At 42.0% G+C, this 288,358-nt stretch overlaps 2 protein-coding genes and 1 long non-coding RNA gene across 10 annotated transcripts; 2 read left to right on the top strand and 1 right to left on the bottom strand.

Annotated features, from left to right (window-relative positions):
* The first annotated feature begins 11,788 nt into the window (after positions 1-11,788).
* LOC140530282 (uncharacterized) lies at positions 11,789-18,875 on the top strand. The gene is made up of 3 exons (XR_011975887.1): positions 11,789-11,933; positions 13,540-14,538; positions 18,759-18,875. It is a non-coding gene; the product is annotated as an uncharacterized lncRNA (long non-coding RNA).
* A 27,539-nt stretch (positions 18,876-46,414) lies between these two features.
* JAK1 (Janus kinase 1) lies at positions 46,415-186,414 on the top strand. Of its 6 annotated transcripts, none has more exons than XM_072649741.1 (26): positions 46,415-46,551; positions 108,826-109,097; positions 130,541-130,622; positions 133,247-133,445; positions 139,396-139,519; positions 144,478-144,631; positions 147,865-148,028; positions 149,841-150,183; positions 151,446-151,631; positions 158,588-158,745; positions 161,633-161,756; positions 164,282-164,468; positions 165,455-165,561; positions 168,993-169,133; positions 169,553-169,640; positions 170,712-170,839; positions 173,360-173,495; positions 175,862-176,013; positions 176,770-176,920; positions 177,089-177,183; positions 178,546-178,738; positions 180,062-180,186; positions 181,664-181,836; positions 182,747-182,864; positions 183,807-183,917; positions 184,619-186,414. In XM_072649741.1, exons 3-26 carry the CDS (start codon positions 130,617-130,619, stop codon positions 184,712-184,714), a joined length of 3,459 nt encoding a protein of 1,152 aa, XP_072505842.1. In that variant the 5' UTR covers positions 46,415-46,551; positions 108,826-109,097; positions 130,541-130,616; the 3' UTR covers positions 184,715-186,414. The 6 variants fall into 6 exon arrangements, with proteins under 6 accessions (XP_072505842.1, XP_072505839.1, XP_072505840.1 ...); XM_072649738.1 differs by having other exon boundaries at positions 164,279-164,468; XM_072649739.1 differs by lacking the exon at positions 108,826-109,097 and having other exon boundaries at positions 46,533-46,551; positions 164,279-164,468.
* RAVER2 (ribonucleoprotein, PTB binding 2) lies at positions 186,411-286,603 on the bottom strand. Of its 3 annotated transcripts, none has more exons than XM_072649742.1 (12): positions 286,132-286,603; positions 244,453-244,519; positions 227,363-227,832; positions 224,307-224,498; positions 222,407-222,524; positions 214,570-214,655; positions 212,167-212,274; positions 211,687-211,798; positions 209,375-209,604; positions 204,819-204,930; positions 202,980-203,125; positions 186,411-189,211 (listed from the first exon to the last, which is right to left on the bottom strand). In XM_072649742.1, the coding sequence occupies exons 1-12, from the start codon at positions 286,381-286,383 to the stop codon at positions 189,062-189,064; spliced, it is 2,043 nt and encodes a 680-aa protein (XP_072505843.1). In that variant the 5' UTR covers positions 286,384-286,603; the 3' UTR covers positions 186,411-189,061. The 3 variants fall into 3 exon arrangements, with proteins under 3 accessions (XP_072505843.1, XP_072505845.1, XP_072505846.1); XM_072649744.1 differs by having other exon boundaries at positions 212,167-212,271; XM_072649745.1 differs by having other exon boundaries at positions 212,167-212,232.
* Positions 286,604-288,358: the final 1,755 nt, after the last annotated feature.

The raw sequence follows: 288,358 nt of genomic DNA, 5'->3' as shown, positions 1-288,358 counted from the left end.
TTAATGGAGAGTTTTATCCAAGTTTGCCATTCTCCAAGTGACACAGAGACAAAACACCCATTCCTCAGATAAAACTAATTGGAGATAGCCACACAGAAAGAATCTCAGACTCTTAAAGCGTGAGAAAGGACAAGATACTCAGGTCACTGCAAGTGGACTCTTCTCTAACAATTTTTATTTAATACATCCCTGAAGGGCAGTCGGATGAGGCAGCTTAGGCAAACAGAGTCCTGGATCTAGAATCAGGAAGACTGAGTTTAAATCCTACCTCATACTCTTACTAGCTAAGTGAGTCAATTCACTGCTGTATGCCTCAATTTCCTCATCTATAAAATGGGGATTATAACATGTATCTTGCAGGGTTGTGAGGATCAAATGAGATAACATCTATAGAGTGCTGTAGGGCTACATAAATACAAGGAAGAGGAGGAGGAGGTAAGTAATAAGCCTCAGATCTCAGTCAATTCACCAACTCTGCTAACCTGGCTTGGCTGACTGTTCCAAGCCACAACAGTGTCACCTTCAGCTGAGTGGTAGGAATGGTTAGGTGCAATGCAAGATAAAGCAACCTGTCTGAGCTGACACGGAGTACCATGAGGGCCCACGCAGGTTCTATCCCCATGTCTTTTCCTTTGGTCTCAAAGCCACGAGACCTCACGTTCACTCAGCCCCCATGATCTACCAGTTGCCAGATCATATCATTTCTGCTTCCACATGACTTCTCAGCTCATCGCCTTCCATCCACTTTGGTGAAGGTTCTCATCACCTCTTACCTAGACTATTCCAACAGCTTCCTGTTCAGTCTTCCAACATCAAGTTTCCTCCTCCTCTGTTCCGTTCTTCATACCCGTGACTAATTGGTTTTCCCAAAAGCGCAGGTGTAAATATGTCATTACCCTAGTGAATGAGTTCCAGGATCTCCCTGGATCAAATGAGAACTCTGTTTGGCATTGCAAACCCTTTCTAACCTGATCTAACCCAATCCTTCTATACTTACTACACCCTTTACCCACACTATGGCTGGGTCTAACAGGCCTTCCAACTGTTTCCCAAAGACAGAGTACCCTATCTCCTGTCTCAGAGCCTTTGCCTTTGCTGTCCCTATGCCTGAAGGAGCTCCTTCCTCACCTCCTTCTCTCATATAGCATGAATGCTTCTCTAAAATGCTTATCCCAATTTCCATCTACCTGATGAGTTTGATCTCCACCACATAGCTACTACATTCTCGGGGAGTAACCCTGAAGTAGACAAAGCCATCACCTCTTCCAGGGAGATTACTGCCAGCTGATGGGTGATGAGAAGTCCTTTGAATCTCCAAAATTCATGAGGTTAATTCCTGGTTAATGTTGGCATGGAGGTAAAAGTGACTAAGGACAAGCTTCCATGCCAATGGTCTCTCCTCATTTGCAGTTCACTAGAATCTCTGTCTCAGTCAGATGCTCAAATAACTTGTGCTTTGAACTGATCTTGTAGACCAACCAGAAGGCATGACTAGTTTTCCTCAAGTAAGCCAGGAGATCCAGGGTCTTTTCCCACTTACTCTGAAATATTTGAGACTTGTTCTCCTGTAGTTAAGGTATCAGGACTTCATTTGTGGGGTGGGAACTTGACTGATTTATTCAATCAGAACTGCCCTTAGTTCAAGCACCGCCTTCTACATAAATCTTTTCTTCAGCAACCATCTGTTTGGTATCTGTTTAAATACATCCTTGTCATCTTCCCTGATAGAATGCAAGTAATTACTCATCTGCTTTTGGAGTTATTTACTATCTTTGTATTTATATTTGCATGTCCTCACATGATGCTCAATCCCCAGTCTCTTGGTCTTTACTTCAGTGACTGTCCCCCATGCTTCCAATGTTCTCTCTTCTCAACTCCCACATAGAATCACCAACTTCCTTAAGCATCCAAGTGCCACCTTCTCCTGGAGGCCTTGGAGTGCCACTAGCTGCAAGCTCCTCCTCCTTTACAGTTCTCTTATATCTACTCTGTACATAACCTTGTATATAAAATGCCTATTTGTGTACACACACACACACACACACACACACACACACACACACACACACACAGATATCTCCCCCGTTGGAATATCATGTCCTTGAGGATGAAATTTTTTTCAAATCTTTCTTTGTATCTCCAGTACTTAGCCCACTGCTTGGCATACTGTAAGAGTTTATTAATTGCAAATGGAGAAATGGACTGAACTATGGTCCACCTTAAGTGGTTCAGATTCTGTTTAATGCCTGTGATGTTTAGAAAAGGTTTTAGCTAAGACCTTTCTGATCTCTGTCATATGGAAAGCCCTGGGCAGCCTTTAATGGCTGTGGATGATACATAATACTCTGATTTTAATAGACTTCATTTGGGGAAGGAGTAGCTCGTCATTCATTTCCCACAATTATCCCCCTTCTTCTACCCTGCAGTTCTGAGTTGCTATTCTGTCTGCTTTGGACCTTTGGAACTTGTCCTTCTGAGACAGGTGAGCTTACCTGAAATGTTATTGTTTTTCTGCTGCTATGGGAAACACCTGGGTTGTTTGCCCAGTAAGCTAGGTGTGGCTTTCTCTTTTAGCTAATGATCTATTACCCTGTCTGTGAAGTGGGGGGAGGGAGGGTTCTCTGACTTTAGTTCTTGGCATCTCCAATAGCTCTTTGGCATCTCTACCCTACCCCTTTGTCTTTCCTTTGGACAAGAAATAGAAGTGAATGGTTAAAGACGTAGGGCTGGAAGAGACCTACCTTGTGCTCGCTTGGTCTATACTCTAATGATAGGGAAACTGAGATCCAGAAATATTAAGTCACCTTCACCTAAAGGTGAAGAGGTAGTAAGTAATAGAGTGGGAATTCAGACTCAGATCCTCTAGCTCCAAATCCAGCACCCTTTTCATGGCTGCATGATGAATGGGGCCCAGCTCACCAAATACTAGGCAATGACATCTGATTGCTTCCATGTTCAGTCTTCTAGACTCTCTTTCTAATTAAGTCCCACCGTTACACCCTAGCTGTCCCTGAAATGGGAGGTAGCATGGCTAGTGGCGAAATGAGCAGGGACTCTGGAGTCAGAGGACTTGGGTTCAAATTATGTCCCTAATTTACTGCCTGTGTGACCTTTAGCAAACCACTAAGTCTCAAGTGTGAATGAGGGGACTGAATGAGACAGCCTCTGAGGTATTGTTAGGTTCTAAGCCAATGATCTTAAATCAAGGACTGCCTTCCCATACTTTGTGTTCTAGTCTTCTATCTGGAATGGGAATAGAGTCTTATATTTCTGTGCTAATACCTGGGGATAAATGATAGAATTGTCCTCAATATTTTCAGACACCTACTATGTGCAAGACATCAGCATCTGAATTATTACTGATGCCCCACAAGAAAAGATCAAATTTGACTCTTGGCTCCCACTGACTACTTCTAGTTTATTTAGTTTTGTCCTGCCCCACCCCTCTTGCCTCCTGCCGCTACCCGAGCCCTTAGATATTTTCTACTGCCTAAATCGCACATTTGGTCTAGCTGGTTAGCTTTAAAGCTTCCAACGCCTGCCAACTGGTTGACCATCTGGAAGCCTGTCATACAATCTCCCCGGTGTCCCTACAGATGGAGCCCTCTCTGCTGCGAAGGGTGAGCTTATTCTGAGCCTGGGCAAAGGCAGTGACACATGGCGAACCAGGCTGTCCGTCAGCCAACACCAGCTGAGACACGCCTGTGTGATACCCCTTCTCCAGCCACCCCACTCCAGGAATTTATAGAATTAGGACTACATGCAGTAGCCGCACGACAACGGATACATGTACAGCCCTTTAAATCAATGATCTCATTGGCGCATGACAGTAACCTATGGGGAAATAGGTACTACAGATGTTGTTACCCCATTTTACAGATGGAAAATCTGAGGCTCAGAGAAGTGAAAAGATTTGCTAAATCACATTTAACTGGTAAGTGTAAGAGGTGAGACTCAAACTAAAGTTTTCCTGACTTCTGCATTGGCAACACTGGCTTTTGGAGTTTGTCTTTTCAAGGTCTGGGCTTTCATTTTGTAGGGAAGCTCCTTATGGGGAAACTCCCTCCACTAAGGCAAAAGTCATATTCTTAGAGAGTCCTCTGGGGGAACATCTTCTCTGGTGGGTTAAGTGGTTCCCAAGGCCACCCAGCTAGTGGTGGGGAATCCAAGTTTTCTGGAGTCCAAGGTCAGTCTCCTGTTTACTACACCAGTCTGCTCTCAATAGGGTTGTCATTTAACCTGTTGAACAGATGGCAGCACTGAAGGTCAGGGAAAGGTAAGTGCCTTGCCTTTGGAAGCCTAGGATCTTTCCCCCAGGGGGACAAGGAGGCTGAGTTATACATGGTCAACAACATGGTACTATGCATAAATTCTGCATGGACCTGCTTCCCTTCGGTAGAAGGTAAATTCTGAGAAGGGGACTGTGTTTCATTTTTTTGTCTTTGCCACTCCAGGGCATGGCACTAACAGGTATGTAGCAAATATTTGTTAAATGGATAAAGGAATTAATTAATTGTGGATGAATAAATGAGTGAATGAGCAAATATACGCATGCATGAATGGATGAATGAGCACAGGCAGGGTTTCAATCCGGACCTTCCAGTGTCTGGGTTCAGCAAGTTATCCAGGATACCAGCTGCCATACAGAACTAAGGCTAGGCACAACAAAAAAGGGTAGGAATATGAAGGAAGAAAGATGCCCTGACATCCTGGAGGCATTATCTTATCTTATGATGTGGTGTAGGGTGCCTAGGGAAGACCAGCACTTCTGCTGAGCTATGTTCAGTGCTGCTTTTCACCTTTGGTGCCCACTTGATTCACTCATTTCTCACCCTTGGTTCCTCTAAGTTTTGCTTGTGCAGGAGCCATACCTGGGTTAGCCATTTTGGCAGATGGGTTAAACCAGGTTGAGGGTAACTGAGGGGTCTCAAACCCATCCATGAGTTGGGGGAGGGGCATCTGCCCCAGCATGTGAAGACCTCCCTGGGTGGAATGAGATGATGATAACAATTTGTTCCAACAGCCATGAAAGCACTGTGGAGCAATTAAAGATTGGTTTGCTACCAAAGATGCCAAGGTCATCCACCACACCCTGAGCCATCACCTGTCATCTTGACTTTTGTCTCGCCACTGGACTCCAATGACCCTGGAAAAGAAAGGGAGGTCTATAACTGTGAGCAACTGCCTCATTTAAATTAATGTTATGCTCAAGTCAAAAGACATCACCCACATTACAGGAAACATGGGTGAGTCAATTTAGAGGCATCTCCACTCCAAATGTTCATATGGACTATTTGTGCTAACCCGTGACAGAGCCTTCCAAGCTTGTATTGGTCTGATCAACTACAATCAGATGCCCTGTACCTTGATCCCAATATAGTGATGCCCTTTTGGTTTCCTTGGAGAAAAAAAGGACCACGACCAATCAACCAATCTTATGATAAGTCAAATTTCCTGTGTCACAGGCCCCCAGGGAGTAATAGAAGAGAGGAGAGATGGTTTTTATATTTCGTCTTGGCTGCCTTCCACCAAAGACTTTTTGTAGCATAGTGGTGACCCTGGGCTTTCCAAGGCTCTGTCAATGGGGCTCAAACTCTGGTTCATTCCACCCCGCACTGACAAGACTTTGAAGATGGGCTGGGCATGGTAGAGGAGGTTACAGGGATTGTTGTGGGTCTGTTATGATCAGCAGTTAAGTTTGAAGAGGTTCCTTACTGGGGAGGCAGCCTTCACAGAGGGAATACTACTCTTACTAGTCGATGAAGTCCTCTCACTGAAGACATTCCAACTCCTAGAAGCTTTGGTACCATCACAGATGCATCAGTGCCTAGTGGAAAGAATGTTGGTTCCTCCAAGGACTTTCATGATGGGAGCTGCCTAACTATTGTGATAACTTTCCCTCAATTCTTCTTGTCTCCATTTTCTGCCTCCTGGGAGGGAAGACATGCATTGCAAAGGGAAAAACACTGGTTCTGGAATTGGAGGATGGGGTCCAATTTCCACTCTGCTATCACTACCTTGGCCACTTTGGTCAGTGACTTTCCATCCTTGGGTGTCAGTTTTCTCATACATAACTCCTGGGTGGGTACCTGGTTGTCCTTGAAGGTCCCTGGCACCTCAATTGTCTAATGCTCATGCCACAGTATTTAAGTGCACATACAGATGTTTTCTGGATATGTTCATCACTAATTTTATTTAATTTGGATTTTTGTTTCTTTTGTGTGTGGGGAGTAATTTGGGAGGTTATTTTTGTTTTGTTTTCAAATAGTCAAATTGCTTGCCAAATGATTTCCGAAAAACCTAGGAAGACTTATATGAACTGATGCAAAGTGAAGTGAGCAGAACCAGGAGAATAGTATACAGAGTGACAGAAACATTGTCCAGTGATCAGCTGTGAAATCTACTCTGGTCAACACAGTGATCCAACACAATTCTAAAGGAACCATGATGGAAAATACTATCCACCTCAGGAGAGAGAACTCATGAACTCTGGGTATAGACTGAAGAATACTCTTTTCACTTTCATTAATTGCCTTGCTATATGTTTTGCTTTTTTACCCTCAACTTGACTAATGTGGAAATGTTTTGCATGATTTCACATGTATAATTGATTTCATATTCTTTGCCTTTTTAATGGGTAGAGGAGGAGCAGGAGGGAGGGAGAGAATTTGGAACCCAAAATTTAAAAAAAGGAGAATATTAAAAATTGTTTAAAAAGAAAATTTTAAAAGTTAACTTTCCAAATTAAAAAATTAATAATAATTTAATTACATATAGACTTTTACTGGGTTTGCCATAAATTTTATTTACTTATTTTATTTGTTTTGGTGGAGGTTTTGTTTTATCTTATTTTTCATTTTAAATATAAAAAGTCATCTGTCAAAAACATTGATAAACCTATAATGAAGATACCTAGCAGATAACATTTATATGTATATAAAAATGTATATGTGTAGATGTACACAGACAGACAGAGTAGATACCAAGTAACCTCAGAGGGGAAGGCAGTGTTTGATCAGGTGACCAGAAAGGTCTCCTCCAAGTTAGTGAATTGAGCTTAGTCCTGAAGGAAGCCTAAGAGACTAAAATCCAAAGGTAAGGAGGGAGAGCATTCCAGGCAAGGGGCACAGCCAATGCAAAGGCAGGATGAAAAGACTGTTCAAGGAACAGTAAGTAAGTGAATGTAGCTAGATTGATGGGGTAAAGTAAAAGAAGACCGAAATGATAGGAAGGGTCAAGTTATGGAGAGCAGTAACATGGTCAGCTAGGGGCAGCTAGGTGGCACCATAGTGCACACAGCATCAGGCCTGGAGTCAAGAAGAGTCTTCTGAGTTCAAAACTGGCCTTCCTAGCTGTGTGGTCTTGGGCAAGTCACTTACTCCTTTTTGACTCAGTTTCCTCATCTCCAAAATGAACTGGAGAAGGAAATGGCAAATCACTCCTGTATCTCTGCCCCAAAAAAAACCAAATGGGGTCATGAAGAGTAAGACAACTCAACAACAAAACATGATTAAACCTAGTTTAGTAAATTACTTTGGCATCATGAATTTAAGTCAGGAGAAACAACACAGGGAGAAAAAGCAGAATGCTATTCTAATAGTACAGGTGAGAGGTGCCATAAACCTTGCCCTCAGCTACGTTTGTGCAGCAAAGGTGACTTATAGATGACATGTTCTGAAAGTAGAAATGAATAGATCTGGTACCACAGTGGATGCGTGTGGTAAGAACAAAGAGTCAGGAATGGCACCCAGATCGTGGAACTGGGTGACTGGGGAAAAGATAGTGCCCACAGTATGAATAGAGAAAATTGGGAAAGGAAAAGTTTAGGGTTAAAGAGAAAGTTCTGTTTTGGACATATTGAATCTGATATGTCTATGGTGTATTCCACTTGAGATGCTCAAAAGGCACTTGGGGGTGGGAAAGTGAAGCTCGGGAGAAAGATTAGGGCTAGAAAGAAAGATTAAAGAATCATCTACATAGAAATGAAAATCGTTGCACAGAACCCAAAGGAGTTGGTGAGATCAGACAGTGAAATAGTACTGAAGGAAAAGAAAATGGCACCAAGTAGAAAGCAGTGGGAGACCGCTACAGTTAAGGGATGAGGAAGCAAGGAGAGAGCAGGTCAGTAGACGGAGGAGAACCAGGAGAGAACAGTGTCATGGAAACCCAGAAGAGAATCTACAAGAAAGTGATCAACAGCATCTAGTGCCACAGAAAGGCTAAGAAAGCCAAGAAATGGTCAGCAGATTTCACAATTAAATCATTGGCAACTTTGGAGACATTTGTTTCATTCTGATGATGAGACTGGAAGCCAGCTTGAAGAGGGTTGAGAAGAGAGGGAGAGAAGAGGAAGACAAGTCAGTTCTAGACGATTCTAGATGATTTTGTCAAGAGAAACTCAAAGAGAGAAGGAGATGAACAATATGGGATGGTAACTGACTGGGATGGTAGAGTCAAGGGAGGGGTTTTTAAGGAACACAGAGATATGGTAGGTAACTGGAAAGTTGACATACAAGGAGAGAGGGAAGATAAGAGAAAATAGAGAGAGTGCGGGCAATTTTCTGGAGAAGAAAAGAGGGGATGGGATGGAGAGTGCATATATAGGAGCTGGATTTGGCAACGATAAATCACATCTTTACCAGACACCAGAGTGAAAGAGGAGAGAGTGGGTAAAGATGTTTTGAGTGACATGAGACAAGGGACATGGGAGAAAGAGATTTTTTTCAGTGAATTGTGAGGTGAGCGCTTCAGGTGCAAAGGTGGGACAAATGGGTGTCATGCAAGGCTTGAGGAAGATGAGAAGGTTTGGACTAGTAGCTGTGGGGAGTGGGAAAGCTTCAATATGTATTAGAAAGGTGTAAAAGGATGGCTTTGTTGCATTGAAGGCCCAATTGGGATGATATAACATACACTTGTAAAGGACCCACTGAGCACAGTTTTGTAACTTTGTCCAGCTTCATTTAACTGCATGTGAGTGAAGGTCATAGGATGGGAGAGTAATCCAGCATTCGTGTTTGGCAAAGCATCATCCCTGCTGGGGGGACAGGTTTAAGAATAATCTTCAACTGGTTCATTTCTGGGCCAAGATAAAGAATGGAGGAGAATGCATGCAGGGCAGGGATGGTGGCTGGGGAAAGCCCTGAGGGGTGGAGGTAAAATGAAGCTCAAGGGTAGGGGTCTTTAGATATAAGAAAAGAAGGAAAGAGAAGAGACTCTGATTTGGTAGCCATGATACCAAGTATAAACTATTTGAGGTTCGAAACTTAGATTAGTAAAGGGAAGGACGTTGGACATCTGTGCCCATGTGACACAAGGCCATCTGCGAGTAAGTCCAGCTAGAAATTTTATTCTCTGCTATGATCTCGACAAGGCTGGGTTGTTGGTGATGAATTGTTAGTTTATTTTATTTCGTTTTATTTTATTCTTTTCCTCCAGGAGAGGGCAAAAAAATGTCATCATTGTGAAACTGAATTGGCTTGTGACCAGTACCTTGACATCCCTTTCCTAGAAGGATTATGGAAGGGTGTCAGTCTCTCTGGGTTTGCTTCCGCTAAGCTCATGGGTACCGAATATCACCAGCAGTCTGAAAGAGGATCGGAGAAGATCGTGCAATGCCTAGGGGGTTGAAGAGGGGGAGTGCACATAATGGATGAACCTGCCCCCTGCTGAGAGACGTAGGGCCAGTAAAAATGGTTTTTGGAAAGCTAAGAAATGGCACCTGGGAGTCCAGGGCAGGCAACCCTCCCTGATCTCCTGGGCTGAGGAAAATGTGAGCAAAACATTGCATCACTAATTCTCAGATTCCTTATCTGTAAAGGGAAGGGTTTATACACTGGATGATTTACAAGGTGTCTTCTAACTTTAGATTTTAAACACATGGACCTGGAAGCAAAGTTCTGGAGCCTGGTGACAAGGGAGGCAGAAATGAACAGGGCTCTGTGAAGTCAGAGAGGCTAAGTAGTTGCCAAGTCACGCAGCTAGTCAGCCTCTGAGGTGGGCCGGAGGTGAAAGGCACTGCTTTTTTCTATTCACAGCTCTTTGATTTTTTTTGGCTATATGGCCCAGGTCCGTCTCCCCCGTTCCACACCCCCAAGCCCTAGCAGCAATAGCAATCGCAGGAAATTTGGTGGAAGATGAGTGCCTAAGATTTCTCTAAGTCAGCATTTCTGCTGCCAAAGAAAATATCCCCTGGCTTGACTCCCAGTAAGGACAAGATCAGCCAAGTCCTGGATCTCCCTTCCCAACCCTGGGTGCTGGGTACAGCGTTAAGGGGCTACCGTTGCTCACACCTTGCTTTGGCTAGAAGGTGTATCAGAATGTATCAGAGGTATGAAAGGTGGAATGGGGTCTTACAGGTCACCTAGTCATGGGAGCATAGCATCCTAGACCTAGATCTAGCCTGAAAGGGACCATTTCATCCAACCTCCTTCCTGTCATTTTACAGATACGGAAACTGAGGCATAAAGGACTTCTGAAAGTACTCTAGTATTGAAAGTGGGAGTCAGGAAGAATTGGCCTTACATCTAGCTTGACAGTCATTATCCCTGTGTGACCCTGGGTAAGTCATTTTACACACACACACACGCAGCTTTAGGTACCTCGTGTGTAAAATGGGGATGGAGAAAAGTTGGGGTGGATAATGAGAGACTGGGAGTCAGGAAGACCTGAGTTCCAATTTTACCTCTGGCACAGAGTAGCTGTGTGACCCTGGGTAAGTCACAGCCTCTCAGTGGTGCCAGAGAGCTGTCTAGGATGATCATTTATAGAAAAGTAGCCCATCTGCTCTGGCTTCCACAGTGATCCAAATACTCAATTAACCAACCATGTTGAGCATCTCCAGTGTACCTACCACCTCCCGTGCTGAGTGCTGAGGCCACAAAGGCCAAAACCAGAAATGAATGCTCTCTGAAAGTTTATATTCACAGAAACCAATCAAAATGCAAATACCAGGAAGTCCCTATCTCCAAGGGCTTCCACCCCTCAGGTCTGATCTTCTCCTGGCCTATGGGTGTTAACTCTTAGAGGGCAGAGGCTGATTTATTTTTTTGTTTTCCCAGAGCTCAGCGACTTCTGGCTCCTGAGATGCATTTAATAAATGCTAGTTGAGGGGGACGATGCCTGATGAAGAGAAACCACCTAACAAACGCTTGTTTCAAAAGAAGGGGTTATTGTAAGGGTCAGATAAGAGGTGTGGACCAGGGAAGAGGACTGACTCACAGAGCTGGAAAATCGCCTCGGGGCCATGGAGCCCAACTTCATTTTAGAGGCGGGGAAACTGAGGAATACAGAGTTTAAGTGATTCAGGGCTTCCTGACTCCTAGTCTAGCGCTAGTCATTTAGCAGTTAGTGTGACCTTGGGCAAATCACTTCCCATCTGCCAAACTCAGCTTCCTCAACTGTAAGCTTTTTGTTGTTAATCAGTCGTTGTAGTCATGTCCAGCTCTCCGTGACCCCATCTGGGCTTTTCTTGGCAAATACACTAAAGTGGTTTGCCATTTCCTTCTCTAGCTCATGGCACAGATGAGGAAACTGAGGCAAACAGGATGAAGTGACTTACCCAGGGTCACACAGCGGAGAATTGTCTGAGGTCAGATTTGAACGGAGGAAGAATCTTCCCTGACTCAAGTCCTGGCCTCTATCCACTGGGCCACTAACTGTAAGATAAGAGTGTTGAATTAGAGCGCCCTAAAGCCCTTTCCACACTTCAAAAGTAAGTCTCGGGTACCGGCGTCTCTGGGCTCCGGACCCCGCCCCCGCTGCCTGGCTCCCTGGCTCCCTCCGCGCCTCTGCCCTAGCCTGGAGCTGCGTGGGCGGGGTGGGTCAGCATCGATCGGGTCTGGGTACAGCGATCGCGGCCCGCGGGGATGAATCAATGCGTGACGGGAACTTCGGCCTATTGGGTTTCGACAGCAATCAAGAGCGTTCCATTTTCGGTAATAATCATTTACAAAATAAAACTGGGTGGGGAGGCTTGGGGGAGGGTTTCAGCGAGCCCGGTAGGAGCCCGAGTCAAGCACGCACACACACACACACACACACACACACACACACACACACACACACACACACACACACACACACACACACACACACACACACACACACCCCTCTCTTGTCTGCCTGCCTGCCTGTCTGTCTCCCTCCCTCCCTCCCTCCCTCCCTCCCTCCCTCCCTCCCTCCCTCTCTCTCTCTCTCTCTCTCTCTCTCTCTCTCTCTCTCTCTCTCTCTCTCTCTCTCTCTCTCTCTCTCTCTCTTTCTCTGCGCCCCAACCTCACTGGCTCACACTTTTCAGAATGACACATTCGTGGGCCTGGCACGCTATGGTCCCGAAACCAGGAACCAAGAGGCCTGGGGCAGGGCGGGGCGGGGCCAGGCACTGCGGGACTCGCCTCCCTTTCCTTCCTTCTCCGGCCCAGTCTCACTTGGTCCTGCCAGTCCCTTTCTCTCCCCTACCTTGCAGGACCCCTTATGTCCAGGCCAAGTAGAGGATGGCAAGGCGCCGAATGATCTGAAAACTCCAAGGGGCCTTAGAGAGCACTGGTTTTACAGAGGAGAAGAGTGAGGCAGAGACAGGGGAAGGAACTTAACCCCACTTCACACTGGCAAAGTGGAAGAGGCAGGATTCGAACCTAGCTCAGGTCCTCATCTCATCCGGGCTCTTTCCACTAGGCCCAGGGACCCCCAAGGCCAGGATCCCCCGGGGTAGTCCTCTGCAGGAAGCTCTAGGACCAGAGGCTGAAGTAGCTTTAGAAACCCCTTTGTTGCAACAGTGTAGGGATGGGGGAAGGAGGAGAATCGGGCAGTGTGTGGAGACTTCCCCAATTCTCCCACCTGTAAAGCTTAGGCGGGGACTCCCTAGGCTCAGGCGCAGCTGGGCTGGTGCCCTGCCCCTCCCCCGCGTTTCCCTGAAGCTTTGTGGGGGGAGAAGGGAAGGGGGAGGGGGGACGGGGCGACAAGTCATGCCTCTTCCGGAAAGGCAGTGCTCAAAGGGAAGCCACCAGCTGTGGCCAGATGTAACAAAATTTTGGTCCCTCCTTGATTTGGTTTTTCTTTCTCCCAATCCTGGGTTAATAGGAGTAACTGAAACCCAGTATCGCCCTGGGCTAGTAAAGCCGGTTCTAGGTCCCCCGGGAGGGAGCCGGGGAGAGGAGAGGGCACTGGCATATAGCTAAACTTTCGGTCTGCTTCTTCATCTGTAAAATTCACTTCAAAACTGTTATTAAAAATCTAGGAGGGTGGCAGCAGCGGAGAGAGGGGTCACTTGCCCTGGAGTCAGGAAGACCAGGATTCAAGATCCACTTGGGACACATTCCTCCTTGGAATGCTGCCCTGGATGACCTTGGAGCACTTAGCCTCTCTGGGGCCTTAGGTTACGATGCTGAGACTAAATGACTAACACATATTACCAAATGTTTTGCGGGGGAAGGTCACTACACCAAGGAAATAGCAAGTCTGGATAAAATAAAAGGGGTGGGGGGAGAAGCAGGCTAGGTTGGAGGAATAAGGATTAAAAGCAAAAGGATCTTATGTTCTCCTCAGAACTGGGGATGCACCAGTGGGATGCAGGAGAAAGTGACTGGAGTCATGAGGAGATCCAAACAAAAGCACCCGAGGTCGCTGGAAGAGGACCCTTCACAGTGGAGGTGGCAGCCCATCTAAGCCTTGAATAGAAGATTCTCAAGGGATAGAGAGGAGAGTGGGGGGAGGAGCCAGTAGCAGGGAGGGGAGAGGACACAGCAGCTGGAATTAAGGGGACAGAACATCTCTGAAGGAGGCTAATAAGAAGTTACACCTGCCCTGAGTCTACTCTCTTCATTTTACAGATGGGAAAACTGAGGCCCAGAGAGATTCTATAACTGGCTCAGGATGACTCAGATAGTAAGTGTCTGAGGTAGCTTTTGAACTCAGATCTATCTGATTCCAAGTCTGGCATGCTGCCCACTGTGCTCTAGCTGCCTCAGGCTAGGATAAAGCCACGTTGTGGGACCTTAACAGCCAGGCTTTAGAGTTTACATTTTATCCTGCAGGCAGTAGGGAGACCGGAAAGGTTTTGGAGCTGGGAAGTGAGATAGAGCTATGTTTTGTACTTGTGAATTCTTGTATATTTGAACAATCCTCAATGAAAGTTAAAAATACATATATTTTTAATTGCTTATAAATGATCAACTTAATGTTTCTTTCAAAGAGGGAACTGAATGAATAAATGTAATAGTTGTATGAAATATGGATTGGAGAGGAGAGATACTAGGAATAGGCACACCTTGGTAGTATGATTCTCGATGAAAGAGGAGCCATGTAAGTGGGAAGAAAGGAGCAGAGATAGATGTTGAAATAGAATTGACAGGTCTTGGCAATTGACTACCAAGAGGCAGAAGAGAGGGAAGGGTCATTCAAGAACTGAGGTGACAGAGAGGATAGTGATGCCCTGAGTTGTAATGTGGAAGACTGAAGGAGGGGCAGGTTAAGAAACGAAGACATCCACATCCAGAGAAAGAACTATGGAATTGGATCGCAGAATGAAGCAGACCATTTTCTTAGGTATTATGTTTTGTTTTGTTTTATGGTTTCTCCCATTCATTTTAGTTCTTCTATGCAACATAACTAGGGTGAAAATGTAATAGGAATGGATGTGTAGAACCTACATAAGATTGTATGTTGTCTCAGGGAGGGAGGGGGGAGGAAGGGGGAAAGGAGGAGGGGGGAGGGGGAAAAAATCTAAGATATATGGAAGTGATTGTAGAACACTGAAAACAAATAAAATCATTTAATAAAAAAAGGAGGAAGACAGTGAATTGAAGTTTGGACATGGTGAATTCAAGGGGAGAGATTTCTGGAAGGTAGTTGGAGGTCAAGTGAAAAATTAATGTATAGATGTGATTGTTGAGCCCATGGGAGCAGATGAGCTCACCAGGGGAGGGGATGGAAAGGGAGAAGAGAGACTGGGGGGGGATGGGGGGCAGACTGTCACACTTGATGGGAAATAGCAGGATGATCACCAAGTAAGAAATGGAGAAATGGAAGAACTAGGAAAGAACAGGGTTACAAACCAAGGAAGGAGGGATACTCTCAGAAAATGAGATAAACATGGACTTCACAATGGTCAAAGAGGCTGAGGACTGAGAAAGGATCATCAGCTGTGGCCATAAAGAGATCACTGCTTTAAAAATGAATGAATAAAATTGAAAGCTGTGCAATCAGAATGACAAAGGAAAAGACACAAGAAAAACAGAACTCCCTTTTGTCATTTCAGAGGTGGGAGAATATGGATTTGAGACGTTGAATATACTCTCAGGAAAAAAATCTACTGGTAATTGAGGGAAAAAAGAAATTATTGGGAACGTTGAATAAAACTATTTCCATTGAATGATGGTACTCAAAGTTACTTTGCAAGACATTGAGGAAATTCATAGGTTCATAGATAGAATGAGTCCTTAGAAATCATCCCAAGGATTTTTAATTTGAAGTCTTATCTTGTTTTTGTTAATATTTTGATAATTTTTATATGATTGGTATCCTTTACAATCACATATTTTTTATGTATTTAAAAACGTTTTGAGAAAGAGTTCATAGGTTTCACCAGACTGCCAGTGCGGTCCATAATACAGAACAGGATAAGAACCTCTGGATCTAATCCAACTCTTTGATTTTACAACTAAGGAAACTGAGACCTCAAGAGTAAGTAACTGGCCTAAGGTCTTACAGCTAGTAAGGGGTAGAGCTGGGATTGGGAACCAAAATTCAGCTGTAACAGGATGTCTCTGCAAGCTTTCCCTGGGAATTTAGCAGTGAATAGGAGACCTCTAAGATAATCATATGGAGGATGGTGAGTTAAAAAGAAGGCTTTTTTTGTTTGTTTTTTTTAAAGAGGGAGATGTGCATATTTGTAGGTATTGGGAGATAAACCAGTAGATAGGGAGAAAAAGAAGATGAGAGAGAAAACATGAATGGGAGGGGAAGGATTGAAAAACACACATGGCGGTGATGGCCATGGCAACAGGAGCTGCTTCCTTCAATGTGATATGAGCAGAAGTGGAGAGGATGGGTGAACATGGGAAGAGCTTTGGAGATGAGGAGTAGGATAGTTGAAGGAATTCCCAATGGATGGCCTCAATCTTCTGAGTAAAGGTGTATAGGGGCAGCTAGGTGGCGCCACAGTGGAGAAAACACCAGCTCGGGAGTCAGGAGGACCTGAGTTCAAATACAGCCTCAGACATTAGCTATGTGACCCCAGGAAAGTCACTTAACCCCAATTGCCTCCAAAAGAAAAAGAAGAGGGTGAGAGAGGGCAAGGGCTTCTGCATGAAGCATTTCTTAGATCTCCTTAATCTTAGTGGTTTCCCTTCTCCTGATTCTCTCCAATTTATCCTATGTAGACATTGATTCTGCATGGTTATTTACTTATGGTCTCCTCCCTTAGACGCTGAACTCCTTGAGAGCAGGGACTGTTTTTTCATTATGTTCCTAGAACTTAGAGTTCCTGACACACACAGGAGGTGCCAAATAAATGCTAGTTGACTTTTTCAGTCAAAGTAGACAATGTAGAATTGGCTTGAGGAGAAAGAGGAGATTTGGAACTGCAGTTATGGGATTTGTGACAGGGAATCCATTAGAGATGAATAAAATAATTTTCATTCAGTCTCCATGGCTCAGTCATGAATCATAACATAAGATCACAGGACACAGGGGTCATCGATTTTGAAATGAAAGAGACCTTAGAAGTCATATAGCAGTAACAACAACAACAAAAAAGTCATACAGTCCAACCCTCTCATTTTACAGATGAGAAAACTGAGGCAAAAAAAAGTTAAGTGACTTGTCCAGGGTCGTGAAGTTAATAAGCCTCTAAGGTGGAATTTGAACCTGGGTCTTTCTGATGTCAAGTCCAGAGCCCTAATCATCCAGTGCTCATAGTTTCATTATTTCCTCCAGCAGAAGTAGAGAGATATGGTGAAAGATACACGCAAATAAGTATGAAAAAGGAAATTACTTATAGAAATGTTAAAGTGGATACATATGATTTGTATGCACACATGTACCCACACACTTTAAAGAAGTATACACATAGATTTATCTCTACTTATGCAGATAGATGGATCTTGTTTGTACATCCCTGTTTTCTTGTTGTCATCTGTCTTTTCTTCTTTAAACCCACCCATGACAGGCTGTATGCTTCAATGGACAGAAGACAGGATTTGGAGGCAGATGACTGGTTCAAATCCTGCCAAATACAAGTTTAGTGACTTTGGACTGTGCTCTTAGGACCTCAGTCCCCCCATCCACTAAATGGGAAGCTTGGACTTGGTTACTTCTAAGGTTACTCCCAGTTTAGATTCTATGATCCCAGGTCTTTCTGACTCCAGATCCAGCTCTCTACCCACTGGGCCAACGTGATGGGGCAAAGGAGAGATCTAGATGAAGTATTCAGGGAATATTTAAAGAGAGAGACTACTTTCAAATGGGAGTATCTGGGAAAGTTTCATGGTCAAGGAGGCACCTGAAGGAAAGAGTTCAGCAAGTGGATCCTAGCAATACAGATTTGGAGCCAGGGGGACTTCAGAGGCTACCTGATCACTAGGAGGGCGTGCACATTCCAGGCATGGGGAATGACCTCCCCATGGAATTTTTTGCTCTTTTTTGCTCATGAACCTCAGGCTATGCAATGGGTTCAAAATGTCATATCCTCCTGCTTCCTTGACACACAGGAATGTTTAGAACATTAATGTACTGGCTGCAGAGCCATTAGAATTTCCCAGAAATAGGGAGAGAGAGACTGGAGTGGTGATTTCATTTATAGAAAGAATTACCAGATTAAAAAAACTCCCTTCACTAATGCCGGTCACCACCTTCCCATCACCTCCACAGGAACTGTCTAACCCCCTGGGGAGGACTCCACCCTAAGGCCCAATGTGTGATTGACAAGTCTCTGCCTGGAGCTCGTGGGAGAAGGCCCAGACTTGGTTCTCACTCAATACCTCTGTTGTAGCCTCTGACCTGCTCAGTGTCCACAACAGCTATGTCGCTTCTGGGTATATGTCCTTTCCAATTCCCTATCCCCAGGTCTTGTGAACTTTATGTTTTGCCTTTCTCTGAAGAATGGAAGCTCAGAGAGAATAGTAGCCATCTTGTATCTCCAGCACACACACACACACACACACACACACACACACACACACACACACACACACACACACCCCACACCATCTTAGAGAGTTGGGTAGAAAAACGAGAGGTTAAATTCCTTGCCCAGGGTTGAACGTTGCCGATGTTTGTCGGAGGTGTGACTGCACTAGTCGTCCTGGCTCCCACACTTGCTGTCCTCACTCCTACACACTGCTCCTCCACCTGGAAGGGGGCTGGTTTTTTGGGCCCCTTGGATCTGTTTGCTTGGTTTTGGATTCCCTGCTTATTTTCCTGGATCCTCTGCCCATCTGCTTGGCAGGGAGGGAGGTGCCCGGCCTCTTGGGTGCCTGGGGTGTGAAGATTAGAATCTGTGTTTCTGAAATCCCGAGTGTGTCAGCACTAAATCTACTCATTATCAATTTAACCCTGAGATGAAGAGGGAATACTGGTTGGTTATAAAGGTTTAGGGACAGGGAGGTCTGTACATGTCCGTTTACTACCAAGTCACTTACCCTTAAGAACAATTTGTTTGCTCTCATTAGGTGATACCGGGCTGGTGCTTCAGAAATATATTCCTTGTGTGTCTGTTTTAACATGCTACTGACACGCCTTAGGTAATTGTTTTTGGTTTCTTACAGATATTGATCCAAGACCTTTACCAACTCTCTAAGGCAAATGGAGATGGATTTTGTTGCTTGGAGGTAGTTGTCAATTTATAAGCAAGGAACAATAAAAATTGTTATTCATTTTTGGAATGAGACTGGAATTTCAATGGGGCTCCCAGCATTGGGGCACTTACTCTAACCATGAAGGTTGGTACCTGCTGCCCAAATTATAGTCTTAGAGATTTGCCTCAAGGCATCAAGGAGTTAAAAGACTTTCCTAGGGTCAGGCCCAGGCAGAGGTTGGGCTTGTACCTGGTCCTTCTCACCCCAGGTCTGGCTCCCTTGTTGCTCTGAGAGGCTGTGGCTAAGTGTGCTGGCTTATGTGGATTTCAGCCCAGACTTGGGATTTCACTGGGGTAAAAAGGTAAGATACCCTTTACCAGGGCAGACCTGCACCTGCTCAGCCTGAGAGTCTTAAAGAGATACCTGAGGGCACTGAGACATTAAATGACTTGCCCAGGGTCACATCACCATGCAGACACAGGACTTGAACCCATTCCAGACTCTTTGGCCAGCCCAGTCTTCTATGTTATACTGTTTACTGACGTGATAACAGCGGGATTGTAAAGTGATTGACATACATTTTCTCATTCAATTTTCCAAACAAACCTGGAGAGGTATTTTGGTAGCCATTGTTATATTGTGTATTTCTTCTTCTGAACCTAACAGACATCCTATAAAACAAGCAATTCCATTTCCAAAGTAGAGCAGAAAATGAGGATTGGATAGGACATTTCAAAGGTCCCTTTGTCCCAAGTGGCTTTTCCTTTTCAATTCACCATGTGACTTTCCAAGCTACCAGGTTCGTCACGTTTCCTTATGGGCTTTCATTCTCATCTGTGAATTTGAAAAGTGCTTCAGTGACTCTTTTACTTTTTCACCTTTCTTGTTCTTCTCTGGGCAGCCTGTAGCTAGCCTTTCTCTCCTTTCTTTCTGCCCCTCATTCAATAGAGTTCCTAAGTGCTTCTAAATGGTTTTTCCTAACAATATTGCTTTTGTGTAAATTGTTTTCCCTGGAAGAATTTCAGCCCTTCAAAGCTAGGACCTGAAGTCGAAATAATCAGATTTCAGAGAGGGAATTGTTCGAAGGTTTCTTCTGGTGGTGGTTTCTGCCACCAGCCCAACTAGAGGGAGAGGAGATCCTGTATCCAGCAGGGAGAAGAGGCATACTCCATGCATAGATACAGGCAGGCAGTCATTCAGAGAGGCACCAAACTCGAGGAATGGGACTCTTGGCAGCAGAGAACAGAGCTGTCTATGGATAGGAGCAGATTCTGGGAAGTCAAATGAGTAACCCACCTGGCAGGATCCTGCACCAAGGAGAGTTTCTTGCAGACTCGTGCAGGGAGAAGGAACTTTCAGGGAGCCAGTACTAGGAGTGGTGAGTTACCTTTGCTGTGTGTCTATACTACATATAAAACTAAGTCCTCACTGTACTGTTGTAGCCTAGCCTTCCCATGGACATTGTACGTACTTGTGGGCTTGTGTAACTCCATTTTTTAGGGGTGATATTTTTTTCGCTTTTCTCCTTGCTGTGACTTCCTAGTAAATACTATTACATTTCCTAAGGCGAAGCTTATTCTAGGTAGAACAGTAGGAGCTCAAATCTACTTCAGGCACTGATTAGTTCTGTGACCCTGAACTAGTCACTTAAACTCTGCCTTGGTTTCTTCACCTATGAAATGAGGATGACAATAGTAGCACCTACTTCACAGGGTTGTTGTGAGGATCTGCTGAGATAATAATTGTGAAGCGCTTAGCACAGTGCCTGGCACCTCGTAAGTGCTATATAAATATTAGATGAGGGGCCAGCTAGCTAGTACCTGGCTTGGAGTTAGGAATATTCCTCTTCATGAGTTCAAATCTGGTCTCAGACATTTACCAGTTGGGTGACTCTGTATAAGTCACTTAACCTTGTTTGCCTCAGTTTCCTCATCGGAAAAATGGGTTGGAGAAGGAAATGGCAAACCACTCCAGTATCTTTGGCAAGAAAACCCTAAATGGGATTACAAAGAGTTGGACATGACTGAAAAATGACACAACGATAAACAACAAATGATGGTTATTATTTTACTAAGAGATAATTGTACCAATGGATAATTGTTCATGGGAAACATACAAAAGGGGGCTTGTGAGCTACAGACTTAAAAGGGTGATGCCACAGGGTATATCCTTGAATATCAAAAGTAGCTATGCTCTGGATATCTAACAGTTATGGATAAAATTGTCAGTGTCAGAGAGAACCAGAACCAGAATCAAAGCCAAAAATTTAGAAACCAACGAGGGTTTACTGAGTTCACCAGCAAGGGAGGTCCACTTACAGAGGCACGGACTCCCCAAAGGAACAAAAGGGCAAATTTTATGGAGGTTTCAATTTAGGCAGGAGGGGAAATGGGTGCACAGTATTGCAGGTTTGACTAGGGATTGTTGCCAGAGGTTGCTGAGTAGGAAGAAAGGACATGCTATCCCTTGGTTGGACAGGGCTAGTTGCTGGAGCTCTTTTCCAGGTCAGCTACTCTTGTATCTGGCCCTAACAGATAGGGCTGTCCTCACTGTCTCAGCAGTAAGGAAGCTCAAAGACAGGGTGGATGTTCTGTATGGAGTCAAGGGCAAGACAGAGAAGCTAAAGACAGAATGGCGTTCTGTTGGCTTCCTTGGCTCCCCACACACACAGTTGAGAGTCAGTGCAAGCTGGGGATGCTGCCTATGTAGAATTTTAACTTTGTGAGATGGAAGCTTTGCCATGAGTTCTATTTTTTGTCATTATTTTTAAAAATTTATGTATTTATTTTTAATTTTCAACATTTACTTTTGTAAGATTTTGAGTTCTAATTTTTTTTCCATTAGAACCAATTTTGAGCCATTAGAACCATTAGAATCATTAGAATTTTCTCCAATTAGAACCAATGGAAGAAACCATGAGAAAGAAGCAGGAGAGAACAAATAGTGCGCTTCATTCTGCATTTAGACTCCACAGTACCTTTTTTCTGCATGTGGACAGCATTTTCCATCATGAGTCATTTGGAGTTCTCTTAGATTCTTGCATTGCTAAGCAAGCATAAGTGTATTAGAGTTAGTCATCTTTTTGTCATTATTTTTATAGCATTTTCTAATTAGCTCTTCCAGATCAATATGTAGTACAGGGAAAAGAGTGCCAACAGTCATTGGATTTGAGTTCAAATCTTGCCTTTGCAATTGACTGTCCATGTGACTTTGGGTGAATTGCACCTCAGTTTCTTTAATTTTAAAATAAAGTTTTGGATTAGATGGCCCCTAAGATACCTTCCAACTCTAAACTTGTCATATATTGAGATCCTAGCAGTTACCTTTCTCTATCAAAGAGAAGACCCATACAGTCATAGAGTTTTTTTTCCAATGGTTTCTTAACCATTTTTGTGTCACAGATGCCTTTAAAAGATTGATGAAAACAATGGACCTGTTCTCAAAACAATGTTTCATTGCTTACACTCAGAATCAAAGGAAACACAAAATTTGGGTTAGAGATTCATGGAAATCAAGGTATAATTTTTTTTCCTATTCAATTTTATGGATGCCCTTGAATCAATAGACTCCTCAGAAGTCTGTGGACCTTAGGTTAAGAATCCTTGTTCTATAATACCCTTACTAGGTCTGAATCCCAAAGAGATCAAAGAAAAGAGAAAAAGACCTATTTGCACAAAAGTATAGCAGTTCTTTTTGGATGGCAAAGAAATTTGAAGCGATGCCCATCAACTGGGGAATGGCTAAAGAAGTTGTGGTCTGTGGTGATGGGATGGTAATATGACTGAGAAATGATAAGGTGTATAGTTTCAGGAAAAACCTGGGAAGTCTTATATGAACTGATACAAAGTGAAGTGAGCAGAGCCAGAAGAACATTGTACATAGTAACAGCAGCACTGTATGTTGAGCAACTGTGACAGATTTAGTTATTCTGATCAAGACATTGATCTAAGACAATTCCAAAGGGCTCATAATAAAGAATGCTCTCTCTCTCTCTCCAGAAAGAGAACTGATGAACTCTGAGTGAAGAATGAAGTGTACTTTTTTACTTTCCTTATTTGTATGTGTAGGTGTGTGTGTTTGTGTTTTCTTTTGCAATGTGGGTGATATGGGAATGTGTTTTGCACAATAATACATGTATAATCAAAATCGTACTATTTGCCTTTTCAAGGGGTGGAAGAAGGGCAAACAGGAAGAGAGAATTGGAACTCAAAATGTTTAAAAATGAATATTAATTTTAAAAATGTAATTGATAAATTTTAAACTAAAAAATATGTATGTATGTATGTATGAGGAAAAAGAATCCTTGCTCTAGGGTCTTTATGGTGTACACTTTTATTGAATTGAACCTTGAATCTTCTCCTAACTCAATGTTATTAGTTCTAATTATGGGTGTTTTAGCGGAGTTGAATTGTTTGAAGTGTCTATAAGGAAACTGATGACATTAAGTGAGATAGATGAAGGACCATATTCAATTCTCATCTCTCAGTGGGGCCACAAGCCTGATGTTAGCACATTATTGCTAATGGGAGTTATGGACCCAGGCCCTGGTGTATTTACATCTGATTTAGTTGCTGAATGCCCATCAATCTATGATTTCTAAGCAGAGCATTCCAAATGGGCGTTAACTTTCTTTGTAACTGGTTAAGTGATAAGTAAAACTAACCAAGTGCCTGCATCTAAATGATGGCCAGATGCCCCAACATTTCTTTCAATGTGTTTCTCTTCTTTTCTTTTGACACGATTAGGTTCTGTCAATGCTATTACCAGGGTGGGGCAGGCAATCAAGTTTTTGTCCCAAGGCACTGACTCACAATGGTAACAGATAACAAATCCCTTGCAACTTGTATCTGGGGGTTGGAATATGGTGAAATCCTTCTTCCTTTGGGGGGGCATGCTTCCCTCCTGCCATAGCCTAAAGACAGCTCCCTCTTTGTTCCCTGAGATCCTTTGCAGTACTATGCTCACTGTCATGACAGTGCTGTCACCCAATCCCAGGCCACCATTCCTAGAAGCCCTCCTCTTCTGGGGCTGCCTTTTCCCCTAAGACCCTGCTGGACTGGAGCTCAGGAATACCTGGATTCATATCTGCCTGTGATCTATCGCCAATACCTAGGCCGGACTTTCTGGGGACAAGGTTACCACCTTGTGTTTTCCTGACTGTTGCCTATTGACAGAAAAGAATGCAGAAGAGAAAAATAATTTGGGAAGTAAACAATTGGCTAAGAAGGTTGTGTCTGAGAATAGGACTTAGCTTCATGGCCAAAGACTCAGACTGACAGATTCCTTGCCTGATATACAGGATGAAGTTAGAGTTAGTAACAGGCAGTAAAGAATAGATTTGTACTTAAGAACTCCAATCAAAGTAATGTCCAACAACACTTCCAGAGGACTGATGAGGAAATCTTTGACCCATCTGACAGAGAGGTAGTAGACTTAAGGTGAAGAATATGATATATATTTTCAGATATAACATGAAATTACAATCTTTCAGAGTTGCTTGGGGATCACCCTCATTTTGTAAATGTAAATCTACATTTTTGCAACTTTGTAAATGTATGTTTTCAGGGGCAGAATTTCAGAGATGGGTGAATTCGTTTTGTTTGGCTTTGCTTGTTTACTGCATGGACTTGGGTATGTTTTTTTTCTTTTTTTGGTTGGAGGGAGAAGGCTTGGGAGGCAGAAGGGAGCTGGTGATAAAAGGACTCAACAATAAAGAAGAAAGAAAAGATTATGGAAATTTTTTTAAAAATACAAAGAACAGAACAGAAGAAAATACCAACAAGCTGGACAGCTTTAAAAGCAACATGCTGGATTTTATTATATACTTTAAAAAAAGTCAGTTGTATCTTTAGAGATTCGTGGTTTTAGATGCAAACTTTGTCCTGTTTTGTGTCTGGAGATGTTCTCTTTCTCAATGTTGTTCAATTCATAATTCTTTTTTAAAGAATGAATTTGCCAGGTATCTTGCAAATCCAATCATGAAGGCTTTAGACTAAAAAGTATGAGGGAGAGAGAAAACTGCCTCCAAATTAGATGCCATGGAGAATGGTTATATAGAAAGAAACTGAGATGTTCGGAAGTTCACAGGAAAAACAAAATCCGTAACTTTAATTTGTAAGTAAATAACTGTTCTGTTATTATTTTTTTCTTCTCTGAGATTTCCTCACATGGGTCCATCTTATATATATGTATTTCCTCCAATTCCCCCAATTACATGTAAAAACAATTCTTAACATTTGCCATTTGTGTTTAAAGTTTTGAGTTCCAAATTCTATCTTTCCCTCCTTCCCCTCCCCCATCCCTGAGACAGTAAGCAATCTGATATAGGCATTACATGTGTGATCATGTAAGACATTTCCATATTAGTCATTTTGCGCAAGAAGACAGAGAGAGAGAGACACAGAGACGGAGAAAGAAGGAAAGAAAGAATGCTTCTGTCTTTAATCAGAGAACATCAGTTCTTTCTCTGCAAACAGACAGCATTTTTTTCATCCTGAGTCTTTTGGAATTATCTTAAATCACTGTTATTACTGAGAATAGTTAAATCATTCACAGTTCATTATCACACAATATTGCTATTACTATGTACGATGTTCCCCTGGTTCTGCTCACTTTACTTTGTATCATTTCATGTAAGTCCAGGTTTTTCTGAAATCATTGGGCTTGACAATTCATATAGGATGATAATATTCCATTACAATCATATATCACAACTTGTTCAGCCATTCCCAAATTGATGGCATCCATACAATTTTCAATTCTTAGCCACCACAAAAAGAGCTGCTATAAATATTTTTGTGCATGTCAGTCCTTATCTCCCCCCCACCTTTTTAAAAATCTCTTTGGAATACAGACCCAGATGTGGTGTTTCTGAATCAAAGGGTACATGCATTTTTATAACTCTTTGAGTAGTTACAAATTGTTCTCCAGAAGGGTTGGATCAGCTTGCAATTCCACCAATAGTATCCCAGTTTTCCCACATTGGTGGGTATTAGTATCCTAGATTTCCCACATCCCCTCCAATATTTGTCATTTTCCTTTTTTTTTTTTTGCCATATTAGTCAATCTGATAGGTGTGAGATGATAGCTTGGAGTTGTTTTAATTTATATTTCTCCAATCAATAGTGGTTTGGAGCATTTTTTTGTGACTATAGATAGCTTTGATTTATTTGTCTGAAAACTGCCTCTTCATATTCTTTGACCATTTATCAATTGGGAAATGAACTGTATTCTTATAAATTTCACTTAGTTCTCTACATATTTGAAAAATTAGGCCTTTATCAGAGATACTTACTGTAAATCCACCCCCCCTCCCAGTTTTCTACTTTCCTTTTAATTTTATTTGCATTGGTTTTGTTTATGCAAAAACTTTTTAATTTTATATAATCAAAATTATGAACTTTACCTTTTGTAATGCTGTTTATATCTTATTTGATTCCATGCTCTCAGGATTTACCCTTTTTATGTAAATCGCATACACATTTTGACCTAATCTTTGTAGATAGTGTGAGATTTTGGTCTATAAAGAGTTTTTGCCATGCTGTTTTCCAGTTTTCCAAATAATTTTTGTCAAATAATGAGGTTTTTGTCCCCAAAGCTTAGATCTTTGGGTTTATCAAACACTAGATTACTATGGTTGTATACTACAATATAGTGTGTACCTAATCTGTTCCACTGCTCCACCACTCCATTTCTTAGCCACCATCAGATTGTTTTGAAAATTGCTGCTTTATAGTACAGTTTGAGAGCTGGTACAGCTAGGCCACATTCCTCCACATTTATTTTTCATTGATTACTTTGATATTCCTGACCTTTTGTTCTTCCAGATGAATTTTATTATTTTTCTAGCTCTACAAAGTAATTTTTGAAAGTTTGATAGGTATGGCACTGAATAAGTAGATTAATTTAGGTAGAATTGTCATTTTTATTATAGTGGCTCAACTTACCCATGAGCAGTTAATATTTTCCCAGTTGTTTAGATTGGACTGTATTTCTAGGAAAAATGCTTTGTAATTGTGTTCAATTTATCTTGGCAAGTAGTCTCTCAAGTATGTTATACTGTCTAAAATTATTTTAAATGGAATTTCTCTTCCTATGTCTTGTTAGTGGATTTTGTTGATAATACATAGAAATGCTGATGATTTATGAGAGTCTATTTTGTATCCTTCAACTTTGCTAAAGTTGCTAATTATTTCAACTAGTTTCTTAGTTGATTCTCTAGGATTCTCGAAGTATACAAAGCCATCTGCAAAGAGAGACAGTTTTGTTTCCCCATTCCCTATTCTAATTCCTTCAATTTCTTTTTCTTCTCTTAATGCTGTAGCTAGCATTTCTAGTGCAGTATTAAATAATAGTGGTGATAATGGACATCCTTGCTTCATCCCTGGTTTTATTGGGAAGGCTTCTAGTTTATCCCCATTACATGTAATGTTTGCTCGTGGTTTTAGATAAAAATTACTTATCATTTTAAGCTCCACTAATTTCCATACTCGCTGGTGTTTTTGAATAGAAATGGGTGTTGTATTTTGTCAAAGGCTTTTTCTGCATCTCTTAAAGTAAACATAGGATTTCTTTTGGTTTTATTATTGATATGGTCAATTATGCTCATAGTTTTCCTAATATTGAACCAGCCTCACATTCCTCTATAAATCCCACCTGGTCATAGCACATAATCATTGTGATATGTAATCTTGTTATGATTTTATTTAAAATGCTTGCATCAATATTCATTAAAAATATTAGTCTATAGTTTTCTTTTTCTGTTTTTTTATCTTATTGGCTTAGGTATCACCACCATACTTGCATTGCAAAATTCGATAGGACTTTGTTTATTTTTTTCAAATTATTTATATAGTATTGGAACTGATTGTTTTTTAAGTGTTTGGTAAAATTTACTTCTGGATACATCTGACCTTCGAAATTTTTTCTTAGTGAATTCAGTGAGGCTTTGTTCAATTTATTTTTCTAAAGTTGGATTTTTTAAGTATTCTATCATCTCTTTTATTAGTCTGGGCAATTAATATTTTTGTAAATATTTACCCATTTCATTTAGATTGTTAGATTTATTGACATATAATTGGGCAAAATAATTCCTAATAATTATTTTGCTTTCCTTTTCAGAGGTGGTGAATTCACTCTTTCCATTTTTTTAGTGGTAATTTCATTTTCTTTTTTCCTTCTTGAAATGAAATTTACCAATGGTTTATCTATTTTATTCATTTTTTCATAAAATCAGATTCTAGAGTTATTTATTAGCTTAATGACTTTCTTACTTTCAATTTTACTAATCTCTCTTTTGATTTTTCAGGAGTTCCAATTTGGTATTGAATTGAGGATTTAAAATTTATTCTTTTTTCTAGTTTTTTTTAAGTTTCATGCCCATTTTATTGGTCTGCTCTTTCCCTATTTTGATGATGTGAGCATGTAGAGATATACATTTCTCTTATGTGTTGGTTTACTTGCATCCCATAATTTTTGGTATGTTATCTTATTGTTGTCATTCTCCTTAAGGAAATTATTGATTTTTCTATGATTTCTTCTTTGTCCCACTTATTCTTTAGGATTAGATTATTTAGTTTCCAATTAACTTTTAATCTACCCACTGTCCTTTATTGAATGTAATTTTTATTGCATTATGATCTGAAAATGATGCACTATTTCTGTTTTTCTACATTTGGTCATGAGGTTTTTGTGCCCTAATACATGGTCAATTTTTATATAGGTGCCATGTAGTCATTAAAAAAGCTGTTTTCCTTTCTATTATTATTCAGTTTTCTCCAAAGATCTACCATATCTTACTTTTCTAGAACTTTATTCACCTCCTTAACTTCTTTCTTATTTATTTATTTATTTATTTTTTCATTAGATTTATCTGGTTCTGAAAGGGAAAAGTCAAGATCCCCATTATATAGTTTTATTGTCTACTTCATTCTGTAACTTATTTGACTTCTCCTTTAAAAATTTAAAGGATGTTATGTAATTTGATGCATATAAGTTTATTATTCCATTATCTATGGTACCTTTTCTTTTCCTTAGCAAGATAAAGTTTTTTCCCTTATCTCTTGTAATTAGATCTATTTTTTGCTTTTGCTTTGTCTACCCCTCTTTTTTTTACTTCAGCTAAAGCATAATAGATTCTACTCTAGTCTCTTACCTTTACTGTATGTGTGAGTCTGTGCTTCAAATGTGTTTCTTGTAAATAGTACATTGTAGGATTCTGGTTCTTAATCCATTTTGCTATCTGCTTTAACTTTATGGGTAAGTTCATCCCATTCATGTTTGCACTTATGATAACTAACTGGGTATTTTCCTCCATCTTATTTTCTTTTCCCTTGTTTATCATCCTTTTCCATTTGGCTAATTCTATTTTTTAAGGAGTTATTTTCTTTGGTGCATTTTTGCATTTTTTCCATGCTGTTGACTCTTTTTAATGATTCTCTTTAATTACTCTCTTTACTTTTCCAAATTTTTCTTCCATGTCTCTAATTTGGTTTTTAAAATCCTTTTAAAATTTTTCCAGGATTTCTCTTTGGACCTGAGATCAAATTGCATTTTTCTTTGAGGTTTCACATGTATATATTTGAACACTGTTTTCCTCTTCTAAGTTTATGTTTCAATCCTCCCTGTCACTATGGTAGCTTTCTATAGTCAAATTCTTTTTATTTTTTCTGTCTGTTTTGTGACTTGGTATTTTTATGTGTGAGTTGGGCTCTGGGTGTGCACTGTTCCAAGTTTCTTGCGCTGGGGCTCAGGGTCTTGCTGCTGGCTTTCACTGAGCCCCATGATTTAGCTGCCATAAGCTTCCCAAATGAACTATATACTTGGGGCCTGTAAAAAGCAGCAGATGTGACTGCTGAGCCATGATATTTGAAAGATCTTGGAAAATGGAGGAGTACCACATGATGGAAGAAGGACAAATGTTGACCAGAATTTCAAATAAGAAAATAGAGCTATAGGCTGGGGAGTCTGACTTTTATTTTTGGGATAAAATTTGGAAGAGATTACTAGATTATTAGAAAGATCAAGAACCAGTCAGATCTCATCATGAAGAGGTCATGCCAGGCTAATGTTACTTTCTAAAGTCACTTCTTCTAGGACTGCTAAATTAGGAGCTGAACAGAATATTGTGGTATATATAGTTTGCCTAGATTCTAGCCAAGCCTTTATTGAAGTTTCTCATATTCCTGTGACTCAGTGGAGAACTGTGGATTAGGTAATCATACAATCAGATGGCTGCAAAATTAGCTGGATGGTCAGACTCAGAATAGTGATAATTTTTTTAATATCAGCACAACAAGAGGTCTCTGGGTGATTTATACTTGACTCAATGACTTGGATATGTGCCCAGATGTATACAGGTAACGCAAAATTGGGAGGGATCTTTAAGACACAACATAATGGAGTCAGCATCCAAAAGGATCTTAATGTTTAACATATTTGGCTGATCTAATAAGATGTAATTTAATAGGGATAGATGTAAAGTCTTACACTTTGGTGCAAAAAGTCAGCTTCACAAATATTAGATGAGGGAGGCAGGCATAGGAAGCAATTGTTCTGAGAGGATCTCTGGGTTTTAATGGATTGGAGGCTCAATTTGAGTCAGTAGGGTGATTGTGGCTTCCAAAAAAACCCTAATGTGATATGAGACTATATCAAAGGGGAGTGTGCTTCCAGGAAAAGGAGGCTAGTACTTCCATTTTATTGTGGTCTTATCATATTTCATCTGGAGTACTGTGTTCTCTTTCTAAATTAATTTACTTATTCAAAGCCATACCAATCAAACTACCAAAAGATTATAGATGACAGAGCTAGAAAAAATAACAAATTTCATCTGGAGGAACAAAAGGTCAAGAATCTCAAAAGAATTAATGAAAAAAAGAGTGGGAAGATGGTGATTCATCAGTATCAAATCTTAAATTATACAGAAAGCAATAATCACGAAACAATTTAGCACTGCAAAGAAATAGAGAATTTAATCAGTCAAACTGATCAAGTATATACAGAAGTACATGAAGACAGTAGCCTAGTGCTTAATAAACTCTGAGATTCCAGCTACTGGGGCAAGAATTTATTACATAACAAAAACTTTTGGGAAAACCAGAAGGCAGTTTGGTAGAAATGAGGTCTAAATCAATATACCCTATACCAGGACAAACTCAAAATTGGTATATAACTTGCATATAAAGGATGACATTGTAAACAAATTAGAAGGGCAAGGAAAAAATTGCCTATCAAATCTCTCTGGACAGGGAAGGAGTTCAAGAAATCAACCAAGGGATAGAAAGGGTCACAAGGTAAAATGGACAATTTTTATTATATAAAACTGTAAAATTAAAGTTTCTGCACAAACAAAACCAATATTGTTAATATTATAAGAGAAGTAAATAGGGAAAATCTTTGCAATAAGTTTCTCGGATAAAGAAATACAGGGAACTGATTCAAATTTATGACAGTTGTTTTCCAATTTATAAATGCTCAAAGGATATGAAGAAAGAGTTTTCAGAGGAAGAAATTCAAGCTACCAATACCCATATGAAAAATACTCCAAATCACTAATAATTAGAGAAATGGAAATTTAAATAAAAAACCCAAATTTCTACTTCACACCTATTTCATCAGCTAAATTAGCAAAAATGGAAAATGACAGATGCTGGAAGGGCTGTGGGAAAATAGGTACACTAATTCATTATTGGTAGAGCTAGGGACTATCTAGCCATTCTGGAAAGCAGTTTGGAACTATGCCCCAAAAACTATTTAACTGTACATACCCTTTGACCCAGTGATATTGTTACTAGGTCTATGACCCCAAAGAGATCAAAGAGGAAAAAAAATATGTAAAAATATTTATAGCTGCTCTCTTTATGATAATAAAGAATTGGAAACTGAAGGAATGACTCAAGAAATTATGGTATATGAAAGTGATAGAATATTATTCTGCCATCAGAAATGATAAAAGGGATGATTTTGGAGAAACTTTGGAAGATTTGTATGATGGCAGAGCAAAATCACTAGAACCAAGAAAGCAATCTTTCCATTATAATAATACTGTAAGAACAATATCCTGAAAGACTTCGGAACTCTGATCATCACAATGACCAAGACAATTCTGGAGAACTGATGCTGAAATATGTGACTCACCTTCTGAACAGAGAGATGATAGACTTGGAGTATAAATATGTAATTAGACAGACAGACAGATGGATGGATGGATGGATCAATCAATCAATAAATACATATATAAACACAGACATACATGCACATACATGTGTGTACGTATATGTGCATATATGAACATATGTATCAGACATAACCAATTTGAGAATTTGCTTTGCTTGACCTATACAAGTTTGTAAAAGAATATTTTATCTGCTTTCTCAGTGGGAAAAGGGCAAATGAGGGAGGGAAGGACAGAAGGCAGATAACCATTTCCTTTGTTGATAATCTACAATTCATCCTATATAAATCTTGTTTGTATATGGTAGTTAGGTGACAGAAGTTAGGAAATCCTGAGTTCAAATTTGACCTCAGACATTTACTGGCTATGTGACCCTGAACAAATCACATAACCTGTCGATCTCAGTTTCTTTACCTGCAAGATGGGAACAATAGCAGTATCTGCCTCCAAGGATTGTTGTGAGGATAGAAATAATAAGATAAATGCTTGGCAAACCTTAAAATGCTATGTAAATACGGTTTGGGGCAGCTATTACAGAGTTGCTGCCAGACTGAGCTCCTTGAGAGCAGGGGCTGTCTTTTCCCTTTCTTTGTATCTTGACTACTTAGCACAGCCTCTGGCAAACAGTGTGTGCTTACTAAATGCATTGACTTACTGACTGGAAAAAAACCCAATAATTGAAAAACATAAAGGAAAAAACCAAACAGAAATATTTTGGTTGCTAGTTAGCTCTCTTCTTTGCTGCCATAGGTCACACTCCTTCGAGCTGCTTTCTGCCTTAACTTAATTCAAGAACCGGCAAGCTTGCTTTTTAAAAGCCTATATAGGAGCCGAAGTGTACACAGAGAAGGAAATAATGTGTCGGGGAGGAGTGGTCAGGGAGATGAGAACCAGAACCAGCCTCATGCAGGAGGTGGCTCAAGCTGAGCTTGGAAGGACAGGAGGGGAAGGAAGAGGGGAGAACATCCCAGGCACATGGAGAAAGTTATGAAGGACTTTAAGCCCCAAACAGAGGCTTTATCCAAGGGCCAGTGGAAGCCCCAAGAGCTTTAGACCTAATCCAAATGGTGCTTTCAAAAATTCAATTTGACTGCACTCTCTCTCCATTGTCAGCTTATAAGGTCCTTCTACCTCTGTTTCTGAGTCAGTGTCATTTCGTCCCTTGAGTCACTTTCTTCACCTGAAGAAAAATGAGAGGATTGGGCTAGCTGGTCCCCAAGGACATCTTAATTCTGAATCGATGATTCTGTATTCCTGATTCCAAGACCAATATCTCACCCCACCTCCTGAAAGCTTCAGTTGTTCCAGACATTCTTAAGAAATTTAGAAAACCAAATTTAGCTTAAATGAAAACAACAAAATTGGGGATTATGAGAGGTCAGAGCCACAAAGCTCACAAAGCTGAGTGTTGTAAATCATCTACATTGATTGGAACAGAGAATGAATGAAGGTAAATCATTTGAAATAAAATGGGAAAGTGCAGTGAGAGCTTTAAAGGTTAATGTGTTAGGGACTGCCCTTCTGTTGATCTGGTTTTAGTCCTGCAGACCTTGTCTCCAACTAGTTTATGAATTCCTTGAGGTCAAGTGTCCCATTAAGGTTCTTTAGGCTTCTCCCAAAGTTTTAAAATCATCATAAAGAGCTACAGGAATTGAGATCACCTCGGCCTTTCTTCGAATTAATTGTTCTGTAGACCTGGATGGAGAATGAGATTTGGGAAAGGTCCACGTTCTAATCCTAGTTCCAATTTGTATTTTGTTTTTTGATCTTAGAGGCCATAATTTTTAATTTTTGTTTCAATTCAATTCGAAAGCAAATATTGAACATCCAATAATTAACAGAGCGCCTAGCACACAGTAGACGTTTAAAAAATGTTTATTGATTGAATGACCATGTGCCTAGGTACTAGGTATATAATGACAGGGATAATTCCCGACCATGAGGAACTTACATGCTAGTTAGTTAACCATTTGTAAAATAGGGAAAATATGGCCTGGATCTTTCTTTTGTCTCCATCACATCATACATTGTCTTATGTTTATCTGTATACAGAGATTCAATTATCATCTCCTTGTAGAGGATTGTCATGTTTATTTGTCCAGCTCTCACCTTTTAATCTCTGATTCACAGCTCCAAGTGCATGTTGGATATTTCAAATTGAATGTCTCATAGATATCTTAGATTTAACATAAATAAATTATAATTATATATGTAAACACTTCTACAGAAATATAATATGTAATATATGGATATATTACATATTTATATATGAATATACTTATAAGTTTATTAAATTTAATTTTAACATATCTAAAACTGAACTCACTATCTTATATCCCCTCAAATCCATGTTTCTTCTTAACTTACTTCCTTATTATTGTGAAGAATATCACCTTCTTCCCAGTCACCTGGGCTTTACATGTATTGTCCTCAACTCCACTCTTGCTCTCATCCCCCATATCCAATTGATCACCTTCTTAATGTCTCCCCTTTCTCTCCCCTGCCCTGCCCCCACCCTCATGCAGGTCCTCACCACCTGCTGGTTGGTATCCCTAGCCAAGGTCACATGAGTAGTCAGTGACAGAGATGATTGGTCTTCCTCAAATCTCTTCCCATTACAATCCATCCTCTCTACTCATCAGTCAAACTGACCTTCCTAAACTACAGCTCTGACCACGTCATCATGCGACCCCTCCACTCATTCAATTCCAAGACCAAAGACAACATTCATTGCTTGGATTTTGAAGCCCTTCCTAGTTTCTCCCCTTCCTACCTCTCCAGGGTTTTTATAACTTCCTTCTTTCCACATACTCTATGAATTGGTAACCCAGCATCCTTGCTGTCCCTCCCCCAAGACACTCCTCCTAACTCAATGGTTTCCATTGGCTGGTGCATATACCTGGGATCCGCTTCCTCATCACCACCTCCCTTCTTACCTGACTTCTTGGCAAAATCCCCACTTTCTAAAAGAAGCCTTCTTCCCTCAGAGAGTATTTCCAGTTTACCCTGAGCATGTCCTATTTGTAAAGAGCTGTTTGTATGTTATTTCTCTCCTTCTGCCACCCCCTTAGACAGTGAGCAACTTCGGGAGCAGAGACTGTGTGTAGCCCTCCTTTGTACCCCTTGCACCCAGCACAGTACTTGGTACCTAGATGCTGGGTGACTGATAGACTTACACTGCACTGCTGCCAGCTCACATTTATATTAGATTTGCGAAGCACTTGATAAGCTAATGTTAGCTCATGTGAAGTGCGTCTTATTCTTAGCCCTATTTACTGTTAGGAAAACAGAAGCTCAGCTTGTCCAGGTGATGAGCAGCTCATCCCTGAGACCTCCATTGAAATCTGATCTTTCTGACCCTCAGGCTGGTGCCCCATTCACTAGGATGAACTGCACTTAATAGGAGCTCCTGGTCATTTTTGTCTTTATTCCCCGTGGTCTTTTTGTGCATAATAAGTGCTTAATAAATGACTGCTGAATTTTAATTTGCTATTGACAGATGCCATGAGGTTACAAATCACTGAATCACAGAATGTCAGTGATAACTAGGAACCTAGATGACTTTTTCCTTATCCCTTTCCTTCCTTCCTCTCTAATCCTACTCCCTAAGAGGGGCAGCTGGGTGGTGCAGTGGATACAGCACCAGTGCAGGAGTCAGGAGGACCTGGGTTCAAATCTCACCTCAGACACTTGACACTCACTAGCTGTGTGACCTTGGGCAAGTCACTTAACCCCAGTTGTGCCTCATCCTGGGTCATCTCCAGTCATCCTGATGAACATCTGATCACTGGATTCAGATGGTTCTGGAGAAGTGAGGTTGGTGACCTGCACAGCCCTCCCTCACTCAAAACAAAAGTCAAGTGCAAGACATGTCATTAGTTCTCTGGTGGCATGGTCTTCTTTGGCAACGAAGGACGAACACACACACTTCCTAAGATGGTTAGGTTGTGTCGATAGATAGGACACTGGATTTGGAGTTAGGAAGACATGAGTTCAAATCCAGCCTCAGACACCTAAGAGCTCAGTGACCCTGGGCAAGTGACTTCACCTCAGTTTCCTCATTTGTAAAACAGGAATAACATCAGCATCTACTTTGCAATGTTGTGAGGATCAAAAGAGAGAATATTGATAAAGTGCTCAGCACAGGGCCTAGCACATACTAGGTATTTTATAAATGCATATTCCCTTCCCCTTTTTTTAATCTCTGAGGAATTGAGGCCCTGGGAGATTAAGTAACAATAATGGCTAAAATTAATATCATGCACTATAAGGTTTATAAGATTTTGCCATAGATAATCTCCTTGTGTTACACACATGTTATTATACTCATTTCACTGGTAAGGAACCTGAGGCTCTGAGGGGAGAAATGACTTCTCCAAGGTGTCACAGAAAGTTGGGAGTGAGCTAATCTGAATAGAGAAGGCTTTTAATAGGTATTTGCCTCGTGCCACGCAATGCCGAATGTCAGGGATACAAAAACCAAAGGAAAGGCATTGCTTACCTTTCAGGAGTGACGTGCTACTGGGGTCAGAACAAAGTTCTGTGCTTGGATCCCCAGGGCAGCCTCATCTCTCCAGGACCAGTTTAGTTAATATCTGTCTATAAAGCGCATTGAGAATGAGAAACTCATCCTGCTGAAATACTGTAATTATTCATGTGTTATGCTAAATCCCCAAGGTGAAGCCTCATTGCTAGAGGTAGTAATTGAATCCAAACCAATCAGACATTCCTGTAAAACTTAATAGATTTTGAAATGAAGCATCATTAGGCAGCTCTTCTCCTCAGCTAGAATGCTAATCTAATGCACTCTCTAAAAAGACGTAAACAGATCTTCCTGGAGGGTCCTTAGATTCCATCGATTCCTTTTCATTGGCCCTAATTACGTGGAGCCACAAAAACCTCCAATAATGCTTAATGTGAATACAACCAGAATTAACAAGAACGATAATTAATTACCCTACCCTGGATCTTGAGACTCACAGATTATGAACACACATTTGGCTTTATAAAGATCATTCTAATGCCATCTCTGGAAAGAGAGGAAGCTTGGGACCAAAGAAAAAACATGGCGAGAGGTGGGAATCAGTAGACAGACCCGAGCTGAAATAAACCTGCTCCATCACTAGCCTGCCCGGAGACCTTGGCTAATTTCTCCAGGTCTCCCAAAGAGTGAAATGAGAGTAACACTATCCGCAGGGCTCACTCCACACAACATCAAGGACCAGAGGAGATAAGCAGAGAATATAGAACATAATATATATATATATATGTGTAATATAATTATAATCTACAATAGCATATAATATAATTATACACAAGCTCCTTGAGAACAAGGCTGTTTTCATCTTTTTCTCTGTGTCTTCCGTGCCTAACACATAGCCGGTCACAGAAGACAACGATGATGATGATGGTGACATTAATGATAACTGACATTCATATTTAAGGTTGCAAGCCATTTACGTATGTTATTTCATTCAATCAACGGCCCTGTGAGATAGGTGCTATTATGGTCCATATTTTACACATGGAGAAACTGAGGCTGAGAGAGGTTAAGTAAGTTGCCGAGGGTCAGACAAGTAATACGTATCTGAGGGAAGATTTGAATTTTGGTTTTCCTGATTCTGAATCTAGCACTCTATCCATTACAGCAAGTAGTCATTTTTATGACAATAATTATCAGAGAATCGGTTTTCTGATTTCAGATCCAGAGCTCATTCCATGATTATGAGCTGTCTCCCCTATGTCTCTTTACTTTACGTTTATCTTTTTATTTCGTTGACTGATTCCTGCACAATGCTTGGTAGCTATGTGGACCTCTGGCAAGTCACTTAACATCTATCTGTCTCAGTTTCCTCAACTGTAAAGTAGGGTAAACAATTGCTCCTACCTCCCAGGGTTATGATGAGGATCAAATGAAATAATCTTAGTAAAATGCTTAGCACAGTCCCTGGCACACAGTAGGCACTAGAGCAGTGCTATTTGTGATGATGAAGGTGAAGATGATACATTATAACAATAACTAAAAACAAAAGCACACATGCACTGATTTTCTTCACACAGAGAGCATTTGTTCAGCAGACTCTGAGGTTCATTTTCCTCATTCACGAAATGGGACTCATGGGGTCATCCAGATCCCCTTCAGGGCTGTCATGAGGAGTACAGACATCACAGTGCTTACTGTGATTATTTGGCTCTGACCTCTTCCTTAAAAAAAAGAAAGAAAGAAATGGTGTTGATGTTTGCGTTTCTATATAGCAATCAGTTTCCAATATATCCCTCTTTGCTCCCTAAGTAGCCAGCTATCTCTTGTAGCAAAGGATAAGGACAGAGAGAGAGAGAGAGAGAGAGAGAGAGAGAGAGAGAGAGAGAGAGAGAGAGAGAGAGAGAGAGAGGAAAGACACAGAGACACACAGACAGACAGAGAGACAGAGAGACAGAGATAGAGATGGAGACAAAGAAAGAAAGCTAACCAGAATCTAGATGACCTCTGAGATCCCTTATAACTACAGGTCTCTGATTCTATGATGGACTGGATGTGACCTTGGCATAGTATTCAAAATTCCACACCCATAGCCCCCCACCTTTTCACTTTGGGGTGCTCTTTTCATTTACCTTGTTGTAATCACAGTGTCTATCATTTTGCTGTCTCTCTTTAACTGCTTTGCTTTTTGATAATGAGGAGAGACCATTGAACTGAGCCTTTTCCAAGGCAAGAAGCCACAATGCATTCAGTTAGAGCTGGAACTGGAGTTGAGTGAGAAGCCACTGAGCTGTATCCAGACCTGCTCTGCTCTTTCATGACTGAGCCATGGTAACCTCTGAGTCACAACAACCTCATTAGCCCACGTTGTTCTGGCTGCTGTCAAACCCAACTCTGTCCTAATGGGACAATCTGGATGACTTTTAGAGAGCCAGCACCATAGATAATGAGTGCATTGGAACTGGAGGCAGGAAGACTTGCATTCAAACCCCACCACTGACACTAATAGCATACCAACCTCTCAAAGCCTCAGTTCCCTCAAATTAAAAATGAGCATGATCCTCATAGTAGAAGGTGCCATGGATAGAGTGCTAGACCTAGAATCTGGAAGACCTAAACCCCAATCCCTACCTAAGTCTCTTACTAACTGTGTGACCCTGAGCAAGCCGCTTTTCATTTGCCTCAGTTTCCTCAACTGTAAAATGGAGATAGTATCAGAATCTATTTTGCAAGGCTGTGAGGATCAACTGAGATAACATTTGTAAAGTACTTAGTACAGTGCCTGGTATTTAGTACGTGCTATATAAATGCTTATTCTTCTCCCAGGTATCCATGTCTTTGGGTTGTTGGAAGTCTCAAATGAAATAACCTACGTGTAGTGTTTTGTAGACCTTCAAGTGTTCTGCAAATGTTGTATGTGATGACTTTGGCCAAGGCACTAGAAACAGACTTTCTTACCTCTCATGTAGAGAGGACTGGACTGACTGATCTCCCCCAGAGTATTCCTAGCTCTAGTTCTCGCAATCTTATTTCATCTTCATGACAACACCATGAATGCCAGGCAGTGAACATATTATGATGACCATTTTATAGATGAGAAATTCAAGGCATGGGGAAGTAAAACAATCTATCCAAGGTCACAAGGGTAGTTGATGACTGGGCTGAGATTGGAACCCTTGGTGTCTGAAGCTAAATTGAGTGCTTTTCTTATCATAACCCTGATGGGCTCTTGAATGGGATTCAGTCTGGCTTTCCCCATGAGACTTTGGCATCTCCAAGACTGTTTTTATGTATTGTTTTCCCTCATTAGAATTTCACACACACACACATATATGCTTTACAAACTTTAAAGTGCTTTATAAATGTTAGCTATTCTTATTACTACCCATAAGACAATGAAATGATTTCAGTGCACATTCCTAAATGAACAGTATTCTTCCACTTCCTCCTCTCCTGGATCAGTAAAGGAGATGAGATCCTCCCCAAGGCCAGTGCTCCAACAGGGGACACACAGTGTGACCTCTGTCTCACCCTGCAGCCAGTTGGTTTCAGGGCCAAGGGCTTGAGTCAAGTCCGTGCTCAGGATCAGTGGCTTTCATTGCTCATCTCCCATCTGCAGCCCATCTCACCCCCAGGCAACTCCTGCTCCCCTATGTCTAATCCTGCCTTGATTTGTCTAAAATGATACATTAGGCACAGTGGATGCTTTCCCAGGAAAACCTCTGTTTTTGTTTTGTTTTTAAGGGTGGGGTTAGGTGGGAAGGTTCTCTTTCAAGAAGCCATATGGTTCAATGGAAAGGTCACTGAATTTGGAGTCAGAGGACTCCATCAGTGCTACCTGCACGACCCTGGGTGATTCAGCTCTCTAGGCTTTTCGCTTTTCCTCTATAAAATGAGGGGATTAGATTCCTTCCTACTCTAAATTTGTGGTTCTATAATCACATCAAGTTATCACAGCTTTACACATTCCCTTACATCTCCTGGTTCTTTCATTTTCTGAACTCTTTTGTGTTTGGTACCTTCCATGTCCATTGGGAATGCAATCACTGGTGCCTCCTAGCCTGTAAATAAAATGTAAAACCATTGGACATAACTGAAGGGGTCTCTGCTCTGCTCCAAAGGAGGAAACTCAGGTCTTGCTCTCCTTCACTGACATCCCAATGTTTGGCCTATCCTAGGCTACCCTAGGGCTAGCTGCCTATGAATGAGTGTGGTGTTGTCCATTGTCCCAGTTTTCCCTGAGGTGTTGCTTCCCAGTCACATCGAGGCAGATTGGCATGGGGCCTTGGTGATAGATAGTCCTCAGCTGTCTTTCCTCCCAATAAATGGAGTGACTGGATAACTGCCCCTGGATGCACCCAAGCAGAGGAGCAGATGATCCAAGAGATGATCGCAGTTCCTTCCACCCTGCCCAGAAGGTCAGGCTATGACTGATTTTATCTGTTCCTTGGTGCTCCTCATGGACCTCAGTTTTATCATCTTGAGCTCTCCCCTTGAGCCTCAAGCCTTCTGCAGTATGAATTAAAATGTACCCAAGAAAGGTTTTCTACTTTTAGCATCACTCGCCCATCTGACTCCTCTGCATAGATCACTGAAGCCTCCCCCCGCAAACTAGAATACATTAAGAGATGAGCGATGTGGGTCCTCTGTCCACCAGAAGCCTGTTCATTCTATCTCATCCAATAGTTCCCTGTAGGGGCTCTGCTAAAACACCAGAGCGCTTTCTCTATTATTATTATTTTTCATCACAAATGCTGCATAATCATAACAAACCTGTCCTATCCCACAGAGAGGATAAGACAAAGCACCTCCCTCCCTCCCGTGCAGAGGTGTAGGGTTCTGGGTGTGGAATGTTCCATGCCCCGTCAGACTCAGTTGGTATCTTGGTTAGTTTTGTTGAATCTCATTTTTTTTTTTTTATTCTTTGTGATAAAGGATGGCTCACTGGGTAGCAGAGGGATTTATTTTATAAAAATGAGGGTCCTGAGAAAGAGAAGAGACATCACTAAAAATGGAAATTAGAGAAAATATCTCTCAAAAAACAGGCTACCCATTCAGGCTGTCACTGATTTTACAGATGTGGAAACTGGAGACTAAGGTTATGTGATTACCCAGGTTCAAGCTAAGTAAATGTCTGAGGCAGGATTTTCTTTTCGGGTTAGCCCTGATGGAGACACAAATATGAATAAGATTCAGTCCTTGTCCTCAGAAAGTTACAAGTCTATTTGGGAAGACAAGAGGCCAAGTCAGTATAATGCCTAATACCTTGCAAGAACTTTGTAGCAGAGGTCTGAGAGATACTGTGTTCCCAACTAATGCTGCTGTTGGTTCTGAATGTACGTTGTTTAAAAACTTAACCAATGACAGTGGAGAGTCCTGTGCTCCCTAATAATTGGGTTTTTTTTTATTTTTTGAAGTCACTTTTCCTACTTACACTAAGATTCCTGAGTAGGGGGAGGGGAAAGCTTTGATAGTAATGAATGAATGAGCATTTAATAAACACTTATTACGCACTTGGCAGCTAGGTGATGCAGTGGATAGAGCACCAGGTCTGAAGTCAGAAGACTCATTTTCCTGAGTTCAAATCTGGCCTCAGACGCTTAACTCTGGCAAGGCACTTAACTCTGTTTTCCTCAGTTTCCTCATCTGTAAAATGAGCTGGAGAAGGAAGTGACAAACTGCTCCAGTATCTCCACCAAGAAAACCCCCAACGGGGACAGGAATAGTTGGACGTTACTGAAAGCAAGCAAACAAAAAAAGACTGAATGACTGTTATGTGCTAAGCCCTGGAGATACAAGTAAGAAAAAAACCCAAAGATAGTCCCCCTCTTGAAAAGCTCCCATTCTAAAAAGGGGAGCCAACCCAGAAAGGAGGTTTCAGGGGCAAGTCAAATAGAAAGGACCTGTGGTCTTTCCCTTTGAGTAGCATATGGTAGGATAGAGCACTTTCAAGTTTGCAAAGCACTTTGCATATGTTTTCTCATTTGATTTTCATAATGGGCCTGGGAGGTTGGTACTATAATTATCTCCATTTTATGGATGAAGAAATTGAGTCTGATAGAGATCAAGTGGCTTACGCAGGGTCACACAGCTGCGAAGTGGTTAAGGCAGAATCTGAATTCATACCTTTCTGATTCCAGATCCATGGGGCCACAGGGGCAAAGCATGCAGCAATGCGTATATTGAAATGCTATTTTCACTAATAAAACATGTGCCAGGAGCTGAGAATACAAACACAAAATGCCCTCAGGGCATATTCTACTGAGAAACTCCCCTCCCCCCCAAAAAAACCCCAAGATTGCATAGGAAAACATACACCAAATATCTGCAGAGTGAATGTAATTTGGTGGGAAGGGGAGAGCAATGGGGGGTGGGATGGAAAAGTCAAGAAAAGTCTTGACTAGGCTGTGGCATTGAAGCTGTCCTGGGAAGAAATGCTGAGATTCTATGGAGTGGAGGTGGGGAGCAAAGTGGGAGGGGAAGGGGAAGGGATTAAGTATTTATTAAGCACCTACTATGTGCCAGGAACTGTACTAAGTGATTTACAAATATTTTCACTTGATCTTTGGGAGAGTATATCAGGCATGGAGTGGGGAACCTTTGCAAAGGCATGTAGGTGAGAGATGGCATGATGTGTCCAGGGAAGATGAGGCTGGCCAGTTTGGATCGAACATACAGCTCATGAGGATGAAAAATGTGATGGGAAAGTAAAGTTGCTAACAGTTAGACCTATCTGAAGGGAGAATGGCCTGACTGGGTGGGAGGTAGGTCTCCCTACAGATTTTCAAACCAAGGTTGGATCATCTGTCAGGGAAAATGTTGAATCATCTGTCAGGAAAAATGTTGAAAGGGTTCTCTGAGCTTTTGGACAAGACAGCCTCCCAGGCTCTTCCAGCACAGGTTCTGGGAGGCAGGCAGGTGGTGACTCAGATAGAGCAATGGCAATTACTGTCACTGCTGTACCTTTAAGGTTTACAAGGGGTTTTCTATATATTATCTCATTCGGTCCTCACAACAACCCAGGGAGGTCAGCGCTATTAGTATCCCTATTTTCTTTTTCTATCTCCATCCCTTAGCACAGTGTCTGGCACATAGTAGGTGTTTAATCAATGCTCATTGATTGATTTTGCAGAAGAGGAAATGGAAGCAGACAAAGGCTATGTGATTGCCTGGGTTCATACAGCTTAGTAAATGTCTGAAGTAGGATTTTATTTTTTGCTAGTATTTGAAGGTTTTTAAAATGCTTTACAAATGTTATCTCAGGAAATAGAAGCTGAGAAGGTTGTGACTTGCCTACAGTCACTCATCTATTAAATATCAGAGGCAGGATTTTAACCCAGGCCTTCCTGCTTCCCAGTTCTTTGCCAGCTCCATCTCGTCAGACAGTGACTTGCTTGGGGTCCTACCATTTTTTACTGGGTATATAAAATATTGCACTCTAGCTCATGCCTCAACAAAGCCTTTCTCAGGACTTTGTTGAATGCTTCTAAATTTCAGGGGTTTATGCATTCATCATTGTGGGTTCTCCTGTCTACTCATATCACAACCCTCTATACTTTAGCAAATGAATTTTGAGAATTGGTTAAGCCCCAAAATGCACTGCCCTGTACCCACCTGGCAAGGACATTCCCCTGATGACAAGGCACTAGTTACCAGTCTGGTCCTAGGAGGGCTGGCAGGAAGGCTGTTTCCAGGCAATATAGAGAAGGTTGACACCTTCCAGGCCTGTGAGAGCGTGTTGTCTATTCTGCAGACCTGGCCTTGGAGATTCCATTGTCCCCCTCCAAGTCAAGGTAAGATGTCAAAAGAGGTAATGAAGGCTTAGTAACCTGGGTTTACTTATTCCCAGTAAAGAGTTTCTTAAGCCTGTTCTCTCTGAGCAGACATTCTTTCAGCTGGAGAATGCAGGAGGCAGAGGACCAAGAGAAATTTGCCTCAGCACTGTCACTTGGAGTGTGGAGATGCCTGAGGCATTGCATGCTTAATCCAGACAGCTTGGTGTCCTTGGTCTCAGAGTCAGAAAGCCTAAAAATTCAAGGCCTACCCCTTGGGCACACCATCTGTGGGGACTCTAGGTAAGTTTCTTCCTATCTCTGGACCAAAAGGAGTCTGCTAAGGTCACAAGGGAGAGACTGAGCAGGTGCACTGATCTGCATTGGTAGAGAGAGCTGACATGCCTGAAGTTCTCCATCCCACTGACATAGTTTCCAAGTAAAAAAAGAAATGCTTGCACTACTGATCTCACAGAACAAAGTGTTATGGAGGTATGATTTGTGGTTACTGAAGGGAGGAGAAGTCACAACTATGCAAATTGCAGATCCCCCAACTCCCATGGGCAAAAGGTATCCTTGTTTAGTCACAAGACTGATAGATTTGGAGTCAGGTGACCTGAGCTTTTCACACATCGCAGCTGTGTGCCATGGTCCACTTGCTTTACACTTCTGACTTCCCTGGGACTCAGTTTCCTTATTTATATTAATGACATAAGTAATATTACCTATCTCAGTGGGTTTTTAGGAAACACATTTGTGGACCCTAAAGTGTTAGAGCAAGCTCCTTACATGCCTTGATGGTTAGCAATGGAAGGAACCTTCGACTTTATTTAGCTCAATCTATTTTACAACTGGGGAAACTGAGGCCCAGAGAGTCAAAATCAGTGTAAGCTGATTAGACACAGAACCATGACTCAAATCCAGATGTTTTAATCTAACACTTTTCTCTTATACCATATGAGCTGGTTGACATGAGGAGAGAGCTTGGGAAACTTCAGACAGGAATTCTGACCTCATTGGTGTAGGGACCTTCCAGTGAGTGAATTCTCTCCACCAACACTATCAGTCACTGTCTTAGAACTTAAAGAGCTTCTGGGAGTATTTCAAATTCACCACCTTGGATAAGTCACATAAACTCTCTGACCTTTAATTTTTTTTTTTCTGTAAGACTGAGAATGTTGGACTGGTAGCTCTCTTCTAGACCTGTCTCTCCAGGTTCCAGATGCATAGAGTCAGAACACCTGAGGACTGGAACCCCACACCTGAAGACTCACCTTTTTTCTATTCCCAGCTGCTCGCCTTAACCTCGGGGATCTAAATCTATGAATAATTATCATGGCCATATAGTCCTGTCTCTTTTCTGCCTCTTTTCAATCATTTTCTTTCCAGATTTTGAAAGAAAACAAAAAAGGCAAAATGTCTCAGTTTCTTCCTTTTTTTTTTTTTTTTCAATTCCCCAAGAGTAGAGGGAGCAGGAGCGTCCCCGAGGCAGTGCCTTCATCCCCTGGCGCGCCGGGCATCTACCTGGGCACCCCTGCCTTGGGAGTCCTGGACGGATAAATCCGCTGCCCTCTCCCTCCTCTCACCCAGTAAGAGTGTGGTGAATTAGAGCAGAGGATGCGGAAGGGCAGAGGAGGGGAGAGACCGAGGAGGCGGCTGTGCCCAACCCGGGTCCCGTGGTGGCTCTCCCCACCCCCACCCCCACCCCCATCTTGCTTCCCGGCTTGAGCTGTCGCTCGAGTGATGTCAGCTGGCTGGCGGGCGGGCTCCGGCGGCCTTTCCACTCCCTTCTCAGGGCTATTGCCACAACCACAGCCTCAGCCCAGCCCCAGCCCCAGCTGACCGGAGGTGAGGAGGAGGCGGAGTGTCAAGACAAACTGTCTGACCGCCCTGGACCGCCCAGAGGCACTGAAGGCCGAGCCAAGCGGCTGTGGCGGGGGCTGCCATCGCGCCTCCCCAGACTGGGGAGGGAGGAGAGGCGGAGCCGAAGCGGGCAGGGGAGGCGGGGCTGGACTGCCGAAGCAGCCCTGGTTGCTGCCCCAAAGTTGAGCCGAGCCGAGCCGAGCCGAGCCGAACGAGCCGAACGAGCCGAACGAGCTGGCTGGCTGAGCTGCCGGCCGCACGCTCGTCCCTCCCGCAGTCTTCGTGACCCCGATCCTGCCTGTGCCCTGCACCCAGACAGCCGCGTCCTCGGCCTGTACCGCTCCGCTCCATGCGGGCTGGCAGCGCGGGCCTGGCCGCCTAGCGAGCCGAGCCGAACTGGGCCCGGGGGCCTGGGGCCCGGCCGCTGCCTGTGGGTCTGCCTGCCATTCGAGCCTGGAGCAGCACGCGGAAGTGGTGAGTGCCAAGGCGGGAGAGGGGGCAGCTGGTGTCTGCCAGATGGGGCAGGAAATAGGGGGCAGCAGGATGCGGCTGGGGCGGGAGCAAAGTTCCCACAGCTGCCCTCCCCACTCCTCCACTGGCGCTCCGAGGAGGGGGGCTGGGTGCTCCCCAAGGCTACCCGAGGGCTGGGGACAGCGGCGGGCGGGATCGGGGATTTCCAGCTTTGGGGAGGAGGGCAGTGAGCGCTGCCTCGGGGGGTCCCCAGCTGGGATCAGCTGACACAGCAGAGCTAAGGTTAGGAGCCCCCTGTCTTTAGCCCCCTCGACCCCAGCTCTGTGAGGTTCAATTAAAATTCAAAGTTTTTCTAAACGAGATCCGAACGCGCCGTCTGACATCCTGTTTATGTCGGCCAAGTACATCCTGCGTGCGGCCCCTAGAGTGGGGAGGGGTAGGGGCGGGTGCTGGGGCTGCGGGCGGTCGAAGAAACTTCTCTGTTTTCTGGGCTCCAAACTGGACCCCTCGGAAGTCCAGGCAGGAGCAGAGTCTCCGTGGGAATGAGGGGGGAGTGAGAGATGTTTTTCCTCCTCCCTCTTACAAGCTATCAATGGGTCTTTGCTCTCCAAGCCCCCTGACAACTCCCAAAGGGAGGGGGCTTGCCCGTACCAGGGCACTGACTGGTAGGGGCTCAGACGTGTTTCCCCCCCACCCCCGTCCTCAAGAAAAAAGTGCCACGCTGACCCACCCCTTCCCCACCTCATCCGGGGGCCCGAGACTCCTCAGTTTGGGAGGGATGCCGAAGAAAAGGAGAGGGGACTCCAAGAAAGTCCCTCAGTTAATCTCCGATCTCACCTTTAAGGGAGGAATAGATTGAAACCAAGCCTCTGTGTCACTCATCTATTTACCCCCTTCCTGTGCTAGAACCAGGGGCGCAAACCATTCAGACCAAGAAACGTCAGGGCTAGAAAGAACGGCCCCACGATGAGTCGGATAAGGACGAGACGTCTCTCCCTGCCCCCTCCCCCCGCAAGATCTGCTAGATAGATATGGGCTGTCTGCGTGTGTGTTGTTTTCATATTTGTCCAGAAGCTTCCAGGGAGATGAGAGAACATGGTTTCTTAGGATCAGGTGTTTGCAGCCACGGCCCTTGAGGAGGCAGACTTTCTGCCTGCCGTCCTGGGCTATCAGGAGAACGGACTAGGGGTGGGAATGAGGGGTGTTTCACTGAGGGGCCTCTGGACAAGGTGGAAATCCTGCTTATCTGCCATCTTCCGCCTCTGGACGTGTCGGCAGAGACGCGATTAAAAGGAGGTTTTCAAATAAAGAGAACAAAGAGCCCCACCGGCTATTCGGTCCTGCCGAAGTTTATGGTCCCAGAAAGCTGGGAAAGTCCTGGGAGCTAAGTGCGGGGCTCTAAAGGATGGCTAGACAGGCCGACCTTGACCGTGAACTCTGCATCTTTGTTGTCTGGGGATGCGAGAAGGGTAGGAACCGAAGTCTGTTACATTTGTATCCTGTGGAAGGACACATTCAGAGCAGGATGGGGATGGGGTGCCGTGGGGGGAGGGGCTTTCTCATTTTCTTCATCTCTGATGTTGAAAATGATCAGCGTTTGCTGTAGGTTGTCTCCACCGATCTATCGATTATCTTAAAGCCTCGAGGCCTCCTTGGGCTGCTGTTGTGGGTCTGCCTTTGGTTTCCAGGGATCTTTGGCTAGCTCGCTGGTGGTGAGAGGAGCGGCAGCTTTCAAGGGCTCCGAGAAACTTTCACACGGATTTCTCTGCCTTGTACTCTGTGGTGAGGGCGGATGGTAGCGGGCGTGGGGCGGCCCCGTGGTACTAGATGTGGATGGCAGCAGTTACCAAACGTGACACACCCCCGGTATCAGCCATGCAAGAATACGCTGTGTGATTTCAGGAAAATACCTTGTGGACTCCCATGATCTCTTGTGCACAAACGAAAAACTTTGGCACAAATCCTTCCGAGGAGCGTTATCTTGGAATGAATTAGAGAAGACGGATCAGAATCTGGATAATGTTGAAGGGCGTTCTTAAAAATTATCTCTTCCCCTCCCTCCGCATCCCAATGCATACACGTAAGTGTGAAACAAAAAAATTCACAAGTGTGAAACGATGTCCCTCCCATTTAGAAGTACTATAGAGTACTCAGCTTGGAGTCAGGAAAACCTGGGTTCCTCTTCTGTTTCAGGCACTGAATGGCTTAGTCCCTGATTGTCATTTAACTACTCTACTTCCCTCCTCTGTACATTTATAAATACATATTAAATTTGCATAAAGTTGGACTAGATGTTTTTTTCGGACCTCTGAAATTCTCTAATTCTATCTAAATTAGGGGACAGAAAGACTAATAATTGGGGGAGTAGTAAAGGCTGTGTAGGGAGGATACTTGAGCTGGGCTTTGGAAGGGAACAAAGACTTACAAGAGTGGATGTATGGAGGCAGAGAATTCAAAGTCTGGGGGAAAGCCTGTGTAGACAAAGGTATGAAGGCAGGAGATGTATTAGGGAAATGTACTGGTTTGAAATCTATAGCATTCTGGTCTGACATCTTGGCTTCTTTGGGTCTGTGTGGTCTTGGACTAATCACATTATCCCTTCTGAATTTTAGATTACTTTGGATTAAAGGAGTTTTTTTCCAAATAATCAAATATCACAAAAGGGCTATTATAAATGTTAGCCAGTGACTGTCTTTGTTGAAAGGATCGGTGATCTCTTGAGAAGGTCAAGGCAGAAAATCTTCCCTCTGGAAAGGCAATTTAAAATTAATTAATCTCCATTTGGACTCATGTAGCAGTGTTAATATCACAGAATCCTGGAGCTGGAAGGGACTTTAGAGATCATCTCATCCAGTCCTCTCATTTTACCTGAGAGGAAATTGATACTTAGAAGGGTGAAAGTGATTTGTCTAAGTTCACACACATATTAAGTGGTCAAACCAGGATTTGAATCCAGATTTGTTTAGCTAATTTACTAATTCCCCATAATTACTTTTATTCATATTTTGAAGATCTTAGATTTAGAGCAGGCAAGGATAATTTTATTTGATACATGAGGAAATTAAGAGGGGGGAGAGAGAGAGAGAGAGAGAGAGAGAGAGAGAGAGAGAGAGAGAGAGAGAGAGAGAGAGAGAGAGAGAGAATGAGAATGATTTACCTAAGGGTACACAGGTAGGAAGTAACAAAACTGAGATTTGATCCAGGTCTGTTCAAATTCCTTTTCCCTGTCAAATACGTATGTCACTTTTTAACATTGAAGGGAGAAAAAAAAACTTTAAAATCCTTGCAGTGTCACTTAAAATTCCTTAAAGGGATCTCAGAATCTTTCAACATTTGAGAATACTCTTAAAGATATGGGGATTATGAAGATGGCCATGACTGGTAATACTGGAATCTGGGTGGATTGCCTTGGGAGAAAAAGAGTCATCCACAGTATGCCAAAATAGTCTTGTCTTTCAGGGGCTTTGCAGCAACACTGGATTTGGACCCCAAGTCTCAATAGTGGTCAAGATAACTAACTAACCAGGGCAATCAGGGAAGGCTTCATGTAGAAGAGGTCAGATTTGAGCTTGGTGTTAAAAGATGAATAGATAAAGAGAGAAAGAGAAGGGGTTCCAGGTATGAGGAGCCAAAAGACCAAGGAAAGTGTTCAAAGGGCATTTGAGGGCAGTGGAATGACCAAGAGTAGACAAGTTTAGTGGGAGCATAGTGTACATGTTTAGGTAGTTTGTCTGAAAATGATCTGAGTGTCTTAGTGGGCTGTAAGTACAATATTAGTGAACAGTATGACATAGCAACCAAAAACAAACAAACAAACAAACATGTTCTTGGGTTGCATTAAGAGGGTGCAGAACTTCCAGGAATGGTAGTCCCACTATGCTCTCCCCTGGAGTATCTGTAGTATTGTGGGCAGCTCTGAGAGTCACATTTAGGAAAGACCATGATAAACTAGGAAATGTTCAGAAGAGGTGGACAGGGCAGGTAGGCTTATGGGTAGGTAGATAGGAGGATGGGCTGATAGACAGAGAGAGCATTGATTTGCTGCTTACTATAAACCAGTTACTGTGTGAAAATTCTCAGGAGCATGCCATATGGGGATGGATGAGAGGAACTGGCCATGTTGAACATGAAGGAGAGCAGGCTTAGTGAGGATATGAGAGCCATCTGCAAGTCTCTGGAGGACTGTCTTGGAGGTGAGGGAGAGGATCAAAGATCAGACTCATTCAGGGAAGAATGAGGATCAGTGGAGGTTACCAAGACGTACATTGAGACTTGACATCAGGAAACACTTCCTAATCAGAAAAACTGTCCCAAATGTGTGTGTGATCATCATCATTATCATCAACACTCAGTCAGGAAGCATTTATTAAGCACCTCCTATGTTCCAGGGACTCTGCTAAGTGCTCAGGATACAAAGAAGGCAAAGGGCCATTTCTGCATTCACACTTGAATGGGGAAGACAATGTGTGAACAGTTGTGTGTGTGGGGGTTGTAGGGCAAAGAGGAAATAATTACAGAGGGAAGGCACTGGAATTTAGAGGAGTTAGGAAAGGCTTCTTGTAAAAAGTGGAATTTAAGCTGGGAGAAAGGCAGGGAAGCCAGAGGTAGAGATGAGGAGGGAGAGTGTTCCAGGTAAAAGGCACAGTCAGTGAAAAAGCCCGTAGTCTGGAGATGGAGAGTCTCGTTCAAGGAACAGCTGGGAGGCTAGAGTGACTGGATTGAAAAGTGAGTGTGTGTGTGTGTGTGTGTGTGTGTGTGGGGGGATATATAAGGAGTAAGAAGAGTGGAAAAGTGGGGAGGGCTAGGTTGATAAAGGGTTATAAAGGACTTTGAATGCCATAGTTATTAATGATCACTTTTATTATCAATAATATGTCAATATCTTGTACTATATGATATATAATAGCAGTAACAGTAACAACAATTATGGATAACATTTGTGTAGCTCTTTAAGGTTTGCAAAACATTTTACATATGTTATCTTAGTTACAACAACCCTAGGACATAAATGCTATTCTCCCCATTTTACAGATGAGGAAACTGAGGCAGAAAAAGGTTAAATAACTTGCCCAGGGTAACACAGCCAAAAAGTACCTAAGGTAGGCTTTCAATTCAAGTCTTCCTAACTCCAGCTCCATTGCCCTACCCATTGCCCTACCTCACTGCCTAGTGGGTTCCCCCTCATTGAGAATTTTCAAGCAGAAGCTAGATATCCCCTTGTTGCGTATGCCCAAATTATTCAAGTGCCAGCTGCCAGCCTTTTCCTTGTCTCCCTGAAGGTTACTTTCAATCCACTCTGGGTCTCTCTCGTATATTCTGATTTGTATATGTTGCTGTCTATTAGATGGTTAACTTCTTGAAGACAGAAGCCATTTTTGCTTTTTCATTATATCCCCAGTGTTTAGCACAGTATTTGGCCCATGGTATTTGCTTAAGAGATGCTTGTAGATCAATTGATTGAAGTATGGATCAGAAAAGATGGACTCTGGAGTCCCTATCCTGTGAGTCTATGTGGAGGTGACTAGTCTGAACAAATCATGGAAAGAAGAGGCGGCAGCAGATTGGAGAAGGCCTTGAATGTTAGACCAAGGGATTTAGATGTTAGTACAAGTGCTGATTCTTTGCAGTTCAGTATGTCAGAAGCTTGGCTCTTCAGAAGAGCTCTAAGTGCTTTGCACACATTTATCTGAAGTGACCCCAACAAGGACTCTTGGTGGCTGGGCTCAGACTCGTGTTTCCTGCCTTTCACTGCCCCAACTTGACCAGAAGGTCTTCTCCCTGTTCTTAGTCAAAGCCTAATAACACTATCCTGCTCTAAGGGAATCGTCATGTTATTGTTATATGACTTATTCTCTGAGATGGAAATAGACTGCCAAAGACTTGTTTTTCTGGCCCAAAGAATTATATAAAGTCATTTAGAAACTGGCCCCTGAACTGGATGTTTCAGAAGCATTATAGAATTTTAGAGTTGGAGGCTACCTTAGAGATGGTCTAGGCTAATATCTCAATTCTACAGATGAGGAAACTAAGAGAAATAGTCATTTGCCTCTAAGATGACATGAGTGGTTTGTAAGATCACGCATTTTAGTCTGGAAGGTTCCTTTGAAGTCTAGGCCAGTCCCCCAATTTTATATTTCAAGAAGCTGAGGCCCAGAGAAATTAAGTGACTTTCCCCAATATCACACAAGTAGTCTGTGGCAGAATCCAGGTCTTGTGACTCCAAATCCTGCATATTTCCTGTTATAATAATGGAGCTGGGACAAGAACTCAGATCTCTTGACTTTCATTGGACTTTTGGTACCTTCAGAATTTTGGTGGCTTCAGGGTCCAGAAGCCACTTCATTTTTGCTTTGTCCCCCATTGGGTGCTTCTGTACCAGAGATCCCAGGACAGGACTAGGACCAAGCAGAGTCTCCCTACTGGGCTGTTGCTCCCTCTTACACTTATTATTCAGTCATCAAGATCTAGGGACATCTAGTTCAACTCCCCAGTTTTACAGATGAGGAAATTAAGGCCCAGACAGGTGGAAAGGTCAGCTAGTCCAACCCCCTAGGATGTAAGGAAGGTAGTTGCCCAAGGTCATACAGGTAGGCAGCAGAGATAGCATTTGACTCCTGAGTTCTCTGACTTAAGACCCATGAGGTTCTTTCTTTGTGCCAGGCACTGTGCTAAGCTCTGTCTTTGGAGATTCCTTATCTTAGAGCACTGGCCTGGAGACCTGGAGACGCCCTTCCTCCCCACCTCCACCTCCCTTTTGACTTCCAGTGATAAACACATTTCCTTTACTGTTCTCTGCCATGTCTTCTCCTCTGTTCTTTTTCTTCCTCTTCCTCTGAGCTCTCCACACTTTGATGATGAGCCCTTGATGATCTTCTGTCCTGGTTTACCTACCAACCCCCTCCCCTCCCCCCTTCATCCTTTCTTTGACCCATGTTTTGTGTTTTGGTTGGCCTGCCTGACACAGGGCTTCCTGGCCCATCTGTGCCCCTGGTGGCTCTCTGCATGGCCTGAGATCCCCTCCTGAACATCTCTTGTCCAGAAGCCCTTAAGCCCTGCCTCATTCTTTGGCAGAGCTGATCGCTGTGGCCCAGGGTCGGTAAATTCTTGGGGCACCTTCGGCAGGACTCAGTTACTGAGTCTAAGTATGCCCTATGTCAGGATGTTGAGCCATTGATACATGTGTGGATCCTTCTTGGGGGAAGCATGTAGATCTGCATGTTTTTTACCAACCTGACAGATAACAAGAGTGTTGATAATGAGAAAGAGGCCACATGTGGGTAGGCATAGTGGATAGAGAGGCAGCCTTGAGGGTGGTTAGACTTTCAAGTCTTCCTTCTAGTCTAACACATATTGACTGTGTCACTCTGGACAAGTCTTTTAACCTCTCTGTTCCCCAAGCAGCTCCTTAAGACACCAAGTTGCTCATCTGCATTGGTAGGGGGAGTTTGCTATACCAATGAAGTCACAAGTCCTGCATTTAAAAAAATGACAATGATAAATGTCTGGTTGATGTTTTATAAAATGCTTTCCTTATGTTTTTCATCTTTACAACAGTTCTGACGTGGGTGGTGAGGTGGAACAGAGGGTATTGTTATCTTACAAATAAGGAAACTGAGGCAGAGTGAAGCTAAGTAAGCTGTTCAGGGTCGCACAGCAAATAGGGAGCTCAGCTAGTCTTTTAACTCAGTTCTTGTCCTAACTTCAGTGTTCATTCTGCTCTACTGCAGTTACATTACTGGCAGAATATCCAGAGAGGACTATAATAGAAACTTTTCCCTCCCCCAACACTTGTCCAGGGCCATACAAGGTACCATATCACTAAAAGGCATAGTGGAGCTAGTTTAGTTCAGACAGACTCTGAAGCAGTTAACTGTCAATAGAGCATCTGAAAAGCGTTGGAATAGGAGTCTGAAGATCTGGTTTCTCATTCTACCTTTGTACTAATGAGCTATGTGATCTTGGGAAAGTCATTGCACTTCTCTGAAGCTGAATCATTGAAAAGAATAAACTCTAACCTTACCTACTTCACAAGATGGTTCTGAGGATCAATGACCAAGCATTTAAAAAACTACATCCTGTAGTCATTTATTTTTCTAAATTTGGAAGCATTTATTTTTCTACAATCACCATACCCCAGTGCAAAAACCTTGTGTCATATAAGTATAGTCAAAGAAAACACATTCCCACAATATCTTAAGGTCTGTGACATGGTTTTAAAAATATTTGAATAACCATTTCAGTATAATTGATTTCTTTTGTGGTGGTTTGGTTGTTTTTCAATCGTGTTTGACTCTTCATGACCCCATTTGGGATTTTCTTGGCAAAGATCCTGGGATGGTTTGCCATTTCCTTCTGTAACTCATTTTACAGATGAGGAAATTGAGACAAACAGGGTTAAGTGACTTACCCAGGGTCACACAGCTAACATGTGCCTGGGGCTAGATTTGAACGCAGGAAGATGCGTCTTCTGGACTCCACGCCTGGCGGTCTCTGCTCTATGGTGCCACCTGACTGCCCTTTTCTTTGTAATGCTGTATGTGCTATTTTGTGCACTTAAAATAATTATTCTGAGATTGAGTGAGGTTTCACTTGACTACTAATGGGTAGTGACATTAACAAGGTTGAGAGTCCCTGAAATAAGCTTAGAGAGAAGTTTCCAAAGATAGTAATGTCCCATGTTTATAATCACGGGCTCCAAGTTTTAGATCTGGCAGGTACCTTAGAAGCACTTCTGTCCAATCACCTTATTTTACAGAGGAGGATGAGACAGGCCAAGATCCTATTCCAGGGTCATATTGCCAGTAAGTGACAGAGGATTCAAACTTAGGTCATATTTACTATGACGTAGTAGCAGCTGGGGGTTGGGAGGGGTGGAAGGAGGGAAGGAAATGTTCTAAAAAACAAGGGGAAAGTTACTGAATTTAGTTCTTGTTGAACCTCAGTGATTCACTTTTAGGTTAATAGTTTTTCTTCCACGTTTTAGGTTCCTCATATGGAAACCTATTTTTAGTTGTTTGATCCTTTCCCCTAATTCCTTCCTTCCTTTTCAATAAGTCAATGATCAAGATTGTGAGCGGAGGCACTTGGGGAAAACTGGAAAAGACTATGCTGGAGAAAAACAATCTGAATTTCATATGGCAACTCCCCATCTTTCATTCCTCATCAGATTAACCAGAAATTTATGGCAACAAGGGAATGGAAAAGAATAAATAATGAGATCGTTGATCATAGACGCAGAATTGAAAGGAACCTTGAAGCTCATTTAGCTAGACTCCCTCACCTCATAGGTATAGGTGAGAAAACTGAGGCCATGGGTGCCAGGACTTGCCTAAAGGCACATGGCCATTCACCAAGGTACTAGAGGCTAAGAAAACGGAAATGTGCAGACTTCCTTTGCTTGCTTTCTGATTCTCTGGCCTCTAGGGTGCTTTGTAGTTCTATATATCTATGATCCTATATTTCTATTTTCTTCCTTTTTTTCTCCCTTCCTTCCTTTCTCCCTTTCTCTCCATTTTGTTTTTCTCCCTCTCTTCTGTTTTTTCTTCCCTCCTTCCTTCCTCCTCCCTTCCTTCTTCCTTCCTTCCTTTCTTTTTTCTTTCTTTCTTTCTCTTCTTCTATCTCCCCCCCTTCTCTCTCTCCCCTTTCTTCTTTATCTCTACCACCCCTCACCAAGCTAAAGCAGAATTAACTAAGGGGAGGTATAAGAACTACATTTCCTTTAATTGTAGAAGTTTGAGCCTCGCCTCCAAGCCTAATTCTCACTGAACCTGCCACTCTTTTCTCCTTGTTTCTTCTAAGCCAGCTTTCTCAACCAGGTGTGACACTCATCACTTCCTGTCATGAAAAACAACTAGGTAGGTTGGGAGTTTAGACAGCTGCCATGGTAAGCAGCTCTGTTTCATGAGTAGGAGACAGCGACTCTGACTGTACTCTCCATCTGTTATCGAATAGAGTTACCAGGCTTCTTGGGCATTTTCAGACAGTAAGGAAACACAAAATCTGACTTTCCTCTTCCCTTGGTACCCATTCAGTTTTTACATTTTGTAAATCTCTGGTGTATTATATATACATATATATATACACACATACATATATATATAATGTATGTATTTATGTATGTGTGTATGTATATATGTGCATATATATGTAGATTTGTATGTGTATATATATACATACATTCATATATAAAGTGACAGAGACACAGAGCGGGAGAGAGGAAGGAAGGGAGGGAGGGAAGGAGAGAGACAAACAGAGAGAAAGACAGAGAGACAGAGATGTGTAACTAGCACATGAGCTTTTCCTTCTTCATATAATGATGAATTAAACACTTAAGTAGAAACTGGTAGAAAGAAAGACATGGCCCTGGAGGAAGCTCATTTACTGAGGAAGGGAGGATCTCCCCTTTGCTCCAACTGTGTTTAAAGTGTCTTTGCAGAGTAAGGACTCCTTCATTTCTTTATAAAGCATGGCAGGTTGCATCAGTCCACATGGGACACTGGAATTCATTGACTCTTCAGCTAGCCTTTCTAAGTAGAGAGATTATATAAACACAAGTCAGTAATTACACATTGACTTTGCAGACTGCTTCTTCACGTCTTTCACAATGTCTCCATCAGAGTTGAGGAGGCATCTATTCTCTGGTGCTTGTTATTTATTTTGGCAAAGATCGATGGTTTCATCAGCCTGGGGAAACTCCCTACATTGATTTTGGGTTGTTCACTTAAAAAATATAGTCCCCCTTTTTTTTTTTTTTTTTAAAGTGAGGCAATTAGAGTCAAGTGACTTGCCCAAAAGTCTGAGCCTGGATTTGAGCTCAGCTTCTCCTGACTCCAGGGCCACTGCTCTATCCACTACATAACATAGAGTCATAAAGAGATGACTAGGGCACTGAGAGGTTGTCACTTGCCCAGGGTCATGCAGCTAATATGCATCAAAGGCAGGATTTGAAGACATGATTTGTTTTGTTTTCCTTTTTTTCTGATACCAAGGTCAGCTCTTTCTTATTTCACTTTGCTGACTCTTTGAAAAATGGAGTATGGCAGTGATTGTTAAACATTAAAAAAAAAAAAAATAAATAAAAAAAAAAATAAAAAAAAAAAAAAAAGAAAAATGGAGGCAGAATGAAGACTTGGAAGATTTTGAAAAGAGCTAGCTTGCATAGCAGACTAATAGGAATGAAAACATTTAGCATTTATGCCTTCCTATTCCCTCACCCCATGTAGTGATAGTTTTATAGGTAGCAGAGTGGGTTAAGCACTGGGCCTGGAGTCAGAAAGACCTACAATCAAATCCTGCTTCACTTACACAGTGTGATCCTGAGCAAGTCACTTAGCTCCGTTTGATCCAGTTTCCTCATCTGTAAAATGAACTGGAAAAGAAAATGGCAAACCACTCTGGTATCTTTTCCAAGGAAACTCCAAATGGGATCATGGATACAACTGCAAACCAAGAAGGAGATAATACGAATGTATTCCTCCTAAAGAATCTAGGACTTACTTGACCACCTCAACTACCTGGAGAACACTTAAAAACCTCCAAGTTTTTAAAAATCCTTCTGAGGAAATAAAATACATATAAAAGTCAATACTATGAAATGCATGCACTTCACTTATAGGAGAGCTCCCTTTGGTCTTTGCTAAATGCTCATTTACTCTCATTTCAAACATAATTTTAAGATATATTTATAATTTTTGTTTTTATAATGACTTTATTTCTTGAATATATTGCTTCCTCTTCTTGAAGCATACCATATAACAAAGAATCAAATAGAAAGATTAAAAAAAACAGCAGTTTGATAAAATCAAAATGTGAGCCAAGCCTGACTGTATAGGCAATGTAACTCATCCATAGCATCCCACTTCTACAGAGAATGGGAAGAGGTCCCTTTCCTATGTCTTCTTTGGGGCAGACTTGGTCATTATAACTTCATAGCACTTGGTTTCACCGGTTTTGTTATTACTGTTTGCATTTACATGCTTGGACTTATAGTTTTTATTCTTTACCTATTTCTGTTCACTCTGCATCAGTTCATGTAAGTCATCCCAGGCTTCCTATTCTTCATTTCTTACAGTGCACTAATAGGATGTTATGTTCATGTGCCAAAAAGTGTTTAGTCCTTCCTCAGTCTATGGGTGAAGAATCACTTTCAGCCACACCTAGATCTTTTGTAATGTTAATTACCTACCCTTTTCTCCATTGTTAAACTGTGGATGTTCACATTGTATTTTGCTTAAGCAGTGGCTTATACCTACAATATGAAGTCACTCAAGTTTCATTTGTTGTTTGCTTCTCCTCCTCCCCCATCTTATCATAAGTATGTCCTTAATTCTTTTCTGGGTGATATTTACACTGAGTGTTTGGGGTGGAAGAATTTCTGCTTCAGAGACAAGACTTGGAAAATGATTAGCTTGGATCCACTGGTCTGGTTCCTGTCTCATTCTGTTAAGAGGTACTTAATGACAGCCTTTCTTTCTATTCTCAACCCACAAGGAACCATGCTAAAAATCTACCACATCTGCATGAATTCAAAGAATGGAATCTCAGAGCCTTGGTCTTTTCATGTGTCATGGCAGGAATACCTGTAGTATTTACTCTGGAGGATTGTTGTGAGCCTCAAATGAGGGAATTTATACAAACGCTGTTCTATACCTTTTAGTCCTTAGCAGCAGTGGTGAAAAATTAAGTTAGAAAGTAAGCAACCTGAAGACAGGACCATTTTTTGCTTTTGTTCTCATACCCTATGATTAGCAAACAACAAACAACTAATAAATGCTTATAGGTTGAATTCTAGAATCCAAGCCAAGATTTGGTGGATAGAGTGCTATGAGGGTTCAGTTCCTGCTTCTGACATGTACTGGCTATGGGACTTTGAAAAAGTCATCTAGCTTTAGTGATCATGGGAAATCCTTTAAGAGTCTAAGGTGCCAAATGGTTGTGGATGAAAGAATGAACAGATAAAATACAACTATGTGTCCAGTGCTGCAAACACTAAGAGAAAAGCAAGACAGTTATTGTATTTTGAGCTCACATTCAACTGGGAAGACAACTCTTTGGTAGATTTCAGGTGCAAGTCATATGGAAAACTCCCATGGTCCTTAGGATGAAGCATCAAAGCAGATGTTAATTCTTCTTTAATGTCACTTCTACTGATAAAATCATATCAGTTTCTGATGTTAAACCATTTGACAGGACCAAGGACTTTGGTTGCAAAACTTTTTGCTTTAGTCCTCAGGACCTGTGGCAGCAACCCCTGGATAGAGGAAGGAATTTCCACATGGAGAACTCCTGGCAATAATAAAATCATAGCTCTGGACAAAAAGAAAAAAAAAAGAATATTTCATGAAGAAATACAGATCTGCTCTCTTGTGATCTCTGGTGACAGCTCCCCTGAGAATGGCTTTGGTTGGAGCAAGGTAACGAATGATTTGTAATTAGCACATAATGGTCTATCTTGGTGATACTGAGGTACTTAAGGGAACTCTAATAGAAGGCCCCTTAAATGGCTTAACCATTTGGCCTGCAGTATTGTTTACTCAGCTAATTTCTTGCCAAGGTTCTTGTTTAAATGATTATACATTTCCAATTAGTAAGAACTGAAATAACCGATTTAATCAAGCAAAAATAATAAGAATAAATTTGCTGAGCATTTGTCTAAGGAGGGTGACATGGACAAAGATTTTGCTGGAAACCCCCTTTTCTCCCCCCACTCCCCTCAACTACAAATTCCTTCTAGGGATTAATTTATACAATAATAGACTTCATGAATGCCCTCGCCCTCATGTTTAGTTTTAAATTTTCTGATTGACCTTGTTGAGATACAGCCAACTGTGTAACGGGGAAAGTTGAATAAGTCCTTTCTTTTGGTTCTCTCATTTGGAAACAATATAATTCCCAATTTGGTGTGTTGAATTCAGGGTTTGGCCTGGATTCTGGTTTGTGGGGAAGAGGAAGTGTTTGGTATGGGGAGGGATAGAACAGGAGTAAGTTAATGCAGTATAATCCTCTATAGATTTCAAGCTCATTGGGTGACTTTGAGTCATAACCTTCTAGTCTCTGGATGAACCTGAATTAGCAAAAGAGAATTATACAAGAGCGATGCAGTGATGGAGAGATGCATGGTGGGAGTGGCAGGCACCAGCATAGAAAAAGTGAGGGATAAGTAGAAGAATGGGATTAATGGATGAGTTTTATGATTTAAAAAGATGGGCTGCTCATGGAATAAACTGAAGAATGCCCTGATTGCTTTTTTTTTTCCTAGGAAGGTCTTGGGTTGAGTCTTTGTCATGAACTCAGGAGAGAATGGATATGAGCATGGTTATGAATAAGGGTCATCCAGAATAGACAGCCATTGATGGGCTGTGTGTCTTGGAGGGAACTCTGGATTTGAGTTTGAGTTTTTAGTGTTTGATCCTTAATAACTGCCTGACTAAAAAACAAGAAAAACAAAAAGACAGAAAACTTCAAACTAAAATAAAACAGCCTTTCCTTTAGTCCTGCAGCAGCTTTGGGCTGTTGTCCATTCTTTCTTTCCCTTCACTAATGACCCATCTGTGCCTAGTTCTACCCAGCTTCTTACTCACTTATTGCTTAGCTCTTTCTAACCTAGCTCTTTTGCCCTTTTATTCAAATCTCTTGTCAAAGGTCATCAGTGATACTCCTACCTCATCCAGGGCCATCTCCAGTCATCCTGATCTGTATCTTGCCACTGGACCTAGATGGCTTCAGAGGAGAAGGTGAGGCTGGTGACTTTGCACAGCCCTCCCTCACTTAAATCCAATCCACTTGCATGTCATGGCAACATGTCCCTGATGTCATGGCCCTTTTTGAGAATGAAGGAAAACACCAACCTCTGTGAGTAGTAGAAGGAGCTACCCACCAGGGACCCAACTGGAACTGGCAAGTTGGGCAAGACAGCTCTTCCTTCCACTTTCTTTGTTTCTTCCTTCCTTCTCTTCTTTTTCTTCCCTCTTCTCTTCCTCTCTCCTTCCTTTTTTCCCCTCTCTTCTTTTCCTTCCCTTCCTTTCCCTTTGTCCACAAAGGGTATCATACCCTTACCTGCAGGTGCTCTGCCAAAAGGAATGTAAATTTTAATGACTGAAACCTTGCAAGATATCTTGGATTTATGGGCTAGATTTCTTTCTTAAGGATCATGCCTTAAACCCAAACCACTCTGGCTCTCTTGATCGGCCAACAATAGGTATCAGGTCAAGCCCTACTTGTTTTTTTAGGGGCCCTGATTAGCTCAGAGTGAATGTAAATAGCAATTGTTTCTGTTTTGGCCAGAAAACCTGAGGATATTCTCCTCCCATATTGATTTTTTTTTGCTAGGTAAAAGAGGCCATTCTCTGCCCCACTTCTTACCTAGTCTTAATCACTCATTGGGTGTTACCTCAGTCAGTGTAAGACCTGTTAATGACCTTAGCTTAAAAAGGTCAAGGTCCCTTACTACCTCCTGATCTATATCTTGCCACTGGATCCAGATGGCTCTAGAGGAGAAAGTGAGGCTGGTGACCTTGCATAGCCTGCCTCACTTAAATCCAGTTTACTTGCATGTCACATCATCATCTCCCTGATATCATAGTCCTCTCTGAGAACAACAACCAGACTGACTCTTCTTCCTTCCCACCTACTCATTGCTTAGCTCTTTCTAACCTAGCTCTTCTGTCCTTTTGTTCAAATCTCTCCTCAAAGGTCACTAGTGATGTCTTGGTCTTCAAAACCAAGAGTCTCCTCAATCCTCCTCCTCTTTGACTTTTATGGAAGAGTTGATGATTTGGTGTTACACTCCTTCTTGATATACTCTCTCCCTTTGGCTTGTGTGACACTTCTCTGGTTGCTCCTGCTATGCCTTCTTCCCTGACTCCTCTCTCTCCTTTTGCACCTGAAACAAAATGATCCTCTAAGCCCCCACTCTGTATATATTTTCCTTTGCTAAACTTAACTTTGTAGAGTATCAGAGTATCAGAAAGAACCTCAGAGCTTGTCTAGTCTTTGTTCCCATGACTATCACCCCCACTTGGATGACTCATAAATTTGTATTTACCTTTGACCCTTTCTCTGTAGTTCCAGTCTCATAACTCCAGCTGCCTGTTGTATATTTCCACCTGGATATCTCAGTTGCACCATCAAGTCTATGTCATCCTTAGAGTTTATCTGCTCTAACTTCCCTTCGAGTGCAGGGAGCCCCTCTGCTATCCTTTTGGGGACAATGGCTTAGAACCATTGTAAGGAGACTTCTTTTGCAAATGCTAAGAGATAGGCTTGGTTCTAAGAAAGGAAGGAAAGCTGGATCAAACCAAATACTGAGTGGAACATGCTATTACATTTAGATGTGCCATTATTGTTTGTGGTTGAGATTTAATTATACTGAGCTCTAGTCCTGAAGACTCACAGGCTCACAGAATTTGAGAGCTGGAAGGGTCATCTAGTTCATCTCAGAAAAAGTGAAAAGATGTTTCTCCCTCCTTTGTTCACAGAGGTGAGGTACTATTGATTCAGAATGCTTCATGTACTCCCAGACTCAGTTGATGCATTGGCTAGTTTTGCTGAATCACTTTCTCCTCCTCCCCTTCCCTCTCCTTCTCTCCCCTCCCTTCCCCTCTCTGTCTCTCTCTCTTGTGTATTCTTTATTACTAAGGATGGCCCTCTGGGTGTGTGTGTGTGACTATAGGGCAATGAAGGGGAGGTAAAAATAAAAACGACCAATCAAAAAATTGTTAGCATTTCAAATGCGTGTTCATCTTTCTTCCGATGGTGGGCAACAGCCTATGATGAAATGCATGTTTTACTTTTTGTTGTTATTGTTAAGCTGAAATTTGTGATGTCACCTATGTAGGGAGCTCTCCTGAAAGGAACCCTCAGGTTCCTTCTCTTCAACTAAGAACTTTGGAGAGTAGTCTTGGGCCCTGAGAGACTTGGCCAGAGTCCCAAAGCCAGTATGAGTCAGAGGCCGAACCTGAAACCAGGACTTCTTGACTCTGAGACCAGCTATCAATTTACTATACCACAATGTTGCTTATAAAGGACTTAAAGAATTTTGGCCATCATTATACATAAATTTCATAGATTCATTTTTTTATTTTTTAAATTTTTAAATTTCATTTTTTTATTTTTTCAGTTTCATAGATTTTTAAATTGTATTTACTTATTTATCTTTAGATTTCAACATTCATTTTCACTAAATTTTGAGTTCCAATTTTTCTCCCCATCTTTCCCTTCCCCCTACCTCCTAATACCTTGCATTCTGATTACTCCTTCCCTCAATGTAGCCTCCCTTCTATTGTACCCCACCCTTCCCTTATCACCATCTTCTGTCTTTTCTTGTAGGGCAAGATAAATTTCTATATCCCCTTACTTGTGTTTCTTATTTCCAAGTTATATGCAATAATAATTCTTAACATTCATTTCTAATACTTTGAATTCCAACTTCTCTCCCTCCCTCCCTCCCTACCCATCCCCACTAAGAAGGCTAGCAATTCAATACAGGCTATATATGTGTCGTTTTGCAAAAGACTTCCATAACAATCATATTGTGCAATACTAACCATATTGCCCTCTATCCTAGCCTGTCTCCCCCTTTTTTCTCATTTGACCTTGTCCCTTCCCAAAAGTGTTTACTTTTAGGTCTTCTCCCATTTGCCCTCCCTTCTATCATCTCCCTCACCCCACTTGTCCCCTTCTCCCCTACTTTCCTGTAGTGTAAGACAGATTTTCATACCAAATTTAGTGAGCATGTTATTCCCTCCTTAAGCCATATGTGAAGAGAGTAAGCTTCACTTTTCCCCTCTCACCTCCCTTTTCTCCTCCATTGAACAAGATTTTCCTTATCTCTTTTATGAGTTATAGCCTGCCACATCCCATTTCTCTCTTTCTCCTTCCAGTATTTTCCTCCCTCACCCCTCAATTTTTATTTTATTTTTTTATGAATATCATCTCTTCTGATTCAACTCAGCCTGCACTTTCTGTGTGTGTGTGTGTGTGTGTGTGTGTGTGTGTGTATAATCCCTCCACCTACCCAAAGACTGAGAAAAGTCTCAAGATTTACAAATATTATCTTTCCATGTAGGAATGTAAACATTTCAGCTTTAGAAAGTCTTTTATGATTTCTCTTTCCTGTTTACCTTTTCATACTTCTCTTGATTCTTGTGTTTGACAGTCAAATTTTCTATTCAGTTCTGGTCTTTTCATCATGAATGCTTGAAAGTTCTCTATATCATTGAATGACCATTTATTCCCTTGAAGTATTATACTCAGTTTTGCTGGGTAGGTGATTCTTGGTTTTAATTCCAGTTCCTTTGACTTCTGAAATACTCTATTCCAAGCCCTTTGATCCCTTAATGTAGAAGCTGCCAAATCCTGTGTTATCCTGATTGTATTTCCACAATACTGGAATTGTTTCTTTCTAGCTGCTTGCAATATTTTCTCCTTGACCTGGGAACTCTGAAATTTGGCCACAATATTCCTAGGAGTTTCTCTTTTCAGGTCTCTTTCAGGAGGTGATCAGTGGATTTTTTCAATATTTATTTTGCCCTCTGGTTCTAGAATATCAGGGCAGTTTTCCTTGATAATTTCATGGAAGATAATGTCCAGGCTCTTTTTTTGATCATGGCTTTCAGGTAATCCCATAATTTTTAAATTTTCTCTCCTGGATCTATTTTCTAGGTCAGTTGTTTTTCCAATGAGATGTTTCACATTATCTTCTATTTTTTCAAACTTTTGGTTTTGTTTTGTAACTTCTTGGTTTATCTCATAGTCATTAGCTTCCCTGAACTTCACTCTTATTTTTAAAGAACCATTTTGTTCAGTGAGCTTTTGAACCCTCTTTTCCATTTCGCTAGTTCTATTTTTTAAAGCCTTCTTCTCCTCATTGGCTTTTTGGACCTCTTTTTCCAATTGAATTAGCATCTTTTTAAAGTTGTTATTTTCCTCAGTATTTTTTTGGTTCTCCTTTAGCAGGCTGCTGACACACTTTTCAAGCTCTTCTCTGGCCTGAGCCCATTTCATATTCATTTTGGAGGTACTGGAGGCAGAGGCCTTGACTTCCTCTGACAGTATACCTTGTTCTTCCACATCTGAAAGGATGGAAGGAGACACCTGTTCACCAAGAAAGTAACCTTCTATAAACTTATTTTTTTCCCCCTTTTAGGGCATTTTCCCAGCCAGTTACTTAACTTCTGAGTTACCTGACTTTGTCAAGAGGAGGGTCCTAATGTTCCTCCTCTCCCAAGTACCACACTTAAGACTGAGATTCAGATCAGCTGCTCAGCTTCCCCAGGGGCTTTGGGTAAGGGCAGGTTTGCCTCTGAGAGCTGAGGTTCAGATCAACTGCTCTATTCCCCCAGGGGCTTTGGGTGGGGGTGGGACCACCACTGAGGGCTGAGGTTCAGATCAGCTGCTGAATTCCACCAGACTTTAAGGTGACCTGCCTGGACAATGGACTCAGGCTACTTCTGAGTAGCCGCATAGCTGCCTGCTGCTGCCACCACCTGGGGCCAGTGCTGGAGGAATCCTGTTCTCTTCTTTCCCAGCTGGGAAAGCCCTCCCACACTGACCTTTGGAGCTTTCTTTATTGCTTGTGGGTTGAGGGATCTGGGACCCTCCCTGCTGGAAATTCTGCCCCAGAGGTCTGTTCAGGTCCTGTTCCTCCCAGGGCTGCATGGCCATGGCTGGGCTCTGCTTTGCTCAGCATCCTGTGAGATAGACCTTTACTGTCAGCCTTCCAGGTTGCCTTTGACTGGAAACCTCTTTCACTCTGTTGTTCTGTGGCTTTTGCTGCTCTAAAATTTGTTGAGAGTCGTTTTTTACAGATATTTTGTGGGCTGTGGGGGAAGCACTAGAGTATATGTGTCTTTCTACTCCGCCATCTTGGCTCCACCCCCAATTTCATAGATTTTTTTAAAAAGAGTTCAACTTATTTTAGAAGCTTCATTTACTTGATGCCAGTCCAGTTTGTGATTGTGGTGAATGATGCTTTTGAGCAATGGGAAGAAAGAATGCAGGCCTTTGGGTAGACAAGAACAGGGAAGCTCAATGATAGATCCTTGTTTACTTTTGAACGAGAGATCTATTATAGAGGTTACTGCCAGGGGTGATTATGGAACCATCAATTTAGACCCTCCTCCTGCCCCACCCCCTTGAATCCCTTTCTCCTTCACTCTTTTTCCTAATCTCCACAAGGCATTCATGACCCTTCTGGCCTCTTTTCCTGTTGTGTCATTAATAGTGTTTCTCCTAGCAATGGAAATAGTGCCTCTGGTGCCTGGACAGGAGACAGCCATTAGTTTAGTGGCAAGAATTTTTTCCAGGCTGCTTCTCTTGCCAGAATAATAGTCCCCCCTGTTAAAGAGCTCCTGTCCTTTTTACCCTTGATCAAGTGGTAGTGATGAGGCACCTAACTCATAAGCAAACTCTAGAAGGGATGAAGGAGTAGTGGCCTCTGACTTGGAATCAAATCTTTGCTCTTGTACTTAACAGCTAAGAGGCCTTGGGCAAAGCATAACTTCTCTGGGCTTTGTTTCCTGATTTGCTAATTCAGGATCACATCTGTCCTAAGGGTCAAATGGTTTAATGGGACTTAATAACTATTCTTGGGATTGCTGCTCTTTAAGGCAGTAGGGCAGTGGAAAAAGCCCCTGATTGGGAGTCTTGGCTTCTGATCTTGCCCCTGTCATTAACTGCCTGTATGACCCTGGGCAAGTCACTTAATTGCTTTGTCCCTCAGTTTCCACATCTATAATATGAAAGTTCTGGACTCCATAGGCATCTAAGGCTGCTTCCAGCTCTAAGTCTATGATACTATGACCACTTATAGGTTTAAAATAGTAGAGTTTCACATAAGCTACCTCTATTAAGAGGAGAACAAAGTGTGTTGGTATCAGATGAGTGATAAATCATCTCTCACTTGGGGTCACATAGGTAAGTCATTGGGAAATCAAGGCAGGCACCCATGGAGAAGGTGGCATATGAGGTAGCATTTATGAATAGATAGTATGTCAGTAGACAGAGTAGGGAGGGAGCAGGCATACCAGGCAGAGAGACCTGTATGAACAGACTTGTCAGGGAGTCATCCAGTCTGCTTCGAGTATGGAGGAGAAGTAACCTGAGATAAGGATAGAAGGTAGTTTAGAGAATCCTGCATAAAGGATTTCAAACTTTATACAACAGTGAGTAATTGTGAAAAGTGTTTTTGTTGTTGTCCAGCCATTTCAGATGCTTGGTAATTCTATTTGGGGTTTTCTTAGTAAGGACACTGGAGTAGTTTGCCATTTCCTTCTCCAGCTTGTTTTACAGATGAGGAAACTGAGGCAAACAGGGTGAAGTGACTTGTCCAGGACTGGATTTGAACTCAGGTCTTCCTCACTTTAGGCCAGATAATTTATTCACCTCACCACCTAGCTGCCCCTGGAAAGGTCGTAGAGCAGTGGAAGGTGATAAATCCTGTACCCAAGGAAGCTTAATTTGGCAGTGGTATGGATGAGGGAAAGGGAGACTTGTTTGGCCTGAAAATATTTCTAAAGCACTCAGCTATGTGACCTTGGACAAGTTAATCTCTCTGTGCCTCAGTTTCCTCAGCTGTAAAATAGAAATAATAATGCCTGTCACACATGGGTGCATTCTTGGGGTTCAAATGAGATAAGGTAGGGAAAGTGCTTCACGAACCTGAACTTGAGAGAGAAATGTTTGCTCTTATTGGGGTTCTCTTTGTTAATTACCTCCTTGTAACAGTGCCCTGAGACCTTTCCTATTGGTTAGATGTGTTGAACTGAACCATATCATCTTTTTAAAGCCAAGCTGTTCAATTTAATAATGATAATGATAATATTAGTAATGAGGATTAGGATGATGACAGCTGGAATTTGAAGAATACTTTTTAAACAAAGTGTTTAGCAAGTATTTTCTTATTTGGGTTCAGGGAGCCCTTGACTGCAGACTACACTGCATTGTCCACTGGGAGCCTTAAGCACTCTGCCCCCTGCCTGGTCCCTGCTCCTTGTAAAGAGCCTGATACGCATCTTTCCTTATACTCTTGTCTCCTTTTACAAGCAGTCCCATAGGACAGCTCCTTGGAATGACTCTGCTTTAAGGTGGAAACAAATAAATACATAAGGAGAGGTGGAGGTCTTTGGATCTTTACAAAGAGCAGGTGGGGAGCAAAGGACCAGTGAGGTTAAAGTCCGTGAATCCAAAGCCCAAGCTCCAGCTCCCAAGTGGATTTGCAGTGTGGTCTGAGTCAAGAGTACCCTGAACCCCAGCCCCTACTCTTCAGGCTTGCTTAATAGCAGATGACTTCTGCCCAGACTGCCTGTATGTGTATTGACACAGGGAGGGTGTAGGAGATGAGTAGATATTTAACCAGACACAACAAGATGGCGGGTACACACATTCTGACATACTTGGCCCAGATTATTTTTAAACTTTGCCATATGGCCACCAGCACTTGGTGCCCATAATTAATCATATTCCCTAGGGCGATATCCAGAGAGTTATCAACGTGCTTGGAGGTTTGCTAGGGCTTCTGAAAAAAGCTGCCATGTCTCTGGGAGAGGAGCAGCCATTAAAGAAGGGCCCAGTTCGGCTCTCTAAGTTTCAGTAAAATGAAGACATTGTAAAACACCATGGACTCTTTAACCTGGGGCTAACCAACTTATGTTTCAAATATTTTAATAACTATATTTCAGTGCAATTAGTTTTCTTTCTAATCCAATGTATTTTATTTTGTGTATTTAGTAACACATTCTGAGGTAAGGTCCAGAGGCTTTACCAGCCTGATTGCCCAATAGACCCATTACATCAAAAATGGTTAAAAAACCCCAGGACTGAGGCATACAATGAATTCTGTGGGTTCAAATTCTACCTCCCAATTATGCTATCTTTGTGTCAGAAAGGAGCCTATCTAATAAGCTCCCAACTGTGAGCAACATGCTCACCTTAAACAAAGAACAAAACCTGCTGTGAAATCAGGAAAGCTGTTCTTAATCTTTCTGTCCATGCCCCCTGAACGGTTGGGGTAGCCTCGCCAGTAAGATTATAGGAAGACAACAACATGTTCAGAATAATGGAAGCCTCTTATAGTATTTCAAACTTTAGATCTCCCGAGACACTGTCCCCTGGCCATGTGACTATGTTCTCCTCTCTGATAGGCTTTCCCTCAAACAGCTCATCGAGCCTGCCCACTAGTGTTCGACCTTTACCTGACCATCTTAGGTCACAACCCTGACTGCCCCAAATGGTGGAAACAGAACTTTTTTGTTTCCCACGTTTGTGACCTTGGGGAGAACACCCTGGGTCTCCATTTCCTTATCTGTTCAGGCATAAGATTGGATTGCATGCTCTAACATGATTCCAACTCTAAACCCTGTGATTTTATAGTAGTCTTACTTTTGTCGCCACTAAACTGTGTGGCCTAGGGACAAATAACCTCATGGCCCTGGGCCCACTTCTATATCTTCTAGATTGTGAAATTGAATGGATGATCTCTAAGGTGTCTTTTGGCTCTAAATCCTATGATAACTCCACTTCAGTTAGCCAGTAAGGGAGTATTTATTTACTGCCTACTGGTACCAAACACAAAGTTAGGGGCTACAGTAAATACAGAGATAAATGAACCAAGGAGCCAAGCTTCTATAATCTGTGCCAATGGGATTTCAGGGAGCAGTGACAGCACTTCTGTCAGTGCCTGTGTGTGTAACCTAGGCCAAGTCCCTTCCTTTCTCTGGACCTCTGTTCCTTCATCTGTACCCTTCCAGCTTAAAAAGGCCTATGATAATACAGTTTCTGCCATACTTTAATCTATATCCTGGGGCAAATCATTTTTTTTCCCTACACCTCAATGTCCTTCTCCCTAAAGGTAGAGGGGCTGGGCCAAATGTTCTCCAAGGCTCCTTCTGGCTCTAACATTTTTCATCTGTAAATAAGAAAACAATAGCCTTCAGTGAAATAGTAAATATTTGTTTTGAGTTTTCTTCCAATATGATGAGATTGGAAAAGAATGGAATCCTAGGGTTATTTTTAGAATTGTTTGCCAAAATTGAATCCAGTGGCAAGACTGAATCCAAACAAATTACCTTTGTTAAAGAAGATTCTCAAGAGGACTTGAGCCAAGACAATGAAAGCTGTCCATACCAAGGAACCTTTCCAAATGGGCTCATTCTGGAAAGCCTAATCTGTATTTGGTTTTGGTTGTAAGGTGATACCTCCATCCCTTCATGTTCAGGGAAAGAACATTGGCTCTAGAGCCAGATATCAGGTTCCATTTATTTCTGAGCTTACAAAACACAAAACAACAAATGCTTGGCTCTCGGACTCTGTCATTCCAAACTGTTTCCCAGCTTTGCTTGGAAGCAACCAGTCAGTCAGTCTTTATGCTTAGCCCTACGCTAAGCAAAAATAGCCGCTGCCTTCAAGGATCTTACCTTCTAATGGGGAAGACCACATGTTTATAAATAGGTGCGGCTGGGTGCTGTGCCTGGAATTAGCAAGACATCTTCCTGAGTTTAAATCCAGCCTCAGACTCTTACTAGTTGTGTGACCCTGGGAAAGTCACTTAACCTCTATTTGCCTCAGTTTTCCTCATCTATAAAAAATGGGCACAATAACAATTACCCATCTCCCAGGGTTGTTGCGGGGATTGAGTATAATAATATTTGTAAAGCACTTAGCACAGGGGCTATCACATTGTAGAGTGCTAGTGTTATTATTATTAATTATTGTTATACAGTGTAGATACAAAGTAACAGCAGAGGGGACTGCATTGGCAGCTGGAGGACCAGGAAGGACCTCCTGCAGAAGGGTGGAGTTTGAGCTAAGTCTTGAAGGAAGAGAGATTCTGAGAGGGAAAAGTGAGGAAGGCAGACTGCCTACCAGGCATCGGAGACAGTATGTGCAAAGGCCCAGAGACAGTCATTGGATTGTAAGCTCCCTTTGGGCAGGGACTCTCTTTGGCCTCTTTTTGTATCTCCAGCTCTTAGCATAGTGCCTGGCACATAGCAGGTGCTTAATATATGTACACTGATTGACTGAGGAATACCTAGTAGGAGGGAAATAATATGGAAGAGACTGGAAAGATAGGAAGAGACCAGGTTGTGGAAAACTTCAAATGTCAAACAGAGGAGATCCAGGAGGCAATAAGAAATTCCAGAAGTTTATTGAGTAAAGGGAGTGCGTGTGTGCATGTGTGTGTGTGTGTGTGTGTGTGTGTGTGTGTATGTGTGTGTGTGTAGATATATGAATGGTCCTGTGCTTTAGGAAGATCACTTTAGCAGCTAAATGGAGGATGAATTAGAGAGGGGAGGGACAAGTCTGGGAGACTGATTGGGAAATTTTGCTACTAGACCAAATGGGAGGAGATGAGGACTCAACCAAGATGCTGACTAAGTTGTCCCAATTCCATTCAAACACCTTTCTTAAACAAGGTCTCTAGGCTATATAGTCAATCCCCTCCTCCTCATTTCAGAGATGAGGAAACTTACTCTGGAGGGAATCTGCAGCCTAGATGATCCATTTATGCATGTTTAGTTACATATGTCTATATATGGTCCAGAATTATCTACATGCATATAAAGTTGTACATACATATTGGATATGCTGTGTATCCATAATTATATGTGCACGTGTCGTTATATACATGTAATTGTATAATAAGATATAATGATGCAGTTGCATGTAGTATGATAACATACACATAATTTTGTCTGTGCGCATATAGTTCTGTATACATATTTTATATGTAGCTATACATAATATATACTCATGTGCCTATGTAGTTATATAGCTTCATAGAAAGCTATAGAACCATAGTTACATACATATGCCCACAGATAATGTGTATATAATAATATGTTGTGATGATATAAACATTGTAATGATATATGCACAGTTTCATGCAATATAATTTATTTATACATATAAGACATATGTTCTTACATAGTTCTATGCGTAATTACACATACTTTTACATAACATAATATATAAATGATTACGTATAATAAATATAATTGCACGTCTATTACTCCTATAGTTCTATAAACATAACTATATCTAACTATACAGTTATGCCCATGTCATTTTATATGTATTATATTCATAGAGAGACAACATATCTATATAGTTTTTGCATCACATGATTTATAATCGTGGCTTTAGATCTGGAAGCTCATCTAGTTCATCTCCCTCATTTTACAGAGAAAGAAACTTAGGCCCAGGGACAGTAATAACTTACCCAAGGTCACCAGTTTAGAAGCAGTGTTTGAACTGGGGTCCATCTGACTCCATTGTGAGGGTGATTTCCACTGGTGTCAAGTAGCTGTAAAATTCTGTGGTTCTGTGTAAGTAAGTAAAGGACCCAGAAAAGAAAACACACACACGCGTGCACACACGCACACACACACACACACGCACACTTCCTGAATTCTACAGTGAGGAAAGTTACCGGGGACTTTTGATTTTTTTCTCATAGAGGCTTAAGCCAACAAGGCAGAATGCCTTTCTGACCCACCCTGCTTTTTTTTTAACCTTTATATTCTAATTTTTGCCCAAAGGTAAAACCCCCATCTTTGACATTTCCAGTAATATTGTGTTTTCTCCTTGTTACCGACAACAATGCTTCCCCAGGGCCCAATGGTGGAATTTTTTGGTGGGGAAGTGAATCCTCTTGACTCAGTGACTTGGCTCTCTGGAGCCCTAAAGTTCTTTTAGGTAACTGTCAACAGTTTGTTCAGCCCAGTGTCCCCTTCTGAACCAAGTATAGGGCCTTGCACATGATAAGGTGCCCAATAAATGTGGATGGACTTTATCAATCCCTCAGTTTTCCAGAAAGAGCACTGGATTTAGAATGAGAGGCTCTGGTTTCATATCCTGACTGTTTCTGTGAGTGATCTTGGGTTAGGCATTTGATCTCTCTTGGCCTGTTTCTTCATCTGTAAAATCTGCAAGATGATCCTTGAGGTCCATTTCTGTTCTAAATCTATAATCCTCAACCTAGAGTAGGTGCTTAATAAATGTGCACTGACTGATCCTTAGGAGCAAAGTTCATAACCATTTTTGGGTGGGAATACTTTGCTAACATTTATTTTTCCATTCAATTTGCTTTCTTGAAATAGGGGGCCCTGTAGTCCTCAATGACTGCGCTATCTTCCTCAGTTATTAGGGTCTGTGCTTTCTACCCTGTCATGGGATGTAGGACCATGTTCCCTGAAATATAGCTGGGTTGCCCAGACTGCCAGATAGAGGGAATTTTTATGCCGGTTGTTAAATAATTTATTTGTTTTCTCCTCCATATTCACATTATTGTCGCTTCTTACCTCCAGATGAAGCCCTTCTCTCCTCTTCCTAGACTTAGGAAGCACATCATGGGGTTTCCTAGATGGTGTATAGGGTTAGGAAGTGTGCTCTGAGTGAGGCTTGGAGTCCACTGACTTTATGCTATCCATTTGGGCAGTCCAGAGCCCCTCTTTTCCTGCTGTTCACCTATATTCTGAGGGATGGTGTAATGGATTGGACTTTGGGCCAGAATCAGGAAGAAATGGGTTTGATTTGTAATCCTGAGGCTAACTGTGTGAGTCCTTAACTTTTCTGAGCCTCATCTAGATAATGGGCTGATCCAGATTTGCTGCGCAGATTAAATGAGATTAATTCGTATGAAGTGCTTTGCCAACTTTAAAGCATTAATGAAAATTCACCTATTGTTGGTGGTGGTTGTTATCTTTCTACTTTCTTTATATATATGAAAAATTCCATTATAAATGGTCCTAGGTAAGCCACTATCCTGCCCAGCATCTCTAAAATGGGTAGGTTGGATCCAGTGATCTCTGAGATTCCTTTTGGAGCTCAAAGTCCACTGTGTTTAGCGATGGACAAACTAGTACAAATGTGTCAGATAACTGCTTTTGCTAAGCGAAACAAAGTATTGAGATGCCAGCCTTCTTCTGTAGGCTCACTAGAACCATCTTCAGGAGGGCTCCCTAGCAGACAGGCTGATGGGAATGGTTCTCACATGGCTGTGACTTCTGCTAATTCTCAAGTCTCTGACTTCGGGCCCAGCACTCTATCTGCTGTGTCACCCTATAATTCTGGCATTTATTGGCTTTTGGTATTTTCATAAAGACACATTACTAAGAGAGACATTTAGACATATGGATACACTGGAGCTTTAGTACCATTAAAATTCAGTGCTTTGGTTATTGAGAGCCTGAGACTTACCCGCTATTAGCAGGATATTCATTAACTGCCAACCAGAAGACTTTATATGTGCTCCTTTATATGGAGCCACTGGTTAAGTGATCATGCAGTTACTAAGTGTTAGAATCAGGACTTGAATCTGGGGCTTCTGGTTTCCAGTCCAGGGCTCTTCCGTTAGACATTGAAACATGGCTCACAGGGTAATTCTGAGGAGAACATCTTGAAAATCAAAGCATTTTAGAAAATTGACTAATGAGGATGGGATGAGAATGAGGATGATTACAGTGCTCAGGTAGTCGCTGAAACCTCAGATGGAACTCACTCATAGTAGGCATTGTGGTCTCTTATTGCATATGGAAGACATGGTAGACCTATTGATTTAGAGTAGGAAGGAGCTTCCTATAGATGGCCCAGTGTTTAGAGCATGGGATCAGGACTCAGGAAGATCTGAGTTCAAATCCAACCTCATCATTTAACCTCTGTTTGCCTCAGTTTCCTCAAAGGCAAAATGGGGATATTAATAGCACCTATCTCCTCAGGTTGTTGTAAAGATTGTGGAGGGAATTATGATTGTCATAATGATATATATGTGTAATGAGTTCACTGAGAGATTAGATTTTCATGAAAGTCGCAGGATCAGAGGAGTTAACATGCACTACATAAATTCCAGTTATTACTGTTATTGTTCTACAAATAGGGAAACTGAGAGCCAGAGAAGTTAAAAGTCACTCAGGAAGTAAACAAAAAAGGTGGGACTTGAATCTGAGCCTTCAGACTTCACATTAGGCCCTCTTTTCACTCTTTCCACTGTCTCTTTTCTGAAGCCAGGGTCTCAGCCAACAAGGAGTGAACAAACAATGGGTTGGTGGTGCTTGGTGGCTTCTACTTCTGAGACTTCCCACCCATAGTCCTTTAGATCTCACCATTTGCTATTCTAGGAAGTGACTGGCATTTTGAAAACAGGCCTCTCACCCTTGACTCAGCAGGAGCAGGTGGTAAATGGGAGCAGCTTAGCAGTGGGAGAACTCTAAAAATAGCTTAGGCACCAAGTGCATTCATGGGCCCAGAGCGGGGAGACCAGGCTGTCTGAGAAGACAGGACCACATTCGGTACATATGGCTATCAGATTCCCCTCCGTCTCCAAAGCCATGGCTAGGCTTTCTACAACATATATCAGTTTTAGAAGGAATTGAAAATGTTTGGTGCACAGTGGATTTGATCTTCTCTTAGCTTTATTAAGCCTGTTTTCCCACAGCCTTTTTGAGTATTCCCAGTAAAATATGTTTATATTCTTTTCAAGGAAACACAAACTCTACTCCTCTGTCCCTTTAACCACTGAGACTCATCTGCTTACCCTAGATTTTGAACTGGAAGGAATCTTGAATGTCATTGTGATCAATTCATTATCATTCAGTTTTATGGAACAACTTCAATATGCCAGGCATTGGGCTAAGTCTAGGGGATACAAAAACACCTGCTGTCAAGGGGCTTACGTTCTATTGGAAGGGACCACATGTTGCTGTACAAGACAAATGCCAGGTGATTGGGCTGGGGCAAGACTTCAGGTAGAAGGTGCTTGAGTTGGGTCTTGAAGGAAAAGAGGAATTTTAAGAGAGAGCATCTCCAGGCATGGAGATGGGCACTGCTGTGGTATATGAGAACCAATAAGAAAGCCAGTTTGATTGAGCCCTGGAGTGCATGGAGGGGAGGAGAGAGTAGAGAGCTGGAGAAGTAGACTAAGGCCAGCCTTTACAGCTAGGAATAGGCATATCAAGGCTTCAGATTCATCCTGCTGGTGATGGTCTCACACTCTGTGGGGTGGTGGAATTCACTCAATTAAAAAGGAAGTTTGGTACAATGGAAACACCACTGGGGTTGGATTCAGAGAATCTGTTTTCAAATCCCAAATCCGTCACCACCTGTATGATCTTAGGCAAGCCACTCCATGTCCTTGGAAATGGAGTCTCAGTTTCCTCATCTGTAACATGAAGGAGTTGGACCAGCTGGTTTCTAAGGTTCCTGTCCAGTTCCAGAATGATGGCTCCATGAGACTATAATAAATTCAATGAACATTTATTAAATGTTTAGAATTCTCTGGGCAAGTCATTGTGGTAGTGGGCATACAAAACAAAGACCAACATGAAAACAAGGAGCTTACCTTCTGCCATATGACATCAGGTTGACCACCACTTCCTTCTCACCATTCTTTTTTGTTTGTTTGTTTTTTATTAATTTATTTGTTTTCAGTTTTCAACAATCATTCCATGTGTTTTGAATTTTCTCCTTCCCTCCCCAAGATGCCTCACCTTTCTTCATTAAAGAAGAATTTCCCGATTTCTCTTGACAGATGAATGCAGTTTAGGGACTTGCTGGTGGCTACACCACTGACCACCAAGTATCTAAAACTAACAAATGGTGTGATTGTGCTCCCTGGGTCTCAGTTTCTTGCACCAACTTAATAAAAGGATCATTCATTTAGACACAAAGGAGATGTCAGAAGCCATCCAGTCTAACCCCCTCATTTTGCAGATGAGGAAGCAGATCTAGAGATATTAATTAAGTGATCTGCCCACAGTCACAGAGGGAGAGGGGGATCTGAGGCCAGGATCTCTGACTCCAAAGTCAGCCTTCTTTCAGAGGACCAACAGCTTCTCTATAGGGAGTGTCATTAGAGATCTCTCCCAGTTTTCCATTTCACTCACTCCAGGATGGGCACTGGTCATTGACCTGGGAGCAGGGAGGCTCCGTTCTGAGTCTCTCTGTTTTGTAGGCATCGATGAATTCCTGTTTCTAGGTACACAGTGGAGAAGAGAAATATTCTTGCCAGACTGCCTATTACCTTCCATTCACTGGAGGTGGGAGGGTGGGACATAGCCTGGGAGCACATAGAGGCTGGGACCCCCTAGAGCCCAGGTTCCTTGGAGAGAATTCTTGGCAGCAATAGGATCCCAAGGCCTTTTGTGTTCCCATTCTTCTCTCTAAGGCATTGGAGGAACCTATCTAATTTCATGTACTAGCAGCAACAGCCTGCCATTGGAACTCCAAGTCACTGTTTGTCATAGGTAGAAAGTGATGGTAAAAAAAAAAAAGTCATATCCAAAGTCTGCTGGAGACAGAGGATGAATGAAGAATCCTGGTTAAGTGGGTGTGGGGTGAGGATGGAGAATAGGTTATCAGGGAGATATTTGTTTAACACAAATATAGGTGGTATCGTGAATGGAGTTCCAGACTTAGAGTCCTGAAGACCTGAGTTTGAATCCTGCCTCAGACATTTATTATCTGTGTGATCCTGGGCCATTCACTGACCATCTTTTGGCCTCAGTTTTCTTTTCTATAAAATGGGGATAATAATAGCACCTACTTCACAGGTTATTGTAAAGCTCAAATGAGAAAACACATGTAAATTGTTTCACAGTGCTTTGAAGTGATACATAAATGTTATTTTCAAAATATGTATGTGTCTATTTTATTTGTAACATTTATATATAATATTAATTATATAATTAAAACAATAATGTACTTATGAATATATTTATATGTAAATATAATTACATATATAAAATATGTATGTGTGTGTGAATAAATTACTTGAGACAAGCCATCATTTAGATTTGGTTTTCTTCTGTGATGGCTGAAGTTGGCTGAGCATTCATCTACTGATACTACGGCTGGCTCAGAATGTCTAGCCTTGATGAGATGAAAGCCTACTGTGATGTTTCCCCTCCTTTCCTCTGTCACCCAGGGTTGGGTGTTATGTCATTACTCTCTTTTGTTGTGTTTTCAATTCTGTGGTCTTTAAAGTATGGTTATTACTTTAAAGAAACACATAAAAGTTCTAACTCTCTAAGGGTACATTTTAGTGACTCTTAGAGATATTTCATCAGCTGTTGGTAGGAAGTCAAACATTTCAAGGATTTTTCAAGTTTTCATTGAGAGGCTTTTAAGGAACTGTCCAGCAGAGAATATTCTGGGAATAGCATAAGAGATAGCCTTATCCTTCTGAGATATCCAGAGATGGTAGAGAGATGAAGAAAAGGAAGTGAGAAGAATACTAAAGAAATTCCCTTTTTGTTTAGAAATATGGCCTCCAGTTGACCTTGCATCCCCTCCTCTCCCCCCAAAGATAGGACCTTCATATGACCCAGGACTCAGACTAGCATCATTGGCTTTATAAGTCATGTACATTATTACGTACTTATATAGACTTTTTGGGTTAGCCTGGGAACCTAATCATTGGATCTAGCATTGTCTTTATGGGACAGCGTCTGAATTCAGAGTTTTGAACAACAAGCTCAAACAAGCTTATATAGTGCTTTAAGTTTTAGATAGTTTATTCCATCTTGTCTTATTTAATCCTTGAAACAAGCCTTGAGGTATGTGCTATTGTTTTCCCTAGAGAACACAAATCATTGAATAATTCATGGCAATTCCAAGACCAAGGATCTTACCTATTCTCTGTCAGTAAATCGTATCAAAAGTTAATTTTCTAATTTGTGGTTATAACTTAGGAAGTACCAAATCTCTCTACTTAGCTCTATAAAGAAAGCGCTTAAGAAATAGAATTCACCAAGTTGGGTCTTTAACAGAAAAAAAAGATGCCCAATTATCTATCTCCTCAATCTAAGAAAAAATTTGACAATTTCAGAGTAACCAAGACAATGAAAAACAAAGACTCAAAATTCAACATTTCTCAGAAAGTAGATCTGGCAAGTCAAAACAACTCTGAGGTACCACATCACACCTATCAGATTGGCTAACATGACAAAACAGGAAGATGATAAATGTTGGAGAAGATGTGGGAGAGTTGGAGCATTAATTCATTGTTGGTGGAGCTGTGAGCTGATCCAAACATTCTGGAGAGCAATTTCGAACTATGCCCAAAGGGCTACAAAAATGTGCATACCCTTTGACTCAACAATATCGCTTCTGGGACTATCCCAAAGAGATCATAGAAATAGGAACAGGTCCCACATGTACAAAAATATTTATAGCAGCTCTCTTTGTGGTGACCAAAAACTCGAAATCAAGGGGATGTCCATCCATTGGGGAATGGCTGAACAAGTTGTGGTATATGAATGTAATGGAATACTATTGTGCTATGAGACACAATGAACAGGAAGACTTCAGAGAGGCCTGGAAAGACTTACATGAACTGATGCTGAGTGAAAGGAGCAGAACCAGAACTTTGTACACAGCACCAACCACAGTGAGGGAGGAATTTTTCTGGTAGACTTAGTACTTCATTGAAATGCATGGACTTAAAAAAATTTCCAGTGGACTCTTGAGGCAAAATGCCTTCCACATCCAGAGAAAGAACTGTGGAATTGGATCGCAGATGGAAACAGACCATTTTCTTTTGTATTATATTTTGCTTTGTTTTATGGTTTCTCCCATTCATTTTAATCCTTCTGTGCAACCTGCATTTAATAGGAATGTATGTGTAGAACCTGTATAAGATTGTGCACCGAGGGAATGGGAAGGGAGGGGGGAACGAGAGGGAGGGAGTGGAAAAAAGTCTAAGATATATTGAAGTGATTCTCAAACACTGAAAACAAAAATAATTCAATTAAAAAAAAGTAGATCTGATTTTACCTCGATGGGGAACTGATTTGTACACGTCATGGAGCTGTGATTTTTCTCAGTGTGGGGGACTCTACTCAACCAGCATAGGCCCCAATCCTGCTCTGAAAGTTTCTGTGACAGACCTTCAATTGCCTGAGGCTAACTCTCGTAAGAAAGCCATGAGTATGGTTACAACTCCAGACTTCAGAAATAGCTAACATCGTGAGACCCACTGGAGCCCGATTTTAACTGTCTCTTGGCGGCTCACACCTCGGGGAGAAACAGTTTGGTAGACAGCCATCTTCTGTCTGGAAGGTGGTCTTGTGAAGGGGCTGGGGGACACTGGTATCTGGGGTGGGAGACCACAGATCAGGAAACATCTCATGGAGGAAGGGGCACTGAGCTGAGCCTTAGAGGAAACTGGGTATTCCAAGAAGGAGTGGGGGTAGAGGAACACATTCCAGGCATGGAGATAGTCATCAACATGAAGGGAAGGAGTCAGAAATGGAGTGAATGTAGCATTCAGGGTGTACCTTGAGACAGGGAATGTTTTAATTTTGCCTTTGTCTCCAGCCATTAGCATAGTGCGTTGCACCTATTAAGTGTTTAATGAGTACTTGTTGGACCGAATCGAGTATCACTCCCTCTGTTACCATCTGGATCTTTGTTTATACATTTTCATCCAATCTTCCTTTTACACAACTATAGATAGTGTGGACACTTGTCTTGATTTTGGTTTTTTTTGCCCCATTTGTAATCAGGTTAGTAAGATGACCCTTCTTATATATCATGGTTATACAGGTCACTGATCTTCCTTTCTCTCACTCCCAGCCTGCTCCTTATATCTAATATTATCGCCCTATACTCTAGGGCAATTCAGGGGACATGCTTTTATGTTTCCTCACTAAGTAATAAACTTCCAACTTATCTCTTGATTAACTAAACTCAAGGGTCCCTACCCTAGTTCATCAAATGTTATTTATTTAATAAACTGGTAAAAACCCCTTTTCCTTATATCTCTTTATAAATCCCTTCAAATCATAGGATTAAGTAAATGAAATGATAACACACACACATTCACAATGAAGACAATCATTTACAGTCTTTTAACTATGAGAATGATCTCAGTCTGAGTCTTCTCAGACCCTCATTGCAATAGGAGAGGACTTCCCTTCTGAAAACAGTCTTCAACCATTTAGTTCACTCAGGATAACAAATTCCCTTCATAAGAATCTTCTTAATCCTCTTCAAAAGGTAAGGTTTATAAAAGTTTTGTAAATAAAAAAAAGATAACTCCCATCTTCTCTCTTTCTGTGACAATAGGTTTAGACTCTTTCCAGCTCTGTCTTAATAATTTCTCTCCAGATTCAGCAGACAGTTCTAAAAAGAAAGATGTTTCTCTTCACCTTCATCTCTGTCTTTGTTGCTTTTCCCCTAGCTCCTGCTACATCGGGGTTTAACCTTTATGCATATTCTTCATGACCCCAGAAGAAACACATCATAGAAAGACTCTTATAATGGTAACTCCTTATAGTCTCTGGCCTTATGGAAACAACAACAGCTTCTGTACCCTCTGTAGGAGAGGACTTTGAAACGGGGGTTAAATATTGTTTCATAAAGGTTTTTCTGAGGATGCATCTTTTTAACAACCAACTTCCACTTGAATGAGACATCTTTAACTTGCTAAACCAAAGGACTGGAGACTGACTCACTTCATTTCTTGCTTGGCCTAAGCAGCATTAACAAATGAAGACTTCTCTTGGCTGATGACTCAGAATTTTACCAGCCCTCTCAATCTCATAGCCTTCTTCTTAAGAGAGAGCTTCTTGGGAACTCCATTCAGAACCAACCTTTGGACTCAGAGGTCCGGAGAATATCCAGTTCTACATCTGGCCTTGCCTATGTAACTTCCTTTTTGATTGGGGACTTACTTTGTGCAAAGATGGCTTATCATTCCATTTCCCACACTTGTCTGCCTCTATTGCTTTTTGATCTCCATCACTCCCAAGTGAAAATTCAGCCCAGTCAACATTAGTGTGTACCTATCATATGCAAGGCACTGCTGGTTGGCTGGTTGGTTGGTGGCTGTCCTTCATCTTTGAAGAGGATCAAAATGACATCACCATGATAAATGATAATCAGCATGTGTCTGACCATGACTGATCAGACCAATATGAGCTCAGAATGCTCTACCACAGGTTGGGCACAGAGAGGCCATGTGAATATTTAGGGTGGATATCCCAAATTTGTGCATCCTATGTTTACTTTGTGCTGTCTCAATTCTGCTTTGTTCAAAGAGCACAGCAACCTTTCTGATGTGGGCACGCCATGCTGAGCAGTCCTGTGCCAGTATCTCCCATGTTGCACAGTCAAATCCAAAGTTCTTGAGAGGGACCTTGAGAGTGTCCTTGTATCACTTCTTCTGGCCACCATGTGATCGCCTGCCCCTTGCGAGTTCTCCATAAAACAGTCTTTTTGTCAAACGTACATTTTGCATTTGAACAATGTGGCCAGCCCATCAGAGTTGCGATCTCTGAAGCATAGTTTGAATATCTGGCAGTTCAGCTCAAGCAACGACCTCAGTGTCTGGTACCTTATCCTGCCAGGTGATCCTCAGAATCTTCCTAAGACAGTTCAAATGGAAGTGATTCAGTTTCCTGGCATGGCACTGGTAGACTGGCCATGTTTCACAGGCATACAGCAATGAGGTCAGCACAACAGGAGTGAGTTTCCACACTAGAAGTTCTCCATGGAACAGGCAGTGAGAAGTGACTTACCCTGGACTCACACTAGCTCTCTGAGCATCGGAGGGAGTATTTGAACCCAGATTTTCCAGACTTCAAGCTATGTCCTCCATAGGGCTGCCTTTTATCACCACTGCCAGCACCATAGAATCCCCAACCTATTGCAGAATAGGTGCTTAATAAATGGTGGCTGAATTGAATGAATGAGTGGAGCATTGGATTGGGAGTCAAGAAAACCCATGTGGTCATCCCTGCTCAGACTCTTTGTGATAGTAAGCCAGCTATTGGGCCTAAATTTCTTTATCTGTAAATGATGCTGCTGACCTCTTAAGTCCCTCTCACCTTGATATCTATTCACCTCTAAATGAGTAGATTTGAAAGTAGAGTGCTTTCACTCTTCATGGTGGCCAAGAATTGGAAATTGAGGGAATGCTGTTGGGGAATGGCTGAACAAGTTGTCCTGTATGATTGTGATGAAATACTGCTGTGCTCTAAGAAATGATGAGCAGGCTGACTTCCAAAACACCTGGAAAGATTTGCCAGAGCTGATGCTGAGTGATGTGAGCAGGACCAGGAGAACATTGTATACAGGAACAGTAACATCGTGTGATAACTGACTTTGATAGACTCGACTCTTTTCAGCAAGGTAGTGAGTGATCCAAGACAATTTCAAGACTCATGATGGAAAATGCTTTCCACTTCCAGAGAAAGAACTGTGGAGTAAGATTACAAATCGAAGCTTACTGTTTTCACTTTCTGTTTGTTTTTTTTTCTTTCTTGTGATTTTTCCCTTTGGTTCTGATTCTTCTTTCACAACATGACTAATGTGGAAATATGTTTAACATGATTGTGCATGTATAACCTTGCTGTCTTGGAGAGGGAAGATGGAAAGGAGGGAGGGAGAAAAAATTGAAGTTCAAAATCTTGTAAAAGTGAATGTTGAAAACTATTTTTATATATAATTGGAAAAAATAAAATACTATTAAGAGGGAAAGAAAAAAAGGAGATTGAATGCCTTTGGATGCTCTAAGATAGACTGGGAAGGAAGTTCTGAATCCTTCTGGGGAAGTCTTACACAATCTCAGTTAACATTTTTCACTTTCACTGTGAATGTATGCAGAGTAGGGTCAGCACAGCTCAGTCACGCTGCCTGGAAACCCACCTGGGAACCAAGGAAATGCTGCTTTGCTTAGCTCTGCCAAGGCAGGGAATTTACTAGCACACCTTGCTGAAGAATCATAGTGTACCAATCAGAGGATTCGGGTTCATTCTTCCTAAAATATCTTGCCCTGCTCTAAACACTTGAATAATCTTGCACTGGCCAGCCACTGAGAGAAGGCCAGCGGATCTCCCTGCCTGACCTCCCTCCTTGGATGCTCAGTTCCCTTCAGGAAGTTTCATATCCTCATCTGCTGGGCATATAGGCTTATAATAATTAATAACAGCTTGCACTTACGTAGCATTTTAAGGTTGCAAATCCCTTCACATCTGTTATTTCCTTTGCTTCTTCTCATGGAGTGTATAAGTCCTTTGGACAGCCCCAGGTAAGAGCCCCAGAACAGGGCCCTTTTTCTCTGGGCCTCCCTTAGCTTGGGATTGAAGCCTCCATGTGGAGGTCCAGAATTTGAACCTTGGTACTCTGAGGAAGTAGGCTTGGGCTCAGGTCACTTGGTCCTTCCTTCCCCAGTTGAGCTAGCAGCTCTGTGAGCAACAGGGAATACAAGAAGTGAAGGCTCCTGATTTAGGAACCTGGTCAGTGAGCAGTGAGTTGCCACAGGACATAGCAGTTAGTGTCTTGGCAACAGCCCTTGCTTGCCCAAGGGCGGGAGCCTTCCCGAATAAACAGAGGAGACATCCACTTTCCTTCAAGAAATTCCTAGAATCACAGGATTCTTTGAACTGGAAGCTAAAGGCAGCTGTCTGGGTTAGTGCATGGAGCACTGGACCTGGAATTAGAAAGATCTGAGTTCAAATCTGGCCTCAGACACTTTTTAATTGTGTGACCCTGGGCAAAATCACTTACTCTATTTGTCTCCATTTCCTCATCTGTAAGACAGGGACAATAAAAATGCCTGCTTCCCAGAGTTTTTGTGAAAATCAAAGGACAGGATATTTGTAAAACATTACTAAATTAGTAAATCTTCAAGGGATATATGAAGGCTATCTAGGACAGTGATGATGATTACGATGCAAAAAACCTGAAAGGATTATAGGGTCCTGTAGGCCTCTGGAGGCAGGGGCACCACCGTGCACAGAGCAGAAATACCCTAGACATCACTAGCTCTGTGACTCTGGGAAAGTCACTTAACTTGAGTCTGCCTCAGTGTTCTCATCCATATAATGGGGGTAATAATAACACTTGCCTCCCAGGGCGGGTGGTGAGGAGCAAGTGAGGTTTGTAAAATGTTTTGCAAACCTTAGTGCACTATATAAATGGGAGCCATCACTATTTATTATTTATAACATTATTATTCATAACAATAAGAATAGAATTAGGGCTGGAAAGGATCTAGTTGTTGTTCATTTGTTTCAGTCGTGTCTGACTCTTGGTAACCCAATGTGGGGTTTTCCTGGCAAAAATAATGGAGTGGTGTGCCATTTTTTCTCCAGTTCATTTTGCAGATGAGGTAACTAAGGCAAACAAGGTGAAGTGTTCCTTGCCCAAAATCACACAGCTAGAAAGTGTTGGAGGCTGGATTTGAGCTCAGATCTTCCTGACTCCAGGTCTGGCACTGTGCTGCCTAGGAGGGACCAGGCATAGAAGCGTTAAGTGACTTCCAAGGTCACACAGTTAGTAGCAAGTGGCAAAGGGAGAATTCTACCACTATTCTTTGTATTCATTTCTAGTACCAGCCCTAATTCTGTTAGATATTAAATGTTACTCTAGTTCAGGGGTTCTTATCTTAAAGCTTTAATACCCTTGGGAATCTGTAGATGGATTTCAGGCAGTCTGTGAACTTGGATTGGAAAAAAAATTATATTTTTATATTTACTGATCTCTAAATGAAGTTGAGCATTTCCTTCCATTAAAAATACCACATATTATTCTGAGGAGGGATCCCTAGCCTCACCAGACATCTCCAGGTATTCTGGACCCCCAAAAGGTGACCAATGCCTAGCAGAGTAAAGTTCCAGGTTTTTATGTCCACAGCAGTAGTGTCAAACCGAAATAGAAATGGATCCCTGCAGCCACACATTGTCATAGAAAACCACAAATTAACATTATCTATATTGTATTATACTCAATTCATTTGGTTAAGCATTTTCCAGTTACATTTTAATTTTGTTCTTAGATACAGGACAGTGAGTTTGACACTTCGGCTCTAGATGATGATGAGGTCACATTCATTTGAGTAAAATTGCATTCTCATTTCCATGGCTTTGGAATGAAAAGTATATTTTTATAGAATGAAATGGCTTAAAGGCAGTATGTCACAATACGTAGACCAACGTCAAACATAGGGAGGAAGACCTAGGTTCAAATCTGGACTGACACACACTGACTGTGTGACACTGGGTAAGTCACAGAATCTCTCAGTGCTCTGGGCAATTCTCTAAAACTGCTGAAGTACACAGAAGGTGCTGACTGCTATTGATAGAGGGAGTTTCCTCACCTGGGAATTTCTTATACCAGGAGCCAGTCTTGTTGTTAAGTCGCATCTGACTCTTGGTGACTCCATTCAGGGTTTTCTTGACAAAAACACTGGAGCAGTTTGTCATATCCTTCTCTAGCTTGTTTTACAGATGAGGAAACTGAGGCAAACAGGATTAAATGATTTTCCCAGTGTCATACAGCTAGCAAGTGTCTGAGGCCAGATTTGAACTCAGGAAGATGAGTCTTCCTGACTCTAGGCCCAGCACTATATTTACTGCACCATCTGGCTGCCCCATGTGCCAGTCTATACCCTTACAAAATAACTCTCACTTTTATAACTGAGCTTCTTTGGGGCAGGGGAGGGGAGAAGGGCTTGGAGAGGACCCAATTTTAATCTGATTTCAATCTCCCTGTAATTAATTCCCTGGCAGTACCCTCATAAGTCCCGTATAAAAATGGTTACTCACTGGAGTAAGTTAAGATCAACTTGCTTAGGAGTTAAAAAAATGGTCTTAAAAATCCATGTGGGTAAAAGATGGGGAGGACAGAAGGAGAAGGACAATCCCCAGGGTGACACTGGAGGGACATTTATAACAGCCCATTTCTAAAGGCATACAACTGGTGCTTAGTGCAGGGCCAAGCCCAATGCACGAGCTTACTAAGTGACAGTGATTTAAAGAGAAGAATCCAGACATTTTAAGTTTAAAATGAAAACTGACCTTTAGATCTGTTTGCTGCCATTCTGCTTCTTTTTGAAGCCTCAGTCCAAAGGTAGCTAGACCATCATGTGGTTTTCCCTCATCTATAGGCTGGAAACATGAACTTTTGCCCCTCCCCCCACCATGCACTACAGTTGTCTGGTCCTGTGTCCTCTCTGTCCAAAGAATGCAAGGTCTTGGAGGGCAAAAGTGTCTCCTTTAAAAATTTTGTACCCTCAGTGCCTCCCCACCCCAATTCCTTACATATAGTAGCTGCTTGATAAGAATGTATCAAATTGGATCAAATTTATATTTGTTTATAACTTTAAGGGCAGTTAGGTGGCCCAGTTGATAGGACACTGGGCCTCGAGTTAGCAAGACCTGAGTTCATATCCAGCCTTAGGTACTTACACTAGCAGGGCAAGTCACTTAGCCTTAGTTTTCTTATTTGTAAAAGTAACTGGAGAAGGAAATGGTGAACTACTCCAGTATCTTTGCCAAGAAAATCCCACATGGGGTCACCAAGAGTTAAACATGACAGAAACAATTGAATAAAAACAACAGCTTTAAAGTGTACAGAAAGCTTTCATCTAGAACTCCTGGCTAAGGTAACTTTCTGCATTCAAACCTCATAGAAATGGGCCTGAGCCACAGAGTGATTCAGTGAGGTGTCTGGGTCACACAGCTGGCAAGGGGCAGAGCTGGGATTGCAACCTGGGACCCTGGCTTCAGGTTTAGTGATATTGCCATTCTATCGTATCACTTCTCAGAATGGTTCAAGTCTTTTTCAGTTAAATTTTTAAAAAAATTAAAGACAGTTCATTTTACCACCCAGGAGGACATACTTTTATTAAGGAACCCCAAAACTGTTTATGGGAATTTATGCAGCAGCAAAAAAGTGGAGACTCCAGAGCTGGTTACTAATCAAGGTATGGTGGAACAAATTACCATTCATTCTCTTGTGCTTGAAGAAATGATAAAAGGGATGGTTTGGGAAACCTGGGAAAACCTGTATGAACTGATGCAGAGGCGAGCGAGTAGAACCAGGAAAACAGTTCATACAATGATACTATTCTAAAAATAAACAACTCTGAAAGACTATAGTGCTCTGATCAATACAGTGACCAATTGTGAATCCAAAGTCCCATGATGATGCATTCTACCCATCGCCTGATACAGAAGGGATGGATTCAAGATGCAGAAAGGAGACATATATGTTTGCAAATTTTGTTTGGCTATCCATATTTATTACAGAGGTCTTGTTTATGTTTTCCCCAGAGGGGAAAGGGAGAGGGGAGGGAAAAATACATGCTTGCTATTTGAAAACAATACACACACACATAAAATATAAAAGCAACCTAAAGAGAAGGTAGCAGCAGGGTTTTTGTTTGTCAGGGTTTGTTTTTTGGTTATTGTATCCTCAGGACCACAAAAAGTGCCTGGCACAATAATGTTAGTAGCCTCCTAATAAATTCTTGCTGAATGAATGAATGAATGAATGTTTTTAGTTTGTTTCCCTCCCTTTCCCCCTAGAATGAAGGAATATTGTTTCTCGGCCTGAGAGTTAGAAACTAGGTTTTATACTTCTGGCAGTACTTTAAGGATTAATTTAACACAATTCAATAAGCATCTATTAAGCATCAGCTTTATGCATGGCAGGATCTTGGAGATTATAGAAAGTTGTGTTTGTACAGCACTTTAGGCTTTGCAGGGCACTTTTCTCCCAGAGCTGAGAGAGACATTGTCATCATTACTACCTCCATTTTACGGATGAGGAAACTGAAGATCCTTGAAGTCAAGTACTTTGACCAGGCTGAGTAATGTCATGATGGTCCTTTCCTTGGGCTCTTCCACAGTACAGTAAACAGTTTTTGCCTTGCCTGAATCCAAGTCAGGAAAGCATGGGTTTGAGTCCCACCTCAGATACCTACTCCTTGTCTGGTCAAATCTCTTGACCTCTATGAGACTCAGTTTCCTCATCTGCAAGAATGGAGATAATACCTATACCTCACAGAGACATTGTGAGGATCAATTATAATGATTTACAAACCTTAAAGTGTTGCAGAAATATCAACTATGATAATGATGATGGTGGTGATGATGATGATGGTGGTGGTGATGATGATGATGGTGGTGGTGGTGATGATGGTGGTGATGATGATGGTGGTGGTGATGATGGTGATGGTAGTGGTGGTGATGATGATGGTGGTGGTGATGATGGTGGTGATGATGATGGTGGTGGTGATGATGATGATGATGGTGGTGGTGGTGATGATGATGGTGGTGGTGGTGATGATGGTGGTGATGATGGTGGTGGTGATGATGATGGTGGTGGTGATGATGGTGGTGGTGATGATGATGGTGGTGGTGGTGGTGACGATGATGATGGTGGTGATGATGGTGGTGATGATGATGATGATGGTGGTGGTGGTGATGGTGATGGTGATGAAAATGATAGTGGTGGTGGTGTATTGCTTACTCCAATTAAGATGTGAGCTCCTTGAATGCCTGGAGGACCTTTCTTTTCTATTTGTATTCCTAATGTTGCTATTTATTTACCTGTTTGATGTTGGATAAATTGCTTAACCTCCCTAGGTTGCATTTTCCTCAACTATAAGTAGAGAAAGTTAGACTAGATCATATCCAGGATCCCTTCCTGCTGTAATGCTATTTTCCTGTGAGCCTTGTAATGCCAATTCAATATTCACACTGTCTAAGGTGGCCATGAATATCATGGTGCGATTCTGAATTGCAAAATACAACAGACTCTCCAAGTGGAAGACAGAACTAAAACATTTATTTAGACACCAGAAAGCCAAATCCATCATAGTAACAAAGAAATCTATACACAATAAAAATGCAGAAGGCAGCCCCATCCCTGAGCCTTCCCGCTGTTAGGCTTCCCATAAACCAGTTCCATTAAACAAATCACAAACAAGCTCTTTCGCTCACACTAGCTGCTGCCTGCTCTCTCTTTCCCAGCTCTGATTGCTCTCTGACTAACTTCCTCTCAGCTCTGCTCTAGCTCCACCCCTTTCTCTTCCATGCAACTTGACTCATGTGATTCAGGCTTCTATATGACTTAAGCAGATCACATGGGCCTGTTAAAGGATGAGAAAGTTCTTGCCATTAAGAAGAAAAATTACCTTAACAATAAGCACAAATGCACGATCCATACAGCCTATGATTGTGTATGAGAAGCGGTCAGTTCATTGTCAGCCTGTACTCCAATGCTGTTCCTTCTTGTTAGGACTCTCCAGGGCTGTGCTCTGCTGGCAGAGCCTTTGAGAGTCATAGGTTACCTCCTAACCTTGATGAGACTTAAGCACATGAGTGGATCTATAGACCCAGAATGATTATATTTAAATTGAGGTTAATCTATAATCTTCCCTCCTAGTTTGTCACTTTGAAATGTAAAACATTTGGCTAGAATACACTGCCCAAAGTATATGGATGATGGGATGGTGGAAGGGTGGGGGGAAATGTGACCTATTGAATTTGGGGGGTATTAGAGTGGGATGATTTCCAATCCTGGTGATGTATGTGAAAGCTGTCATGATAAATTAATTTTGAATAATATTGATATTTTGACTTATACTGGAAATTCCCTGAGTCTGACTATTGCTTCCTGTAAACACCAATGAATAAATGATAGTAGATTCTGCCCCTTGAAGCCTGATGGAGGGAGAGCAGAGTGAATTTTCTGTACCTACCTGCTTTAATAAGGGCTTGCTTTGTGTCAGGCATTTTGCTAGAGGCTGGGGTTACAATGAAAAGGAGAAGGAGTCTGGGTCCTAGATGGGTTTAAGTTCTCAAGGGGATGGAAGGGGGAGGAATGGGAAAACACAGAAATACACTAAGCAAACTGATATGGAAATACAAGATAATCAAGAAGGAAGGAGAACTGTAGATCAACACTGATTTATTAAACATTCAAAGAAAGACAAAAAACAATTCCTGTCCGCAGGTAGCTTTCCTGCTAATGGTGGGGGGGAGGGGGATGAAATATATAGATACATAAATTAAAAAGTTAGAGATTGGGCCTAGACCTGTGATTTACTTGGTAGAGGGAGCTTCCATGAGGAAACCCCCTCTACTAGGGCAGGCTGGCACCTCTTCCACAACTTAGAGTCTTAGAGAGTGCACCTTGCATCTTATGCCCTTTCTGGTTTCATCTCCACAGGAATAAGATGCCCTTCCCAGGCTAAACTCATTGGTTTGAAACTCCCCAGCACTCTGCTAATTTAAGCCTTGAGTCACTCCAACTCCTTCAACCTCCTCTTCTTCCAATGCCTTCCTTTATAGAGGGCAAAAGCTGACCTATCAGATCACCCCACCATGCCTCCACTGCCCTATCTGGAACAAGGGGACCCTGCAGGGCACTCCTTAGTGTCACATCTTCTTCTGCCCTCTTCCCTATCTCCTTTTGCATGTTATCTCCCCCTTTAGATTGTAAGCTCATTGAGGGCAGGGACTTTCTTTTTACTATAAGAATATCTGTATCGCTGGTCCTTAGCACAGTGCCTGGCCTGGCATTCACTAACTAACTGCTTATTGGATTGGATTAAAATTACCTAGAACCCTGAGAGATGAAATGAACTGCTTAAACTCATGCAGCTGAATTGTGCCAGAGGTGAGTCTTAGACCTAGGTGTCATTGGCTTTGAGGAGAGCTTTCTCCAGTATGCCATGCTGCCTGTGGGTGGCAGTTCTGGAATGACTTCCTGGAGGTGCTGGCACCTGATTTCAACTTTTAAGGAAGTTAAAGACTCTAAGAAAGGAAATGGCTTACTCTTAAATGAGATTTTTCCAACTAGTTGTCCTCCAAAAAACCTTTATATTTGTTCTTTGAAACTTATGTGTGTAGAGGTTCCTTGTACACACAAGGAGGTGCTGCAATGGAGAGGGAGACATTCTCGGGTCATGTCATACTGACATGGCCAGAGATTCTCTCCCTCTTCCCTCCCCCCTTCTCCTGCCTGTTGTCCTCAGCAAAGCTTGTGCCCTGGGTGGGAGGGCTGAGGGGAGCAGCAATGTCAAGAAGGAAGGGAACAACAGGTGGAGAATCTCTAAATAACTCTTTGGTGACAGTGATGACTGTAGGCTTGAGAAAAACTTGGGGGGGGGGCGGAGAGGGAGTGATGGAAGAAATCTGTGATAAGAAAATATAGGAAATCTAGTATTTTCACTAAGAGTTTGTATTTAAAGAAGATTCAACCTCCCACTGAAATTCCTTGAGGGGCAGGCACTTCCCCAGTGCCTAGCAAGGTGCCTAACTCTTAATAGGTTAATAGATGCGTGACACATAATTGATGTCAAGGAAGAAGCATGGAATACACAGGAAAATCAAGGTCCCAAAAGGTCTAGACTCAAGCTAGATGTCCTCTGAGGTCCTTTCCAAATTTCGAATTGTTTGATTCTAAGAAACAAAATGGAAGGCATTTCTTATTAGCCCATTATCTTCTCATCTCCTTTGTCATGTAGGGTAAGATCTTCAGTAGGCTATGCCACGTCAGAGGGAGGGGCATAATTATGACCTTCAAGTGTACCAAGGGTTGTCTTGACTGGTCCACAAGATTAGCTGGCTCCAGAGGGGGTGGCAAAGGGAATAACTTTCAAGGAGGCAGATCTAGACTCAATATTTAGATACAGTTACAACTGTCTACTGGGGAACATCTTGCCTTATAAGGTACTGAGTTCTCTATTACTGGAAGCCCTTAGGGACTCTGGGTCAGGTTTGATTGGGACTAACTGGCATCTCGGATCTCATCCCTCTGAGATTCAATTTTTCCAGCACAGAAACTTACTCTTAGTGATGCTAATGACCTGTTTACAAGGATGGGTGTATAACTGGAGGCAAAAGACGCTTGGTCTAGGCATTTAAGTAATTCCTTAATTTGTAACTGTACTGTAGGGATAGTGTGGTACCTCACACACAGTAGATGCTTAATAAGTGTTTGCTTGTAGTATCTAGAGACAGGAGGGTCTGCTTTGTGTCTCTTTAACCTCTCTGGTCTTGAACCGGATGCCTCCCTGTAAGGCTATTTGTAAGAGCAATGTTCCCTTATTGAGCTATGACCAAAACTGCAGGCAAAAATCCGCCAGATTATTTTTTTTCTGACTTTATATAGCCATAGTGCCTGGCACACAGTAGGTGCTTAATAAATGTCTATTGATTGACTGACTGTATGGTGGAGATAGGAGGAATGTGTTCAGATTTCATCTTTTATACTTACTGGCTGTGTGACCCTGGACCAGCCACTGAACCCATCTGAGCTTTAGTGTAAATAGGGAGTCATAACAGCTTACATGGATTTTGCAAGGTTTGTTTGAGAGATAATGTCTATAAAACACTTTGAAAACTTTTAAAGTCGGGTTATTAGGAAGTATAGAAGGGAGAGATGAGATGCATGCAGGGATGCAAGGTGCCCACTCTTGGACATGTGTCTGGCCCATATCTGGGGACACAGAAGTCCTTCCTTACCAGTTTTCTTAGGTCTATTTCTAGTCTCCAGCCAAGGCTACTCTGGCTAGGAGAGTTGCCAGCTACACATGCCACATCTATTAAAGGGTTTTGCAACAGTATAATTTGGATGACTGGTGCTGTATGAGATAACAAAGTGACATCTTACTGCATTACAAACCTGTGAGTCACACACATTTATGGGCTGCTACTTATACGGGGAATGGGAGGATCGAATCGGACAGCGGGGATTTTACTTTGCTTTATCATGTTCCTTGGCTCCAGTGATTTCTAGGTTAAGAGTTGCTGCATACATGTAACTCCTTTGGGATCTTGACATGCCAATCTTTAAAAAAGCTTTTAGGATTGCAACTTAGTTTAAAAGGCTCTGAAATTGAGACGGTATTCATCATTTATTACCTGTGTGTGGCTGAATAGCTTCTGTCTGACTCTTTCAATGACTCCATTAGTTATAGACTTTCATAAAATTACAAAATTCTGAAGGACCTTCGAGATAATTTTCCGACAGTGTATTACTGGCAGAGATGAGACGAGGGAGTGTAGGTCTTCTGACTGTCCCGGCATCATTCTCTAGCCTATACTGTTTGGCTTCCTCTCGAATTAAGCCCTACTGACGTCAGCCACAAAGGACTACAGAATGCTTTGGTCCTTTGGGGAATAGGTCAGAGTCCAAGAATCTTCACGCCAGCATTTCTAACATGAGATCATCCGGTCTTGGCTTGTAGACCCCCAGGGAGGAGGAATCCATCAGCTCTCAGGGGAGCCTCCTCCATTGGGGGACAGATCTCAGCTTTAGGCAATTTTCTCGATATCAAACCCAAATCGGCATGTTTGCTGCTTCCCCCAGGGGACCGAACAGAATTATATGGAATATATCTTCCATATAATAGTTCTTCCAATGCTTGAAGACAATAATCCTGTCTCTCCCCTGCCCCACTCTTTCTCTAGGCTAAGCATTCCCATTTTCTTCAACCAATCCAAATACAGTGTGATGTCTGAGCCCTTCTCTGTCCTGAGTTTCCTCCCTTGATTGATTTCTAGCTTATCAGGTGCTTTAAAATATGTGGCTCCTTGGAGCCTGTGGAATCTTCTTTTATAACCTCAGTTACTACCTGGGTGACCTGATCAAATCAATTCCCTCTGGAGGTGTCGGTTTTTTCATTTATGAAATGAGGGAGCAGATGACAGCCTTTCTAGCTCCCAGTCTGTCCTCCTGATATTTGGTTTGACAGCTGTTGCCTGACCAGATCTAACATCGTTCTAGAGATCATACAATCCTTCATTCCTAGAACAAAATTCAAGTGAAAATACTGAGAAATAAATCTTTCTGTCATCATCGAATGGCATAGTGGAACAGAGGGGAAAGGACTGATTTTGAGAGTTAGGAGGCCTTGATTTAGACCCCTCTTTGGACACTCACAAGTGTGATCCTGAGCAAATCCACAAACTTCTTGACATGTTTTCTCCTCAGTAAAATGGAAAGGCAGCTTTGGGGACTGGATTTGAAGTTGGAAGTCTGGGTTCAGATGTTGACAAGACTTCTGAGTCCTCCTGCTTGAAATGAGGAGATTGACTAGATGGAGAAGGGAAGGAAAGGGAATGAGCATTTATATGACCCCAAGCTATACTAAGAATTTTCCCAAATATCATCTCATTTGATCATAGATGAGTTCTGTGATTCCTTCCAGTTTTAAATATTTGCCGACTTCACAGAGGGGCCTATCAGCAGGCTGGACAGATAGTACTAGACTTGGAGTGAAGGAGATCTGAGTTCATCTTCCTCAATTTTGTAGCTAGGGGTAGGACCCTTAACCATTGAGCTTCAGTGTTCTGACTTGTAAAATGGAAATAGTGAAGTGAGCAGAACTGGGACAACAGTTTACACAGTCACAGCAATGTTGTAAAGATAACAACTGGGAAAGACTTAGTGATGCTGATGAGGAAAGTGATCTAAGACAATTCCAAAGGATTCATGATGCCAAAGGCTGTCTCTTTCCATGTCCAGAGAGAGAACTGGTAGACTAAGCACAGAGGGAAGCATATCCTCCCCCTTTTTTATTTCTCTTGTTCCCCACTCTACCCCCAAACATGGCTAATGGGGATATATGGTTTGCATGACTTCATATGTATAATGGGTATCATATTTCTTGCCTTCTTAATGGGTGGGGAGGGGGTTGGAGGGAAGAAGAGAATTTGAAACTGAAAATAAAGATGAAATAGGAATAATACCATGTGCTCAGTCTACCTAGCATGATGGTTGTGAGAATTAAACGAGGTAATGGCTACAAAGTGCTTTGTAATTGTGAAGATCTCTCTCTCTCTCTGTCTACCTATCCATCTATCCATTTATTTATCTATCCATCTACACATCCATCCATCTGTCCATCTATCCACCTGTATATCTGTCCAACCATCTACCCACTTATCCATCCATCCATCCATCTATCCATCTATCCATCCATCCATCCATCCATCCACTCATCCACCTATGTATCAATCCACCTACCTCTCCATCCATCCATCCATCCATCCATCCATCCATCCATCCATCCATCCATCCATCTATCCATCCACCCATCCGTCCATCTACCTATCCATCCATCTATTCATTCATCATAAACAGACTTGTGATTTCATCCCTGGAGGGTTCCCCAATGAAAAATTCCCTTGGGTAATGCAGATCAGCAGCTTGTCTAAGAATAGAGGGTGCTGAGAGTTGCCTGGGCCCCTGGGACATTTAAGCTCATTGCTGCTAAAGGTCACATCACCTGCCAATGCTTGTGTTTGACATAGAAAGATTTCCAAGCTACCAGTGGGTTTTAGTTTCACATCTTACAGGTGTCTGAGATGAGACTTGAACTAAGGTCATCCTGACTCTGTGGTCAGGTCACTCTGTGCTGTAGCATACTGCTTCTGTTATCATGCTGACTAAATCATCCCTTAGCGTTGGCCCTGCTAAGCTAAGCAGTTTCTGCTCCTTTGAGTGCTCGATCTTGGTGGTGTGACTTACTAGCTGCGCTACCTTGGGCAAGTCACTTCCTTTACTTAGGACTGAATTGGGTCATCTGTAGAGTGGGACTAATGATGCTTCACTTGACCTCAAAGGGCTCCTATGAGAATGAAAGTATTTAATTGTTGAGAATGTACTACATACACATATACACACGGAGAGGGAGAAAGACAGACTGACAGAGACAGAGACAAAGAGAGAAAGAGAATGCCCCTCACTCCCGTCTCTGCCTCAGAAGACAGCATTCATAAGTTGTGGCTAAAAAAAATGTAACACTTGATGATTAACTTCCTGGTAATGAGGCTCCCAGACCACAGTGAGGCTGCTCCTGGCCAGAGATTTAGAGATGGTCACTCTCTGGACTGACGCTTGAAACCTTTCCAGCTTGGTAGGGTTTGCCAAAGCTTGTCCTTGAGAAGGACTTCCAAATGTCAAGTCGTTATCAGTCTTGTAACATTAGTCACGTGGAGTGCAGATGCCATTTTGCAGCTCACTTTCCAAATGCTTATATGGCCATGTTTTTGTTTGCCTAGGCCATTTGCTAGTATCACTACCCTATTAACCTTTGTTACCAAAGCCTCCTTTGAAACAGAGAAACCCAGTTTAGGATCATAGATCTCAAACTAGAAAGTCTCCAGAGTCTATCTGGCTTAAATTCCTCTTTTTTACATATAGGGAAACTGAGGTCTGAGAGGTAAAGTGATTTGAAGTCACAAGGTAAGAAGTGACAAACAAAATTTAGTGCCATTTTTTTGCCCCCAAATAATCTTCAGGCCCAGAGAATTTTCCTAATATTTTTACAGTGAAGGCTGTGGAAGTATAACTATAGAAGGGAAGCTCATTTACCATCTTCTAAAATATTTTCTGATCTCTGAACAGCCTGTGCTTTCTCTTCCTAATTTTTGTTGGGGAAGCAAGGTAGTGCAATGGGTAGAACACCAGACCTGGAATGAATCCAAATCAGACCTCAGACACTTCTTAGCTGTATGACCCTGGGCAAATCACTTTACCTTGTTTGCCTCAGTTTCCTTATCTATAAAATAAACTGGAGAAGGAAATGGCAAACCACTCTTGTATTTTTTGCTAAAAATGACAATAACCAATCCAAATGGAGCCAGGAAGAGTTGGTTATGACTGAAAACGACTCCATTCATTTTTATATCTATTCAGATAGAGAGATTTGTTGTCTCTACCATTACAGCGTAAGTCCTTTGTGAGTAGGGATTGTTTCATTCTTTGGATTTATATCTCTTGTACCAAGCGTAGCACATGGCACTCCAATACTTAATCAATGCTGGTTGAGGAGATCAATTAGAGATTCCCTTGTGCCATATAGTTAGGAAGTGGCAGAGAAAGGATTCGCACCCAGATCCTGTCTCCAAATCGAGCACTTTCCACTGCCCCACAAGGTTTTTTCTCTCCCCCTCAAAGTGGTTTTTCCTCCTACCTCTCTTCCTTCAGTTATTGGTGCCACCACCCTCCCCGTTCCCCAACACTGTTTCCTTGAAGTAATTTTTCACACTGTGATGTCATGGACTGAGATCCTACCTCAGCCTCTTACTACATGTATAATCCTGGGCAAATCCCTTAGCCTCTGTCACTCAGTTTTCTTATCTGTAAAATGGGTATAATCATAGCTCCTTCTTCATAGGGTTATCCCCAAGGAGATAATACGTGTAAAGGGCTTTGCATGTACTTTAAAACTTATATCCGTGTTAGCCATTGGTATTCTTGTAGGGCAAGTACTTGTACACTTGAGAAATGTTTGCTGAACTTCCCTAAGTGCCCACACTGAGCTAGTGGCAGAGCTCCATCTGATTCTCCCCAGGTCTGTTGACTCCTGGTTCACTGCACTTCTTACTAGATCGAACTGCCCCTCCCCCCCAACTGGTATCAGCCTTCCTTGATATTTTTGGCCTGGACTCAACCAAGAAATGCGTGCTCCTGGGATCAGTTTATTCTTGGGGCAGCAGTTTTATTTCTTGTTCCTTACTCTCTTTCTGACTGGGGGCATATTCCTTTTTCAGCTCCATTTTTCTCCAGTTTACATGTGTTCCCCCTCTCCTGGCTGGTGTGGATGGGTTCACGTGTACACAGGAGGGTGGAGAGGCATGTGTGTATCATCTGATTTTGTTGAAGGGTTTTGTTTTTTCTCCAAATTGAATCCTGATATCCTTCCTTTGGCTGCATCGTCCCATGTAAAGCTCAGTACCTCCTTCAAAGGACAGACTAGTCAACCAGACCCTGAGCTCTGTAGAGCTGCTGCCCCTCCCCTTACCCCCATCATCTTGCCTAAGATTCACTGGTCACTCAAGGCTCAAGTCAATGCTATCTCGCAGAGCCCATCCTAATTCAAGCCTATCCTGAGTTCAGGGACTGAGGACTGAGTCAAAATTGCTACCCTGCCACTCACTACCTGGGTGATCTTGGGCGACTTATTTTATCTTTGAGCCTCAGCTTCCCCATTTGTAAGATGAGGGTGTTGGATTTGATGGAAGGTTCCTTCCTGCCGTGGATCTTTGACCCCATGATCTCTTCCGGTCAGAGATTCTTCCTTCCTAACATGTCAAAGGTCACATCCAGTCAATGAGGGGATCAGTTTTGCTCAACAATGCCTATCTGTTACAAGGAGTTTGTTTTTCATTTCTCTTTTTTCCCATGAGGGGTGGGAAGAAGAAAAAGAAGATTTTAAAAAATTAATAACATTTTAAAAAATAAAGAGTTGGGAGAGGGGCCACAGTGTGGAATATTGCATGTATTTTGCATTTTCGGATGAGGTCACTCTGCAGATTAGTTTTGCTTTTTTGTGGTACTTTGTTATAAGAGAACTCTCTTGGGATGGGAGAGCCTGGAAATGTTAAAAGGAAAGGCATTAATAAAACTTTAAAGTATACATATTTAAAAAAAGTACTGAAGTCCCATCCTCTGGTACTTATTAACTGGGTGACCCAGCCAACCTCTTAGAGCCTCTGGCAACTCCCTAAGATGTGTCTACTAGACCATAGATTGAGTGGTGATCTGTCTTAGTGGAGTGAATTCCCACACTGGGATTTCACTACAATGAGGAAATGGTGGCCCCTTGGAATGTCTATAAGTAATGATCATGAGGGTCTCTTCCACTTCCTTGTGGATCGTTGTTGCTCATAGGATAGAATCATCATAAATGAACCGAAGCAGTTTCAACTTCTACGCAACTTTCAAAGAGCTTGCCCTATAACAGTCCTGTGAAATACATGGGCTGACTATAATTATTGCCATTGTGCAGGTGCCTTCACTGATGTCACACCATTAGTAAGAGGCAGAGGAGACTCCAGCCAGGTCTAGAACTAAGTCTAATGATGTCTGGATCATTGATTTCGTCTTCAGAGGCCCTTTAGACCAATACCTTCACTTTTACAGATGGAGAAACTAAGGTCCAGAGACGTGAATTGTTCAAGGTCACACCTGAACCTGGATTTCCTGGATTTTAATTTAATGCCATCATGCTGCCTCCTCATTAAGTGCTTCTTGGTGATGATGGGGGTGGGAGGAGAAATAAATTGAGCTAGGCACATGGCTGGTGCTCGTTCAGGGTTTGTGGGGATTTCCCCTTTATTGTTTTTGACTCTGGAAAGAGATACCAAACTGACATCCAGTTCCCCCTGAAGAAATCTTGCAGTGTGAGGTCAGGACCGAAGCTTTGATTGTGGTCACTGTCCATGTGGCCCATAGGGAAATTCCCAGAGCTCTGGCTTCTGGGCAGTCTCCATTCCTCCCCAATCTGGCAGGCAGTAAGAAATGGGTGGGGTCCTTTGCAGTTTTCATTTTTCATTTTCTAATAGAGCACCTCTTTTCTGGAGTGCATTTCAAGGGAAGAGTATGGTTTGTAAAATCACCAGATCTTAGAAGTTGGCGGTCCTAGACCTCAGGCAGTCTAGTCCAGCCCATGGCAGTGAATTGAATCTTAATTATACCATACCCAACAAATGGACATCCATAGGGCCTGGCACATAGTAGGTGCTTAATAAATGTTAATTGAATAGAATCCAGTTCTTGCTAGATGAAAGCCTATATTGGTGGAGGTGGCCCATTCCCCCTTTTGACAGCTTTGCATTAGTAGACTTGATCTGAACTCTGCCTCTTGGTACCTTCTGTGCATTGGTTTGAGTTCTTCCTTTCCAGGCCAGGCAGAATGGCCAGGCCCTCATCCCCATGAGAACCCTTCAGATATTTGCCTTTACTCCATTGTCTTGGTTCTGCCTCCAAATCCTTTAGATATTTGAATAGCCCTACCTCCCCATGCACCTCATCTTCCCTTTTCTATAAACGTGGACAGTTCTCTTACCAGCTTCCTCATCTGTGAAGTCAGAGTTAGACTAAAAGTTCTCTAAAAACCTTTCCATCTCTGCCTTCTATAACCTGTAATGATAAGGATGGGAAAACTGCAAAGGGACAAAAAGAGGAAAAATACTATTATTTGATTATTTTTTATAGTAAATAGTTCTGGTTAAATGGTTGTAGTATGGCTTATATTTTGGACCATAGAATCATAGATCTAAAACTAAAAGGGACCTTAGAGGCCATTTTGCTCAACCTCATTTTATAAGTAAGGAAACAGAGACCAAGGGAAATGAAATGACTTGCCCAAGGTCATACTGGTAGCAAATGTCAGAATAGGATTTGAACCTAGGTTCTTTGACTTCAGAGCCAGTGTTGTTTACACCATGCTGAATAGTTCTATTAGTATTGCCTCACTCAAAGTAAGAACTCAGAAAGACCTTAGCTTAAAAAGGTTAACCTCTTCCACTGCATCCTGGACCATCTCCTGTCATGGCTGCAGAGGAGAGTGTGGCTGGTGACTTTGCACAGCCCTCCATCACTCAAATCCAATTCCTTCCAAGTCATGTCATCATCTCCCTGATGTCATGGTCATTTTCAAGAACCGCACACACAACCACAATCTTTACACTGTGCCATTTACCTTTGTTGAGACTGTTTTATGTTTAAAATGAAAGTCATAGTTTAAAACAGTAAACTACACAGGCTGAATGAGATGACCTCTAAAGTTCCTAACAAGTGAACTTGAAAAAACAAATCTCCCTTTGCACAACCAACTCTTCCTTGCTTTGTTCCCAGTCTTTTGTTTGCAAATGCCAACACCAAACATCTGTTATATGTAAATCTATAACTAAAGACTATTAACACACCATGGAAACCATAGTAAGCACAGACATCCTTCCATTTTATCAAGGTTTGAATACTTTGTCCAAAGGATCTATGATCTCATGCATGTTGATATTCTGTCCAGCAGTGGAGATCATCGTCGATCCATGCTGATCTACAGTATGGATTCACCACTATCCTCCTATGAACAGATGACAGGAGATCCACTCCACATGCCTGGAGGCATTTCGTGATTTCTCTTTGGCAGTGTGAAGATACCAGTGAAGTTTATGTAAGATGCCTAGTGGGTGATATCTGTTGCTATCACAACATGACTGGGCCATTTTCTTTTTCCATCTTACTTTTCTTTGTTGATATCTGTTTCTGTTTCTTCTCCTATTAGACTGTGAGATCCTCCATAGCAGGAATTGTCTTTACTCTTCTTTGTACCCCTAGCACTTCACACAGTGCCCTGCACATAGTAGGTCCTATATAAATGTTTGTTTCCTTACTTTCTTCCCAAGGTCCTTTACAACTGTAAGGTTCTCTGGTTATATAAATTCTTACTTCCAAGTATATAGAACACTGGGAGCTAGGCCAATTTTGTAAGCTGCCTGGTAGATGTCTCATTTTAATGAGTTAATAAAAATGACTTATAATTATGCTATCAAAACACCAGGCTAAAAAAATTCTGGCTTCTACAGGAAGGATACTCTTTACATACACATGAAGATTTCTATTGTGCTTGGAAAATTCATTCTCTTAAGTAGATAAACATTCCTTTGTCTTCTGCCCAGTAGCCACTGTCATCTTTCTAAAGCAGAAGTCTCACCCCATGACTTTCCTCCTCTAGCCCCCAGTTTAAAACTCTTCCTTGGTTCCTTGTTTCTATAGAATAATATGCGAAGTCCTTAGTTGGGCATTTAAGAGCCTTCATGATCTACCTTTCCAATATTATTTTAAATTACTTATAGGATCATAGAGCTAGAGCTAGAAGGAAGCTAAGAGGTCAGAAAGTTCATCCCTTTCATTTTACAAGTAAGAAAACTGAGGCCTAGAGAGAAGTGACTTGTAGCAAAGCTGGGGTTTGAACCCAGATCCCCTGACCCCAGAGGCACACACTGCACCTGTTCTTTATGAACTCTACCTTTCAGCCATGCTGGAATATTTGCCATGTTCTTCCTTTTTTCTCTATGCATCCTGGAATGCCCTTCCTCTTTATTTCCATCTCTTAGGATATACAGATTTTCCTTCTACATTCTACTCAGGTGCACCTGTTCTAAGAAGCCTGTTCCAATTCCTCTGGTTGTTTGTACCCAGCCTTCATTGAGTTTTCTTGTAATTTGTATATGTGTCTCATCCCTGACAGCTCCCATAACCCCCCAAGGAATGGAAGCTTCTAGAGGACAGTGACTGTTTTCATGCTTTGTATTTGCATCTCCCTTGTCCCTAAGATGTGGAGGCTGGAGTAGATGGCCTCAAAAGACTTTTCACCCTCCAGATCCAAGATGGCTGTCTCTCCCAGTGTGAATTTGGGTAATGACTTCATCTCCCTAGGGCTCAGTCTCCCTATTGGCAAGATGAAGGCTTGGACTAGATGGCATCCTTTGCAGCTGGAGATTTAGGATCCTGTTGTTCTAGAATGAATGTTTATGGAATTGAGTTGATGGTGTTGGTTTGGCTGGTCTTGTTGGTTTTGCTTAGTGAGACAAAGCCCTTGCTTGATTGCAAAAATAAATTCTCCAAGAGGCTTCTTTCCAAATCCAAGTCGAAGCAAACAAGTATTTATCAAGTACCTAGTATGTGCTAGTGAACTTATCCACAGCATATGGGTTCACTTACCTTGGTAGTGTACTTTCCAGGGATGTACACATTGACAATGAGGTTGATGCACACATTGCCAGAGCTAGCTCAGTGTTTGGGAAGCTCTGAAGAAAGATTTGGGAGAGAAGAGGTATAAGGTCTACAGAGCCATTGTGTTGACCTCATTGTTTTATGCTTGTGAAACATGGACAGTCTACCAGCGCCATGCCAGCAAACTGAATCGCTTCCACTTGAACTGTCTTAGGAAGATTCTGAGGATCACCTGGCAGAATAAGTACCAGACACTGAAGTCCTTGCTTGAGCTGAACTGCCAAGCATTCAAACTATGCTTCAGAGAGTGCAACTCTGATGGGCTGGCCATATTGTTCAAATGCAAAGTATATTCTTGCCAAAAAGACTGTTTTATGGAGAACTTGCATGGGGCAGGCAACCACATGGTGGCCAGAAGAAATGATATAAGGACACTCCCAAGGTCTCTCTCAAGAACTTTGGATTTGACTGTGCAACATGGGAGACACTAGCACAGGACGACTCAGCAAGGCGTGCCCACATCAGAAAGGGTGCTGTGCTCTTTGAGCAAAGCAGGATTGAGACAGCAAATGCAGGATGTGCAAATTTGGGATATCCACCCCAAATATTCACCCGGACTATCTGTGCCCAACCTGTGGTAGAGCATTCCGAGTTCATATTGGTCTGATCAGCCACAGTCGTGCGCACTGAAATTTCACTTTACAATGGTAATGTCATTCTGGTCCTCTTTGAAGATGGAGGACAACAACCAACCATGATATGCTAGGCCTAGGGATACAAAAATGGGCAAAAACCAGCCCCTATTCTCAAAGAGCTCACAGTCATGCAAACAGCCATGTGCAAACAAGCTCTAGATAGGATAAATTGGAGATAGCCAACTGGGGAAGGCACTAGAATGAAGGAGGATGGGCAAAGGCTTCCTCTAGAAGGGGGACTTGAACAGATGCTTACAACAGCTAGCATTTATTTATGGAGGACCTTAAGGTTTAAAAAACACCTTACACACATTATCTCATACAATCCTCACAATAACTGTGGGAAGTAGGTGTTATTATCTTCCCCTTTTCAAAGATGAAGAAACTGAGGCAGACAGAGTTTAAATGACCTGTCCAGCCTCACACAGGTAGTAAGAGTCTGAGGCAGAATTTGAACTCAGGACTTCCTGACTCTAAGTTCCATGCTCTCTCTACTGTCCCACCTAATAATTGTCTTAATAATCATAGCTAGCCTTTATATAGTATGTTAACATTTGCAAGTTGCTTTATAGACACCTCATTTTAGCTTCATAGCAACCGTTGGAGGTAGGTGCAATTGCTATCCACATTTTACAGATTAGAAAACTGAGAGAATCTGGTAAGTGGAAGTGAAGAGGGAGAGAATTGCAGGCTCTGGGGATCTTCAGGAGCCAGCTGGATTGTATATCTCTTAAAGAGATATTCGATAGCCCCATGGAGCACACCCTGGCAGGAATTGATTAAATATGACCATCTTGGCAATCTGATCATTGGTGATAATTATTGGTTAATGTGAACTGACATCTCTGGAACTTATGATGGTCATGGCTTCCAGAGAAGGGGACCAGACTCCATGGGGATATCTTGGAATGACATAGATCCATCCTCTGTATTTCCCATCAGAGCTGACTTCACAGAATGAACATATTGACAGAATGCCAGGGTCTTACTTAAACCAATAAGTGATTAATCTTTCCCGTCAGCACTTGAAATGGGACCCCTACCTAATCTTAGGAGATCTCAGAGCCCATCAACATCAGTCTATACTGGGTCTTAGACAGGCAGTCATCCAGGCTTGCCTTGAAGTTCTGCAGCAGGAGGGAATCCCCCATCTCCTTCAGGGCAGCCTGTCCCACATTTAGGTGGCTCTCACTTTCAGGAAGTCAATTCCCTCCTGGCTGTGCCCTCCAGGATCAGGGAAAGCAGACCAGATCCTTCTTCTACATGATGGCCTTGCAGATGCAGGAAGACAGCTACAACGCCCCACTTCAGGCTCCTCTCCAGGCTAAACATCTCCAATTAGTAAGATTGGAACATTTAGAATGAGAAAGGACCTTATTATATAGATGAGGAAGCTGAATGCCATTAGGGGGGGAGGGGCTTGAGAGAGTTGGGGAACAGATGCAATGGTGTGTTTATGGTGTCTTGGCAGACTGACTAGGGGATACAGAACTGAGTGTGAGTGTGTTCGTCTTTCATTGCCGAAGAAGACCACGCCATCAGAGAAATGATGACATGACTTGCACTTGACTTTGTTTTGAGTGAAGGAGAGCTGTGTAGGTCACCAGCCTCACTTCTCCTCCAGAGCCATATGAATCCAGTGACCAGATATTCATCAGGATGACTGGAGATGACCCAGGATGAGGCAGTTGGGTTAAGTGACTTGCCCAAGATCACACAGCTAGTGAGTGTCAAATGTCTGAGGTGAGATTTGAACTCAGGTCCTCCTGACTCCTGCACTGATGCTCTATCCATTGCACCACCTAGCTGCCCCTAGAAGATACAGAACTAGCCTTAGTCAGGACATATGAGTTCAAGACTTACCCTTGGCACACACTGATTGTGGGACCCGGAGCATTGAACTTTGAAGTTATTTAACTCCCAAGTACCACCTGTCTCCCGCACCAACTAGATGCCTCTAATTTGGAGAATGGGTACAGATCTGCATTGTCAGAAAGAGATCCTTCCCCAGGCACTCCCTGTAATTAGGAAGCTACAAGTTCAGTCATATATGTGGATAAATATGTACACAGACATATATATGCATATATATGTATGTATATGTATCTGTCTATCTATCTATCCAAATTATTGAATTTTCAGAGCTGAAAGGCTCCTTAGACATCATCTTGTCCTATCCCTTTGTTTCATGGAGAAGGAAATTGAGGCCTAAGGAGGTTATGTGATTTCCCCAGCACCACAGAGGTAGTAATCAATTCATCCATTACCAAGCATTTATTAAACACCTGCTATGTGCTAGGCAGGGCAAGTAGGGCACAAAGCACTCACCCTAGAATCAGTTCAAATCTGGCCTCACACACTACCTAGCTCTGTGACCCTGGGCAAGTCACTTCCCCCTGTTTGCCTCAGTTTTCTCATCTGTAAAATGATCTGGAGAAGGAAATGGCAAACCATTCCAGGATCTTTGCCAAGAAAACCCTAGATGGGGTCATGGAGAGTTAAACCCGACTGAAATAACTGAACAACAAATGAGCTAGGCACTGTGCTAAACAAAGAACTGGGATTTGAACCATGGCCTTCTGACTCCAAATTTACTGCATCTGTCTAACCCAGGGGTTCTTACCCTGGACTCTGAACTTATTTTTTAATTATTATATTACAGTATGTTCCTTTGTAATCCTGTTCATTTAATGTTATACGTTTAAAAACATTTTCCTGAAGAGTCCACAGGTTGCCCCAGACTGCCAAAGGGGTCATTGACACAAGAGCTTGGCAGCTAAAGTTCTGGAGGCCCGTGGCATTTCTTCAGCCCAGTAACACTCTTTCTCCCAGAATCCCCTGCCATGTGGCCACGGGTGCATTTCCTAGCAATCCTAATGGGCTTGTACCATGCTAACTGTCTGCACAGCTTCATGGGGAATGTGATATTTTATAGCTTGTCAAGTGCTGTTAGCTGCTTCACAAGGTTAAAGCTAGTCTGAGCTCAGGGTCTCTGGAGGAACGAAGCTCTTGTCCTGATGTTTCTGGTTAAACATCAACTCCTCTCCCAGCCTGTCCCTGTCTCATTACAAACACCAGACCGTTGTTGAGCAAGAGTTGGGGAGGGGGAGGGGCTGAGCAGACTCCAAGCCATGTAACATGTCTCTCTAAGGGCCAGGACTCAGGGCTCTGGACTCTCGGGGCCTTTACCCACCTTGGCACTTTGCCTTCCACTGCTCCTCATAGGGAGCCAGAGACTCCTACCTTTCTTTGAGTATTTGTTTCTACCTTAAAGAGGAACCCAGGGGAGCTGGTTTACTGGAATCTCACCTGTCATTTTCCCAGACTCAAGCCCCTTTCCTAGAGCACAGGAGGCCTATAGGCCTAAGGGAAGAGATCTCTCCAATTTCCTGGATCACGATCTCCATAAAGCAGGGATTCTTCATCTCTTTTGTGTTTTAGCCCCCTTGCATGGTTTGCTGAAACCTTTGCGCCCTTTTCAGAATCAGGTTTTAAATGTATAAAGTAAAGCATACAGGTTTACAAAGGAAAGCAGCCATGGAAATGGAGTTGTTTCTCAAAAGTCAAGTTCACAGATCTCGGCTTAAGAATCTCTGCAGTCTATTAGGAAATCTAGTGAAGATCCCCCCTAAACTGCCCCTTCCCTCCTTCCTTGGCCAAGCAGAGTTTCTTGTAACTGCTCTGTGGTTTGCTTGGCTCACACTCCTAGTCTAGGCTCTTCGTCATCGTCATCGTCATCATTCCTCTCTGCACACCCTCCGGCTTATTAACAGCGGAATGCTGCCTGCCAGATGTGCCAGCCTCTGACGCAGCTGGGCTGTCCCTGTCCTTGCCACACTGTCCAGGCACTCAGGTTCTTGCCAGCTCTATTCCCTGATGACTCCAAGGGAGCTCTCTGTCCACCATAGAGCACTGAGGAATTGTCTAACCCCTGGTCCCTGTTCATAGGCTTTATGAGGATATGTAGGAATACTGACTAAGCCTGTGATTGGAGTTAAGGAACTCCCAGGTGAGGACACTCCCTCCTTCCATGTTCTTGGCAACGTACAGTCTTAGAGAGATGACCAGAACCAAGCAAGGATGGCTCGCCCACGGTCACAGAGCCAAGACTAAAGCTCTGGTGTTCCTAGCATGAGTCATTAAGCCTTCCTGTTTCTCATTTATTGCACACCCTGTTTATTTATATACATATATGTTTACATACACATACACATATGTATAATGTGATTAGATATAGGTATATGTGTAGTGTGTGTATCTAGCACATCTATATTACATAATACGTGTGTATATTCTTTCTTTATCTCCCTGATATTTTCAGAGAAGACAATGAGGGACTATATATCTTTTGAACAAGAACCAGCCTAACAGAGTGTAAAGAATACAAGCAGAAGAGACAGCTGGTTAGCTGAGCCTTGAGGCAGTTGTCAGTGACTGTGGCTCCCGAAGACCATCTAAGTCATGACTCTTGCTGGAGGAGGCTACGAGCACACACTTACAAGACCAGCTGGGACACAGATCTTTGGTCTTTAAGAAAATGTTGAATTTCGTTTTGACCCATCGTACAAAAGCCCAGAGTAGCCCTGGAAACAGGTAAACAAAGCAACCTAAATGAATGACAGTGACTGATAGTAATGAAACATTTCACTTTAGTGTTTTTTTTTAAGGGTGTGTGCCTTATAAATTCACACAAGCATTGGCTAATGATTCTGATATGATTTTTGTTGCCTTTTAAAATGGTTTTTATGTTCCTCAGCGCAAATGCTGTTCTCCAGGTTCTGCTTTCTTCACTCTGCATCGGTCTATACTAGTCTTCCCATTTTTCTCTGAATTCTCCATATAGTGTCCTGTTGGACCACACAATAGTATGCCCCTATTCATTCATTTGCTGCAATCTGCTCATCTGTTTCCTGGACAACAGACAAGGGGTTTGTTTCCAACTTTTTCTTGAAAACTGATTCTATAAATATTTTTCTACAGATAGCTTCATTTTTCTTTTCAATAACCTCCTTTGAGGTATAAATCCAGTTGTGGGATCAGTGGGTCAAAGCATTGGATGAGTCTCCTAACTTTTCTTGCATGATTCCAAATTGTTTTCCAAAATATCTGGGCCAAGTCTTTGCTCTTCCCACAGTGAATTCATCAGTGGGCCTGTTTTCCAACACCCCTAGCAGTGCTGGTTTTCTATCTTTTGTTCCCTTTGACACTTAGATATTTCTAAGATAACATAGAAGAGATCTCTGAATGGGGATTCCTCAGATTATTCGCAACTTGAGCACTTTTCAAAATGGCTGTTGATCAAGTTGTGGTTCTTCTCTTGAGATCTGTTTGTTCTCATTTGGTTACTTATGTAATGGGGGAGGGCTCCCATGGCTGCGTGTGAAGTCCATGTGTATTTCTGATGTTCGTCTCAATCAGAAAGGCTTCATCCAAAGATTTGCCCTCCGAGTCTGTTTTCTTCTTATTTTTTCTGCAATTGTAATTGTGCTAAAGCTATTTTTATAGTGTCAGAGAAGTTGATTTCAGTTCTAAAATCATATAGGAGCAAGGTTGCAAATGCGTAAATGCATCCATAATTGAGGGGAGGGGGGAAAAGGAGAGACAGAGACAGAAAAAGAGAGGGAGGGAGACAGACAGAGACAGAGAGACAGAGAAAGAGAAAGAGGGAGAGAGACAGAGGGAGAGGGGAGCCAGAGACAGAGGGAGGGAGGGGGAGAAAGAGAGAGAGAGAGAGAGAGAGAGAGAGAGAGAGAGAGAGAGAGAGAGACTCACTCTCCTCTTCTTTAACTTGTTAGTGTTAATTTGTTCAGTAATTAGTTCATTTCCTAGTTTCACTTGACTCTCGTATTGGGGGTGGAGATTATGTGAACACCTGCTTCATAATCTATCCCCTGTATACTGTGGATGGTGGCTCAGTCCTTCCTTTCCTCCCAAAGTTCCTTATTTTTTAATGACAATTCACGTTTCTGTTGTACTTTGCAATTGCAAAGGGCTATAAAGCAGGCAGTACTAGTGTTAGCCACAGTTGTTTAGGGTCAACCCTGAGATTTCATCAGTACAAGGCACTAACTACAAGAAAATTCCCCTTTCCCGACAGTGTGGCAACTGTTCTGTTGTTTGAGTCCTAGAGATTTATATGGAACCTGAAGCTTAAGTGACTTGTCCAGGATCACACAGCCGGTGTGTACCAGATGGAGGACTTGAACCCATGATTCTGAGGCTGCCTCTCTCTCCACTGGGCCATCTTGCTTCTGTTTTCTCCCTGATTTGCTGATGAGGAAAAGGTGGCATCTCAAGATGGAGTTTCTTGGGTCTGGAACTGAGATGACAATCATGTCTTTTCAGACTCTAGTGTCCTTTCCATTGTCTTGTGTTGCCCCCATGGAGTGCAGGCAATTGCCTTGGGGACACCATTGTCTGTCATATATTAGAGCATAGGCTTAGAGCTGAGAAGGACCGAGAGGGGTCAAGTGATTTGGCCAAGGTCCCCGAGCTTATACCAGGGGAATTCAAACTTCAACTGATGGTTCTTGACTGTCTCCAGGCCTCTCTGCAGGATATCCCATGGCCTTTTGGAAGATAGGCAGCTTTTGTGTTAAATTTGGAAAGAACAAATAGCCAGAGAAGCAGATGGGGAAATCATCTTTCTTCTCAGAATGTGCGTCTGTGAGTCAGTGTGGGATGTAGTCCGGCTTTGGATCATTTTTCAGCCTTTGATGCCCTTTGCCATTTGCAGCCTTTGCTCACAGGACCCCACAAGCTGTACTTGCCATCCCCCTCAAGCCTCCTCCTCCTGACATGTATCATCTGCCTGTCTCAGGAAGGAGGCAGGCTTTCCTGAAAAGTGGACTTTGTTGCTGGGAATACAGAGTGGCAGGATGCCAGGGTGTCATATAATTTATCCCAGTCCCAAAGTGCTGAGAGAGAGAGAGAGAGAGAAAAGACATGGGAAAGGAGAAAGGAACGAGAAGCTCAAAACAAGTAACATACATTTAAATGGAGCATAAATGGAATCCAAGGGGAGAGGGAAAGTCTGAGAGGACTAGAAAAGGGTGTGGGCCTCTCCAAAGCCAGCTAGCAGCATTTTATGGGACAATGTTAACAATGAAGCAATCGTGATAATAATATTTACCTAGAACTTTCTAGGTCCAAAGTAGCTCACAACATTTCCATGGGGTAAGAGGCAAATATGAGTTTACTATGCTATAGGTGAAGAAACAGAGGTCAAAGAAATAACTCGATGTGGCCAAGGTCCTAGACTGGGAATAATGCCGCTTAGTGTTGTGTAAAGGCGACAAAGTATCATGCTCAGAACAACCCTGTGAGATGGGCAGGACGAAGAGTATTGTCTTCTCCCCGCACTTTTTACAGTGGGAAAAACAGATGTTTGGGAATGGACCAGGGGTCCCAAGGCTGGAAATCCAGGCATTCTAGTGACCAAGTTGGGTTCAAACTTGATCTGACTTTGGACCAGTAATACTCTCTGGTGGAAGAGTAGTTTACCCTTTAGCTAGGATGGCAAATATTTGCACTCTCTGATGGGATCTGCTTTTTAAAGGAATTTTACTCACCCAGGCAATGGATTTTCTATGTCTCACCTTCAGTTTTTCCCATGAATCAGCCTTTGACAAGAACACCTGTTGGTGTGGACTGAGTCTGCCGCCTCCTCCCTCTGCCAGCTCTGTTCTGGTTTGGTTAGAAGGGAAACCACAGAGATGTCATCCATAAGATTATTTCTTTCATGCATCAGATATTTTTAGAGAATTCAACCCCCCTTTGCATAACTCTTGACCTTAGTCTTTCTGATTCCAGAAACCTCTCTGAGATCATTCAGAGAGGAAGGAAATTTATAGATAAAAACAGTGTCAGGGCTGGAAGAAGCCCCTGAAGATGGGCCCCTCATTTTCCAGATGAGGAACCTGCGGCTTAGTGAGGAGAAGAGATTTAATCTCTTTGTTTATTTGGACAGAAAGGAGTTAGATTAGATATTTTCCCCTGGAGCTCTCACATTTTCTCTTCAGGGTCTTTCTGATCCTGGAAGTCTGTCTTACTTTTTGTCTTCTAAACTGCTTTCGAGCTTGAACATTTGATGGCACCTTCCAGCAAGGACATATTAATTAATTTGTAAGGTTCAATCCACCTTTAGCATTCTATGTTCTCATTCTTTTAAGGATCCTCTTAGCCTTAACATTCTATGTTTGAAGGTTCCTCCCAGTTCCAACACTGTATGTTCTAGAGCTGACTTGGCCACAGTCATACAGCTAATTAGCAGTGGAGCCAGGCTTAGAATCTCTATCAATTCTTTGAGTTCTCTTGTGACAACAGTAGCTAAAGAAGAAATGGTCAGATGTGAGGGCTAAAAGAAAAATGGGCAGAGTTAAAAGAACTTCCAAAGGAGTTATCTCAGTTTCTTTTTTACCCTTTCATTCTAGGATATCAAGGCAGTTTTCCTTGATAATTTCTAGAAATATGATATCTAGGGGTTTTTTTTGATCATGGCTTTCAGGTAATCCAATAATTCTTAAATTATCTCTCCCTGATCTATTTTCCAGGTCAGTTGTTTTTCCAGTGAGATATTTCACATTTTTATCTATTTTTTTTATTTCTTAGATTTTGTTTTATTGTTTCTTGATGTCTTGTGGAGTCAAGTTCCACTTGCTCAGTTCTAAATTTTTAAAGAATTATTTTCTTCAGTGAGCTTTTGTACCCTCCTTTTCCATTTGGCCGCTTCTACTTTTTAAGGAGTTTTCTTCAGAGGATTTTTGTACTTCAACAGGGAGAAATGCTACTTCAAGTTGCATCTCCTCTTTACAGTCCAGAGTAGTGGCTTACTAGATGCTGGTTGACTGACTCCCAGCACGGCTCCATGACATTTTAGCATGAGAATCAAGCCTGAAACAGGTCTTGGAGCTGGGTATTTTTGTTACAGTTTGCTCAAGATTCTCTTTTCTGGAACAGGGAGCATTGATTTTGGGTTGTGACAGGTGGGAATTTCTCTCCTCCCCACTCTCCCAAATATGATGGGTCTTAGAAGGTAAGAACATTTTTCTGGGTGCCATTTGAAAGCCTTGTGCCTAAGGGATCTGAGGACTCTCTATCCTCTTTCCCAAGTGGTGGGGGCTCATAAAGGTCAAACTAAGCTCTTTCATTTCTTAGCTGATGGTAGAGAGAACAGAATTGATTGTCATGCTGTGAAAGTTAAAGTGGATTTCATCCCTTTATTCATCCAGGATCTACCCTGGATAATAACAAAGATAAGGCTTCCCAAGAACCTGAATCAACATTCAGCAGAACTGTCTTTGCAATCAGAGCATCTGGGTTCATACCCTACCTCTAACACCAGACAGTCTCTGAGAGCCCTTCTAGCTCAAAAATCTCAGCTCCAGCGACTTGTTGGTCCTATATTTTATTAGTATTATTACTTGTTTTTAGTATTATGTAACTCTAAGACTAAAAGCTGAGGGACTTAGCTGTGATCTGCATTAAGTTAGGGAGTTTCTGCATTCTCACACCTTTGAAAGTATTGCTCTAGACTAGTTGAGTGATCATGGGCAAACCACTCAAGCATTCTGAGCCTCAGGCAGCCTGCTAGGAAGATGTTATTGATGGAACTCCCCATACTGAGGAAATCATGGGTGCTCTGAGTATTAATGGGCATCTAACCCTGGGCAAGTCACTTAACTGCTGCCTGCCTCAGTTTCCTCATCTGTAAAATGGGTATACTAATATCACCCATTTCCCAGAATTGTTGTAAGGATAAAATGAGCTGATATTGTAGCGTTTTGAAACTTTCAGGTGATATAAATTCTAGCTGTTGGAATTATTAATTGCTACTGTTAGTGACAATTTACATTTCTGTAGCACTGGAAATTTTTCAAAGTTGGCAGGCAGGGTTTGGAGATTAAATGAGATCATATTTATAAAGCACTTTACAAACCTTAAAATGCTAGCTATTTTTATAAGAGATCGGATGGATAGATAAATTTTTGAGTCATCCAATTCAAGGCAATAATGGAACCCATAGTCTGGAGGTGGGGAATGAGATTACTATGGGATCTGTAAAATGGGCTAATAATAGCTACGCTACTTAATCTCCTACATTGGCATAAGGATCAAATGAGATCATGTCTGTGAAGCACTTGGTGACCAGAAAACCACAATTCATATCAATGTGAGTGATTATCAATATGTTTGTTTCATCCTGGCCCTAGTTAGGTCTGAGTTCACTGGAAAGGGGGGGTGGTAGTGGCTGGGGAGGGCTGGTCAGCCAATCAATTTGCATTTATTCAGTGCTGTAGTGAAGCAGGGTCTTAGGAGGGACACACACACACATACACACACTCTGAGGGGGACACACAAGAAGGAGAAGGTTCGGTCTCTGTCCTGGAGTTTCTAAGTTTCTCGTCCGTTCGGGGATGTCCAGGTTGTCTGCATAATGACATGATAGTAACTACCATTTATGTAGATCTCTAAAGTGTGCAGATGCTTTCTTTCCACATGTTAATGCTTTTGATCCTCGCAGCAACCATGAGAGGCAGGTGCTCTTATTAGATTCCCATCTTACAGAGGAGGAAATTCAAAGTCTGCTGTTTCATTTAATAATTGAGTCTACTCCGTAACCAGCCCTATTCCGCATCGTGTCAAACCTCATTTCCCAATTAAGCTAAAAAGTGTGATCTCTCCCAGTAGGAATTAAAGGCTTGGCTGAATGATGTTATCACTCTCTTTCCACGAGCCCCTGGGACATCTATGTTGTCTATAAACAAAAACCAGTTTAGGCTGAACCTCTTCCCAAAAGACAATTCTTCTGCCCCATCTCTCCTTGTGAAATTAGGGGTGGTTTGATCTCCCCAAGAGAAGGACAAACCAGGTGGTCCTGATTTTCTAGCCAAGATTACCAGAGGCAGTTGAAGCCTCTCTAAAGCAATTCTTATCACTCCAAACCAAGTCAAGTGCAAGTCATGTCATCATTTCTCCGATGGCATGATCTTCTTCAGCAACAAAGGATGAACACGCACAAGCATTATTCACTCATTTCAGTCAAGTTGGATCCTTTGTGACTCCATTTGACAAAAATACGGAGTGTTTTGTCATTTCCTTCTCCAACTCATTTTATAAATGAGGAAACAGGGTGAAGTGACCTTGAGGCTGGATTTGAACTCAGGTCATCTTGATTCCAAGTCCAGTGCTCTATCCACTGTATCACCTAGCTACTCAATAAAGCAGTTAATATTCCTTAATTGTCAGAGGGCTGTGATCATCCACACCTGAAGGCCAGCCCACCTTTCCCAGCTGTAGTCAACTGTGGCATTCTCCAGCCATCCAGAACTCCTCTTTTCCTACCTTTCAATAAAGAGTTTTTCTCTTTGCATTGTGGCTGCTGACCTGACTGAGAGAATCAGTCTGACCCATTTTATTAACAGCCATCCATGTCACTGTTAATAAACTTTCATCATGCTCAGAGCTAACATACCTCAATTTTGCTTTTGTGACATTTTGTTGGGCATGTGGATAAGGCAAAGAAAGCTGAGAGGGTTTAAATGATCAGCTCACAGCTAGGAAGTGTCTGAGGCAGAATTTGAATTCGTCTTCTTGACTCAAACCACTGAGCAGCCAGGATGCTTAGATGGTCTTTAAGAGTTGTTGGGATGGACCAATTCAACACCTTTCAATTTGACAAATACTATTTAAGTCCCTACTATGTGCAAAACACTGTGCTCTGGACACAAAGGAAACAGTCATAGGATCATACATAGAAAGCTAGAAGGGATGTCAGGTGATTTAGTCCAGTAGACAGACTGAAGCACAGAGGTGTAGGAGACTTGCCTTGAGTCTCACTGAGGTAGTAATTAGCAGAGTCAGGATCCCAACCCAGGTCCTGTTGCTCTAAATACCATGTCCTTTCTTCTGTGCTACTTACTCTGCCTTCCTCTGGAGGACAATTTCCCTGTCTTCAACGACCCTATTTCCTTTACATGAGTCCTTCATTCCAGCCAAACTGGGTGACTTCTTGTCTACTGAACATTACTTGCCCTTTCCTATGAGTCTGTCAAAAGCATTCTCATCCCTAGGAATGTACTGCCCCCCTCCATCTTTTAAAGGTTCAACTCAAGTCCCATCTTTACCCAGCGCCTTCCTACCAACAATGCCCTCAGTCACCTAAGAGTTCATAAGGACACTCCCTTGCTGACTTTGCTTCTTGTTTGGCCTCTCTTCATGAGTTACATTACCTTGGACAAGTCACTTTTTTATCTCTAGGTTTCATATTGCTCCCCTGTAAAACAAAGGAATTGGATTAGATATTCTCTAAGGTAAGAGCTTCCAGAGTAAGGCCCTGTGACATCTCTCTTTTGGGGGGGGGGGGGGTGTTGTCTCCTGAAATAGACAATTAGCCCGGTGATGGCAGGACTGACTCACTCTTCTAGCCACACTTAGCACTGTGTCTACAATATACATTTAATTAAAATATATAATATAAATTAAATATTAATGAAGATATAGAATATAAAATACAGTATACATATTAATTGATTTGGTTAGTGAAAGGAGGGTACGCTCTGGCAAGAGTATGAATGTAGGTTTGGTTTTTTTTCAGATGCAGTACCTGTATTTCCATATCACTGGTTTCTTCTGAAATCCACTGCATTTATTCGATGTATTTAAAGACATTATTCTGGGAAATGGTCCACAGGAGTCACCAACCTGCCAAAGGGGTCCATGACACTAAAAAACTTACGCACCCCTGTTCTGAAGTCAGCAAAGGAGATGGTATCCTTCAAGGATCGGGAGCTTTACCTTCCCCGGCTTATTCAAAGCCCCCTTTCTGCTGGCCTGCTTTGCTAATCAGGTTGGCTGAACAAGGCCAGCCACATAGAATTGAAACCTTAGTTTAACATCACTTTTCATCTATAGTGGTTCGTGGCAGATACTGAGCTGAAAAGAAGTTAAAAGTGTTATAGGGGTGTCTGTTGTTGATCAAATAATGGGGTTTGCTCCTGAAGCTGTTTGTTTTTTTTCATGGGATCCCATTTTTAGCAATTGAGATCCCTAGGGAGTCTCCATAGCCCTCATGTTATAATTCTTGATGTTCAGTCATTTCAGTCATGTCTGACTCTTCATGACCCTATTTGGGGTTTTCTTGGCAGAAATCCTGGAGGGGTCTGCTATTTCCCTCTCCAGCTCATTTTACAGATGAGGAAATTGAGGCAAAGAGGGTGAAGTGACTTGTCCCACAGCTAACCTCCAAGGTCAGGCTTGAACTCACGTTCAGCTCTATCCACTGTGCCTCCCAGTTGATCCTACATACCAATATACCTTGCAATTAATGTCCATTCTGGACCTGGCGTCTGAGATGTTGGACATTCACATTAAGATGATTTATTCTCTGCTGTATAATTTTCACATTTCATGTAATATCTCCTATTATAATTCACATGAACTTGGCAAATCATGTTCAGTTTTACTAAATACTTTATTGTTCGATAAGGGGATGTGACTCTATTAGCTGTAATTTGGACCCATGAGATATAGAGCCTTTGGTCTCTGCCTTCCCTTTTGGTCAAGGATATGACACAAAGAGAGAGGATCCTGCAAGGTCAGTCCCACGTGTGGGGCATTGTTTGGAAAGGAGGAGGAGGAGGAGTGACTCATGAGTAACGCACAGCTTGTCCAGAGTGCTGAGGGGCAGGGGGCCCACACAAAATCTCCCAAGACAGTTTCTTGGAGCAGTGAGGACAGGAGCTTTGGGAAAGTTGTCTGTGACTCATCTCCAGGGGATGATTCACCAACCAAATCTTAAAAACTGCAATGCAAAAAGAGAAAAAAATACATTTGGAAATGCCTACATAAAAAAAAAAAATTTCTTTTTATTGAGAGGCAGAATGAATAGAGTCTGACTCAGAGCCAGGAAGACCTGCATTCAAGTCTTGCCATTGACCCATCATTTAATTCACTGATCCACACCGTGCTCTAGGCAACTCTGTTATATTGTAAGTTGCAAAGAAGGTGCCAATCTGCACTGATAGAAGGAGTTTCCTCATCGAGGAGTTCCCTAAACCAGTGAATCAGAGGTCTCATCTTTGTCCTTTTCCCTTTCTTATACTGGGTGTCCCCAAAGTCTTAGTGCAGTTTTAAGTGACTGAGGCTTAAAACATACCATTTCAAGATAGTTCATTTGGTAAAGTCAATAAGCATATATTAAGCACCTGCTATGCAACAGGCACTCTGTGGGGATACAAAAACCAAAATATAAAATATTCCCTGCTCTCAAGGATCTTTCATTCTTTCGGGGGAGACAACATGTATGTATATCCACATATACATTTGTATACATACATATGTATGTGTGTTTTCTGGTTGTTCACTTATTCCAGCTGAGTGTGATTCTTTGTGACCCCATTTGGGGTTTCCTTGGCCATTTCCTTCTCCAGCTCATTTTACAGATGAGAAAACTAAATCAAACTGGAGGAAGTGACTTGCCTAGGGTCACATAGCTAGTAAGTGTCTGAAGTTCTGTTTGAACTCAGGTCTTCCTGATTCCAAGCCCAGTGCTCTGTACGCTATGGCATCACCTAGCTGCCCTTAATGATGGTAGCTCACTTTGTGTAGCACTTTAAGGTTTGAAAAACATTTTACATTCTTTCATTATATTATAGTCCTTCCCTCCCTCCCTTCCTCCCTTCCTCCCTTCCTTCCTTTTCTATATGATCCTAGAAGAGCAGGTAACAAACTCCTTGTGACCCATCCTGCCACCTTGTGGTAGAAATCTGGAAATGCTGATGCATGGATTAGATGAGATCATTCCCAAGAGCATTCTGGGACTCTGTTCTGAGGCTAAGCTAGGATAGATACTGGACAATCTTCCCTGGACAGCTCCATTTTCTGTTAATGATTCATCTGTCCTCATGCACATCACTCTAGGTCACTCTGGCAGGGAAGTGCTACCCACAGAAGGGTCATGGGTTTCACCTCTGGAAGACTGAAATGCTGACTTATTTATCCTTTTGTAAGAGATGTAGCAAAGTGCAATATCATGAGAAGTGAGCCCACAGTCAGGATCACCCGGGTTCAGGTCAGTCTCCGACACACAGTGGGTAAGCAGCCCTCAGCTGGTAAGTCCGTCAGCTGGAGAAGACCCTCAGTTGTGGAGCAGGAGCTAACATTTCTTTGATTGAAGAGTGTCTACGCAAGGAGCTACCTACTTTGGTGGAGTCATGGTCCTTGTCAAAAAACAAGTAAAGGTGATAATCGTGTGGCTCCTTAAGGCACAGCATAGGCATGATATTAATATATCAATATTAATAAAATATTAATAATAACCATCATTTGTGTAAAATTTCAAGGTTTTCCAAGAATTTTACTTGATACCCACAACAATCCTACGAAGTGGGTGCTCTTACCCCCATTTTAACCACATGGAAACTGAGGCTTAGAGGGTTTTACCCAAGGTCACACAGAAGAGCTAGTTAGTGCCTGAGGTGGGATTTTGGACTTAAATCTTCCTCCCTCCAAGTCCAGCCATCGATCTGGTACCCCAGGCTTCCTCTCAGTGGAAGAATTCAGGGTGTCTAACTGAACCTATTTGCTTAGCAGCCTGAGAACCCACATTCAACTGGTTAGACCTGATTTTTAAATCATAGAATGAGGGGGCACCCTGGGATGGTGTCAGTAAGACCTGAGTTCAAGTCTTACCTCAGACATGTATGAGTTGTGTGACCCTGGGCATTTCACTTAACTACCTAATGCCCTAGGCAAGACTTTTGATCCTAAATTGAAGATCAGGTCCCACCTGCATTGGGAGTAGGAGTTTCTCATCTGAAAATTCTTTTTACCATTGAAATCAGAGTTCCAGTGCATTGGATGTTCTTAGAATCCCTTGTTTTCTCCAAAGCTCAGCCTAAGCACAATCTCCTTCCTGCAGTTTTTCCTGATCTCCCCCAGTGCCACACCCCAAACCTCATATTATTTTGTACATACTGATATGTGCCCATAGTATCACCCCCAATACCATGTACACGCCTTCAGGGCAGGGATCATTTCATCTATGTTTTTGTATCTGTAGTACCTAGCACAGTATCCCGCACATAGTAGGTACTTAAGAATGCTTGTATACATTGATTGCACATAGTAGACATTTAATGTATTGATTATCTGTTAATCAGATAATTTCCTGAGTCTGGAGGGAAGGTGGTATCGGGGTGGGAGGATTGTGAATGAAAGCCTAAGTCTGGTCATCTTTGGAATTTGGTGATTTTAACACATGTAGCTTCCTTTTGTACAGTTTCCTCATCTGTAAAAATGAATGGTTTAAGCTGGATTCTCTCTAAGGTCATTTCCAAACTTGTATTCTGTGGTTCTGTCATCCTTAGGTTTTCCCTGAGACATCCCCAGAGGCTGTACACTCATTATCCCGGAACATTCAAAAATAGAATGTTGCTGGTGTCTCCTTGTTGCTAAAAATAAGACAGGAAAATAACCATACATCATAGAAAAGGAAATTGAGGGTGGTCACACGTCTTATGCACAATATGTTTCATACCAAGAAAACAGGGGCTCCTTGAGAAATGTTCGTGCCAGTGATTTCCTTTCCTCAGAAGTTTAATAGGAAATTAACATAGAAAAAAATGTACTTTCCTAGCAGATTTTTCATGTTTTGCTCCAAAATTTCATCTTTGGAAACTTTACATTATTTCTCTAGAGCTGGAATAATAATACAAATGAGGAAACTGAGGATCACGGTGAGGAAGTAATTGTCCCTAAGAGGGATGTCCCTTCCATATTGCACCATCTACTAGCAACTTCTTAAGAGCTTTTTGGTGCCTGTTCAATATTATCCTGCCTTCATGAAGGAGAGTGCAGCTAGCTACCTTTTCCTCTAGTAGTGAAAAGGATGAGTTTTCCGAAAGGCAGAGCATGGGAGTCAGCACTTAGGTACAGTGACTGGTGAACCAAAATGGTGCTTCTTTTTGGTCATAGAGAAATGAGAGAGATGGCAGCAGAGGATGCAGGGAAACATTTTCCCTTGAGTTTCCATACTCCATAGTTCACCCCCTTTCCTAATTGTAAGAAGACAATCACATGAATAAAATGTAGTGACCAGGCTTTGTAAGGTTTCTAGTGACAACAAACGCTGAGGTGAATAATTTAGACACACTGATTTCCTTGAGGACTTTATAGCCTGATTAGGCAGTTAGTTGGTGTCATGGATGGAGTTGGGAAGTCCTGAGTTCAAATCCTAACTCAGTCAACGACTACGTGCTCCTAGGCAAATATTCAGTCTCCTCACTTGTAAAATGGAGATAATAATAGAACTCAACTCATAGGGTTGTTGTGAGAATCACAGGAGATAATATTTGTGAAGTGCTTGGTGGATCTTAAAGAGCTATAGAAAACTTGATGCCTAGGTCTGGGCCGGACAGCAATCCTGTTGTTGTTGTTCAGTGTTTTTCAGTTGTGTCAGACTCTTCATGGCCCTTTTGGGGTTTTCCTAGCAAAGATGCTGGAGGTGTTGGCAAATTTCCTTCTTTAGCCCACCTTTGAAGAAACAGAGGCAAATGAGGTTAAATGACTTGCCCAGGGTCATATAGCTATTAAGTAACTGAGGCTGGATTTGGACTCAAATCTTCCTGACTCAGACTTCAGACTGAACTGTATATAATAATCTTGCTGTACTTTCCTGTGGTTAGATCAAGTCTGGGATATGTAGTTTGGAGGAGGAGGACTACAATTTAGACAGACCATTAAAAGGCTGGAGAGGAGTTTGCCTATTTGAAGGAGGCCAGCCAGGCTGCGCAAGGCCCTATGTCCATGCCAGAGGAATGGGACATGTTGTGTATGGAGGAAAAAAGATTCAGGGAAGATGAAAGCTGTCTACAAGTATTTAAGGGCTCCATGGATCTACAGCAGGAAGGCCATCTAATCCACCTCCTCCCATTTTATATATGAGGAAACCGAGGTTCAGGCAGATGGAATGATTTGCCCAAGATCACATAAGCAATAGAACTAAGGGCAGGATTTGAACCCAGGTCCCACAACTTCCAATTCATTAGCTCCCTGTTGCCTAAATGGACCTTGCTTATAGAAAGCATTCAATAAAAGCTGAATGAATAAACTATTAGTTTAAGGATACAGAGGTAGGAGAATCTCCCTTTACCCCCAGCCATCATCCTTCACTCATATCTGCACTCATATCTGCTGACTATCATGGAATCGTAGAGTTGGAAGGAACCACAGAGAACATCTCTACCCCTACAACTGACAACCAGTTAGTCAGTCAGCAATACCTTCTTACTAGGTGCCGAGGAGAAGTGGTGAGTTCTTGGGATACAAAGCAAAGTACAAACCAATCCTGTTCTCAAAGAATTCAGATTCTAACAATATGAATTTATTAAGAACCTTATATGTGCCAGTCAAGTCAGCAAGCATTTATTAAGTGCTAGCTGCATGCTCTGGGTTCTATGCTTAGTGCTGCAGATACAAAAGGAAGCCAAAATATGATCTTTGCCCTTGAGGAGCTCAGTTGCTTCTCACTAGAATGAAAACCTTGGGGGCAAGTTAAGAGGGGGAACAGCCCATTTCACGATTTCATTTAGGAATTATTAGGGAGCTTGTTTTGCCATTAAGCCTCTACTTCCAACCTTTCATGAATCAGGGCAGAGATGGCTTCCTGGCCTGCTAAGGCCTTCTCTAGCCCTCTCAGTCTGTCCTCAGGCATGCTCATTGTCATTGGATTCCAGGGAATAGAAGGGGTAGGGGAGCATCCCAGACACCATTTTAGGAAAATGGTACTGGTAGTGGTAATTTGGTGGCTGCGAAGCTTTGCTTTATCTGGAGAAGTCGATTTCTCTGAGTGGAAGTGAGCTCCCGGGCCGAGGCAATAAATGCCAAGCGATTGAGCAGACATTGATTGTTTGATCATCCCTAGAAGTTTATTGTAAGTGTATCTGTACTCCCTGTTCTCAGTCCTTCCTGGAATCTGGGCTATAATTGGAAAGCAGAGTGGCATATAGAAAAGCAATCATTCTGCCTTGCTGCTGGGAGAAAATAGCAGCTTTGATATTTGTATTCGACAGTTCTGCCGGTTGGAGCCCTCCTGGATGGGAGAATGCTTCCACTGGTATGAGGGGAGCCTCTGGGGTGCTGTGGTAAATGGATGCTTGGGACCAGAAACCCAGAAAAGCAAAGCCTCATGGGCCTGAGGTAGGTGAAGCTGCAGCAGGGTTAGGGCACAGGATCTTCGATTTGAAGGTGGAAGGGGCTGCTGAAGTCATCCTGTCCACCCCTATCATTTTACAGAAAGAGAAACTGAGACCCAGAAGGGAGAACTGACTTGCCCAAGGTCTCTCCAGATGTCATCTGAAATCCTTTCCTTGATATTCTTGTTGTTAGTGCCAGAGAGATGCATTAAAATGTGGGCTTGAACCCTGGGAAGCAACAGACTTTATTTTCCCCTTCAAAGTCATGGACTTCCTTCCTCTTGACCTGAGTTCAAGCTTTAATTCTGGAACATAACAGCCATGTGACTTGGCCAAATTACATCATCTCTCTGGCCAGAAGGAGGATTGGATTAGGTGACCTCAATGGTACCTTCCAGTTTTAAGTTCTCTTTGGTCTTTCAAGTTTTCACTATTTAAGATCGAAATGTATTTGATGGGGGTGTGTTCATGAAGAGAACCAGAAATTCTCCTTTTTGTTAGTTTGATAATTTTCTTTCATTCACCCATCCATCTGTCCACGTGTCCATCCATCTGGATACCATCTGTCTATCCATTTATCCATCAGTCCATCTATCTAGCTATCCATTTGTCCATTCATCCATCCATCATTCATTCATTTATTTTGTTATTTTATCACTGTTTTGTTGATAAATTTTTATCTTGAAACAAAATATATACTGCAACAAATCATAGCTAAGCACCTGTGACCCTCACCTCACAAGGCTTTATGATTGACAAGGAATGAATGGAAAAGCATTTAAAATCCTTACTATGTGCCAGGTACTATGCTAAGTTATGGGTTTACAGATGCTAATGGGAGACATCTCTAGCCCCAAAGGAACTGACATTCTAATAAAGAGTGGTGACTGAGTAGAGGCATTTGGTCTGTGATGAGTGAAGCCATATGACAGATGGATGTCGCTTTCCAGAAATAAAGGTAGTATCATGTTCATTACTAGCATTTTTTGTCTTTATATCCCCAGAATTTGGCACAGCGCCTGGCATGCAGGAAGTGCTTAGGTTTCTATTCATTGACTCCTGGGCAAGAGGTTGAGAGGAGGGGAGTGGTGGTTAGTTATTCAGTCTGTTAGTCAATAAGCATTTATTAAGCACCTAGTCAGTTAGTAAGCATTTATTAAGGACCTACTATGTTCCAGGCTAAGCCTTGGGGATACAAAGAAAGGCAAAAGACAATCCTGCCCTTGAAGAACTCACTAGTTAATGGGGGAGACAGCATGCAAACAGCTGTGTACAAATGAGCCAGATTCGTGCTTTATGGAGGGTTTAGTATAGTCTAGATGACTTCCTGTCTAAATTTCTCATTCTATAACACAAAATCTAGTCATCCCATCTTTAACAGTGTCTGATCTCTGCAGGGCTCTTTGCTAGGTGTTATCAAGAGGTATGAAAAATGACTGTCTTCTAGGAACAAAAAGCCTAAATGGACAAACCTAGATGAACTTGGTTGTTCTGGCGCTCCATTAATGCTCCATTGAATGGCTGTAGCCCAGAGCACTAGGACACCTGTTGTGGCTGGCACACAGCTGCCTGCCCTGCCCTGCCCTGCAGGTGCATTGGGATTTATTATAATCTTATTTTCATTTAAGAAAACTGCATTGCAGGAGTTATTCAGTATCCATCTAGATCTTACAGATATAAAAGGGACCTTACTGGTCACCATCATTTTACAGATGATGAAACTGGGGGTTATTTGCTCCAAGTCACTCGGCTTGTAAGCATCTGAGTTGAAATTTGAATGTACATCCTACAGTCTGTCCGTTACTCCACGCTGTCCATCCAGTTCCTTAGACCTTAGCTAGTCCTTCAATGGCAGCCTCTTGGCCTAGCCCCTGATGAAGTATCATGGAGACATGGCAGAGGAAGCTTTGTTGCCTCCAGATAGGACTATGGGAAAACACCAGCTCAGCTCACCTTAATAGGTGATAATAGGTTGGGTTACCTTTTCCCTAGAATATTCCAGCCCATTTGGGTCACTGATCCCCACTGACTCAACTTTGTTTACCCTCATTTTTCTGCTGTCTTGGCATACTTTTATTAACCTTTTAACTTTGTATCACCCTCACTTGATTTTTTTTCCAAAAGATTATAAAAATATTTAGCCTTGGACTGTCCGGATACAATAGTGATGTTTGCTGTCTGTTTCGGAATGTCTCTTGATTAAACAAGTATTACTGGAGGCAACCTGGCATGATGGCTAGAAAGCTTGCCTTAGAATCGGTAAGAACTGGGTTCTGTTCCTTCCTTTGACACATACTAGCTGTGTATGTCACTCACCTTCTCAGTGTAGGTGCTGTGATCTGTGCTGACGGAGGGATTTCCTCATCCCGAAGTTTCCTTCCCCAATGAGATGTCAGGTCCAGTTCCTATCTGGAAGCAAGTACTAAAGCTATTTTTGGACAATGTTAATACTTAGAGAAATCCTTCCTTGCCTGGAGTCATTCAGGAAATTTCTTCCTTCTATTCTTCCGTAGCACTTTCAGACAAGGAGGTGATTTTTTTATGGTCCGCTCAAGTCATTTATTTAGTTAATCTTGCCATCCGCCCTGGGCTGTTTAGTGTAAACGAAGTTATTGAGCCATGGGAGAATATGGAAGTATGGATGATGGCCACACCTTGACACCTTCATTTGCCTTGAATTAATCCCAATGAGATTTCCCTAAGATAAGAAAGGGGGTGTGGTAGGAATTAGCTCTCCTTTCCCTGCCCTCCCCCTGCCTTCCATTTCCCGAAAGTGATTTCTCCCCACCTTAAATTTCTTTGAAATATCAGCTATAATTTCTTTTATTAAAAAGTTTTATTGATATTTTGTTTTTACATTATAAGCAAAGATTACCATTATTTCTCATGTAACAAAGGAAAGCAGTTGAGTAAAACTAATAATTTAATGACCTCATCTGAAAGTAAATGCAACATTCCACATCGGTAGCCGCCCTCTCAATTTTTAAAATTGTTTTTTTAAATGAACTGAAATGCATTTTCTCTCCTGCCCTCCCCACTCACTCCATTGAAAGAAATGGAAAATAAAAACAAATTCTTTGTAACAAATATACACAGGAAAGCAAAACAAATGGCCTCTTTGTAGCAATGTGAAAACATTTGTGGTTCATTCTGTTCTTCAAATCCGTCATCTATCTGTCACGTATAGTGTGTTTTATCATCATCAGTCACCACTGGTCCTCTGAAATCATGGATGATCTTAGTTGTACAACTTTCAAAGTCGTTTGTCTTTAATTTGTTGTCATTATTGTATAAATTGTTCTGTTTCTGCTGATTTTCATGCTTCGTAGGCTTTTAGAAGTCCTCAAAGCTGTTCATTCCTCATGGCTAATGTGGAAGTATGTTTTCCATGATTTCATATATGTATATGTATATATATATATATATATGTGTGTATGTGTGTGTGTGTGTGTGTGTATGTGTGTGTATAATGAGTATTGGATTTCTTGCCTTCCTGATGGATAGTGGAAGGTTAGAGGGCAGAAGAGAACTTGAAATTTAAGATAAAGATAAGATTAAAAAATTCATGGAAATAGAAATGAAATGGGGATGATTCTAATAACCCTCCGTACCTGCCTCATTTAATTAGTAGTCATTTCGACCATGGTTTTTACATGGCTGCAGATAGCCTGAATTTCCTCCCCTGAGAACTGCCTGTTCTTATCCTTAGGTCATTTATCCATTGGGGAATGGATCTTTTTCTTATAACCTTGAGTCAGTTCTTTATCTATCTTAAACAGGAGATTTAGGTCAGAGAAACTTGCTACAATGACCTTTTCCCTATTTGATTGTTTCCTTTTCAGTCTTAACTTTATTGGATTTGTTTGTGGAAAAATTTTAGTTTTATATGATCAAAATGATCTGTCTTCTGCAAATCTCTCTCTCTCTTGTCTGGTCATAAACTTTCCTTTTATCCATGGATCTGATCAGTCATTTTTTTCAATTTTTCTAATTTTGTTTACGATGTACCTTTTATATATACATATATACAGTTGGAGCTTATCATGGTATAAGTTATTAGGTGTTGATCTAAATCTAATTTCTTCCATACTGCTGCCTAAATTCCCCTGCAGTTTTTGTCAGAGAGTGTATCCATCTGGGATGTTTGTGTTTTTTGAGTACTAGGTTACTAGATATATCTACTTCTGTAAGTTGAATACTTAATCAGTGGTACTGATTGAGCTCTCTATTTGTTATCTAATACAGAAGACTCATATTCCTGAGTTCAAATATGACCTCCGACACTAGCTGTGTGACCCTGGACAAGTCGCTTAACACTGATGCCTCGGTTTCTTCATCTGTAAAATGAGCAAGAGAAGGAAAAGGCAAACCACTCTAGTATGTCTTCCAAGAAAACCCCAAATGGGGTCACCAAGAATATAACATAGAGGAATCAATTAAACAACAATAACCCAGTTTTAGAGAATTGTTGCTCTGTAGTATATCTGGACACTTGGCACCGCGAAGCTCCCTTCATTTCTACTTTAATTACTACCCACGAGATTCTTAATCTTTTTTACTTCCACATAAATTTCATTATATTTTAATTTTGTAAAATAATCTTTTGATAGTTTGGTAATGCATTGAGTAAGGCAACTAATTTAAGTAGTATTGCCATTTTTACTGCATTGACTCATCCTCCTGGTAAACAATTAATATTTTTCCATGACTGGGGTCCATCTTTATTCCTGGAAACAGTGCTTTGTAGTTATATTTATTCAGTTTTTATATTGGTAGGTAGTCTTTAGTAGGTAGACATAATGTATTTTATACATTCTATAGTTCTTTTAAATGAGCTCTTCTTTCCGTCTTTTCCTGCTGGGTATCATATAGAAATTCGGATGCTTTGGATGGATTTATTTTATGTGCTGCAAGTTTGCTGAAGTTATTATTTTAATTCAATTTTCGTTGAAGAGGGTTGTCATCTTACAGAACGATTATTCATTCACCTTATCTTCTTCCTCCCATTTCTTATCTTCATCCTATTGATGCTGCCAATAGAATCTGGGTCAGATAGAAATAAGGGCAAAGGAAAAGTGCATTCCTATCCCTTGAGGTCAAGGTTGGTTTTACTAATCAGACTTTGACTGGATTTTAGGTTGTTTTCATTTGCATATATTTTATTCATTTCATTGTGAAGTGCTAACTGAGTGGGTGAAATACTGGACTTAAGGGTCAGGTAAGACCCGGGTTCAAGCCAGTTTCCATTTCTTCTTAGATGGTGTGACTCTGGGCGAGTCAGCGAACTTCTCTTGCTAATTGACTTAGCGCCTTCCTAAATCACAAATTGAGAGCTAGAGGTGACCCAGTCATCCATCATTCTTATTTTGTAGATGATGATTCAGTGATGATACCACAGCTAAGTGTCCAAGAGAGGACTTTTCCACTGTCACTAAGAGTTACAAATGACCTCTGTGGAGAACATTCTCACAACGAAAGCTTATGTCACTGAGATCACAGTTCCTTCAGTGGATAGAGCACTGGATCTGGAGTTAGGAAATCCTGAGTTCAAATTTAGACTCAGACGCTTCCTGTTTGCCCTGTTGACCTGTTTGCCTCAGTTTCCCCAACTATAAAATGGGAATAATAACAGCACCTATCTCCTATGATTGTTGTAAGAATCCAATGAGATGATTGTAAAGTGCTTAGCACAGTGCATGGTACATAGTAGGTGATGAATAACTACTTATTCCATTTCCTGTTTTAATATTGTAATCATTGCAGATTATTGCTTGGCATCACATCATTAGCACCAGTCTTCCCAGGCTTCTCTGTATTAGTTGTATCACATTTATTCATATGCTTCAGTGTGATTATTTTTCCCCTCATCAATGGGTATCCACTTTGTTTCCAGAATTTTTTTTTACTAATGCTAAAAATGCTCCCATTATTTCTCATGCTACTTGATCTGAACCTTCTCTATAGGTGGAGACCATCCACCTTGTTGAGAACCTTGGTTTAGGGGTCTGATCTTCTCCTCTCAGACTGCAAGTTTTTTGGGCAGGACCTATGCTAAGTTTTCATCTTTTTTATCTCTGGTCCTGAACACAGTGCCTTTCCTGGAGTGGGTTTTTGATGGATATCTATAGAATGGAATCCTATTGAATTACAGATGACTGGAAGTTTCTGTTCATCTAATCTCTAAATCCCCCTACGTCAATCCAGTCTTGATGTGGAATTGCTGAAGGAGAAAATTTTTATTTTACACTTCCCAGATCCATGTTCTCTTCCTTTCTCTTCCTTCCACTAGATTATAAGCTCCTTGAGGGCAGGGATGGTCTTTTGATTCTTTTTGTATACCCAGTGCCTGGCATGTAGTAGGCACTTCATAAATGTCGATTGATTGATTGATTGATTTGTACCCCTAGAGTAGGACATCTGATAAAAGTATTTTACTAAACTGTTAAATAGAGCCGAGCCATCTGGAAGCAGGGGCTTGAATTCCCAAGGAAGTAGGGAGAGGACTTTTGGGAAGCTGTTTTACATGCCATCCAGAGGAATGTTATTGATCATATGGTGATGGATCCTTCCCCTACACTGCTCAAGGTCCTTGCCTCCAGGACACAAAACCCTGGCTTCATTTTGGAGATGAAACCAGATAACAATGGCAGTGAAGTGTCTACCGTGATGCCCTCTTGGCCCCTCAAAGGCCATACCAGCCTTTTCGAAAAATTTTTTCCTTGCTGCCCAAATGGTCTTTCATGCATTGCTTTGCATTGTGGCTCAGATGTCTTGTTTTTCTGTCTAGATGGGAAGTACCCTTGGACTTATTTCTTTCTTTCTTTTTCTGCTCTTTTTGATCAGCTTTTGAAGTGATTCAGAGAAGGTGAAGCCAATCCATCCAGCTGTCTGAGGAGGAGGACAGCAGACAACCGAATAAATGCAGGTGTGTTCCTTTGAATATTCCTATGTGGGTAATAATGATGATGATGATGATGACGATGATGATGATGATGATGAAGATGATGAAGATGATGATGATGATGATGATGATGATGATGAAGATGATGATGATGATGGTGATGATGATAGCATTTCTGTCGTCCATTAAGGTTTGCAGAGCACTTTTTGGATGTCATCTTATTGGATCCTCACATAAGCCCTGTGACATGGGTGCCATTATTACCCCATTTTACACATAAGGAAAGTGGTGCTGAGAGGAAAGGTAAATAACTTGTCTAGAGTCTCATGACTAGGAAGTGTTTGAGCAGGATTCAAATTAGGGTCTTCCTGACTCCAAGTCCAGATTTCTATCAGCTAGTGATGCCATAATGCACAGAGCGTTGGACCTGGAATCAGGAAGACCAGAGTTCAAATCTAGCCTCATATACTTACTAGCTATGTGACCCTGGGTAAGTGAGCCACACTTTTCTCTTCTGTAAAGTGGGGGTAATAATAGTATCTACCTCCCAGGGTGGTTCTAAGTATCAAATGAGATAATATTTATTTAAAAATGCTTAGCACAGTGCTTGGCACATAGTGGGTACTCCACAAATGCTTATTCTCATCCTCTTTCCTGCCTTCTGTATTCACCGTGCTACCTAGCTGTTCAAGGTAGGATGAGACCTGTGATTTCATTAGTATAGGGAACTCCCAGGTGAGGAAAGTCTCTCTACCAATGTGGGTTGATAACTTTTTTCAACTTATCATCTTAGAGTATTACCCAGAATCCAGAGATGGTTAAGGGTCTCACTCATGGTCACAGCTCATATGTACCAGAGATAGAACCTGATCCAAAGTCTTCCTGGCTTTGAGGTAGGTCCTCCAGTCACCATGCAAAGCTGACCTATTTTGTTTTCTATTTAAGAGAGAAAGAGGGGAAAAGCAACCCAGCATTCATTTCCACATTTATCAAGTGCTTAGCATGTCATAATGTAAAGAATTCAGTAAGTCCCTAGTTCTGATCCTGCCTTTAATGCTTAACCAGTTGTATGAACCTGGTTAAATCACTTAATCTCTCCTCAGTTTCTTAAGCTGTAGAATGGGGTATTGGGATTTGGAGTTGTATATGGTTTGTCCTTCTTTCTTGAAGAGGACCATGATAAAAGGGAGATGATGACATGACTTGCATTTGACTTTGATTTGAATGAGGGACGGCTGTGCAAAGTCACCAGCCTCACTTTCTCCTCCTGAGCCATCTGGGTCTAACGTCCATATATCAATGAGGATGACTCAGGAATTGGAGTATTGCAGTGGATAGAACTGGGCTTGGAGTTGACGAGATCTGGATTCAAGTGCCACTTCTAACACACAAGCCATATTACCCTGGGCAAGTGTTCTTTTCTCCAAGATTCAGTTTCTTTAGCTATAAAACCGAAGTTCAATACTTCAAGTAATAGTGATGCAGTAGAGAGAGTATATCTTGGAGCCTGGAAGACATGGGTTCAAATCCTCCCTCTGACCCATACTAGTTGTGTGACCTTTGGCAAGTCCCTGAAGCTCTGTGCTCCAAGCAGCTCTCTGAGATGATCAAGTACACAGTAAGTGCCCATTGATGTGTTTTACTCAAGGAAGCATCACCAAGAGATGCCACCATGGATGATGTCACATCTCCAGTGACTTGTGGAACAAAGAAAAAAATGGTGGATGATAAGAACACCTCCCTCATAGGCAGTGGGGAGGACCAAAATGAGGTGAAGCCTCTAAGGTTCTTTGCAAAACTCTAAAGGTTAATTGAATACCAACTGTTAAGATGACATCCCTCGCACTTTTCCAGTGACACGCTAAGACAAAAATGAAAGAGACCCTCCCTTCGTGAAGCTTTTCTGCTGGGGGTGGAGGAGGGGAAAGGATAAACACACAGGAAAGTCAATACAACATAGAGACAATGTGTTGCTGAGTAGTTTCCAGAGGAAGAAAGCTCTAAAGACTGGGAAGGTCAGGAAGGGCCTTGCTTAAGTGCCTCTTCTTATCTAATTATTTTTTTGGAGGAGGAAGGTTGACTCATGCCCACCTCACCCTCTCAGGGACCATCTTTGAAGGCATGACTGGGATTTTTTTAGCAACTTCAGTCAAAATAAATCCTGGAAGTGGAGGGAAGGTCCAGGAACTGAACATCTTGGCGTGGGATCTCCCATGTGCATTAGCTGCTTCTTGGGGACCCCATCTGGAAGCAAAAACGTACCTCCAGAGGAAACCAAAGCAAGAGGAAGGTGGGCCCTGGGGCCTCTGGGGCACATTTGCTTGTGGGTTTCTTTTTCTCATTTCTCTAGGGCTGACGCAGCAGAGCTGAGCCTGCCTCAGCCACCTGCTGGTCATGGGAGTCACCAAGGAAGAACAGGGAGGGAAGGGTCCCAGGGTTAGAGGATTCAGGATTTAGGGCTTGTGGGGCTGAAGCACATATTAGATGCTTAACAAATGCTTTTAAAATTTTGGCATATTCCCTCTTATTTGGGAGGCAGGGAGAGGACTCCAGGCTTGCTCCATGGATTCCTTCTGGGCTTATCTCTCTGGAACTTTTGTGAGGGTATTTTCACTTGATAATAATTCCCACTTCTCTCCCCCAAATAGTATCTAAATTTCAAAGAGGACTGCAATGCCATGGCGTTCTGTGCAAAAATGAGGAGCTACAAAAAAACTGAGGTGAATCTGGACGTGCTGGAGCCTGGGGTAGAGGTGGTATTCTATCTGCCTGATAGGAAACCCCTCCACTTGCTCAGTGGGGAGTACACCGTGGAAGACCTGTGTATCAGAGCCGCGCAGGAGTGCTGTGAGTATCCCCAGCCCCAACCCAGCTGCAGACTGGGGCACCCTACCATAAGGCAGCCAGGTGGTGCAGTAGATAGAGCCCTGGGTCTGCAGTCCAGAAGACCTGACTTCAAATCCACCTGCAGAAACTTACTAGCCTTGTGGCCCTGGGCAAGTCACTTAATCTCTGTTTGCCTCAGTGTACATGGAAGAGAGGTGTGACAAGTCTAAAAGAGTTGAAAAAGGCCAGGAATATGAGGGGTTTTAAAAGCCAGAGAATTTTATATTTGATCTTGGAGGTGATAGGGAACCACTGGAACATAATGAATACAGGGATGATGTGGTCAGACCTGGACTTTAGGAGGATCACCTTGACAGCTGAGGAAGGTGGACTGGAGCAAAGAGAGACTTGAGACCAGAAAACCAACCAGCAGGATCTCCAGATGTGAGCTTATGAGGACCTGCAACACCCATGACACAGGGATGGTTTCCACAAAGACGTTAATTAGCAAAGTTCATTATTTGTAAATATTCACAAAGAATATTATTTATTAATCAAATGAGCATTTGGCTGTTGATTGGTTTCATGCTTAACACTCACTGTGTGGCATTCTAATTGGGTGACTCAGTTTCTCTGTCTGTAAAATAACAGTAATGTTAGGTAAATGTAGTCTACTCCATATCTATCTCATGGGCATAATAAAGATCTTTTAAATTTTATCTCTCTCTCTCTCTCTCTCTCTCTCTCTCTCTCTCTCTCTCTCTCTCTATCTATCTATCTATATTTTTAATCAGTGAAAATACACTCTGCCCTCCTCATCTTCCTGAAAAACAAGGAAAAGAAAGACAAAGGAAGAAAAAAAAAGCTCCTGTTTCCAATACATGTAGTAAAGCAAAACAAATCCTCAAATCGACTGTGTTAAAAAAAAAAGTCTCAGTCTGCCCTGTGACTCTGCGGCTCCTCTGAAAGGAGCCAAACAGCCGATTTCTCCATGAATCCTTCAGAACTTTGATCGGTCACTGTGTTAACGAGAGGTCTTCAATCTTCCGAGTTGTTCGTATTTCCAGTATTGTTGTCTTTGTCTGAATTGTTCTGGTTCTGTTGACTTTTCTCTGCCTCGGTTCATACAAGACTTCCCCATTCTCTCTTAAACCATCCCTTCCTTTCTTAAAGCATAACATCATTCCATCACATCACATGCCATAGCCTGTGCAGCCATTCCCCAGTGTTTGGACACTTCCTCAGTTTTTAAATCTTTGCTATCACAAAAAGAGCTGCTAGAAATATTTTATGCATAAGGGTCCTTTTCCTTTTTCTTTGATCTCTTTGGGATAAGGGCCTAAGAGAAGTATTACTGTGTCAAAGGTTATGCATAGTTTAGCAACCTTGTGGGGCATCGTTCCAAATTGCTTTCCAGAATCGCTGCACATCCACAGCTCCACCAACAGTACCATCATAAAGATTTACTGCGTTTTAAAAAAGACATCTTAAATTTCATGAAGAGCATCCATTTCATTTATTGCTTCTTTAATTTTTTGAAAAGACACATGAGTGCCTGTAAAGTACTTTGCCCACTTTAAGTTGTTAGATACATATCAGTTATTATTATTTCCTACATATTACTGGAATTTCCATCCCTATCTCCCACCTGATTAAGCTTGGCCTTTCTTCTCAGCTGGGTTTTAGCCCTTCCTCTGTTCTTTGTGATGCATGAGGCTGCTGGGACATGGAGTGGAGAGGGCTGGCAGAAAGACTCAGGTTCCGATGACCTCCTAGTGTCTTTTAGCTTTGATCTGGGGCAGGGATTCTTCACCTTGTTTGAGTCATGGCCCCCTTGGGCAGGCAGGCTGGTGAAATCTACAGACTTTTTCTCAGAAGCATGGCCTTACATGCTCAAAATAAAATGCGTAGCATTGCAAAGCAAGTCATTCCATCAACTTCTAATTCTCAAACTGTCTCAGAAACAGGTTTCATAGATCCCAGGCTAAGAACATCTGCTCTAATCTCATGATCCTTATGACAACACTGTAAAATAAATGCTGTGAAGATTATCATGCCCATTTTATAGATGAGTAAGCTAAGGTCAAGGAAGGTGAATTGAAATACCGAGGGAGTCAAAGCTGAAGTGTCCGAGTTGGGATTCAAACACAGGTGCTCCTGCCTCCAAGTCTTATGCTCTTAGGCAAACCCCAAGGACTTGCCATCCTCAGTTGTTTAAATTAGTGATGTTCTCTGATTTGATTCTTAAGAAGCTCTTGGTAAGTTAGGAACTGCCATTAGGTCAAATCAATCTACAGTTTAATGATTGATCTATGCCAAAACTTCATTTTCCCCTCTGTGTTTCAAAAATCCAAGTGATTTCATTCTTCAGTAGAGCTATGTGGTTTGTTCTTCATTCTCAAAGAGGACCATGGCATCAGGATGATAATGCCACAACTTGCAATTGAATTGGATTTGAGTGGGGGATGGATGTGACAAGTCACCAGTCTCACTTTCTCCTCCAGAGCCATCTGGGTCCAGTGACCAGATATAGATCAGGACAACTGGAGGTGGCCCAGTCTTCAGAAGGAGTGAATGGGAGGAAGAATGGGATGATGGGAGGAAGAATGGGATGATGTCTTAGCATCTGTAGTTTCAATCATTTTGATGGTTATTTTTTCACCCCTCTTGCTAATGGAAAAATGGTGCTCGATTTTGGGAGTGGGGACAAAGAGAAAGGGGAAGATGAAGAAAGGAGAAGGGGGAAGGGAGAGGGGAGGGAAAGCTACAGGACCAACTTCGTTCAACATGCATCCTCTAGTTAGGCAGCCGCTAATGAAAAACATTTATGATAAATACACTGAGTACTTAAGAAACCTATTTATTATTTATGCTAAGAGATTTTAATCACTGTCAGAAGTCACTTGGGTTGGTTTTTATTCTAACACACATGCCCTTCACCACTGCCAGGAAATTTTTTGTATGTCTGATGGATAAGGCAGTGTGTGAGCACTGGATACCAGAATAAAAACTGAAGTTTGGGAGGTTGGGGAGGAAGGGTTTTCCACCTCCTTCAGAGTATATTTCTCATATTTCTAGAGAATATGAAGGTTTGCAAAGTGATTTACACCCATTATTTCATTTGACCCTCCTAACATCCTTGAGCTCAAGGTGTTGTTACCATCCCCATTTTACAGATGAGGAAACTGAGACACAGAGTATCCTGCTTATTGTCACACAGCTAGCAACCAGACATCAAATACTTAGTATGGGCAAGGCACAGGGGAAAGGGGGTGAAAAAGGCCATCCTTCCCTTTCCCTGAGGAGCCTTTATAATCACAGAATCTCAGAGTGAGTAAGGACCTCCGAGGCTATCTAATCCAACCCTTGGCTGACCAAGAATTCACAGTACAGCATCACTGCCAAGTGGTTGGTTGGCGAGTCAGCCGGCATTTATTAAGCACGTACTGGGTGCCAGGACTGCAACCCCACACCTGCACCTGTCAAGGTAGCGCATTCCTCTTTGGGATGCCCCTCATTGTGAGGAGACTTTATCTGAAGTGAAGCCCAAACCAGCCTCTTAGCAACTCCTCTGCCTCCTTACCCCCACCCCAGGACCCCTGGGGTCAGACAGCAAATCTAATCTGTCTTCCCTATGAGAGCCTTCAGATAATTGAAGACAGTTGGCATGGCCTTTTTGAGTCTCCCTTCTTCAGACTAGTACTTTGGCAAACCTTCCTATGGCATCTTTTTCATTTTTCTTGCCATCCTGGTTGTCCTCTTCTATGCATTCTTTAGCTTCTACCTCTTAAAAATGGGTCACTTGATACTAAACAGAATACTCCACATGTGCTTTGATTACTACAGAGTACCTTGGGGGACTCACATCCTTATATTTGCACCTACTGATTCTCTTGACACAGCCTAGGGGAATATTAACTTTTGTTGATTTCAGGTCACAATGTTAACTTAAACTGAGCTTTTGGTCCACTAAGGCCCTCAGATCTTTTCCATAAGAACAGTTGTTTAGCCATACCTCTGCCATCCAGTATTCATGAAGCTGACTTTTGGAACCTGTGTAGAACTTTGCTATTATCTCTGCTAAATTCCATCTTATTCTATTATTTTAAATGGTTAAATTTTTTTTTGGATCCTGATTCTGTTCCTCTATGTTTTATCTATCCTTCCAAATTTTGTGTCATCTACAAATTTGATCAGCCTGCCCTCTCTGCTATTCGCAAAGTCATTAAAATAAATGCTCAATATTACAGGCCCAAGCTCAGATCCCTGGGGCTCTCCATTAGAGTTTATTTTTCAAGTTGGTATTGACCGATTAATGACTATGCTTTGGGGCCAGTCATTTGGTCTGTTCCAAATGAACCTATTTATGTTTGTCACCTAGCCTGTCTCCTTCTATGTTATGCCCAAGCATACTATGAAAGACTTCCACCAATCAATCAATACCTTCTATGTGCCAGGCACTGTGCTAAGTGCTAGGGATACAAAAAGAGGCAAAAGACAGTCTCTGCCCTCAAGGTCTAATGGGAGAGACCACATGCAAATAAATATACATATCCATCTATCCATCCATCCATACATACATACATACATATATGTGTATATGTGTGTATAAAACTTAATGCTTTATTGGAATCTAAGAACATCCATCTACTAGCATTCCTATAATCTACCAGTTAATAGAGGAAGGGAAGGGAGTCTGAAATGACTTGTTTCTCATTGTTGCACTGGGTTGTAGTAATCACTGCTTTTTCCTCTCTAAGAGTTCACAAACCATCCCTTTGATCATGTATTTTATCCAAGAATTCAAGTCAAATTCACCGGTCTGTGGTGGGTAGATTCCACCTTCTTCCCTTTCTTGCCTATCAGGGCAGTATTTGCCTTCTCCCATCACTTGGCATATCTCTCATTCTCCAAAGGTCTTTCCCAGGTGGTGGCTCAGTAATTGTACCCACCCATTTTTTTTTAATGCAATTTACTCCTGTTTGGAAAATTGCTGATGTGGAGGACAGCTCCAAGTTGCTTACTTATCAACTATTCTTTGTATATCCTTCATTCAAAGAAAATTCATTTGAAAAAGACAAGCGAAAACAAAATTACAGTTGAATAGTGAGGCCTAGTCCTCAGCCAGAGGAACAGACCTGCACCTTCTTGGAGCCACTTTTTGTCACCAAGATAGCTTTGAAAACACCCTCGAATCCTACTTTCTGAGGATGGCATCACTAGGATGACATGTGCATGAATAATTGGTGAAAGAACAAAAGAGATCCCCAAAGCACTATGAGACACTGGAGGAGGGACACCCTGAGCATGGGAGGGCATTGGTGTTGGTCTGTGGAAGTTCCCATGGTATTTACACTTAGGTAGGTAGAGCAAGTTTTATTGGCCTCACTTTACAGATGAGGAAATGGACCCTTAGGGGGAATAGGTGACTTGCTAGAAATCTCATAGTTAGTGATAGAGACAGATGCTGAACCCTGGTCTCTCGAATAAGAGATGGTCATAGGATTTAAAGTTAAGAGGGACCTCAGATATCATCTAGTTCAACTCCCTCTTTTACAGATCAATCAATGAACATTTATTAAGCACCGACTATAGGTCAATTGTTCAGTAATTTTTCAGTTATGTTTGATTTTTTGTTTCTTGGCAAATATACTGGAGTGCTTTGCCTTTTCCTTTTCCAGCTCATTTCACAGATGAGGAAATTGAGGCAAACAGAGTGAAGTGACTTTCCTAGGATCAGACAGCTAGGAAGTGTCCGAGGCAGCCCCACCCTGGTTGCCCCATTGCCCTGTCAGTATTTGTCAGGCACTGTGCTAAATGCTGAGGATACAAAAAGAGGTAAAAGACAGTGCTTGTCCTCAAGGAACCTACAATCTAAGAAAAGAGACACATTGCAAACATATGTAGAAAACAAGGAAATGGAAAGTAGCACATTTCTCCCTCTCTGATGAATTCCTGACCTTTTCCCTAGGCATCTCTCCACTGTGCCACAACCTCTTTGCCCTGTACGATGAGAAGACCAAGCTGTGGTATGCCCCGAATCACTGCATCAAGATTGAAGACAAAACATCACTGCGGCTGCATTATCGAATGAGGTATGCAGACTTATCGTCTTTATCTTCTTGATTCTAGATTTATAGAATCACTTGGTGTTTGGCCTAAGTGAAGGCTAGATCGATCAATCTGTTGGGCAATCAGCAAACATTTATGTCTGATAAGTGCTAGAGATTAAAAAAAGAGAAAGTCCTTGACATCAAGGAGGTTATATTCTGTCTGGGGAAACATGCCCACTAATAGATAAATAGGAAACATAATTTGGTGGGAGAATGACTAGCTTCTGGAGATCAGCAAAGACCTTCTGTAGGAGGAGGTAGTGTTTTGTCTGAGGTTCAAAGAGAGGTGGATTCTGAGAGGAGGGGAGTGCATTTCAGATGTATGGAGCAGCCTGTGCAAAGCGGGAAATGGAATGTTATGTAAGAAGAACAATTAGTAGGCTAGTTGGGCTCAGGGATCAAGTAAGGGAAGGGAGTGATGGGCACTGTCTGGAGGGGAAGGCTGGAGCCAGTTGGCCAAGGGCATTCAAAACCAAGCAAAGAAGTTTAGATTTGGCGGTAAAGACTGGTGTAGATATAGGGGTTTGGTCAATATGGCTAGGGGTGGTTCTTTAGGCTGGAAAACACTTGCTTGTTTGGCATGGAGCAGAAGGGAATAGTGATTTGGGGCATGCATTTCAGAATGGCTCTAACCCCTGGCAGTCCCCTTTCCCCTTGTAGGAAATTTGTTCTTTTTTCAGCTTTTTCAGCTGCATGTCCAATTCATTGATCTCCTCTTTCTCTATTTTATTCATGTAGGCATTTAATAATATAAAACTTCCCCTAAGAACTGCTTTTGCAGTATCCCATAAGTTTTGGTAGGTTGTCTCATTATTATCTTTCTCTTGAATGAAGTTGTTGATTTTTTCTATGATGTGTTGTTTAACCCACTCATTCTTTAGGATTAGATTATTTAGTTTCCAATTAATTTTTGGCCTCTCTTTCCATGGCCTTTATTACATGTAATTTTTATTGCATTATGACCTCAGAAGGATGCATTGACTATCTCTGCCTTTCTGCACTGGATTGTCAGGTTTTTATGTCCTGGTATATGGTCAGTTTTTGTATATGTGCCATGTACCGCTGAGAAAAAGGTATATTCCTTTCTATCCCCATTCAGTTTTCTCCAGAGATCTATGATATCTACCTTATCCAGAGTTTCATTCACCTCCTTAACTTCTTTCTTGTTTATTTTGAGGTTAGATTTATCAGGTTCAGAGAGGGGGAGGTTGAGGTCCCCCACTAGTATAGTTTTGCTGTCTACTTCTTTCTGTAACTCTCTTAACTTCTCTAAGAATTTGTATGCTATACCACTTGGAGCATATATGTTTAGTAATGAAATTGCTTTGTTGTCTATGGTGTCTTTTAGCAGGATATAGTTTCCTTCCTTATCTGTTTGGATTAGATCTATTTCTGCTTTTGCTTTGTCTGAGATTAGGATTGCTACCCCTGCTTTTTTTACATTAGTTGAAGCATAATATACTCTTCTCCAACCTTTTACCTTTCCCTTGTGTGTATCCCCATTTCAAATGTGTTTCTTGTAAACAACATACTGTTAGATTATGGCTTTTAATCCATTCTGCTATCTGCCTCCATTTTATGGGAGAGTTCATCCCATTCACTTCACAGTTATGGTTCCTATCTGTGTCTTTCCCTCCATCCTCTTTCTCCCCATTTATGCTTTTAGTTTTACCTTCTCCCTTCCCCTCCACAATAGTTTAATTTTTGACCACCGCCTCCCTCAGTCTTCCCTCCTTTCAGCCCACCTCCCTTTTATTCCCCTTTTCCCTTACTACTTCTTTCCTCCCTTTTAGCCTCCCCTCTCTTTTCTTCCCACTTCCCCTCCTACTGCCTACAGAGCTAATTAGATTTCTGTGCTTAACTGAGTTTGCTGTTCCCTCCTTGAAGCAAATCAGCTGAGAGTAAATCTCAAAGGATGCTCATCTCCCTCCCCTCTTCTCTGTTTTAACATGTTTTGTGCCTCTTCCTGTGATGTAATTTACCTTTTTCTGCCTCCTCCTTTTCATATCTCCCATTATAATTCCTTTGTAGCCTTAAATCACATTTTTTTAGCATCACATCATTTCATTTATTCCCACTCTATCTATGCGTATCTCTTTTAAATATCATAATAAATAAACAATTCTCAAGATTAACAAATATCATCTTCCCTTATAGGGTTGTAAATACATGTGCATATGTATACGTGCATATGTATATGTGTATATGTATATATATATTTATGTGTGTGTGGTGTATGTGTGTGTGGTGTGTATGAGTATGTGTGTGTATGGTGTATGTGTGTATATGTGTGTGGTGTATGTGGTATATGTGTGTGTGATGTGTGTGTGGTGTATGTGTGTGTGGTGTGTATGAGTATGTGTGTGTATGGTGTATGTGTGTATGTGTGTGTGTGTATGGTGTATGTGTGTATGTGTGTGTGGTGTATGTGGTGTATGTGTGTGTGTATGGTGTATGTGTGTATGTGTGTGTGTGTATGGTGTATGTGTGTATGTGTGTGTGTGATGTGTGTGTATGGTGTATGTGTGTGTGGTGTATGTGGTGTATGTGTGTGTGTGATGTGTGTATGGTGTATGTGTGTATGTGTGTGTGTGATGTGTGTGTGATGTGTGTGTGGTGTGTGTGTCTTGCTCTTCTCTCTCTCTCTGTCCTCTCCCTTCCCCTCCTCTCTCCCTTCTCCCCACTCTCTTAAACCATGCTATTTCTTCTGCTCAGGCTTTTTTGTTCATCTCCCTCTGACCTGTCCTTCCCAAGAGAGCAGGGTGATAAAATGGAAATGAACAGTCCATTTAGAAGTGTGGGATCTGGATTCAGATTCTGGCTCGTCCTCATTAACTTGTCATGTATTCTTAGACAACTAACTCGACCTTTCTGGGGCTCTCATCTGAGAAATGATTGCTTGGGACCAACTGGCCTCCAGCCTCCTTTCAGGCTCCTACTCTGTGAGCCTGTGAATCTGAGTGGTTCTTTGATTCATGTGTGAATTTAGAAACTCCCATTTCATCTAGAGAAGCCAGCAGAGATGTTGTTCCCAGTCAAGTCCTTTGTTTCTCATCTTCCCTTGTCCCTGATTCGCACTGAGCTGGTCTTGACCTGAGCCTCCTGTTGTGCCTGAAAGAAAAACCCCATGTTCTGCCCAGTCTCTGCTGAAAGGGTTTACTCTCTGTCACCTGACACGGTCAGACTTCAGAAGTCCCTATTGTTTGTTTCTCATCTTGTGTGCATTGTTCTATAAGGGAAACCCAGCAGATCGTGAAGCCCTGATACATTTTATGCTGGGGGTGGGTGACTCTGGAGTGTGGTCATTTCTAATGTGGACGTGTGCTCGCTCATGTGTATCCATATTAGGGGGTGTCGAGATTAAAGGAAAATACGGTGTGGAGCATGTATGTTACAAAGGCCTGGAAGGATTATTTGAGATTTCGTCTTAGGAAATACTTTGTGCAGCAAAAATTTCTCTGAGGTTCTGAGGACATGGATTATTTTTTTCAGCTCTCACCTGAACAAATATATAACAACACACATGTAGAAAAGCATTACCTGGGGTACTGAGGTGACCAACTTCAGTGTGGGCTCACTTCCATCCGTATGATCAGGAGGCAGCCCTGCCAGACTGGTTTTTCCAATGTTTTTTTTTTTTTTTTTTTAATGGATTTAGGTATCCATGAAGAATGCCTGAAAGCAGTTCATTCCTCAGCTGGAGTTGGATTCAGTTCAGCAGTTTATGTCATAGTGACTGACTGTCAATGTTCACACTAACTTTTGGGTAATAGAGAAAGACTGAATCAAGGCCTATGTTAAATGCAATTTAAATAATTTAGCTGGGAAGGCTAATAGAGCAGTGGACAGAAGGCCAGAATCGACAAGATCTAGGTTTGAATCCCACTTTAGGCGTTTTCTTACCTGTCAGTTCACATCTCTGTGCCTCAGTTTCCTCATCTGTAAAATGAAGAAAACGATTGGTGTTCTCACTTCACAGAGTGATTATAAGACCCAGGTATGATCATAGGCTCATAGAATTAAAGCTGGAAGGGACCTGAGAAGCCATCTGGATCTGCTCCTTCATTTTACATATGAAGAAACAGAGACTCAGAAAAGATTTGTTCAAGGTCATACTGGTAGTATCAGAAGTGGGACTTACGGCTCTATATCTGTGAGTCTTCTGCACCCTGCTGTGGAGCAGAGGTGTCAAATGAGGGTGGGGTGGGGAAGGAGTAGGGGTATGGGGTGAGGCACTGACTTCCTGTGGTTCCCAAAACACCAAGTGCTGCCTGAACCAGACTAAAATGTAACTGGGAAATGTTCAACAAAAGAAGTAAAAATGAGATAATCTGTAGATACTATTACTTTTCCAAGTTCCATTTCTATTTCAGTTTGACACCTTTGCTGGAGAGCCCTTCTGGTTAACGAAACCATAATATATGCTACGGGAGATAGGGTAGAGTTTCTTGAAATTTTCAATTAGGACAAAATAAGTGGTTCCAATGAAAATAAATGGTCAACTGACTAAATGAAAACTGAGAGAATCCCACAGAAAAATGTCAAGGTCATTGTTTAACAGTGGACAGAATGCCAGGCTTGGGGTCAGGAAGACCTAAGTTCAAATCTGGCCTCAAACACTGCCTAGCTGTGTGGCTCTGGGCAACTCACTTTACCCTGTTTGCCTCAGTTTCCTCATCTGTAAAATGATCTGGAGAAAGAAATGACAAACAACTCCAGTATCTTTGCCAAGGAAACCCCAGATGAGCTCATGAAGAGGCAGACATGATTGAAATGACTGAACAACAGTGTAGAGATTATGTCTTAGAAATGATGTGAGAGCAGCTCATTTGGTTCTCTCTTTTAAGCCCTTTCTCCTTTGTGGGGAGTCCAGTTTATGGGTCCTGGACACCACTAGCACTGCTGGGAGGGTGATTTCTGTGGATTTTCTTCCTTTTCAGATTTTATTTCACCAACTGGCATGGGACCAATGAGAATGAACAGTCAGTGTGGAGACACTCCCCAAAGAAGCAAAAAAACGGCTACGAAAGGAGACGGGTCATCGATGCCACACCCCTCCTTGATGCCAATTCACTGGAGTATCTATTTGCTCAGGTAGGATCCGGAGGTCTCAATGACTCTAGGAAAGTGAAGACAGAGGGAAGTGGGTGAGTGGTGGGGTAGGAGCAGGTCATTTCTAGGAAATCGAGCAATTGCCCAGATGTGACCATATCATTGAAACAATAGTTCTGAAAGCAACCTGTACATAATGGAGATTAGACGTTTCACGTACAACCTTCTTTTGTGTTCTACTGAGTGTATGGAAATACCCATTTTATTCTGTGTTGGTTAAGTTCAGAATTTGAGAAAATTTCCGAAAAAAGCTTATGGTCCTAGTTCTTCTCTACACACATCTGTATTCGACCCAAACTGGAAGATCAATGTTGTTTTCTCCAGTGTGGGGGAGTTTTGCAAGGAACCAGAGACCTTTGATCTGGAAGAGTTCCTCAGAGAAGATCTGGTTCAGCTGCTCCTAGCAAACCTTGGGGACTTGGTGGTGGTGTTTTTGAAGGTGTATTTGAATGTTCTGAATATTGTTTTTATTACATATTTTGAACATCTTGACTATAACAACATTGATAACTATATTTGAACATAATTTGTAATTCTCTGTATTTTACTTCTGAGAAGAATGTTTCACTAGACACTGCACTAAGGGGCCAAGGAACAGAAACAAAAGGTTAAGAACTCCTACTCCTGAACCAGTGCCCTTACCATTGAACAACACTGCTTCCTGGTTTACAAAACAAAAGGCCCACAAGAAGGCACCCTATTTCAAATAGCAGATACTCGACTAAGAAGCTGACAGCTCCAGAGGCAGACACATAGGCAACATGCATTTATTAAGTGCCTACTGTTTGTCAGGAACTATGCTAAGGCCCAGGGATCCAGATCTCAGTGGCAGATACAGGCTCTATTTTGTTTTTATAAATACAGGGGCCCTGGTTGCCTGTCTACGTTGTTCTCATTCTTACTGGTCACTCACCGAGTGTCAGAGGAAATGGTGAGTGACTGTTTGTACCAAAGAAAAACAAGAAGTTACTTTAGGTTTAAAAAAAAAACCCCAACTGTGTGATTATCACATTGTGAGAAAGCTCCAGATGGGACTCCCTTGGAGGGGAAAGTGACTTGCCTGTGTTGACCCCAGGTTTTCCTCCTCATCTGTCTCCCTTCCAAGCAAGAGGAATTCTGGGGAACTGCATTCACCAGAGGCCTGTGTTTGACCAAACAAATCAATAAATTTTTCTTAAGTATCTGCTGTGTGCAGGGGTCTGGATGAGGGTTCATGGGAAGTACAAGGAAATAATCTATCAATTAATCCATCATGAAGCATTTTTGAAGTATTTCATAGGCTCTTCTCCTTTTTTCAAAGCTCAGCTCAAAGAGCTCCTTCTCTGGAGGAGGTCTTCCTTGGTCATTCCCCTTCTCTCCCTCCCATCCCCAAATTATAACAATGCTTTGAGATAAGTGCTATTTTATAATTAGGGAAACTGAGGCAGACAGTGACAAGTGTTTAAGGCCAGTTTTGAATTCAGGTCTTTTTGACTCCAGGTTTCATGCTTTATCTATCTAGTTCAATGACAGTGTTTTATAGGTGGGAAACTGAGGCAGAGAGAGCTAAACTGAGCTGCCCAAGGTCACAGACCTAGGAAGTGGTGGAACTTCCAGGATTCAAGTTCAGCTTTTCTGACTCTTTCCACTCTACTGACATTTAATGGCATTTAAGCTGGGTCTGGAAAGGGGAACTATATTTCAGCAGGTAAAAGCCAGGATAGAAAGGAGAGCATTTTGAGGAATGTCATGAACAAAGGTACCAAGGTGGGAGAAGTCATATTAAATGTCCTTTTTTGTAGAGTATAGATAAGATGAAAGGGAATCATTTGAGATGAGACTGGGCAGAGGAGAAGGCATTACACTATTTAAGGCCTTGACTGTCAGGTGGACAGGTACGGACTTGATGTGGCAACAAGGGTCCAATGAGTGACCAGCCAAGATTTCTCTGGTTCCTCCTCTCTGACAGTCAGGTTGATGGATACCAATTGTTAGATCATTTTGTTTTTTAACCAGACCTGGGAGAGAGTGGTCAGGGCATGAGATGAGTCAGGATTATTTGGAATTGTTAGAAAATGAGTTCAGTTCCTCATTCAGATCTGAACTAGATGTGTGATATTGGCCAAAAGACTTAGCGTCTCTCTGCCTCAGTTTCCTTATATGTAAAATGGGAACAAATAAAATAGCACCTACCTCACAGGGTTGTTGCAAGGTTTGAATATGAATTTTTGTAAAGAGGTTAGCATCAGTGCCTGTCACACAGTAGGCACTATAGAAATGCAGCTGTTATCATCCTCCTCCTCATCACTACTACATGAGTTTACATGTATGAAGTGCTTTGCAAACATCAAAATACTTTACAAATGCTTGATGTGGGGATTTTGTTATCAATTGCCAATGAGAGTCTGGCTGTATCAGTCCCCTTGAGGGTTAACCTCTTGAAGACTTGGAAGAATCCTAGTGGTGAATTTCCATCTTTACTGGCAGGAATACATCTCTAGCTGCACAGTTCTTACCTTTTGGGATGTCCTGGATGCTTTGAGCAGTCTGATGAAGCCCATGGACCCCTCTCCAGAGCCGTTTTTTTAAATATACAAAATAAAATACATAGAATTCTAAAGAAAATGAAATATAAATGAGAATGAAGATGTCATTTTTTCTCATCCAAGTTCATATACTCTCCTGTGTCTTGAAGAACTTTGCACCCCAGGTTAAGAATTCCTGGTCTATAGTGTTCTTACCTTCTTGACCCCAAACAAGAAACTATGTGTTTAAGGTGGGTGGATAGTACTGATTTTTATTAAATGAAAAATACTCCAATGTTTAGCCTGGTAACTATATGGTAAATAAAAAGTCATTGGGAGAGGGCACTAGTATTGGAATGAAATCAGGAACGGCCCCACGTAGGAGATGGCATTTGACCTGGACAAAGAAATACAGTTAAGGAAAATCCCAACATTTTGGGCACATCTGGAAATGTACACCCTATTCTGCACCTACAGCAATCAGTCAGTCAACATGAGTGACTAGAATCTATCACCTCTCCCCCAAGAGGAGGGGAACATGTTAAAGAGGTTTTGTTCCTTGAGAATTTCTTAATTGAGACAGTAGGTATCTCTCTACACATGCTGTCCCAGGAGCTGTCCTCCTGTGGGAGAACCAAGTGTTGGGCAATCACCTGAACTCCCAAGAATGTCCTACTTCCTCCTTAAAAGAAACTTTTCTTTCCCCTGAAGGGGCAGTATGATTTGGTGAAGTGCTTGGCTCCCGTCCGAGACCCGAAGACTGACCAGGAAGTGCATGAGATTGAAAATGAATGTCTGGGGATGGCAGTGCTGGCCATATCCCATTATGCCATGATGAATAATATACAGCTTCCAGACCTGCCAAAGGACGTCAGGTAAGGCTGAACCTTTCCCCCGGGAGAGTGATGGTGACACCTTCTTAACATGTTAGTACTACATGTGGTGTAGTGTGTGCTCCAGAAATGTTGTATGGTGGAAAATCCTTGACTGCCAAGTTCTTTAAGGAATCTGTGAGTGACCTTGGCCATGGAAAGATACATTGTGAGTGCATGTAGGGAAGCAGTGGCATTAAGGGCAAAGAGTGCTGGATTTGGAGTCAGAAGACCTGGATTCAAATCCTACTTATGCCACTTACTATTTGTGTGACTTTGGGCAAGCAATTTTTCTGGACTTCAGTTTCCTCATCTGTAAAATGGGAATTGGACTAGATAGTCTTGGAGGTCCCTTCCAGCTTTCAATCTATGTAAGAAGTGGTATAAGTGATATCATTCAGAAAGAAATGGATGATCAGAAAAGAAGGGGGCAACCATGTGGTCAGTGACAGATCATGGGCATTCTGGGATGTTCTCTTCTAGGCACATAATTTAAAAAGAGGTAGAGGAAGCCTTTGTGGAGGATCCACTGACAACAAGGGCACGACTTTTACTGGTTGAGGAGGTGTACTGGAATGTTGAGGAAGGTGCTCACACATCGAGGACAGGCAGATGCACCCACGTATCAACATCATCACTTTGCAGGTTTTCAGAGGGTTAGACCAAGCTGTGTTCCAGCATTCCAGAATCAAATAACGGAGGGATCTTCAGGCTGGAAGGGGTCTCTAAAAGTCAATCCCTCTGGTCCCTCTCATTTTACCAAGTAGGAAACTAAAGCCCAGAAACTCTGTGTTCCTAGTTTAACATCATACTTCAGTAGAACAATTTCCCTATTGCAAATCTCCTCCCTCCCAAGCTAGTGACTTTATTTGTCACCAAAACTCAGTAGGTAACAGAAATATTATAATTACGGGAAACTTCCAAATATTAAATAATTCAACCCTTACAACAATCCTGGAGGAAGGTCCTGTTGCTATCCCCGGTTTACTGATGAAACACCTGAAGCAGATTTGGGTCAAGTGGCTTGACCAGGTTCACACAGACTATGTGTCAGAAGTGAGAGTTAAACCCAGACCTTCCTGATTCCAAAGCCAGGTTTCTATCTTATTACATCACACTGCTTCTCACTGAGATAATAGTGAACCTTTATAAAACTGTATTAAGATTATAGTTTTAAAGGGACCTTAGTAATCTTCTAGTCCCATCCCCTCATTTTACAAACAAGGCAGCAGAGGTCCAAAGAAGAATTGGTAAAGAAATGAAGTGATGTGCAGTATCATAGAGGTGAGATGAAGCAGAGGCGAAATTTGAACTCGGGTCCTCTGACTCTATGTCCTTTCCAGAGCATTCCCCACTCCACATTTTCATGAGAACTGCCATAAGGTGGTTGCTTAGCATGTTATGTTATACGTGAGCAGGCAGCAGAAGGCAATGTGAGCACTGATCAGTTGATTTTGCAGGGATCGGAGTTCCTGATGAAACATTTTGGCAAGACTTGAAAGAGCCGGCCAAGACAGGGCTTCTGGAAGGGTGACCCATGGGTTTCCTTTTTCCTGACTAGCTTTTGATGTTGAGTTCCTGCTCTTGATAGGAGCAGACTGATACAGATTAGATTGCTTAAATAAGGGCAAAGTTTAACAATGTGTGAGTCTGTATGTGAAGTTCTAAACTTCCTGGAGAATGGGTACCTTGTGGCAATTTTTGCTCATATAAATAGATACATTTTCTCACCTCTCCTCTTCCTCTCCCTTTCACTTTCCATCTCTCTTTTCCTCCCTTTATTTTTTTCTTTCTCTTTCCATTTTCCTTTTTCAGTTACAAGCGATATATTCCCGAAACACTGAACAAGACCATCAGACAGAGGAATCTCTTAACCAGAATGCGAATAAATAACGTTTTCAAGGATTTCCTTAAGGAATTTAACAACAAGACCATTTGTGACAGTAGTGTGACTCCCCACGATCTGAAGGTGAAATACTTGTCGACTTTGGAGACTTTAACCAAACATTATGGAGCTGAGATTTTTGAGACTTCACTCTTGCTGATTTCGTCTGAAAATGAAATGAATAAATTAAATTCAAAAGACTGTGGGAACGTCATACGTTATGAAGTGATGGTGACTGGAAATCTTGGAATACAGTGGAGGCAAAAACCAAATGTAAGGATGTGCGTGAATGAGCAGAATAGAAAATCCTGGATCGTGAAATTTTGTTTAGCACAACCAAGTTTATGCTTAGTTTGAACCTATATATTATCAGAGAAATAAAATGGCAGACACTGGTAACCAATGCCTATTGCCTAGCTGGTGTGTGTGTGTGTGTGTGTGTGTGTGTGTGTGTGTGTGTGTGTGTGTGTGTGTGTGTGTGTGTGCACTCTACTAAGGTCCTGCTTTGGTGTCTTCTTGTGAGTGTGGAGGGTGGGCTGTAGTTCTGGAAAGCTTTGCCATTGGAGCACAAGCTGTGGTAGATCTACTGATCTACAAAGATCAGATTCATGGACTGGGACTGGATGTGTGACTTCATTGCTAGAGTGAGCTCCTGCCTGAGGGAACTCCCTCTGTTGTTGAAGGTTGCCACCTTCTCTGCAACTTGTCATCTTCCAGATCCACCTAGAGCTCCGAGATGGTCAATGACTTGTGGAGGTCACATGATCACAGTTTCAGTAGTGATCATTGGACTTCTTAATGGCATGAGGTTTCCAGACTTCTAGCCATTCTTCAACACTGCCCGTAGAAATTCATTTAATACTATGTATATGAATATCTACACATATATAATATACATATAAATATAAATCACTCTATATAAATTTATAGATCTCTATATAAATAGGTATAAATAGCCTCTTTCTGCATTATGCACATGTGTTTATACACATACAATATATCTACATAATGGTATACACACACATATGCTTGTATGTAATATATATGCATATATTGAGACAGACAGAGATGAAAAGAGACAGAGACAGAGACAAAGAGAGAAGGAGAGCAAGGGAGAGAGAGAGAGATTTTGATGTGGTAGCCAAAAATTTAATTCAGATCTTCAAATGTTCAGGGATGTGATTGAGCAACTGCATGCTCAAGTGGCTGTTGGAGTGAATGATTTCCAGGTCCTTTCCAGTCTTAGACCTCTACGTGCCTATGCATGTGTATTTACAAAGGATCTCGGATTGGTGTAGTTCGTCTCTGTTACTGGGTGCTCTCGGAGGCCCATCCAACAGTAGAGATTGTTCGATCCTCTGCCCAGGTCCTGGGCCAGCTGCTCTGTTCTGCTGAGCAGGCTGCTTCACTTCTCTGGGACTGGCCAAGGACTATGGTTAGCTCTGCCCTCAGATGTTTTGTTAGATGTGTTTCTCTGTTTTTGAGGGGAAGGCAAGTCCCACCTCCATGAGGGGTTTCCTTGTTTGTCTTTTCAGGTGGTTCCTGTCGAGAAGGAGAAAAGCAAGCTGAAGAGGAAGAAGCAGGAGAGCAAACACAGGAAAGATGAGGAGAAGAACAAGGCCAGGGAGGAATGGAACAGCTTCTCTTATTTCCCCGAAATCACCCATGTTGTCATCAAGGAATCCATGGTCAGCATTAACAAGCAGGATAACAAGAAGATGGTACGGTGCCCGTGGCTTCCCTTCCTCCTCCTCCTCTCTGTCTTCAAAGCAGGCCATGGGGGGAAAATGAGGGAAAAAAACTCCCATGCTCTGCCTGGCATTCGAAGCCCTCCCCAACCTTTCTACTCTTATTCCCCCCTGCCCTCCTTGTCTGTCTGTCCTGTTCTCATTCCTGTGTTTGCCACATTCCATGTCCTGCCTCTGCCCCCATGCCCCCATCCCCCACTCACCATCCTTGAGTGCTTTTGAAGTCTATCTACGTAGGCTTTGAAAGGCCTGTTCCGATCCCCTCAATTGCCAGTGCTCTCTCTGTCCTCTGGAAATTACTTCTCTACGTTGTATTCTCTAAGCAGAAAGGAAGTTCTTTGAGGGACCAGACTGATTTATTTTTGTGTTTTGGTTCCCAGGGCCTAGGACTGACTGGGACTTGGACCTAATAGGTACTCAATTCAACATTACCTTGGGCAAGTCATTTAACTGATGGTCCTCGGTCCCACTTCTCCTCATTTGTTAAATGAGTGTATTGGACTAAATGATCTGCAAGGTTCCTTCTATTTCGTAATCCCTACTCTTATATCTAGATGGCCTGGGAAGTCCCTTCTGACAATGCTCCTCTGACTATGTCCCATCGGAGGATGCTATAGATGGAGTTGAATTGAAATGGGCATCAGCCATGTGCTCACCTCGGATTTCTTCCCCAAGAAAATAGTATTTCATTGAGGTTTAGGCAAAAACAGCCCTGCTCTTAGTCAATTCCAAGTCACTGAGTTTCACTGAGCCCCTAAAGGTCAATCCTAGCAAAGTCTTTCCTCCAACCAAGCCTCTGGCCAGCCTTCCAGAGATGGACAGCATCTGTATTTAATTTATGCAAAGTTAGCCAATTCATAGGAAAAGGCCATCAGCTGGCAGCACTGTTTTCCCCAAAGTGCTTGTGTGCTCCTGGCTACTACACAGTGAGGGGTGGTCAGGGTCATTATCAGCTGGATGTGACCTCAGAGCAGATGCAGATGGGGCCAGGGCCTCACTGGCAGCTCTTCTTGTTGAATCTTTCCCCATCTCACAGTCTAAAGAGGGAAGGTTCTGCGGTTCTTGCTTCCTCTTTTCTGACTCCCCTCACATGCCTTTTACATGGCAGATAGATCTCTGCTGTAGGGGAAGTGGAGATGGGGGGGTGGGGTGGACTGAGGAGGCACCTGCTGACTCAATGCAAATGGAAGGAGTAGCCTACTGGAACCACTGACAATTATAAGAACAGATGGTGAGACAGAGGAGCGCATTATGGAAAGAGAAGGAAAAGAGAGGGAATGCCAGGAATATGGTGGTAGGAGAAGGGGAAAAGGCAGATTTCATTGATTATAAGCCATTATCGCTAGTGTCTGCCCACCAAAATCGTATTGACTTCGCCATAACTATTTACATGTGTACTTCTTTCTCCCAGATCCAGTGAAAGCCCCTTTAGTGCAGGGACAGTTTAATTTATGCTTTTCCAACACCAGTGCTTAACACTGTACCACACATCTCTTTGGTGCTCAGCAAATACTTCTTGCAGCTAAGCAACTAGGTGGTGCTGCAGAGGAGAGTGCCAGGCCTGGAATCAGGAAGACTCATCTTCCTGAGTTCAAATCGAGCCTCAGACACTTCCTAGCTGTGTGACCTTGTGCAAATCACTTCACCCTGTTTGCCTCAGTTTTCTCATCTGTAAAATGAGCTGGAGAAGGAAATGGCAAACCGCTCCAGTATCTTTGTCAAGAAAAACCCAAATGGGGTCACTGAAATGACTCGATAACAACTAAAAAAATGACTAAACTCCTATGTGGCAGGCAGTGCTCAATACTGGATATTCAAAAAGAAGCAACAAATACACACCCAAGTAGGTATAAAACAGAGAAAATCATTACAAGGTCGTTCTGTGAGGGTGAGGAGTAGGGAGCACAAGCAGCTTGTGAAAATCAGATTTCATGGGAAAGAGCATGAGAGTTTGAACTACAACTTGAAGGAATCCAGAGATTCTGAGAAGAGGAGATTAGTAGGGAGGGAATTCCAAACATGGGAGTTAGAGCTAGTGCCAAGGCACAGAAACAAGAGATAAGAACATCCCATCTGGGAACACTCGAGCCAGTTTGGCTGGTCCCCAGGGTGCGTGAAGGGGAGTTGCATTGCAGTCTGGTGAGGTGGGTTGGAAGTACTTTGTGAAAGGTGCTATGTTCACCCTGACCTTTTCTTCAGCAGGAGCCACGCACTAGGGTCCTGATATCAAACATGTCGTTAAAAGAGCTCCTAATGGTCCCCTCCCCAACCTTGGCAGTTACCATCAATGGTACTGCCATCTCCCAGGTCCGTTTACAGTCTCTCGGTCAATTCCCTAACATTCCTCTCTTGACCACTTGCCTTGTCTGCTGTTCCTGGAATGCACTTTCTCCTTATCTCTTCCCTGTGTCATACCCATATTTCTTCCAGCACTTAGAACAGTGCCTGGCACATGGTAAGTGTTATAATTGTGTGCTGATCGATTGATTGAAGTACAGTTCCTGGTACCACATCTTACTCAAGGTCTTTCCTGACCTGCTTATCCCTGTGAGCTGTTAACACTCTCTCTGTCTCGAAGTTACTTTATATATTTTTGTATTTGCTCACTTTTAAATGTATCATACTCCTCATCCTGCTCCAGTGACATATAAACTCCCTGAAGGTAGGTCCTATTTCTTTTTTGTCACTGTATCACTCAGTGCCTTGCTCATAACAAGTGCTAAAGAAATTCTAGTTGAATTGAACAAGTCCATGTACAGCATGCCTCTCCTAGATCTGAAATCTATTCACTTCCTGTCCTTTTTGTCAATGTGGGTGTCGGTGGTAACGTCTTGCTTTTTCCCCTGTGATATTTTGTAATCCATGTTGTTTCCTCCCCATTCTTACAGCCTATCTCTATCCCCTCCCCCCACCTCCTTCTCTAATCATACTTTTCTGAGACATAGTTGTTGACGTGCTTTCAGTCTGCCATTAGAATGTATTCTCCTTGAGGGGATGGTCGCAGTTTGCCTTTTTCACATTCCTAGCCCTTAGCGCCCTGCTTGCCACATAGTAAGTGCTTAATGAGTGTTTGTTGACTTGCTGACTTAGGGTTTCTTTGCCCCTTCTCTGAAGCGTATAGGAGTTTTCACTTGTGTAGGGAATAGAAATGAACTTCCAGAGGTCTCCTGCCTCTAGGAGCCCCTTGTTTGAAAGGGTCTTTGCTCATAGCAGCTCTGAGTGAGCATGTACAAGCACTGCCTCCATTTTATAGATATGCTCATTTCCCAGCCTTCCATAACTGGCAGGTGTCTGAGGGAGAGTCTAGAGGTGGGTCTGCACTTGCCAGCTCAGAGATGTCCTTTCTAAGGGTATCTGCTCACTGTTACCAAATCCACTGGACAGCTGCCACCACTTCCTTTTATTTGAGACATTTCTTCCATGGGAAATTCTCTCTCCCTCTCTCTCTCTCTCTGCTCTTACCACATAAGAGTTAATGCCCCCATTGCCCATTCCCTGAGTAACTCCACCTGCCTCTTCTCATTCTACCTGGCCCTTGTGGTCCTTATCAGTGGCTAGTGGGAAAGGTGCTGGATTTGGCGTCAGGAGAGACCAGGGTTCCATCCCAACTCAGATACTTCCTGGTTATTGACCTCTGTTTTCTCTTCTATAAAATAAGAATAATAATACTTGCACTACTTACTTCCCACAGCATTGTTGTTAAGGAAAACCTTTTGTAGACTTCACAGTATTATGCAAATGTGAGCACCATGTCCTCCAATAGGTGAGGATCCAGGAGCCCCAGATTCTAGCCCTGCCTTAGTTACTAATTCATTTGGTGACCTTTGGTGGGAATCACTACACATTATGGAGGCTCACTTGGGTTTCCTTACCTGTGAAATGGGTGCGAAGGTGCCTCTCAGGGGTCTTGTGAGGACCAAATGGGATACAGAGAGATGTGAAATTGCCTTGAAAAACTAAGAGGTGTTTGCATTATTAAATTTGTTGACAACAATAGAATCAATAACAGATATTGCTCTGGCATTTTAACATTTACAAAGCATTTTTCAGACTTTATTTTATTTGATCCTCATGAGTGCCATGTGAGAGAAATATCACAGGTATTATTCTCCCCATTTTATAGATGAGAAAGCTGAGGTTCAGAATGGGATTTTTAATTACAAATTTTTGTTAGTCTTGCCAATGACTCATTCCATTAAAGTTTGGTGCTCATTAATGAATGGACACTCCCTGTCTCCCCCTCCTCCAACCCCAGGGGGTCTGCTTCTTATAAAGCTCCTCAGTGCCAAGCTCCAGAGTTGTATCCTTAGAAAGGACTTCCTATTGGGGAATTGCATTCTTTATTTTTGGAGGCAATGGTGGTTAGGTGACTTGTCCAGGGTCACACAGCTAGTAAGTGTCAAGTGTCTGGTCTGAGGTTGGATTTGAACTCAGGTCCTCCTGACTCCAGGGCCAGTGCTCTATCCACTACACCACCTAGCTGCCCTGATGGGGTGCATTCTTGCCACATCTTTGTCAATTGCATTGAATCATCCATCATTAGAACCAGATGGGACTTTGAAGAGCTTCTGGCCTCAAACCCTCATATTTCAGAGAAGGAAACCGAGGAACATTGAAATGATTGCCCATGGCCGCAGGCCCAGGAAGCAGAAGAGCCAGGACCTGCCCCAGGTCTCCTGGTTCATCAGCCTCTTGTCTCATCGGGCTAAGCCCACACTGTTTAAATCAGCCAGCGCAGCTTCCTTCCTGTCTCCATTAGAAAGGGACTGTGGTATAATCAATTACCAAATAATTACCAAGCACCTACTATGTGCCAGGCATTGTGCTGGGGATAGAGAGACAAAGAATGAGCCGGCCCCTGCTCTCAAGGAGATGCCATTCTATCAGTGGTGGTGGGGAGGCAGAGGGAGCAGGGAGAGATACAGGATGTACGCATTGAAGTATATGCAATAGTCATTAAACATTAATGCCAACTATATGTCAGGCATTGTGCTAAGCTCTGGAGATACAAATAAGGAAAAGAGACAGTGCCTGTCCTCAGGGAGCTGCAATCTGATGAAGGGAAATAATACAGAGAAAGATGCTGCAAAGGGTTGGGGGGTCCACAAGGTCCCTGATGGCCAGGACGTGACATTCATGGAGTTGAAACCAAGCAGAAAAAAAAGAGGAAAGAACCAAGCAGAGCAACTGATGGAAAATGAAGGGTTTAGCTAGAAAGGTCTGATCCGAAGGAAGGCTTTTGGGGGGAGTTTTATGCTCTGCCCTCCAGCTTTCCAGTCAGAGGGCAAAGGCAGCTGAGTGCTGTATTTGGAGTAGTGATAAGAATAATGATGATTAACATTCATATGGCACTTTAAAGTTTACAAAGCACTTTGCAAATATTTTCTCATTTTCTTATCATAGCAAACCCAGGAAGTAAAGGTTGTTATTGTGACATTTGGCAGATGGGGTAACTGAGTGGGGAGGAAAGGAACAAGCACTTATGAAGCACCTACTATGTGCTTGACACTGCGCTAAATGCTTTACAGTGACATTATCTCATTTGATCCTGGGAGGTAGGTGCTATTATAATCTTGATTTTACAGGTGAGGAAACTGAGGCAAACTGCATGAAGTGACTTGCCCTAGGGTCATACAGCTAGTGTCTGAGGCTCCAGCCTCCTGCTCTAGGCACTATGGCGCCACCTCAGCACCACTGGCCTCAGTTTGCCCATATGTAAAATAAAGGGGCTAGACTGGAGACCCACTGTGATGCTTCCTCCAGCTCTAGGCCTAGGATCCTAAAATGTGGCTAATAAGATGTGGGACAGGGTTGTTATTGGGGTGAGATGGAATAATGTTCATAAAGTGCCATGTGTTCACGTGAGATATATTTATATTATATATACGTGTAGATAGAAAGATAGCATGATATAAATGTCCCTGCATTGTCAGCACCTCATTCTTCTCATCTTGGAGTCAGTGAGGCAGTAGAAATGGTCCTGAGACCAGTCCCCATTCTCTTCCCAGTATTTTCTATTTAACCGTTCATGGCCACTATATTGGGGGTGCAGCTGTGTGGTTAGAGCACTGGGCCTGGAGTCAGAATGTCCCGAATTAAAATCTGGCCTCAGATACTCGCTAGCTATGTGACCCTAAGTCATCTAATCTCTGTTTGCCTCACTTTCCTCATCTGTAAAATGGGGATAATAGTAGCACCTCCATCCCTGGATTGTTATGAGGATCAAATGAGATCATTAAAGTACTTAGCACAGTGTGTGGCACATAGGAGGTCCTATTCAAATTATTAGTATTATATTTAATGGTTTGTGTGCATAAGGATATCGCATTCTGTAGCTTTTTAGAAATCAATAAAAAGTATTGAGATCGTCAAAAACAGTCACTTAAACCAAGAGACAAAAGTTGTTTCCACAAGTAGAGCCAGGTTTCTCTGAGCATTGTTTCAATGCTACATGGCCATGCTTCACATTTCTATAGATTTAAAGGGGATGGGAAATGGTTAAGCAAGAGAGAAAATGCCAAGGAGGTTATAATAACCCGTGGGCTCTGTGTCTGACAGTCTCACGCTGCCCCCTTGGGGTTGCCTATTCTAAGACATTTTGCCTCATCAGCATCCTTGGGGCTTCAGGTGAATACGCCCATTACCTTGGCTCTAATTGATCCAAGGTGGATCCGGTCTTGTCCATCTTCTGGTTGGAAGCTCATTTGCTATGGGTTTGGTAAAAGCATCTTTGGGCTAATTCCAGCTGCCTACAGGATGGCAGGGACGAGATGTACCTCATCCTGTTCCCAAGTGGTTTGGATTTCTTCCTTGAGGAAAAGCTTTTGAAAGCTTTTTGTCCAGTGTCATTTGAAGATGATAATATCTTCCCAAATTGCTCAGTGGCTGTAGAGTAATCTCTGGACCCTTTCTCTCTTGTTTCCATGCAGGAGTTAAGCCTGTCTTCCCACGAGGAAGCTTTGTCTTTCGTGTCTCTGGTGGACGGGTATTTCCGGCTCACAGCAGATGCCCATCATTACCTCTGCACAGATGTTGCTCCTCCTTTGATTGTACACAACATAGAAAATGGCTGCCATGGGCCAATCTGGTTGGTTAAATTTCCTTTTGAGCTGCCTTTGATGGAAAGAAAATGAGCTGATGCTTGAGTGATATACCCTCCTTGCCACTTTGACTTTGATGAATCTTTAATGGGTGTGTGTGTGTGTGTGTGTGTGTGTGTGTGTGTGTGTTGTGAAGTTAGCTCCACTTATGCTAAGTGAAACCAAGGGAACCATTTCAATCTCTGTAGCATTGGCATAGTTGGATAAACACTAGATGACCTGGGTCCATGGCCTGGTCCCAATACTTACAAGGCCATGTGAATGGCAGTCACCACTCAGCCTCCTTCCAAGCTTCTCCCTCCCTGTTTGTAGGATGAGATTGACAGCACTCTTACAGACAGTCATGAAGTCTTGGTTTCAAAACCTGACTTAGCTGCTTACTTGGCGGCAAGTCACATGACTCTTCTTTGCCTCAGTTTCCTCATCTGTAAAATTATGGAGTTGGACTGGATGCTGGCCCCAGAGGCTCTTTCCAGCTCTGAGGCTGTCCTCCTAGGGTCACATTCCCTGATATTTCTTTAAGGACCAGCAATGCTGCCTGCACTATGGCATGCAAATTTGGCTTAGACAGGCTTTGGAGAGCCAGCATGCTATAGTGAACCGATCACTGGGTTTGGGGGCTGGAAGACCCAAGTTCAAATTTACCTCTGGCAGCTCTGGTACTGGGGAAGGGTCCTGGCTGAGGATTTAGAGGACCTAGATTGAAATCCTGTCTCTCATATTTACTTCCTATCTGACCTCCCTGGGCCTCAGTTTCCTCATGTGTAAAATGAGAGGGCTGGGCTGCACTGCCTCTGAGATCCTTCCTTCCCTAGCTAGATATGTTATGATCCTATTCGTTACAAAATAGTGGCATTTTATAACAGCAGTAACAATAGCCAGCATTTACATAGTGTTTTACGGTTTGCAAAGTGCAAACCTTGCAAATGTTATCTTATTTTATTCTCAAAACAACCCTGGGAAAGAGGTGCCAGGCAAATGGAAGGCTTTAGATTTCACTCTTTTTAAAAAAAATACTATTTTATTTTCCCCTAATTGCATGGAAAAATCAATATTTCATTCTGACATTCATTGGAAGTCACTAGGGTTTATTGAGCAGTAAGGTGACCTTGGCTGCTCTTTGGCAGATGATGGAAGCATGGATCAGGGTGGGGAGATACAGAAAGGGGGTGACTGTAAAGAAGGAGTGACCCAGGACAAAGGTTATTAGGTCTAGTGTGGTGGCCACATGGATGAGGGAACTGTGGGCCTGCTGTTGTGCAGAAAGGATTGGGTGGCTGACTGAACATGCTGAGGCTAACTCAAGCTCAGGGCTGGTGATGAGAGTTGTCCTGACTCATCCCATTGTCTAGCCCTCTCTCGAGTGCCTTTCCCTCCCTTCAGACACTTTTTGCAAATTGGAATTTCGAGCTGGAAGGGACCTTGTAAGTCACCTAATTCACGGTCACTTTACAGATGAGAAAACTTGGCCATTGAGAAGCCATTGGTTCACTCTTAGTCACACAACACCAGGCTCGAGTCCAGCTCTTTTGCCTTCTAGTTCGTAGGCCATAGAGCCATTCCCACATATTCTGGAAGTAGTGGCAAAAATCTAATGAGAAGGGAAGAAAAGCTAATGCGTGACCACTCCCTTGTGCTTCTGCCAGAATCCCTAAGGGCATCATGAGAATGTTCAATTTTGAGACCTAGAGCTTCAAGATTGGGGATAAATTATTCAGGTAATTGATCTTTTATAAATGGAAAAAAGCAAAGGCTGTGAGGAGAATAAGTGACTTGATCCAACCCACATGGAGGCCAAGACTAAACCAAAACTAGAGAAGTCTTAAGTCTGTTTGCTCACATGGTGTGTCTTAAAAGCAGTTGTGTTGGTGAATGTTTAACAACTGGCTCTCTCAAAACAAAAAATACATGGATGGCACACATTTCAGGCTACTCAGTATCATCACCTCTTTCCCCATTACTTTCTTAAGTCTAGACAACAAACCAAACAACAAATCAAATTTGTAGTATGTTGTGATTTCTGAGATGCAAATGCTCACACTGAAAATTTAAGAGTCAGCTTTTGTGAGTGTGTATGAACTGGCTCCAGCACACCTTTGTGGGCTTTAAGGGAAGATCCTTTGGTCTTGCCTGAGATCATGTTGGTAAGTCTCCTTCCAACTTTCAGGCACACTGCTCCCCTCCACTGCCCTGCTCCCCAACCCCTGCCATGCTATTCCTTGTAGATTGGTGTGGTCATTGAGCATGAAGAGCTGGCCCCAAAATCAGGATGACAATTACTGCCTCTGATATATACTGGTTGTGTGGCCTGGGCAAATCATTTTACACTGGAATCCAAGGTTAGAGTCCTAGTCCTGCCCATGCTACTTCTGAGCCTGGGAGATCTTGAGCAAGTCTGTCCACTTCTACGTGCCTCCTGAAGCCTTGTTTAAAATAATAACAAGAGAGAGAATTCCAGTGACTATGTTTGACATCACAGAAGGGATGAGAAAATGCACATTTTTCCTTCCATTAGAGAGGAGGGGGACTCTGGGTGAAGAATGTTGAATATGCTGTCAGCAATGGTCAATGTGTTTGTTCATTTTGATGAATTTTTTTTAGTATCTTTATTTCAAGGAAAGGCTTGTGTGGTAGGACCGAGGTGTAGGGTTGTATTTTCAAATCAAGGTGATGTAGAAACAAAGGCATCCATTGGACATAAAGACAAATATCTAATGAGAAAACAGCAACAACAAAGACACCATGGGAATAGAGAGTAGCTAGGAAGCCCATGGACATCCTCGGATGAGGTGGGAGGAGTGGGGGACGCAGATTCGATATGGTGGCTCAAAGTGATCTCCCCACCTCTGTCTGCCATCCTTTCCTTTCCTACAGTACTGAATATGCAATCAACAAGCTGAGACAAGAAGGAAGTGAAGAAGGCATGTATGTTCTGCGCTGGAGCTGCACAGACTTTGATAACATCCTCATGACTGTGACCTGCTTGGAGAGATCAGAGGTCAGCCCAGGATTTGGCTTCTTTTGGTTGGCTTGGCTTGGGGAAGTGGCAGGAGGGAATGGTGGTTAGTGAGAGTAGGGGGCTCTGATGGAGCCTGAGCTGGGGCTGCCTTGTTCTCCCATGGAAGACAGGAATAGAATGGGAGTGACAGAAGCCAGTCCATAGGATAAAAGGTCATGGGATTGATTCTGAGAGCTAGACCCAGCAATCCAATGCCTGGGCTTTCCCACTTCAGGAAGTGGATGACCTGGCCTGATTTGGCCAATACAGGTCTCCTTACATACTGTAGGAAAGTTCTAGGAAGGCAGATTTCATCTTGATGTTAGGAAAAGTCTACAAATAAGAGTCAGGGAGGTGGCACCTGCCTCTCTGTGCCTCAGTTTCCCCATTTATAAAACGAGAGAGTTGGACTACATGCCTCTGAGGGTCCTTTTTGTTTCAAATTTAGGATCCTATTTCTATAAATGATTGTGATATAAAAACCAAAATTCATCAAAGAATCCTTTTAAAAAAGGAATACATGTAACGAGTGGAGGTGGGGGGTTCCTCCTGCCAAAGGTCTCTAAGCAGCAGCTACATGACCGCCTTCAGGGATGTGGTAGACAGGATTCTGTTCAACTCTTGCTTGGACTGAGTGTCCTGAGAGGGTCCATCCAACCCAGAGATGCTGGAGGGTCCTGAGAGGGTCCATCCAACCCAGAGATGCTGGAGGGTCCTGAGAGGGTCCATCCAACCCAGAGATGCTGGGATCCAAGAGGTCTTCGGACCCTGGGGCTGAATGACATCTTGGTGGAGAACTCTGACCTTTATGGGCAAAGAGAACTGGAAACACAGTTTTCTAGACCAAGTAAACATATCCTAGTTTGGTAAAGGGAGAGCTTGGTGGGATGGAGGCATTAGGACAGCAGATACAGAGGAAGGGAAAGTGGCCAAAAGCCTGGGAGAATTCAAATCGTCTGAGAAAAGGAAATGAGAGAAGGAACTCAGAGCTATCTACCAAAGGGAAGGCGTGGGAGGATGGATTTGACAAGGCAGATCTTCGGCCAGTGTCAGAAGAATCGCTCCCCACATCCCTTTATAAAGCGCCTTAGTAGAAGGCGTGCTCTAACGGATGCATCTCTCCACACCTGGACCTCGCACAATCTTGGGCTCGATCTTATCTCTGGGACTTTTGGCAAGCCATTTGAGTCTTTGAGCCTTAAATTCTTCTCCAGTAAAGTAGGGATCATAGAGCAGGGAGGGGCTTCAGGGGCCATGGAGTCCAACCCCCTCACTTTACAGATGAGGAAACTGAGGCCCATGGAGTTTATGTGACTTGCCCAGGTTCATATGAGTAGTAAGCATTGGAAGTGAGATTTCACCCCAGGTCCATTGATTCCAGGCAGTGCTCTCTCCCCTGGACCATGTCACTTCCCCAGGATCAAAATGCTTGTGGTACCAATTTTACTGGGTTGACACAGGAGTTAACTGGAATGATTATGAAAAGTGTTTCATAGTGCTAATAATGGTGACTTACATTTTCAGCTGTGCTTTAAAATTACAAAAGTGCTTTACATAACCTTATCTCACTTGAGCCTTGAAATAGTTCTGAGGTTGGTAATGAAAGTGGTTTATGTGCGTGCACATTTTATAGATGAGAAAACTAAGACCCAAAGAGGTAAAATAATTAACCCAATTAACCCGAAGTCCTATAACCTGAAAAGTCAGGGGTTCCCAAATCAGCACGCTTTCCATTCTAAACAATATTTTCTTGGATAGTAAATGTTTGCTCTTAATGAATAATGATTGGGCCTGTCATACCCAACTTTCTCTGTCCATTAGTCTTTGGAGGAAATATAGTGTCACTTTAATGTGATTAGATGGATCCCAGCCTGGTGTCTTTGGGAGAGGCAGAGTCAGGACGCTCTGAGACCTGAATGATATTTCCTCCAAGTCAAAGGCAGAGCAGAAGCTGATCTATGTTGAAGACAGACTTCTCTGCCCTTTAGTTCTCTACCCCAATGACATCATAGGTCCAGACCCCCAAAGAAATTGTTCATTTCCATTCCATTTAATTCAACCAGCACTTATCTATCCACCACCAGGTATGTATTAGGCACTTTCCACATGCTGGTCACTGGCTAGGTGCAGAGGATGCAAAGACAAAACAAAGCCAGCCCCTAACCTTGGGGACTTATATTCTATCCATGTAGACAACAAATACATATATTGGTACAGACAACATACGTGACCAAGCTGATAGAAGGTGGCCGTACAGAGGAAGGCATTGGCAGCTTAATGGAAAGCAGGTGGGGTCTGAACTCAGTCTTGAAGAAACAGAGGGATTCTATGACACAGAGATGGGGAGAGAGAACATTCCAGGCATGAGGCACAGCCAGTGCAAAGACAGAGATGGGAAGTCAAGTGACTGTTCCATACCAGGCACAAGGTTAGGAGCTGGAGATAACCAAATGAAACCCTTCCCTCAGGTCCCTTTGAACACAGGCTTGATATTCACACAGGGATTGTAATTCTCCCAATAGCAGACGTTAACGAGCCAGAAGCAGTACAAGAATTTCCAGATTGAAGTGAAGAAAGGAAAGTATTCCCTGCATGGCTCCGATCGAGTGTTCCCCTCTCTCAGAGGCCTGATGGACCATCTCAAGAAACAGATCCTTAAAACAGACAACATCAGCTTTGTCCTGAAGAAATGCTGCCAGCCAAAGCCAAGAGGTACTGCTACCCTCCTTCCCTTCCCTTCCCTTCCCTTCCCTTCCCTTCCCTTCCCTTCCCTTCCTGCCTTACTGTCCCTTGCCTTTCCAAAGTGGAAGAACCTTCCTTGGGACTGAGTGGATTCCCTTCTCTGTAGATCTCTTAGCCATGGACTGGGAGTCCACTGGTGGGGGAGGTTAGAGAAGAGATTCTCATTCAGGTACAAGTGATTCCACATGGCTGATGGCAGATCCCAGCTCTGAGATTCTTGGAGCCTGGGATCTCCTTGTAGACATTCCTTAGTGAGTGCCATCTGTATGTTCATCCCTTTTGCTCCCTCATAGGACAGGGTGTTTCATTAGGCATTCAGCAAATCAATTCAGTTCAAACATTTATTAAACACTTGCTGTTTGCCAGGCTCTGTGATAGATGCTAGGGATACAAGGACAATGTTTAAACAGTCCCTGCCCTCAGGGCTCTTGTATTCTACTGGATGACTGAGAATTTATATGGAGAAGTTCTAGTCTTCCTTTTTATGATGAAATGTTCATGTTTGCTGAGTATTGTTAAGTTCAAAATGGCAGGTTGGGGGCTCCATAGACCGTTAATATGTATGCCTGTGTATGTCAGTATATATACATACATTCACGTATATTAGTGGAAATGTAAAATACAAATGTATGTGTGTATGTACATATATATGTGCACATGCACACACTCTTATTATCCAGTAAAATTCAAGGTCCCTAAGGGCAGGGACTGTTTTAACTTCAACCTATGTTTTTAGTACATGTATGTACGTGTGTGGATATATATATAAATGTATATTTGTATGTGCATTCTTTTTAATACCTCAAGAACAAGGCTTCCTTTGGCCTTCTGTTTCCACTTCATGTCCTTCATGGCGCCTGCTTTGTCTTCTACACAATTAGCAGACTTTTTAGGTTCTAACAGAAGCTAGTATTGGCTCTCCAGTATAATGGATGTGTGCCCTCTGTCTTTTCCAGAAATTTCTAATCTGCTTGTGGCCACCAAGAAGGCCCAGGAATGTTTGCCAGTCTATCCAATGAGCCAGCTGAGCTTTCATCGAATTCTCAAGGAAGATATCATCCAGGTGAGTTCGTTGCATTTCCCCCTGCAGCCTTGTGGAATATATCAGTCACCTTTGGGATGAGGAGATCTTCCCTAAGGATGTTGTCGTGGAAGACTGAACAATGGGGCTCTATTTCCTAGTGGAGTGAAATCAGCTTTGGCTGGTCCCCTCCCAGCCTTAAAGGACCAGATGTCGACACCTCAAATATCAAGGATCATGAGATCATAGATTTAGATGTAAAACAGACCTGAGAGCCATCGTCTCATTTTTACTGATGAGGAAAATAAAGCCTAATTGATTTGCCTAAGATCACAAAAGTATTAACACACACAGAATTTGAACTCACCACTAATAACTCCAAATCTAGTGCATCTTTCTACCCACACTGTCTCTCACAGTTGTCCCCTAGTTATCCACCATCTACACCACTGACTTTCTGTAAGCCTCAGCTTCCTCATCTATAAAACAGAAATGATAATACCTTCCCTACCTATCTACATAAACAGTTAAATTGATAAAGTGTGTATTAATAGCTTACTGGTGCCAGGAATTACTCACAGGTTTGTTACAAAGAAAGCTCTGTGTAAAACAGTGAAGAGCTATTGACAAGGGAAATCCTTTCCAACTCTAGATACATGACCCTAAGCAGGCCAATTAAGTAGTATTGGTGATGTTGGCCCAGAAGTAGCAATCTGCAAAGAATACTCAGGCTCAGTGGGAAGTTATCCTGGATTACTTGAGGGAACTTATTTATCTTTCTTAGAGAAAAAAAAGTTAACTCTGCATCTTAGGGCTTTTGTTAACAATGAACCTAAAAGTTGGAAAAGATCTTGGTCAACATGAATTAGCTTTTAGGTAACTGGGGTTTTGGCTAAGGCCCTTCTCCATCTCCCAACATAGACCATAGAATGATAGAACTGGAAGAGATCTTGGAAGTTGTTTAGTTTAGTTCTTATTTTATAGATGAGGAAACTGAACCCAGGAGTGGAAGTGAGTTAATGCTGAAGCCAGGGCTGGATCTTAATATCTCCTAACTCACCTCCATTCCTTTGCCTCCCATGCTGAACGACACAACTTTTCCTATTTTCAGCAGGGAGAAAGAATGATAGATTTAGAACCTGGAGTGAAAGTCAACTTTTGCTACTTACTAGATGTATGAGTCTGGGCAAATCGCTTCCCCTCCCTGGGGAGTTACAACTTGGCATGCTTTCTCTCTGGGAACTTCAAACTTTCCATTGGTCTTCTGTGTTTTCTTTCCCTTCATACTGCCTACAAACACAGTCCTCTGTCTTTCCTTCTCTCTGAGGCCTGGTCTCTAACTGTACCAGCCCCCTGACCTTCAGAGCTGCCTCCATGAACTGCAAGGTACCTCCCTGTCCCAGTGCCCTCCCACCACTCCAAGTTCATTCTGCCAAGTCCTAAGGAGTTACTCTAGGCCCAGAAAACCTAGGGGACATACACCTAGGGTCCCACAGCTGGTTAGTGTCTGAGCCCACCTAACTCCATCCACTAAGCCATGTTGCCTCCTCCCTTAGAATAAGCCCTTCAGAATGAAAATTTTCATTGAAAATGAGAGCCAGTGGATAGGCTAGGGAGCTGGCCTTGGAGGTAGGAAGACCTAGGTTCAAGTTCTACCTTCTGACCCCTGCTGTCAGTGTATGCCTGAGCATACTCTGGAAGGAGCTGACTCACAGGTCTGGATCCACCTCCCCCAAAAAGCAATAGAGTAGAATCACAGGAGCATAGCTATCATACCAGAAGGAATGAGGATCTAGATTCCTCCTTTTACAGACAGGGAGCCTGGAGGCCAGAGAACTGAAGTGATCTGTCCAAGGTCATATACATCAGTCAGCAACAAAGCAGGATTCAAGTCTGTGACCCAGGCTGCTTACTGTCCTCAGACCTCCTGCTATGAATCCTCGTGCCTTGGATGGATTCCTCTAGTGGTCTTTGTCTGCACACACAAGCTGCTTACTGTCCTCAGACCTCCTGCTATGAATCTTTGTGCCTTGGATGGATTCCTCTAGTGGAATTGGGGATGGCCTGGGATTTTCAGGAATGTGACTTCTTGAAAGCTTTCCCTTCATCCAAATGGCCATTTCAGTGACATTAATTACATTGAACTCTCAATGGCATTTCTGGGATGCTGCAGGCATGGGACTGCCCATAAACCCAAGAGAATCCTGCATAAATAAGGCGGTTTTAGTCAATAACCCTTGAAGGGTGGTCAACCCTTCTCCTTAAGTATTCAGCAGATGAGAAACGTCTACTAATATACAAATTAGTCAAGTTGGACAAAGAACGATGCATGTTTCCACGGAGGGAAGGACTCGTGAAACCCCCATGGATCTTTATCCCCGTCAGAGAATCCCTTAACCAAGAAAATGTCTTTATTGCCTGTTCTGCGCAAAGCCAAGGAGGCAGTGGGGTGCAGTGAGTAGTGTTCCAGACTAGAGTTTGATTCTACCTCTGACATTTAATAGTTGTGATTCTGCCCTGTAGATAAACAGAACAGGTTGTATCCTTTGATGAAAGATGAGAGAGAATAAATGGTTGGCTCCTCGTGAAGACGGATGGTGGGATTATAGCTCATCACTCTCTCTAAGCATTGTTAGGACCCCTGGAGTCTGGGGAGAGAGAACCAGTAGTCAGGGTGACTTAAGATTGGCAAGGTGTGAGCCATAGTAGGTGAAGGGAAGCAAGACAGCTGAGCCGAGGCTAGCACACAGGACACAGAAGGGCTGTGGAAGGTGAGAGGGATCTTAGAGGTCATCTAGTCCAATCCCTCATTTTACAGATGAGGAAACTGAGACCTAAGGAGTGAAAGCAATTTGTGAAAGTCACACAGGTAGTAAGCTTTAGAACCACAAGTTCCAATTCAGCCTCAGACATTTCCTAGCCATGTGACCCTGGACATGTCACTTAACTTCTGTTCACCTCAGTTTCTTCAACTTTGAAATGGGAGGCAGGGTTGTTGTGGGGATCCAATGAGGTGTAAAGTGCTTAGCACATGCCTGCCAGGTAGTGGTGATATAGACATAATTATTCCCTCCTCTTCTCCTCCCTGATCTGTATTAATGGAATGGACAGTTGGGAAGAATTTTGTGAAGTGAGATGGAGTCAGAATTTTATTCCTTTTAGCCATTGGTCATTTCAGGGTACGCAGAGTCAACAAAGGATGAGGGTGGTGTGGGCATTGCTCTCCTTGAGGCTGGCAATGCCCTGTACTGGACATTTTCCCTGAGGACTTTTCTCTGTAGAAGCCTTGTTCTCAAGGCATGATAGAAATGAGAAGTGCTATGGGCCCTTCGCACTGCCCCCCCCGGGTTCTGGGGAGCCCTCCCGGCCAGCACCTCTGGCTCTGGCCCTCCCTTCTCCTCCAGTCCTGTTCAGCTGACTTCTCTGACCTTTGATTTCTTAGCTCCCTCCCTCATCATGTTGGCTTTGTTTAGGGAGAGCACCTGGGACGAGGCACTCGGACCCAGATCTACTCAGGGACCTTGGACTACAAGGATGAGGAAGGCAGCTCTGATGAGAAGAAGATAAAAGTGATTCTCAAAGTCTTGGACCCCAGTCACAGGGATATTTCTCTGGCAAGTACATCCTCCAAGGCTGCTCTCCCCCTGCTCCCTCATCTCCTGGTCAGCTTTGCCATCTGTCTCCAGCATATCCTATATCCTTTACCTATAATTGGGTTTAAAGAAGTCTTGGGTTTCAGTGAGAACCTTCCAGTGTGAAACCAGGCTGTAGCCACATTCGAGGACAAAATGTGTGTGTGAGCGTGTACGTGTGTGTGTGTGTGTGCGCGCATGTGTATATGTGTGAGTTCACGTGCATGTATGTGTGCTTGTGTGTGTGTGCATGTATACTGGGGCTGTCATATGGAACAACATGCCTGGGGGGGGAGGTTTCCTGTGCTGTGACCCCCAGCTCTTCCTGGGAATTCCAAGGCTGGAGTTTTGATCAGTGTGGCTCTCTCCTCCCTACCCCCAATCCTTCAATTCCCATGCAGGCTTTCTTCGAGGCGGCTAGCATGATGAGACAAGTCTCCCACAAACACATCGTGTACCTCTATGGTGTCTGTGTCCGGGATGTGGAAAGTGAGTCTGCTTTCTTGGAGAGGTGCTCCAGCCCTCAGAGAGTGTCTGTCCTAGTGTATTTACCAAATGGAGAAGGATGCCAGAGAGATGGGGGACTGTGGAGGTGGGGTGGTTCATATATCCTCAAACACAAGGGATGTGCCCATTGAGCCAAGTTTTCCCTTCTTTGTGGTGCTTTATTCTAAGAGATGGTTTCCTGGTTAGGGAGGGGCAGATATTTAGAGATGAAGGTTGTATAAAAACAAAACATATATATACATACACACATCCGTATACAGCATATATACAGAGAGAGAGAGAGAGAGAGAGATCATACCTTTGAGGCCCTATTTCCTCATCTGTAAAAATGAGAATATTGGACTAGGTGGCCTCTGGATTCTCTTCCTTCTCTAAATCTATGATTTTGTGAAACATTCAAAGGTAAACAAAAGAGAGGGGGGCTGAGACTGGCCTGCATATTCTCCCCTCCTCCTCCTTCTTTTTCTTCTTCTTCTTCTCTCTCTCTTTCTCTCTCTCTCCTCTCCTCTTCTCTTTCTTTCTTTCTCTCTCTCTCCTCTTTTCTCTCTCTCTCTCTCTCTACATAGTTTTATCTATAATATCCCTACATTATCCCCCAGGAGTTATGGGAAGGCAATTATTTATTCTTAATTTGCATATGAAGAAACTGAGGCACTGATTGTCTTGGGTTATAGGTACTTAATGGCGCACCTGGAACTCTAGCACAGATGTTCAATGAGAGTTCTTTCTGTCGACTTCTACTCTAGAGAAATAATCTGTTTGCCCAGTGGACAGACCATTAAATTCTGGGCAGGAAAACCTGAACTCAAGTCCTCTCTCAGGCACTTACTAGTTTTGTGACCCTGAGCTAGTCACTTAACCTCTGTGAAATAGAGACAATCGCATCACTTTATACTTCCTTTCTGGGATTGTTAGCAGGCTGGAATGAGATAATATCCATTAAGCTGCTTATGAGTCTTCTGAGGAGTGATTGGGTTGGGGGAGGAGCTGGGGATGGGCCTGGGTGGATAGTTAGGATTCTAATGGCCATGCCCTGCCTTTCTGCACCCTCAGACATCATGGTGGAGGAATTTATGGAGTTTGGGCCCCTGGATCTCTTCATGCATCGGAAAAGTGAACTCCTCACCACGCCGTGGAAGTTTAAGGTTGCTAAACAACTGGCCAGTGCGTTGAGTTACTTGGTAAGACCAAACCCTGATTAGGTTCACCTTGAGCTGGCTTCCTAAGCATTCTGAAGCCAGAAGCCCTTGGCTTTGTCATCTCTCTCCATGGTGGAAATGGTCAGGGAGGATGTAGAGAGAGACCTCAGTGGTGGGTCCAGAACTGGACCTAGGCATTTGAGTGCCAGGTATAGAGCTGAGTAGGGGTTAGGGGTTAGGAGGGATTGTAGAAATGAGTCACATCAGTCAACCCTGGGAAGGAGATTAAGGCAGAAGAGAAGGTGGACCTAGAATAAGGATCAGCTAAAACCTCATATAGGTGCTTGAGGGCTTCTATGTGGTTAGTGTGAGGAGGGAGATAATTCTAGGCCTAGGGAATGGTCCATGCTAAGACACAGAGGGTGGAGATGAACCATCCTGTATGAAAATCAGGCTGGATTGTAGAATCCACAAAGGAGAATTTGGTACAAGGAACCAAGAAAAGGTTGGCTGGAGCCAAGTCAGGAAAGGCTTTAAAAGCCAAAGAGAATTTGTGTTTGGTCCTATCAACAAGAGGGAACCACTGGAATTTACTGAACAACTGAATGATGTGTACAGACATGCTTTAGCAGGAGCAGAAGTGAGATTGGCGAGATGAGAGAATCACGGCTATGTTAGAAGGCTATTCCAATGGTCTAAGTGGAAGGTTATGTAGACTTGAACTAGTATGATGGCTGTTTGGGTAAGAGAGAAAGGAAGGAATGAAGAAAGGAAGGAAGGAAGGAAGGAAGGAAGGAAGGAAGGAAGGAAGGAAGGAGGGAGGGAGAAAGGAAGGAAGATGGGAAGAAGGAAAGAGAAGAGTGAGATGTGGAGGTAAGAATGATAAGCCTTAGAATTGATTGGACATCAGCTGGGATAAGGGAGAGTGAGGAACTGAGGATGGCATCCAGGATGAAAACCAGAGTTACTGGAATAACAGTAACGGAAATTTGAAAGAGGGGTGGACTTGGGGGGGATGAGTTCTCTTTTTAGCACAATGAGTTGAAGATACCTATGGGAGATTCAGTTTGAAATATACAAAAATCAGTTGGTGAATGCAATTTATCAATCAATCAATATTTATTCAGCACCTACTATGTGCCAGGCACTGTGCTAAGCTCTGGGGATACAAAAAAATGTAAGACAGTCCCTGCCCTCAAAGAGCTCCCAGTCTAATGGTAAAGACTGAAAACAAACATGTACAAAGAAGCTATCTACAAGATAAATAGGAAGGCAGTAGAATTAAGAAGAGCTGGAGGAAGGCTTCCACTAAAAGATGGGATTCTAGTTGGGACTTAAGGGAAGCCAAGGAGGTCAGTCATTGGAGCAAAGGAGGGAGAGCATTCCAGGCTTGGGAGACAGCCAGGGAGAATGCCTAGAGCTGAGAGAGGGAGAGTCTCGTTTCTGGAATGGCCAAGAGGCCAAGTCTCTGGACTAGACAATGCATGGCAAGGGGTAGAGTATAAGGAGATTGGAAGACTGATGTGGGACTAGAACTCAAGAGGGCCACAAGGAGGAGAGAGATTGACTTGTGAGTCACTGGCATAAACCAGAGGAAGTTGAGGAGAGAAGCAAGAGGGAATTGTGGAGTGAGAAAAGACAAGAAAGCCTAGGATGGAGCCTTGGCATAGACCCATAGTCAGGAGCATAATACAGATGGTATTGGAGGAGTAGAGTATGAGAAGGGGCAGTCAGCAGGTAAGAGGAAGCCAGCAGAGAATAGTCATGGAAACCGGAGAGGAGGATGTAGAGGAAGGCAGGATGCTCAGGTGTCAGTCAGATGGTGCCACTGAGAGGTCAAGAAGAATGAGCATGGTTTGTGCATGTTCTCCTTTGGGATGCACACACCTGGTTCAGGAGATATGAGTAATTTCACAAGGAAGTAGGTGAAGAATTGGAGAACAGAAACATGATGGGGTAGAAGAAGGGACTCAGAAATTCAAGTTAGGAGCCTGAACTTCAAATTCTAGCCTACCATTTTCCATGTTCTTGGGAAGATTCCTTGACTCATCTTCAACTTTTATTAAAACCTGATTGGATTTGGGAGTTCATTGGTTTAGAGTTCTTATCAAGGATTTTTTTTCTACCCATGCCAATTGGCATCTTCTCCTCCACTCATCTGTAGCAACTGAAATGTTGCTCCTTTCTGGGCCTCAGTTTCCTCTTTAGTGAAAAGAAGGGGTTGGATTAAATGGCTTCTGGGTCCCTTCTGGCCGAAAGCCTTTGATCTCTTGAGCTTTTTGGTCTAAGATGACATGACCTATGCATGGTCAAATATTGAGCATTTATCAGAGGCAAGACTTGACTTTAAGGCCTTCTGACTCCACATCCTGCTCTTGATTAACCATGATACTTAGCAATTCTACACTTTCTGGGGAAAAAACCAAAGCAACTGAGTTTGCAGTCAAGCTTGAAAGTCTCCAAGACTTCCTGGAGACATTCTCTCCCAGGCAGCTGAAAACAGCCTTTGTAGTTTGGCCTGGGGTTGAGCTGCTCTCCATGGGGGTCTCTCTTCTTTTGCAGGAGGACAAAGATTTAGTCCATGGGAATGTGTGTGCCAAAAATGTGCTCTTGGCCAGAGAGGGCCTGGATGGTGAGTGCAGCCCCTTCATCAAGCTCAGTGATCCTGGGATCCCCATCACCGTGCTCTCTCGACAGGGTATGTCTGCTGGCGCTGGCTCAGCTCTCTGCTTAGGGTGTGGGTGGGAGATGGCTTAAAAAAAGTCACATCAACAACTTCTCCTGGAAGACTGTCTTTACTATGTTGATTTTGAAAGTCACCGTAGCTTCCCTTATCTGCTGATTCTCTGGTGTTGTAAGAGGAAATGGGAGACCAGTGACCCAGCGGATGTGTCCTTTCAATGAACATGAAATGGCTTGTCAGAGGTCCTCATGAAATGCCCAGAAGCCCAGGAAATGGTGCAAGCAGAAGCTCCGGGTGGTGGCTATGGTTGGGAGACAGTGAGGACAGGCTGACTTACCCTGTTCAGAGTCCCCTGATGCCCTGATTCCTTCCTCAAAAGAGAGGAAAACAGGTGGAAACCTGCACAGAACAGACTGGGAAATGGGTCCTGTCCAGCCATGTTTTCAACTAATTCAGTTCAATTAACTGAATTTGAATTGTTTGGATACATATGCAATATATTTGAATAACTTGGTTTCAATTCACTTTAAATCATTTGTGTACACAAATATGAATTTGAATAATTTGAATTCAATCCAATTAATTTGATTAGAATTATTTGTATATATATATTTGAATAATTTGAATTTGATTCAGTTTGAATTATTTGTATGCATATATTCATTTGATTTCAATTCCATTTGAATTATTGGTAAACATCTATTAATTTGAATTCAGTTCCATTAATTCAATTCAATTCAATGTGCAGTTTTGAAGTCCTTACTCTGTATTAAGGATTACTAATCTGGAAGCTGGGCCTCCAAATACAATGAATGAAGCAATAGCTTCATTCAGAGAACTCCTCTTTAGACAACTGGCTTAAGACTAGCAGGGTTACAAAAATAAATATGGCAGGGTCTTAACTGGTAGGGGAATATCACACACACACACACGGACATACACAGACATGCACACAACACATGGACATACACACACAGACATATACACATGGACATACACATGGACATAGCATACACCCATGGACATACACACACATGGATATACATACACACACAGAGACCATTATTATAGTATGAAATCGAACAAGGGATGGGTGTAGAGTGAACTCCCTGCATCTCTATAGATGGATGCCTTCTTGTCTTAGATGTCCGAGCCCATGAGCACATATGTACCTGTTAAAGGTGAGTTTCCAGATGCCAAGGCAGGGAAATTCTGGTCTCTTTGTAGACTAGATTCCCTTTGGCACCAAGATTATCTGGTTCAGAGACTGCCAACCAATGGGTAAACTTATTTATAAACTGGTACATTTCCCTACCTTTCCCCAGCCCTTCAATCCCCATATTTCTCTATCTTTTATCACTTCCTTCCTCTACTCCTCACCTCCAAGTAGAGCTTCAAGATGTTTAGATGGAATTGGTAAAGACTGGAAGATCTGGCTTCAAATTGTATCTCCATTATTTAACTAAAAGTGTGAACCTCAATTTCCTCATCTGTAGAATGGGGATAAGGATACTTGGCATCTTCTACCTCATGGGAGACAGAATAGTGTAGGGGATAAAGGTAGAGCTTGGAATCAGAAATACTTGTGTTCAATGCTTGCCAAGGTCACACATGGGCTGTGTGACCCCGTACACATGACTTCACATCTCAGAGGTCTCAGACAAGATGCTAAGTCACCAAGGAGGCACCAACTGCCATTGGAATCCCACAACAAAATCACAAATGTGGGCAAGAAGACACAAAACCCAAAGAAACCTACCTACTTCCCAAGGCTTCTATGAGGATTCAGCGGGAGGCAATGTAGGTAGCACAGTGGAGCCCTCGATTTTGAGTCAAAGGATCTGGGTTTGAATGCTGACTCTGCCATCTTGCCCTTGGGCAAGTGACTCCATCTCCCTAAGCATCTCTTTCCTGGTCCGTAAAATGAGGGTCTGGACTTAATGACTCTGAGGATTCTAAGATCCTCTGGATAATGCAGGGGATGGTGGCACTTTGGGATCTCAAAGCCCAATAGAAATGTGAGCTGTTATTTTTAGAACACTGAGGGCAGGAGATATTTAAAACGTGTATGAGTTTCACTCATAGGCTGAGTTATTGACTGGGGAAGAAGGAGTAGAAGGAGGAAATGAGATGGTGAAGAACATGATGATGAGGAAGAAGAAGGAGGAGGAGGAGAAGACAACTTTATGTACCGCTTGTGATATAGTTGCTAAAAGTATTTCACAGATGACAGAGCCCATCCATGTCCATGGTCACACAGCCAGTGAATGTCAGAGGCAGAGTTCGAGCCTGAGTTTTTCTAACCTCCCGTCAGTTTTAGGATGTTCATTTCAAAAACTAGAATTTTAATATTGTATTTGGGGGAAATCTTTTTTTGGCAGAGTGTGTGGAACGGATTCCATGGATTGCACCAGAGTGTGTGGATGACTCCAAGAACCTGAGTGTGGCTGCTGACAAATGGAGTTTTGGCACGACCCTCTGGGAGATCTGCTACAATGGAGAAATCCCCTTGAAAGATAAGACACTAGCAGAGGTAACTAGATAGACGAAGCATTATTAGGTGCCAGGCACCATTCTAAGGGAGGTGGATGCAAATCCAAGCAAGAAAGCTTGCCAATAATATAAGCTTGCTGTTAGTCAACAAGCATTATTATATACTTACTGTATGCCAGGCATGTCTCTGTCCTCAAGGAGTTTACATCCTAAGGAGGGAGGAAAATATGTGATAGAAAGCTGGGAGTGTGCGTGTGTGTGTGTGTGTGTGTGTGTGTGTGTGTGTGTGTGTGTGTGTGTGTGTGTGTGTGTGTAATTGGTTAGGAAGGTGGAGCCCTAGATCTGGGCAAGATAAGGCAAAAGCTCACAGCCTGGTTCCAGAATTAAATTCCAGGTTCCCACTGGAAAGGAGTTGGGATGATGAATGGAAAACAAGTGGTGATATGACTTGGAGATACCTCCCCCGGTTTTCGATGCTTCCCCGTCCCACAATTGCTTGTGAGGTTCAAGGGAAGGTATTTGGCACTGAACATCATTTGGTCAACAAGCATTTGCACCAAATGTTATGCTAAGTTCTAAGGGTACAAAGAAAGGCAAAAACCAGCCCCTTTCTTCAAAGAACTCAGCTTCTAATGGTATATGGGTAAACGGGAGGTCATCTCCAAGGGAAGGCACTAGCATTAAGAAAAATAAATAGATGAATGAAACCTTCTGTCCCAAGGGAACATGGGTAAGTGCTATGCTTGGTCTTTGCTGTTTCCAGCGCCTCACCTGTGGCTCTCCTCATTTCTTCCAGAAAGAGCGATTTTATGAAGGTCGAGTTATGCCAGTCACGCCCTCATGCAAGGAACTGGCTGACCTGATGACTCAGTGCATGAACTATGATCCTAGTCAGAGACCCTTCTTCCGAGCCATCATGAGAGACATCAATAAACTAGAGGAACAAAGTAAGTCCTTCCTTGCTCCAGTGATGATAAGCAGGCATCCTGGAAGCTGGCTATGGGTGTGTTCACACCCGGGAGCACATGGGACCCAGAGTCCTTGTTAAAGCATGTGTTGGAATTGGAAAAAACAAATAGCTTAAAAACAAAGCCTTTCTTTTTCTACTTTTCTAGACCCAGATATTCTTTCAGAGAAACAGCCAACAACTGAGGTAGATCCCACCCATTTTGAAAAACGGTTCTTGAAGAGGATCCGTGATTTGGGAGAGGTAAATGCACAGCAGTAAAGAAACACTTTCTGTTGGATAGTATTTTTCATGCTCTGGATGCTTTCTTATCCATCACTATTTTGGACTCAGAGTAACCAAGGAAGGTGGGGAGAGTGGGTGTGTAACTCCCCTTTGGGTACCCAGTTGGCAGAGGGTAATATCAAGACTGGAATGCAGATCTTCCACCTCCTAGACCAGGGTTCTTTCCACTATCCTGAGCTACTTCTCCAAATGGTCCTACTGGCCGATGAATCCTGTCCTGGGACCTATGAACCCTAGTATCTCATTATGGATGGCAGCTAGCGGGTGAAATGTTGGAACAGAGTCAGGAAGAGGGACGTTCTTATCTTGCCTCAGATACCTACTGGGGCAGCTAAGTGGTGCAGTGGATAGAGCACCAGTGCAGGACTCAGGAGGACCTGAGTTCAAATCTCACCTCAGACACTAGACTCTCACTAACTGTGTGACCTTGGGCAAGTCACTTAACCCTAATTGCCTCATCCTGGGTCATCTCCAGTCATCCTGATGAATATCCGGTCACTGGATTCAGATGGCTCTGGAGGAGAAGTGAGGCTGGTGACCTGAACAGCCCTCCCTCACTCAAAGTCCAGTGCAAGTCATGTCATTATTTCTCTGATGGCATGGTCTTCTTTGGCAATGAAGGACAAACACACGAACACACAGATATCTACTAGCTGTGTGACCCCGGGCAAGTCACTTGCTAAAATGGAGGAGTTGGACTCTTGGTGGATGTGGTTTCAGCATCTGTTAAGCACTAATCATCTTACCCTGTGTCAGGCACTGTGCTAAGCACTTCACAGTTATTGTCTCATTCTGTCCTCACAATAACCCTGGGAAGTAGGTGTTCTTATTATCCCATTTTACAGATGAGGAAACTGAGGCAGTCAGGGTTTAAGTGACTTGCCCAGGTTTACACAGTTAGGAAGTGTCTAAGGGCACATTTGAACTCATGTCTTCCTGATTCAGGTGTTCTACGCCACTGTCTCTGACAGGATACTGAGACTAACTTTGAAGGAAGTCAGAGATTCTAGAATAGAGGTAGAAGTGAAGAGGGAGTGCATTCCAGACATGGAGGATATCTGGGGTGAAGGTGCGAGGATGGGAAATGGAATCTTGTATATAAGGAACAGCAAATAAGCTTGATTCTGAACCTGTTCTGTGACCTCTCCCTCTCTGCCTTTTCTCCTTCTTCTCCCTCTCCTCCTCCCTCTCCCCCTGTCCCTCTCCTCCTCTTGTCTCTCCTTCTTTCCTTCTTCCCTCCCTCTCTCCCTCCCTCCGTCCCTTCCTCCGTCTGTCTCTCTCTCTCCCTCTGTCTCTCTGTCTTTCTCTCTCACCACCCAGGGTCACTTTGGGAAAGTAGAACTCTGCAGGTATGACCCTGAGGGGGACAATACTGGTGAGCAAGTTGCAGTCAAGTCTCTGAAGCCAGAGAGTGGAGGCAACCAGATCGCTGACCTGAAGAAGGAGATCGAAATCTTGAAGAACCTTTATCATGAAAACATTGTGAAATACAAAGGGATTTGTACAGAAGATGGTATGAGATGCTTTCCTATGGGGTGGGGCCTGGCTCATGCTGATATCAGAGCTAGATGTCAGGATGGGAGGGGGGGGCAGGGTGAGGGGAAAAGGAAGCTGAGCCTCACGCTTCTAAAGGACATAAAGCCAAGCCAGCTGCCCGCCTTCTAGCCTGCTGGTTGATCTGGCCTCTCTTCCTGCATAGGACCCAAGCCTTGTCCAGAGCAGTGTTCAGCACAGAGCCTGGAATACTTTGGAATAGTGCCCAATGCTGTCCTACCCAGCAAGCTTCCCTTCAGTATCCAAATCTTTGAGCTCCTTTCCCTGAGCAAGGGAAGAGTCCTGGATAGTTCTAGACTTTTAATAACCTCACATGGCCACTGGCATTGCTCAGCTGAGAGCAACCAGATTGGATGGTCTGCCAAACAGTATTTGCCTTACTTTCTTACTGTTGGTTTAGATTGATTAGTGCATTAGTCAGTCAATGAACAAGCATTTATTAAGCACTTACCATATGCCAGGAACTTCACTAAGGGCTGAGGATGCAAAGAAAGTCAGAAAATACTGAAAGAACCCACAGTCTACTGGAGGAGAAACCATGCAAACTATTAGGCAGAGAGTCCCCTCAGTAAAAGGATTTGTTCTGTAAAACTTGTACTCAGACAGAAAAAACATACCCAAGGACCTAGAAGGTCACCTGTGGCCTTGAGGCTGCAGGTTCCCCAGCCCTGGTACAGGATAAGTTGGAAATAGCCAAGAGAGGGAAGCTGTTAGCTTTGGATTTCTAATTGTTGCCATGTGGTCATCCATTCATTCAAAACACATGTAGTCAGCACTTGTCTGTGGGAACTGCTTTTCACCTGGGGCCAGGTAGAGGTGTGATAGAAAAATACTCACCACCATTTGTGCTAGTGCCTATCCCCTCATATGATTCTCTCTGGGACCTTGTGACGAAGGGCTTTTCTTATGCTCATTTTATAGAAGAGACTCAGGTTCCAGGGTTAAGAAATCTCTTGGATAGAAGGGTCAGTAAAATGCTTGAGTGGAGATTTGATCTCAGGCTTTCCCAGTTCTAGAGCCCACACTTTACACTAGACCAAAATATCTTCCTCAACTACCTAAGAGACACAGGCTCTACTTTCCAGCTGTCTGGAGAATATAGACGCCATTTATAATTGGTAGTGTGTCTTTAAAATCAATCACTTGAAGAAGAGTTGTCTTCTAACCTAGTCATCTGGGTTTCTTTTTCTCATGGTTTATTTAGAAGCCAGCAGGAAAATGAGTTAATCAAACAGCAGCGATTTACCACCTTAGATTCTTATGCTTATTTTTTCTTAAACAGGGGGTAACAGGATTAAACTTATAATGGAGTTCCTGCCTTCTGGGAGTCTTAAGGAATATCTTCCTAGAAATAAGAACAAAATCAACCTCAAACAGCAGCTGAAGTATGCGGTTCAGATTTGTAAGGTAAGAAGGGGGTCTGATATTGGATGCCCCTTCCCTGGGAAATTAGCTCTTCATTGGCTAGTGTTGTTCAATCCTTTTTCAGTCATGTCCAACTCTCTGTGACCTATTTGGGGTTTTTTGGCAGAGGTACTGGAGGTACTGGAGTGGTCATTTCCTTCTCAGCTCATTTTACAGATGAGAAAACTGAGGCAAATAGGGTGAAGTGACTTGTCCAGGGTTGCACAGCTGGTAAGTGTCTGAGGCTGGACTTGAACTCAGGGGGGGATGAGTCTTCCTGACTCCAGACCTGGAGCTCTGTGCACTATGATGTCCCCAGCTGCCTTTGTGGTTTGTCAGTTTTTCACCTGGCTAATTTAATGTTTTATTTTTACAAGGTCACGGGATCTAGGATTTAGAACAGAAAGGACCTTAGGTTAGCTGGTCCAACTTCCTCATTTTCCATGAGAAAATGAGCCTTCAAGAGGATAGGCGACCTGTCCCACGTCATACATGTAGTCAGTTTACCAGTACTTAATATGTGCCAGGTACTGCACTAACCATTTATCCTCACAACAGCCCTGGGATGTAGGTACTGGCAGTGTGGCAAATAGGCCACTAGGGGGCACCATATGCAGAGTGCCAGGCCTGGAGACAGGGAAACTCATCTTTCTGAGTTCAAATCTAGCCTCAGACACTCAGACACTTACTTGTTGTTTGCTTCAGTTTCCTCATCTATAAAATGGCAAACCACTCCAGTCTCTCTGCCAAGAAAAGCCCACATGGGGTCACGGAGAGTGGGACACAGCTGGAAACTACTCAACAATAAATCCACAAATGTGTGTTTTTCTAAGTCAGTCTGTGGCTTGCAGGTCTCTTTCTGTATTGTTTGGTGACCCCGGCCCGGAAGACCAGGAATTGCTGGTCTGGGGTCCTGCCCTAACATGGTGGTTCTGGGCAGAATACACCAATGGAAGAAGGGCCCACAGGGGCAGTCAGGAAGCAGCTGAGATTGGGCAGCTTAGTCCAGAATTGCAGTTGGGATTTGGCCCCTGCAGGGCCACTGTAGGGAATGGGGTCATCGTGGCCTAGTGGATAGAGCACTGAACTTTCTTAGAGAAGGAAGCTCTACAGAGCTGAAAGAAAGTGCAGCTAAATTACTTGATGTGATCATGTCCTCTTGACGACAGTGATTTCATCAGTGTAGGAATTACTGGGGTGGAAATACCTTTCCCTGAGGCAGAACCATGACTGTAAATTGCAGTCTGGGGGTCCTGAAAAGTGAAATGATGTCCAGTAGAGCTACTAAGTGTCAGAAGTGGGATTTGAACACAGGGCTTCCCAACTCCACATCTATCCTGTGTCTACCAGGTCATGCTACCCCTGTGAGGAGTCATTGCTGGGTTAAAAAAAAATGAAGAAAAAACATCCTTGAGGCCATACAGATGGTCATTTTTGGTGAATACAACAAGGGAGCCTTACTCTCTTTTTCCTTCCTCAGGGGATGGACTATCTGGGGTCCTGTCAGTATGTCCACCGAGATTTGGCAGCCAGAAATGTCCTTGTTGAAAATGAGCACCGCGTGAAGATTGGAGATTTTGGTTTAACGAAAGCCATCGAAACAGATAAGGAGTACTACACAGTGAAAGATGATCGGGACAGTCCTGTTTTCTGGTAAAGAGCAGAGCCAAAGAGCAAAGTAGACACAGAACATTGCTTGACGTTCTTGCAGCAATCCATTGAGGCGATTTATGCCCCCATATTATGGATGAGAACACTCATCCATGTAGTATGGAGGTGATTTGGGGTCATCAAAGCCCAATATCCCACTGGTTTGGAAAGGTTTAGGGTGCAGTAAGGGATTCCTTCATCCATTTCATGAGATCTAAGATGTAGAGCTTGCAGGTTTCTCAGAGGTCATCTAGTGCGTGCAGATGGAGAAACTGAAGGCCATCCTCCATTGTTTTAGGATTAGCCTGGCTGTTTGGAAAGGCTCATCATCCTAAGATTGGTCAGAGGAACTCATTAAGCCATTTGCTAAGATTAAATGGAGCCATGTTGCACAGTGGGTAGAACTGGCCTCAGTCAGAAAAGCCTGGGTTCAGGTGCTGCCTCTGATACATGATGACCCTGGCAAATCTCTGACCCTGTCAGTGCCACAGCCTGACAGATTTTATATTCAAGAACTGTCACAGATCTGCTTTGGTAATGGGATTTCCCTCCATTTGTGAAATTTTCCCCTACAGAAAAAGGGTGGCTGTGATCAGTGGGAGGAGTACCTTTGGCATCAGGGAAAATGTGAATCTTGGAAATAGCAACGTTTCTGTCACTTGCCTCTCATTATACTCTTTGAGGCTAAGACAGTGCTCTTCTCACTAGTTCCAAAGAGGTGAAATGTGCAGATATTCTTATCTGAGTTACTGAGGAGGAGACTGAGGGTCTGAGAGGCGAGCCCCAGAACCAGGTCTCTAGACTCGTCCCCAGAACTCCCACTAACTCTGATCTATTTCATTTGTGAGCAATGATGTCTGTCAGTTTCTCACTCCAAGAAAATCACATGATTCATATTGTCTTTCCTTTCCAGGTATGCCCCAGAGTGTTTAGTTCAGTGCAAATTTTATATCGCCTCTGATGTCTGGTCATTTGGGGTCACGTTACATGAACTCCTCACCTACTGCGATTCAGAATCCAGTCCCATGGCGGTAATTGTTTTTCTTTCTTTTTTTTCCCCAAAGGTCACATAAATAAAAGGAGCCCTTTTTGCCACTCTAACTGTCCACTCCTGACTAATTTCCTGAGTCTGTTAAAATGGGATGTTATAATAGAGACTTAACTCAGTTGGAGATAAAAAATTGATTTTTCCCATTTGAGTTAGTTTATTCAACAAATAAATATTGAATTCTTGTGCTATATGTTTTGAGCTACATATTACAAAATAATAATGGTCTAGTCCTGGCCCCCAAGGAGGTAGGAAAATAAGATCAGTAATAATAATAGCTAGAATTTCTACAGTGCTTTAAGGTTGTCTCATTCAATCTTCATGAAAAAGGTAGGTGCTTTTATTTGCCCCTGTTTTACAGATAGGGAAACTGAGGCTGTGAGAGTTTAAGTGACTTGCCTAAGGTCACACAACTAGAGAGTTTATAAGGCTGAACTTGAACTCAAGTCTTCCTGACAGACAACTTTTAAATGCCAAAGAGGAGCACAGAAAGGCAGATTGCTGAGATCAGGGAAAGGCATGATCCTTGTACCCTGGAAGGGTCAGAGAAGCTTCAAAGAGCACTTGAGAGATATGAACTAGATTCTGAAGGACAGCATTTAAGTCATTAGTAGTAGTGGTAGTATCATTAGTAGTAGCAGTAGTAGTACTAGTAGGTAGTGGGAGTAAGAGCAGCCACAACAACCACAACAGTAATAATAGAGGGGTAGGAGGAAAGAAAAGTAAAAAGAGAAGATGACACCAGATGGATGAGGGCCATGAATGCCCAGCAAGAAAAGTAGACATTATCCTGTAGGTAAGGGAAAGAGTAAAGCCAGTTTTACTGCTTATCCTTAAAACAAGCGAACAAGAAATTGAAAGTGAGATGAAATTGTTAACTAACACAGCCCGGGCCAAATACCTTCGATGGTTTTGTTTTGTCCAGATGTTCTTAAAGATGATCGGCCCCACTCAAGGGCAGATGACCGTCACAAGGCTTGTGCGTGCATTAAAGGATGGAAAACGTTTGCAGTGCCCACCTAACTGCCCAGAAGAGGTATTCATGTGACATTCCATTGTAACACACACCAAGAAGCTAAAGACCATTGGGTCAGATGGGGATCCTGGGTGGAGAGGAGGTAGATAATGAGAGGGAAGATCTTCCTTAAAAGATACTGTTGAGACATGAGGGAAAAAATTCACTCCACACCTTGAGCCAAATCGCTTACTCCATATTATGTCTCCCTCTGTCTTTATATGTTTTGCCATCTCTAAGCCCACTAAGGCAGGTAGAACTTTGAGACTGAATGTGGTGTGACTAAGTTATGTTATCTTTTCTGCATTCAATATAGCCTTCAATTTTTATGAATTTAAAACTATAATGACAAAACGTCATAAGAGATAATTTTGGCTATAATTAAGCAGTAGGAATTGGGAGAAGGATATAAATGAAGCATGAGGGGTGTGCAAATTCATTTCCAATGTGGAATTTGATCAATCAGCTCCAGGCTTCTTCTATCTATAATCTTGGACTTAGAACTGGTAGCATTTTGAGTTTGCATGGACATTGGGTGAACCAATAAGCTTGTTGAACTTTTTGCAAATTGTATCCAGTTCAGTTACATCTTTCTGCCAAATACTCTCTAATCTCATTTTAAATTATCTCTTTTTTGACTCATAACTTTCATTTTTTAAAATCCACTTTGAAAAGCAAACCCAAACAATACCAACATTTTTGCTACTGCTTTTTTTTTACAGGTTTACCAACTGATGAAGAAATGCTGGGAGTACCAACCAAACAATAGAACATCCTTTCAGAACCTCATTCGTGGATTTGAAGCACTTATAAAATAAGATCCTATCAATTCAAACATTGCTTTAAGTGCCTACTGTGTGCAAGGCACTTCTCTAAGTGTTGGGGCATGAGCATCCCCCCAAAAAACATTTTTTTTGTTTGCATTGCCCAACAGTTGGTGGTTTGCCCTCTCTAGAAGTTAAGTCCCTAAGCTCAGTTGAGGGGTGGGGAGGGTTCTTTTTTTTCAAAAAAATTTAAAACATTTGTATTCTCCCCAAATTTCATCATTCATTCATAAAGTATTTATGTGTTCAGAGGGGCTTAACATCTTCAGATGTTTCTTTATCGGTGATGATAAGAAACTCACATTTTTTAAGCACTCCTCTTGTTGGAAGATGTCTACCACCGGTCACTGCAGATGGCGGCTCTCATATTACTGGGCTTGCTGGCCGCTCATGGTTTTAGTAACACTCACGTGACTTCTCACAAGAATGGTTATTTCCAGCAGCAAGAAAGCTGGCCCAAATCCTCCCTCAAATTATTTGCTTTCTCTGGTGGTTACGAGTTATGATATGAAACTGAGTCCATTTTTCTGACTTGTCAAATTGAGGCAGGGGCTGTAGGCTGATCAAATTACCTTTCATTGTACATACAAACTTCCAGTATCTAATCAAATGGACCAAACCTTCTATCAAATGCCAGTTCGCATACTGACCTTTGAAAATGAAGGGAATTCTACTTGAGCTCTTCTTCTCACAAGTCATCTTCTTGGATCTCTGGTGACCATCTGTAAAAAGACTGACTGGACAAAGGGATGCAGCCTGTGCCTACTGGACAGGACCTCTTTCTGTCTGAATCTGAACTGACCTGGGAATTGAATGGATGGCGTTGACCTTGTTATCAACATGTTCTAACCAGCTGAGCTAGAAGAGTCCCAATATCACGCGATAGGTTTTCTTTCTTTTCATTCTTTTTTAAAAATAAAAACGCAAATGTACTTTTTTTAATTTTCAAACTTTGCCACAAAAAGAAATTCTTCCTAAGGATTTAGACACTTAAGAAGTCAAGCTGGTTTTATAAAACCACAAGTCTGTGGTTTTATGTTGGATGGAAACCATTTAGACACACCATGTAAACTGTATTATAATTTAGGGTGTTTCTGTACTTGACATGAAAAGGCAAAAGGTCTTTATGTAATGAGCATAGGCACAGAGCCAATAATCATTACGGGGAGCCGCTAGATATTGACTACATCCCCATCACATAGAACAGGGACGCTGAGACAAGGTAGCAGAACGCCACCTAGAGGAATCTTACTGCTTGGAAGCTAGTGCTGGCTGAAAGGTGTGTACCAACTTTGGGGATTGCTTGGGGATAGCTAGCTAGCCAGTTAAAATGATGTGGTCGCCAGTCGAATGTGAATATGAATAGTTTTTGGAATGTCTGTCTGAAGAGTCACTCAAAACTCCATAGTACTAGTGTGCCATTGCTTTTCACCTTTTTATCTCAAAAAATGCTTTTTGGAAAGATTCAGGGCTGGCAATAGAGACAGACAGATGGACAGATGGAGAGATGGCCTGTTCAAATTTGTGTAGTGAGCTAAGGACTTCATTTTATACCCTTGCCCACATCTGTGTGTTTGTCTGATGCAGGTAGTGGAATGTTCCAGCATTACCCACAATTGTACCTGTTTGGAACCTGTGTACAACCTATATGCACTTTGTTACTCTTTATACAAATAAATATAATAAAGAATTGACATGCATATGTCTTTTTAATATTAAGAATTAGATGAACACAGCATTTTAGTTTGATTACATAGAAAAATAATTATAATACAGAATCTTTATGGTTCCCCCTTCTCCCCAATAATGGGCCAGGTTACTGATTATAGTAAAAAGCAATAGGGGTAACCCAGATAAAAAATTCCCAGCACCCCCAACTCTTTCCTTTTGGCCAGGGTTTCAATCCTCTACACAAAAGAACTCTGATGGGTCCGTGCAGCTGCTTGTTAACGATCCTGATTTTAGAGTTTTCTTTCTTCACTTTCCTGTTTCCTTCTCTTGAGAAGGACTACTGATCCCTGAAAACACTGGATGCAAGGCAGGAAGGAACAAGGGAAAGGAAAGCATGGGGCATAGATCAGTTATGAGGGAGTTGTCAAATAAACACATTATACGGCTGAAGATGAGAAGCAGCATGGTAGGGCTGATCATCAGGACATCTGGTGCTCAAGCCCCTCCCCTCTCTGTACCCCCTTCCTTGCTGGATGACCCTGGACAGATCACTTGACCTACAGCAGATGCTCATATGGCATCTTCACTGGTAGAGGAAGTTTCTCCATTGGGAGTTCCCTTTATCAATGAAATCATGAATCTAGCCCGAATGAAATCATTTGCAAGTTGAAGAACTCTTAGAAAGAGCTATGTAACTACCTCAGTTTAATTTTCAAAACATCCGATCAATCAACAAGCATTTATTAAGTGCCTACTGTGTGCAAGGCACTTGGCTACATGCTGGAGTTAAATAGATGCGTTTAAGGAACAGAAAGAATAGGCAGGAAGTGAAGCAAATTAAAATTCTCTACAGAGTGCACAAAGCATGAGGAAGCATCAACACCATCCGACATAATGAAAACAGGGAAGCTTTTCTTTGTGTCTCAAACATAAGAAATTTTAAAAATGGCCGAGGACACCTTTAATTCTATTGTGCACAAGCTTGAGGTCCTTAAAGAACCACGGTTGATGGGATCAGTTACAGCACTGGGACCTCACACACTTTCTGGATCGCAGGGCTTTCCTGTATCCTTCAGGCTTAGCGATAGCGCTGTCCAGTATTGTACAGGTTACGGTCTACACTGAAGATCGTAAATAAAGGGTTAGGTTCATGGGGGAGGGAGAGGACAAGCATTTATTAAGCACCTACTATGTGCCAGGCCCTATGCTAAGTGCTTTACAAATATCTCATTTGATCCTCAAGATCAAAGAGGTAATAAATACTGGTACCACAATAGGCTCCTTCAGAATAATAATAGTCAAAACTAGCATTCACATAGTGCTTTGACATTTGCAAAAGCATTTGCTTATCTCCTGGGGTAACAGGAAGATACTGATCCCTTGACTGCTTTGGAAGAATGATGGAGTGGACCACCAAAATGAGAGTGACTGAACGTAGGAAGCCAGGTAAGGAGCCTTGGCCTTCCTGCCAACCACAAGTCCATGGTGAATGAATGTCAAGTGTGGACAGAGTCAAATTCATGGACACTTTGGAGGGCCAAAGGCCTTTCCCCAAAGCCCCCAGAGCCTTTAAAGGCAAGCTAAAGTTAGCCAGCTCCCTCTTGTGAGGACTCGATTACCCAAGCCAAAAGAAGTGGTGACAACATCAAGATGAGTTTTTCACAATTACAACTGAAAAAGAAAAGTGATTCTAGGCTATTTAGTTGTTTTTCACTGTTTCACACATGTAAGTAGAAAAAAGTGATTTTTAAAATGCAAAGTAATTCTCATACTTTCCAAATAAAATAACTACAAAAGAAATAAAGCTATGGCTAACCGTCTTCTACCAAACAATCACACTACCTGTATGTCTCCACATGGAGTTTGTGCTGCAAAGCTGATTGTATGCCAGAAATTTCTTTTTGCACATAAAGCTTTCTCAAAAAAAAAAAAAAAAGTCATGGCTGTTGCTTGAAACATGCTTTTTTACAACTATGGACAAAGCTCAGATGATCATAGACTTCAAAGGAAACTTAAAGGTCCAGACTCTTCATTTTGTAGATGAGGAAAGTAGAGAATTTAGGTATGCTTAAGGTGAACAAAGTGGTAAGTAACAGAAAGTAGTTACGCGAACCCAGGTCCTTGGACTCCAAATCCAGAACTTTTCCTGCTAGCTCATGATATCTCACACCTATAAAGGAAACTTACTAGCTGAAATAGATTGAAATGCACGTTGGCTTACAGGGTCAATTAAAAGGAAAAAAAGATCAACCTGTCATTAGACTCACCCTTCTAAGGCTCAGAAACAAGGGTTTCTTCTTTATTGCTTTAGATGATAAGAGAAGGTATCAAAATAATTATGGGAAAATCGGTTTCTGCAGTCAGAAAATAAGGAACATTGTTAATCTCAGCAATCTATGATAGGTTTAACACATTATTTAGGATGCACCTAATACTAGCAGGAAATGGTCTCCGTGGATGTCTTCTTTTTTAAAATTATTGCTTCTTATTTTCATTTGGCAAATCTGCCATCTGTGAAGCACTCAACGTTCCTCCTGGGAACAGCAATCTGTTTATTTTTTTTTTCAAGGAGATGGCTAGTCTGGCCGACTTTAAGGCAGCGATGAACAGCAGAGGTCCTGGAAATGAGCTACGCACAGCAGACGGGAAGACCGACCAATGGAGGGAACCTCAGTAGACACGCTTCTTCTTTAAGTAGGATTCTGCATAATACCCTCCTGTGCCCTGAGAATGTTGGTCAACAAATTCCACCGAGCTCCCTTCGGGGGCAGAAATGAGGTATGAAGAGCCTCGCTTTTCATTTCGTAAAGGTGAAGAGACCTGGAAGAAAGTAACCATTAAAAAGTAACCAATAAAATCTTAAGCTCAGAGTTTGTCATTTATTAAAAGTATGTAGTATAGCGGACACCTGCCCTCCAGCTTCACCAGTTTCCCATGACTTTCTTGATTTCATGCAGAAAAGAAAATGGCATAAGAAGCACCTGGCAATTTCCTCCCAGAAATTCACCTGCTCATATATTAAAACAACAGAAAGTGTGGGAAAAAGTCATGCAGTGACTCTATAAAGCCTGAGAGTGGGAACCAAAAGATAATATGCATAAGATTATATGCTACAGACAGGAACAGAGACCGTGGAAAGGAAAATCACTTTCCTCTTTTTTCCTCTCTCCATTTCTCTGCCTGAAGAGTAAACATTTTAATCAAATTGTTTCTATCTCCCTCTATCTTGTTTCTATCTCCCTGCTACATTTGTTTCTATCCCCACTTCTATCTCCTCCTTTCTTCCCTTCTCTCCTTTCTCCTCCGTTTCCCCCATCTCTCTCCTCCCTCTGCCTTCCTTTTCTCTCTCCCTTTTTCCTTTCTTCCCTTCTCTCCATCCTCTTTCTCTCTCTCCCCTCTCTTCTTTCTCTTCTCTCCCCTTCTCCTCTCTCACTTCCTCTCCCTCACCCTTCCTAATCTCTCTCCTCCTCCCCTTTCCCTTTCCTCTATCTCTCTATCCTTCTCCTTCTCCATTCCCTCTTTCTCTCACCTTCTTCTACAACCTTCCCTCTCTCTTCCCTCCCTCCCTTCTTGGTCTTTGTTATGTAGAATGGCTTTCTGGGGAGAAGGGAAAAATAGATATGAAAATGAAGGTGATGTAACAAACAAAAACTAGAATACATGCATTTTTTTAAAAGCAAATAACTTTTAAAAACTGTCCTACACAGGGATGATCACTGCTGACCAAGCTGCTTTCAAGAATGCCACCCTGACCCCAGCTTCCCTTGTTTGCAGCTTTGGCAAATAGAGTATAAAAGACTCGGTGTGGTAAGAACTATACACAAAAGGGAGTACAAACAAACTATTAAGCAAATAATATTAGAGCCCTGCATATAAGGTAGCGCAGCAGAGAGGGCACTGGGCCAGCAGTCAGGAAGCCTGAGTTCAAATCCAGTTGCAGACACTAGCTGTGTGACTCTGGACCTTGGACATTTAACCCTGCTTGCCTCAGTTTCCTCAACTGTTAAATAGGGATAATAACAGTACCTACCACACAGGGCTGTTGTGAGTCTCAAATGAGATAATAGTTGTAAAGCACTTTTAGTAGTACCTAGCACATAGTAGGTGATGACAAAATGCTTCTTTCCTCCCCTTCCCTTCCCTCCCACATACTTCCTGTTTTTGTGCCATAAAACAATTTGATTAAAATTTCTAACAAACTTTTTATTGATCTTGCAAAGATTTCCCAACATTTTATCAGTTCATATTTCTCCATGGGTGCCATGATATAGTTTTGGGGAAGAGTCAGTTTTAGTATGAATGCCAGACACGCAGAATTCTAATTTTATTTTATTTTTCTTATCATTGTCCTTTATGAAAGCACACAATACTGACTTTAAGGCTTATTCATCTACTGAATTCTTTTTCAGGTTCTAAAATTTATTCTTTGTTCTTTCTATATAGTTCATATTCTGGGCCAATCAGCTAAATTCTTAAACCTGTAATGAACTAGCCTGAAATCAACATGTATGCCTTCTAGAGTACAGGAACAATTCTGGGCCTTTGTGATGCCAAAGCAGTTTACTCTCCTCATTCTCTACCTGTGGGTATCTGGTAACTCCCTTTTATGGTATTTCTAAATGCTACGTCCTGAGAGGAAAGAACAGGAATAGTATATTGTAAAATGCAAAACATTAAGGCTACTTATTTCCAAAGAAATATGAAAAACATAACAAATAAATATACCAATAAATACAAATCTCTAAAAGAAGAGGCTTTTATCAGCATCATAAAACCTTAGCTTGAGAAAAGACTTTGAGATCCGTACAGTTGAGATTCATATAGTTCCAACCAGTCCAATTTTTCAATTACATTCATTTTGAACCAGGCATGATTTCATCTGTAGAGGGAAAAGCTAGTGAGGAAATCCTCTCTACCAATATAGACTGGTACTCATTCTACAACTTAAGAGTTTTGCCTAGGACTCTGAGAGATTAAGTGGCTTGTCCACAGTCATAATATTAGCATGTGTTAGATGTGGACTAGAACCCTGGTTTTCCTCCTTCCAAGGCCAGTGCTCTGTCATTTGACTATGCTGATTTTAGAATTTAGAGCTGGAAGGAACTTGAGAGATCATACAACCTAATGGCCCTGTTTTAGAGAAGAGAAAATGAGGATCCATAGAGCTTAAGTTACTTGCCCATGTCATGGTCATGCCCATTTAAAGTAGTTAAGTAGAAGAACTGAAATTTTAACCCAGGTTTGCCAACTCCCAATCCAGAGCTCTTTCTGTTAATGTCCTAACACATAAATTAGAATTAACTTGGTATTGCTTGTCATTAGAGTCTATAGTAACAGACACCATCTAATTGGTATTTAAACCAATTTAGTCAATGACTCAATAAGCATTTCTTAACCTGGTGTTAGATTTTTTTACTTATGAGCTCTTCCAACACTGCGGGGAAACTGAGTGAGCACAGCTTCTCCAAAAGCTTGCTCCTTTCTGGAATTTCAGGAATAAATACCACAGCACAGTGCCATCCTTGAGACATTGCACAACCATGATATTGTGATGCCTATCAATTTCTTGGGAATTTCTGGATCTCAACAAGAAATTCTTTAAAAATTCATCCAACTCTTCACCTTTCAATCTGAATTTGAAGCATATAGTAAATGATATAAATGGCATTAAGTCTTTGGGTAACATTCAGGTACTAGGTGCATTATTTTTCTCTTAGTACTTGGCAATGTTTTTCTCTATTCTTTATTCAGACCAAGGGCTTTTCACTTGGACTGTCTGATTTAAAAAAAAAATTCTGATGATTATTTTTCCATATAATTTGTTTCCTTTAAAATCTTGTGTATTGCCCAACAGCAAGTGATAGAAAGAGAAATCCCACTTAAAGGTACGGTAGACACTATAACATATCTGGGAGTCTACCTGCCAAAAGAAACCTGGGGACTATATGAACAAAATTATAAAACACTTTTTGCACAAATAAAGTCAGATCTAAGTAAGTGGGAAAATATCAGTTGCTTGTGGGTAGGCCAAGCTAATACAATAAAAGTGACAATTTTACCTAAATTAATTTACATACTCAGTGCCATACCAATCAAACTACCAGATAATTATTTTCTTGAGCTAGAAAAAATAATATCAAAATTCATCTGGAAGAACAAAAGGTCCAGAATATCAAAGGAACTAATGAAAAGTAATGCTAGGGAAAGTGACCTGGCCCTTTCAATTGTATTATAAAGCAGCAACCATCAAAACCACTGGGTACTGTCTAGGAAACAGAGGGGTAGACCAGTGGAATATGTTAGGTACTGAAGACAAAGTAGTCAATGAATATAGTAGTCTACTGTTTGATAAACCCAAGGACCCCAGCTTCTGGGATAAGAACTCAGAGTCTGACAAAAACTTCTGGGAAAACTGGATAACGGTGTGGCAGAAACTGGGCATAGACCAATGCCTGACACTCTACACAAGCATAAAGCCCAAATGGATACATGATCTAGGGCTAAAGATTGATACTATAAACAAATTAGAGGAGGAAGGAATAGTGTATCTGTTAGATTTATGGAGAATGGAGAAATTTATGACAAAACAAGAGACAGAGAACATTATGAAGTGCAAGATGGATAATTTTGCTTACATTAAACTGAAAAGTTTTTGTGCAACCAAGATTCAGAGGGATGCAGAAAACTGGGAAAGAATTTTTGTGGCTAGTGTCTGTGATAAAGGCGTCATTTTTAGAACATATAGAGAACTGAGTCAAATGTACAAAAATACAAGTCATTCCCCAATTGATAAATGGTCAAAGGATATGAACAGGCAGTTTTCAGAGAAAGAAATTAAAGCTAGCTATAGTCATCTGAAAAAATGCTCTAAATCACTATTGATTAGAAAGATGCAAATCAAAACAACTCTGAGGTACCACATCACACCTATCAGATTGGCTAGGGCAGCTAGGTGGTGCAATGGAGAGAGCACCAGTGCAGGAGTCAGGAGGACCTGAGTTCAAATCTCACCTCAGACATTTGACACTCATTAGCTGTGTGACCTTGGGCAAGTCACTTTACCCCAATTGCCTCATCCTCGATCATCTCTAGTCATTCTGATGAATATCTGGTCACTGGATTCAGATGGCTGTGGAGGAGAAGTGAGGCTGGTGACCTGCACAGCCCTCCCTCCCTCAAAACAAAGTCAAATGCAAGTCATGTCATTATTTCGCTGATGGCATGGTCTTCTTTGGTAATGAAGAACAAACACACACACACACACATCAGATTGACTAACATGACAAAACAGGAAGATGACAAATGTTGGAGAAGATGTGGAAGAGTTGGAACACTAATTCATTGTTGGTGGAGTTCTGAGCTCCAACCATTCTGGAGAGCAATTTGAAACTATGCCCAAAGGGCTACAAAAATGTGCATACCCTTTGACCCAGCAATATTGCATCTAGGACTGTATCCCAAAAAGATCATAAAAATGGGAATGGGTCCCACATGTACAAAAATATGCTCTCTTTGTGGTGGACAAAAACTGGAAATCAAGGGGATGCCTATCAATTGGGGAATAAACAGGTTGTGGTATATGAATGTAATGAATAGTATTGTGCTATAAGAAATGATGAACAGGAGGACTTCAGGGAGGCCTGGAAGGTCTTATATGATCTGATGCTGAGTGAAAGGAGCAGAACCAGGAGAACTTTGTACACAGCAACAACCACAGCGTGTGAGGATATTTTCTGGTAGACTAAGAAATTCACAGCAATACAAGGACCTAAAAAAATTCCCAATAGACTCTTGAGACAAAATGCCTTCCACATCCAGAGAAAGAACTATGGAATTGGATCGCAGAATGAAGCAGACCATTTTCTCTTGTGTTATGTTTTGTTTTGTTTTATGGTTTCTCCCAATCATTTTAATTCTTCTATGCAACATGACTAAGGTGAAAATGTATTTAATAAGAATGTATGTGTAGGACCTATGTAAGATTTCATGAGTCTCAGGGAGGGAGGGGGGAAGAATCTCAGACATACGATATGGAAGTGATTGGAGAAAACTGAAAACAAATAAAATAATTTAAAAAAATAAAATCTTGTGTATTTTAGTCTATGAATTAAAAAAAAAAATTTCAGAGAAGGGGGTGTCTGCTCAAAGGATCCAGGACACACCAGAAGGCTAAGAAGCCTTGATTCATTTTATTTTCCAGAATGATTATAATTTGAACTTCAGCCAAATGAAATCTTCTGGTTTTGTGTTAATGCACTCTTGCTTTCCTTCCTGATACCCACTTTTGTGTGTCACAAGAGGATTTCCTATTTCCTTTTCTTGGCTGTTGTAATCAACTCATACACTCTGAATTTTATGGTCAGCCACTTGCCACTCATGGAATTCAATAGGAAACTCGAATTACAGACTTTGAAAAGGAAGAAGGACACCCTTTCATGCCTGAGGTTATGGGGTTTTGAGAGACTTTCTGACTGTCTTTTGTGTATGGCCATCATGCTTGATGAAAGGTCCAGTTGGCAATGATACTGGTGTTGCATCTCACCTCTTTATCCTTCTTCTATAATGAGTGCTGGGGGAATTTTCTTAATGTTGGTCTTGGAGATGCAACCTTTAAAAGGGAATTTGGTTTTACTGCCAACTTACAGGTGGTAAGGTCTTGATCACAGATACTCAGGGGTGCCATAAGTTAAGGTTTAAACTTTAAGCAGGGTTGACTGAAAGATATTTGCCTTTTTTAAAAAACACACAGCTTTGAATTGAAGCAGTTGTATCCTATTTATTACATATAAATCTTTGGAGCAACTTTTGAAAACAAAGTCTAAGGTGGCACAATTTGGTTGTTTTCTCATAACTTTTGACTTTCCTTTGTCACATTACCCTGAATTTTCAGCTTGCCATCCAATCTTTTACTAGCAATTAAGTGTCACTTTTGGACCTGACTTGACATTATCATATCTCAGGTTGCTTCCCTTGATGGTGGCAGCTCAGCTTACCATAGTATGATTTCTTTGCCCAACGATAATCTGGGGAAAATCAAGTTTACTTTTCTAATATTCCAATGAGCAGCCATAGTTTGATCATTTACTTCTCTTTGCCATTTAGAGCATAAGAGAAAGACAGAATAGACAAATAATGTGGTGGCCTCATCCTGCACCTGTGGAGTGCAAATAATTATCTATATAAGTACATCAATGCCCTATTAAATTGCATCTCATGAAATGTGGCTCATCAGTCTAGTCTGTCATCATCTTCTTATAGCTTGATTTTGTCATTCAACTTGTACGCTAATTCTCCAGGCTTTGGGTCATCTGCAAATCTGACAGATGTGATCTCTGTTCCATCATCTAAGGCTCTGAAAATAGTTACAAAAATCAGGGTGGTAAGAACAGATCACAGAACCCTCTTGGCTGGAGACCCTCCTCTGAGGTGACATCAACCGACCAATGATGCTTTAGGCTTGGTCAGGCAACCAGATCTGAATTCCTCTACCATGTAAGACATTACAAAAATCACAAAATTTTAGAGTAAGAATTTGCTTCAGAAGCCCTCTGGTCTCACCAAACAATTTCTGCTATAACATCTCTATACAGCCTCTGCTTGAAGACCTCCAAAGAGGGATAACCCACTACCTCCCAAGGCAGCCTAGTCTACTTGGTGACAGCTCTCATTGTCGTGAAGTTTTTTTAGATTTCAAGCCTAGATTTGCCTCTGTAGTTTCTATCCATTGTTGCTGGAGTCAAACAACCTAATTTTCTCCTCCACAGGACAACTCTTCAAAATTTGGAGACTGGCAAACATGTCCAGTTCATTTAACTGATCTTCATATGGCATGACTTCAAGGTCTTTGCCCTCTTCTGGACACAAGACAGCTGACCAATGTCACAACTAGATAGCTTCTAGAAGTAGTATAATCACAACAGAGTGCAAAGAGACTGTGATTTCCCTGTTGCTGGAAGCTAAACATCTTTTAATGCAGTCTAAGATTACAATGATTTTTGGCTTCTACATCACAATGATGACTCTTAGTAAGCTTCAAGTTCACTAAACCACCCACACCCCCAAATCCCTTCCAATCAAACTTCTCTTCAATCATGCCTTGATTGTTGATTTTTCTGAACTCAAATGTAAGACCTTACAATTACACCAATTGAATTTTATGCTATTATATATTCAGCCCAATATTCTAGTTTGTCAAGATTTTGGAATCCTATTTCTTTTACCCAATATATTAGCAATATCCATCAGCTTCATTTCATCTGATGATTTGATAAACATATTATCTGTGTCTTCATCCAGGCCACTGATAAAAATGTTCAATAGCACATGGCCAAGCACAGATCTCTGAGGTATTACATTGGAGACCTCCTACTAACTCTATGAGTCCAGTCATTCAACCAACTCTTAATGCACCTATCTGTACTATTGCTAGGAAAGAGTGTTGGCCCTGGAGTGAAGAAGATTCATCGTCCTGAGTTCAAATACAGCCTCAGACACTTACTGGCTATATGATCCTATGCAAGTCACTTAATCCTGTTTGCCTCAATTTCCTCACCTATAAAATGAGTCATAGCAGGTAATGGCAAACCACTCCAGTATCTTTTCTGAGAAAACTTTAAAAGGGTCACAAAGACTTGGAAATGACTGAAAATCAACTGAATGGTGTCTCCATCTGCCATAGTCTTTAGTTTGAAGTAAGTCTCTTGGCCTGAACAATGAAATGATGGGGATGTGCTGTGATAGTTCATAAAGCAGAGCCCTCAATTCCAATCCTCACTACCTCTAGGAGACCTTAGACAAGTAACCTGATGTCCTGCTGCCTCAGTTTCCACATGGATAAAACATCCAGGTAACCCTAGATTCCTTGATGTCCCTTCCAGCACTTAATCTAAGATCCTTGAGGACCCAGTTTAGCTAAAATCTGGCCTATGACAAGGTAGCAAACAAAATCCCCAAGGCTTACTGATTTCCATTTCTTTTGGAATGTGTAATGTTTTAGTTAGTTGTCCAGAATATTTAAAAGATATAGTCTGCCTTTAACCAGAAGCTTTTTGACTAAATGGAATATTTGGGAAGGGGAAGTAATACAGTCTAAGAGTAGGATAGAGGCCAAAATCATACCAAGGGTCCATGAAGAGACTGCAGGAGGACCATGAATTTAGTTTTAAAAACGTTTTTACAACTCTTTCCCCTACATAATTGGTTTCCCTTGTAATCCTAAATATTCTATTCAAAACCATTCTGAGAAGGGGTCCATGGACTTCACCAGACTGCCAAAGGGACCCATGATTTAAGAAAGGTGAAGAAGCCCCATGTTAGTCATCTGAGGTCCAGAGAACATTAAATGTTCTGCCCATGGTCTCTTAGATGGGACACGTCAGAGACATGATTTGAACCTAAGACTCCAATTCAATATCGGTCCTCTACCTATCTCACCACCTGCTTCTCAATCAGAATCATTAATATATATCAGAAAAAAAGTGAATTCCTAAATTCCAATTTTTTAAGGAGGACTTCTTTTCTAAAATGACATATACTTTTTTACTATTGTTTCTAGGATGAGAATCATCTGTGATTCCATCACTGCTAAAACTAGATAATTCCAAATAACTTCTTTTGCTATTCTGACCTCTCATGGTTTTAAAAAAGAAAAAAATCTATGTAACACTCAATGAGTCTATTTTTATTTATCCACTAGGTGGCAGCAAAAGACTACTAAGGAGCTAAAAATTGGCTGTAATTCAACTTTTTTCTCTTTTTTATGATATTAAGTTCTTGTGAGCCCTTCCTCTCACTTTATGTGACTTAAGCTTCCTGGTTTGAAAGATCACTGGAATACAATGTGATATGATGGTGAGATAAACATATAGGCATTATAACCTCCATCAGGTGGACCAAAAGATTCCCAAGCATATGGACCAATGAAAAGTTAAAAATCATGACTGCTCAAGCTATTACACATGAATGAAACAATCCCTAATTGATTATCAATATTAATGGATGATGAGGAATTATCTATGTCAAACTCAATTTCCAAAACTGTTCATTTGAAATTAACATCGGAAAGATCAAGTGTATTAAATTGTTATCATTTAACTCTAAAATAAAAATTTTTATCTTTTCTCTAGTTTCTTTGCCTTATGGATTAAAAAATGCACTGTAGCAATGGACCATTCTGGTCTTTTGAGGCATTCTTAAATGCTGGCCCTTCCAGATGCCTTTAAAGTATCCAGTGATTATGACACGGGGCTCTCTCTCTGTCTCTCTGTATATATTTTCTCTAATAAAACAAGTCTTTTTTAAACAGCAGTAGTAATAATAACAATAGCAAGCACTTACACTGCACTTTAAGGTTTGTAAAGTGCTGTCTATACATTACTTCCTTTGACCCTCCCAACAGCAAAACTCTGGAACGTGATGCCTGCTTTCCAGCCACATGACATACACATCCTCATTTCACCAGCAGATTCATTGATTCCAATGCAAAGCAGGTCACTTCTCAACAAAGAGGTTCTACAGATGCCCAGTGACCCCATCTATCCACCTGAGCAGGCAAAGTTGATGCCTCATGGCAGCGGGATGCCTTTGGAGAGATGCCTCTCCAGCAAGGGCTTTGTAGCATCTCATAGCCTAGGCTTGGAAGTTAGCAATCAGAAAGAGGGAGAGAGAAGCAGCCGCCTAATGGAGCCTCCTCCAGTGAACTAGAATAGAAACTCCTTGAGAGCAGGCACTGTTTCACTTTGGTCTTCCTGTTCCCAATACCCAGCACAAAATACCTGCCACATATAGGTGCTTAATAAATATTTGTTGATTGATGGAGATGGACATACCCTAAGCCATCTCTCTGTAGCTGTTCTTAGAGATGATATGGGAGGAACTTTAAGTTTTTCCTTCAGGAGCAGCTAGGTGGTGCAGTGGATAGAGCAACAGTCCTATTGTCAGGAGGACCTGTTTCAAATCCAGCCTCAGAAACTTGACACACTTACTAGCTATGTGACCTTGGGCAAGTCACTTGATGCTGACTGCCTCACCACCCCCCAAAAAAGCTTTTACTTCAGAGTCTTCATTTTCTAATTCTCCTACTCCTACATCAGCAGCTCTGCATTTCTGAGCAGAATGCTGACGATACTGTTTGAAAGCATCCTAAAATTTAAAAATTAAACCAATTACATCTGTTTCTAATTTTAAGATTTTTAAATACTTCAAAAGAGCCAATCTTGAAAACGTCAGTGCTTGGAAGCAGTCCTCTTTTTGTCATGCTAAGGCTATACCTCAAAGGCAACCAACTTTCTGCTGAAAGGAGAGGCAGTCTGGTGAACTGGCAATAGGGGTGGGCTTGATGTCAGGGAGACACGGGTTCAAATCCTACCTCACATACTTCCTAGTTGTATGCCTTTGAGCAAGTCACTTTCTTCTCTGAGCCTCAGTTTCCTCATTTGTAAATTGGGTATTATCTCCTATGAGACTCAAAAGAGATCATGTATATAAATAAAATCTCTTACAGAAATGGAAGCACTATGTAAGTACCATCATTGTATTAACAAAGCCAATGGAGGTTTTGTAGTTAAAACTAAATTTAATCTTCAGATTTATGATTGTAGTTTTATAGTTAAGGATAGCATAATTTGAATAAATTCAAGGAATTCTGAAATTTTTATTAATATTATTATTTTATTAGATTTGAAATAAAGATTATCATTTCCTGTGAAGAAAGGGAAATCCCTAAGTACCATCTTTCCTAAAGCATAACTGCCTCCCCAGGCTCTTTATTATGAGATCACTTCTTCAACAATCCAGCATCCCACCCTAACAGCCTGCAGAATAGTGGAAGAGAGCCATACCCAAAGCCTGGTTCATGTTTCTCATGAACTTTATTTTCTAAGGTGAGAGTCACGTAGTTAACCGATTTCCTAGCACAAGAGAATTCAAAGCAAACTGTGAGGCCACAGACAAATTCAAGAGAGTATGAAATAGGGAAAGATCCAGGGAAAAAAGCTTTTGTGCTCTACTCAATCCTTCATAAGCCCTCTGGAGTAAGTAAATTTGGAGGCAGGCAGAGTTCTGATATGCTAACCCTACTGTACCCTGGAAGCCCCTCCATGAGGAATGTTTCAGTGAGTATACATATGTGAATGCATGTGTGTGTACAGAGCAAAGCAGTAGTGTGGGCAGGCAAAATAATAAGTGCAGAATAAATAATTGATATACAATCAATGGTATGTAGGGAAAAAGACACATCCTAAAAATAATCTTAGTCTAAGTAAATGGCCAGAGACAATGGTGATGAATTATGTTTACCTATAATCGTTGAATTAAATCATTTAAGTAAATTTAGGTTATAGGGAGAGATATAAAGATCTGACCTCAGAGTCAGAAGACCTGGGTTCAGATCCTGCCTCTGACGTGTCCTGGCCCTGACATGTCCATGACCTTGGTTGTGGTTGTGTGTGTGGTTTGTCCTTTGTTCTCAAAGAGGACCATGACATCAGGGAGATGATAACATGACTTGCAGTTGACTTTGATTTGAGTGAGGGAGGGCCATGCAAGGTCACCAGCCTCACTTTCTCCTCCTGAGCCATCTGGATCCAGTGACCAGATATTCATCAGGATGACTGCAGATGGCTCGGTATACAATGGGAGACCTTGGCCTAGAACAAGTCGGTTGACCTCTGAGTGCTCTAGGCAACTCTTTGAGACTCTAAGTTTCAAAGAAGGTGCCCAAGGAGGACTCACAGGTTCACTTCCCATTCTCTATCACTAGGTTACCCTGGTTGCATTTGAAAATCATATGCTTCTCTCCAAAAGGTCCTTTTGTTCAGTTGTGCTCTCAGCCAGGCTGGGGTTTCAAGGGAGGTACTGAGTATGAGCTTGGTCACATAGGTAGATGTCACTAGAAAAGGCAGATGACACTCAGAGACGGGAGGCTGCCCAGAACACAGGACAGAGGGGAGCAGAGGGGAGCTGTTCCGAGCTGATTAATTGAAAACTAGTGGCCTAGCCCATGTCACAGTAAGGTTAATGGAATTCTGTACACAGAGGACGGGGGGCTCACCACCTCAGACGATAATGGAGTGAAGAAAGTTGGGACCAAGCTGACATGATCCACCTTTGGTATCTGGGAAGACTTTCCCCCCCTTCTTTATGCTTCAAAGTGAATGAAGTCATTTCTGAATTTTTTAATTTTATTATAAATAAGAAGGGGCAATCCAGTATACCTAGAACACTGGACTGAGATTTAGAAGACCTGGGTTCTAGTGCAAGTTCTACAAATACCTTGCTATATGATCTGAGGCAAGTCACTGAACTTTCCTCAGTTTCCTCATCCATAAAAAGAGAGTTAGACAGGATGACCCCCAACATCCACCAGGGCTTTAATGATCCTAGCTATAAATTCATAAAATGCCTATTATTCTCTAAGATTCCAAAAACATTTATCCTTCTGTATAGAGACTGAAGAGATAGACCAGTGCTTCTCCAGGATGCTTAATCTTTCATGACTAATGCAGCCCCAAGTCTAAAATGCATGTATTTCATGTGTCAGAACAAGAATGACATTGTCATTCCAGGGGACTGTAAGTCACCTGGAAAAAAACCAGAAGCTGTACTGAAGGGAGGAGAAATCACTGCCCTGAGCCTCAAAGAATGACCAAAATGTCAAACTGAACTCACTTCGACTTGACTTTCCCTTCTGCATCTCCAGCACCTAGAACAGTGCCTGGCACATAGGACCAGGTCAGTAAAGGCTGACTGATGGCCTCATTCTTTCTATGGTTCATAATTCTTAGCCTAGCATTGTGCTAGGTGCTCTGTGGCCAATAGGTGACAGCGATTGGATCTGTGATCTCTTTGGTAGAGGGCACACCCAGGTGAGGAAATTCCTTCTACCAATGCAAATTAGCACCTTCTTGGCAACTTACAGTTTCAGCCTTTTTGGCACTAGGGACCCTTTGGGCAGTCTGGTGGAGCCTACAGATCTTTTCTCAGAATTATGTTTGCAAATGCATAAAATAAAATATGTAGGATTACAAAGGAAGCCAATTATATGGAAACAGTTATCAAAATCTATTTAAAAACAAGTTTTTGGTTAAGAAGCCTTGTCGTACTCATAATGGCAAATGCCATGCACATCCAGAGAAAGAACTACGGAATTGGAATGCAGAGTGAAGCAGATTTTTTTCTTTTTTTGTTTGGTTTTTTCTTTCTCATGTTCTCTCTCATTCATTATAATTTTTCTATGCAACATGACTAATATGAAAATGTGTTTAATAGGAAGGTATGTATAGAGCCTTATCATATGGCAAGCTATATTGGGGAAGGAGAGGGAGAAATTTAAAACTTATGGAAGTGAGTGTTGAAAACTAAAAATAAATAAATTTTTAAAAAGAAGTCTTGTTTTAGAAAGCTGCCTATAGAACTGAGAGGTTAAATGATTTGCCCAATGTAACAGACAGGATGTGTCAAAGGAGGGACCTGAACTCAGGTCTCCCTGGTTTTGAGGCCAGGTCTCAAGGCTGCCTCTGTGTTCAATAAATATTTGTCAATCAGTAGCCTAGATTCCACCAATACGAGGAAACCAGGTCCTGCTATTTACCTGTGAATAATCACCAAACTGCTGAGAATAATTCATGTAATTTTCCAATGTATGTTGTGATGAGGTTCCCTGAGAGATGGCATCCAGTAAGTTGCTTGTGATTCCAGTCTGGGGCAGAGCACTCACGGTCTTACTTGTAACTGGGGCTAAAGCAAAATGAACAGACTTGTGTTACTTATACCATGGAAAGGTAACTATATTAGAAAATGAAACTTTTCTTACTGTATTCCTATATATGTGTGTATATAGAGATAGAGAGATGTAAATATATATTATATATCTTACTATATTCCACTTACCTTTATATCAGACACAGATCAGCATTTACCGATGTAAGGTAACCAGTCATGCCATCTAAAAGTATCTGCTTCAACATATCACTCAACGACAGAATTTGAGACTTAGAGGGCAGCCTAGCCACCATCCAGCCCAGCCTGGACATGAAATGAATCCCCACTGTAACATCCTGGATAAAGTGTTGTCCAGATCTGCTTGGAGACCTCCAGAGGAGGAGGTGCCCACAACCCCCCAAGGCAGCTCATTACACTCTGGGATGGCTCTCATCGACAGGGAACTTCTGATATTAAGTCAAAACTGGCCTCACAGTAACTTCTACCCATTCCTGGAGTCCTCACCTGGGCCCAAGTGAAAATAAGCCTAATCCCTATCATATCTTCTGCAACCTTTCACCCCTCTGGGTCCTTGCCTGATCCATATGACTTGGATTCAAAACCCTTCAGTATCCTAGGTGTCCCCCCTGGATCTTCCCTATAACCTCTTAATGTGGCTTTTGGGTCCAGATTTGGACACATGAATTTGTCCATGATTTGGACACTCTGACCAGGGCAGAGGACAGAGATTTTTACGTCTTTATTCCTGAAAGGCACACCTCTCTTCAAGTAGCCTAAGACGGCATTCACTTCTGTTTCCCATAGTACAGAAGAACCAGTTTTATGTGGCACTAATAATGCAATTCTATTGAAGTACAATACCTCAAACCCATATGCTTCAAAATTTTAAGATGTAACTATTTCAAAATGAAACTCTTCTAAAAATAAATTACCCCAGTTCCATAAACAGAAATTAACCTTTTTTCTCTGACTTTTAAAATCACCATCTATTATGCCAGACTGCAACACAATTGTGTTTTTAACTCTCTTCTCTCAGCTATCATTTTGACCACTAGCACATTGACTATCCCTTTTTAAAGTTTGCTAAAGATGAAGAAATAAGATTACCAACATGTTAAAAATATATGTAAAATTAGAGTCAGTAAGTTCTTGATAAAAGACCCCAGGCTTCTTTTGTGGAGAAAAAAATATACAAGAGCTTTTGAGACAACTACTTTAGCAGATTGGACTAGTTTCTAACCCTCCCCCTTTCTTGGGCACATTTCTGCTCTCATCTGCCCAATTGAGGTTGAAATCAGTCAGATGTCCAGCTAAATGTAGTGTTCCTGTATACTTATGGGAACTAAGGAGGTCACCATTATTTTCTCTCTGGCATTAACCTTCAACCACATTGCTGCAAGGATACACTCAGCTGCAGATGTTTATAACAAGAAAAATATTTTCTCTCCACAGGAAAATTATATGCGATTGCCAAGATTATTTTTGTTGGAAGACCCACATCATGAGGGCGAGAGCTTTTTTAGCATCTCCAAATGGTAAATTCTTTTGATGACAAAAACAGACATTCTACCTGTGCTCAAAGCTCTGGCCAGTCCCCGTGCAGGGAGTAGGCAGCATTTGGGCTGGGGGATGACTCAGCCGCAGACAGCTTTTCAGTGACTTTGCAAAAGGTTGTAAACAGACTAAGCCAGAAGGGGTCTTTCCTTACCTGGCAAACAAACCCCAGGCAATACACTGGCCAAGTTCAAGTACGGATTAGTACTAAGTCGTATTTCTTTTGGTGGCTCCCCCAAAAGTGAAGTCTGATTCTTAGAGGCAGTCTATTTAAAAAAAGAAAGAAAGAAAAGTGGTTGTTTATGAGGATACTTTCCATATGGGGACACTGAAACCCAGGAAGAGAAAAAGCCTGCCTGAGGTCAGAAAAACAGAAAGACATGAGGCAGAATTTGAACTGGTGACCCAGCTTCTGCTTGAACACGTCTGATGGCAGGCAGCTCACTTCCCACCCAAAGCGAATTGTTCCATTTTTGAGTCCGCACTATTTGTTACAAAGTTCTTTAATATATTGAGGGGAATCTGCTTCTCTGTAAGGTCTATCTGCCGGCCTGAGTTTTGTCCTTTGAAGTTCCTTTCTTTCTCAAGCTATTCTTTTAAATATTTGAATGTTACTTTCATTTCCTTCATTTCAAGTGTTCTCTTCACAGGCTAAATATCCTTTATATAACATAGTTTCAAGACTCCCGTATGACCACCTTCAGCCCACGAAGTCTTGCTTGACCACGTCCTTCTCAATTCGTGGTATCTGGAAACAGTCTTACTCTCAACCCTCCCCTGATTTGGACTCTAGTTTTTTATTCATACATTCTAAGAGACACTGGGTAGCACAGAGGAGAGAGGACTGGTATAGAGCCAGGAAGTCCTAAGTTCAAGTCTTCCATCTGAGAAATATGAGGCAAGTGACCCTGAGTTATTTTATCTCTCAGTGGGCTAGGCAGTGCCCTGAGGCTCTAGGTTAAAGATGAGTTGTTGAGGTGCCTGAGTGGAGAGAGTCCCCACTGAAGAACCCAAAGTTTGAAATTCAATTCATCCAACCATCCACTCCTCTCCTTTCAGCCCATCCATATCCTCTCATACCAAACTGACTCTGCCCAACACTACTTGCAGAGACCACTTTTTCCATTCTGGCATTATTTCATAGCCCATGAGTGATGGGAAATTCTCACAAATGATATTGCAAAAACACAAGGGAAAATAATTCCAGTGGGCAGAAGACAGAGGCTTTGTCTAAAGAGACTGTTGTGGATCTATGGGAGATTCACTGAACAGCACATCCTTTTAGATGACATGTCCAGAAGGTAGAATCAAGGGTGGGTTACAGGATCATGAAGGCAAAAGCCTGGCCTGGTTCTGTAAGAACATGAGTGACACTAATGTCTGCAAAGAGCAGAGGAATCACAAGGATAGAGAAAATGCTTGGGGGGTGCTTTTGTTGCATTTTTGAGCCTCTGGGGAAGTAAGTGAAAAGGATTCAGCAAGGAATAGGAAGGACCACCCCTTGCAGTGAATGGGAGGTCATAATGAATCGTGTGAATGAGGAATGCTCCACTTAGGTTTTTCATCTGCTTTCACTCTCTATTACCTCCAGGTAAAAGCCCACATTTGGCTCTGTAAAGACCCTCCCCAGAATGACACCTCATGGCCTCAAGTACACTTCTTGTGCTGCTGTCTTGTCTCCCTACAGACTGGAGATTTCATGGGGGCAGAGACTGGGTCTTCTCTAACTTTGCATCTCTTCCACATTGTGGGAACTTAATAAATCTTGCTGAATAAGATTGCCTCCCATCTCCTTAGTCCCTGGTGTATTACATTGAGTCAGTAGTCAATTAGTCCCTAAGACTTTTTTCCAACAAAAAACTCTTGAGTTTTAGTCTTCTCTGCCTTGTAGAGTTCACAAAATCATGGGATTTTAGATTTGGAGAAATCTCCAAGGTCATCTAATCCAACCTAACTCTCTACCTTTACAGATAGGGAAACTGAGGCCCAGAAAGATGAAGCAACCTGCCCAAGTGATCTTGGGCAGGGATTTGAGCTCAGGTCGCCTGATGCCAAATCCAGCATATTTTCCCTTCAGTGCTTTATAATTCTCACTGTCAAGTTTCACCTGGTTTGAAATGTCCCAAAGGTTTCACTTGCTGAGATTTTTCATGCTCTCTGTTCTGTCATTCAATAAAATAGCTGTTCCTCCCAGCTTTGTGATACAGTGGACATTTTGATAAGTCTGCCACCAATGACCCATCAAAATACCTAATGAAATTCTGGACAGGAGAGAGCCGGGCACAGAGCACTGACACATCCCATTGGAGACTTCCTCCCAGGTTAGGGAAAAATCATCCCTGAAGCATCTCTGCTTGTGATGGGACAATTAGTAACAAAGGGGTTTAAGCCTACTCTCCTCGTTTCTTGATCTCTCCAGGAGGGCATAATGATAACTAGCAGTTACTTACTTAGCACTTCAAGGTTGCAAAGAGCTTTACAAATATTGTCTCCTTTGGTCCTCACAACAACCAGACTATTTTTATTCCCATTTTACTGATCAGGAAACTATAGCTGAGGTTTAGCTGACTTGCCCTGAGAAGGATGAAGGCAGGCTCTTCTGGACTCCAAGTCTAGCACACTATCCACTGAGCCACCTACCTCCTCATTGTGAAATTTGTCTCCCGCCTATCTACAATCCATCCAAAGGCTACCTCTGACCCTCCCCTTCTTGGCCAGGTCAAGTACACCTGGCAAAAATGGAAATCAGGTTAGTTTGCTATGACAGCTTTCCACGTTCAGTGCTGTGCATCACAGTTTCCTTTCCTAAGCACAAGCCAGAGATCAGAGTGTGGAACAAGGAACACAAGGAAGGCTCAATCAAGTCAATTGAATAGAATTCGACAAATATTTGCTTCGTGCCTGCTCTGTGCAGAACCATGAGCCAGGCGCTTCGAGAAAACGACTGCCATCGTTTGGCTCAAAGGTTTTATCCCAAACCTCAGGATAAATTAAAGAAACCCACAAGACCTCACTGCCAAATTGTGGCCCAGGCTGGGGGATGGTGGTGGCAGCTGGGGATGCCGAGGGCGGGGGGAGTAGGAAGGCGATCCATGGTCACATCTCCAACATAGGGAACTTTCCACCCCAGTCAACAGCCCCATCCTGGTTTGGCCTGATGGAACATCAACACTTGTATCTTAGAAAATACCAGCTTCAGACAAATTGTATATAACTGTGGAGGCACTGCTGGGAAAACTTTCCAAGCTGCTAGCAGAATTCCACAGAGATTCGTAAAGTATTAAGAAAAATCAATGTTTAGAAAAGTTAAAAACATATTTAAATTATACTGCATATCCCAGGTTTAAAAAATTGTTTTACATTCATTTGAAACTATTTTTAATAGGCACAAAACCTAGAATTAAACTAAACAAGAGCCTATGAACAAGATGGAATAGCTATGATATACAATTATATGTTTTCATTTTACACACACACATTTGTGTGGATTCACATGTGAAGGAAGATTCAATCTCTGAACTTCCTTATTCCATCTTGTAGGCTCAAAACATATCCATTTATTAAGATGTTGGGGCGGGGGGAATTCCCACTTTGAAAGAAAAATACAATTATTGCAAATAGGAGTCACTTTTAAAAATGTGTATCTATGTACATATTGTACAATAAAAGTGTACACATGTATTATACTATACAATATATACTTTTAAAAGTGATTCCTATTTATGTTATATATGCACATATATACTTATATAAAATATATATTTAAGCATACATCATATTATATATACTTTAAATGTGATTCCTATATATATGCATATGCACACATATGTATACTTTTAAAAGCAATTCCTATTTATAGATTTTATATATGTATATATACATATATACATGTGTAAAGTGATTCCTGTTCATGTTTACATATATATGCATGTATGTATAGACACACACAATATACATATACTTTTAAAAGTGATTTCTGTTTGAAGGAATAGAATTTTTCTTTCAAAGTAGGGATTTTCTTCTAACATCTTAATAAATAGGTTGTTCCGAACCTCTGAGAGGGAGTAAGGGATAGAGGACAGAGCTTGGAATCAGGAAGATCAGAGACTGACTCTCCCTTCAGACACTCAGTGGCTCTATTGCTCTGGATATGGCACTTAATAAATTTAATAAAGGAAAGAAAAAAGCATTTCTTAAGTCCCTCCTGGGTGTGCCAGGCACCCTACTAAGCTAAGTGTTACCAATACAAAATGCAAGAAAATTTCTCCTCTCGTGAAGCTAACATTCTAGTAGGGAAAGATAATATGTATGGGAAGATCATTTTGGACAGAGAAGGTAAAGGGATAGTAAGTGGGTTCATAGAGCAACTGGCAGCCTCAGTTTCCTTATCTGTATAAGGAAATCACAAATAAGACAATATAGGTAATGTGTTTTGCAAAGCTTAAAGTGCAATGTCAATATTAGCTACTGCTACTAACATTTTTTTGGGTGCAGTATAGTGTAATGATATAATTTGTTGTTTTTCCTTTTGAGAATTTAAATATATTATTACTTTCTATTGAGATTCACAATAATTATGAAGATTTTTTAAATAAATCACTCAAGCTTAAACTAAGAAAAAAGGCAATATACTGTTACCAATTTCATGTAACATAAAATTAAGAGGAAAGCTTATTTGTTTGTCTCTCCACATGCCTCCTGTCTCCTTACCCCTGAACTTGCTTCGGTGCTTTTGGACTGGTTTTGTTGCCTGGGCTGACCTGTCCCCAAGCCTCCAGAAGCAGGATTTGTAAAGCCCGGAAGATAAGTCGGCGGCCCTGAGACGGTTCCTTCTGGTGATCCCAATGTGGCTGATGGTTTGTCCTGAGGAGTACTTGACCCTGGCCCACCTTGGCCAGCCACTTGCTGATTTGGAAAGAAGGGTAAGATCCCTGCTCCTGCTGTAGCAAGGTCAAAAGAGCAGTTGGGTTAGGAGATAAGATCAATGAGAAATGGAAAATCTTTTCCCAGAAATACTTAGCAAGATAGAGGATTTTTGGTGCTATTAAGTTATGAAAGAAGCCCTTCAAATTCACCTTGTATAAATATTATAGAATAATCTATTTCTTTCCTTCCTTTCCTCCTTCCTTTCTCCTTCTCTTCCTACCACCTTCTCTTCCTTTATTTCCTTTCTTTCTTCCTCCTTTCCTCTCTCTTCCTTCCTTTTTCCGTCCTTCATTCTTTCCTCCCTCTCCCCCTTTCTCTCTCCTTCTCTTTTCCTTCTTCCTTCTTTCCATCCATTTTCTATCTTTCCTTAAGCATTTGTTAAATAACTACTATGAACCCAGGACTGTGTTAAGTGCTAGGGGGAAAAGAAAAACAAGATGAACCACTCTTGGTCCTCAAGGTGCTTACATTCTAGTGGGGTAATCAATGTGTACATACTTTAGTTAAAAAAAAAAACTAGAGAGAAAGCGTACAAAGAGTGAGCTTGAGGACTACTGGGCAAAGATCCAGCTGCTGTGCTGCTATCCTTGTGATTTTAGCAGCAGATGACCAAGGCCACCACACACATTCCCTTGTGGGGAACTGAGAGGAAGATACCAATGAGTCATGCAGCAGGTGTTCAAATCCAGCCCCAGAAACTTACTAGCTGTGTGATGCTAGGGAAGTAATTTAACCTCTTTCTACCTCAATTTCCTCAACTGTAATAATGGGGGATAATGGCAGTACCTTCCTCCCAGGGCTACTGTGAGGATCAAATGAGAAACTCGCAAAGTACTTTGTATATCTTAAAGTGCTATATAAATGCTGGCTATCATCATCATTGTCATCATCATCATCGTCACCATTGTTATTACTTTTTGTCATTGTTATTGGAGGGAACTTCCAAAAACCAATCATATCAAAGATCCATTGGAGAAAAAAGTCTTTTTTGGGGGGAAGGACAGTAACAATTGGGAGGATCACAAGAATCGTTTAGGAAGTGGTATCTGAGAAGAGACAAAAGCTCGGGATTTCAAGAGGCGGAGGAGAGTAGAAACAGCATTCTGGGTATGGGGGAACAGTCTAAGCAAAGGCCACAGGAAGGGGACAGAATATTCTGTATGGGAAGGAGAGAGTTCAACAAAAAAAGCTAGGCAAGATCTGCCTTCTAAGTTATGAATCCAATGACAGGAAGAAAGATGGTGTCCTTGGCAGAGAGAAGGAGATTCAGAGGGGGAAGCTTTGGGAAAAAGAGAATGAAGTCTAGCTTTGGACATGGCCAGTTTGAAATGCCTGTGGGACAGTTAGGGGGTGTTATCCAGCAGGTACATGGTCAATTGTCCTCTTCCTCTGATGTTCCATTATGTCATGAGGATGATCCTGGGGTCTCAAAATTAGCCGGTGGAATTAGCTGGAAAGGTTCCAATCATGAACCCATGATTTTACGGATGTCAGGGAGCTCCCAGTGAGAAGACTCTTTGATCAAGGCAGATTTGAAACTATTCTGCAGACTCAGCATTTTGGAGAGTTGTCTAAGTGACTCAGTGACTTTTCACACAGCCAGGATGTGACCTTGAGGCATCATCACACTGCCTGTCATGGAAATATCTACCCTCAAAAGCCATCAATGCTGCAGCCATCAATCCCTTGCCCCAACACAGAACTCATGACATTTTTTTAATGTAAAGAACTTTAGGGTTTGGTGTTCCCTTAAAATCAGATAATAGATGGCATTTATATAGCTTTCTAAAGTTTACAAAATACATTTGAGCCTCATGACAACCCTATGAAGTAGGTGATATTATTATTCCCCATTTTACAGATGAGAAAACTGAGGCATATAGAGTTTAAGTGACTTGCCCATGGTCACAAAACTAGGAAGCGTCTGAGACAGGATTTGACCTCAAGCTTCCTGACTCTACAGTGCTTTACCCACTGCGCCACCTAGCTGACTTAAAGGAAGAGAAGCTGAGGGTCAAACAAGGATCTTCACATCTCCCACCTGACTTCCCAGGAAAAACAAACCTATGTGAAAGTAGGGAAAGAGACCCATTTACTTTTATGTTCTTCTCCCCGGTGCCCCAGCTCTGACTTCAGGCACGGTGCTGCCCCGGCTCCTAGCGCCGTCTGAAGAACCATAGCTGGGGGTTCACCCAGTAATCCAGGTTTCTACAGAAAAGAAAAAGCATTTAAATACCTCTTCTCACAGCAATTCCAAATCTGGTAAAAAAAAAAAATAGTACCCTGCTGGGTTAGGGAGTGTCATATGCCTGGAATTCTGGTTACTGGGGAGGCTACAGCTGGTGGATCAGTTCAGTTTGGGAGTTCTGAGTATGGCGTCATGAAGTTGAGCACTGCAGAGTGGGGTGAAAGGGGGAAATCAGCCTAAGGGAGGGAAACCAGCCCAGGATAGAAATAGAGCAGTGGAATGGAGCCTGTGAGTGACCTCTGCTATAGTTTTGACTAGAAAACCCTATTGAGGAGGAAAAAGAGCAAAGTCTGTCCAACAGAACTGTTTGATTAAGTATCACACTTACACTGTTTGTATGAATATTCTCGATCTTCATTAGCTGTTGCTGGGCCAGTTGTAAGTAAGAAAGATTCTGAAGCAATAAACGAGAGGTATTGCTCATAACTGAATTCTGCTAAAAAATGACGGGGAAAAAAAGACAGCTGAACAAAAAATCCTCTCACAACATATGATGTTCACCAAGACACCAAAATACCCAAGTTCTAGTTACCACCATGCATTCCAGTGTCTTTCCTTTTCAATTCAGATCAGTGATTTATTTATATGAAAGTACACTTTCCTCAAAATATCCAAACTCTTGTACCTCTTACTATTATTATTTTATCTACTGTCATTTCAAAATACAAGACGCATTAGGAAAGAAAGGAGAACAGTTCAAGGAGCACACAAAACTCAGTGGTATTCCTGATGCCCCAGACTTTCTATTTTAAGGGACAGATGGGTATAGAGGTGAGATAAATAAACACAGTGATTCTGGGGGAGAAGGTGCTCACACTATACCAAATTTTTCCCATATAGAAGATAAACTACTCACTACCTACTGGACTCCTGGATACATCCCTAATAAAAGGACTGTCCTAGGGTCCATACACATCTATCTAGAGCTGATCTCATATGAGTCACTCCATGCTATAACCAAGTCCAGACAATCATAAGCACATTATCTTATGAATGGTATTAAAAGCCAGTAATATTTGTAAAAAAACAAACCAGTAACTGTATTTGCATTAAATGCAATCTGTATTAAAGACAACTTATCTACATTCAGCACAAACAAGTATTTAATGGGATAGATGTTAGGAGCTAATTAAAATGAATTCATGAAACTCATCTCCAATACTTGGGTAGCATTTTCACGAGTTTTCCAGTTGTTAAAATGTTCTCCATATTCTTAAAGGCATTAATAGCCTTCTAGCTCAGAAAATGAGTTCAAGAAAGGGCTTACTCATCAGCATGAGAACCAGTTCTTGTTTTTCTTTTTTTCTTTAACTTGTTTTAAAAACTTTGCTGAGACCCAACATCAGAAAGGGTAAAACTAATCTTAGCAACCATGGACCACATGGAGCCCTGACCACATCTAGCACATTTCAAGGAATGCTTAGTTAGCACAATGCCTATCACACAGTAGGTACTTAATAATATGCTTATTGATTGATTGCATAACCATGATTTTAGAAAAAGTTTAGTGAAGGTGAAATAGTGTACAAAAACAAATGAGTACCACAGCAAATAGAGGGCTGGGCCTTGAGTCAGAAAGAATTGAGCTGAAATCCAGGCTGGACTTACTAGATGACTAGATGACCCTAAGCAAGTCACTTAACCTCTGAGGGCTCTAGGCATCTTTCTAAAACTACAAACTTCAGAGAAAGTGCCAACTTGCATCAGAAGAGGGAATTTCCTCACTTGGGAGTTCCCCATATCAAAGAAATCACTGGCCCAGTCCCTATCACTATGATGGTGGTAGAAGAGGTTTATCCAATAGGCAATCTTTTGATGGCCAGATGTAGAAAGTGCCAAGTTATTCTGTCTGGTAGAGAGGGCACTCTGATATCAATCAACCTTTTCACCGGCCTTCTAACTGAAATTACAGTTCAACTTCAAATTAACCAAGGACTGAAGTTCTGATCTTCATCAGAATGGCTCTGAGGAGGAACAGGAATGATACCATCAGGCCAATGCGATGGCTGGGAAACCTTCCTGAGTTCACTAAGGAACAAAAGGCCCCAGCATGCTGTGTGGTTCATCCTGGAGTTTAAAATCTATACTTCTCAGGAATAAAGGCAAGAGATGTGTTTGCTGCTTTGCAAGTTAGGATTATTTCTGCCCCTGTGACCATCCCAATTTTAAGAATTCTATCACATTATCATGCCTTCTGATACTCTTGAACAGTAACACATTTGCCATTAAAGCCTAGCTGGAAATAGGCACCATTCTGAACTGGCTGGTCTACCTACCTTCTTTCCCAGAGCCAAAGTAGAAGCAGTAAGTTTTCTTACCAATAGACTGTATCATATTTTATAGCAATGAAGAAGTATAACATAGCCAAATTATGTTTTCCAAGCCATATGCCTTAAAAATAATTTTATTTTTCATTACTATACAGTTGAAAGTTCTTGAGTACTTTAGAAGCTAATGATAAATAAAAGCTTTCTCAAATTAGAAAATCTGATGCTATTTAGTTGTGATACACCTGATGTAGCAGGTAAGAATGTGAAGGAGAGAGCTGAAATCAGGAGACTTGGCATCAGGTCCCACCTTGGCCAAATGCTGACTGGGTGACACTTAACTCATTGGTGCCCAGGCAAATTTCTGTAACCCCGTTACCCAGACTTTGTCAAACAGGATAGGGGAGAGGAGTTGAAACCCCCAGCATTTTCTGGACTGAGGAGATCACAGGTCTAGACCATACCTGGTGTATTTTATTCAACTGCAAAAATGCAGGGGTGATGGATGGGTTCACCAGATGAGGTAAACTGGCAGGGGCTCCGAGAACCGCTGGAAGAAAAAGGGAAATTTCAATTCCATGAAACAGTGAAAACTCTCACAAAACATGTACAAAAAGGGCCAGAAGAATCCTAAACTGGCAAAGAATGGGTGTGTCCTCATAATTTAGGAGTGGGAGGGACTTTAGAGATGAGACCATTCCCCTTGATTTTACAAATAAGGAAACAGAGGCCCAAAGAAATTAGATGACTTGTCCAAGGTCACCTTGCTGGTGTCAGAGGTGGAATATATTGACATTCTTTCAGTTTCCTAACTCAAGTTAGACTATTAGAGCTGGAAAGAGCCAGTGACCACCTAGTCTAACTCTCCCAACTTACAGAAGATGAAAGTGGCATCCAGAGAGCTACAGGGGCCTCCCTCAAAGAAAGTATGTGGCAGGACATGTATTGAACATGAGCAGAATTTGATTTGCTTACCATTCAAACCACAGACTGGGTGAAGTATGGGGCAGCCAGGTGGTGCAGTGCTAGTGGAGCACCTGGCCTGGAGGAAGCAAGACCTGAGTTCAAATCCAACCTCAGACACTTACTAGCTGTGTGACCCTGGGCAAGTCACTTAACTGTTCGCCCCAGTTTCCTCATTTGTGAAATGAGCTGGAGAAGGAAATGGAAAATCACTCCAGCACTTCTGCTGAACACCTCAAAAGGAGTCACAAAGAGTCAGACACATCCCAAAGGGCTGAACCAACAAAAAGTTCAAGCATAAAAATGTTGATAGATGAGCAGAGAAAATGCAGGGCCATGAAGGTCTCTGCCACCCTACAGGTGACAGAAGCCTGGAGAGAAGAAAATGTGGCAGAGTGGGCAACCCGTTATAATGATCTTCAGCTAACCTGGAATCCTACTACGAGGAAAAGGGATTAGTCAGAGGGCAGAACAAGGCCTGGAAGTTGCCAAGAGGCAGATTTCAGTCTGAAATAAGGAAACACTTTACAGGTGCTGGTCAGGAGACAATGGGAACTTCAGTACAGGAGGCTGGATGGAGAGGTTGGACTTGTTGGGGATTTTGAGGAAAAGATTGCTTCAAGTATGGGTTGGAGAAGATGCAGGGTGCATCGAAAACTGTATCTGAAATCAGGAAGACCTGAGTTCAAATGCTACCTCAGACACTTACTAGCTAGGTGATCTTAGGCAAGTCCCAATCTCCCTGGGCCTCAAGTTTTCTCATCTATAAAATAACAAGGTTGGATGTAATGACTTCTAATGCCCCTTCTGGCTCTAAATCTATGATCCTATGAGCATTTGAGGTTCCTTTCAATTTTGAGATGCTATGATCCACCCTCCTCCCAAAACACTAAACTCAATTCGATCCAATCCAACAAACATGAAGGACTTACCGGGTGCTGGTCACTATTTGAAAACACTGAGAAAATTCCAGAGTTAAATGGACAAAGGTCCCTGGAGTTACTGAGCTTATGATTTAAGAGAGGGACACGATACATACAAAAATAAGGATAATACAAAATGATCCATAAGGGTATTAGAGATAAGGGGCAAAAAGAGAGGGTTGAGGTGTAGAGCTGTGGTCTTGGAGGAAGAATCATTGAAAGTGGTCTTTACAGAATGACTCCAGAAGGGAGGTGGGCATCCCAAGTACAGACTCTGACCTGGCACAGAGGTTGGAAGGTTAAGGGGATGGCAAGTCATTCGGTTTGACTGGAGCATAGAGTATGTGACGAGAAGTCATGAGACAAAACTGTACTGGTGAGGAGGCATCAGCATAGGCACACACTCTGGAGGATGGAGTCAGGGGTGACTTTGATTAAGGAAGCAAAGATTCTGAACCACCAAGTGACAGCTAGCAATGGTCTTAATCTGAGCAAAGTACCTGGGAGAAAACACAGGGAGAACTGAACATCCTTGGCAAGGGAGCCACTGCCAGGCCATGTGTAGCTGGACACAAGAGACCTCCCTCTTTTTAGAGACGCAGAAACTCAGCCTGGGGATTTTGCTTCTGGGTCCCACAGAGGGTAAGAACCAGAGCTGGGATTTGATTCCAAGTCCTCTGACTCCAAATCAGGGCTCATCTTATTACCTCACACTGCTTCTATGTTAATACATCCTTTGACTCCTCAGGTATCTCTGTAACATATTTATTATGTACAAGGAACTATGAAAGATTCAGAGATCCACCCCAACTCCTGTATCCATGGAAACTGCACAAATAACTGGGCCATCAGAGCACTGCTAGCTAGAAGAGACCACAGAGCTAACTAGTCCAGTCCCCCATTTTACAGACAGGGAGACTGAGGCCCACACCAAAGCAATGCTTTAGAAAGATTAAACTGACATCAGCGTATCATGGATTAGGGCTGGAAATCTATCAAGGAAGTTATTACAAGAGTTACCAAGCTGAACCTTGGCACTGATGGATGGACTGATGATAAAAGAAGACCCTCTGTAAGTGAAAATGACCAGACTTGGTAAGGCTAATGAGTGGATTTGGGGAGCGCAAGGATCAAACAGAATCCCTAGCTTTCTAGCCTCAGGAACAGTCGAAGAGTAATAGAAATGGGGAGATGTAAGGAGAAGCAGGAGCAGGGGAAGGAGATGAGTTCAACTTTTCCTGTTTTAATTTAAACTGTGGGTTGGACATCCAGATATGGCTGGAAAGGCAGGATTGGGACCAGTCCTGACTGGGCCCCATTGGGTGCTCACTCCCAGAGGTCAGGGATAATTTAAATCCGTGTGTGTGTGTGTGTGTGTGTGTGTGTGTGTGTGTGTGTGTGTGTGTGTGTGTGTGTGTGTGTGTGTGTGTAAGTGGGGAGTCCAGAGAGTCAGCATATCACAATTTGGGACAGTTCTCTGAGAATTCACAATATATTGAAATGGGCATTCTTAGAAAGGAAGCACACAGACAGACACTGAAAAACCCTAAAACAAAATCACTGTATTTTAAAGAATAACCTATTTGGAAGATAGGTGCTATTTTAAGCTTCAGCCACATGCAAAGGTAAGCCATCCAAGCAGGCTCCAGGGAGCCCAGCCAAGTGGAGAGGCTCAGAAGGGCAAATGGGGGAAGGCAGACTTGCCATGGCTGAGGAAATGGGTCCCCCCACTCCCCTCTCCCTTCCTTTCACTCTCTTCCTACCCTTCCTCCTTTTTCTCTTAGCTCGGTCCTTGACTCTCTTATAAAGGTTGACAAATCCCATCATGTTGTGGTATGTATCATCCCTGCCTCCAGCTTCTCTCTGATTTTTACCTCCATGATGCTGAGCCTCACTGACTGCTTGTGGAGGTAGAGTAGAAGCTCTGTAAAAGTAGGACACAGATCCTTGGTCCCAGGACAAAGAATAAACCAACTGAAGAGGGAGTTACCCATAAGTATCCTCTTTTCCCATATCTTACCTCTAGTGGTTCCTCTACCCTCTCATATCCTATGGGGCAGGAGGGAGAGCTAATGGGCTTTGCAGTGGGTTCCAATCAGTGGGTCCATCAGTCAGCAGTTATTAAATGCTTATTGATTGACAGGCACTAAGCTAAGCACTGGGGACCCAAAGAAAGGCAAAAACCTTCACTGTCCTCAAGGAGCTTACATCCCAATAGGAGAGACTGTGCAAAAAATGTACATTTAAGACACATAAAGTAGAAGTAGAAGGTAATCTCTGAGGGAAGAGGGTAGCAACAGGGGCTTGGATCAAAGTGGGAATAAGCTTGCATCTGCTGCAGAGGCTCTGTGGGTCGTTGGGGTAGCTGGTGCTGCCACTCACACAATTCTGAGACCATTAAAGATTTAATCTGGGAGCCATGATGATGGTCTGCACTAAGGTTTTATTAAAGTTAGATTTGTGGAGAAGGTCTAGCCCATATTTAGACCAATATAGAAAATCCCTTATATGCTAAAAGAGGTTCATTCGCAGAGTCACTAGAACCAAGGATCCCCCAGTGAAGTTTTTATTTTTATCAATCACATTTATGTATTTCATTTTCATACACTCAGATATACACATTTTAGCTCTCTTCTCAGTGGCAGGCAATGGCATGTTTTTGTCTTTGTATCATTGGTGCCTGGCACAGTACCTGGCTTGATTAATTGACTGCCTCCATTCCTAATTGTCATTCTCATTTCATCTCAAGCTTGGCACATGGTAATCATTCAATAAATGCATGCATTCATTCATTCATTCATTCATTCATTCATTCATTCATTCATACACTACCTCTTAGAAAAAGTATTTCCTGAATTCCCTAGAGGCAAGTGCCTCTTGCTTCTGAAAATTGCCTTTTTTTCTACACACACACACACACACATACACACACACACACACACACACACACACTCACACACACAAGAACATCTCCTTACCCACAGTTCCCTAGAGCCCCCAACCCTGGTTCTCACATCATTCATGGATTTCTTCCTTCTTCTTCTGCTTAGTCATGCAAAGTTGTGATCTTCAAAATGCTCAACCCTGCCATCATTCCACTAATGGCCAGGGGTCAAAGGGAGCTCCTGCTCTACCACAGAGCTACTGGAGTAGATGAGGGGAGAGGAAACTTCTATTCCCTCTACAGTGGAGGGAGATGTGTTCCTAACATCCAGAGTCAGAACATGCATGTATTTTCCTCTAGAAACATTATTTTACTTTACGGCTTGCTTAGAGAGCATTAGTGGCACAAATCTCACTTGAACTGCAGAAGGGGTTAAACAGGCTTTTGAAAGTCAGCCTGGGAACCTACGTCCCCACTATCTATAACAATGACTGAAGAGGAAAATGCATTCCATGTTCCAGACAACTGACAACATACAAACTTTCAGAACAAACAGTTCCTTAGCGGACGACTAGCCATATATGAAGGCAATGATGTGTTTATTAAAGGAATGAATAGTGTTGTTAGAAAGCAACGTGCCTTGATTGTTTTTGACAGAATGTCTTTTTATGAAAGTAAAGGAAGAAGAAAGGGGAAGCAGACCTGCAACTTCACAAAGAAAAGGCATAGCCAAACCATGACCTTTGTTGAAGTAAATGAGTAACACTGTTCTGTTAATCATTATCGGCTGAATGAAGGCATACCAACCATATGAATTATCCTTATGGCTTGATATTTATTGAATGCAAAAAAAAAAAAACTCCACCTCCACACTCCAAGAAGTGCACCCCAGTTTGGACCCCTTCAAAGCATCATGGCACCATCTTGCCCGTCTGTTTGCCAGAAAGAATCAACTCAGATAAACAAAAAAGGACACATAAAAGGACTGTGGAAGCAAGGGAGAGGGGGAAAGGATAAATATGAAAGTGTGGCATGGTCCTGTAAGAAAAACGTTAAGAGTCAGAAACGTTAAAGGTCAGAATGAGCAGAAGTTGGTGAAGAAAATAATAGAGGGAAAGAGGAAAATCAGAGGAAGGATAGGTTGCTCATTATGGAAAGGATAATGATTGACCATTGGCTGTCTAATTCTGATCTCCTCTGCCAAGGAGAACGAACTTGGCAAAGGACGAAATGGAACAAAATTTAGTAAATGAACCATACCAGTCACCGGGGAATGCAAAAAGAAAAGTGAAATAAAGAGCCCCTTTCCTCAAGGTGCTTCTATTTGAATAGCGGAAGTCAACATAAATGTTCAAGTTAGAGCTAGAAATGAGGCGGGGCATCAGATGACCAGGAAGCTTCATGGGAGCCTGGTTCTGGGCAAGACAAGGTATAAGCTAGGCACTGATGCCCACCCCCTTCCCCCCAAAAGAAGGAGATAAGAAAGCACCAACTGCCCTGCAAAAGTGTCATATGTATCAGATCAACTATAAGCTCAAGGGCTGAAAGCAGTGGCAGGTGTGGTGGCTGAGCCCCTGAGCTCCACAGAGCATGGAAGAGGAGGTGCCAGAGGATTGGGAAAAGGCAAATCCTTTAATTATCAAAAAGAGGTTGAGAATGCAGGCTGCAGACCATAGGCCAGTGAGCTTGATGTCAATTCTTGGCCAAAAGCTAGACCATATTACTGACAGAACAGTCAGTACTCACAGCAAAGGAAACGATGACTATGAAAAGCCAACATGGCTTCAGTGTGAATAGGTAAATCCAGTCTAACCCCATTTTGTCTTTTAATGGGGTTATTAAGCTAGTAGGTAAAGGGAAGGCTTTAGTTTATCTAAATTTTAGCAAAGCATTCAACGAAAGTCTCTCATGTAGCTGGGGAAAAGATAAGGGCTGGATGATCATTTAGGTTGATTAGATTGTATGAATGGATGTATCCAAGGAGGAGTCATGAACAGTCCTGGTTTTATGTGGAAAGAGGCCCCCGGTGTAGCCCCCTCAGAGATCTGGATTTGGCCTGGTGCGTTTAGTAGTTTCATCATGCTCTTGGGTACAGGCATGTGTAACAAATACACCAAAGACCCAAAGTTGGGAGGGAGAGCTAACAAGCAACATTCTACACAACTGAGTGAAGACACAAAGAGATCCTGATGAGTTAGAGCATTATGCTTAATCCAATAAGTTAAATTTTGACAACTATAAAGTCTCACACTTGGGTTCTAAAACCCGACTTCATAAATATAAGATAGGGGAGGCCTGATTAGACAATCTGTCATCTGAAAAAATTCTGGGTTTCTCAGTGAACTTCAAGCTCAACCATCATTTTGAGAAAGAGAACAGCCACGCTTCACCTCCCACCTGGACTCACCACACTCCTCCTCCTGCTTCCCTCTTGCTGCTTTGCCTCTGACAGGTACCCTTCCATTCCCATTCCTGCCATCCCCCACTTGCCTAGTCCCCTTTATGTGGGAAATCTTTCTCCACTACAACGTGAGCTTCTTAAGGAGAGGAAGTGTCCGACTTCCTTATATTTTATTCCCAGTGATGAGCACAATGCCTGGCATGTGGTAAACATTTAATAATGCTATAGATCTATGAATTATTTTATAAATCTGTGTATCTATTTGCATATCTAAGCCATCTAACTGAGTCAATACTTATGGTACTGGAGCAAAAAGTGCTACAAATAGCCAGTGAAAAATATGGACTGCATTGGCAGATGTGCCCGAGGAGCCAGTGTCAACGGTCTGTGAAAGAGGGTGGTGACTAGGAGGGACAGCAGTCATTTAGGACCAGCGAAGTGATCATGCACCTCTTAAACCCTTGCCTGATTGAACCACATCTGGAGGATGACAGTGTCAACTTTCCAGGCTACATCTTAGACATTAAGAAGTTGAAGAGTATCCAGAGGAGGCAGGACAGTGCAGGGCCTACAGTTTATGCCATATGAGAATTAGAGGAAGGAGGGGGTATTTAGCCTGGTGAGAGAAAAAGTCAGAGAAAGCAGCATCTCAGAGTATTTGAAGGGATGGCATGTGGAAAAAGGAATAGGGTTTCTCTAATTGGCCTCAGAGGGGCAAGGATCAATATGTAGAAGCTACAAAGAGGCAAAATTAGACTTCATGTCTGGAAAGACTCCTTAACGATTGAAATGGTCCAAAATTGCATGAGGGGGCCATGAGAGGGGGAGGAGTTTCTTCTCCAAGGGTGAACTTCAAGCAAAGGGCGAAAGACTACTTGTTGAATATTCTATAGAGAAGACTTTTCAGTGTGTACACTTTGGCCTGCATGGCCACTGAGGTCCCTTCCAGTTGAGAATTTTGAGATTCTGTATGATTCTGTAATACTCAGAGATTTCTAATATTTACTTATTTTTAATATTGTTTTAAACACAGATTACAAATGTGTTTTTCTCATCAGAGAACTAAAGTTAACACTAACTTCTGAATTTGGAATACAATGGATTTTAACAGCTACGCCCACCTGGCTTACCAGCATGTCCATGTAACTGTGGTTGCAGCAAAATCTGCAACATGGCAGGGTTGTTTAAACTCTTCATGATCTGGACTGGATTTGGCTCTGGAAGTAAACCCTTTCGATTATTGCGCATCTTAAATGAACACAGAAATAACCAACATTAGAACCAAGACAAATGCAAAAGACACCATTTGTTTAATCCTTGTTTGGGGAATAACCATATGTCTAAATTTACAAATCAAATAGTCCATATTTACATTCAAAACTGGCTCCTTTATGATATTCACTGACTATAAAATTCAACCCCAATTTAAAAATATCAATATTTTCTGAATTGTAATTCTCTGGGACCTCCTACTATGCATGATTTCAAGACCATCCCAAGATGGACCAAGAACATACAAAGAAATTTTTGTGGCATCAGTTCAATAGATAGATTCTCATCATAAAACTAATAAAGGTTAAAATGGCAGAGGCATAGAAGAAATTGGAATGTGCTATTAGAAGCAGACCTCTCCAACATGACAGGAAAATCCTTGCAATAAGGAGACTGTTTTTGGGGTCCCAGAATTTCAGTAGCTCCAAGTTAGGAGGGAGGAACCTTCGTGGTCATCTTGTCTACACTGATTCTGCATAAGAATTCTCAATACAACATCCTCAGTGACTGCCAGGTCATCCAGACTCTGCTTGAAGACTCCAGGAAGGGGGAACTGAGAACACCTTTCTAGGCACTTTGGGACAGTTTGGAGCTTAAGGAAGTTTTTCCTTGCATCAAGCTAACTTCATCTCTTTACAACATTCACCCACTGTTCCTGGTTCTGGCCTATGGGGCCAAGCAGCCGATGTCTAATCCCTCTTCCAGAGGACATCTTATCATGTAACTGAAGACAGCTGTCATGGCTTCTCTCACCCCAAGCTTTCTCTTCTCTGGGTTGAACAAGACTTCATTCCTTTATTAGCCTCTCATACTGCATAAACTAGAGCAACCCAGTTGCCCTTCTCTGGGCTTCACCAAGCCTTTCCTAACAAGATGGGTCTAGACCAAAACACTGTAAGTACTCTGGCTGTGGTCAAGCATGGACTCCAGATGGACAATGACCAATGAATGTCCTTCAGCCAGATCCAAATATATCTTGCTGTACATCTACATGTTTAACTGAGCAGTCCAGAAGAGACTGTCAAATACCTTGGTGAAGACACTAGCATTTCCCCTGACCTTAAAATGAAAGGTGACTTGCTCTTGATGAAGGAACTTTGGCTGTCTCTGATCACTGCCTCTCTTTCTAAATGCTCACAAACCATCCCTTTAATCATGTGTGCCAGAATCCTGCCAGGAAGTGAAGTAGAGCTGCAAGTACATTATTAAACAATATCTTCTTTGCCCTGCAATGATTGCGGGCTTGATTTAAGAAACTGTCATTTAGTTAATTACTTACTTCCCACTTCTACCGCTAAAAACACTTCTTCAAAACCTTGTGACAGAAGACAAATTAGAGAGGCAGCTTGTCATAGTGGAGAGTGCTGGGTTTGGAGTCAGAAGATTTGAGTTTGAATCCTGCCTCAGACACTTCCTAGCCATACGATTCTGGGTAAGTCATTTAACTTTTCTCAGTCTCAGTTTGCACACCTGTAAAATGGGAATAACCATAGCACCTGCCTCCCAGCATTGTCACTTTATACTCCATGTAAAGCCCTTTGCAAACCTTAAAGTGCTGCATTATTAAAGGGTCACATAACTATTACTATTATTGTTGTTGTTCAATCAGATAGAATAAATGAATGAGAAGACATTAGACATGACAATTATTTTGGATAGAGGAAACTGAGACAAACACTCAGCTACATTGTGACGTGCAAGAAGCAGAGGTTTCATTTCTGAGAACATGTTAGCATTTTCAAAGGCAACATTCCTTACCATTCTTTGTGCAGCGATCAGAGCTGCTAAAGTACTTCGTCCAGATACTCCAGGGGCACAGAAGGACACCTGGACTTGGTTTCCCTTGATCATCATCCCATCAGCCACCTGCTGAACATCCTCAGCGTGCTCTGCAGTGTCATATTCGAGGACTGCAAACCCGCCTGCATAGTTCCCTTCGTCCTGTGCCAACTGATGCAATACACATTTCATTTGCAAAGAAGTAACTGGGAATTGCTTTGAAATATTTGCTTACAAAATTTGCCTGGTTTAAAAGGAAATCTTACATTTTTCAAGGACCAACTGATTGTGGGTTATGATGATGATCAACTGTGCAAGGCATTGTGGGTAACACATTGCAAGTGAGTCATGCTAAAGGCTGTCTGTGACCAGAGGGGGAAACATCCTCTGGAGAAAGGGAGAACACAGCCCAGAAGAGTGACAAATAGGCACCACCAGGATACAAAAACACAAAGAAGGCCTCCAACATACTGGTGTGGATCCACAATGTATTTCTTTAAAGAAAACATGGACAAGAATTGTACAGGGGGAGAAGATGTGGGAGGTTTCAATTTTATCAGGAAGATTGAGGAATGAGAGATGAAGGATACAAAGAGGAAAATATGGGTTGGTAGTAAAGAAATTGTTCCTAATGACTATTTATTTCGAAGATGGAACGGTTCCATCATCATTGGAGGTCTACAAGCAAAGGGAAGAAGGAAAGGAATAAGCACATATTAAGTGCCTTCTCTGTGACAAGGCACTGTGCTAAGCACTTTACAAATATAATTCCATTTGAGAGATGAGATAGATAACAATTTATTACTCTGTATGTGTACAGGGGAGGCTCCTTCTAACTCTGGGACTGTGCTGTAGGGAGAGGATACACACAGACAGTCAGGTGGTCCAACAGGTAGAGTACAGGGTTTGGAGTCAGGAAGACCTGAATTTGAATCCTGCCTCAGACACCGGGTGTCTGGTAGCCCTGGGTGGCCACCTAGGTGTTCTTGGACAAATCAACCTCTCTCAGACTCAGTTTCCTCATCTGTGAAGTGGAGATAATAAGAGCATCTACCTCATAGAACTGTTGTGATAATCTGAGATAACATTTGTAAAGTGTAAAATATTCTGTAAATGCTAGCTATCACTACTGTCACCATCACCATTTACATTTCCCTGTGTTGTAATATCATTTTAGGTCTTTCCAGAAGCATACTCATAGCCTCAAGGTCATGACTAGTGCAGGTTTTCTTTTTTCCTTCAACTTCATTTCAAGTATTGCCCATCAATCTCAAGAGGTTTAGGCTGGCTAAGCCCATTCTTTAAAGGGTAGACTCAAACATGTAGTAAATCAACTTTTGATAATGGGGAAATGATTCCATAAACCAGGGGTGTCAAACTCCAGTAGGAACGGGGGCCCCTAAATGTATATAAAACTCTGCGGGCTGCAATTGATGTCCTGTTATATTTTTGTTTTATTAAACCTCTCACAACGACATTTAAATCTGGGTAGAAAGAATGCGTGTCACCTGTGCAGAACAAAGGCTCTGACAGGGTGCTTCTCTATGTCTGTTTCAGTTGGTTTCATGGAGAGAAGGAGAAGGTGGAGGAGGAGGTCATCAATCTGGGTGGTGATTTTTTCTGTTAATGTTATCTTTAGTGTAGCCTCTGCACAGAGAGCATGGTACTGGGCATCAGCCAATCACCAAGCATTCAATGAGCACCTACTACGTAGTAAGCACTGAAGAAACAAAGACAAGCCAGAGAATGGAGGCAAGAAGACCTTGGTTCTAGGACCACTTTGGACACATACTTGATGTTGGACTCTGGACAATAACTTATACTGTTAGTGTGCCAGGCAGTTCTCTAGCACTATAAGTCACAGAATGGTAATGACCAACATTGGTAGAGGGAATTGCCTCATTGGAATTTCCATTTCCTAATGAAATTACAAGTTCAGGGAGGAGGGAGAGAGGGAAAGGAGGAAGGGAGGAAGGAAGGAAAGGAGAGATGGAGGGAGGGAAGAACAAAAGGACAGTGGGAGAAAGAGAGGAAGTAAGAGAGAAAGGAAGGAAGGAAATAATTCTAGTACATAAAGACATTTATTAAATGTTTGTTAGATGAATGTATGTTAAATCACAAATGAATTTACTCTGGCGATTTGTTTTGGCCTTTCTTGCTTTCATCCTATGAACGTCTACCAGTCTTATTCCAATGTCTCACTGGGGCGTGGAGGTAACCCTTGGTTCTCAAAGCTATAGCAGTGAGTACAAATTTGGGCAGATTGTACCTAGCTAATCAGCCTTCAATTACAGACTGGTGAAGAAGTGTAGATGTGTTGTCTAAGGACCAGATTAGCTAAATTCAAAGGAGCTCACTGTTAATTTGGCTTCAGGGACTAAATAATTTAACCATGGGAACATTCAAAGGCTAGCATCTAATAAGAAGCATGAAGGTTGCTCTCTGGCCATGTGCCCACACTGAGGAAATCACATATCTTTCCAGTGCCAACAGATCTTTATGAACAAGGTACATTTTTAAAAAACCAGATATCAAAAGAGAGCTAATTGTTTTGCCATCAACTTGAAGCCTGACATGGCTTGGTGAGGGTGTTCTTAAATACTAACAGAAAGGATATCTCATGTGCATTTCCTACTTACTTACTAGAAATAAGTAATTTGACAAAAATAAACATTTTTTAGAGTTTTTCAAGTTAGATGTTTATCAAACCTCCAATGAGAAGTAGAGGTTTAATTTTTCCATGAAATTGCCCATTTTTATTTTCAGAAGTTTAATTGATATCCTTTGCTCAACTAGATTTGCTGAAGGCTCATTTAAATGATTTAAAAGACACTTTTCTCTTGTGAGTAACAGCAGAAGAGACCCATTTTCAAAGGCCACAGAGGCAAAGGTCTTCAGCCACAGCCTCAGGAAGGAGAAGAAAAGTTGCAAATGTTATTTCCAATGACTGAACCTGCATGTATCTGTCATCCAGGGTTATGTCTCTCTCCATACTTGAGAAGGCTTTGAAACCTAGGATCTTGAAAGATACCTACCTGACCAAACACAGGCTTGTGACTAAAGGAGAAAACTTGCAAGAGCTCTTGGGAGTCCGTGAAGTCCCTGGGGAGTTTATCGATGCATAGGCACTTAGAATGAATGAGATCGGTGGCCAGCTGATTCACATCCATCCACTGTGCAAAGAGTGTGAAACCTCCTAACTGTTTACCCAACAGTTCGGACCTAGCCTTAGCAGCAGAGTCTTTTTTCATATATTCTACAAATCCATAGCCCTTTGAATGGCCGGTGATTTCATTGTAGACCAAAAAGCACCTCTCAATATTGCCAAATGTTCGGACCAGTTCCTCAAATTCTTCTATTGTAAAAGAAGGTGGGAGGTTGGTGATGCAGAGCAAAGCATCTGTGGGCTGGAGCTGAACAGTTATCTCTTTTCCACGAAGAGAATATTGGTGAAATGTCTGGATGGCATTTTGGGCTTGTTCCCCATCCAATAAGGTAACAAAGGCTGAAAAAGACAAATCAATAAACATTTATTAAGTGCCTACTATATGCCAGGCATTGTGCTGACAGAGGCAAATCCCATCCATTTGTAGGCTACTCTTTTCATCTTAATTAACTGATCTCCAATTTAGTAAGCTCACAGAATTATAGTATCACAGTTCCAGAGGTAGAAGGGCCACTGGAAGTTATCTAGTCTAACTCCCTCATCTGACAGATGAGGAAACTGAGGCCTATACAGATGAAGCAACTGGCCCAAAGTCGCACAGGTAATGGATGTCAGAGATGAGAGCTGGACTCAAGTCCTCTGACTTTGGGTGCAGTGCCCTTCCTACAATGAAATAATACAAAGCTTCTAAAGTAGCCAAACTATGTGAATTGAGTTTTATTGCAGAGAATCCTTTGGCATCTTTGTTTCATTATGAGAAACTATATACTCTCCTCTGACCTTTAACCTTTAGTTGCCTCTAACCCCATAGTGACATCTGAGGTGGGTTTCAGGGTGGTGGTGGTCGTTTGGGGGTGTTGTTAGCATAGAAAATAATTAATGCTTTCAAAAACTCTACAGAAAACCTAGAGTATAAAAACTTCTATTCCTCTCAAAGTTCTATCTAAATGATATCTGTATTATTTCATTGTAGGAAGGGCACCCCCAAAATGTGCAGAAATAGCTTGACCCCACTCTATGCTAATCTGAACCAGAGACTAAACTGGTTAGTAACCAGAGTCTAAAAAATTGGCTCCCAATCTTATGGAAGCTTTAGATTAAAAAATAATAGGATAACTATCATCAAAAATAAGACCGAATAATTTTGTTGTAATGGTTCCAGACCAGAGATTTCCACAGCATAGAGAACTCCTCAAGAGGAGATTCCTTCTACTAATTCAGACCTACAACAAGTAACTGATTTGTCCAGGGTCCCATAGTCAGTGTCAGAGTTTTGTTTCTTTCAATTGTTTTCAGTTGTGTCTGACTCTTCCTGACCCCATTTGGGATTTTCTTGGCAAAGATACCAGAGTGATTTTCCATTTCCTTCTCCACCTCATTTTACAAATGAGGAAACTGAGGTAGACAGGGTTAAGTGACTTGCCCAGGGTCACACAGCTGCTAACTGAGGCTGGATTTGAACTCATGAAGATGAGTCTTCCTGATTCCAATCCATTGCACCACCTAGAAGCAGGCCTTCAATTACCGTCTGTCCCTAGGGGCAACTGGGTGACTTAATGGATAGAGCCTTAGATTTAGAGTCTAAAAGGTCCGAATTCAAATCCTGCCTCAGGCACTTACAAGCTGTGTCACCCTAAACTGTGTGACCTCAGTTTCCTCATCTGTAAAATGGAGATAATATTAGCATCTACTTCACAAGTTTGTTATGAAGATAAAATGAGCTAACATTCAAAACGCTTTGCAAACTTATCTTATTTACTAGAAATAAGCTATTTGAGAAAAACGAAAAAAAACCCATTTCTTTAGCAATCCCATTAAAGCCTTGATTTTTTTTAATGGAATCAAGCATTTCATTTTAAGGGCATGATGAAAAACACTGGAACATCAACAATTATTATAAGAGAATAGCAAGTTGATGAATTCAAGTCATCTGGTTTGGGTGAACCACTTCCTTCAGGCAAATAGGATTACGAAATCGTTGTCAGAGAGCATGGCAAAATTGTGGTAAACAGACGAGGAAGTGCAAAACTAGAGAAAGGTAAACTACCAGTTTAAAAAAAAAAAAGAGTTGGAGGGAAAAGAATATAATCTACCAACTCCAGGCTTGTGAGCTTGACCTCAATTCTTGGAACATTCTAGAACATTTTAGTGGCCCTCTCAGAGGAAGTAATGATTACTAAGAGCCAGCATGACATTTTCAAAGACAGTTCACGCCACACCAACCTTATTCCTTTTTTGATGTGATGACTAAATGAGCTGATCAGCTGGAGAGATAGCTGACCTAGATTTGAGCCAAGTATTTCATAAAGTAACTCAAGCTATTTGTCTAGAAAAAGCAGAACTGTGTAGATGACAGGATGATACAGTTCAATGGCTTTGGAAATGGTTGAGTGGCGGGCCTCAAAAAATAGCTATTAATGGCACAATGTTGACTTGGCAAGAAGTCTCCAGTGGAAGGCTCTAGGCATCTATGCTTGGTCTTGCAATGTTTTATTTTTAAATTTTGCCTCTAATTATTAATATGTGGGTTACTTGGACAGTCACCTACCTTCCCTAGGGATCCATTTCCTCATCTAAAAATTAGGGTTTGCCATTTCTTTCTCCAGTTCATTTTACAGAGGAGGAAACTGAGGCAAACTGAGTGAAGTAACTTGCTCAGTGTCACAAAACTAGTAAGTGTCTGAGACTGGACTTGAACTCAGGTCTTCCTGACTCCAGGAACTTTATCCACTGTGCCATCCGGCTGTCCCCAGGGATTTGGACTACATGATCTCTGAAGTCCCTTTAGACTCCAGATCTATGAGCAATAACTTGGATGTGGATGTTGGCATGCTCATTGAATCTGCAAGCATTCAAACTCTACTGCAGAGATTGCAATTCCAATGGGCTGCCAATGTTGTTCAAATGTCAAATGTATTTTTGCCTAAAGGACTATTTTACAGAGAACTTGCATAAGGTAAGCGCTTACATGGAGGCCAGATGAAGTGATACAAGGAAACTCTCAAGGTCTCTCTGAAGAACTTTGGGACTGATTATGTGACATGGGAGACACTGGCATAGGACCACCCAGCATGGCTTGCCAGAATCAGAGAAGGCATTGGGTTCTAGGAGTGAAGCATAACTGCAGTAGCTCAAAAGAAATGTTAGATGAACAAATTTAGAGACATATCTACTCCAAATGGTCATGTGAACTATTTGCACCCAATCTATGGCAGAGTCTTCCAAGATCAACCTGGTCTATTAGTCATAGTTGGACACATTGTACCTTGACTCCAACATAGTGATATTGTTCAGTTCTCTTAAAGAATGAAGGACAACAACCAACCAACCAACCAACCAACTAACAATCAGCTCTCTGGAAAAATTTTAATTTGAATTATCAACCATTTCTTAAGTCTAGAAAATAAAAAAATAAAATAAAGGATGACCAGATTTTTAGCATTTGCCAGTTTCCAAGGTGTAATTGTACACTCTGAGAATGTAGCAATTTGACTGGAGGTCTGACCTGGCCCCAATACACCCCTAGTTCCAGATGTACAAAAGTGGAATGAGGTAGAAGGTGGAGGGGGTTCTCCCTCATTGTATATATATCTTCAATCTGAGGCTGGAGGACTACATGCTAGATGTATTACACTGAGGATTCCTTTCAGGTATGGATTGGGACCCCTATTGCCCCTATCAACTTTAAAATTCTACAGTTCTACAATTCTGTAATTAAAAAATATATATATGCAATTTTTGCATTTTTTCACATTCTTTTTTTCTTTACTTTTGAGATCTAATTTCTCTCCCTCCTTCCAGCTCCTCCCCTACCCATTGAGAAGGCAAGCAATATGAAATCAATTATACATGTGAAATAATGTAAAAACCTATTTCCATATTAGCCACAGAGAACCCATACAGTTTCAGGCCTTACTGATTACTTAGTCCATTTTCACGCCAATGAAATCAAGGAGACTTTAGTTGTTGAAGTAGAATGTACTAAGAATGTGAAAAATGATATTAGGAAAACACTTTTGGGCAACAGGTTAATAACTGTTGAATCAGCTTTTCTTGGGAATCTGTTTCCAGGTCAATTCTGCCAAATCCTTCCTGGTTCATCCATTAGTTCATTCATTCATTCATTTGCCAACAATACATTAAGTGCCTACAATGTTCCAGGAACTGAAGATACAAAGACAAAAGTGAAAGTTCTTGCCTTCTAATGGGGTACAGGGAGGATAAAACACATGTCAATATAATATACAATTTAAATACAAGTAATTCCAAGCATTAGTTTTTCCATTTCCTATACATTTGAAATGTCAATTTTTTTTAGAAATAATGATCATGCTAGCACTGAGGGTGAACAAGTCAGTGTGTGAGGAGGGCTGAGGGAACCATGAGAACTCACTATTTTGTAAATAAAGTGTCTGCCTGTTTATTTATTTCCCTGTGAGAGGAAATAAATATACAGAACTCTTTGATTTCTGCACCAGAATCCCATTACAAATTGTAATTTTCTTACCATTTTTGCCACAGCTTTGTCTGCCATTAGACGGGCAAGTCTGATGCCAGGCCAATCTCAATATATTTTCTTGATCTTCCCTATTTCAATAGAATTCTTTCCTGAAACTCAGCCTCAGGAAGCTCTTCTTACAAGATTACAATTTCAAACAGTAAACATCTTTTGTCAGTTCACCTCTGAGTCATTTATTTCTTCTAATACCAGACCATTGAGAAGGGCGGAATAAAACTATTCAAAAAGTAGAAATATGTACATATTAACTTTCATAATTTAGGACCATAACTTTTTCTAAGTTTTAGAAATGATGAATGGACACCACAAAGCAAAACAAACAAATGAAAAACAACATGCCTCAGCATCTAGCACGATATCTGGCACATAACACGCCCTTAATAAATACCTGTTGACTGAGTGATTGAGTAAGTTAAAACAAAGAAGCCCAGAGTAACTTGAGGAAAGAGAAAGTCCTAACTCTCAGGAAAGTACAAAGATGTGCCATTTGAGGAAAGTATGGAAGGAAGAGCAATCAATCAACCAGCATTTATTTGGCAAGTACTATGTACTTGGCACTGGGCTGGGCATCACAGATATCCTAGATACAAAGACAAAATAAAATCTAGATGGCCATCTCTGATCTCAACGAAAAGCCATCCCGGGGAGAGATGACACTTATATATAAAAGCTGATAGAAAAGGGATAGAAGATAACTTGAAGGGGAAGGTACCAGCTAATAGTGGGGGATGTAGAGGGTCCTCTGAGGGTCATGTAGAAGGTGGCAGTTGAGTCTGAAAGGAATCCAGGAATAAGGATTGAGAGGGGCTGAGTGGAGGAGCGAGTGAATTCTAGTACAGGCAATGGTTTGTGAGAGCCTAAGGATACAGGTGTCCCGGCCTAATTGCCGTGGGCTTCCCAAGTCTTCTTACCTTAGTCTAGGTCTTCGGTGGCCAGCCAGATAAACGTATTGAGAGAAGAGACTTTCCAGAGTCAAACAAGGGTTAGGCTTTATTCAGGGTCTTGGTTACATGTCCATATGCAGGCGAGTTCTTCCCCAGGAGAAAGGGATCCCCCTCCTCCTTAAGGAGCAAGAATCACACAGCGAGAGGATGGAGGCAAAAGAGGGGAGGGACCCCCTCAGGCTTTCCTGCCCCCATTTAAGCTCTCCCAGTCACGCAGTTCGCACATGGATACCATGCCTGCTCTCAGCCCCTAGCTAATTAACAACAGGTATGCTCAGACCACGGACCAATCTCAAGGGTGGGATGCTCTCCCCAGCAAGTTTCCACTGAGAAGAGGTGGAGAAACAAGAAAGCTCGAGTCTCACTTCTCAATTTCCAGCTGTTCCCTGGGGGGCCTCATGAGAGCTCGCAATCAAGAAGCCCTCATTTTTACCTGCCCGAAACCTGTTCATGTGAGAACTGAGCTTACACCCCAACATACAGGTAATGGAATGGTATATTCAGGGAACGGTTGATAGTTCAGATGGGTGGAAGAGACAATATGTGAAGAGGAATAATGTGAAATAAATCTGGAAAGCTAGGTGGAAGCCAGATTATGAATGAATCTGAAACATCTCTTGCAACATTTCTTCCTTACATCTCCTTTCTATTCCCACTGCCAAGAACCTAGAAGAGGTTTCTAATACAACTTATTTTCTTTTTGTAATAGCATCTTTTAAAAATTAATTATTATAAAATATATAAATATATAATATTATACATTTTATTATAATTTTAACTCTTTTTAATTATATCAATTGATGTATTTTTCTACATTATCCTACTTTCCCCAGACTTTCTTTCTTCACCTTCCCCTTTCAGGAGCCATCCCATGTAATACATAATATTTTTCAAGGAGGAAAATAACACAATTGAATAATACATTGAAAAAGGCTGAGGATGTGTACAAAGCCTTTGTCAACCTTGTGAACCTTGCACCTCTGCAAAAGGGGCGGGGGAAGGAGGGAGCAGAGTTGCCTACCTTTATCTCTTCTTTTGAGCCATGCTTATTCTTTACAATTTTCTAGCATATACTTTTGATTTCCTTTTGTGGTTTCGTTTCTCTATTTGCATTGTTGTAGTCACTGTATCTATTGTCCTCTTAGTTCTGCCTATTTGAGTCTCCATTAGTTCACAAAACTCTTTCTATGCTTCTCCATTTTCATGACACACATCATTTCTTACAGCACAGGAATATTCCATTACATTCATATCCCACAATTTGGCTAGTCATTCCCTAGGTGATGGGCATCTACTTAGTTTCCAACTCTTTGCTATCACAAAAAAGCACCATTATTAATATTCTGGTGTCTATGGGGTTATTCTTCTTATTAATGGCTTCCTTGGAGTATAAGTAATGGAATCTCTTGGTATGAACACTTTAGCCACTTTATTCGCAAAATTGCAAACTTTCCAAAATGCTGCACCAATTTGCAGTTCCCCCAGCAATGCACTAGTGTGCCTATCTTCCCCCAACTGTTCAACCATGACTATTCCCAAATTTTATCCTCTTTGTCAATTTGCAGAGTGTGAGGTGAAACCCAACTTATTTTGATCTGTATTTCTCTTACGATGAGTAATTGGGAGTTTTCTTTCATGTGGTTGTTAATACTTTGTAATTCTTTTGAAACTGTTCATATCCATTTACCTTTTGAGAATGACTTTTAGTCTTCTATTTGTCTATTGTTTAGACATCCTGTATACCACACCATATCGGACAAATCTGATTCAAAAATTCTTTCCTCATTATTATGCTAGGTGCATCAATCTTATTTGTACAGAAGCTTTTCAATTTCATGTAATCAAAGTTATTATTTTATGTTCTGTAACTGCTGTTATCCTTGGTTTGGTTAAGAATCCACATCCTGCTCACAGATGAAAGAAAATATGACCTCTTTCTCCTCTAATTTTTAATTGTATGATTTTTAATAAACCACTTCATGTTTTGTGGAACATGGCAGAAGGTGTTGGTCTAGGCCTAATTTCTGCCAGATTGCTTTCCAGATTTCCCAACACTTTTTTTCAACTAGAGAGCTCTTTCTTAAGTAATTTATGTTTTCCAGTTTATTATGTTCCATTTTTTCTGATTCTGCCTTGTCTGCCCCGTTCCATTGATCTCTCTGTTTTTAACCAATACCAGATGGCTTTGATGCATTTTGAGATCTGAAAGTATTATTCCCTCATGTCTCCACCTACTTACCCCTGGAACTACTATTCCCTATCTATGCCTCTACTTCATTCACGAGTTCCCTTGATATTCTGAATATTTTATTTTTCCAAATTTTATTATGTTATAGTTCTGGAAATCTGTTATCCATCTGGTAATTTGATCATTACTGCATTAAAACTGTAATTTTGATAGGATTGTCCCTTTTATTATATTGAGATAGCCCAATAATGACCACTAAATATTCCTCCAGCTCTCTCAGTTGTTTGTTATTTCATTTTTTATTTTATTTTTTCTCAATTACATATAAACAAAAAATTTTAACATTCATTTAAATATTTTTTGAGTTTCATGTTCTCTCTCCTTCCCTCTCTCTTAATGCAGATTATACATGTGCGATCATGCAGAACACTTAATATCAGCCATATTGCAAAAGAAAATGCAGATTAAAAACCCCCACCAAAAACAAAACTGAGAATAATAAGGACAATGTTAAAAGTCTGCTTCAATCTGCACTCAGACTCCATCAGATCTTTCTCTGGAGGTGGATAGCACTTCTCATCACAAGTCCTTTGGAATTGTCTTGGATCATTATGTTGCAGAGAACAGCTGTCATTCATAGTTGATCATTATACCATATTGATGTTACTGTGTACAATGTTCTTCTGCTTCTGTTATTTCTTTAAGTATAATTTTGTATGTTTCAGTTGGTTTATTCCCTAGATACTTTACGTAATTTGTAGATATTTGGAATGGGATTTCCCTTTCTATCTCTGCCTCCTGAATTTGGCTATTATTATATAGAAATGCTGCTGATTTTAGAGTTTTTATTTTAGAACCAGCAATTTTACTATTAGAAGGGTGGGAGGAACAGGAAAGAGAGGGAGTTCTGCTCCCCTAATCTGTCAGAAGGCAATAGATACAGGACAGCCCCAAACTTTCTCCTCTCCTGACTACTACATGATGAGAAGGAGCTGTTGTTCAGCTCCCCAGCTCTGTTGAAAAGGAAGAGAGAGCCAAAGCGATTCAAGAATACTTATTACTTTTTTTGGTTAAGAAAATCTTTTTTTCCCCCAATTTTTAAATATTTTTAAAGTTCTGAGTTCCAAATTTTATCCTTCCTTGAGATGGTAAACCATTAGATATAGGTTATACATGTGCAATTATGTAAACCATTTCCATATTAGTCGTTTTGTACACGAAGACTCAAATAAAAGAAAACATCAGAAAAAGAAAGTGAAAAATAGTATGCTTCAGTCTGTATTCAATCAGTATCAGGTCTTTGGGAGCCAACAGTATGTTAGTCCTTTGGGATTACCTTGGATCACTGTATTGCTAAGAATAGTCAAGACAAAGAATACTTATTATTTCAAGTCCCACCAACCAACTGTTGCTAAATCCCTAGCTTCTCCTCATTGCCTTTAGGAGGCAATATCTTCCTCTCCCATTCAGTGCTCTCTTAGATAAAGAGGTGGTGGGTCTTCTCTACCTTTTTCCAAGGGACAAATCAGTTTAGAATCAAAAGTTCTGCCTTCTTCCTAAGAGAAAGACACCTCTTTCTCAACGAAGCCAATCTAACTTAGTTGATCACAGCCCACTGCCTTGGATGAAACTCAGTGAAGTCTTTTGCTCCCCATGCTCTATTCCATCAGCTAGAAGGTAACTTAATCAACACTTATTAATTACATTACTGACAAGGAAGGCTAAGTAGGCTGATGCGCATGAGCCATCAAAAGCTCCTATTATCTTCCAGGTCAAGTTCAAATTTCTTAGCTGTTTATAACATGACACTGCCATGCCTTTGCAGTCAAATCACAGAATCCTAGGATGAGAACTCGGAGAGACTTTAGAGGCCACAGAGTAGAATTTCCTCATTGTGCAGATGAAGAAACTGAGGCATAGACAGATTAAGTGAATTGCCGAGGGTTACCCAGCTGCTAAGTATCTGAGGCAGGATTTGAACTCAGGTCTTCCTGAAGGCCAGTGCAGTGCTCTACCTGCCCTGCCACCTAGTGACCTCTCTACTTTCTCTATGGCTCTAACAAGAATAGAGTTGGGGTGCCTCCATGCTTTTGTTCATGTACTTCCTTATTCCTAGAATGTCCATGTAGTAAAGTTTATTAATATCATTTTGCAATCTAGAAAACTGGCCTCAGAATATATTGGTACTGGACAAATTACTATGAGAAGAGATATACAGAATAAGGGAAAGGGCTGTATTGCCAAGGAATTAATTGTCAGCAGGAGTATTTAAGTATGGGTTGTTGGCATCCAAGGTGGGAATCTGGTCATGACTTCATCAGGTATTTAAGAGTCTCAGTTCTACTGAAATGAACAATCCTTTGTTAAATGTCTTCTGTAAGTACATTAGACCCTGTACTTGCTCTGGGACTAAAGACACCAAAACAAAAAAAGGAAAGTAGACCCTGTCCACAGGGAGCATCTAATCTATTCAATTAGGAAGGGGTTGGGGGTAGATTCATCATATACTTGAAAACCAAGTAATGCCAGAGAATCAGGAAAGACTTCACATTGCAGACCAGAATAAAGGCACCAGAAGTGGAGGTGAGGAAGGAATGAATGCTAGGCACTGGGGCCAGCCTGTGCAAAAACATAGAGACAGAGAATAATACATCAAGTTTAGCAGAACAACTACAGTCCTGTTTGCCTGGAACACAGAGAAAAGTAAGAAGCAGATTGTACAGGGTTGTAAAAATAAGTCTGAAGGGTTTGTGTTTCAATCTAGGAAACAGGGAGCTACTGAATATTTTTAAGTGAGGGAGTAACATGGCCAGCCTTGTGATTAAATAATATTAATTTGGCAGCTCTGTGGATGATAGAAGGGAGAGAAAAAGAGACATGAAAGAAGGAGAAGAATAAGGGGTTTATTAATCCAACAGTCATTAATGGAGACAATGAGTATAGCAAAGTCACAGGATATAAGATTAATTTACAAAAATCATTTGAATTCTTATTAATGAGAAACAAATGTCATGAAAATATCTTTAAAAACTCATTTGTAACAAAATCCATCATATATTTGGGAATTAAGGCCTAGAAATACACTAGCCTACATAAGAAAACTTAAAACTATAATGACTAAAATGAAGGAAGATCTAAACACCTGGAGGGACAATCAATGATCATGGATGGGTTAGATGAATATTGTAAAAAATAACAAGTCTTCAAATTAATTTATACATAATATAGTTATGTATATAATATGTAAAACAAGTCTCCAAATTAATTTATATATAATATAATTCTATATCATATAATATATTATAATTATATATAATTGTAACTAACATAATTATACATAATTTATATATTTAATGAAATGCCAATCAAAATATCAAGGGGGTTCTTTACAGAACTGGCTAAAATCATAATGAAATTTTAAAAGTAAAACAGTAAACATTATCAAGAAGCATGCTAGGAAATAAGCAAGCTATCCACAGAGTTATTCACTCCTAGATTTTAAAACCTATAGATAGCAGTTATTATCACAACTATCCAATGCTAGACAAAAATTAGATCGATGGAATAGAGTATCTATTCAACCAAATATATGCAAAAAATTCATATTTGATAAATCAAAAGAAAATGAAAACTAGGAAAAGGATTCTCTAATGAATGCACTTGAGAAAATTGATTAGCGATTTAGTAGAAAACTGTTTTAGATCATCACGCTGCACCATATGCTTTGGTAAATTTCAGTTGGATTTTAGACAAATATAAAAAGTAACTTTGAAAGGTTAAAATGAAGGAGACAAGAAATGAGGTGCTTAGTTAAATTTTGGAAGGAAAATAATTTTTCTCCTATTCAACAAAGAATTATTATGGATAAGAGAGATGCACTTGGCTATATTTGTTAATGTGTAGATAATAAAAACATATAAAAGTGAGTAAAAATAACATTGGGGAAAATACGTTGAATTTGAAGGATAAGAAACTGAAATCTAAAATACATAAATGGTTTAAAAATGTACAGAAGTAACATGAGGTTCATGTTGGATAATTGATCAAAAGCTATGAATAACCACTTGAAAAAAATATCCATTCTCAGGAGTAACAAAACACGAGTGAATTAAAACAACGTTTGTAGCACTCCCTTCATATCAGTGACATTGGCAAAAAATAATTATGTGCAACCAAAGTAATACTAGCTAGGCTCTGGAAAAGCAGTCGCATGTTCTCTGCTGCTGGAATGGAATGGAATGAGTAAAAAACAATTTATTAAGCATTTATTGTGGAACAAATATTGCACTAAGTGCTGGGGATACATAAGCAACAAGTAAGACAGTGCCTGCTTTTACAAGCAGCTTAGTTTCCACCAGGAAATGACAGAGGGAATGGTAGGTGGAGTCTTACCCAAAGTGATCAACAGTTTTTTCCAGGCAGGGGAGCATTGATTGGATTTGGGGCATTCCACATAGAGGTGGAAAGAGGGTTTGGTGGGGTGGCAGTGGGGTGGGAGCTGGGTAACAGATGCAGATCCAGTACAGTTGCCCGAAAAGAAGATCATCAAACTGAAGTGAATGAAAACTGGTAAAATGTTTGGATGACATATCTGCCAGTACAGACCAACAATGTGACAAAAACTATTTGACACAATGATCCCATGATTGTGAATATTCTGAAAGTGTTGTCAAAAACAAAATAAAAGGACCATCTGTTCAAAGATTTCATTGAAGCCTTCCCTGTAATTCTGACACTATTGTCACGGGACTGTGCGCTTCTATATTTGTCTTCAATTACCTGTTTTCTGTCTTCCATTTTTCATACTTTTAAAAAAAAATCTCCCTTATCTAGTAAGTTTCCTGTACAGCCAAGCTGGCCTCTGTCCACCTACTCCTTTCCCTCCATGGCATTATATGGGACCGAGCCGCCTGGGTTTGGCTGTTTCTAACCTCCTACTCCTTTTAAGTTAAGTTTTGTTTTAGATTTTAGGTATATGGGGTCCAATCTATCCTGTTTTGGAAATTAGCTTTCCTAGAATCTAGTGTACATTGTAGACTATGTTTGATATCACATCCCCCCTGCGCAGACTCTCTCTCTCTCTCTCTCTCTCTCTCTCTTTCTCCTATCACAAGTTTAAGATGGTATTGCCATTTTCTCCCAAGGTTCCTCTCATTTCGCACAATCACTTTCTCCTTCTTGGTTTTAATCAAGTCCCCTGTGCAGCCTATTCCACCCAATTCATAAGATAAAATGAATTAGCAATTGATCAAGCGACCTTTCAGCAGAAAGATCCCTTGCACGTACACAGAGCTGAGCCTTCTGATCACAATTTCATCACACCTTTGTACTAACTCGGTTATTTGCTTGAGGAATTCCCCATTCAGTTTGTCCTGCACAGACAGTCCATAATGCTCCAATGCTTACTCCAAAGCTTTCCACCATGCTAGGACCCTCAGGAAGGCAGATTTTCACAAACCAGCATTTCTTCTGAACTTTAAATACTACTCCATCACCCTTTTAACTGAATCTGTTTGGGAATAAATACTTTTCCACTATCATAATTCAGTCATGAGCTATTTCTCACCACGTCTCAGTGATATCCATGAAGCAGCATTAAAGGCACCTGCTTTATTCCTCCCTGATGGATTCCCTACCTCCATCCCCAAAGAAGCTATTTCAAACCTTCTCTTCCCTCCTCTAATCAACCACACTTACCCTCCTTTCTTTCTCAACGGAGTTTTTGTTTCACACTTTACTAAGAAAATGGAGGCTATCTTACTCAATGATGCTCTTTCCTCCCTCTCGCTTTATCTTAAACCCTTTGATGTCAGCCTCCACTCTCTCTTCTCTTTCCCCAGTCTCTGGTGAGGTGTCCTCCTTGCCAAGGCCAACACTTCTACATGTTCCTTTGATCTCTTCCCCTATTGTCTTTTTCAGGTGACTGGCCCCTGTCCAGAAAACTCCAGTTGTTCCTTACTGCCTATAGGATCAAATAAAAGCTCTTCTACTTCATTTTCAAGTCCCTTTACAGCTGCCCCCACCTATCTTCCCAGCCTCATTGTCTTCTGCTCCCCTTCTCCTACTCCCAAATCCAACCCAAATGGCCTTCTCTCTGCTCGGCACACAAGGCTCTCCAGACTCCATCAGTGTGCCTTGCGCTGGCTAACACAATTGCCTGGAAGGCTGCCCCTCCTCTTCTCCGGTTCTGTGAATCTATCCTTTCAAGAACTAGCTCAAACACCACCTTCTGTTTTCTCCCCTAGGGTTTATTTACAAGGGAAAAGAAAATATAGACGTTCAAAAATAGCATAGCAGGATAAAGATGTGTGAGATGCATGTATATTTGGAATGCACATATATGCACACATTATATGTGCATATAGTATAAATATACATGCATGTATGTATGTATGTGTATATGTGTATGCATGCATATAGTGCATGTCACATGTCCTGGTATGCTATTTTGGTGAGGGAGACAGACAATGGTTTCTTTTGCATCAGACTATCTCCTAGAATATCTTGCAATCTGCCCACCTGCTAATGTTAAACTGAGCTCAGCAGTCCATTCTATAGTCCTCTAAGCTAACTGGAAAATGTTCTGATGGTAAAGTGAGGGTTGGGTGCTTCACGTCCACGTAATATAGACAGACAGCTGTATAACAAAAAATGGTTGGACAATATATACCATGGATAGAGAGAAATTTTATCTGGGATCTGGCCCAAATGGTTTCTAAGGGAGATTTTGATTTCTATCTTTGTGGGGAACAAGAGAGGTACTCCTTCACACTCCTATTTATTAGATGGATAGGAGGCTAGAATTTTATCTACTACAGTCAAGTATTAGTAGCCTGTTGGTATTATGTCCTCTTTTAGGAGGGTATAATAAAAGCCACTTTTCCTGGTTGCTCCAAAGGGGAGAGTAACATACTCCTCTGTCAGTTTAGCTCCCTCTTACTGGTTACACAAAAAAACAACAATGAATAGTGCACAACAAATTTATTAAAACAAACAGTAAAACAAAAAATGAGGAAGTTATAAACTTTAGAGCAGACAAGGGCACATCCAAGAGTAAATAAATTCTGGGATAAGATAAAATCTCACCTCAACTGGGAAGAGAATAATCTCACCAGGAAAGTCTATTTTTATCACTCCCTAGGATTGTAGGTCCTGGAAATCAAGGGACATGTTGGGGAGGGAAATGCATTCTTCACATGTCCACAGTTCCAGAGGTTCCCACGGGACATTTTAAAGTCACAATACTTCTCTCTTTCCTTTCTGAAGTCTTTCCATAGAGAAACTGTTGTCACAAGTTTGAGGTCTCTCAGCCAATCAGGTGTCACTTCTCTCTCTGCACAGGAAGCACAAAGCAGCCCAGGGCTGTCCCCTCAGGGACCAACACTTCCTGATTCCCCTCAACTGCTAGCACCTTTCCCACCCTGAACTACCTTGTATTTATCTTTTGTCTGTATTTGCTGCTGCTGCTTAGTCATGACTAGCTCTTTGTGATCCCATTCAGGGTTTTCTTGGCAGATAGTTGACATTTCCTTCTCCAGCTCATTTTACAGATGAGGAAACTGAAGCAAATAAGGTTAAGTGACTTGCCCAAGGTCACACAGCTAGTAAGTGTCCCAGGGCAGATTCAAACTCAGGAAGTGTCTTCCTGGCTTCAGGTCCAGCGCTCTATCCACTGTGGGGCCTAGCTGTATTATATATATATATATGTCAATACTGTGTCCTCCAATAGAATGTGAACTCCTTGAGCAGGGATCATTTTATTCTTTGTATTTGGATTTCCAGTGCCTGGAATGGTGTCTGGCACCTAGCTGGTTGATTGTTCCTAGGCCAAGAGCCTCTCCATCCCTCATCTTGTTCAAATGCCATTCATTCTCCTACACACTCTTCTTAGCCAGCTGTCTACTTCTTATATCCTCCTTTCTCACCTATTGGTCCTTTCTTAAACAGCAGCAGCAAGGCCACTGAAGGCATCCGATTTCTTCCTAGAACTTCATATTTCCAAGAGATGCTTCCCATAATCTTTCTAGTGGCATGGTTTGTCCTCTTATGAATCACCATAAATGGGTACATCACAATTGACAAGACTTAGGAAATTCACAAGCCCAGAGACCAACAGAATCGGAGAATGATAAGAACTGAAAGAAACTTTATTGGAAAGAACGTTAGACGTCAGAGGTGAGATCCTGCCTCTGGCCATAAACCACCCACAGGACCTGCCAACATTTCTCGGGCCCTCACTTCCTTGCTTTAGAAATGGCAGGAGTACCTTGTGTTGTTCCAAGTACTGTAGAAAGAATCCAATGAGAGATGTCACGTGAAAGCTTGTTGAAAAGTATTAAGTACAAACAGACAGTGCCATCACCACACAATGGATGACTTCAACCCAGAGCAGACAGAAATAGGAGGAGAGGTCCAAGAACAAAGAATCCTGGGGACCCGGAGCATGTGCTTCACATGCAGTCCATGTGCTTGAGGAGAAGCTTGGAATCAAGGCCAAAGGTGCTTGTTGTCGACATTGGGACTTCTATGTTGTCTCCCCGATTAGAAAGAGAAGTTCCCTGAGATCCAGGCTGGTCTTTGCCCTGCTTGGCACTTAGCACTAAATCTGGCCCAGAGGAAGCAGTTAATAAACTCATGGGGATTGATCTGTTGGCTGAATACCCTCTGCCCCATAATGTCAGATCACCAGGACAGAAATGGGACCTTATCCAAACCTGGCACTTCCTCTATTGCATAGCTATCTTGTGCTTTAGATGGCAAACATTGAATGAATGAATGAATGGTCAAAAGCTTTAACCACATTCTCATGATCCTTTCATTGTACAGAAGAGTTTGTACTCTAAGACTCAGCAAATCCATAAATACCCCAGCCATAAAATGAGGGCAGTTAACACCATGGAGTCAGGGAGAAGTTGAGGTCAACTCTAGCCTCGGATACCTACCAGCTGTGTAACTTTGGGCAAGTTACTAACCCTCTGCCTGCCTCAGATTCCTCAACTGTAACATGGGGATAATAATAACACCTGCCACTAAGGGTTGTTTTAAGGATCAAATGAGATAATCTTTGTAAAGCATTTTCTAAACTTTAAAGGGTTACACAAATGGTAGCTATTATAAGATATGATGATAGAATTTTAGAGGTAGAAGGGAACTCACAAAGCATTTCACCTAAGTCCATTATATAAATGAGGTAATTGAAACACCTGGCCTTGGAACAGAGGAGGCAATGAATAACTGCTTACTGATCAACTTGTTAGTGCCCAAGGAAGTAGAAAGGGATGATCACAAAAATGCAGAAAAGCTCTTACCTGTTCTTTTGTTTCTGTCCACATAACAATACTTTAATTCATAGTCTTTCAGCAAATCATGAACCTCCTGAAAGAGACAAAAGGGTGAATATGTGACTGCATGAGTTTAAGATCAGCACCTGAAAACCTAGTCAGTCACTGGAGTGTCACAGAAGGGTAAGGTTCTGATCCCAAGCACAAGAGTCCTTAGGAAACTCCTAGCAGAGTCTATCCTTACCTCTTGCTTCATCTGACTTAATTATGGAAAGCAGCACTAACTCAAATATTAATAAGATGTGCACTTACTACTTAATAAAAATATTATTGAAGGGTATTAAAACAGTACAAAAAGTATTTCAATATTTATCTGTTTGAATGAAGGATAATGTACCATCAAAACCCAGTCCTGCAAACTGTTACATAAGAGAAGAAAGTTGAAAGGAAGAGAAAATTCACAGGCTGAAAACTTTATTTTGAAAGACAGGTTGTGAAATTCAGCAAGAAACTGATCTATCTTAAGCCCATGGTAATGGATAAGAATAGATGAGAATGATCTAGGAGTCAAAGAATCATCCAATATCTATCAAGTGCCTACTGCGTGCCAAGGACAGGGACGCAAATATAAAAGATGGCCCCTGACCACCAGCTTATATTCTACATCGGATGAGTTAACATTTGCTAAGTGCTTTGCTAACCTTAAAACTATAAATAAATGCTACCTAAAAAACTGAAAATAAGGAAGTCCAGAAGGCTATTAGCTAGTGATTTTGCATTCCCTTTGGGGGAGTAAACCCTAAGCATTTAGAACTGATTTTTTTCCAAAATATATTTGACAATTTGCAAGAAAGGTCTAGATACCCAAGAATTATTATTATATCTAAAGAAATATTACAAGAATTACTATTATGCCTAATGGATTATTACAAAAATTATTATTATACCTAAGAATTATTATTAAACCTTAAGAATTACAAGACTGTTCTTATACTTAAAAGTTCCTGGCTGTTTGGAGTATCTAAAAATCCTTTCAAGTCCCTTCTGACTCTGACATTCTGGGAGATCAGTTAATACTAGACCTAAATAGAAGGATGAGGATTTGGGTCCTTGTGAGCTTACATGTGTTCATGGGAATTAAGAAGAGTTACACCTTACTCTTATTAAGAAAGCCTACCACTTGCACGAGCCTCACAGGTGGTGGACCTTGCCAATCTGCTCATTCAATCAATCCACCTGATGTCTAGAGTAAAATGGTTTTGTCTGAAAGGGATCAGGTGTATCCTTTTAGTTAGATGGGCTAGAGTGTCTTATTTCCCTGGTTAACAGCTGTCAAATGCCAGTAAATAAAACATGATTCCATTCTCCACCTCATCAAGTATCTCTAAATTGATGAAGTTTGGTTACTGCTCTTCCATTATTCTGCTGACTCCTTCCACAACATCTCCTGCATCTGTCCTGTTATCCCCCTGAGACAGAACCTCCTGGATGGCTGCAGTACAGCTTAGGAACTGGGCTGCCCACCTTTCAACTTGTATCAGCCACCACAAGAGTTCTCTCCGTTCAGGCTTCAGGCAGCATGTTCCGCGGAAACCATGTTGGATTTGAAATCAGACGACCTGGGTGGCTTTGCCACTTACTAGTACATGTGGCCTTCGCGAGGTGCTTTCCTCTATGTTGCCATCTTGGTCTCCCTGCCTCCCCACTGCATCCATCCCATACAAGGCTCCCAAACTGGATTTCCTTAATTGCAGATCGTTCACTCAGCCACCTCCAGTGACACCCTACTGCCTCCAGCACTCCCCTGTTTAGCTTTTAAAGTCCTGTCCAGACTATCTTCCTAGTCACATGAGAGCTCTCTTCCATCTCTCATCCCCATGCCTTTGCAATGGTTATCTTCCAGTGCCTCAAATGCACTTTCTTGTGACCTCTGTTTCCCAGGGTCACTCTCTCCTTTTAACATGCAGCTGAGGTACCATCTTTGGGACAACGAAGCCTTTCCTGATTCCCACAAATGCTAGAGTCTTCCCTTCCAAACCACCTTGTATTCAATTACTTTGTGCATATTTGTGCAAAATATTTGTCTTACATATATATATTTATATGTACTTGTCTGTTCCTCTCTCCTCACTGTACCAAGGTGGCACAGCGCTCTATATAGCCCATCAAAACTTAGTAAATGTTTGTTGATTGAAGAGCTGTTATACACAAGCAAGTATATGGTTCTTAGGAGAAACAATAGAGCACCTGAGGATTTTCATTTGCAAACAAGTCACCAACTAATCCATAGACCTAGAACCTAGATAGTGGATGTAGTCCCTAACCAAGATGATTGTTCAGAATAGCTCTTTTCTCTCTGCATTCTTGTATTTTCCTTCTTTTTCTTCTTTCACATTCGGCCAGAAGGAGCATTCAATGCAATTCCTGAGCTCTTCATGAAGCACTGACTGTCATCCACAAGGAGCCAGTTAGATTTCACTAAATCTACCCAATTAGGAGTGATGGTGTAGCATAAAGGCTAGAGTGCTGAACTTGGAGTCAGGAAGACCTGAGTTCGAATCAAGCTTCAGACAACAATTAACTGTGGGAGCCTGGGTAAGTTTTTATTAAATTTTGAGGAACTATGCAAATTGCTTAACCTCTCTGATAATCAGCTTCCTTATCTAATAACTAATAATAATAGCACTTATTATAGTATTTATTCTGCAAGGGCACCATGCCAACCACTTTAATGATTATTATCTCATTTGATTCTCACTGGGAGGTAGGTACTGTTATCTCCATTTTATAGATGAGGAAACTGAGGCAAAGAAAGATTAAGAGACTGAGTCAGAGTCAGAGGCAGTAAACATCTAAAGTTGGGTTTGAACTCAGGTCTTCCTGACTGCAAGTCTAGTGATCTAAATAAGTGCCGCCTCACTGTCTATAAAATGGGGAGAGTAACAACACTGACTGCACAGTGCTGTTGTCAAAACTAAATGAGATAATCCACGTAAAATATTTTACAAGCCTGGGGATGCCGTATAAATTAAGCTATTACCACTGTTCATTTTGAAGCTCACTAAATTACATAGATTTTTTTTAAAAAGAAATGTTATTTAAAAATACACACATACACACCAACATACAGTACTTGGAATCAGGCTAATAAGATATTATTTGGAGAATTTTAATTAGAAAAAGAATCTATTTAAATATTAAAGCAAAGAATAGTTTAATTAGTATAAAATCTAAGCCAACTACACTAGAACAAAAACTTACTATTTCTAAGCATACAAGAAGTCCTAAAATAGCTGTGGGCGATTCGCGATAATCCCTTCTTTCACCTTGTCTCCAGAATCTCATTTCTCCTCTTCCTCTGTTTAACAAATCCTTCCATTGTAAACAGTGGCAAAGTAACCACCTTTGGTGTTTGAACTTGCTAACTTTACTCACCAGGGAGATCCATTTCCTTGAGCCCCAGAACCAAACCTTTGTTTACCTTACCCTCTTTGAAATGGAATGCATTACTGGCTGAGGGAGAAAGGAGGCTGGGACATTTGACTCTCTCCCTGCGTCCCTAACCCCAAAGGGCTCCTGGCTTCTTTCCAATTCAGGTACAGTCTATAAAAAAAAGTCCAAAAAGCCTTTGTCTTCCGCACTGAGGTGATGACAAGAGAGGGACTCCATTTTTCTAGAAATCCTCCTCCTTGAAGCTGACCCCATCCTCTGGATTCTTAGAGCACCAATAGAACACCTCTTTCTAGATTACTCTGGTGGAGCTGTTAGTCACATCAGTGCCTACAACTTATCTTTGTTTAACAGACCCTGGGCCTTGGGCTGACACCTGGTATGGGATCTTTTCTTCTATTGTACTGTGGCCAGCCTAACCAAAGTTCACAGGCCTGAGGCCTCAGTGTAGCCTGGTTCACTGTGGCACCTCATTTCTGGCAGAGAGCCTTATCTGTTTCCTCCTCAGCTTCTTGTCCAACAGCCTGACCTGAGTGTATAAGATTCAAGGATGGTAAAACCTGGAAGAGACCTCCTAAGTCAACTCGTCTGATGCCTTTTTTTCAGAGATGGGGAAAAATAAAATCCACAAACACAGTCACTTCCCCTTCATCTTAAAGACAGTAACAGTCAAATCAACAAGCACCTACTAAGTGTCAGGCACTGCGCTAAACACTGGGGATAGGAAGAAAGACAAAAAACAAGTCACGCTGTCTTGGTCTTGAGGTGTTCACAGTCTAATGGGAAACATGAGGTGCAAATAGCCAGAGACACAGATAGGATAAACTGAGGATAAGGAAGCCTGGGAAAGGGTTTCTGCAGAAGGTGAGATTTTAGCTGGGATCTGAAGGAAGCCAGGAATTGAAGGGAAGTGGAGAGAGCATAGCTGGAAACCAGCAGAGAGATGGAAGAGGAGATGGATCATCCTGCATCTTGAAGGAGTCAGTGAAGATAAAGAGGGAGAGAGCACCTGGCATGGGGAGCAGCCAGGACAAATGTATGGAGTCAGGAAATTAAGTGTATTGTGTAAGGAGCAGAAAGGAAGCCAGTGTCACTACATGCCAGAGTACATGGAGTGGAATAAGGTATAAGAAGACTGGAAAGGTTATGAAGGCTTTAACAGACGGAGGAGTTTATATTGGATCCTGTATGTAACAGGGAACCACTGGAGTTAATTGAACAATGTGTGTGTGTGTGTGTGTGTGTGTGTGTGTGTGTGTGTGTGTGTGAAAGGGAGGGGGTAGGAGGGAAGGAGGAAGGGAGAGAAATAGAGGAGATTTGAACTCAGGTTCTCTGGCTCCAAATCCAGTCCTTACAATTCACTACATTCTCCTGCTTGATGCTGACAATCTCTTTCCAAATATCCTCTATTTTCAGATAAGGAAACTGAGGCCAACAGAGGATAAATGACTTGATCAGGGTTACACAACTACTAAACATCACAGGCAGCATTCAAACTCAGGTCTTCCTGACACCAAGTCCGGAGTGCTATCTAAATGCTAACTAGTAAATATCGTGAGTGAAAACATCTCTTCCTGTTTTACTATTCTCCCTGTTGACACTCAGAGAACCATGGCACTAAGATTATCTCTGTTTCTACCAGTAATCTCCAAACTTTTTTGATTGCATACCAACATCAGCCTTTAAAACCTGAACACTCAGGCCAAATATATTTGTACTTATTTACAAATTACATGCACACACTGTTGTGAGAACATGTTATGTGAACTATGTAATATACACAAAAAAGAAATTTTTAAATGAGAAACTATATTTTAATCTTCTCTTTATGAATAGTGCAAACGTTTTTCTTTCACAATAATTCTGAATGATTTTGGCTGCCTGGTCATCTGTTCTAATTAGGTCACTGGGGCTTTCACTTTGCAATGTGGCTGACAAAGAGTCAGAGCCAGGAGAGGAGGACGTGATAGGTTGGACCGTCTGTCTCTTATTGTTTACTTTTGCTCATATTATTAGGGTTATCTTCAATCCAAAGTTTCTTTGCTGAAATCTTCTTAGAGGGGAAGGAAGGACAAGAAAATAAACATGTAAGTACCTACTACACGCCAAGCACAGTGCTAAGAACTTTACAAATATCGTCTCATTTGATCCTCATAACAACCCTGTGGAGTAGTTGCTATTATTATTTCCATTTTCAGATGTGGAAACTGAGGCAGACACAGTGAACTGACTTGCCCAGCGTCACACAGCTAGCAAAATGTCTGAGGCAAGATCTGAACTGAGGTTTTCCTGACTCCAGGACTAGCACTTTGTCTACTACACCGCCAGCTTCCATTTGTCCAGTTTGTGAGGATAAGTTTAGCCAAAACTAGACAATATAAATTTATAAATAAACAAATATTTATTTATTTAATTTATATATCAAATATATATAAATAAAATTCATCATAATTTAATAATAAATAGTCTAATAATAAAATTATTTATTTATTTAATAAGTAAAATTACAAAGTTTACAACTTATGAAGTGGGATCTATACCAGAGATACAATGATGGTTTCACATAAGGAAAACTAGTACCATAATTGATTGTATCAATAATAAAAAGTAATTAAGTTTTGATTATGTTAATAGATGGAGAAAAAAAACTTTTGATAGCAAAATGATCATCATCATCGTTCTTTTACCTCACTGAATTATCCCGTGCGCTCCGTGTTGGCCTCTTGTCTTGGAGACTGCTAGTCTAGACCATGGAATCTTGCATGAGCATCACATCTATGTGGGCAACATTTTGTTGGGATAGAGGCATTGAAGGCTCTGCTGAACCCAGTGCTTTTTTATAATCAACAAGCGGTAAGCACAGTTGAATTTTTGTCTTCTCTAACCTTCTCAGACTGTGTGTGACTTTCCAGCTCTCAGGTCAATGAGTGACCTTTCCCCTACCCCAAACTGCCTCCCCAATAGGTGTGGACCATGTAGTCCAAGTCTGAAGTCACCCACGTGAGTGTGCATGACTGGAAAAGGGTAGAGGAACAGACATAGAGGCAGCCATCTACAAGTATCTGAGAAGTCATAAAAGAGGATTTGGTTGGACTTGTTCTGCCTGGCCCTGAAGGGTAGAACTGGTAACAAGATGGGTCATAGCACAAAATGGTAAATTTGAGTATGATATGTGAGGACAAACTTCCTAATGATGGGAGCTATGCAAAAGGGAAATGGGCTGCCTTGGGAGCCAGTGAGTTTAGGGAAGCTTTAATGGGTATCCTGGACCAGGTGGGCTAGATGGGCTCAGAGGTTCCTTCCAACTCCGAGGATATGTGATTCACCTAGAAGGTTAGAGCCTAATAGAAACTGAGTAAAGAAAAAATGATGAGTCGCCAGGCTTTGTGAGCTAGAGCTAGAGCCCTTCCTGCCATGAGGGGCCCCTTCCTTTGACACTATCACTTTCCAAATTATCTAAGGACACAGCCCTGACCTAGAGCACAGAAAAGAGGAAGGTGCCCATCCCACTGTTAAGTCTTTCAACCTAACCAACATAATCTGACCATCTTTCTTGTTAAGAACTGTTTTTTTCATCTGAAATTTCAAATAAAAAGCAGCCCAATATTTAAACGGATTTCTAGACTAGACTTCTGGCCAGATGAACTTCAAAACAAAACTAATATTTTACCATTTTCTCCCAAAATGCCAATGGTTCGCATTTACAAAGGAACCTGATTGGTTCCCCTCAAAGATACCACTTATTTTCAACTCACCACTTCAAATCAACTCTAAAGGTTGAGAAATTCAAGTTATTCTATTTCACAAATATTCATTTAATGCCAATTATGTAAAAAAAAAAAAATTTGGCCAGGTGTTAGGATGAGTAAGTCAGTCCCTGCCGTAAAGGAGGAATTCAGAGTAGGGGTGAGGCAGAGAAGGAAAGAAAACAAGACCCAAAATAGCTGTAGTCTAAGGTAGGACTTGTTAAGTGAGAAAACAGAAATCCCCACAAAGGGTATGGATATTGAGATCCCATCTGTTTGGGCAGCAGGGAAGCCTTCCTGATGAGGGTAACATCTGCAGGGTCTTAAAGGAGGGTAGAATTACGATGGTCCAGGACAGAGGATGAGGGTATAACATGGGGAGGAAACAACAATAGCTAGCATTAATTACAGTGCCTACTGTGTGCCAGGCAGTGTGTTCAGTGCTTTGCAAACATGATCTCATTTGGTCCTCACAACAACCCTAGGATTTTACAGATGAGGAAACTGAGGCAGGGAGAGATTAGTGACATGCCCAGAGTCACACAGCCAGTAAGTGTCTGAGACCGGATTTGAACTGAGGAGGTTGAGTCTTCCGGACTCCAGGTCTAGGGCTCTGTCCACTGTGGCACCACCTCGAGCCCCATATGTCCTATTACCCCAGCTCAAACCCTCATCACCTCTCACCTGAACCAGCTGGCTAACTGGTACCTCCTTTGCCCTCCAGAACCAAGTGTCTTCTTCACTCTGGTCTATCCCCCACTCAAATGCCAAAGTGAGTTTCCATCCTAATCAGCCCCCATTTTCCCTCCTCCCACCCCACACATGTGCTTCTCTAAGGGGCTCCCTATTCCCTCTAGAATGAGCAGGTGCTTTCATGTGAAGCCCCCAAGCTACAACTTTTTTAGTCTTCTTACACTTAACTCTCCTCCATGCCCTCTGTGTGGCACCTAAGTGTCTAAGGGGATGGAAGGATGGGCCTGGAATCAGAAAGACCTGGATTCAAATCTGACCTCAGATAATTACTAGCTATGTGACCCTGGGCAAGTCAATTAACTTCTGCCTGCCTCAGTTACCTCAACTGTAAAATAGAGATAATAATATTATAGTAGTAGTGAGGATCTAATGAGATGATAATCGTAAAACACTTAACACAATGTCAGGTACATAGTAGGGGCTTAACAAATGCTTCTTCCTCTCCCTGAAAAGTTGAGGTAATCAAGGTCAAGTGATTTGTCAAATGCAACAAAGTATCTGGAACAAGATTCGAACTCAGGTGTTTCCAACTCCAGGCCCGAGGCTCTGTCCACTGCACAGCCTAAGGTCCCTCACTACTCTTTCCCTGATCCCAAGGTCCTTGCATCACAATGCACTGTGCCTTGGGATTATAAAATGGCTTCATGGGTCAGAGCCAGGATGGTGGAGTAGAAAGATGCACATACACTAGCTTTTCCCCCACAGCCCATAAAATACCTGTGAAGAAAGACTTTCAACAAATTCTAGAGCAGCAGAAGCCACAGAACAACAGAGTGGAGGATATTTCCAGCCCAGGATGACCTGAAAGGCAGACAGGAAAGGTCTGTCACACCACAGAGTGGGAGCCCAGCCCAGCCTTGGCCATGAGGCACAGCGGGAGGAGGGCCAGAGCAGGCCTTGGGGGCGAAATCCCCCAGCAGCATTAGCAGTAGTTTGCAGACCCCTCAACCCACAGGCACCAAAGATCAGTGAGAGGGTTTTTTCAGCTGACCAAGAAGTGAGCAGGGTCTTCCCATCGCTCCAGCCTCAGGCAGAAGCAGTAGAAGCCACATTGGGCAGCAGCAGCTCCCACAGCAGCCCACATCCATTGTTGGATCGTAAAACCCCTGGGAGCACTGAGCAGCTGATCCTTACCTCAGCACTGAGTGGCAGCCCTGCCCCCACTGATAGCCCCTGGGGGAATTGAGAAGCCTATCTGAATCTCAGCCCCCAGTTCCAGCTTGGTGGAACTAGAGGCCAGGTGGCTGTGGAGAGGGAACTCTATTACTCACAGATTCTGGGCACAAAAGTTTCTTGTTTCTCCCAGACCAGTGTACACACTTGACTGTGCCACCTTCAAGGAACTGAGATCTTACAGATCCCAAGAGTATACCCTACTCTTGACAAAGGACCCAACAGTCAAGTAACTGGTTGGGAAAATGCCTAAAAAGGGGGAAAAAAAATAAGACTATAGAAAGTTACTTTCTTGGTGAACAGATATCTTCTCTCATCCTTTAGGATAAGGAAGAACAATGCTTACCATCAGGGAAAGACATAAAAGTCATGAGTCCTAAACATCCAAAATAAATATTCAAGGTGCTCAAGCCATGGGAGAGCTCAAAAAAGGATTTTGAAAATCAAGTAAGAGAGGGGGAGGAAAAATTGGTAAAAGAAGTGAGTGAGATGCAAGAAAATCATGAAAAGCAAGTCAACAACTTGCTAAAGGAGACCCAAAAAAAAATGCTGAAGAAAATAACACCTTGAAAAATAGGCTAACTCAATTGGAAAAAGAGGTTCAAAAAGCCAATGAGGAGAAGAATGCTTTAAAAAGCAGAATTAGCCAAATGGAAAAGGAGATTCAAAAGCTCACTGAAGAAAATAGTTCTTTCAAAATTAGAATGGAACAGATGGAGGCTAATGATTTTATGAGAAACCAAGAAATCACAAAACAAAACCAAAAGAATGAAAAAATGGAAGATAATGTGAAATAGCTCATTGGAAAAACAACTGACCTGGAAAATAGATCCAGGAGAGACAATTTAAAAATTATGGGCCTACCTGAAAGCCATGATCAAAAAAAGAGCCTAGACATCATCTTTCATGAAATTATCAAGGAAAACTGCCCTGATATTCTAGAAACAGAGGGCAAAATAAATATTGAAAGAATCCACTGATCCCCTCTTGAAAGAGATCCAAAAAAAGAAACTCCTAGGAACATTGTAATAAAATTCCAGAGTTACCAGGTCAAGGAGAAAATATTGCAAGCAGCTCGAAAGACACAATTCAAGTATTGTGGAAATACAGTTAGGATAACACAAGATCTAGCACCTTCTAGAGTAAAGGATCTAAGGGCATGGAATATGATATTCCAGAAGTCAAAAGAACTAGAACTAAAACCAAGAATCACCTACCCAGTAAAACTGAGTATAATACTTCAGGGCAGGAAATGGTCTTTCAATGAAATAGAGGACTTTCAAGCATTCTTGATGAAAAGACCAGAGCTGAAAAGAAAATTTGACTTTCAAACACAAGAATGAAGAGAAGCATGAAAAGGTAAACAGGAAAGAGAAGTCATAAGGGACTTACTAAAGTTGAACTGTTTACATTCCTACATGGAAAGACAATATTTGCAACTCTTGAAACTTTTTTCAGTATCTGGGTAGGTGGTGGGATTACACACACACACGCACACACACACACACACATATGCGCACACACAGAGACAGAGAGCACACAGTGAGTGGAATAGGATGGGATCATATCTAAAAAAATGAAATTAAGGGTGAGAGAGGCATATATTGGGAGGAGAAAGGGAGAAATGGAATGGGGCAAATTATCTCTCATAAAAGAGGCAAGAAAAAGACTTTTCAATGGAGGGAAAAAGAGGGGAGGTGAGAGAGTAAACGTGAAGCTTACTCTCATCATATTTGACTCGAGGAAGGAATAATATGCACACTCATTTTGGTATGAAAACCTGTCTCACAATACAGGAAAATGAGGGAGAAGCAGATAAGCTGGGTGGGTGGGAGGGAGGATAGAAGGGAGGGCAATGGGAGGAGGGAGCAATTAGAAGTCAACACTCTTGGGGAGGGACAAGGTCAAAAGAGAGAATAGAAGAAATGAGGGGCAGGATAGGATGGAGGGAAATATAGTTAGTCTTACACAACATGACTATTATGGAAGTCATTTGCAAAACTACACATATATGGCCTATATTGAATTGCTTTTCTTCCCAATGGGGATGGGTAGGGAGGAAGGAAGGAAGGGAAGTTGGAACTCAAAGTTTTAGGAACAACTGTTGCATATTGTTCCTGCATACAATTGGGAAATAAGAACTACAGGTAATAGGGTATAGAAATTTATCTTACCTACAGTACAAAGAGAAGATGGGGATAAGGGAAGGGAGGGATATTAGAAGGGAGGGCAGATTGGTGAGAGGGGTAATTAGAATGTTTGACATTTTTGGAGTTGGGGGAGAGGAGAGATGGGGAGAAAATTTGCAACTCAAAATTTTCTGGAAATGAATGTTGAAAACTTAAAACAAACAAACAAATAAATAAATGGCTTCACATTCACTTTATTCCCCCAACCCTTTGTGGTACAGAGGAGGGAAAGTCTTATCATCCCCTATTTTGAGATGAGGAAGCAGGTTCAGTGCTTTGCTGGGGTCACGAGGGATGCAAGCTCAGGTCTGCAGACCCCTGTCATGGGCAGGGGTCTTTGCCGTATAAGGGCCCCCATCATGGGATCTCTCTCGTCTACATACATCGGAGTAGAATGAATTTTTCTTGCCAACTCTTGAAACAAGCCTTAAGAGGGAGATAAAGGCTATTTATTCTGGCTAATTTGTTCACTTGGGTCAATACTACAATCTCTTCCTTGGGCTGGCTTGAAATATAGCATACCTTCTACTCAGAAGAATAATAAATCGAATCCAAGAAACTGGTACTTACTAAGTTTTCTGAGTGACTGCCTTCCAAGTGGTTCTCAGAGAAATCACTATCCTCTTGTATTGGATGGTTTAACTGTGAAGAAAATAATCTACTGCCTAAACTCAACACTATTATAAAGGTAATCTTTAAATATCCCTCCTCCACATGGTGTACCACTGGGCACTTTGCTGTGCAGTGGGCATGCAAAGACAAAAATTAAAAGTCTGACCTTAAGGAGCTTATTCCACGAGACAACATGCACACATAGGCATAATCATAATGGCTAACATTTATGTTTCATTTTAACGTTTGTGAAGCACTTTACAAATATCTAGATCTTCACAATAACCCTGAGAGGCAGGTGCTAGAATTATCCCTATTTTACAATGACTTACCCAGGGTCACACAGCTAGTAAGTGTCTTGGGCAGGATTTGAATTCACATCTTTCAGATTCTAGGTCCAGGTCTCTTTCCACTGTGTAACCTGGATTCGTTCTACTACATTGTATGCATATATGGGTCTACAAAACCTAAATTCAATGTAATGGGGGAGGAGAGGACACACCTATGGGGCAGGAGGATGGGAGCAGTTTACTATCAATTGGAAAGCTAGGTTGGGGACAGCGTGTGAAGGCTTTGAATGGCAAACACAAGAGTTGACAGTGGACCAATAGGGAATCAATGAGGAGCTGGAGGTTATAGAATAGGGGACAAATAAGATCAGGCAAACTCCCCAAGGGGGCCATTTATACTTCGTGGTATTTTCCAGTTCAGTGTCTCCTACATGGTTGGCACACTGTATCTGCTGGATTCCAGTGAGTGGAAAAGGAAGCAAAATGAGGTTGTTAGGTCTTGTGTTTTGGGGGGAAATCACCGCAGCAGTGCAGAGTGAGCTGGAGGGCAAAAGGCTGGAGACAAGGTTCCATTTAGGAGGCTACCTACTGCATAAGACTACAGAAGAGGGCGAGCCCCCAGGGCTGGGTGGTGGCAGGGAGAAGACAGAAAGGGACTGAGCTCAGGGAGATGGATATGATGAGCCTTGGCAATTACACTCTCTGTCTAGACCCACACCAACCCCTCAGTATAATTTCAATCTGGAACAATTCCAGAAAGGAAAACTATTGACCATCTGACACCTCAGACTTGGGCAGAACTTTTATAGGAGCTCCCTTTCTACACCCACATTTCAAAGAAGGTTTTGGAGTTTGGTTTATACACAGCACTGTAACCAAAACAATGGTGTGCTGATCAGATGATTCTTATTATGAAATAACCTGTAAAATGTTACATTTTCCATGTTTAAACATTTACTCTGTGTTCTGTTTTTAACAACCATATAATTTATTCTCAAGTTCACATAGTATCTGTTCTTTCTGTGTGAGGATGGGGTGTGTGTGTGTGTGTGTGTTTTGCAATAGCCCCTGGCCAAAAACTGTAAAGCTCTGACCAGTAAAATAATGTATTCCATATTTCCTTCCCTCCTTGCTTTAACAAGATATAACAATACAATTTTAACCATTTCATGGTGACTTGAGATCATTAATCATCACAACCCAGGTATAAGTTTTTAATTTTCCCACCAGTCAGGTCTCATCATTCACTATGGTTACCATTCAACCTCTGCCCCCCACTATGGTATTTCTAATTTGGCATGGGCTGGTTGGGGGGGGGCATCACAGAGTTATAAAAAAAGACTTCGATGTACTAGGGTTCAAACCCTTTTACAGGGAGGGAAAGTGAAAGTCAGAAAGATAAAATTCCTTATTTGCCCCAGGTCAGTAAGGTAGGAGGTTTCAGAACTGGGATTGTCATCTGAGCCCTAGGAGATCAAATCCAGGGAGTAGGTGGAAGTGGGGGAGGAAAGGAAGGAAGGAAGGAAGGAAGGAAGGAAGGAAGGAAGGAAGGAAGGAAGGAAGGAAGGAAGGAAGGAAGGAAGGAAGAAAGGAAGGAAGGAAGGAAAGGAGGGAGGGAGGGAGGGAGGAAGGAAGGAAGAAAGGAAGGAAGGAAGGAAGAGAGAGGAAGGAAGGGGAAATAATAGTGGTTCATTGAAAAAAGTAAAATAAAGTAAAAGTTTCAAAAACTACTAGTAATTTGAAGTACCAAGTCTTTGGCAAATTGAGAAACAGGGAATGGAGCTGCAAGAGTTCTTACCTTTGTCTGTCTTGTTTGGGAACCTTGGGCGCACAAAAATTTCCAATCCTGATACCAAATCAAGACCAAATACAAACATAAATACAAAGCAAGACCAAATCGTGCACTAACCACCACACTGCCAGGAGAGACTCACAGACTTGGGTGAAAAGGAGCCAAGAAATCAAAGTGAACAGAAAAGGGAGACAGGAGGAAGTTAAAGATGAGGTCACCTCTGTGCCCCTCATTCTACAGTGATTCCTAGTGAGCACTATCGACTTTCCATGCATTGGGATTTATCTCCCCACTGGGCCTGTCAGTTCCCCCAAAGGGAAGTTCATGGCTTTTTGTACCCCTTCAGCTCCCAGCTCAGTGTCTCCAATGTAGCAGACCCCCCAGTGATGATCTGTTGGATTAGGGGAAATGGGAAAGTAGTAAAGTGAAGTTCATAGGTCAGTGAGTGTGGCAAGTGTATCAAATCTGCTTCATGTGGATTTTAGAGTCCATTAGTCATCTTGCATTGATTAAGTGCTTTATATCTTCCTGGAATTATGCTAAATGTTGGGGATACAAAGAGAGCCCTCTCCCCCAAAAGAGGCTGGGTTGATGGTTCAACAGTGCATCTGTCTGACCCCTTCTCCTTTCCAGTAGCTCAAATAATACAAAAGTAAAGTGTACGCACAAGTAGGCAGGAAAGGGGGATGCTCCTCACCTGGCTTTTCATTTCTCTTTCCAAAAACTCTCTATTATTCTTGTTGATCTACCAGGAAACACAAAATAATATTTTGGGTATAAGAAGACATACAGAAATAAAAAAAAAAAGATTAAATTTTTTTTTGCCTTAAAATTTAGGGACATGAATCTGAACCTAACTATGAAAAATGCTTTGAAAAGAGTCTATGGGGAAAATGTTAAGCAACTGCTATACGTTGAAAACCAAATTGATTCCATTTTGTGAACAGAGACTTATTCTTGAAGAACACCTGATTTGGGGAAATTCCACCTGCTTTTTCTCTCCTTCCACCCCCCCCCCCCCCACACACACACACTCAGAAACTCCTAATAAGATTACTTAATTCTATATACTGTTTTATATCCTGTTTACTGACTTCTTTTTGTTCTGAGTATAAAAACCTGTGAAAAATCCGTATTCAGGCGGTGGAGCCAAAATGGCAGACTACAAAAAGACACACTTACTCAGGGTCCTCCCCACAGCCCATAAAATACCTGTAGAGAGGGACTCTCAACAAATTCTGGAGCAGCAGAAGTGAAGAACAACAGAGTGGAGGAGATTTCCAGCCTACCGTGACCTGAAAGGCCCACAGAAATGTCGGTTGCACTGGACGCGGAGCCGAGCGCAGAGCCCAGCCCAGCCTCCGGGAGGAGGACACCTCAGGGGCGGAATCTCCAGTCCCAGCAGCGGGACCTCAGATCCCTCGGCCCACAGGTGCCAAAGGTCAGTGATGGGGTTTAATCAGCAGGCCAGGAAGGGAAAAGGGCTTTCCCATAGCTCCAGCAGCAGGCAGCAGCCACGGAGCCTGCACAGCAACCCATACAGAAGCTCCATAGTTGGAGCGTAAAAACCCCTGGGGGCACTGAAGAGCTGAGTCTTGCCTCTGCCCTGGGAAGAGGCCCTGGGTGAGCTGGTCTTTGTCTCACACTGAATGGCCGCTCTGCCCATCCAGCTTATCTGAAAATCAGCCCCCAGTGCTGACTTGGGAACTGGAGGCCAAGTGGCTGTGGAGATGTATCTGCTAAGATTCTGGGCATAAAAATCCCTCTCTGCATCCAGACCAGTACACGCTTGATCGTGCCACCTTAGAGGAACTGAGATCTCACAGATTCCCAGAGTATACCCTACTCTTGACAAAGGACCCAAAAGTAAAGTAAATGGTTGGGAAAATGCCCAAAAAAGGGGAAAAAAATAAGACTATAGAAGGTTGCTTTCTTGGTGAACAGATATCTCCTCCCATCCTTTTGGATGAGGAAGAACAATGCTTACCATCAGAGAAAGACATAAAAGTCAAGGCTTCTGTATCCCAAACACCCAAAATAAATATTCAATGGGTTCAGGCCATGGGAAAGCTCAAAAAGGATTTTGAAAATCAAGTTAGAGAGGTGTAAGAAAAACTGGGAAGAGAAATGAGAGAGATGCAAGAAAGCATGAAAAGCAGGTCAACACCTTGCTAAAGGAGACCCCCAAAAAAATTCTGAAGAAAATAACACCTTGAAAAATAGGCTAACTCAACTGGAAAAAGAGGTTCAAAAAGCCAATGAGGAGAAGAATGCTTTAAAAAGTAGAATTAGCCAAATGGAAAAGGAGGTCCAAAAGCTCACTGAAGAAAACAGTTCTTTCAAAATTAGAATGGAACAGATGGAGGCTAATGATTTTATGAGAAACCAAGAAATCACAAAACAAAACCAAAAGAATGAAAAAAATAGAAGATAATGTGAAATATCTCATTGGAAAAACAACAGACCTGGAAAATAGATCCAGGAGAGACAATTTAAAAATTATGGGATTACCTGAAAGCCATGATCAAGAAAAAGAGCCTAGGTATCATCTTTCATGAAATTATGAAGGAAAACTGCCCTGAGATTCTAGAACCAGAGGGCAAAATAAATATTGAAAGAATCCACTGATCCCCTCCTGAAAGAAATCCAAAAAAAGAAACTCCTAGGAACATTGTGGCCAAATTTCAGAGTTCCCAGGTCAAGGAGAAAATATTGCAAGCAGCTAGAAAGAAACAATTCAAGTATTGTGGAAATACAATCAGGATAACACAAGATCTAGCAGCTTCTACATTAAGGGATCGGTCATGGAATAGGATATTCCAGAAATCAAAGGAACTAGAACTAAAACCAAGAATCACCTACCCAGCAAAACTGAGTATAATACTTCAGGGCAGGAAATGGTCTTTCAATGAAATAGATGACTTTCAAGCATTCTTGATGAAAAGACCAGAGCTGAAAAGAAAATTTGACTTTCAAACACAAGAATGAAGAGAAGCATGGAAAGGTAAACAGCAAAGAGAAGCCATAAGGGACTTACTAAAGTTGAACTGTTTACATTCCTACATGGAAAGACAATATTTGCAACTCTTGAAACTTTTTCAGTATCTGGGTAGTTGGTGGGATTACACACACACACACACACACACACACACACACACACACACAAAGAGAGAGAGAGACAGAGAGCACAGAGTGAATTGAATAGGATGGGATTACATCTTTAAAAAACGAAATTAAGCGGTGAGAGAGAAAGGGAGGAGAAAGGGAGAAATGGGGCAAATTATCTCTCATAAAAGAGGTAAGCAAAAGACTTTTCAGTGGAGGGAAAAGAGGGGAGGTGAGAGAAAAACATGAAGCTTACTCTCATCAATTCGACTAAAGGAAGGAATAAAATGCACACTCATTTTGGCATGAAAACCTATCTTACAATACAGGAAAGTGGGGAAGAAGGGGATAAGCAGGGTGGAGGGGATGATGGAAGGGAGGGCAATGGGAGGGGGGAGCAATTTGAAGTCAACACTCTTGGGGAGGGACAGGATCCAAAGGGAGAACAGAAGCAATGGGGGTCAGGATAGGATGGAGGGAAATATAGTTAGTCTTACACAACATGATTATTATGGAAGTCATTCGCAAAACTACATAGATATGGCCTATATTGAATTGCTTGCTTCCCAAAGGAAATGGGTGGGGAGGGAGGGATGAAGAGAAGTTGGATGTCAAAGTTTTAGGAACAACTGTCGAGTATTGTTCTTACTACTAGGAAATAAGAAATACAGGTAATGGGGTATAGAATTTTATCTGGCCCTACAGGTCAAAAGAGAAGATGGGGACAAGGGAAGGGAGGGATGTTAGAAGAGAGGGCAGATCAGTGATAGGGGCAATTAGAATGCTTGGTGTTTTGGGGTGGGGGGAGGGGAGAAATGGGGAGAAAATTTGGAACCCCAAATTTTGTGAAAATGAATGTTAAAAGTTAAATAAATAAATTTAAAAAAGAAAAGAAAAGAACAATCTGTATTCAGGGTCTTTGTCCCTGCTGAGGGTCCCTGGACCCACTTTATTATGCATGCTTTCTAAGAAATCTCATAGCTCAGACTTTGTGTGTCATTTATAATAAATCCACTTGCAACAGTGTTTAGACTGAAACTAAGTTGAAATCCTTAATTCTTGGATGTGATCCAAATAGTATTTTTTGATGGTGGATGGACATTATTAATTATGCCTGAATGATTTTTCCAAATGAGAAACCATCATACCAATCAGAATTATCATTGGACTTGGAGGCCAAAGCTTGAATCCTCACTCTCATTCAGTAGTCACGTTACTTTAGTCAAGTCACAACCTCTTTCTTTGGACTTCAGTATCTTCATTTATAAAATTATGAGTTTCCATAAACTGTCTCCTGGGACCTTTCCAATTTTGCATCTATAACCCTATTAGTTAAGAAGTAGCCATCTCTTAACAAGAACCAATACCATTCAAGGGAAATATTTATACTTATGGTGTTGAAAAAGAATATCACACGAATGAAAATATGCCGCACCCTAACAAATGAAGCCTCCTATGGAGCAAGGAGGGTAGTTAGGAGGCACAGTGGATAGAGTAACAGGCCTGGAGTGGGTAAGACTCTTCATGAGTTTAAATGTAGCCTCAGACACGAACTATCTGTTTGACCCTCAGCAAATCACCTAACCCTGTTTTCCTCAGTTTCCTCATTGGTAAAATGATCTGGAGAAGGAAATGGCAAACCACTCCAATATCTTTGCCAAGAAAATCCCAAATGGTGTCACAAAGAGTCAGATATGAGTGAAAAATGACTAAACAATAACAAAAATGAAACAAGGCAATTCCCCAACTAAGTCAGCTCTCTGCCCTTCCCAACTCCTCCATTTTTGTCCAATGATGCCATCTTCTAATAGCTTCTACTCCCCAAGGCTAAGAGCCTTGGAGCCACTTTGGATTCTTCCCTCTGTTTATCCTCTGAACAATATTAATGGCTCTGAAAAGTCTTTGCTAAATGATTATTCCATGCCTGGCAGAAGGCTAAGCTCTATAGGAGACTGAGAAGAAAGAGAAGACATGGTCTCTGAACTTGTGAAGTTTCCACTGTAGTCATGAAAACAAGACTAAGACAAGGAAGGAACAAAGATGACAAAGAATCCAAGATCATGTGAAATGAACTGCTAAAGTTGTGAAATATTCTGTAGCTGCTGTAGGTACTTGAGAGGAGAGGGAAATGGAAGGGTTAGAACAGTTCTTGGGTCTCAAGCAGGTTGGAGGGAGTATCTGTCAATGACCATGGACAGCACTTTCTCCCATTCTTTAGGAAAATACATACTTCACCACTTTAAAAATCAGAGAGGTGCTTTATTGAAGTTTGGGTGGAAATGTGAAATCCTTGATAATATTATTTTTTATTTTAAAAATTTATCTTATTTTTAATTTAGGGAATAAAACAAACATTTTCATAACATAGTATAGTAAAAAAAAAAAAAGATGATTGCACATGAAACTATAAATCTATTATGTGCAATTTGCTATTCCTTTTAAATATACCACAATGTTAACATGTAAATTTCTTTTCTTTCCCTTTGTTTCTTCCTGACCCCACCCTAGAGATGTCCCCTTGATAATAGTATTGAGAAATAGCAGGAAAAGCAATATTTTGTCACTCCATCTTGGAAACTGTTCACTTTCATTTTCAAGAAGTCTTTAAATGGAGGCTCCTCTGGTAGCTTACCTAAGAATGCTGATAACAATTCACATTGTGTCTGAGAAATGGATGGATTCTCTGTCACCCAAGCATTCCAGTAGGATCTCAAAGCTCCCAAACCTTCGAATGTTGTGGCTGCTGTTTTCCAAACCCAGTTTAACCCATGCTTGTTTTCTCTGAGCTAGCATGGGAACAACAGGCTTTTTTGTTTGTTTTCAAGAACCAGTTGGATGGTCTATCTTATATAGTCCCTTGTGGCAGAGGCTCCCTCTTGAAAAGAGATCCACTTGGGGAATATATTACTTGCCTGGTTCACTTTCCTGAACCACATGCTACAAATGTCACTATCATCCAACCAGCACCTCTGGGTAGCAATCAGGATCCCTTTTTCAGAACTCAGATTCATAAGAATTCAACACATACAATGGGGTTAACTGTGTAATCAAGGTGAGTCAAGGTCTTGGACTTGGAAGCTATCTCAAACGTCCTCTATCTGGACATAAATAGAAGGCACTGGAAATAGTGGCACAGGTCAGGGACTGGGTGGGCAGAATGAGTAGGCATGCAGTGAGCACAAAGCTCAAGGGAAGACTGTCCTTTGTACCTCCTTGTCTCTTTTCTGGTCCAGTCCAGGTTAGGTCACATGCTTGGATCTCTCTCATTTCTGAATGGAGCCTTGTACACTTTGGGTCAAACTTTGGAACCTGTGCCAAAGTCAAAGATTCAATGCCTTGTTAGCTACAGCATCTGCTGAGGTTTCATCAGCTTTTCCTGGGGGCTTCCCAGATGCTTGGCCCTGAGCCACCTCTTCTGCATCCAGTTTCTCCCAGTTCTTGAAGGAGAAAGGCTGAACATCTCACTATTTGAGTAGGGGCTCCATGATGGAGTAACACAGTTTGGGGTCCAAGGCAGAACTCCCTCTTCAAGGTCTTAGAACAGGACCTGGCCAGTGAGGAAGCTATCATTCATGGTGGTGACAATGGTGTTTGCGGAACCCACTTCATTCTGGCACTATAGTATAGACCTGGTGTGCCCAGCACATGATTCTCACTGGAGGATAACCACAAGATTGGGATCAAAGAGCCCAGAGGGGCCTATTGGATGGTTCTTGTAGCCACCACTGCTCAGTACCAGTCTGCATAGCGCATTCTCCACTGCCCCAGTGGGCCCTGCTAGGGCATTCTCCATCGAGCCCTCTGCAACACTCTCCATGAGTGGTTCTCGACACTAGATGAAGACTCTCTGAGAGGACAATCCCATTCCCTCTTAAGGCAGCCCTTTTTATTTCTGGACTGGTTAAAACACATTAGGAAGGCTTTCTTGACATCAAGCCTAAATTTATCACCTTATCCCTTTCATCCACCGCTCCTGGTTCTGACCTCTTCATGAGTCAACTCAATCAATCTAATCCTTGCTCCATATAGCAACCCTTCAAAAACTTCCAGGCAGCTGTTACATCTTTCCTCCATCTTCTCTATGACAAATGTCCCTAGATGATATGACACACATCCCTGCATCCTCCTGGCTACCCTCCTTCAGCTTATCAGTGTACTCCCTAAACTGCAGCACCACGAACCAAACAACAACAGCGTAGATATATCATCTGACCAAGTACCAGTAGAGTGGGACCGTATGTTTATCTTCATTCCTGGAAGCTATGCTTCTCTGAATAATGCCCATGATCACATGAGCACTGATGACTGTTAGATCACACTAATAATGAATTTGAGGTTACTGAAATTTCCAGAAAAAAACTGTAATCTAATGATGTCTCCCCCTATCTTGTACTTGGAAAGACAATTTTCTGAACCACTGTGAAAGGCCTCGGATATAGTGAATGACCTTGGCATCTTCGATGTGCGAACAAGCCCTAAGTTCTCTACAAAATCTGCTTTAGCTGCCTTTATGGCCGGTGGAACAAATTGTTCTCATCCACCCCTTCAGTCAGGGGAGTCCCTACATGCTTGGGGTAGATACACCCCCATCTCATCCCACATTTAGTATCAGTGTACTAGTAAAGTCAGCAAAATGAACTAACCTAAATGTTTTTGGATTCAGTGTTAACTATTCCTCTCAGCTTCAAGGCATGGGAAAATTTGATAAGCATGACATCTCTGTATTTATCCAAATCATTGGTAAAAGTATTGATCGGTAAAGATGCTAGCGAAATTCCCCTGAGACCTCCTAAGACATAGACGTTGACACATTAATCACTACTCTTAAAAGCAGGTCATTCAATCAGTTCCAAATCCATCTTGCCCACATTTCTCCATCTTTTCCATAAGAGGACTATGAGAAACTTGATCAAACACATCACAAAAATCTAGGGAAACCGAAACACTTTCTTGATCTGCAAGTCCAGGGGCATTGTCAGAGAAGGAGATTAGATTCTCTTGACTGTAATCTCAGGAGACTCAGTTTATGGTTTCCTTCCTTACAGTATTTTTGCCAGCCCACGCCATACTCCTATGGCTGATTTCTGTTACCTACCTTTATTTCTATCTCTTGTGCATATTTTTTAAAAATCCAACTTGGTTGGTGAGTTCCCTATGCATCCACAATGCTCTCTTCAGACACCAAATCTATTAGATTGTGATCTCCTTAAGAGCAGAGACTATTTTTGGTCTTTCTTTGCATCCCAAGCACTTAGCACAGGATCTGGCTCAAAGTAGGCACTGGCTGATTTTCAGGATTATTCTCTTTGCATATTTAGAAATTCATTCTTTGGAATTTCCCACCCTCCCTTGGCTGACTTCTCCTGTAGAATTTTATTCCATGTGATTCTACTTTCTTGGAAATCTGGTTTTCCCCCAATTAGGCTACATGTCAGAGAATGCCAAGATTGACTCTCCTCTCTCACAAACTGTATGAGATAGGAGTCACTTTGCTGCAAGGTTTCTACCATTTAAACTTCTAACTAGTCCTTCCCCATCAGGGAGAAGTAAATAAATTCAGATGAGAATGCCTCCTTGTTAGTTCCTCTGTCTTTTGAAGGATGGGATTATCTATTAGACAAGTCTCTCAATTATGGACTGCTCAGTTTTTGGCAGAAAGCTCCAATCAATCAGTAAGCATTTATTCAGTGACTATTGTGTGCTGGGCATTGTGATTGGTGCTGGGGACACAAAGACAGAACTCCAGTCCCTGATCATATCACACCTCTGTTCCGGCCTTGTGATAGGCATACTTAACTCCTCACTTAGCTTCATTTTCCATCCAGATAATAAAAAAGCACCCCTTTTCTGCCACCATGAACCTTCCTCTCAAGGTTCCGTCTCTACCACCCTTCCTAACCATGGTGCCTGGATTTTTTCACAAGAGTCTATCTTGCTAACATACACTACTATTTACGGAGCCAAACAAGATGATAAAAATGTTTGGAGGAAGAAATGATCACATTTCTTGGGGGTAATAATGGAAGGGAAATAATAAAAGAAAAGATGAAGAAGGAATGTCACTTCCAACTTTATATCATAAAGCAGCAGACATCAAAACTCCACAGAACTGGCTAAACAATTGAAAAAGATAATCAATGGAATGGATTAAACAAGCAATAATGAGGAATGACTGAATGTTCAATGAATCTGAATCCACAAGCTATGTGGAAAAGAACTCTCCTTCAACAAATACCAAACTTTTTGATCTCAGGATCTCTTCCTACTCTTAAAATTATTGATTCTTCATTTTTTTACATTCAATTATTTATCCTTTTTTTAAAAAAAGGATCACAAACTCATGAGAGCTTTTGTTTATCTTGGTTATTGTTTGGTCATTTTTCAGTTGTATCCAACTCTTCGTGAGCAGATTTGGGATTTTCTTGACAAAGGTATTTCCATTTCCATCTTTAGCTCATTTTACAGATGAGGAAATAGAGACAAACAGGGTAAAGTGACTTGTCCAGCTATTAAACATCTGAGGTCACATCAAATTCAGGAAGATAAGTCTTCCTGCCTTCCAGGCTTGGCACTCTATCCACTGCACCACCTAGCTGCCCTAATCTTGGTTATAACCATTGATATTTACCGTAATAGCAATTAAAACTGATAAAGTTTTAAAACCTCTTTCCCCATTTCAGTCTCATGTCTCCAACTGTCAACTGAACGATTCAAATTTGATGTCTTGTAGAGATACTAAATTCATCATGTTTAAAATTGAAGTCATTCTATTTCTCCCTAAAATTCTCCCACTTCTAAATTTTCCTATTACTGTTAAGGGTGCCACCAGGAATCCTCTCAGACACCCCAGCCTCCAAACAGGTGTTATCCTATATTCCTCATGCTCTCTCTCTCCCCTTCATATACCATCAGTTTTCAAATCCTGTCATTTCTAACTTCATGACACTTCTCTGATGTTCCTTTTCTCCTCTGAAAAGGCCTCGTATAGGCCCTCATCATCTCACACCTGAATTATTGCAATGGTCTTGGGGAAAAGCCCTGCCCCCTCCAGTCCATCCTAGCTTAGAGCACATCTGACTTCATCACCTCTTTATTCAGAAAACACCTCCCTGCTACTTGGAGGATTGAATATAAAATCCTTGGTTTGCGTCTTTTTCTATTATTCTTGCTGCAGTTCAGTCATGTCTGGCTCTTTGTGACCCCATCTGCTATTTTCTTGGCAAAGATGCTAGAGCGGCTTCCCTTTTCTTTCTCCTTTTCTTTCTGCCTTTTTCATTTTACAAGTGAGGAAACAGAATTAAGTGATTTGACCAGGTTCACAAATCTAATAAGCATCTAAGGCCAGATTTGAACTCAGGTCTTTTGGATTCGGGGGCCAGTGCTCTATCCACTGTGCTACATAGTTGCCTCATACTCCCCTTATACCATACTGTCCTCCACTCTGTGATCCAGTAACCCTGGGCTCTTTGTTGGTCTTTGAAGAAGATACTCTTGTCTCCCATTTCTGAGAGTTTTCTCTGGCTGTCTTAGAAGGCTCATTTCCACCTCCTGGCTTCCTTGGTCATCTGCAGCTCTCAGCTAAAGTCTTACCTTCTTCAAGAAGCCTTTCCTAGTCCTACTTAATCTTCAGTATCTTCTTCTGAGATTTCCTCCAATTTCTGCTTTCTATATCCTGTTGTATATTGTACATTATATTGTCATTATCCCCCATTAGCCTTTGAGCTCGTTCAGAGCAGGGAGTGTTTTATTTGCTTTGTTTTTGCCTTTCTTTGTAACCTCAGATCTTAGCACAACGTCTGGCATTTGATAGGTACTTAATAAAGGCTGGTTGACTTGACTTGACTATCCACAACAGAGGTGTCCATTACAGGGCCAGGCTGCCCACCGCACTCTCAGGTCCTCCTGGAAACAAATTAAAATGTAATTGGGAAATATTTAACAAAAGAAATAAAATAAAACAAAATATAGATAATGTTAACTTGTGGTTTTCTAAGTCAATGTGCAGTCTTAGGGATTCAGTTTAATGCCCACCAATCTACAGGATGCCCATCCTGGTCCCTCCCAGCTGCCAGGGCTCTTTATTCAAGCTTATTTGTATATGCTTTTTCTTATGTGTCTTGTATATATTATATGGGTACGTGTCTCTCCCACCCCAGTGGCATGTGAGGTTCTTGAGAGCAGAGGATGGTGATTTGTCTCCTCAGGACTTAGCTTGGTGCCTGGCACTGAGTAGGCAATTAATAAATCCTCATTGGTTAACAGTCATATGAGGCCATGAGTCAACTACTTGAATGATGTTGGCCAAGTAAATTCAAGTTTCTGGATCTGCTTTCTCAATTATAAAATGAGGATGCCAAACTAGCTGAGGGCACCTCTAACCCTAAATCTCTGATTTAATAATCCATCTTCTATATGACAACCTTTCAAATGCTTGAAGACAGAATGTTTCAACTAAGTTTGTCCAGGTTAAGCATCTCCTATTTCTCCAATTGATCCTCATATGGTCTGATTTCAAGGTCCTTCAACATTCTGACAGTCTTAGTCTGAATACTCTCCAAGGTAACAACATCTTTCCAAAAATGTGATGCCCAGAATTGAACACATTAAATGATCTAACCACAGTCACAAAAAAGACACAAAAAGTCAAGTGTCCCTCCCACCACAGGGCACCACCCTCTAACCTGTGATCTCTACCATCTTCATAACTAGAATCCTGTCTAGGGTTCTGCCAAGTCAGGGAAGGTCAGGATTTGCTTCTCTACATCTGTGCTCTCCTTAGTTACTCTCCTGTCAGAGTCGCTTCCCTTTGGTGGACAGATCACCTCAAATTTCTCTCCACTCCCAGATGGTGCTGGGCATCCTCTGGCTTCCACTGCTTGCTTTTGATCACTTAGCTGGATTGAAGACACCTGAGCACTGCTCCAACAACTGGAGGGCTATACTCCTTTGAATCATCAATATTTATACTCATAATTGCAGTATATTATAGAATTAGCCCTGTGGACTGAGGAAAATTCAACATTTTCCCCTTCTATTTTCCACTAAGGTTTAATAGTCATGAGTTCCAGCAAGCAGATCCTGAACAAGACACCGCTCTCTATCCATAACAAAACATTAGTAGAGGGTCATGAATATTAGTACCATATTCTTTAGTTGTTCATTTCATGTGTTTTAGAACATACATAGATGATGGACAGGAGGAGCAAGACAGCAAATGCAAAAATGACAGAATTTTTTTAAGCATGGAAAAACAAAAAGCCGAAGCAAATTGTAGAAGACATTTCAAGCTAAAAATCACAAAGCATCTAACCCCATAGGATCTAGGCCTATCTATGGCAATGAGGAATTCAAAGATTAAATGTCTTAGTAAACCAACAGATTGTTAGTGAACACATGTGGGATGTAAAGTGCTGTGTCTTTCTTTTCTCAAAAATAATGTGTCAGGAACAATCCCTTCAAGTGACAGAACTATTGTGCAAACTAGATGAGGAGAGGTAGAGTGAAGATGGTCTTTGGAGAAAGGAAGACCTAGTTTGAAAGTCCTGCCTTGGACACATACTGCCCCTAGAACCATGGACAAGTCCCTCAACTCCTCAGCATCCTGGGGCAACTCTCTATGGCCATGTTACAAATAACTTGCCCTATCTGCATCAATGGAGGGAATTTTCACTCCAAGAGTTCCCCGCATGGATGACATTACAGGACCAGACTCTTTCATTTTGAAAAGTTATTAATGCAATATAACTTTTGTGTTAGAAAGTAATATTTTATATCATGCTTACATAAATGACATAAAAAGAGGCAGCTAAGAAGACCCAGATTCAAGTCCATCTTCTGAAAATCCTGGCTATGGCCCTGGACACATCATTCAATCCCTCTCTCTGAGTTCCAAGCTCATCTCTAAAACTAGATGTTGCAGAGAAGGAACGGGCCAACATTAGTGGAGACAATCTCCTTACTCAAGGATTCCCTTAATAATGCAATTACAGGTCCAGTCTCAATCTTTCTCCTTTTGATGCTTTCAAAAGGCAAAACTTATTATACTGAAAAGTAAGACCTTCCATCTGCCATCACAGAATCATTAAGTTAGGGAATCCTCTTATAAATTTCATTTGCAGGAGAAATAAGAATAAATTGACTAATACTAAAATCAAAGTGTAGATTTAAAAAACTGTGTGATTTCAAGAAAGCCATTTAAGACAAAAGGGTTTCTACTAATTAAATATTAATGAAACATCTAGTAAAGATCCAAGAATCATACACCTGCAGAGTTGAAAAGGCTCTAAGAAGGAATTTAGTTTAATGCAGGTCTACATAAAAATCCCCTCTAGGACACTGGTGACAAGTGGTCATCCGGGGTTTATCTGAAGCCTTCCTATAAAAGGAAACTCATTACTTCATGAAGCAACCAATTCCACTTAATGAGATATCAAATTATTAGAAAGTTTTTCCTGCTTGAAGCCTATATTTGCTTCCTTGCACAAAGCCCAGTTTAAGAACAATAACTTTCTCTTTGATGTGTAATGAGATATTTTATCCTCTCCAAGACAACACCAATTGCCACTGAGTAGAATATTTCTTGTTTCGTTTTTCTAGTCAACATTCAACTTAATTCAATTAGCTAAGTGCCCACTATGTGAAAGACATGCTGGTCAGCATGGCATAGTGGACAAAAGGCTAGCTTTGGATCCAGGAATATCAGGGTTTGTTAACCTAAATCAGACATACACTTGCACTGAGATTACTAGCAAGTCACCAACCTCTCGTCTCCCTGTCCAAGCCACTCTAAGAAGACTACGTTACGGAAAAGTTGCTAATGGGTATAGGTGACAGAAGTTTCTATGTGGATGAAATCCCAAGTCCAGACCAAAAATGAATAGATAAATGTGAAAGGCACTGGAATTCCCAGGCAAAATCCTGTGTTGTCCTTCAGATGGAGGTGATTCCTACAGGGCTATGGCCAAAGAGACAAAAGTTCCAGAGAATAGCCTTGAAGTCTGAGTCTCAACGAGTCACTGCAAATAGTGCTCATTCAACTGTGAGATCTAGGAACTCCATCAAAGTACACATTTAGAAGAAATTCTAGAAATGTAGAATTCCAACGTGCTGGGCACCTGAACAAAGAATTGGAGATACTCCCACTCAGTGATGATGACTCAGTCTTGTGCTCCTTCCTCAATACCTATTGTTTCTTCTGTCCTCAAAACAGCCATTTTGTCAAAAGGGATAGAAGTAAGAATTAAAGACAAATAAGTGGCCAATTTAGGCTTCTTCAAGGATGTCATCAGAAGAAATGATGGAGCATTGAAAGAGAGAGAGGAGAAATGTGTCTAATCAGTTTTGATACTGACAGAGTGTACAACAAAGGGCACTTTACTTCCCTTGTGTGGGACTCAGTTTCCTCATCTGTAATACAGGTTTAATAATACAGGACTTACTTTTGATGAACATACTTTACAAATCTTAAAGTTCAGTATAAATGTGAACTAAAATATTTCATGTTGGGATAAAAAAGATCCAATTATTTTTCTTTCCACTATATTGTCAGTGGAGAATGGCACAACTTTTGTCATGAAAATTATGAGCTCACCTACTAGATGGTAAATTCCTTGAGGAAAGAGAATGTGACTTACTTTCTCCTAGTGCCTAACACTATTATCTACATAAAGTCAGCCCTTCATTTTGGTGAATATTATATGCTTCAATGCACTTATGATTTCAGTTGCATGAGGATTCCCTCACCCTATTCATGCCATCTCATATGCATGACAGATCTGTGTCTTCCTGTAATTATATAATTTTCTTAAATACTGTAATTGGTTGATATAATTTTACAACCTTTTTCAGCTTTTAAAATAAAAACCACATAGGTGTTTCTTTTCCAGCTCAGCTTGTCTGTCATTACATACATGACCATCAATCTCCTATCTCTTGGTCTGTGCACAAGCTATCCCCCAAAGTTCAAATCCACACACTCCCCAATCAGGTCCACTGTGCAGTATTACTAGTTTTTTTCAAAGCTCAGCTCAAGTGTTCTCTTCTACAGTAAGTCTGTTCTGACTCCCACTAGCTATACCCCAGCATATACCTGGTTGTTCAAACCTCCTGCAAAGCATTTCCGTAACAATGACCTATGCCCAAAGAACCAGATGTATACAAATATTCATAAGAGCACTTAAAAAAAAATAGCAAAGCAACAGAAACTAAGAAAGTGCCCTCTGCTGGGAAACGACTGAACAAATTTGGTTATATGAGTTTAAAGGAATATTACTGTTATAAGAAATGATGAATGGGACAGAATCAGAGACACCCAGAAAGACCTGTATGAACTGATATAAAGTGAAGTGGACTGAGCCAGGAGAACAATTTGTGCAAAATAACAACATCGTAAAGACCACTAATTTTGAAAGACTTAAGAACTTTGATCAAGGCAATGACCAATCATCAATCCAAAGGACCCATGATGAAGCACAATATCCATTTCTAGACAAAGAAATGAGAGGCTCAAGGTACAACTTGAAACATACTATGTACATATACATATATAGATACACATATATCTCACAATTTTTTAAATTAGGAGTTATTTTGTTCAACTATGCATATTTGTTTTAAGAGTTTTGTTTTTCTTTCTTTTTTTTCCAATGGGTAAGAGGTGGTGAGATGGAAGAAAAGAAACTTTTAATTAAAAATGTAATTCCACTTCAATGAAATAGAAGACTTCCAAGTATTCTTGTTGAAAAGGTCAGAGCTGAATAGAAAATTTGGCTTTCAAATACAAGAATCAAGAGAAGCATGAAAAGGTAAACAGGAAAGAGAAACCATAGGGCTTATTAAAATTGAACTGTTTACATTCCTTTGTGGAAAGATGATATTTGTAACTCATGAGACCTTTCTCAGTATTAGGATAGTTGGAAGGAATATATATGTGTGTATATGCATATATATGTGTATATGTGTATATATATGTATATATACACATATATACATATATATGTAGAGAGAGAGAGACAGAGACACAGAGGGCACAGGGTGAGCTGAATATGAAAGGGTGATATTCAAAAATAAATTTAAGTGTTAAGAGGAATATACTAGGAGAAAGAGAAAGGGAGAGGTAGAATGTAGTAAATCATCTCACATAAAAAGAGAGGCAAGAAAGAGCTTTTACAATGAAAGGGAAGAAGGAAAACGTGAGAGGGAATAAGTGAGCCTTACTTTCACTGGATTTGGCTTCAGGAGGGAATAACGTACACATTCAATTCATATGGGAGTTTATCTTACCCTACGGGAAAGCAAAGGGGCGAAGGGGATAAGAGAGGAGGGATAATAGAAGGGATTGCAGATTGGGGGAAGGGGATAATCAGAAGCAAACACTTGGGTAGAGGAACAGGTCAAAGGAGAGAACAGAATAAAAAGAGGGTGGGACAGGATAGAGTGAAATATAGTCTTTCACAACATGACTATTATGGAAGTGTTTTGCATGACTACACATGTATAACCTATATCAAATTGCTTGCCTTCTCAATGAAGGTGAGTGGGGAGGGTGGAAAGGAGAGAATGTGGAACTCAAAGCTTTAAAAATGAATGTTAAAAATTGTTTTTATGTGCAACTAGGAAATAAGATATATAGGCAATGGGGTATAGAAATCTATCTTGTCCTACAGGAAAATAGCAGGGAAGGGGATAAGAGGAGTGGGGGAGTTGGTGATAGAAGGGAGGGCAGATTGGAGGAAAGAGCAATCAGAATACACCTGTCCTGTGGTGGGGGAAGATGGGGAGAAAATCTGAAATTCAAAATTTTGTGGAAGTAAATGTTGAAAACTGAAAATAAATAAATTTAAAAGTAAAAAAAATGTAATTCCATAAATGCATAGAAGATAAAAGAAGGAAGTTCAGAGGAGACAAAGACAAGCAGGATAACATTGCAACTAGCATGTTGAATTTGTTGTATACTTTTTAAAAAACTCAAGATGTCCACATCAAAGATTTGCAAGTTCACATCCAATCCTCTCATTCCGTTCTTTCTATATGGCAATGTTCACGTCTGCTGGTGACTGTCAAATACAGAATAATAACGGTAACTGGGACCTGCTTCATGTTTCAGAGGGTGGGTACTGGCCACTGTTATACTTAAGAGAGGTTTTATATTTCGTTTTCTATTTATGTGTTTTCTGCTGCCCCACTCCCAGCAAACAGAATGTGAGTTCCTTGAAGGCAGGAACTGATGTTTTGGTTTGTTTTCATCTTTCCATTGGCAGAGACTGACACATAGCAGACCTTTAGTAAATCCTTGTTCCATTGCATTGAACGCATTTTATCAAAGTTTTTAAAATCCTATTTCAATACTAAGAAATTGTTTTTAGAATATTTTTAAAACTTATTCTTACTCAGAATTTCATCATGCAATGCAAATGTAATGTACACTCTTAACTCATTTCCTTACTAACACCTGTTTATTGACTAACTTAAATGGATGGTACTTGAAAAAAAAGGGCATTTCATTTTTCTTACAATGTTATATAAGATGGACTTTGCTTTAGCCCCAGAAAGTTAGCCCTACTAAGGAAGGGAGAGATTTTGATTGGTATCAGGAGAGGGAATGTTCCACATGGTCAAATCCCAGATCTGTTCAAGAAAATGAATACTGGGCTTTTCCCAATACTCTTTTCTCCTTTCTCCCAAAATACCTTGTATGTCCAATTATCTGCATGTTTTCTCCCACATTAGAACATGAGTTCCTAGGGGACAGAGGCTTGCTTTGCCTTTCTTGGTATCCCCCAACACCTGGCACAGCCAGTCATTAACTGTTTACCAAGTGTTTCCTATGTGCCAGGCACTGGTCACTAAATACAAAGGAAGGTGTCCAAAGCCCAATGCCTGTCACACAGGATGCACTTGGTAAATGCTCATTGACTAACAAGTTCATATGTTAGACTAATGAGGTTGTACACATCAAAACAAAGAAATCCAATCAAGAAGTACACAACCCAGACCAGGCACATTTGCTGAGGCAAAAAGCTCATATTCAAAGAGGGAATCTGTTTTCAGAGTTGTCTTGTAAAGACTCCCATGTCTACCTGACTTGGTTGACCCATCAGGTAGTGTTACTGAGCTTTCCCTCCCCTCTTTCTGTTTTAGTCTGGACTACTGGGAAGAGTGGGGAGGAAGGTTAGGTTAAGTAATGAAGGTGATGGAGACATAGCAATATTTTAAAAAATAAATAACTTCCTGAATTATTCTTCAATGATCTCATTTACTATAGTAGACAAAAGTAAGGTGTAGAACTTACCACGAAGATACATTTTAAAATCAAGCACAGGATAGCATAATGGATAACACAGGGAACTTGGAGTCAGAAAGACCTGGTTTTAAATTCTGCTCTCCCAACCCCCATCCCAGCTCAGACAGCTGTGTGACCTTCTACAAATCTTATAATTGGGCTGATCCTCAGTTTTCTGATCTGTAAAATGGGGATAACAGCACCAGACCCATAGGATTGTTGTGAGAATCAAATGAGATAATGGAGTGAAGTGATTTATAATCCTTTAAGCATTATATGAATGTTACCTACTCTTGTTAGTAGAAACTACTCAAATAGTCACCATTGCCAGCCAATTCTGACTCTGGGAACAAAGTAAAGATTGTGGGGTGTGGATTTTCTCCATTCTCTGCGATCTAACTGCTACTTTGTGAGTGGGATAATAATTTTTCCTTCATAATACAAATTATATACTTTACCAATTGCAGTTACTTAGAAAAAATATATTTTGTTTCATTTGAAACTCAGATCCTGAAAACTCTGATACTATGTTATGCTTCCGATGTAACACACAGCACTGTCGAGATCCCACCTTAGCCATTTAAGAGCAGAGATGACAAGTTACCCATAATAGCCCCTGTAAAGTCAGAGAGCAAAGACAGACTTATCAAGACGGACCTCCAGCCGCTGAACCAATCAATCAACAGGTATTTATTAAGCATCTACCCTGGGCTAAGCCCAGGCTGGGCTGAAACAAACCTTACTGGCAAAGCCCAGACATTCTAAGGGGAGGGGGGGGGGGGGGGAGAAGATGAAAAGGGCACATACAAATAAAGGGAGGATGGACATCAAAGGAGGAAATGCAAATACATTCAAAGCAGTGAAGGACAAGGCAGCCTGGGAGGGAGGGAGTGGGAAGGGAAGGAGTTGTATTTATGAGCACTTAATCTGTTAGGTCAGGTCTGTTCTAGTGGGAGGGATTGAACTATATGGCTGCTAAGGTCTCTTCCAACTCTCAAGTTTTGGGATTCAAAGGTTCACAATAGTTGCCATCCCAAGTCTTAGAGAAGTATCTGAGACTCAAAGAATTTAGGTGACTTAGACAGTCACATAGCTCATAAGTTTCTATAGTGAGATTTGAACCCAGATCTTCCTGAATATAAATAGGTTCTTTTTATCTACCATGTCCCACACTAAGCTCATCTATACCAATTCCATTTCTTAAAGAATCCAGTTAAATCTTAATACCCATCAATTTGGGGCAGTGAGGAGGTGCAGTGGATAGAGCACTGGCCCTGGAATCAGGAGGACCCAAGTTCAAATACGGCATTAAACACTTGATGCTTACTAGCTGTGTGACCCTGGACAAATCACTTAACCCGAACTGCCATATTTGATGCATTTCTTCTATAGAAAGAGAGTTTTGTTTTTTTTAAACACACACACAGATAGTACTTGGGACAAAACAGGTATATATATGGCCTGATAATGTGGATCACATGAACTAAACTATTTCAAAGTTTTTAAGTTTGCAAAGAGCTTTACACATATCATATCATTTGATCCTCCCTGAGAGGAAGGTGCTATTGTGCAAGCCTCAATATACAGAAGGGACACCTGGGCAGATAGCCACTATGTGATTTGCGTGAGGTTACCCAGCTAGTAAGAGTCTGTGGGTGGATTCAAACTCAGGTCTCTAGCCATGGTACCCTTTGATGCCTCCTAGTGATCTTTTCCACAGAATTCTCTCAGATATCCCTAATCAGTTTGTGAGCAAGTCAAGACATCAAGACATCACCCTTGTGATAGTATTGGTCTTCTTTGAGAATGAAGGATGAACGGCCACCATGACCACAATCACCACTCTCTATCTGCCCAAAGCAGCAATCTCCTAAATGCCAAATGTAATGGACCTTTCTCAGTGCGTCTCCTTCTTGGCCCCCTGTAGCATCTGTCACTGCTGGCCACCTTCTCTGTTTTCCTCTTGTAGACTCCCTCCTCCCTCTTGACTCTCCTCCTCCCTGTCTTAACAGTCCTAAGTCCCCCAGAAGACTCAATCATTCACATCACACCCACTAACTGTGGGCATCCCCCAGACTTTGTCCTGGCTCCTCTTTTCTTTTTTCTGTATCCATATTCTCTACCACAACCTCATCAGCTCCCATGGGTTCAATTATCATCTATGTAGATGATTCCCAGATTTATAAATCCAACTTTAGCCTTTCTCCTGAGCTCCAATCCTGGATCTCCAACTGCTAATTGGACATTTTAAATTCCAGGTCCTACCGTAGGTATCTAAATTCATTATGTCCAAAAGAGAACTCAATATTTTCCTGTCCTTTCTTTCTCCAATCCTCTCCTCTTCCGAAGTTCTCAATTACTGTCCTGTCTGGGGCACCATACTTCCAAGCATCAGACATTATCTCCACTGGCATTATCTCCACTGGGCTAGCCTCACATGGCCCATCTACCCAGATGTTCCCGAGGCTGCCAAGGAAAATGTCACCTTCTTGAGGGCCAGGACTGGGTTTTGTCTTTTTTCCCCAGGGCCTTCTGTGGGGGGATGGTGAGAGGCAGATCTGTGATTCGTTGAGGTAGTTGGTCAATAAAGAATTATTAAGTGCCTATTGTGTGCCAGGCATTGTACTAAGCATTGGGGATACAAAAAGAGGCAAAAGAGCTTGTCATCTTCCTTCTCAAATTGCTTCCTCTTCCTGAGCTCCTAATCAGCTGCCAGCAGGCCCAGCATCCACCCATCCATCCATCCATCCATCTGTCCATCCGTCTGTCCATTCATCCATCCGTCTATCCATCCGTCTCCCAGATTTAGGACTGACCTTCCTTCTCCCCCAGCTTGCCTAGCCAATTCAGTTAACAAGTCTTGCTTTTCCACCTCTAGAGTATCTTGTGCCTTGGTCCCCTTCTTCCTCTTCTGATTTCATCTCCCCTTTGCTGTTGCTTTCCCAGCCTTGGAGAGACATGGACAACTGAATTAAACAAAGATTCACTAATGTGTCCAGGGGGCTAGGTGAGGGTTACGTGAGCTGAAAAGTTGAGATCAGACTCAGTTCTGTCCTCTTGCAGCTAGCTGGTCAGAAGAGCATGTTACTTCCCCAGCAAGAATGAGCAAATAAATGAAGAAGGGACTAACGCATTTGTTAAGTGCCTCTGCTCTCTCCCCAGCTTCCTGCTTTTTTTACATTTTTTAAAGTGCTTACTATGGACCAGGTACTGTGCTAAAGGCCAGGGATACAAAGACAAAAGTGGAACCATTCCTCCCTTAGGGATCTCATATTCTGATGGTAGAGAATGCCAGGTGGTTTTGAGGGTCCTTCCAGTTCTACATCTGTGATGCTTTCCTACAGGAAGGACTCTCCACATGGCTCATGCTCCAGTCTCTGGGGATTCATCACAGTCCCCAAGCAACAGCATCAACTGTCTGGTCTTTGCTATTCCCTTAGATCCCCCTAAGATTTTGGAGGCTCACAGATCTGAAGCACAAACGGATTTGAGAGACCATCGAGACCAAGTCCCTCATTTACAAATAGGGAAAATGAGGTCCAAGGGACTTGCTCAAGGTCATCCAGTAAGCCAGAACAGAGATTCAAATGTCTAGTTCAAATGTCCCTCCCTTAAAGTCTTCCCAGCTACTTCCCTCCACTTCCCACTTTTCCACTGTGCTTCTGCCCTAGATGATGCACTTATTAGATATTATTTTGCATGTGTGTGGCCTCCCCTTGTTAGCATGTCAGCTCCCTGAGGGACAAGGACTTTTGATTCCTCCTGCCTACAGTGCCTGCCAGAATCAAATGCTCAGTAAAAGCTCATTCATTCATTCCTTCATTCAGCCATGCTTTATTATTAAACATGATTACTTGAGTAAGTATCACAGCCTTTTGCTGACAACCAGCTCCAAGAGGATATTGAGTCAGCCTTAAACTTTGGGACTCACTGAGAAGGCCCCCACACTTTAGCTTATGGAGTGATTGTCTGCTTAATTAAATCATCCAAACCTCCACTTGTTCTCTCATCGGTAAAACAGAGATAATGATAATTGTCCTGCCTAATTCACTGGCTTGTTGTCAGGAAAGTGGCCTGCAAGTCATTATGCAAAGTGAATGATGGTGCTTGTTATCATTATTGCAGAGATCAGGAAAGTACACAAAACAAGGAAGACCCAAAGACAGAAGATAATTAGGTGCTAAATTAGGGGTTACCCTCTTAGTGCTACAGGAGTTCAAGGGCTGGAGGGCCCATGAGTTAGAGACCTACACCAGGGATCTCTTCTCTGAGATCACACAGTAAATAAAGCCTTGAACCTTCTATTGCCAGAGGCGACCTGGGCATATCCTCAAGCAAAGCCTTTCTAAATAGATAAAACATATTAACTATTCTAATTAATACCGCAAGCAAGGAGGATTGTAGGAGAAATTCTCTTCTCCTATGGACACCATTAGACCCTTTTCAAGTAGACTTGAGCACGGTTAAAACCACTGTTTACATGGAACAGTTCTATATCCAGGGTACAGAGAGCTTCCTAAATTGGGCATTCAATCTAGGATGCCCTCGAGCCAAAGGCTGCGGCCATGTTAACCAGTATAGATAGCAGTTAGGGCTGCATCCCTCAGTTATAAGACCTACCAAATTCTCTCTCTTCAGATGCACATGGGAGCCTAGAACCAAAGGACAAACACAAAGTTGAAATGCTAATTAGGAATCCTTCAGTGTGAATTCATTGAGTGCTTATCTATTCATTATAACAGATTCCCCAACGGCCTTCACTAGGCAAGGCTGTCAGATGCATCAGAATGACTGGTGTTTAAAAGAAATAAAACCACTTTCTTTAAAAATATCTCAAACTGACCTCCTTCCCTTCTCAATGAGGTTTTACTGTATTAGGAAAATACTAATCAGCTTAAAGGTTTTGGAGCTTTTTAAGGTATTTGGCAAGACATTTTATTTTTTTTAAACAAGAGACAAGTACTGTAGGTAGCCACAGGTTTGCTAAATATTATTAATAATATCATTTCCAAAACTATCAGTAAAATATTTTTAAAATAGAATACTTCCAGAACACTTAGCTTTAAATATGTTGTCTCATTTGATCCTCACAACAGGTGTTATTATCTTCCAAAGGAGTAAACTGAAGCTTGAGAGATTAAGTGACTTGCCCAGGGTCACAATTTAGCAAGTGTCTGGAGAGCTGAGCTCAAGTCTTCCTAATACAGAAGACAGTGTTCTAAGGACTGGGTCACCTTGCTGCCCTTCAAAACCACAGAAGGAGAAAAACTGAAGAGGAAAAGTGGAAGGAGATCGGCTTTTCTCCAAAAGGCTTCTTTGCATTTGAGGCCCATTCCCATAGGCTTACACCCAGGGCTGGGAGGCTGGCTGTACGAGAACAGGCTGCTTTCCTCAGGGCCTTCAGGTCTCAACACTCACAAAGATGCTTTATTTTTCTCTTTTCTTTTTTTAAAACCTGAAGAGACACCCCACATGAGCTGCGTCCCACTTGGTCCCAGTCCTTTTCCCTGCTCTGACTGGGGGGCAGTAGGTAAGTGTGGAGAATGAGGATGGATGTGGATGTCCCCAGTGCAAACCTATTCCCACACCTGGGGAAGAAAGCCTCCCCACAAGCTCATGCTTATTATTGGAATATCTCCTTCCCATTCCAAAGGCAACCAGCACCACAGACTCAGCGCCAACTAATGACTAATATGGTTAATCTGAAATTAACACCTTAATAGTCTTTAACTTTCCTGGTAATCAGTGTCAGGACAAATCAGAGGATCAGAGGAGGAAGGCACCGAAGAAGAAAGCTCCTCTTTTTACAGATGGAAAACTCCAATGTTCACACAGGTAGTGTGAGAGGTAGGATCCTGTTGAGTTCAGAACACTGTGTCACTTCCTGGGGGGGTAGTCCTGGCAAAGTCACTCATCTTCCCTCTCAGTTTCCTCATCTGTAAAATACAGATAATACTAGCACCTACCTCCCAAGGTTGTTGTAAGGATCAAATGAGATAATCCTATAAAGCGCTTTGCAAATCTTAAATAGTATGGAAATGGTAGTTATTGTTATTAGTACTAGTAGCAATAGTAGTACCCCATCACCTCCCAACTTCTGTCAAAGAGCAAAGTCACAGGCTCCCAGTCTTGTGACAAGGAAGTGAAGGTTAAAAACCCACCTTCCCTCACTCCCAGTCTCTCAATTTCTCTGGGAACCCTTCCACCAGAAAAACCACATCTTCCAAGGTGTCCAATGACCTCAGATGTGTGGCTCTCGCCAAATACCCCAGCCTCATCCCCAGACCTTCAGTAGAACCAACTGAATCCAGAACTGCTGCATCAAAGGAATTGGAAAGGCCCCAGAGGGAAAGTGCTATTGTGGAAAGAGTTCTGTGCTGGAGTCATGAAAAACCCAGCTTTGAATCCTAGCTCTGTGACTTTTGTGACTTTAGATGAGGCCCTTAACGTCACTAAATTTCCCTCATATGTAAAATGGGTATAATAATACTTGCATGGCCTGTGTCACAGAGATGTTGTGAGCCACACGTGTGGCAAACCTTGAAGCACTAGAGAAAATATAAATTTGTATTATTAACCCATCCATGCCCTCACAAGAATCTTTCCTACAATATAATGACTGGTACACAGGAGGAACTTAATAAATGCTTGTAGACTTGACAACATCCCTGATATGTGATGGGCCAGCTTCTTTTGCTTGTAGATCTTCTACCACCCCAGCGGCCCACCCCATCCCTTCACATCTTATCAAATCCTATCCCATCCTTTTCCTTCCTTCCACCCGATCTCATCCCATCCCATCCCATCCCATCCCATTTCATCTCATCCAATCCCACCCCATCCCATCTTATCGAATCTCATCCCATTTCATCCCATCTTATCCCATTCCCATCCTATACCATCTCATCCCAACCTCATCCTATCCCATTCTGGCTCACTTTGGGAGCTCTCATTGTTAGGATTTTCTTTTCTCCCACATCAGGTTGAAATCTTCCCCTCTGACAACTTCCACCATTTGCTCCTGGGTCCATCTGGTTGGAGAACAAGTTTCATTCCTCTTCCACAAGACAGCCTTTCAGCTACTCCAAGCTGCCTGTCTGCTCTTTCCCCAAGCACTGTCTCCTGTTTGCCAGCCTAAATATCAGCTGTTAGTGATGGAGGGCTCACTACCAGCACAGGCTGACTATTCCACATGGGGTCTAGGTCAATGATTAGGAAGTGTTTCCTTACATCCTCAACTCACTCATTTGCTTCTGGTCCTAATCTTTCTTTTGATCCAGTCCAATCCAGTGATCATTTAAGTGCCTACTATGTGCAGACCCCTGTGCAAGTCACAGGAAAAGAGACTGGTCCAGTGATTTTTCTGGTATAAGGAAATCCAAAGTAAGGAAATTCTCTCTGCAGATACAGGCTGAATGACTTGCCCAGAACCATACTCAGGTCTCCCTGGTTTGGGGGTTGCCTCCTTAGTCATTCAAAGACAAAAACCAAACAATCTCAGCCTTCAAGAAACCAACTACATTGGGCACGAGATGGGGGATAAATTATGGAAAGCTGACTGATGGGTAACACACTCATCTGGGGACTGAAAGAACCCCTATGCCATGGGACAAGGAAAGGCTTCTTAGAGAAGGTTTGGAAGAGGCTGGGCATTCTAGAAGGAGGGGGTGAAGCGAGCAAGTGTGCCAGGCATGATGGAGACAGTATTCAAAGGGAAAAGGGAGCAGGTTTGATAGACAACAAAGCTGGAAAGGTGGCATGGAGCCAGGCCATGAAAGATTCTAAATGCCAAATGTGACCTTGGACAAGTCAAAAACCTCTTGGGGATCTCATCTTCCTCATCTGTGAACTGAAGGGGTTGCGCCAATGGCCTCTGAAGCAGCTAGAACACTGGCCTTGGAGAAAGGAAGACTCGAGTTCAAACCCAGCCTCAGACATTTACTAGCTGTGTGACCCTGACCAAGTCACGCAACCACTGTCCACCTCAGTTTCCTCTACTGTAAAAGGGAGATGATAATAACATCCACTTTGAAGGGCTGATGTGAGAATCAAATGTGATATTATTTGGAACAGGCTTAGCACAGTGCCCGGCACTTGATGGTTGCTTAACAAATATTTATTCCCTCCCCCATCTCTTTTCCCTTCTAGATATACATCTATGACTCTGAAATTGTTTTCTTTGTCCCCAGAGGACAGGCTCAGGAACAAGAGGTAAAAATTGTAAAGGCTTCAGTCAGGAACAAACTTCCTCCCAAGGTAGGGGTGGGAGGTAACCCCTCTTCCCCGAGATCTCCAAGCACAGGCCCAGACTATTGGTGAGGTGGAGAGCATGGATTTATATCCTGGAGATCCTTTCCAGTTCTAAACCCGGCTGATTCGGCCCTAGAATGTTTTCCCCTGAAGGCAATCGGAAGTGGCTGAATTTCCAGACCTAGGGAGTGGCGACCTGGGCTTTACGCACCTCAGCCTCGGGCTGGGTGTCAGTGGTCTAGAGAAGGCGAGCCCAGAGTTGCCCTAAGACTGGAGTAGATCTGTCGGAGCAGGAAGGGAGCTCTCACCACAGTCTGACTAATGCACTATTTTAAAACACACAATGTTAGCTCTGGAAGGGACCCGGGGGTCCCTGGAAGGAAACCCAGAGTCCTGAACTGGGGTCCAGTTTCAATCTCAACTCTGTCATCTGTTTACCAAATGAGTGACCTTGATCAAGTCCCTTCTCTCCTACAAGTTGAACTACGTGACCTCTGAGGCCCCTCCAGCTCTCGAGATGTTCGCCTATGGATTCTAGGGCACCGCTGTCCTGCCAGCCTGATAACAGGCTATGTTCCCAAGTCGTGGGGGTCATCGAGTCATCAAAAATCATTTCAGTCCAATTTCCCCCTCCTTGTACAGATGGGGTAACTGAGGCTCCGAGTGGGCAAGTGATTGCGCAAGTCCATGGGATCAGAGATCTAGAGACTCAAGGCACAGCGGAGGCTAGGTAGTCCGACTCTTCCGTTTCAAAGACTAGGAAACAAGCTGGGGGGAGCGGGGAGCGCCTCGTCCAAGTTCATGCAACCATAGATCTAGAGACTCGAGGGACATCTGAGGCTATCGTCGTTATACAGACAAGCAAACTGAGGCACAGAGGGGGAAGTGATCGCCCAAGTTCAGGAAATCAAAGGTCTAGAGACTCCAGGGACCGCGGTGACCCCCCAGTCCGACTCTCTCACTTCACCGACGAGCAAACTGAGGCTCGGAGGGGGTGGGGGTCGCCGCGGCCAGGGGCTCGGTGAGGGGCCGGGAGCTCGGTGGAGGGTGGCTCGTGGGGGCTCACCTGGCTGTGCGTGTCTGGCGGCAGGTTCCGCAGCAGCACCTTCCTGCGGTTGCTCAGCTCCCGCCGCGTCCTCTGCAGCCTCCGCTCCACCTCGCCGGCCTCCAGGGGCTCCGGGGGCTCCCGGGGCTCGGGCTGCGCGGGCGCCTCGGCCGGTGGGGGAGTCCCGGGCGGGGGCTGCGGTGCCGCCGCGGGGAGCAGCCCCGGCTCCTCGGGCTCTGCCGCCGCTTCGCGCTCGGGTCCGGCAGCCGCCATGTTCCCGCGGCTCCCGATCGCCCCTGTCCCTCCGGCTGCGGCCGAGCCCGAGAGCTCGAGAGCCGGGGAGGCCCGGCGGGGCTGCGGGGCAGGAGCGCGGCCGAGCCCAGGAGGCCGGAGCCGAGCGCAACGGAAGGGAAGGGAAGGGAAGAAAGGCGGCGGCGGGGCGGAGGCGGTACCGCGGACTCGTGGGGGCGGGGGGAAGGGGAGGAGAAGGGGAGAGCCCGTCCCGCCCCTCCCCCGCCTCTTCCCTGCCCCACCGGACCCGGCCCCCTCCGCGCCCCCACCCCACCCACCCTGCTCGCGCGGAACCTGGGCTGCTGGGTGTGAGCGCCCCGGGACAGCTCAGCCTCACACCTGGGCGGGGGGGGGGGGAACCCTTGTCTGCTTCTGCACCTCCGGCTCTGCCCCTCTGCCTCTTCTGCCCCTCTGCCTCTGCTCTGTCTCGCCCTCCAAGTCTCGGGGACCTAGGATGTCTGAGCACCTGGGAACCAAAATAATCAGAGTGGAAGAGCTGCTCTGAGAATATCCGAGGTATAAGTGACCTGAGGCTGTGCAGTGTTAGACTGGGAAGGGTCCTTGGGACGCAGACTGTCAGGGATGGGAGGGAGACCTAGAGAGAAATTAGGGGTTAGAGCTCGAAAAGACCTTGCAAGTCAATTTTTCCACCGGAAGACGCCTTAGAGAAGTTGTGACAAGTCAAAGAGGCGCCTACTATGTGCCAGGTCCCGTGCTAAATTCTGCGAATACAAATACAAGAAAAATGAATATGCCTGCCAGCAAGGAGCTTGTGTTCAAATGGGGAAAGATGACACATAAAAGGGAGGTGACAAAGGGATGAGGCGGGAGAAGGGGGGGATGGGAGAGAAAAGTCAGATGAAAGCTGTGTCTGGCTTGGGCACTTTCCTTAAAATCAATCGGTAAATATTTATTAAGCACCTACTATGTGCCCGGCACTGGGCTAAGCCCTGGGGATTCAAAGAGAAGTAAGGGACACCTTGAGTAGCTTCCACTCAACGGCGGAGACAACGTGCAAACAAATATATATCCAAAGCAACCTGAATCTAGGATAAATAAGAAATAATTCACAGAAGGGAGCGCTAGGAGTAAGAGGGGGGTCGAGAAGGACTTCCTGTAGAAGGTGGGATTTTAGTTGGGACCTAAAGGAAGCTAGGGAGGTCAGCAATTACAGAGGAGGACGAAGAGCGTTGTAGGCAACGAGGACCATCCCAAGGAAATGTCCAGAACCAGAGATGGAGTGTCTTGCTCTGGATGGTTGGTGTCTTCTTTGTGGAACAGCCAGGAAGTCAGTGTCACTGGTTCTGGATGGAACCCAATAATCAAAAGCCTTAGAGATGGGAGGCACCTTTCAACACAAAATGTCCCTTCTATGTGAAGCCTTTCCTGATTCTCCTAACTTCAGATGAGCATTATATATGTATATAGAGACAAACAGATAATCTTCATTAAAATACAAGCTCTTTGAGGTAAGCAAATATTTATTTTTTAACTTTGTATCCTAAGCTCATAGGACAATAATAAATACTTCCTTGACTCAGTGGAAGAGATTTTAGACCAGAATATTAGAACGTGGAATTTCAGAACCGAAGTTGATCTTGGAACACAAAAGGTTGTAGCTTAGAACATGGAGTGATATCACAATGAAAGCACCTTAGGTCTTAGTGTCTTGGCTTCTTTATCTGGAAAAAGGAGCTAATAATTCCTGTACTACCAATCTCACATGGTTGTTTTGAAAAGAAATACACTTTGTGAACCTTGATGCTTTCTTCCAGCCAAATTGGAGAGCCTGCTGTTTCATTTTATTCAACACTGACCCCCAGCTGGAATGTTCTAACACTTGAAGTCATCTTTAACACTAAGAATTCCTGTCCTCCATCCGGGCTCAGCTCAGATGCCACCTCCTTCCTGTAGCCTTCCTCGATGGCCCTCCTTTTCAGTTTACTTTCCTCCTATA

Source organism: Notamacropus eugenii, chromosome 2 (assembly GCF_028372415.1).
Source record: "Notamacropus eugenii isolate mMacEug1 chromosome 2, mMacEug1.pri_v2, whole genome shotgun sequence".
Classification (NCBI taxonomy): domain Eukaryota; kingdom Metazoa; phylum Chordata; class Mammalia; order Diprotodontia; family Macropodidae; genus Notamacropus; species Notamacropus eugenii.
This window is presented reverse-complemented; position numbering and strand designations above follow the sequence as displayed.

Excerpts from the sequence above, each read along its gene's own strand:
- RAVER2 (XM_072649742.1), bottom strand. The coding sequence starts at position 286,383 with ATGGCGGCTGCCGGACCCGAGCGCGAAGCGGCGGCAGAGCCCGAGGAG. Across the intron at positions 224,499-227,362 it reads ACAAGCCTGTGTTTGGTCAG|TTGGCACAGGACGAAGGGAA; the intron begins GTAGGTATCTTT and ends GTATTGCATCAG. Across the intron at positions 222,525-224,306 it reads TGATCGCTGCACAAAGAATG|ATGCGCAATAATCGAAAGGG; the intron begins GTAAGGAATGTT and ends TGTTCATTTAAG.
- JAK1 (XM_072649736.1), top strand. The coding sequence starts at position 130,657 with ATGATGATGATGATGATGACGATGATGATGATGATGATGAAGATGATG. Across the intron at positions 130,789-133,246 it reads CATTTCTGTCGTCCATTAAG|TATCTAAATTTCAAAGAGGA; the intron begins GTTTGCAGAGCA and ends TCCCCCAAATAG. Across the intron at positions 133,446-139,395 it reads CAGAGCCGCGCAGGAGTGCT|GCATCTCTCCACTGTGCCAC; the intron begins GTGAGTATCCCC and ends CCTTTTCCCTAG.